At 38.2% G+C, this 245722-nt stretch overlaps 7 protein-coding genes, 1 long non-coding RNA gene and 1 other non-coding gene across 14 annotated transcripts; 6 read left to right on the top strand and 3 right to left on the bottom strand.

The window, feature by feature from the left end:
• Positions 1 to 15970: 15970 nt before the first annotated feature.
• Positions 15971 to 57433, top strand: LOC135083655 (glycerol-3-phosphate acyltransferase 1, mitochondrial; the record flags this gene model as incomplete). Its single annotated transcript, XM_063978362.1, has 16 exons — positions 15971 to 16069; positions 23197 to 23310; positions 33732 to 33896; positions 37688 to 37887; positions 39497 to 39733; positions 41511 to 41603; positions 42569 to 42663; positions 44349 to 44584; positions 45013 to 45214; positions 45499 to 45683; positions 46544 to 46691; positions 47942 to 48036; positions 49184 to 49291; positions 52470 to 52606; positions 54780 to 54931; positions 55129 to 57433. Coding segments are annotated over 16 exons (2463 nt in total), but the record flags the coding sequence as incomplete, so codon positions are not given.
• Positions 38400 to 39030, top strand: LOC135083685 (uncharacterized). Its single transcript, XR_010259679.1, has 2 exons — positions 38400 to 38606; positions 38850 to 39030. It is a non-coding gene; the product is annotated as an uncharacterized LOC135083685 (long non-coding RNA).
• A 60-nt stretch (positions 57434 to 57493) lies between the features above and the next one.
• On the bottom strand, positions 57494 to 66728 carry LOC135083768 (uncharacterized). Of its 2 annotated transcripts, XM_063978509.1 has the most exons (5): positions 66579 to 66728; positions 64473 to 64661; positions 62512 to 62808; positions 58508 to 59692; positions 57494 to 58130 (listed from the first exon to the last, which is right to left on the bottom strand). In XM_063978509.1, exons 2-5 carry the CDS (start codon positions 64656 to 64658, stop codon positions 57924 to 57926), a joined length of 1875 nt encoding a protein of 624 aa, XP_063834579.1. In that variant the 5' UTR covers positions 64659 to 64661; positions 66579 to 66728; the 3' UTR covers positions 57494 to 57923. The 2 variants fall into 2 exon arrangements, with proteins under 2 accessions (XP_063834579.1, XP_063834580.1); XM_063978510.1 differs by lacking the exon at positions 62512 to 62808.
• Positions 66729 to 67535: 807 nt separating this feature from the next.
• On the top strand, positions 67536 to 162029 carry LOC135083784 (disintegrin and metalloproteinase domain-containing protein 12). Its single transcript, XM_063978533.1, has 17 exons — positions 67536 to 67779; positions 139527 to 139621; positions 140164 to 140322; positions 141592 to 141724; positions 142672 to 142835; positions 143339 to 143509; positions 144454 to 144623; positions 146388 to 146690; positions 147863 to 148037; positions 148763 to 148903; positions 149386 to 149504; positions 150918 to 151078; positions 152038 to 152135; positions 152744 to 152858; positions 155898 to 155993; positions 156624 to 156753; positions 159577 to 162029. Exons 1-17 carry the CDS (start codon positions 67668 to 67670, stop codon positions 161906 to 161908), a joined length of 4674 nt encoding a protein of 1557 aa, XP_063834603.1. The 5' UTR covers positions 67536 to 67667; the 3' UTR covers positions 161909 to 162029.
• Positions 162030 to 167066: 5037 nt separating this feature from the next.
• Positions 167067 to 168006, bottom strand: LOC135083900 (probable small nuclear ribonucleoprotein Sm D2). Its single transcript, XM_063978655.1, has 3 exons — positions 167915 to 168006; positions 167569 to 167821; positions 167067 to 167272 (listed from the first exon to the last, which is right to left on the bottom strand). Coding segments are annotated over exons 1-3 (360 nt in total). The 5' UTR covers positions 167917 to 168006; the 3' UTR covers positions 167067 to 167167.
• A 733-nt stretch (positions 168007 to 168739) lies between these two features.
• On the top strand, positions 168740 to 174521 carry LOC135083656 (uncharacterized). Its single transcript, XM_063978363.1, has 6 exons — positions 168740 to 168821; positions 169041 to 169233; positions 170730 to 171044; positions 171152 to 173011; positions 173530 to 173670; positions 174465 to 174521. The coding sequence occupies exons 2-6, from the start codon at positions 169048 to 169050 to the stop codon at positions 174519 to 174521; spliced, it is 2559 nt and encodes an 852-aa protein (XP_063834433.1). The 5' UTR covers positions 168740 to 168821; positions 169041 to 169047.
• Positions 174522 to 182024: 7503 nt separating this feature from the next.
• LOC135083773 (protein phosphatase PP2A 55 kDa regulatory subunit) lies at positions 182025 to 233144 on the top strand. 4 transcript variants are annotated; one of them, XM_063978516.1, is made up of 12 exons: positions 182025 to 182279; positions 209539 to 209701; positions 215995 to 216149; positions 220501 to 220701; positions 222803 to 222939; positions 224458 to 224632; positions 225189 to 225252; positions 226138 to 226285; positions 227888 to 227966; positions 228775 to 228902; positions 230603 to 230732; positions 232343 to 233144. In XM_063978516.1, exons 2-12 carry the CDS (start codon positions 209563 to 209565, stop codon positions 232466 to 232468), a joined length of 1482 nt encoding a protein of 493 aa, XP_063834586.1. In that variant the 5' UTR covers positions 182025 to 182279; positions 209539 to 209562; the 3' UTR covers positions 232469 to 233144. The 4 variants fall into 4 exon arrangements, with proteins under 4 accessions (XP_063834586.1, XP_063834589.1, XP_063834588.1 ...); XM_063978519.1 differs by lacking the exons at positions 182025 to 182279; positions 209539 to 209701 and adding an exon at positions 211107 to 211282 and having other exon boundaries at positions 232343 to 233141; XM_063978518.1 differs by lacking the exons at positions 182025 to 182279; positions 209539 to 209701 and adding an exon at positions 211289 to 211376 and having other exon boundaries at positions 232343 to 233143.
• Positions 197063 to 213599, bottom strand: LOC135083780 (cytochrome b-c1 complex subunit 6, mitochondrial-like). 2 transcript variants are annotated; one of them, XR_010259694.1, is made up of 3 exons: positions 213392 to 213599; positions 197931 to 197976; positions 197063 to 197274 (listed from the first exon to the last, which is right to left on the bottom strand). XR_010259694.1 is itself a non-coding variant. In XM_063978530.1 (3 exons), the coding sequence occupies exons 1-3, from the start codon at positions 209933 to 209935 to the stop codon at positions 197114 to 197116; spliced, it is 231 nt and encodes a 76-aa protein (XP_063834600.1). In that variant the 5' UTR covers positions 209936 to 210099; the 3' UTR covers positions 197063 to 197113. The 2 variants fall into 2 exon arrangements, 1 of the variants encoding a protein (XP_063834600.1); XM_063978530.1 differs by lacking the exon at positions 213392 to 213599 and adding an exon at positions 209912 to 210099.
• On the top strand, positions 208371 to 208442 carry Trnal-uag (transfer RNA leucine (anticodon UAG)). The gene has a single exon. It is a non-coding gene; the product is annotated as a tRNA-Leu (tRNA).
• Positions 233145 to 245722: the final 12578 nt, after the last annotated feature.

Raw genomic sequence — 245722 nt, forward strand, 5'->3', positions numbered from 1 at the left:
TGGACTGGAACGGATTCGGCATAAATATCAACGGTGAGTAAATAACCCACCTTCGATTCGCACTCTAAAGGTTGGATACTCTACACTCGGCAGATGTTGACAATTATATATACCTAGTACAAACAGTCCAGTTAGGCTGGTTATAGTGTCACGTGGACCGTCCAGTGCGGATCCGCTCCACACAGCCGATCTGTAAACTTCGAGGAAGCGTTTTAGAGTAATGCGGTCCGCAGGAATCGCTCGCTCCCTAGCAGTTCATACAGATTGGCTGTGCGGAGCGATCCGCACTGACGGTCCGTGTGACACTAAAACCAGCCTTAGGTAGGTCCAACTTCGAGGCTCTTCCTCGATCGTCGAATCCAACTCGTCTGGCAACGTTCAGGAAGCTTTGCGATATTCTCACGTCTGAAATATTGTACTGTCTCAAGACAAAAGTCTTTGATAACTTATGGATCTGAGACGTGGTCGCTTACTGTGGGCCTCATAAGAACTCAAGGTCAAAGGCAATGGAGCGTGCTATGCTCGTAGTGATTGAACCAGAAATGACGTGATCCGCAGGAGAACCAAAGTGACTGACATAGTCCGCAGAATCGCTAAAATCAAGTGGCAGTGAGTGGAGCTCGTAGCTTGCAAAGCTGATGGCCGCTGGGGCAGAAAAATTCTTGAGTGGCGACCACGAGCAGAAGACGTAATGTGCTGCAGACCTCCACTAGGTCGACAGACGATCTGGTGAAGGTTGTAGGAGGTGCCTGGATGCGGGCGGCGCAGGACCGGTTGTTGTGGAAATCCTTGGGGGAAGACCTTTGTCCAGCAGTGGACGTCATTCGGCTAAAACAAACGAACGATGATTGAAAAAAAAACCTAACTGCGTAAAAATGAACAGAAAAAGATAGAAACAAGACAACTTGTTCACAAATGCAGACGTAGGCATCATCATTGACTAAATGTTTTGTTGGTGATGTGTATTTGATGCCTCCAACTGCATTTGTGAACACTAAGTTGTCTTATTTCTATCTCTTCTCTTCATTTTGTTGATGAAAACTCGAATGCAACCTCTTCTTACATCAGGTTTCAATGTTAAAATTGTCAAGTTACAATAATATTACTGTCGTATTTATTCTTAAATGTACCTTACAACATACATGACATTCCATACTGTGAAATTTCAACATTGTAAGGTACAGTCAAGCTCGTTTTTTTAATGTAAGGGACATGCTATCTTTTAAACTACCCATTTTTCGAAAATTTGGCGTTTATATTATGAAAGAACAGAAAATTCTAAGAAACTTTGCCATAGAAACTATTTAAATCGTAACATCACATAAAAAGATATTGAGGTATAAAGAAAAAAAAAATCGTTTTTTGGCTCTCCTGAAAAGTCGTGTTTTGTCCCTTACAGTAATTGATATTTCCACCATCGATATGCTGAAGTATAAAAAAAATCGAGTTGCTGAAGTATACATTTTTTTTTGTCTTGTTTGTTTCTACATTACATAATTGTATCCTACTAATATTATAAATGCGAAAGTTTGCATGTCTGGATGTCTGGAAGTTTAAAATAAAGTAAAGTAATGTTTATTTCTCACCAACATAACAGATAATATTATGGTAACAAACAATCAGGAAAAACAAAAAGTTAGAATGTTGGTGGGTTGATACCTGAACTAGGAAGATTCCTGTGTCTCAGGTTTGTTACTCTTTCACGCAAAAAGTACTCAACGGATTTTGTTGAAACTGTACAATATTATTGTTTGTAACCCAGAACATATAGGCTATAATTTATGCCGATCTGTGACACTAAATTTTACGCGGGTGAAGCCGCAGGCAAAAGCTTGTCGTGAAATAAATAGGAAAGTTTAAGGATCTGAAACGTGGTCGCTTACTATGGGCCTCATAAGAAGGCTCAAGGTCACCCAAAGGGTGATGGAACGGTCTATGCTCGGGGTTTCTCTGCGTGATCGAATCAGAAATGAGGAGATCCGCAGGAGAACCAAAGTGACCGACATAGCACGCAGAATTGCTAAAATCAAGTGGCAGTGGGCGGGACACATAGCTCGTAGAGACGATGGCCATTGGGGCGGAAAATTTCTTGAGTGGCGACCACGGGCTGGAAGACGTAGCGTGGGCAGGCCACCCTACTAGGTGGACCGACGATCTGGTAAAGGTCGCGGGAAGAACCTGAATGCGGGCAGCGCAGGACTGTTCATTATGAAAAACCTATGGAAAACCCTAAGGCCTCTCGCCTTTGTCCAGCAGTGGACGTCATTTGGCTGTAACGACGAAATAGGAAAGAATGTAACTATCAAAAATCTTCTCTAAGGCAGCATTTTTCCAATTTCGCAACGAGCGCGGCAATCACACTTAACTAACAGACTAACAGAGAGCATAGCGAAATCTATTTTAATCACCAATTTTCAGAACTCCCGGAACACTTTCCAGGTAACCACGTTAATTTGTACCAAACGACTGGACTATAATTTTAATTGATATAAAAATTTGGGTACATCTTCTCAAAAACAAAAGAACTGGTGCTAAAGGGTTAAGTGACATTTTGACATTTGTAGAGGGCCTTGTAGAAGGGGAGGCTATGGTGCTGAATGTGGATTAACTCGAGTGTTATAGTAACTTATTAGGCTGCTAAGCTTGATGATAAAAAGAAAAATATTTTATTTAATGTACATAGTCTAGTCATAAGTTCTGTCTATGATAATAACTTTTGAATTTTGAATGAAGGTTTCAAAAAAATTTTTACTGAATTAGAATTAAAAAGAAAAATGTGCGATAGTTCGAATTTTACTGTATGTGTAGTGGACGCATAAAGAAGTCCGAACTGCAGTTGTCACGTTGTATTGCTACGCGCCAAAGCAGATTTTCGTTGTGCTGAAAAAAATTACTTTATCTTTTCATTAAATGATAGGTATAGGTGTACCAGAATCTCATGGTAAACAAAAATATTGGAAAAGTGTGTCTTTCATATGGCAAATTTCATAGGCTTTATTGTCACCTGTCAAAGTAAATCAAGTGAACTGTCAGTACTCAGTCGCTCCAGAAATTTTGTAATCTCTTCATGTCTATTTGTTATTTTTGTGAAAAAGTCGAAAAAGCTCAAGTAAGTTATATTGTTTGCAATGTGTATTGTAAAATAAGGCATAATTCAAAGTCAATCTTTGATTTTAAATCGCGTCGTTGAGTTGACAGTAAGTTGGAGTGAAATTTGATACATTTAGTTTTTTTTTTTTTTTATCCACACCGAGGAAGCTCTTGGCCTGTATCTCACCTGATGGTAAGTGACGATCAGGCCGAAGGTGGAAGCGAGCTTCACCCGGAATCCTCAACCACGGAGGAACTGGCTATCTTATCTCTAACTGCCGGAACACAACAATGCTGTTAACATTGTTGTTATGGCGACAGACTTAGGTAAGATGGTGGTAGCTAGCCAGGCGGGCTTAGAACAAGCCCTACCACCATGAAGCTACAGATAAAAATGGAGGCCACACTCCGAATACCTACTTGAAGCACAAACTAAGTATCACTATCTCGCTCTCTGTGGGCAGACTCGCTCTTTCTAAATAAGCAAAAAATATAAAATTGCTCAAATTCAATGAAACCAATGTAAAATCTTTATTTCTTGACATAGGTATCATTAAAAATGATAAGTGTAATTACTGGTAAAACGTTTTAGGAAGAAATTACTGTAAAAAATGTGAAAAATGTTTACAATGATCCAATGTCGGAAATCACGAAATAAACACTTACGCGTGGAATCTTATGTCACTTCCAGGACACCACGTACTACCGCAACCACGCACTACAAAATTTTGCACCAATTCTTGTGATAAAACAATGATTATTTCCTGTAAACAATCTCAAACGAAATTAACTGCTTAATAAACAAAATAGTAAACAACCGCCATGATGGGCCGGATTGGGCCGATGTTGCCACATGGTACCGATTACCCAGGAATTGGGATTGTAATTCCCTGATTCGCCAACACATTAAGCCTAAATGGCCGACAATTTTGTGATTTTTTGTTTAACTAGGTAATCTTAGTTTCAAATATTAATTATTTATTTGTTTAACTTCTGATTTGGTTAGTGAATGGCTATTTCGAAGAATTTACAAGGAGATTTAAATCAGAAGATAGCAATACTACAGTTCACACTAAAAAGAGAGGTAGGGCCGCAGAGAGCGAGATAGATATAAGTAGGTATTTGACTCAAGTTTTTGTTCCAACTCTGCCCTCCATTTTTATCTTTAGCTTCATGCCTACCACCAACCAAAGTTTATTACCTAACTGCGTCAGAAGGGGTTTTTTTAAATATTATTCTTATAATAGCTGCTTTATCGGGGGTTTCAGGTGTACCTCACAAATTGGTGCAGAGGAATGGTGAAAATGTTATGACCATGTAAATAAAGTTGAAAAAGATTTCATCAAGCAAGATAGGATAATTGAAATGCTGGAAGAGCAATTTATAATAAATACCTCTTTATCTTGATCATCTATTGAAGAAAAGTGGAATCCTTGGAATCGTTTTCTAGTTCTAAATGAAGTGATTAGTTATAAGTATGATACATAATAAAATTAGTTACATAAAGTAATATACGATTTACTTATTTTTCAAGACATTTATTACTGACGGGATTGCTACCATGTACCTTAGTTTTGAGTTTCCAATATTTCGGCACTGTTGCAAGCGCCATGGTCACGGAGTAACTAAAGAAATTAAAACCAGACATCGTTCAGATGTGCGTTCAAAAGACCTTAGATTTTAAAAAATCCCACGTTTTGTTTAAACAGTAAGCGAAAAAAAAGTGACTTGAAAATGGAATACAAAATGATAAGGTATGGTAAATGATAAGTCTTTATCAAAGAAGAAACAGAAGTTCAATTTCATGTGTCCTCCATCTAGGCTAGTTTCCATCGTCACTCAAAGTTTGGCTGTGGTCTCAAATTTGGGCTTAATTGAGGTATTTTTTGGGTGAGAGGCATAAGAACTAATGCCGTTTTATATCAAAAAATCATACTTAGAGGTACTCAACTAGGTACAAAGTATTTCCTTGTATGTTAGTCTGCCACTCTTTAGTAAGTCCCGAAATCCCCGCTTCGGCTCCCCCTACTAACCATTCTAACCATTGTACACAGATAATATCTTACATGCTGCTTTTCATGTTACTACGTCACATTTTCAAAATCCGCGCGGAAAATCGCTCCTAGCGGAAGAGCGCACTTTGAGCTTGAATATTTCAGTCATTTTTAAAGATATCAAAAAAGTAAAAATACAGTATTCATTCTAATCTTTTGTAGTTTTTTTTGGCATCTTCAACAAAAATTGTGCGCCATGTCCAATTACTCGTATTATCATTATTGTCTCATGTGTGGTCAAAAACCTTTGCGTTTAGTATCAATGCTGTTTCTTCCATTCGTTTCAATGGTACTCCTGATTGGCTCCCATCAGTACCTTGATCTTCCTTCCTCCCATTGCTTATAAACAATTCACTTTGCGTACTCTAACGTTCACTACAGAAAAACTCTCATCATTGTTAGTATGTATCCTGCTTCTGTCAATATTGATATTGTTGTAGTTCACAATCTTCTCAGGTACAGGCTGATCTTGAACATTGTGTATGAGTAATTTAGCGTTGGTTATCCTACAATCACTCGTATTGACACTAATATTATAATACGATACTATAAATCAAAATACGATTAGGTTGCACTCTGATTTATCGCACAATCTAATCAAAAGTAAACTATCGAACAAAAACTCAAACATAACCATCTGTTTTGAAAATTCTTTGTGTCTTTCCTTGTGTAAAACCACACAACAAAGGCCATACAAGAGACGCATAATACAAATAGCTTTGTTGAAAATAATCGAAACAAAGGATACAACAGGCGAACAAGCTCATTATTATTCAAGCCAAACACTCCAAAATCGTCGACTAACTCCAATGGCCAATGGCCACTGATTTGGTCATGGCTCGGAGAAATGGTATTTGCAAACGTTTGCTCTCGAGTATTCCGTATTCAGGTTACACATGCCTCGTGCGGCCTGCCCACTGGACATACGCGTTTCCCTAGCAATCGTTTCGACAGTGTCATCAATTCGATTATGAACTTTGTTCCTTCCACCAGCTGCTTTATCGATCACCAATTAGGTCGTACTAATTATGATTCGATAACAGTGAGTAGTGTTGGTAGTGTTGTTATCTATCACGCATGAGACTTCAGTTCGCACACCACTCGGGTCACATCGATTACTCTTGAGGAATAACATATCGGTCGAGTCGATTTTCGAACCAGTGAGCGTTCGTCATTCGTGCTGGACACTTGTGTCTTCGGTTCTAAAGTCGCGGTAATCGGAATAAGTTTCGAATAATTCTTTTCAGATAACCGCGTCTGAATTTTTTCGTTTGTTTCGTTCGGGAAAGCCGTCAAAATTAACGGTCTAAGTGAAAATTGGAATTGGACGTTTGGTGATGTAGTCGAGCTGAAGAACTGGAACTGCACAAGTATGGAAACCATAATAAACGTGTGGACGGTGGTGGAGAATGTTCGGGTGGCCAGCGGAGCCGCCGAACTGGCCATCTTCACCGCCATTCTCTACTGGTTCTTCACATCTAGGTTCGTACACTTTCTGTATTATCGAGGGTTGAGTTGAGGCGTTGTTGATTTCATGTTGACATCTTTAACTTGGGAATAATTTTGATCGCGTTGCATTAATGACATTTCACATAAATTCATTACTTTTCAAAGATCCCTTATTTGGTGTATGCAATTTTTATTGCAATTTAACAAGATTCACGTTGGCAATTAATAAAGCAACAGTAGCATCGTGGGTGTCAATTTGCCGCGTAATTTTAAGTCATTCAGCCATCGCTTGGTTGCATTCATCAACTAAAAATAAAACGAACTCCGGTTTTTAGACTGGACCGTGAAAAAAAAGTAATAACCCTCCTGTGATACTTTGTGCAACTTCAACTAGTTGTTTTGCCTGGAATCTTCAACTAGTTGTTTTGCCTGGAATGGGCAATCACCTGCGGGAATGGCAGATGCAATTTACTCAATTAAAGTAAACATGTTGCGGTTATATGCTGTAAAATTAAGAATAATGCGCATCTCGCGCTTTAGACGAGTTTGTAATGATAGAGAGTTCGCGTATCGTGGACAGTGGTATGGCGACATTTTAATAATAGTTTGTTTTATTTTTATCCTGAATCCTGATGGATCATTTAATGGTTAAGCTTCTTTATAATTAGGTCCTCAGCTCTTTAGCTAGGGAAAAATAATACTTATACGTATCTCTTTTTTGTGTCTTCTTTATGTAAGTATTCGTTCGTCAAAAAGTAAAAAAATATCTTCGTATTTTGCTAATAAAACATCATTTGTGCCCTCGACGAATGTAAAGTTATTCAGAATTCAGTGAAGACTACGCACTGCGCCTAATTTTAATATGGCGTGATTTTCAATTGAATAATCTATTGGAACAGTATACTTAACATAGGTACTATTGGTAACGTTATTCTTGTTTTATTTCTATCATTTTGTATTAGGTATTTACATTTTATTTAGTTGATTTTGGCAATGTTGTGGTTAGTTAGATGATGAAACTTATTCGTGTTTTGTAGTCATGAATTAAGATAACCGTTTCTAAAAGTGTTATAATTGGATTCGATAAAGTATCGTACATCTTAAAGTTTTACGTAACATAGGCCGATCTCTGCTTGGAAATCCATTTGCTACATTATCTTGTGTTTAAAAGGGTATCGTAAAGGGAGAAGTAATTAAGGAATTCTGTTCCATTACAGAATTTACGATTTGTTTGTTAAATGAATTTTTAGAATTTTCATTAATTTCATTTACTAATAAAATAATACAAATCACCTAAACCTTATAATCATTTAAAGTACATAATTTTAGTTGAATATGGTGTTAAATCTTGCATCTCGCTCGACAATTTGAATAATCAACTATTGCAATAATATGTCCCGTGATTTTACGGTGTAAAATTCCAGGACGTGTTACAAAATAGGATAATTTTGTCAGTACTTAACTTTTAAATTATAGTAATTAGTGTAATTTTAAGATCGTATAAAATAATGTTTCATGTAATACGTACGTGTTAGGTAACTTCCAAAACCACTTAAAGGATTTAATTAAGTTTTCATCATATGATTTCGTGTAAACTAAGTGTATTATAAAACATTAAATATAGGTGCATACCAGATGCGGATCGCTGGTTAATTATAATAATATAACATCTTTGCGTCGTATTTTAATTAAAACCTTTACGCGTGGTTCTTTAATTATTAAAATATTAACAAAAGCCTTCCAAAAACATTAAACTAAGTTGGAGAATCAGAGATTTAAAGTCTCCAACTCTTTCCCAAGTGGGATCTAAAAGTCCTTCAGATAGTGACTTGTAAAACTTAGTTAATTCTTTGTTTCATTTTTCTGTTTTGTAAGATGTTCCTAGATGCAAATATAATGTCTGGAACGAACCTAATTCTTAAACGAACTATGATTCCATTTTTTTATAGAGCATGTTAATCCGTCGGAACGATTCTATGTAGTGATGCAACGAATACTACTTTTACGAATATGAATACGAATATTAAATCTACTATTCGGCGAATACGAATACGAATATCTCTACATAGTCATGAAATACTCATAAATTCAACTCTTTTTATTATGGTTCATGTTTTAGTAATTAAATTTACAAATGGCATTTTTTTGTTATTGTATCACTTTACTTTGTAACTATTCACAAAACAAAATAATACTTGTAAAATCGACCTGCTATTGACTGTCAAATTTCGGAAGAGAACTTACTTACTACTTTCTTACATACTGACCGGGGTTTTCCCGTCGTGTCGTTGTGGCTATAGTGTTCGGACACACACGTGCGTGACAAAAATTAAAAAAGTAGGTATTCTTATTCGTAATTATCATTTCACCGAATACGAATATTCGGTAAATGTCTGCTATTCGGCGAATACGAATATTCGTATTCGTTGCATCACTAATTCTATGATATATCAGACGCATATGACAACTCATGATGTGTGACACAAGGATTGTATTATGACTTTGTTGCTTTATAATCCACACTATAGACGAAGAAGAAACAGACATAATAGTTCTTCTTGATTATGGTATAAATAAATCTGCAATGTGTAGCTATTAGAAAAGTAAGGCAGGTCTCCTGCAAGGTACATCCCTCAGCCCGGGCTTATTGTTTTGTAATTTTGTTTCAAAATTGTTTTGTACTAGCGACAAAATATCAAACTAAATCTATGGGATTTGTTGTAACGTAGGTGCTATTTTCAGTCACATGTGAGTACCGTAGCTGTGGGACTTGATGTTGTAGCAATATGAAAATGTATAAAAAAATTACACACGAGTTCACATTTATGTTGTTCAGTTGACAAACTAGTTGAAATAGCTCACCTACATTTGAACTGAAATACGAGCCCACTGCTAGTAGTAAAAACCGCAGTGTTTTCATTATAATACCGTGTAATGTAGCCGGCTTATTACACAATGATGTTGTTAATGTTGTTATCAACGTGAATCACGGTGAAGTCAAATTACTAATATCGTAATTTTGTTTGTAAAGGTTCCTTGATAACGACAAGGTTGATTCTTACCACGGCTTACTGACCCAGTGAACTGATGTTTATAACGTAATTAAACAGTATTTCGGCAAAATATTATTGTAACGTAATGTTCTTTAATATGATAAAGGAAAAAAATATGCAGTAGTAGTTAAAAAATGAGATAAAATATACTGTAGCATTATTGAGGCCCTGACCCCCAAACTAGTAAACTGTATTCCAGGAGACACCGTATTTAAAGTTCTGTGTGAATTCCATTATCTATTTTCATAAAAATGTTGTATTATTATTACCTAACATGTAGCAACAATAACATCCGTGTACATAGAAAAATATTTTTGAATTAATCAGCTTAATCTTTTTAATATTATTCCTTGACAACTTTAATCCTATCTTAATAAATTAATATAATAAATACAACAGAAATAGCAAAAAGAAAGTAATGTAGCCAGCCAAATAAATAAGTCTTGAGTTGTTTTGTGGAATAATAGCAGATTGAAAGAACTATAATATTCAATTCACAAGGTGGACCGACGATCTCATGAAGGTAGCAGGAAGGCGCTGGATGCAGGCCGCTACCAACCGGTCATTATGTATGTTCAGCAGTGGACGTCCTATGGCATAAATGATGAATATAATTTAATAGAGAATATTTTATTTGTAACAAAATTACAGAAAGAATAAAATAAAACCTACCTACTTACACAGCAAAGATTTGAGAGGTAAAATGTTCACCAAGTTCTGAAGTCAGAATCAAAAGTTCAGAATCTTTCAAATTAGTCCAGTAGAATTAGCTTTTAAATCGGAAATAATTCCTACAAAAGATTTTATTGTTTTAATGGCTTCATTGGTTGCCCATTAAGACTCTCCTAAGTTTTCGACTTCGACGGAGTTGTGCTTAAGTGGTGGGGGCCCCCGAAAGGGGCATTTTTTCGGTTTTCCGGTTATACCGCGTAAAGGACTTACCCTATCAAAAAGTGGTCTTCATGACGGTTGAAGGGCACTTAATCCTGCATTGAATAAGACCAAATTCATATGTTTTGGACAAACCGTTCTCGCGCTAAAGTTCGGCAAAGTAGAAAATATACGTATAATTAATGACCCTCTCCACGTCCAATGGTTTGTTACCCACAGGCTTCCAAGTCTTGAAAAGGGCCACCTCAACTAGTGTAACCCTATCAAGGCTTACAAGCTTGATGCGCCTATCCTTGTTCGTCCCAGCCGTTCCTTAACTGCGGTTGCTGCACCTCTTCCTGGCACTCACCTGAACGACTCTGTGTTACCTACTGTGGCTGCCCCTCTTCCTTGTATCCTCCTGCATGACTACGTTGCCTAGCCCTATGCCTGGTCTAAGGTTCGACGCCAAAAATCAACAACAACAAGTTCATATTAAAACGCTGAAGAGTTTTTTGTTTGTTTGTTTGAACGCGCTAATCTTAAGAATTACTAGTTTGATTGAAATCATTATTTTTGTGTTGAATAACTCATACATTGAGGAAGGCTATAGGATATATACAATCACTCTACGACTAATAGAGGCGAAGCAGTAAAGAAAAATGTTGCAAGCACGGGAAATAGTATTTAAACTATACTCAACATCAAATAAACCGCACCTTCCGCGACCCGAACTTTAACGATTTTCTTCTGACACAATCTTGGTGCCCCAACAATATTGGTGTTATTTGAAAGCCCAATAAATATCCTTAAAGAAAAACATATTTAATTTCTTAATAAATGATTAACATATACCATAAATGTGACTTGAAAAAATACCTCACTTTGGGCCCACCTATGGGATCAATTAGACCAATTTTTATGGTTATAAAACCAAATAATGATCTCACGTGTCCTCTTTAACAGATGGATAGCGATTAATCCCAACTTAACAGTTTTATAGCCATAAAAGTTGGCTTTAGCGTAACTACCTATTTTTTGAAGAAGTGACTCTGGATCCTTCTAAAGACACATTTTTGGGGTAAAAACCTTTCCTTTAATGAAATGAAGGTTAGAACTAGGCTTTTAAATGGTGCCAATATTGGTGGGAAGTGGGGATGCATACGTTTGAAAATCCTTGTCGCGGGAGGTGCGATTTATTTGATGTCGAGTGTATTTTCACTCGTACGAAGTTGATTATGTGGCGTCGAACCTTGGACCAGGCATATGGCCACAGAATAAGTAATAGTACAGGTACAGAAGGATTACTCCGCAAGACGATTTAAATAAATGCGAGTCTTGCTGCGACGCGATACAGTGGAATTCAGCTCGCACAGCACTACGTACCTACAATTTTATTCACCTACAAGTTTTGTCTCTTTCTATCGCGTGCCTCTGAACTCTTCTTACGTTGTTAGGGTTGCTGTCTAGTGAAAAAAATAATTAATCTACTTATATGTCATGAGGTACGTACCTCATGACACGTATGTATGTAAGTACGCATTCATTATGGAAAACCTTGGGAGAGGCCTTTGTCCAGCAGTGGACGTCATTTGGCTGAAACGAACGAACGCATTCTGAGCAGTAGTCATGGTAGGTTAGGTTCCTATACTATCCTAAGAATTATTGATTACCTACATGGCCAACATACCTTTCAGCATCTTTGGGAAGCGAAAAAAAAGATAAATCACACAATATTTCTTTCTCTTTATGTCCATTTTTAAATAATACTTCGATCATAGAATTAGGTACTACAACGCACGCCAGCGTCCTGACGGGCGCGCGCGTGACACTCGACTGATATAATACCCGCCGGCGGGGCGCTTCGCTGTAGGTAATTATCGGATGTACCGCGCGGAGTGAGCCAGGCCTGATATGGCTAAGCAATGAAATCGTACAGGAGGGTACAAGGAAGAGGAGCAGCCACATTAGGTAACACAGAGTCGTTCAGGAGAGTGCCAGGAAGAGGTGCAGCAACCGCAGTTAAGGAACGGCTGGGACGAACAAGGATAAGCGAATCAAACTCGTGCGTGAGCCTTGTTAGGGTTACACTGGTTAAGGCGACCCTTTACAAGGCTTGGAAGCATGTGGGTAACAAGCCATTGGACGTGGAGAGGGTCATTAATTATACGTATATTTTCTACTTTGCCGAACTTTAGCGCGAGAACGGTTTGTCCAAAACATATAAATTTGGCCTTATTCAATGCAGGATTAAGTGCCCTTTAACCGTCATGAAGACCACTTTTCGATAGGGTAAGTCCTTTACGCGGTATAACCGGAAAACCGAAAAAACGCCCCTTTCGGGGGCCCCCACCACTTAAGCACAACTCCGTCGAAGTCGAAAACTTAGGAGAGTCTTAATGGGCAACCAATGAAGCCATTAAAGCAAAAAAATATTTTGTAGGAATTATTTCCGATTTAATCAATTTTTGTGTTTAATTCTACTGGCCTAAATCGTAATTTCATCAAGTTCAGAATTGATGATTTCCTTGTTATCATAAGCGTGTGTAATTTTATTGTGATTGATAATAGAGGTTTTTGACCTCCATTGTATTCTGTTTTGCATTGATAAGACTGTAAACAGTAACAATACTGTTATTTATTCGCAAGAAGCCTTATTTATTTATGTCAGTGGCATAAAAAGTGTTGTGCTACATTCTGAAGCCAGTTCTTTATCATAATTCGCTTCCTATTTTATCGTACATTTGCGCAGCGGCTTATATTGTTATTTAAAAACAATATATTGACCTAGAATATGTAAAAGTGATGGTTATCTCCTAAATTTTCGAAGTAATCCTTTAAATATAGAAATTATTGCCTTTGTCTAATTATAGAAGCTGTCAATAACTTAAACCAGTCTTAAGCTAGTCGATTAGGTCAAATGTTATTTTCTATTAATTTACGTAGTATAAATAAATAAAACAATATTTATCAACATCATCATTAATTCAGCCACAGGACGTCCACTGCTGAACATAGGACTCCTCCAATGATTTCCACAATGGCCAGTTGGTGGCGGCCTGCATCCAGCGCCTTCCTGCTACCTTTATGATATAATATATTCGAAATTTCTATGTCATGACATGTATTTAGCCGCTTATGTATTAATGTTATAAGTAAAGCAGTTCCCTGCTATAAACTATTGTTCATTTCACACGATGAATCACATATTTCAACACACACTTGGTAATCATAACACCTGTACATACTTTATTGTAGTGGCACAGTGACTATACATTTTGCACAGTATATTACGGAGTTATAGTTACAGTTATAATTTTTACTTCTACTCTACGATATTCGAGATTAAGATTCGGAATAGGATAGGTACCCGCTTGCAATACAACTTTTATTAACCAGTTAACCTTTACTTGTTGGGTTTTATTGGCGGTCAATCTGTAAATCCTGGCCATAATATTAAGAATACATTTGAAAAAAAAAGAAACATTACAATGGACATCAACACAAAGACAGAAAGGTACAGTTGTGGCACATAGGCAATAATAATAAGAAAGAACAGTCAAGAGTGAACTGAGAAGTGCCACCTTCTCGATTCACACTGCAACGGGACACCACTCAGCATATGCCGTGGTCCACATTGACGAAATCCAAGAGTCGAGGATCACGACGCCGGGTTTCAATACGCCTCTTGATATATTTATACTCTTTTTAAATAATGCATCGCATTTCATTTGACTTGATACATTGCTTGTACTATGTACTTTGTTTCACCACGCTGACTCACAGATCACTATAAAACAGGTTTTATTATCATAATATTCCTACTTTAATAGCGACTTTGAACTTTGATTGTTACTGTGAGAAATGTGTCATTTGAACTTTGATCACCAGCATCACACGACTTTTCAATGACAACGATTAATAAATGCTACGAATTTTGTTTAAGAATCTTCCGGAATTATTGCATTTATACCAGCCGGGATGGATGCGCACCGTGATAAAATCTTATCGATGTTTTTACACTACAAATGTATGGGCTTATCACGTAAATGGCGTGATAAATGCTTATTCATCCGCATCTTAGGCCTACTGAATAGCATTTTGTTCATCGATCTTTTTAGTAGCTCTAGCTAGAGCATCAGCTAAAAGCCGCATTTTATGAAGTTGCTCTATGCATGCAGAAACTCGTATTCGCAAAGGTTTACTGCATGTAAACAAAACAACCGGTTGTTGTATATTTTTGTACACTACGGTCAATGTCAACGCCAGTTACCTTTGTGTGCTCGTTTAACGCGGTCCCTCCATCATGCGGGTTGTAAAACGGGTTCATTCTTAGCATGAGTAGAGTGTTGAAAAAGTTACACAAGTAACCCTGTGAAGATCCAGATACATCTGAAAAATTACTAAAATTCTGAGCTTTGGCTGGCACATGACACCGTAGCGTTTGTTCTTTGGTCTCCTCTTGCTTTGTCACTTCGTATATGACACTCTTAAACACAGTCTTATTACAAGAGATCAATATGAGATGTAGTAAGTGATGGGTTTGATGCACACAGAGCAGTAAAAATATGTTTCCCATACTTCGGAGTGCACGTCAGGCTGGTCCCTTTGGGTCATTTCAGATGCATCATTTAGTATCCGTTCATTAAATCTAACACCAGGGTTGTCATTCTTAGAACCTATACGATAGAAGAAGAGTAAAGATATATTTTCCTTTGTTCTTTCCAGCCGCGTCGCCGACATGTTAGAGGTGCTCGGCGAGCGCGTCGGCGGGTGGTGCGGCGGCCGCGAGTCCTCCGGCTCGCTGCGGCCTGTGCGCGCGCGCCGCCGCCACTACAACGACATCTACACCAAGCTGGACGCAGTCGCCGCGGTGAGTGACGTCACGTACAGACGGGACCCGGGCCCTCGCACGCTGGAGGCCGGCGAGCCGTCGGCGGGTGGTGCGGCGGCCGCGAGTCCTCCGGCTCGCTGCGGCAGGCGGTGCGCGCGCGCCGCCGCCACTACAACGACATCTACACCAAGCTGGACGCAGTCGCCGCGGTGAGTGACGTCACGTACAGACGGGACCCGGGCCCTCGCACGCTGGAGGCCGGCGAGCCGTCGGCGGGTGGTGCGGCGGCCGCGAGTCCTCCGGCTCGCTGCGGCAGGCGGTGCGCGCGCGCCGCCGCCACTACAACGACATCTACACCAAGCTGGACGCAGTCGCCGCGGTGAGTGACGTCACGTACAGACGGGACCCGGGCCCTCGCACGCTGGAGGCCGGCGAGCCGTCGGCGGGTGGTGCGGCGGCCGCGAGTCCTCCGGCTCGCTGCGGCAGGCGGTGCGCGCGCGCCGCCGCCACTACAACGACATCTACACCAAGCTGGACGCAGTCGCCGCGGTGAGTGACGTCACGTAGAGACGGGACCCGTGTCCTCGCACGCTGGAGGCCGGCGAGCCGTCGGCGGGTGGTGCGGCGGCCGCGAGTCCTCCGGCTCGCTGCGGCAGGCGGTGCGCGCGCGCCGCCGCCACTACAACGACATCTACACCAAGCTGGACGCCGTCGCCGCGGTGAGTGACGTCACGTACAGACGGGCCCCGGGTCCTCACACGCTGGAGGCCGGCGAGCCGTCGGCGGGTGGTGCGACAGCCGCGAGTCCTCCGGCTCGCTGCGGCAGGCGGTGCGCGCGCGCCGGCGCCACTACAACGACATCTACACCAAGCTGGACGCAGTCGCCGCGGTGAGTGACGTCACGTAGAGGAGCGACCCGGGTCCTCACACGCTGCAGGCCGGCGAGCCGTAGCACAGAATAAGTAATAGTACAGGTACAGAAGGATTACTCCGCAAGACGATTTAAATAAATGCGAGTCTTGCTACGACGCGATACAGTGGAATTCAGCTCGCACAGCACTACGTACCTACAATTTTATTCACCTACAAGTTTTGTCTCTTTCTATCGCGTGCCTCTGAACTCTTCTTACGCTGTTAGGGTTGCTGTCTAGTAGTGTCTAGTAAAAAAATAATTAATCTACTTATTTGTAATGAGGTACGTATGTAGGTAAGTACGCATTCATTATGGAAAACCTTGGGGAGGCCTTTGTCCAGCAGTGGACGTCATTTATTTTGGCTGAAACGAACGAACGCATTCTGAGCAATAGTCATGGTAGGTTAGGTTCCTATACTATCCTAAGAATTATTGATTACCTACATGGTCAACATACCTTTCAGCATCTTTGGGAAGCGAAAAAAAAGATAAATCCGGTAGATTTCTTTTCGAATTTAAACACCCGAACGCCGCACAATAATATTTCTTTCTCTTTATGTCCATTTTTAAATAATACTTCGATCATAGAATTAGGTACTACAACGCACGCCAGCGTCCTGACGGGCGCGCGCGTGACACTCGACTGATATAATACCCGCCGGCGGGGCGCTTCGCTGTAGGTAATTATCGGATGTACCGCGCGGAGTGAGCCAGGCCTGGCCGTAGCGGGTGGTGCGGCGGCCGCGAGTCCTCTGGCTCGCTGCGGCAGCTCGTGCAGAGAACCAGTGTTCCTATCGCTTCCACTCCTGTGTAGCCAGGATCTAAAGCTTGATAAACACCCAACCAATCAGGTTTGTCCCAGTGGAAAGTTAAACTTTAATTGGATCCGCAAAGAAATTAATCAGCAGAACATTGGAGGTGTTCAAAGCAGGATCGAATTCATCCAGGACAATTCTTAAATTTCTTTATTTGTGTGATTGTACTACACTTTTTTTTAATCTCACATTATTTGCCACGTGCCGAATTAAGCAATGTTTTCATTCAGATAAACGACAAAAAAATAAAGTTCTTAGTTTTATCAAATTTTTACTACGCATGTAGCAGGGTCACTTAAAAACGCATTTACACTTATCTTGTGAATTCTTGTGCTTTATCTTTGAAACAGCTGTGCCAATGTAACAACATGTTATTATATTATACATTTAATACTAGTAGACGAAGTAAATAATGTGTGGGAACCAATACGTCCTAACGATTCTTAATAAAACAATAAGTAAGAAAGTATTTAGGGTTAATATTGTATTCAATCTAAATCACATCAATAATAATTTCAAATCCAATTAAAACGCAGACAGAGATAAGTAAATTTTATATTAAAAATCTCTAGCACTTATTTTATTAGAAAACACCTAATTAAAATTACACAGTTCTTTTAATAACTGTCATACAGTCATGTTATTCGTAAAATCCTTTTTTGCGACTAAGTTAATAAAAGAACAATTAAAAATAATGAAACTTTAAATTATAATTAAATGATCAGTTTGTTTCATTTGATTGAAAAAGACATTAAAACAACATTAATACAGTTCAATTATTGCAATTATTACTATGAAGTTATTAAAATTATTTCATAAACAGCTATTGTTACCTAAGTGCTTATAAAATAACTCATCAATTGTTGAAGTGTTTTATGTTTCTTGATATTGATCCATTGTATTGATCTCGATAACTATAAAATAAATAAGTTGTGAGAAGGCACTAAATTATGTTTACCTATATGATTTTGATTTATGAATTACCATAAACTCTTTAGTCACGTTTTGTCTATTGTAATAATATATGTTGGTACTTGGTACAGCCAACATAAATGTTTCGTCGAACCAATTTTGATGATTTCATTGTTGAGACAAGATGTCTGGACCTGCAGACTGGTTTTTGTCAAAAAAAAAACTTCAAAAGACCGTGCTGAAGACAAGTGTAATTATAATCATTTAGACATGTTAATCGATTTGATTGCGGGCTTATAGAGGTACTCGTATTTTAAACTTAAACCAGGCTCAGTTTATAACATCAATAAGACCAGAATTCCCCAAAAGACAGTTGAATTAAATTCAAATATAAATATTTAAATTCAAAAAGCGGACAACTTCGCTTTTAACTCTTTGTTTCAACATTTTTTTCTGATCAACATCCGCTGTCTACTAATATGAACTGTTTTATATTTATCCGTCTATTTGTGAACATAGACTGTGATAATGAACTCCACAAACTTGACCTACAACCATGAGTGCCATCACTTTCACCCAATTGCGGGGCCTTTTCTTGTCTATGGCCCGTGTTAGTTGCCTCACAATTTATGTGCTCGATCGCAATCTATGTTGACGTAATATCGTTACATATTTTGCAAAATGCTCTACAAATCTAAATATTTTCGAGTAAATAGCGTTATTTAGAAGTTGGTATTACTGATGCTTTTAACCAGAGAATTTTTGTAAGAGAAAATTCACTTGTGACTATCTTCTCTAGTTGAAGAAAATTTTGGTCCTTCGAGGCAGACTCCTTTCCATCAATGACTGTCCTTTCCAGTGACGTTCAGTAAAAAACTTTGACTCTAAAAATGTTGATGTGTAGCCATGAACTTGCAGTTCCTGTATCAACAAGAACTTTTAGTTTTTCATCTCTCACATGACCAATAGTTATAAAAAAAAACACCAGTTCACATAACGAGTTTTCGCTTTCACCTCGATCGATACACACAACGGCATCAAGGAAAACACTGTGGCATCTTATGTGACTGGAATAGATGCTATAATGCAACAAAAGACTGATTGATGATTGTAAAAGTGGACAAAACACGATCGTTGACAAAGTCGAGGTGCGGTGGACCCTGTTAGTAGAACTGCGACAGTGCAGTTAGTACAGTGAGCCTGACAGCTAAGATAAAAATTCATAAAAATCATTAAATTTTTACAAGTAGGCTTTTAAAAAGCACTTACACGTCCCAGTATTCATACCACTGCTTCGGGACATAAATGGGCCAGTGCTGAGAAGAAGCAGCGCAAGAAACTCAGTCACTATTGTCAGAGCTGGTAGAGCCCTATAAGTAAAGAGCTTCTTTAAGCTATTTTTTTTTATATTTGCGCCGTTTATTAGTGTCAAAATTTAATAAAGATATTCCATCTACTTAGCAAAATTATCCTTAAATACCCGCAAAGATCAAACAGTGCAGAGCAAATACACGAAAGCAGGTCCTTAACTACTATGTCTTCAGAGGTAAGGTTTCAGGGTAATAATAGCACATGGAAAACTGGGAAAATGTAGTACATTATTATTCTTATTTACTTAGAAGTTACGTATTGCACCATCGCTGAAACTGTACCAAAGTCCAGTATTCGAAGTAATAATTTTTAGTTACATAGATACAATCAACCAATAATACAGCATAAAATACATTACATATTTCCAATAGGAATCGAATAATTGATAACAAATTAAATAGTCAATTTTATTTATCGCCGACTGTATCAAACAGGCACCGGATAGTCGCGGAGAGTTGCTATAGTCTTTATAGGACTGGTAGTTTTCCTCTGTGATGATAAGAAGTCCATTCACTTTCAATAACACGTTAAGAGTAGGGTTTCCCAAACTATGAGTCGCAACCCAGTGGTGGGTCGCGAGCGAACATTGAGTGGGCCCTGCCTGCCTGTAGAACGACACACCACCCTACCGATCCAATACTTGGGCAGCGGGCGAAATTTCCTATAGGTGGGTCCCGATCCCGAGTTTGGGAACTTGTATTAGATGAGTCGTAGCCCAGACAACTTTGGGGACCACTGCGTTAGAGTATTGTATAATAAGGATGCGGGCTCGTCATGACTGTTGTTCTTTGTGATGTTTATAACAGTCTCTTGGCTATTACTTGTAGATACCAGATCTGACTTTAAAACCCTTTCTGCATTCAAGATTAGTAAACCAGCGATTGGTCCAAACTTCTTTCACTGACAACCTTTAGTGAAGTGGAGTGAAGTGTTTTGAATAACCAATCAGATTCAGGAAACTAGGAAATCTGATTGTTTATTCAAAACATTTCTCCGATCCGCCCTGGTGGAAACCGGGCCTTAAGAAAAATGACCGTCGTTTCTTTGTGAACTTTTATCTTTCTGATTGACGACAAAGGCATTCGTTACGAGTTCAATAATAGGAATGTCATAACATTCCTCAAGGATGTCAAATCTGTAACTGTATCTTTGGAGATTAATGCCGGTTTTCACCATCAATCCTTATTTTTAAGTGACCCCTATGTAAACAAAATTCCTTTTATGTGTCACTTAAAAATTGGGGATGGATGGTGAAAACGGACAAAGCTTCTCATTCTCTTTTTGGTGATATCACATATCATCATTATTCTCAACTCAATTTGCCAACATGTCACGATCCAAAAATGGATATAAATATCCTTCCTTGGACATTTTACACTGCGCTTCTAGTCCCAAACTAAGCAAAGCTTGTACTATGGGTATTAGACAACGGATATAAACATACTTAAATACTTTTTTTTTTGTAAATACATACATATTATACATAGAAAACACCCAGTTGTTTGTATTGGACAAATAAATATGTTCATGCACACAAATGTTTGTACTGTGCGGAAATCGAACCCGCAACCTCCGGAATAGTAGTCCGTTTCGAACCACTACACCAAACGGCCGACATACCTGATAGATAACCCTGCGGCTAATTCTCAACCTAGTTTACTGGCATCTAAGGATCCAATAATGGGCTTAATAGACAACCCTGCAGCTACTCAATATTGTCATTGAGATACGTACGATATCAGTTGCATTAACCGCTCATCAGAGGCTACATGACACGCGTGTGGCGTGCGACACGAATTGACCTGACAGTTGCGTAATAATTATACTTGTATTAATAGAGCAGAATTAGTGTAGATACGAGGGCTGGCTGATAATTTCGCGGCCTAAGGTACTTAATGAAATAAAATAAATGGTTTCTATTTTTTATTTTGTAATATAATCTCCCTCAAAAGAAATACATTTCTTAAATCTCGCATACAATGCCTTTTACCCACCCAAAAAATTTTTTTTCAAAATGACGACCAACCGCAGCTTTAATTTCGTTGTCATCTGCATATCTCCGGCCCCGTAAGTCCTTTTTCAAATCGAAAAACAGGAAAATATCGCTAGGTAATAGGTCTTGGCTATATGGTGGGTGGTCAATCTCTGAGAACCCGGTGTCTTTCAGGGCTTGGCCTCGCAACACGTGCGGCGTGAACGGGCGCGTTGTCTTGCGGAAAGAGCAATCCGCGTGTCAGTTTCCCCGTCATTTCTGTACAATAGCCTCGCGAACATAAAGAAATATTCTTCAGCTATCTGCCACGATTTAATTCTTTGGTCAGCCGGAACGATTTTTTCGACTTTTGAACGTTTCCTTCACTCAGTATCGTGACAGGGCGGGGGTCGTTTTCACAGGTCTCTCGTCCGTGTTGAAATAGTCGGGCCCATTTTTTAACCATAGTATATGAAGGTCCAGAATCCTGAAGAACCAATGACATCTCTTCAAAAATGTCTTTCGGTCTATTTTCCTTCTTTACGAGGAATTATGTCCGCGGCGCGCGGTGTCGAAATTCCGCAAATCTCCAGATTCGGCGGACATGGTGATGTCATTTGTTCGATAGAAATTGAACTATCAGTGCAAACTTAATTAGTGATTGCTTTTTATAATACTACTGAGTGTCGCAACTAGTGATATGAGTAACAAGCTAATTACTCATCGCTAAGTATCTTAGGCCGCGAAATTTTCAGCCGCCCCTCGTATTACACAGAAAGAAATGTTTTTCCACAGTATTAGAGCTGTAATCTCTCTGCCTTGAGAGTTGTACTTCGTGATAATTTAACTGAGCTTTGCTCCGCGGTGAAATTGAAAAAAAAAACACTTTCTGTAAGGCCCAGAACAGACAGTGAAACGCAACTTTGTGATGATTCTGATGAATGAAACTGAATCTGAAAGTTTCAAACTGGTCGCGTCATGTGTGGTTTCTCAACGGACGCTATGGCAGAAACTTAGATGCAACTCAAAAGTAACTAGCAGTTTCAGTTGCGTTTCACCGTCTGTTCTGGGCCTAACTGTTCCTAAGGATATTGCAGGCTTGAATGAATCTGCTTATCGCCAAGGACTGGTATTGAAGGCTCTGTCCGGAACCCCACAGTTCCTTCCCACTTAAGGCGAATGACAGAGCACCGGGGTCGTTTTAGTGGGTATGCCTTGTCATTCTGACTTGGTGAGCCCCACATAACCTATCCTGTCCCCGCGGGGTAGGTATGCAATTTCATGCATTTCTCTCCTAGAAGACAGACGAGCAATTTGCATTTTTTCCTATAGTAGTTTATTCATTAGGATCGATTCCCGTCATCTGATTTCTCAAATATATTCGGATCGATTCGGACGTAGTGTAAAACCGTTCTGAGCCTCCAATGGCTCATACTTCTTGTCGTGTCGACAACAAACCTACACAGCGTCAGGCTAAAACTCCGCCACAAGAATGACGTTGTCAGTAGCCTTCATTAAATCTTCCTGCGTGCAGTTGTTTGGGCACGCAGGGCACGACATCATGTGCTTCGTCGACTGGGGAACAAAACCACACTTGCACTCCCAAGTTTGAGCCATCCAAGACCGGCCGACCTGCGTCCGAAGTCTATTTAAACATTTCCAGGTAGGCCAGGGCAGCTCATGTCTAGGCGGATGACTCTCAGACATGGGGACAAAAGGGCAGGAAAGATCAGCTCTCTCACGCCATAACCTGCATCTCTCTTTTGACTTTATGGCTCATACTGGCACTGGCGGCCTCTTTTTACATACTTTACTAGCTGTACCTTTTTTTATTAGTATCTAATAATATGTTTGTTGTTGCAGGCCCGTTCCACGGCACTGTACCGGGTGAAGGAAGGCCCGGTGATCCCGGCGCCTCAGCCCATCACGCGCCCGCCAGCTGGTCTGGCCTGCGCTAAGTGTGCTCCATTGTCCAGGGTAAGTGTATATCATTGTATTTAGTAGTAATAGAAGAAAAACCCATAGTAAAGTCGGCCATAGTGAAGTCGCTAGAGCTAAATGCTCGTAGGCCTAGGATGCGCGCCGCGCAAGGCGATGGAGTCAGAACTGCCTCCTCAAGAAACTTTCACATTTATAATATTAGTAAAATATGATGGTAGGAAATGGGAGTGCTATTTCAAATTCTTTGCTGTAGATTCCTGTTGAGTAGAATAGAACCGTTCCCGCTCTTCCCGTGGATGTCGTTGCATCTTTTTTAGTTGCATCGTTTATACTATTTACGTCAGAAGAAAGACAATAGAAACTCAAGTTATAAAAAACAATGTGAGTGATGACGTGTTTTTTTTTTGTTAGTCAACGAATATATTATCGCTGTTAGTGAACTTTGTGATGTATTGTTATCGTAACTTTTGTCTTAACCCGAGCAAAATAGGTCAAGAAACCTTGTACTTCAGACCTTTGTTGCCACTCGGATCGGTTATAAATAAAACTGCGCAGTTAAAGCATAATAGCTTTTTAAGACGCTGTTCTAATGTAGCAACTTTGATCCCCGAGGATTGCTGCAACTGGCAACACGCAATTTGAATTCAAGCCAGTAAAATTAATACGAGGATAGGAACAAAAAAGACACTAATGGCCTTTTTTACCATCAATCCCTAATTTTTAAGTGACCCCTATGAAAACAAATTTCCTGTTGTGTTACCATAGGGGTCACTTAAAAATTAGGGATTGCTCCAAGCGCTAGCTAACGGCAATTGGCTACAGAATCCGTATTAGCGCAAAACTAACACAGTAGGATAAGATAAGATCTATGATTGGTATTGAATCTAGTTTTGAGCGTTGTTTGAGCTAAATCCATTGTTTTCGTCAAATGTTTTCAGTTGCTTCATAGGTTGCTAAGTTTTCATAACGCCTATTAAGTTTGCTATCAGTTTTATTACGCTTTGACCTTCTTACAATAGCGTGTTTTATATTTTCGGTCAGCGACTCTTCCGCATCTATAATAAATTCAAATCTATGTCTGTGTGCTAATTTTAAACGATAAACATTAAAAGCTATTACAACTGCTTAAGGTTGATAATAAAATTGCTTTGCAATAACAAACATGTTTTGATGAAAATCCAGGATTAGATGGCATATCTTGAGGAAATTTGCGACTAATTTCATCAGCCTATTTTTGTGTGACTTGTGAAGTTTCTTCAACAAAGTGATTAATGAATAGTTTAGAATAATTTGCCTCAGTAATGCTTATTCATTTTAAAAATGTTGAATGTCTACATGCCTAATGAATTAACTCTAATCTATGGTTAAGTATGTGTTTGTCACTTTTTTGAAGTTTTTTGTTCAAGTTAATATTTCATTACTTATACTAAAATTCATTAATTGTCAGCAAGTATGATTTTGAAAAGCTCTAACATAACATTTATGACACTAACCAGGTAGACCACTTCTGAGAAGAATTAAGCGGTACTCGTATAAGAAATTAAGTCACTATTGTCGATCATCTTTTTCAATTAGTATACGAGAGTATTAGCACAGTATATTGTGGTGTTTCGTGCTCCGCTCCTGCCTGAGATTTTTTCCTTGGATTATCCCAAAATTCATATGTTGTTGATGGTAAATTTTCATCATAGACATCGTGTTTAGGTTTGTTTTTTTCCGTGACACCTCGGGTTATGATCTGGTGACCAAGCACCACTTGGCAAGCATCGGTTCCGGCTTCCCGTCATACTATCGGCGACCTGGTTCCATTGCCAACATTTCCCAGCCGTGGGGCATTAATAGTACGATAGATAACGTGTTTAAAATCACAGTTTAAGTACAACCCAGAACTTTTCTTTCTGAAACCCGGTTTTCACTAAAGCAGAGAGTACAGGAAACGACAGAAAATGTGTTTTGAATCAGGTTTCGTAATTTCCATAGCTTCGCTTCGAAAATATGATTGGTCACTCTTGTCTCCCCTTCTCTTTGCTTTGGTGGAAACCGGGCCTAACTCTTCTCAAAAGTATTGATATCAAGAGAACAAGTAAAAGTGCTTTTTTAAAGCCTACTTACAGAAATAAATGAGTTTTATGAGTTTTTTTTTAAGAATGTAAATGAGAACAGGAATTTTTTCTCTTTCTATATTTATAAATCTTTTGATGTTTACTTTTTTTTATTTTGGACTTAAATGTCGGTTCAACTCGATTTAAGAATGTGACATTTCAATTAACTGATTCGTTGCTCAACGTTGCGTTAAATCGTTCTTATTACTTGTGCAACTTTAAATATCTATACTTGTTAATTAACTACATTTTAGAGTTATCAAGGAACAGTTTAAATTCTAATATGGACTCGTTATCAATTTATAAACGACTGACCAATGTTCCAAATGGGAAATAATTTATCAAATCAAATAATTTTATTAGCAATACAAATATTATGATAATACAGCATGTGTATATCTCAATAATCAGCTTCATTATGATGTCTAAAAGGAGTTAAAAATATTTTAAAAGTTTTTTCCTTAGTAATGGAGTCGGAAACGACAACATATCTATTCAACACAAAGTATGTTGATTGTTTTTCAACTTTATTCAGCTTGGAGCGGCGCGCGCGCACGCTACTTCGATTTCGGTCATCGTTCATTGAGCTCTCGGTTTTTGTCTGCGCGTAGCCTTCAACGTTGCTACTTTATTGCCCGATGCTTCGTTTGCTTGTTTTTGTTTGGAAGATTCATTTAGAGTTGGACTAATGAAACGAAAAAATAATTATTTGCAAAATAAAGCACAATAGATAATGTGCGTAACTTAATGTTTGCGTCTATTATGATGATAATTAAAAAAGTGTCAGGTAATTGACGTCACAGTACAGTGTATCATTAAAAAATAATCTATGGTAGGTATTTAGAAAATTAAATGGATTTCGATATCATTATTTATTGTTCAGGATATATCGCTGTAGTTCTTATCTCAATCTGAAACGTCCTTTGTCTTAAATACAGGGTCTTTGTTCTGTTAATAGAACCTTTGTACTGGATGACGTGTCAGCATACGAGTAGGTACATTTGCATGTACTGCATATAGTACAAATATTTTAGTACACGATGAATAGGTGTGGATAAAGCGTAGATAAGAAGGTCTCGGGTCAGTTGTGAAATGAGTAGTTGTGGCTAGGTTATCTACAATTATAAATAAATAAATATTCTTGGACATTAAACATTATCTATCAATTACAAGGTTTAAGTACCTAGTGGAAATATTTGAGTGCATCGATAGGTTAGTCACAGGTCAATTTAAACGGAATATACCTACGTTTTATGAAATAAAGAAAGGTAGATGCAATGATTATAAAATGTCTTTAGACATACATAGCACAAAGAGCCTTTTTTTTTAAATCAACATCGAGGAAGCTCTTGGTCTGTATCTCACCTGATATAAAGTGATGATGAGGCTGAGGGTGGAAGCGAACTTCACCCAAAATCCTCAACCACCTCTATTGAAAGGAACTAGCTATCTTACCCCTTAACTAACTGCCGGAAAACAACAATGAGTCTTGATTCAAGACTCTTGAACTGGACATTGGATAGAAAAAGTTTTTTTTAAATATTGAATTAATTGTGATCATGATTTTATCACCGCTTATGTACCTACCAAAGTGCACAAATTGATTGCTGCCTTAATGTATACTGTAATTACTTACATATTTCGATTTAATATGTATGCAAGTGAACGGCACTTTTATGGAAACTCACCGTATCTAATTATGTTAGATTTACTAATTACTAGCTCCGTATACATATGCGTACGTGGAATTAGGTTAACTATGTAGATTGGGTTGAGTTGTACACTTAGGCCCAGAACAGACGGTGAAACGCAACTGCAACGAAACTGCAACTTTCTGATGATTCTGATGAATGAAACTGAAACTGAAAGTTTCAAACTGGTCGCGTCATGTGTGGTCTCTCAACGGACGCTATGGCAGAAACTTAGATGCAACTCAAAAGTAACTAGCAGTTGCAGTTTCGTTGCAGTTGCGTTTCACCGTCTGTTCTGGGCCTTATGGGCATGCGGTGTAGGTAGGTAGATACAGTCAGCGTCAAATAGTTCGTGACACACAAATTGACCAAAGAGTCATTTGGCTGAAACGAAAGAACAAAAGTTCAAAGCATTTAGTGCACCGAATTATAATTGACTAGCTTTTGCCCGCGGCTTCACCCGCGTATAATTTCGTTGGTCACAGATCGTCATAAATTATAGCCTATATGTTATTCTGGGTTATAAACAATAATATTGTAAAGTTTCATCAAAATCCTTTCAGTAGTTTTTGCGTGAAAGAGTAACAAACATCCAGACATCCAAACATCCAAACTTTCGCATTTATAATATTAGTAGGATGTCAGCCAATGGTCGCACAGTGAGAAGTGATTTGAATTGGCATGTTGCAGTACTTGCAGTGGAAAAATTGGGCAGTTTATTTTAGATCAGCACCTTGTGAAGGTGGCGTGTCAAAACATGTAGGCCAACCCTTATACGACCCCATTGTATGAATGCTATGTACTCTTCTGAATTTTTTGTATTTTCGATTCTATTATGACGATTTTGCTCTTGCTTTATAGAATCCCGGTATGAGCACTGAATTTATATGTAATTTTCTCCAGATTCGTTGGGACATTGCAGGCATGAATCACCTTCATATTACGATAAGAAATAGGAATATAGTGTTTTGTGCTTCGTATGGCACGTTAAACGCTCCTATCGCATCTGATCATATCTGACTAGTGACAGCAGAATTCCACACCCACAATAAAATAAGAGGAATACCCAGGCCCATGATTAAAGCCATTGAGTGTCCAAGCTGCGAATTTCCATCCGCTGTTTGTCAGTGATCGTACAACCGTTACTCTGCTCCCCTACTTGTTGGCTATTTCGTTCGTTGACCTTACGCAGGCTGCCTTGGAGGTTTCTCTACTCGTTTTATATAGATTTAGTTGTTTTAAAACAAAAAATAGAAATAATCTCTTGAGTTCAACTGACCTTTTGTATCTTGCTGCTAAGAAATAACCTTTTCATTATTATAACTAGTGACTAAGCAAGATCAATTTTACTTTTTTATATTATTTCTTCGTTCATATTAATTTATATTATCATATACAGAATAAAATATGTGTAAACAATACAGTTATTTAAATATCTAGGTACTGCCAGACAAAGGTTTATTCTGACCTAACTTGAACAATTATTTATCTCTATTTTAACGGATCTGTCTACAATCTACATTAATTCTTCCATCGTTTAGCTTTGTGACTATAATCTTTGAAAAAGCCGAAACCCCATTACTCAAATTAAGTAATTATAACTACGTACGTGTCACAGCTCTTTTCTTAATTTTTTTATCCTAATGACGCAAATACGCAATGTATTCTTTTTCATCGCTCATGCATGTTCTACACAACAGAATACACAATTACTTAGCAAATAAATTATCAACTGTACACTCTTCTAGTCTAACTGTTAATAAGACTGTTAACTTTTTGTAGTCTTCCTAGATACTTCTTGATTTTAAAAGTTCTGGCTAAAATCTAAATAAGTACTGCTCGTATTATGTCATCGTCAGTACTAAATTTGCATCAGAACTCTTTATTTAGTTTTTGAGTAAAATGTAGTGTTTAACTTCATATTGCTGTACAAATATGTACTTATCTGCATGTAATACTTTGTAAAATTATGTTTCTTCCGCGGGCAAGTGAACTAGAGCGCATGTTAGAATTTTTTCTCGTAACTGATTAAGATTGTTATCTTCAGAGTTTAGTGTTTTAATTATAGAGCTCAACCATAATCTTTATTCATTTGGAACACATGAATCGCTTTGCTGGAGAAAGAATTTTCAAAATCAATTCAGTAGTTCCACTCCAGGGATAACCCACAAACCTCTTTGTTTTAATGTCGTTTGGCTTAATCAGGACTGGTCATTGTGGAAAATGGAAATCCTTGGAGAAGGATTTAAAAGCCGATTCAGACTCAGGGTGTACATAAATACTCTCATACTGATCACACAGCAAACTACCATTTTCCCCCTGCGGCCTTCAAAGCCGTAAATAGCTAGATTTCAGTCCAGGATGCCAGTAAAAATTGATTAATTTGAGCAAAATAAAGATAGGAAAGTTCATTTTGGAAAACCTTGGGGGAGGCCTTTGTCAAGCAGTGAACGTCATTTGGGAGAAACGAACGAATGAAAGATAGGATTATTTAAATACCTTTCATTACTGATATCACATATTTGACTTAATATCCCATGCCCTACTAAATCTACCGATATTTTATCATCAAAATATATGTCCCGTTTTACAGCATTGACTTTCATTTTAATTGAACTGATAATGTTGTAACGGAATGACATTATTAGATTGTAAATCATCATTCATTATACATTAAGTTTGTCATTATCGAGGAACACGTGAGTGCTTGGATTGACTTCATGCAAGTAATTAGAATAAATTGTATGTAATCTTTATTTTGTTCTATTAAAAGCTTTTGACCCATTCAAACGGAATAATTATAATATTTAAAAGACAAAAAACCTTGCAATGATGATGTAAATGTTTAGCTCGAATTATCGTGAGGTTTAAAAAAAAGGCTGAAAAAAATGACTTGAGTTTTCACGCTGTTTCTTCTCAGCTCTGACCCATTTTATTTTTCGACCCAAATCCGCGGTAGGGTCGGGCTTAAAACGATAGTGGAATATGTAAAAGCCTATTGTAAAAAATAATGATAAAGAAACGATTTATTTGGCACCAAATACACAATAAATCAATTTAGCATTTTAAAATAGAAAATGTGCTAAAAGACCCAGGACACTGATATTCAGCAGGTGCCTTAGGCACTAGGAGCCTGCGTATAAAAACAATAATAAAAATGACAGTGATACTTAGTTTTACTTCTACTTGCTATGGATCTTCCTTCAATGTCTTTTAACTAGAGATTTCTATGTATAATGCAGCATCGAACATTAACGTGATCAAGAAGGTCGGGTCACGGTCGATTCGCTCGTAGTCGGCGAATCATGATTCCACACGCATGTTCTGTGAGAGCCTTGGATCTGGCACCGGGGTAACTTCAGATTCCTGTTTATTTGTTATACATTTTCCTTCTGCATCTTCACTTACTCTGAGGAAAGAAATACATTAAATGTGTTAGAAGTATGAATTCATTAATGCTGCTAAACTACTACTTACTCAAAAAAAGTATTAGTAGTGAGTAACTTCTATACTGCTTGGGTTTGCTAACTTGCTAATAAGCTTTTTGGATGATGTCATAATGTTTAAAAAATCTAATAAAGAAGAATGTTTACAAAACGAATCCATTAGTTGGGTTTGCAGCGTACACAAAAATTCAATTTTCATTTGATATCCGATCAGTATGAAAGGCATTACAGGTTCATGAATAGGTATTACTTAATTTATTTGTGATACATATCATAATCATGCATATCCGTGTTCGCTTAAATCAGGTGATTAACATTTTAGATAATACATTTCACATAATTTGTAATTTGATAATCATACTTCATTATCTTGTTGCTTTTCAGTGCACTCGTACTGGATTGTTGTCAATTGTCGAAGTCCATTCATGTGTACATACGTAGAAGTAACACCAAAGCTTTTGAAAAGGATGTTGTTGTAATCTGTACTCTATTGCTCACCCATTGAGTGTCACTTGAATAGATCGATCATAATCTCAAGGCGGGTTCTGTTCCAAATTTAAACACAAAGCATGCGCGAGAGTGGCGTGACATCCACCGGCCAACCGGCGCTCGGCGCCCGCGCGGCTGGTACGTCGACCTCGCTGTTGAATAAATTGATTAATAACATGCGAAACTTTCTGTTTACGTTTGATAACATCTGAACTATCAGGTCTCATATTATCTGCACGTGTTATTGTATCAGAGGTGAATGCCGATGCTCTTTTATTTTCAGTCGCAAATCTCAGACGTTGATTTTCTTAAAATTTTCGGTCGCGAATCTCAAACGTTAGACTCCCACGCGTTAGAAGTTTATGCTCTCACGTTTATAATTTCTTTGAAATACTACGTCTGAAACGAACGAACTACGTCTGACTGTCTACCAAATAAACAGAATTTTGCGTTAGGAATTTTTCCTTGTCCGTTGTGTATTTTTCTAATTTACTCCGAAGAAGTATACAGGGTGTTAGGTAAATGGGTATATGAGCCGACACTAGCCCATGTTAACATGGGCATATAAATGGTATGGTGAAGTCAGAAATTTGATATCATCATTTAAATTTTTTAAAATTTTCATACAAAATAAATTTTACAAAATCCGATTTGTATGAAAAATAAAATAATTAAAATGAAGATATCAATTTTCTGACTTCACCATACCATTTATATGCACATGTTAACATGGGCTAGTGTCGGCTCATATACCCATTTACCTAACACCCTGTATAAATATACTTAAGACTCATATTTACCTAGTGTTATTGGTGTTCTAATAGATGGTCATCTGAATCAGGAAATAGCTTAATTCAAAGCTAAGACAACTGTGCATACAAATTTCGAATACTACGATGTTGCCAATGCAAGGATAATTGCATATAAATCAATTACTAATCACTTCCCAGTCACAATCGCAAGGCGTCGCGTAGCACGCTTGTAGAATTTTAAAATGTAGGCATATTGCTAATTAACCACGAAGCGAAAGTTAGCAAAAATGATAATTTAAATTGCAAAGACAGAAAAATTAAGCAAGTAAGAGTGTACAAACACCGCCCGCACATGTTGGTCTTGTCTTAAAATAAACGTCGAATATGATTTTTTTCCATACTACACGTGGACGTTTCTACAATGTATATCTTACATGGGGAAGTTAAACTGCTACATAGTTTAGTTTGACGCGTGGATACGCAGAAAATAAATCTTTGGATGCGTCACACTGTCACACACGTTCCCACAGCCAAAATATTTTGTCGCCACCACCGACGCCGTCTATTCTTACAACTGAACTCAAAAATAGCTTTTTGTCTCGCCCACACTTTACAATTTTCAGTATATCCGTCTCCGTCTATCGTTTGATCGCTAATATTTGTATTCCATTTGGAACCTTGCCCCTGACTTTCATAGTGATGTAATAGTTAACGGTTCTATCGTATGTGCGTAGTCTTAAAGTATTTGGCATACTCGTCTATTTGTAAACAGTATTGTTGAATTTTCCAAAGCGCGAATATTATTAAGGCCGTAAATCTTTTAAAGCTGTGAAGAAAATTTCTCTGAGATAAATGGTCTAGTCTAGACAGCCCCGATAGCGTCCTGATAATTTTTAAAATGATGTAATAAATGATCTTAAAATACACATTGAGTCTGTTTTCTTTTATTCTTTATCTGACATAGACAGTGGCTGACACGAGTTCATTTCTAGATAGGAAGTAATGTAGGTATTTGCAGATTTCAAATCTCTGAGTTTTATTCATTTGCTAGTTAAAGCATCTGTGTACCTACCATGAGTTTACGTTAGGTGTGCTCGCTAGCGAGTACGTCAAAAATCTCTATGAAGATTTTGTTTCTTGAAAGTAGCCGCTAGGGGCGCTGCACAATATGTCATACGATTAAATGTCATTTTTTTACGCAGTCGCTAGCGAGCACACCTAACGTAAACTCATGGTAAGCACACTGGAGAGACAAAGAGAGCATTACAGCAGCAGTTTTAAATGTCATTTTTAACTGTAACTAAAAATGTGACAAATCTCTACCAGCCGGACAGCGACAAATGTATGGGCTTATCACGTAAAATCGATAAAATGTCTGATAAAACGATATATTGGCGTGCTCCTAGGCTGGCTGGTCTAACATCACATCCTACGAACCAAAAACCCTTGTAAACAAGATTAGTTTGTTTCCAATTCACACTGAAAATATTTTGAGATTTGTCACAAGCAGCGCGTCGTTGTTTCGCCTTGAAGAAGTTATTTATACAATGTTATCGTGAACCCAAACTAAATATAACTGATGGTCATTAGCGATTTGTCATTTTACGCTGATATTCGCACATGTAGTCAAATCAAGAAATCTGGTTACAATAATAATATATTGTCTTAAGTCTTTGCCACAAAATTGTATAGTAATCGCGACAAGGTGGCACTGTTAATTCCACTATTTCTTCGTTCTTCATGTTCTCTCCTGCTACTCTTACTTTCCTCTTTATACTCGTGAGATGTCCCATAGTACAGACGATAGCACATCAAGCTAAACACTGAGATCTCTTATCTAGTTGTAATAGGTGTGATTTTGCAACAAAAATGTGTATTCTGGTGTGCTGTTCTCTGTACTAAAGTTTTTTCTTTCTGATAAAAAAGAAGAAAAAAGTAAATCGAGCCTCTTTTAATTCAACCTTTTTTTGTCCCCAGGAGTCATGGCACGACCCAAAAGTGGCGGAGACAGATGCAGTCATCAACGTCATGAACATAGGCAGGCACACGTGTGCCAATGGCGGAGTGTTCTCCAGATACTTCTGCGACCAGGCGCAGTGCTTCAAACTGCTGAAGTACGACTATAAGGATGTTGTTCCTACGGTAAGTGGCTCTGGACATTCATCATTTCAGCCGTAGGACGTCCACTGCTGAACATAGACCGCCCCCAATGACTTCAATGATGACCAGTTGGCAGCGGCCTGCATCCAGTGTTACGGGATTATAAGACCTTCTAATTTGACACCACTATAAATCCTGCGCCAAGTCAGGCCAGTCTTGAAACTCGAAAGTGTACCTAAAGTTCATTGCCCTAAGATTGTTTTTAATACCCCTTCTACCATAAATTGAGTAGCTGTTACTTATAAACATCCCAAAAAATACTGAAATATTTATAAACTCTGATACTTTTTCGGACAATCGCACCAAGCTGTGATTGTATGACTCACTAAATGGGCGTGTCTTTCACGAATATTATTGACTGCTTTGTTTAGCGAGACATGATCTTATTGGTTATGATATGAATCACCCTCGTGAGTTTGCTCAAGTCAGACGGACTTAATAATCCGCTTTCTTTCAATTGTCAACAACTTGGTATAAATCGCTGTAGTTTTGTACCTCTTTCCTGTCTTTTTGTGTTTTTGTTTTGTGGAAACACAGAATCATCTTATGGGTCAAGCGAGTTGCAATTCTACGCTTTATAATGTCTTGCAGGCTTGAATTAATTTGATTGAGTCATAATCTCAGTCAAATTAATTGAAGCCTGCTACGCCTTAACCCTTTATCAGGTACTAATTAGACATAGCTCGTAGAGACGATGGCCGTTGGGGCAGAAAAGTAAGACGTAGCGTGGGCAGGCCTCCCCCTAGGTGGACCGACAATCTGGTGAAGGTCGCGGGAAGAACGCAGGATCGGTCGTTTTTGAAATCCTTGGGGGATGCCTTTGCCTAGCAGTGGACGTCATTTGGCTAAAACGAACGAATTACTCGTAGATATCAACTTGAACTTTATTTTTATCTATTTAAGGCCGGGTAGCAGAGAAAATGGCGAAAATGAGGTTTTCATTTTTCATTTTTGAGGTACTAAACAGTAAAATTAAAGGCTAAGATTTTTATTGGGCATAGTTGAGGATATTTTCGAGGGCTATTAACGGATGGAAACACGATTTGATGAAGTTGACTCGATAGAATAAATTCCCAAAGTTACCTCTATTCGTTTTCTATTTATGGTTTTATTTTTAAAACTTTTACTAAACTAAAGTTCAGAAATAACTTGAGGGCTTTTAACGGATGAAATTTTTATATTGCGTCTTATTTAGTTACTATGTTAAAAAATGTGGAAAAAATCGTCCATGACGGCTTGGACAATCTCAATCAGTCGCGCGGTGGCGCTTACGGAGGACGGACGAGTGTCAGTTTTTTGGCCGTGACAGTTCGCGATTTGTCAATATTTTTGACAATGATGACTTTGATGAGTCACAGTATAATAATATCAGTGTTACTGGAGAAAGCTTAAATTTTAGATAATTAAAAATTATCAATTTTGTCTACCTATTGAAATTTAAATCGTTCGCATCCTTTTAAACGAAGACTCTACTCATGATACATAGTACATTCCTCAAATATGAGACAAAACCAATGAGTTAAAATTACATTTTAATAGTACCTACCTACATACAATCGTCTTACACTCTTTAGAAGAGCACACTGACACAAATAAATAATAAAAAATACTGTCTAAGGTACAGACCTTAGACAGTATTTTTTATTATTTTATTAGCTACAGAGCTAAAGGTCTAAGCTGTAAGATAGAAGAATCTTCTAGCCAAAAAGATGGCAGATGCAGCAGATGTCAACGGATTTAAAACTGGAGTTCTTATTATGACTCCTTGTAGACTTGAGTCTCTAGAGCGTCCCTTCCTCCACCATGCGTAAGAATTTTCACAAAAATACTGTCTAAGGTCTGTAGCTAAAGGTCTACGCTGCAAGATGGAAGAATCTTCTAACCAAAAAGATGGCAGATGCAGCAGATGTCAACGGATTTAAAACTGGAGTTCATATGACTCCTTGTAGACTTGAGTCTCTAGAGCGTCCCTTCCTCCACCATGCGTAAGAATTTTCACAAAAATACTGTCTAAGGTCTGTAGCTAAAGGTCTACGCTGCAAGATGGAAGAATCTTCTAACCAAAAAGATGGCAGATGCAGCAGATGTCAACGGATTTAAAACTGGAGTTCATGTGACTCCTTGTAGACTTGAGTGTCTAGAGCGTCCCTTCCTCCACCATGCGTAAGAATTTTCACAAAAATACTGTCTAAGGTCTGTAGCTAAAGGTCTACGCTGCAAGATGGAAGAATCTTCTAACCAAAAAGATGGCAGATGCAGCAGATGTCAACGGATTTAAAACTGGAGTTCATGTGACTCCTTGTAGACTTGAGTGTCTAGAGCGTCCCTTCCTCCACCATGCGTAAGAATTTTCACAAAAATACTGTCTAAGGTCTGTAGCTAAAGGTCTACGCTGCAAGATGGAAGAATCTTCTAACCAAAAAGATGGCAGATGCAGCAGATGTCAACGGATTTAAAACTGGAGTTCATGTGACTCCTTGTAGACTTGAGTGTCTAGAGCGTCCCTTCCTCCACCATGCGTAAGAATTTTCACAAAAATACTGTCTAAGGTCTGTAGCTAAAGGTCTAAGCCGTAAGATAGAGGAATCTTATAGCCAAAAACATGGCAGATGCAGCATATATCAACGAATTTAAGACTGGCACCACCTTGCAATGTCATCCTCTCATTGTTATCTGTAATGTAAATTATTATTAAAATGTCTCTCACCTCTCAACTCAACTACACTACACAAACACCTTTGTTCGCAACTATACTGACGAAACCTCGATATTATACCGTTCATTTAAGATGGCAAGCTTTTTGCTGCGGTAATGCACTCCAGGTAACCGTGTGTGATGCTTATTCCTCATATTTTTATTAGATTTTCGATACAGAGCCCCGTACATACGTTATACATAAATTATGGAAAGAAAACACCCAGACCAATACAAACAAATATGTATGCAATTTTAGTATGATATTTTTATTTATTAATAAACAAAAAGACTGAACAAAATTGATGCGTGTACTGATTAATGTAATTAACCACATGCAAAGCTTTGTGAATTGCAACAACTATAATTTATTATCCAAGCTCTAAATAATCGCTACTACGAGTAACTGATCATAAAATGTTTTTCCAATCGCTCAAGCTCCCGAGGATCTACCGATAGGTCGGGTGACGTAATCTTGAAATTCTTCTAGCCGGCGCGGAACTTCCGGAAGGTCGGGTGACGCCACGCCTCTTTGAACCGTGTTTACTTTGGCAGTTATATTCTATATTTATTCGATTCCAAAATATATTCCCAAAAATTTTGAAAGTTGTTTTAATTTGTATCACTTGGATATGATTTGTATTAGAAAGTGCTGTGAGTGTGACGCTTGAACGGAAGGAAGTCAACCTAACCAACTGCGTATTTCTAAACTGCGTATTTCTATACTGTGTAGCCGCGAGAGCTCTTTGGCGCGCTGTCTTCGGCGAAGTATTGCGCGCGCAGATTTTGACAGCGCGAAATACCTACTTTAGCAGAAATACCAAGCCTTAAGTGCCCTGGAAAGGACCTATATGTACTGAATAAACTAACGCCCGTATTCACAAACATTACTTTGAGGTTTCACAGTGCGCATGGACACACAGGGTGACAGACGAACCAACCACAGAGCTCTATTCAATGCTGTGCGTTCGATTTGCTGCTTCACTTAAGCAAGCATCGTGTGAATACGGGCGTAAGGCTAAATCCCACTACCACCGAAGGCTCGACGCTATGACTTGTACTCTTTTGTTTCCTTCCAGGTAATAAAAGACGAAGGCTTCCAGAGTGCCATAGACGAGGTGACGAAGCAGGAAGTCACCAAGGAGATGCAGGCTAAAGACACGGGCGGCGGGGACGCACAGTACGCGGCGTTGTATAGGAACATCAGGAAGAAGGTCGAGGCTCGCGCCTTGAGGGTGCTGAATAACATCAGCTCCGCCATGTCCAATGCTGTGCTCAAGTAAGTGGCGATCTATTCATTGTCATTGTGTTTTTATTTTAATTTACATTTTGATTCTGAATAGTATATTACCTCAGGCTATCCTTTTTAAGCTGTTCCTCATCTGGTACCAAGCAGAACCTACTCAGCAACCAATTTTTGCGTTTAAATTAGTGTTACTTTCCCCCAATGACAATTTTCCAGTCCAATTACTGAACTTTCCCCCGGGACAAACTCGACCTTCACTGTAAGCAAACTAGAGGGAATCATGCTCCTGCATTGGAGATTGAACTGATGATGAAGAGTTCAAAATCGAAGAGAACAAATTTGTTCAAATCATAAGATACAACTGGTGGTGCAACTTCTTACGTGTCTTTGACTGTAACTATAGCCATAACCGATGTTTTTTGTATGGACTTTGACATACTTTTGAAGTTTGTTAAAATAGTTAAAGTAACGCCCGGTTCACACAATTGTCTCCGTTTTACTGTTCCGTTTTATCGTGTATGTTTTTTGTATGTATTACTGTATAGGGTCAAGGAGGCAACAGTGACTCGGTCGGCTACAGTGGCTCAGTCATGTTTCGACCTGAAGGCATAGGAATATATATTTGTCTCTTTTACCGATTCAAAGGTCTTGGTACCCGAACACGTTTAAACCAGTTTGCTCGCCGGTCAAGTGCCGTGCGGAAGGGTGAGGGAATGTTTTTTGTTTTCGCGCCCACTAAATTACATTCTAAGGTGAGTTTCGATTGTTTTTATATCTTTGTTTGTTGCTATAGGTAATAGCCGTTATATTTATCGGATAGTAGGTCTTGTATCAATTGTCTTTAATCCGAATTTTGACTAATTTGTTTTACATCTTGGTTTTTTTGATCAAATATTTACAAAATGGCGTAGAAGTACACAGTGACTCAATTTTAATACTTTATACGAATTCAATATTTTTATAACTTTAAATCGAATTTTGTTTTTTATTTACAGAATGCCACGGAAAAAAACCGACAGAAAAATAGGGAAGAAATAAATAACGAAGAGATTGAGATGACTTAAGATCTTATAGGTAGAAATAAAAGTACTAAGAGTCGTGTTGAATTGTTGATTATAATAAGAATAGCTTGTGCAGTTTTGTTATTATTTCTAATAAAAAACTACGCGGAATGGGCATTTTCTTTTCATATAAATACTGCCGTACCACGTTAATACTGTGTACCACGGTAGTGAGTCAGTGTGTACACCTAGTAGTCCACAGTGGCTCAATTATCATTTTTTTGTTTTAGGTTCCTACTTTGACATAAGTAGTAAATAATGTAGAATCATGAGTGCTCAGTTACAGTTCAATAGTGTATCTAAAATGTGAGCAAATTTTAGGCCAATATTAAAGCGATATCTATTTTTATTAAGCTTCGAAAAAAAAGTGAGTCACTGTTGCCTCCCTGACCCTACAGAATACTGTGTCATGTGTGAAGTCGCTCATACAACTACATACGCCATCGACGAAAAAAAACGTACACGATAAAACGGAACAGTAAAACGGAGACATGTGTGAACCGGGCGTAAGATGGTGCAACCCAGCCTGAATGTTTTACTTGCTACAAACTTAAATTGAACCTACATAAATTTTCCACCAGATTCGTAGCCTGGGTGTGTCACAAAGCCATCCGCCGCATCGCCGGCGGTGGTTGTGGTACCCGCATGGCGTGTGTTGAACGCCTCCGTCGTGCTAAAGCAGCTGGTCTGCCGCTTATCTTCGTGCCCCTTCATCGCTCACATCTGGATTACATCCTGGTCACCTTTACGCTGTACCTGACTGGTCTCAGGCCACCTTTGGTTGCTGCGGGAGACAATATGAGGATACCGTTCTTTGGGTGAGTCTACTTAGCTTTAGTTGACCGTGGTCTGCAGCTCATCTTCGTGCGTCTAAACCGCTCACATCTTGATTACATCCTTGTCACCTTTACGCTTACGCTTTACGCTGTACCTGACTGGTCTACGGCCGCCACTGGTCGCTGCTGGAGACAATATGAGGATACCGTTCTTTGGGTGAGTCTACCAACCTATTTCTAGTCTCATCTTCGTACCCCTGCAACGCTCACACCTGGATTACATCCTGGTCACTTTCACGCTGTATCTGACTGGCTTGAGATCCGCTTTTAGTAGCTGCTGGAGACAACATGAGGATACCGTTCTTGGGTGAGTCTACCAACCTTAGCTCTAGTCTCATCTTCGTCTACTAACGGTACAGCATCAAGGCTTCTTAGATGCACCAAGGCAGTTAGTCTGTCTCATCTTCGTACCTTTGCACCGCTCACATCTGAACTATATCCTGGTCACTTTAACGCTGTACCTGACTGGTCTATGGCCGCCTCTGGTCGCTGCAGGGGACAATATGAGGATACCGTTCTTTGGGTGAGTCTACCAAACTCAGGTCTTCTTATTATGAGCATTAGGTCTGCCGTTCATCTTTGTGCCTCTGTACCGCTCTCATCTGGATAACATCCTGGTGACCTTCACGCTGTACCTGACTGGTCTACGGCCGCCTCTGGTCGCTGCAGGGGACAATATGAGGATACCGTTCTTTGGGTGAGTCTACCAACCTATTTCTAGTCTCATCTTCGTACCCCTGCACCGCTCACATCTGGACTATATCCTGGTCACCTTCACGCTGTACCTGACTGGTCTACGGCCGCCTCTGGTCGCTGCAGGGGACAATATGAGGATACCGTTCTTTGGGTGAGTCTACCAAACTTAGCTCTAGTCTCATCTTTGTGCATCTGGACTATATCCTGGTTACTTTCACGCTGTACCTGACTGGCCTGAGACCGCTTTTAGTAGCTGCTGGAGATAATATGAGGATACCGTTCTTTGGGTGAGTCTGCCAAACTCAGGTCTTCTTATAATGAGCATTAGATCTTCTTAGATGCGCCAAGGCAGTTAGTCTGTCTCATCTTCGTACCTTTGCACCGCTCACATCTGAACTATATCCTGGTCACTTTCACGCTGTACCTGACTGGTCTCAGGCCACCTTTGGTTGCTGCGGGAGACAATATGAGGATACCGTTCTTTGGGTGAGTCTACCAACGTTAGAGCATTATGTCTTCTTATATGTATGTGTCTTGGCTGTTAGTCTGCTCATAGTAGCTGCTAGAGAGAACATGAGGATACCTTTATTTGAGTGTTTCTATCAATCTTTGGTCTTATTATAATGAGCTGTGCGTCAGTCAGCTGTTGTAAGACATTTGGTAGTATGTAACGGCAACACAACATTTTTCATTATGTTTAAAAATGGTTACCTATCTTATTGTTTTTGAAGAGAACAATAACATCCTCTTTTTCACTTAAAAACAATTGCTATTTGTATCCGATACATTGAACCTACCTAGATACTATCACCTTTTTTATGCAATAAGTACCTAAATATGAAAGTAACCTCCCATATAAACTTCTTGCCCTCTATTCGAAATAACATCATCATTTCAGCCACAGGTCGTCCACTGCTGGACATACACCTCTCACAATGATTTTCAGATTGGCCGGTTCTTAACAGCCTGCATCAAGCACCTTTCTGCTACCTTTATGAGGTCATCTGTCCACCTTGTGGGTGGTATGGAATAAATATTGAAGTTCATAATATCGTTGTTGCAGTTGGTTCCTCCGAGGTTGCGGCGCGTTTTTCATCCGCCGTCGCGTTGATGGCTCAGACAAACATGGCGACCCGATCTACAAGTCTGCACTCAGGTAAATATTGAAAACTGCGAGTTTGAAACCTAAAATCTTTTTTTTCGTCGGGAAATGATTTGCCCAACCAACTGTCCGATAAGAACGGCCAGTGGTATAAGGCTATGTGGAAATTTTCCCGCCAGAAGGGTGGAGACTACCCACTAAAACCCGACGGAATCTTCTAGGGCTATTCAAACAGAGCCGCCGCATTAAAAACAAACGTTATCGTGGTATGACTTACTCGTATCCTTATACAGTCATCGTCAATAATTCGTGATACCCAAAGTGGCCAAAAAGTTGACAACACAACCTTATTCCAATGAGGGTTTTTGCGATTGAAAAATCCGCCAGATGGCAATACGTAGACGGGAGGTCCAAATGCTGCATGATTGGTTATTTTTGACATGACATTGACAGATATGTCAAAATCCACCAATCACGCAGCAGTCAGACCCCACATCCACGTCCCGCCATCTAGCGGATCTTTCATTCGCGAAAACCCTCATTGTAACAAGGACGTGTTGCGAACTTTTTGGCTGCTTTGGGTGTCACGAACTATTCGAGGCTGACTGTGCAACAAGGACGTTACAAATACAGTTTTCACTCTGTCCGAGGGTCCAAAAACGTACCTACAGTGCATGGTCTTTAATCTTATAAATAAATAAATAATATCCTTAGACATTTTACACTGCGCTTCTAGTCCCAAACTAAGCAAAGCTTGTACTATGGGTACTAGACAACGGATATAAACATACTTAAATACTTTTTTTTTTTATAAATACATACTTATTATACATAGAAAACACCCAGTCCAATACAAACAAATATGTTCATGCACACAAATGTTTGTACTGTGCGGGAATCGAACACGCTACCTCCGGAATAGTAGTCCGTTTCGAACCACTACACCAAACGGCCGACTAAATGCTGGTCGATTTATTATTGCAATTCTTGTATTACAACGTTTTTTGTTTTATTTCCAGATCTTACATCCTCAACAGTTTAGCTGCAAACAATAACCTGGAATTCTTCATTGAAGGAGGACGGACTAGGACCGGCAAACCTCAGCCACCGAAAGGTATGAAACATAAAATCGCCTTTAGCAAGCATTAGCTTAATATTTCCTTAACAATAGGTTTTATAATAATCTAAAGATATGCTAGACTGTAAAAGTCGATATATTTACTAAAAGCTACAATAATTCACTTCTAATTCTATTTTGACATGCTTCCATTTTGGATTTAGGGGTATTATCAGGACGTAAGTAAGAATTTCAAGTATTGCAAAAGAGTTTCTCCCGCCACTTCTCTGCACCAGCCCATATGTTGTCCCGAAGTGGTGGTAGGGCAAGCTGTATTTGGGACGTGTATAAGCCCTGGAGAGGGCCTAAATACTGAATAAAATATTTGATTTGATTCTTAATGCATTATGTCCAAAGGGTACAAGCTTTGAGACTATATTGATAAGGATGCGTGGTCAGTTCAGTCTGCACATATTTGATGTACTTGAATTTGGTAACTCTAACCGTTAGATAATTCCTGGCAATTAGTGGTGACTGAGTTTGTTCCGGCGTTTCTTCTCAGCACTTGCCGTATGTTTGTCTCGAAGCGTTGGTAGGGCCCTAAAGATAAGGAGACATGTAAAGTGCCCTATAAGGGCTACCTTTTCTTTTTTTATTATTTACTATATTTTGACGTTCATAAGTGCCACTTGTGGTCTAAACTGAATATTTTTGATTTGATTCTTAATGCAATAACCTATTTGACCTTTCCATACAGGGGGTATTGCATATCTTTCTCGATAAAAGATTGTCAATTGGTTAATAATGGATTATATCCGTAATTAGCACTAATTAACGTCACTGATTAGCTAATACGTTGTAATCGTAGAATTTTTACGATAAACATAGTTCAATATCCTGAAACCTTCCTAATCAATCGCTGTTGCTATTGAAACTGCATTAAAAATGGCAGCCAATTTATCGATTTGTCGACTTAATCAGGATATAACGCTCGTATTCACAAACATTACTATAGGGGTCTCACAGTGCACGTGGACGCACAGGGTGACACACGAACCAATCACAGAGCTCTATTCAACGCTGTGCGTTCGATTTGCTACTTCACTTAAGCAAGCATCGTTTGTGAATACGGGTGTAATAATCACACTACAGGAATCGGCCACACTGAATGCGTTCTACGGTCTGCTATCAGGTCAAACATCATTGTCCAACGTACCTACTTTAGGGATATAATAAAGCGTTCTTTTATAGAAGTTGTGCGTGAGATTCAGTTTATAGATCTAACGCTTAACTCAGTGTCTGAGGTATAGTTCCAAAATACTGAACTGTCCTATCCATGACATCGACAGTGGGGCGCCACCGTCAATACCGGATCGCTGGTTCCGATTTTTGCCATGTTGGAAACCATATAGTTGAACGATGGTAGCGCCCCCCTGTCATTGAGTTTGGTGGGACAGTTCAGCGTGGGTCATCTATATGGGAGCGGTTTGGGTGAAGTGACGTGACAGAGCATATAAATTTGAAGGAGATCTGAAGTCTCGTTGACGTTTGACATTACAAAAACACCCTTCCGTGCCGCTCTATCATCTAATTCAATCTAACTCAATCGAACCTATCATCTAATTTTAAATTATTGTTTAGTAGTAACTGCTTATTAACACAAACGACTAGCACCTCTATCCCCTATTACATAAGTCCTCATTCACCTTGCAAACGCTTCTAACAGCAATCATTTCTTCCAGCGGGCATCCTCTCAGTTATAATGGATGCGTACCTAGACGGTACCATAGACGACGCTCTTCTAGTGCCTGTATCGTTGAACTACGACAAACTGGTGGACGGGAACTTTGTGAGAGAACAGCTGGGAATGCCCAAACAGATGGAAACCTTCTGGTCGGCTTTGAGGGGCATTTGGAGCACTTTGAACACAAACCACGGCAGTATTAGGGTGGACTTCAACCAGCCTATTTCTTTGAAGGTATGTTTTGATTTATCTTTGTTCTACCTCTAGGTCTTTATTGTGTTTATTAACTCAAGCCAAGTGAGGACAGCGTTAGTAGAATTGATGGCCCTTATGGTAGAAAAGTTCTCGATTGATTGACGTAGAATAGGCGGGCGTCCCACATAGTGGACCGAAATCTTTTGACCAGCTGTGGACATACTCTGAACGAACGAACTACTCAAAAGCTTTTCCGTAAATTTTTGGCCACAATAATGGTTATAGGTTTATGTCATTTTATTAGGTCTTTCATTTATTCGGTATAAAGATGCATATGAATTGCTTATGTACAATCGCATTCATAAATTACTAAAATATTGGGACTTAACAATTTCATAACATAACTCCTTATGTTTGTTGACACTGTTGTTTTTTCCTTAGTTACAAATTCAACAATTTATTTCCAGGAACTGGTGACGTCCTTCCAAAAGTACAACTATCTCAAGATGCCTGTAGAGAGGCCTTTGACGCCGCCCAACAACAACAATTTGGGCGTGGACCTCGACCACCGAATCCTGTATAACAACAGCCACTCCAGTCTGTTCGGTGCTGACGTTAGCGCGGATCACAAGCTCATGATTGAGGCTATTGGCAGGCATTTAGTCTATGGTGAGTGTTCTACTGAAATAACTATGTCCTTTCAGAAGTACATTACCTGCAGGTCACTGGATCGAAATCATTTTTTACAGAGTTAACTGATAATGATATTCAATGACTATGTCGATATGCCTTTCATCATCAGCACAGAACGGAATAGTGTTCTGTATTTATCCAAGTCGTAAGCTTTAATCATCCAGTATGCACTAAAATTACACCATAAAACTTAAGGAACTGCGTTTTATTTGACTATTTTCAATCTAAATAATACAAATTCGTACTAATTTCTTCCACAGATGCATCCCAAGCCACAGCACTTATGTGCACGAACGTGGTATCGTACGTCCTACTCACAGAACACAGATCGGGCTGTACTATGAAGCAACTGCAGGCCAGTGTGGAGAACCGCGGTCAGAAACTTAGCCAGGCCGGCCGCGACCTCGGCTACACAGGAGACACCCCTGCCTTGGTGCACCACGCTGTAAGTATTGTGTTATTGCTGAATGTTCTTCTTATAGGACATTGCTGGCATTATGTACTGAATTTTTAATTGTCATGAGTCATCATCATTTTCATATAAGGCCGGTCTCCACTACAGAATAAGCCTCTCTTATTTAAAAAAATAAAATAAATATACTTGGACATTTTACACTGCGCCGCCAGTCCCAAACTAAGTAAAGCTTGTACTATGCGTACTAGACAACTGATACAAACATACTTAAATACATTTTTTTTTGTAAATACTACTTAATATACTTACATAGAAAACACCCAGACCCGTCACAGAAATCAAAATTTATCATTTCAATTTCTGCCCGGCCGGGAATCGAACCCGGGCCCTCTCGGCATAGTAGTCCGTTCTGAACCACTACACCAAACGGCCGATTTACCAGAGGCAAGATGATTTCGCCTACACTGGCCAGATGAATTGCTGAGGGCTGATGTTCGCTTGTTTCTTCATTAGTCAACTTATACGACATCCACGGTAAAAGTGGCAGTGAATCTATTAATATTCTGTCCAAACTACACGACCATACAATGTCACAAAATCAATGAAGTTTACAAACACATCTGATTCATTTATTGATCATTTTCTGTTACACATCATTACATGCGGTGTTTGCATCAACTAGGTTTTACATTTGTAATGTCAACTAAGTTATGTTTATTTTAAATAATGTACCTAACTTTTTAAAACCAATATTGCACCTAAAAAACATCTCAAAGCTGCCAAAAATATAATTTAAATCTAATTGAAAACTAACTTGACTTTCAGGCTAGATAGAAGTTGTATCATGGAAATTATTTCTTAAACTTACTTATCACCATGTTTGCCCACAGCTGGACATGTTGGGCCGCGGGCTAGTGAGGCGGGAAGGCAGCGGGGACAAACAGGTCATCAAACCGCAGCTTTCCATAGCGGCCTCCATAGAGCTTGGGTACTACGCGAACACTGTGGGGGCACATTACGCGCCTGCTGCTATTATGGGTAAGTCATTATTTAGATCAGGGGTGTCCAAACTAGATGGGACCCAGGGCCAATAAAAAATACTAAATACATTGGTGGGCCGCAAAATATTTATAAAAATAAAATATTGGTAATAAAATATGTATCGTAATTTATTATGCACTTTTTCATTAATTTTTCTTTTACAATTCTGTCAACATCAACCTCAATATTAGTAGTAGCTAGGCGCAGTGCATGTTTAAGTAAAGTATATGTCAATGAAGACCTGTATTTCGATTTAATAAGCTTCATTGTTGAATATGCACTCTCACAAAGGTAGGTACTGCCCATCATCGAGCCCATTTTTTGCCCGAAATTCGTCAGTTCCGGGAAACGTTCAGCGAGGAGCTTAAAAAAATCAAGTCCTATTTCAGTTCTGCCCTTGTAAAAGGGGACTGATTGTAGATCACACAGTTTCAGTTGATAATCAATCTTCACACTCTCAACTGCGATCGTTAATGGATGAGTGAAGAGTGCTATATCATTCTCAATTTTAAATCTGCAAAACGCCGTTCAAATATATTCGATGATTATTTCGTCCATGTATTTGAGGTGCTCCAAAAAATTACAGAAAATAAAAAAGATTCTACGGGCCGCAATAATCCAAACCGCGGGCCATGGTTTGGACAGCCCTGATTTTAGATAAACAAAACACTTTTTGACTTAGTATGAAAAGTTCATGTTTAGGTAGAATGCTGAAGCTAAAAATCTCAATTCAGACGAACACTGTGGGGGCACATTACGCGCCTGCTGCTATTATGGGTAAGTCAATGTTTAGAAAAACAAAAACTTGACTTAGTATGAAAAGTTCATGTTTAGGTAGAATGCTGAAGCTAAAAATCTCAATTCAGAACCAATGGCACTACACATATCAGTTGCAGAACAATAATAGCAGTATCAGTAAACATAGTCAGGTATAGTTACTATTATTGTAATTCCCGAAGGCGAGTAAGTTTTACATGTGTGGTGGCTCGCTACTGTTCGTTTTTCAAAAGTTTTGATAGACATTACACTATCGTTATGTGCATGTACACGTACACACACAAGTGAAGCTCACTCGCCTTCGTGAGTTGCAAGAACTATACACTGCATTTACATGCTTTATAAAAAAAGAATGTTTTTTTATTTGGTCCTACTTGTAGATACAAAATTTGGTCCTTCAAGCCAGATATTATATTTGGTCCTTCGAGCCGGATTTTAGTTTTTTTCTTCAATATCTTCTTTTCTCACAGCGACAGCATTAGAGAGCATTCTCCACCAGCCGGGCGCGGACCACCAGTGCGTGCGGCACACCGAATTGCTCGACACTGCGCTGCAACTGTGCGAGGTAAGTAGATAAAGCCCAGTCTGTGACCACATAGAATTTTGTCCAATGACCCCAACCAGTTCCTCTGTGGTTGAGGATTCCGGGTGAAGCTCGCTTCCACCTTCGGCCTGATCATCACTTACCATCAGGTGAGATACAGGCCAAGAGCTTCCTCGTTGTGGATAAAAAAAAAATAAAAAAAAAAAAAAAAAAAAACCTACCCATCCTTATCGCTCGCGCATAATTATGTTGCTGTCGCGCTCGCACACTCACTGCGGGCGCCCGTCGCACAGTCGCGACAGCAATGTAATTACGCGCGAGCGATAAGGATGGGTAGCTTGGGGTCATTGGACAAAATTCTACGTGCTCACAGACCAGACTATAGAACGTATTTATTTGACGCCATTTTTTTATTGTAAAGTCGATAGAAATTCCATTATAGTTTTGTTTGAATACCGGACTTGGTTTTTACAGCATTCCGAGTTTTAGCAACCGGTTGCTAATTGTACAGTTGCAATGAGACTACGAAAAATGTATGACAACTAGCGCCACCTGCAGTTGAACGTGGCGCTGGTGTATCACGTTGCTATTGTATGTTTAGCAACCGGTTGCTAAGATAGTAAATAACCGCACGAACCGGCGCGCGGCGTGCGGTATGGTGGCAGGGCATTATTTATTATTTTACTTGAGAAACTATACATTTTACTATTTACATGGTTCAAAACATTAAATTGGAGATTATAGAGTTTCATAACTACAAATATTCATGCAAGGTCTAAAACTAGGTACTAATTTTACATTGAGATAAAGTGATTTGCTAGGGTAGGCACAGCTCAACCACTCCACAGACGCGAGTGGGCCTGGTGTACGGTAACAGAGTAAATACAAATGTATAGTATAATCATCTTCATAGAAACGCACGGGCGCGGTTTGTATGTGAGCGCGCCAACAAGTATGCGGCGCGCACGCACACACTGACAAAATTTAGCGGGGAGCCAGTCGTGGTTAAATTTTGTCAGTGTGTGCGTGCGCGCCTCATACGTATATTGGCGCGCTTTCATACAAACCGCGCCCATGCGTTTCTATGAAGATGACCTACTCATTTGTTACTCTGACGGTAATTTAAAAAATGTCATTCCAAATGTTTGAATCGTATTTATTTCCATAGGTGCTGCAACTGGAGTTCATCCTTGCTGCGCCTTGCACGCGCCTGCGAGAGACCATGCTGCAAGCGCTCGACGCGCTCATACACGCGCAAGTGTTACGCGCTAACGAGGTGAGTTGACGACAGTGTTAGAGTAGGCGCACACCGTTGATTTTTAGTTGGCCGATAGTTGTGCCCGATTTTCAACCGACTTCAAAAAATGAGGAGGTTCTCAATTCGACCCGTATGTTTTTTTTTCTATGTTTGTTACGCGATAACTCCGCCAATTATGAACCGATTTGAACAAATCTTTTTTCGGCGTATAGGTAATACCTCAAGAGTGGTCCCATTTAAATTTAATAATAGAAAAACAACCCCCAAGGGTGGAAAATTGGGGATGAATTTTTTTATACGGAATATCTCCGCCGATTATGAACCAATTTGAACGATTATTTTTTTGTTGAATAGGTATTATCAAAAGGGTGGTTTCATGCGAATTTGAAGAAAATATTTCACCCCCAAGGGTAGAACTTTTTTTTAATTTTTAGTTTTTTTTTGTGTTCACGCATTTGAAGTCGGTTTTATGTTTTTTAAAGAGTTAATTATAAATTGTATGAAGAATCGGCCAAATCGAATCGGCGTAGTGTGCGCACTCCCATACATGCCCATACTGATCAACTGCCCGACTAAACTATCGGCCGAAGAAAAATCAACGGTGTGCGCTTACTCTTAGGCCCGGTTTCCACCAAGGCGTAGCAGAAACCAGAGAAGATGTGCAGCGAAGCTGACATGCTATTTCCACCAAAGCGTAGCGGAGACGAGAGATGTGGGCTGTGCGTAGCTGTCAGCTGTCAGTCTGTTACTGTCTATGAAAGGAAAACACATCGCACAGATCCGTCAAATTATATTATAGATGACCCACGCTGAACTGTCCCACCAAACTGGGGGGCGTTACCATCGTTCAACTATATGGTTTCCAACATGGCAAAAATCGGAACCAGCGATCCGGTATTGACGGTGGCGCCCCACTGTCAATGTCATGCATAGGACAGTTCAGTATTTTGGAACTATATAGGGTGTTAGGTAAATGGGTATATGAGCCGACACTAGCCCATGTTAACATGGTCATATAAATGGTATGGTGAAGTCAGAAAATTGATATCTTCATTTTAATTATTTTAATTTTCATACAAATCGGATTTTATCAAATTTTTTTGTATGAAAATAAAAAAAATTAAAATGATGATATAAAATTTCTGACTTCACCATACCATTTATATGACCATGTTAACATGGGCTAGTGTCGGCTCATATACCCATTTACCTAACACCCTGTATAGAAAAATGAGTCTGCGTGACACTTCTCCTCTCTTCTCCGCGAGATCCATTTCCACCGAAGCGGAACGCAGAAGATATGTGGATATAATAAAATCTGAATATTTAAACACTTCTCTGCTCCGCTCCGCCTTGGTGAAAACCGGGCCCTACACACACTACTTACTAACAATACATGCCCGCGCTACACAAATTCGCAGTTTACAAGCGCTATGAACCCGCGCTTATGTAAAGCGCCAATGAATAACGCTTGACACTCAAGCGCTATTTACTGACACTTCACATACATATTAACAGTACACCCGTTGTTTCGCATTATTAACTAGGCCTTCATTCACATTGTAATATATTCTAACGTCATTTACTAGCTCTAAAGATCGGGCTACATTCTAGTACTACATACAAACGCTACTCTCCCTTAGGCCCAGAACAGACGGTGAAACGCAACTGCAACGAAACGGCAACTTTCTGATGATTCTTATGAATGAAACTGAAATTGAAAGGAGAACAACCATTTTGGGCCCAAGTTTGTACAGAGTTGTACATTGGTAGGTTTTTGATATTATATTACGCATACATTAGGGAGTATTTTACGGTAAAAATGATAATTTTAACTGATGTCGTAAGTCGTATACAATAATAAAAACGAATTAATGATTTAATCTAAGATAACGTAAAATGGAACGTTAAAAGTCAATCGATTAAAGACTCAATACACTATACTGTCCCACCAAACTCATTGACAGGGGGGCGCCACCATCGTTCAACTATATAGTTTCTAACATGGCAAAAATCGGAACCAGCTATCCGGTATTGACGGTGGCGCCCCCTGTCAATTTCACGGGTGGGACAATTCAGTGTATTTGATCTTTAAGAAGGTTTGTACTGACAGATGACAAAACTAAAATGATTGAATGAATTAATGAATGAAAATAATTCGTTTTGTCATCTGTCAATGCAGCAATGTCACTTGCGAATCACAGATGAGACCACAGATTAGAGAGTATGTCTAAAGGATCTAAAGGATGAGACTGTTGCGAATGCTTGTTGAATTGAATTAAAACGAATTAAAAGAAGAAAAAGAAATAAAACTATCGATTAATAACATTTTATGCTATTTCTAACGGATTCTGCTTGCGATTTGGGTAACTGACGACTTGATTTTGTATAAAAGTAACATTTTTTCTAGTTTTTTCTAATTTAGTTTTCTCGAGAATGACACTAGTTAGCAACCTCAAATAAACACAATAATAAACTAGTTTATGAAGGCATAAAAACGACATAAAATTTGTAGCTGTACAAATAACTTAGTACTGGGCCCAACGCTTCATAGAAAGTGGTTGTTCTCCTTTCAAACTGGTCGCGTCATGTGTGGTCTCTCAACGGACGCTAAGGCAGAAACTTAGATGCAACTCAAAAGTAACTAGCAGTTGCAGTTTCGTTGCTGTTGCGTTTCACCGTCTGTTCTGAGCCTTACTCTCAGTCATGATTTCTCTACATTTTTCAACCGACTTCAAAAAAGGAGGAGGTTCTCAATTCGACCCGTATGTTTTTTTTTTCTATGTTTGTTACGCGATAACTCCGCCAATTATGAACCGATTTGAACAAATCTTTTTTCGGCGTATAGGTAATACCTCAAGGGTGGTCCCATTTAAATTTAATAATAGAAAATACAACCCCCAAGGGTGGAAAATTGGGGATGAACTTTTTTATACGCAATATCTCCGCCGATTATAAATCAATTTGAACGATTATTTTTTTGTTGAATAGGTATTATCAAAAGGGTGGTTTCATGCGAATTTGAAGAAAATATTTCACCCCCAAGGGTGGAAAATTGGGGATGAACTTTTTTATACGCAATATTTTTAATTTTTAGTTTTTTTTTGTGTTCACGCATTTGAAGTCGGTTTTTTTTTAAAGTTAATTATCATTTCTTATTATTTGTTTTGATTGATATCCATATCTTTACCCACAGAAAGTGGACGGTATAGAGGAGCAGCGGTGGTCGCGGCGTTTCGCGGCGCGCCTCGAGGACGACGACGAGGAGCGGCCCGACCCCACCGCGCACCTGCGGTATACCGTCGGCCACGATGCAGAAGCCATTGCTGAACGGTGAGTACATTAGAGAGTAAATTTCCTTTACTCGTTAAGACTTGACTGACTTAAGGTGATGCCTTGCGAATATTGGACATACTTTTCTTATTACTTATGTTCTTATTTTGAAATATGTCATAGTTGACTAATAAATCTAGTGTCTGGTCGAAGCCGAAACATGAATGGAAACAATTTTCTCGATAGAAAAAAAATCCAAAGATGACCCTTCTATTACTCGGTTTTTCGTTTTATAAGCAGATAGGTTAATATTTCAATACCAAATTTTGTATATTGGTAAGGTAATAACATATTCTAAGTACTGGTCGAGTTATTTTCCTTAAATAGTGTTTGGTTTTTCAATAAATACATGATTTCCGATTTTTGTCGCTTACGTTATTTTATTCCGCGCCGCGCGCGCTATTGCTGTCCCTTTCCTCGCACTGAGAAATCATATTTCTATCCCTCTGTGTGCGAGGCATTCAGTCGGCCGAAAACTTTTACGAGGTAGCGCCTTAAGGTCCTATCCTATATGCTCTAGATGGGCCCGAGGGCATCCACAACAAGCCTCCATAGCGTTCGGTCTTGAGCTTCGCGTTTGATCTCGCTCCAAGTCTTGCCGATTTTCTTCGCCTCGTCTGCTACAGTTTGCTTGGGGCGATCACGTTTGCGTTTTCCTTGGTTCCAATCCAGAGCCTACTTGGGGATGTGATCGGATCTTCTTCTTAGTCGGGCACTCTTGTCAGAGTGGTCGTGGTTGCGCTGACTAAGTACATGGTGATCCTGGCGATGCGCTTCCATTTCTGACGGTTAGAGGCGTCGCGAGTACACTGGACCATGGTGGACTCAGTGTCCTTCGTGATAGCTCGCACACTCACTGCGGGCGCGCGTCGCACAGTCGCGACAGCAATATAATTACGCGCGAGCGATAAGGATGGGTAGCTTGGGGTCATTGGACAAAATTCTACGTGCTCACGGACTAGGCTTTAGCGGCCGCCCGCGACTTCGTACGCGTGAACCTCGTTTAATTACTAATGATGTTGATAGATGGCGTTTTACGGCTTCCCCCGCATAAATATTTACGAATGTCAAAAATTTTTGTCCGGCGCTGTAGATTTTAACCAATGACGATAGATGGCGCTTTTACCCACGTCTTATTTATTGAAATTTAGTTTGTTACATATCGTATGTTAATCTGGGTTATAAACAATAATATTGTAAAGTTTCAACAAAATCCGTTCAGTAGTTTTTGCGTGAAAGAGTAACAAACATCGCAAACGCATTTATAATATTAGTAGGACGATGAACATCACTTAGTTAAGAACAAAGAAGGTATACGGAAAAAAGACAGAAGTTTCATCAGAGTACATTTTCGTTGCATATTAGCATTTATTCAAATTAATTTATTTAGCAGGTAGGCTTTTAAAAAGCTCTTTTATACATCCTAGTATTACTTTAACCCTGCCACTGTTTAGGGACAATAAATGAGCCAGTGCTCAGAAGAAGCAGCGCAAGAAACTCAGTCACTATTTTACTATTCGTATTACAAGTAGGAACATTAGATTGCTAGCCCAACCATCTCAGTATTTGCTGCTGATTCGAGGGTCGTTAGTTTGAAGTTTTAAACCCCGGACGTCCGCTAGATAATTATGGTGAAGTCCTAACACCAGCACCCTTTGAATTTAAGGCTCTGTATTAATGATTTATTATTGACTAGCTGACCCCGCGAACTCTGTTCCGCCTTAAAGGCAATAAATAAGCCATCGCAATTTTTCCTTATTTGCTCACCGTTTAGACCTACCCTGGACTACGACAAACATTTTAAAACCAAAATCAGCTCAATCGGCCCAGCCGTTCTCGAGTTTTAATCAGACAAACGAACAGCAATTCATTTTTATTTATAGATAGATTATTCTCTCCAGATTTTTGTTCTGTCCTTTATTTGCTTCGAGTATTTTTCCATATGAGCTACTTAGACACTGGAAACTGAACTGAACCCGTCGAAATTTTCAAGTGTAATACGCTGTTTACGGTCAGTGTTTGTTTCATCAATGTTGGGTTACTCACAATTTTTTAAAATAATTAACCGTTTGAGTCCCAGACGGCATTAATTAATGTCTTAACAATTGATTATCTATTGTGTCTGGATTCGCGGGCCTTGAAGGATTAAAAGTCTATATTATTTTGTTCACAGCCGCCGCCTAGTGCTGACGATCCGGCCGCTACTAGAAGCGTACTCGAGCACGTGCCGCGCGCTGTCGGGCACGGGCGGCTCGCAGAAGGAGCTCGTCAAACGCACGCTCGACCAGCTGGCCAACGACTTCACGCAGAACCGCATGCCCTACGGTCAGTACACATAAAATAGAGCAACCTGGTTGATGGTAGGGCTGGTTCTAAGTCCGCCTGGCTAGCTACCACCATCTTACCTAAGTCTGTCGCCATAACAACAATGTTAACGGTCGGCCAAAATTCAAAAGAGTGAAAGACTTTTGGAGTTTGTTATAGTTAAAGTAACCCAGCCTTAATTATGTATCAATTTCCAGGCGAAGCGGTGTCTACGGACGCGATTCGCAACTGCCACCGGCTGTTACGCCAATGGGGCGTGCTAGAGATGTACGAGGAGAATAAAACTCGTTGCATCCGCCTCGCGCCGCCCTACACAGAAACCGACGCATTGCAACGCGTCGTCCACAACATACACAAGTTCAACGTCGACGCCGCCATCTTGCGCGACAAGTGAAGTGACCAGTGAAGTGCTGACTAGTAACGTGACGTAGTGCGGCGCTAACAGTTTAACGTGGCAGCCGGCTGGCGCGACTAGTGAAGTGCTAAATCAAATCACCTACTGCGACTAGTGAAAGGCCACCAAATTATAATTTCTTGGCGGTATCCAGCCATCCTGCTAGTGAAGTGAGTGTGCGACTAGTGACTGTGATCCAGTGATCGGACGAGCGGGTCTCGACGCCGAAATAACTGAGTGCGCGTTTTACATATCAGGTTTCTTTTTAGTCCAAAACGGTTCAGTAGGCCTAAGATGCGCGGCCGTGATAACTTTTATCGACGTCAAAATGTATGGGCAAAATCGATAAAATGGCGTGATAACCGCTTATCGTGGCGCGCATCTTAGGCCTACAGGTCTCGTACCCACAATTGATTAGTTGGACTCTAAACGAACTTTCCAAAGGAAAATTTACAGATTGTTCGTACATTTGAACAGCTGAGGTGTATTGTTAATACAATGCTGTATTATCATGAAAAGTTTCCCTAAACTCTGCACCTTGATGAAAATTTAGCTATGTATTGGAATGTAATTATAGTTGTTTTTCTGCTATGTGATGTATTTTTCCGTTAAAATATTTTTACAGTTATTATTGAGTACAATGACAATGGTTCACGAAATATTGTATGATGAGGAGAAATTTAATAGTGTTTTGTGTGAGATTCACAAAGCCCCTATATTTTTCCAACAAATAGTGAATGAAAGCGTTGTTAATACCATGTAAATTACTCAACAAAGCGTGTTAAGAGATGGACAACTGTTGGGCTTGTTATATTTTAAGTTAGTCTATTAATTTAAAATGTATCATTACAGATTGGCCAATATAATATTGTGTGTCTTGCCATCTGTATTGACTGATTCATATTGTTTGGTTTCCTGACTGTATGTATGCCTTTTAAATCAGACATAGTCTGTATTTTATAAAAATGCTCACTGGTGCTATACATACTAAGATAGTATAATATGCAGATATATTTTAAAGAATCGCATAAAAACAAAAGGATTTTTATTACATATTTGGTAATTTTAGTAGATCCTCTGTATTTGGAGTTATTTTATATATTACCCAAATATATTTACTTACTTTTTTTTAAATTTCAAATCCATGACATTCTGCATAATATCATTAACTCATGCTAACGCATTTACTCTGGTAAAATGAGTACAGTCAGAAAAATATATCCATGCAAATAAATTACAATTATTCATAAGCGAAATCATACCACAATGACAACGATGGGAATGTCTAAATATCATATAGTAACTGCTTAGTTCAAAGAGAACGAAATCCCATGTAATTTTGACAAAATATTTTGAGTAAATTTTTATTTAAAATAATTTTAAGTATTGAAAGCTTCATGTAACTTTTTGTAGCAGTCGCATTAGAAATTGTAATGGGATTTTGGGATTATAATATAGATTAAAATTGCTCAAAGATTGGAGCCAAATATGTATATTATTAGTATTTATTTACCTTATTGATCTGTGATGCTGTTGGTGTAATATTTTTTAACGTAACGTGTAGCAAACTTACCGTGCGTATTTTGTATGTCTAAGTGATCTCATGATTGCAGTGAATGTATCTAAAAATACGTAGCATTTTCGTAACTAGATAGTGGAGTAAACCCCAGTGGTGATATCTAATTTTAACTTGAGGAAGAAAAATGGAGAAGATTCATTTTAGTTAGCAGCTAATGCATTTATTTTCATATGCAGCTATAAAAAAACTATTTTTTCTATGGGAAATGTTTTATTTCGTAGATATGTACAGCCTTTGGGTCTCCACTGTGAGTAGTTCACATATAAGAGGGAATTACGTTTGTAAATGATGTTACTCCTATTATTCGGATCAGCTCCCTGTTCTTAAACGTGAAAACAGTATGTATAGTGAAATATGTGTAGTAATACTACTGGCACACAAAAAGTTTACTGTTCTAAGATATAGTTATCATATTAAATTTTTCTACTTTAAAATACTCCGATAGGATCATATTTATAACAATATTTATATCTTTGTTTCTGTATTCCAACAAGAACGAAGACTTAAGTTGAATAAACACATAAAAGTATTAAGTATTTTAATCTGCTAAACCTAAACCCTGAACTCTCCGTGTGAAAATGAAACACGATTGCGATTAACAGTAAATTATAATTTCAATCCAAAATCAACTAACATTGAATAATTATACTTATTATAAAAATCAAGTTTAGTAATTAAATAATTAATACACAATTATAACTAAAAATTCAAATCAAGAATGGGCAAGTATTGAAATAATTTCACCCCATTTAATATAGTAAGGGCTGATTTTTCAATCGTCAGATATCTTTTATCTGAAGAATAAACTTGTCATTTTGACATATTTCCCATACTGAAACTGTCAAAGTGCCAAACTTATTCTTCGATTAAAAGTTACCCGACGATTGAAAAATCAGCCCTAAAAACAATAAATTGTTCTTTTTATAATTTGATGTTAAATTACAAATATGATTTTAATTTGATGCCACATATTATAAACAAGCAAAGTTAAATTTCAGTTTTACGAATTTCCTTGATTATTAGAACCAATAAGTACTTCTCCCAAACATTCTAGCCAGAAAACTTTCGATTTTGAAGCGCTCTATGGCTGGCCGGTGCCGTGCGAGTGTAGTCTTCGCGCTCTCTTTCCGCACCTGATGCTCTGAACTTCTGAAGTGGTTTTCAAGCGGCTTCACACCTGCCTCTATTATGTTGCAAAAGCCGCAGTGAAATAGACCAGGGCGAACCTGAAAGATAAAACATACTATAAACTCGAATTGCTAAATTCAAGTGGCAGTGGGCGGGGCACATAGCTCGTAGAGACGATGGCCGTTGGGGCAGGAAAGTTCTCGAGTGGCGACCACGGGCCGGAAGACGTAGCGTGGGCAGGCCTCCTACTAGGTGGACCGACGATCTGGTAAAGGTCGCGGGAAGAGCCTGGATGCGGGCAGCGCAGGACCGTTCATTGTGGAAAATCTTGGGGGAGGCCTTTGTCCAGCAGTGGACGTCATTTGGCTGAAACGAAACTCGAATTGACCCCTTGTCAATCATCACAAGATGACGGTCGCCTGTTATGTATTATGTATTTTATTTTAGGACATTGGCAATATGATTAAATACTTACTTCTCTGACGAACTCGGAAGCAATCGTCCATAATACGGGAACCTTCTTGAATCTCCTTTGGTGGGTGACTGAATTTATATGCGCGGTATTTTCCCAGGGGGCGATCGTTATCTCGCAGAGTTGACATCTTACTCGGCCTCCGTTTTCAGTAATCAGATGAAAACTGGACGGTCTAATGCAAAACTTGTCATTTACTATTTTGACATGGCCCAAAAATAAATTTTCGATGGTCAAAAGTTCATCTATGTAGTCTTCCGTGGGCATCTTACGGAAATCTTGTTCGCGGGTAGATGAGGACGACCGGGACCGACTGTGGGACCGACTGGAAGCCATTCTGCTCCGATGCCCATTTCCTTCCATGTGTTCTTTCATAGCCTTCAAGGATGAAGGCACATTGGTTCCGCACAGTTTGCAAAAAGCACTATGCTTTCCTGAATGTAGTGTAAATTGGTTTTGTTTTGCAAATGCTTCTAGATCATCATCTTTTTGCTCATTATTATTTGTATGTTGATCATTTACTATCCCAGAATTATCGGATTCAGTTGTGTTTTCATTTCGGTGCTTATTTAAGCGAGGAACGATTTTGTTTTTAACATTTTCGTTGCTGCAGTTGCCGACTGAAGAGGCCACTGGTATCATTTTTGCAGTCGCCGTTGGTCTGTGAATTCTCATGTCCGCTTCGCAAGGAAAATGAACATAGGCAACATTCCGCTTCTTTGGATATCTTTTGTGTTCTTCGATATGACTTTCAATAGAATTATACTCAAAATCAATGTTTCCCAGACATTTCTTGCATAAAGCAGTCTCGTTTTCAAAGTTAATGTTTACCTCGTTCTTTTCAAACGAAGTGACTGATTCTAATATTTTCGATGCATTGTTTTCTGAAGTGGCTGTAACTGTATCGTCTAAGGCTGTAAGGGTATCATCTAAAGCCCAAACAGGTGATGGGTCATATTCATCGATAGACCCTTCAGCGGAATTTAATGCCTCACTGCTGCTGCTTTTACCGCAATCGTTTGGTGTGTCTAAAGCTTGAGTATCGTTACTTTCAAACGTCTCATTAACTAATTTGGATTTGCAATTTTGTAATATATCAATGTGTTTTGAATCTTCGAAGTGTGTAACGATGTCACTCAGCATTAACACTGTGTTACATGTTATACATTGGAATGTTGTGTCATCGATCTAAAAGAAAATCATGTGTTATAGTTAAAAATATCTCGGTGTGTAGGTATAAATCCAGATCATATAAATCATATCTAATTTCACAGGTCGGCCGTTTGGTGTAGTGGTTCAGAAATGACTACTATGCCGAGAGGTCTCGGGTTCGATTCCCGGCCGGGCAGAAATTGAAATGATGAATTTTAATTTCTGTGACGGGTCTGGGTGTGACTATGTATAATATGTCTATCTATCTATCTATCTATGTCAGCCTTTGGGTTCGCCTTCGAACATAGGCCTCCTCTTCAACCCTCCACCGTTTTCTGTCCCTGGCCACACGCATCCAGTTCACTCCAGCCTGCTGCCGGATATCGTCTGTCTGTCTGTCTGTCTCCGAGTCGCACAACGAGCAATGGAAAGACAGATGCTTGGCGTCTCCCTACAAGATCACAAAACGAACGAGTGGATCAGAGAAAAGACGAGGATCAGCGACGTGGTGGAAGTGATAGAGAGCCGTAAATGGAGATGGGTATAATATGTATGTATTAAAAAAAAAAAAAAGTATATAAGTAGTATCCCAAGTAGCATTCGGGGTTCTATATAGTATGTCTAGTCGTTCACATGTACTCCACAAGCTGTGTATGTCAGCTGTATACGAGCTGTATAGCTTGCTATAATGCTTTTATAGAACCAGTTTGGGCACAAATTAGACAGCCTTAAGTTCACTATGGCTGTACATTAGCAGTATAATAGCATTATAATAGCAGTTTAAGTAGTAACATCGGACTTAAGGCTGACTTACGGCACTATATGGGACGCAGTGTGAACCATACAACGTATGTGAGTTTAATAAAGAGTAACAAGTGGCTAAATGCACAGCTTTAAAAGTTATAAAGTCCGACAAAAGTACTCCAATGCTACATAAAGTTCACGTGTGTCCTAAATTATTTCCACATTTTAATATTAGTTTGGTATTTGTACGTGAGTGCCAAGAGGGAAACAACTCGGGCGGATAATCATTTATGCAAATAATAACACGGGTTTTAAATACTTAATAATGTTAATGCCATTGGGAATGCAACTTTATCGTGAAATGTATACATATTTACAGCTAAAATATTTACGCGCCTCTGTAAAAACGCGATATTCATTTTAAAATATTTAAAACTGGCTGAGAGTAAATCTACAATTTTCAGTTTTTGATATTGTATTGGCATTATAATTATATTACGGTAATTAATTATAACATGAAACCAAAACTCAATCGCTCTATCTGCGAATTTTGTGATAAATCTGCATTAATTTTGGAGATTTATTTGGTAAATATTTTAGGTTATGTAGAACAAAATGGTGGAAATGAAATACGGCTATGTGAACTGTTATAACTCCAATTTAATGCGGTGAGCGTATATTAGGTTCACATGTGTTCTGTTAGAATGCTGTTATCTATATGAAGTTCCACATTTGTACCACTACAGCGCTTATGTCTATAAATTTATTCTAATGTGAACTTATGTACAGCTTTAAGATGTACCTAGTTCAGGTCAATTGTGGATCTTTAATTCTTTCAAATACTGAAATTTTAGAGATCCGCAATAAAAAATATTAATGTCCGTTAAATCGCCTAGCCCAGGTACTAATAGTCAAGTATGAATACCTAAAGCATCAGACGGTAGTGTTCCCGGTTTAAATTCGTTTATTATGCCTGACAATTTATTCAAAGCGGAATGAGGAATACGATTTTCAATAGCCCATGTTCTTATTTTTTTGCGAAAGGTTAAATAATTGTCCAAATCAAAATGGTATTCACTATCACTAGAACTGCAATCATCACACTCTGATATCTGTATATTTTGAAGGGAAATTTCAGGTTCAGGCATAATATTTTCCTCTGCATCATGTACAGAACCACCATGAACAACTAAAAACAGGCTTGGGGAAATGTGTAATAGAATATCACATTCACATTCATGTTCAGCTTAAAGCAAATAAGAGTAGTACTTGTGGACAAATAAACTGCTATTGATGTTAATGGACAACACATATAGTCCTTTTAACAGCCTACAGTGCACATGCGAACCATTGAAACACTTTTGTACAGATAGTAAAAAAAGGTTATTTTAATTATCACAAACAAGTCCTACTACAGCTACTAGCTGTATAACAGTCTAAAACAAGTAAACATAACAGCCTTTGGCTTTATAAATGACCACGTGTGTTCTATTAAAATGCTAGCTCTATAACATCGTACAAGTAGGCCGTTAAACAGCGGTTGCCGTATCTCTACCCTCCTATAATGCTCTTAGTCAGACGGCTGACTAAAGGATAGTTGTTAGAGTATTATAACACCAACAATCGTATAAAAGTATAACTCTACACTAGTCTACACTCCTATAAGTCCCTTAGACAGGTATAGGTGTAATTAATTGCAATAATACAGCTTATACATCACGAGTGAACTGTACTAATGCTCTAAGTACACATTGGAACTAAATGTGAACTCTTAAATGGAGTAAAATGCTACTTGGGATATCCGTTAGGCTAGCACCCATAACACAAGCATTAAGTTGCTTACTTTGGGGCTAGCTGGCGCTGTGTGAAATTGTCCAAAGATTGTCCAAAGATTTACTTAGATTTAGCCTAGGCGCAGACCACCGATTTTTATTTGACCGATAGTTGAGTCGGGCTGTTAATCAGTATGGAGAATATGGAGATGTATGAAGGTGCGCACATTACACCGTATTGGTATCGGTCGACACAAAATGGGTGGTCTGCGCCTAGGGTTACACCTACAAAGCCAATACTCGTAGGAGAGGCAAGTAGTTGTTAAGTAGATACTTTACCTTGCGATATATTTGTTCTCTGTAAAATTCTACGTTATTCTTCACCAAATTCAGAGCATGCGAGGGCTCTGCAAGATGCTCGGATTCGTTAACAAATTCCGCGTTGCAGACAGCACACATATCCTTTACGAGGCCCTGCCATGCTGTCTCGTCGATCAACACTTCGCCAAAATGAATCAAATGTCCAGTACGTCTCAACAGGCGTGATTTGTGCTGTTTCTCGGCAACATGTAAAGCTACTTTGACCAGCGATGTGAATATAACGTTGCATAGCATACAGAAGTAACCTTTTTTGACCTAAAACAAACTTAAGATGTGAAGAATCGCGAATAGTATAATGCCCGTTTTCACCATCAATCCTGAATTTTAAGTGACCGCTTATGGGAATAATAGGAATTTTGTTTTAAAAAATTAGGGAGTGACGGTGAAAACGGGCATAAGTAAGTTACTTAATTAAGACATGTTTAGAAGCGCAGCAACGAAGGAGTGCCTTTTGCGCTTCAAATATGTTCAGTGATGTTTTCACAGAATGTTTAATTTGTCTCCTATACTTAGGACTCAGGTAAGTACTTACATGGTGGATTCTGTTTGAGTAAGAACACATAAGTAAGTATGATGAACCCTAAAAGTGGCGCATATCGCATGTAAGATGTTGCTGCAACAGTGGTGTTTTTTGCAGTGATACTAATGGTCTAACTAAATTGAACCCCCCATCTTTGTATTTGAATGAGAAACCACGATAGTTATTTTGAATGAAAATAATACCTACAATTAACAATATCATCATGAAAAGGAATATCAATTAGTAGGGCGGTAAAAATTTTACTCGTTCATTTTGAAAATTATAAATAACTTGACAGTATCTAAGTAGCTCAGTTGGAAGAGCAGTCGCCCGGCAAGCGGAAGGTCGTGGGTTCAATTCCCGCCTTAGGCAGTTTGATTTTTCAAGTTATTTATAATTTTCAAATTAGTTTGAGATGCGACTCTTAACGCTAAAAATTAAATAATTACTCGTTCATTTCAGTCAAATGACGTCCACTGCTGGACGAAGGCCTCCCACTCCCTCAAGGATTCCCACAACGACCGCCCGGTCCAGCGCTGCCCGGATTGATGGTGAAAACGGGCATGTTTGGCTTTATTATTCTAAGGTTTGGGGTACTATTTTCTTGAGATTTGACAGCGCAACAGTCGTGCGCATGCCACTGTAGTAGGTAGGTACACCACTACTGTACATACATTGTTTTAACCACGTATAAAGTCCATCAACAGTCGTGCCACTGTAGTATGAGAAGGTAGGTAGGTACACCACTACATTGTGTTATTCCACGTACAAAGTCTATGCATATTCGGGGGATTTACTGTAATTTGCCCACAGCGATTAATCAACAAGGGAAGTACCTACTTAATTTCTAATTGATATAAGCTACAAAGTAGGTATTTATTTTTATAAAATAGGTATTCTCTATAAAAACCGCTCGCGCGCGCTACGCATCGCATTGGAACTGTTCACCACTGTTTTAGCAGATATCGGAATTGGTCCTTTCTAACTCTGCATTTTAAAAGCATCCCGAAAACGCACCATTAAATTAAAGACTACATAGGTACCTACTTTTAGTTGGCCGATAGTTGAATCGGTTTCCAATTTGTATGAGGAATCGGCCAACCTACCAAATCGGTGTACCTACCTAACAAAAAACAAAAACAATATCAACCCTTTTTTTTCGTCAAGAAATGCATGAAATTGCATACTCACTGGCCCGGGGGAACCAGTTGGTTATGTGAGGCTCTCCCTGCCAGATGGGCAGGGCCTACTCACTAAAACCTGACGGTGTCCTCCTAAAGTCTTTGGGACGGAGCTGCGAGTTATTGTCCGAGCTAGATGGCCTAGACATTCTTTCGCGGCTCCGCCCCAGACTGTGGCTCGCAAACAATACCAACCCTTGTAGCAACCCTAAGCTTACCTTCAGTATATGGTCTTCTTTAAGTTCCTCAACCAGTTGTGCAGAGTTCATGTTATTTTTATGCGCATGCAAGCCGATGTGCGCCTCGATCTCATTCTCCCCGGTGAGGACATTGCTCTCGCACACCAAGCAGAAGGCATCGATGTACCCGAAGATAATGCCGTTTTTGTTGAATTTCGATGACATTATCTGAAAACAAAATGTGTATTATCATATTTTTTCCCGTTTTCGCAACATGCTCTGTACCTCTAGCATGAACAACTTTCGTCTTCGAATCGTTTGCGTATTCGACAAAATTCGACACTCAACCTTCGAATTAAACGATAATGTGACAATTTTGATTCTGAAAATAAGTTTCGTGCAACCATTTCTCATACTAAGTTCACTTTACGACACGTTCACAAGAGCGCTGTTGTAGTTTATGTACTACTTACCTAACTCCCTTACTAATAAAAAGTTACACAGTTGTTGAACACTGTTTTAAAATGACATTTCCATACTAAACGTCACTTTAAAACACTGTTCAACGAGCGTGTAAGTTTTATTAGTATCGAGGTAAATCTTTTGATGGCGATTCGAATACGCAAACGAGTCGAACTCGAATTTTTCCGTGCTAGCCGTACTGCTCCTATTGGTCGTAGCGTGATGGTATTGCCTTAAAGACTTCCAAACTTTATTTTTGGGCTATTAAATTCAGATAGATAAGTAATGATTTGACACACAATCTAATCTCTGTTTGCATTTTTCCAACATTTCTTAATTGTCTTAAACATAAATAGATACCTAATTAGCTAAATGCTTAAATAGATAAAATACTTATATCTATGTATAAATAAGTAAGTTTTTATTTATTTAAAATAAGTAGGTATTCAAGAGTTAGGCCAATAGAATTAGATTTTAAATCGGAAATAATTCCTACAAAAGATTTTATTGTTTTAATGGCTTCATTTGTTGCCCATTAATAGGTACTATCCTAGGTTTTCGACTTCGGCGGTGTTGTACGTGCTTAAGTGGTGGTCATGGTGGGGCACTGGGGCCCCTCGAAAGGGCCATATTTGCGGGTTTACCGTTAGGGGGCGTCCATTAATTACGTGAGACTTTAAGGGGAGGGAGGGGGTCCAGAAAAACCTCACTTAATCTCACGTGGGGGAGAGGGGGGGTGTCGAGAAATATCACGTTTTTTTTTTCCACAACAAACAGAGTATTATCTTCCGTCTGCATTTGTGAACACAGGCCCAGTTTTTAGATCCGCAGTTTGCTACCAATGCTTAAATATTAACAAAATGTAAACAAATAGTTAAAAATTGTACTAAAAGTAAGAAACTGGGCCTAAATTGTTTTGTTTTATCATTTCAGTTAATTTTTTTACGCAGTTAGGGTTTTTTTTATAAAATCTAATATCTTCGAAGTATGGATTATCTCATTTACATTGCAAATAAGCATTTTGGAAATCTCACGTGAGATTAGGGGGTGGGGAGGGGGTCTGGCAAAATCTCATAAAATCTCACCAAGGGGGGCGGGGGTTAAAAAATAGCCAAAATTGTCTCACGTAATTAATGGACGCCCCCATATACCGCGTAAAAAACTGATCTTCATGACGGTTGAAGGGCATTCAATCCTGAATAAGGATAGGCGAATCCAACTCGCGAGGCTTGAAAGGAATACACTGGTTAAGGTGGCCGTTTTCAAGGCTTGGGAGCCTGCTGCGGATTACGAGCCATTCGACGTAGAGAGGGTCATTCTTAAATATACGTATATTTTCTACTATGACGAAGTTTTTGCACGAGAACGAGAACGGTTTGTCCAAAATATATGAATTTGGTCTTATTCAATGCAAGATTAAATGCCCTTCAATCGTCATGAAGATCAGTTTTTGATACTGCAAGTCCTTTACACGGTATAACCGTAAAACCGCAAAAATGCCCCTTTCGGGGGGTCCCACCACTAATGAGCAACAATTAATGAAGCCATTAAAACAATAAAACCTTTTGTAGGTACTTAGGAAACGGAAAGATATTCGTGTAGCGGTACGTACTTACGAAATATGTAAGTTGACGCTTGTCAGTTTCTATAACTAGTATTAGTACTTTATAAAACAGCACTTACCGATCTTCCTTAATTTTGAATGCGATAGATATTGTTTAGGAAAGTTAAAAACACTGTGTACACTTACACAACAAAACTCGCAAGTAGCAGTGTGTTTTAGGAACAAGACAATTATATAAATACGTGCAACAACGGCTATGCTTTGGCTAATAATGCTGAAAGTACTAATAACACCTTATCAGCGAAATGTTTGAATTTATTGGTACATACCAGCAAGGGAAACGGAAAGAGCAGGAATCCCCGCACAGTGTGTTTAACGAGCAAAGACAAAAAAAGCAGATAATAGTAGTAGGTTTATTACAAGTTGAAGATGTCAGTAAATGGTTGACTTTCCATTTTATCAACAAAGCTAAAATGTTATTATAAATATGACAGCTGAATGTATTCCCCTTAATTGAATCTTTTGAAAAAGGTCTAAGCACCTTTCTTATTACTTCTCATTATTATTATCATCATGCAAGGGCTTATGGAATCTGAGATGATGTGCTCGATTGATTAATTACGCCTAATTTGTCAGGCCCAAAACTAAGTACACCTTTAGTTCAAATAAGTTGTGTGGCCTATCTAAGAGCGTCGATTCAATTTAGAGAAAGACCTCTGACTTTATTTTTATTGTGGTTCATTCATAAACCATAGACAATTTTTGAAAGTTCATGTAAGAAACGGCAAGGGCATAATATAAAAACAGCCAAGTCACATGAATGAACAAGTTTATTTTGAAGGTATGACCGATCCATAGATTTACAAGTCAATGGTATTGACAGATACTTAAAAAAAAAAACTGCGGGGTTAATCCCAAAAACGTTAACTGATCTTTCGATGCTGCCATCCCACTCACGCAAAGCGAGAAACTACATGAACAATGGTGACAGAAAGAGCCGAAACTACAAAAGCGTCGTAGTAGCCCCTCTTACTGTTCGCTCCGCTCATTCGCTGACACTGACAGACACATTTGTTTGACAATGGTTTGCTTGGATTGTCGGACGGATGAACGATGTGCTGTGCCTTTATTTTATTGAAACAGTTTTATTTTCACTAAAAATTTATGTTTAGTGCTAATAAATTAAACTTGACAGTGCGAGTGTAATAATGTCACAAAGTTATGGTGTGAAAATGTGTGATATTTCTATGGTGCGATGTATTTATGTTGTGTGCCTGTTATTTTTATTTGCACTAACAAAGGACGGCGTCGCAGCGAAGAGTAAGTCTCAGTTTATGTTTTTAACTATAAAATTGTTTAATATTAATGTCGTGAGTAAAATGGGTTTTTAAAAACAGGTTCCGATGGTCTTACTTAATGGTTCGCAACTAGACATATTTTTGAGATAGTAAGTATCGCCAAGCTCTCAAAAAATTATACATGCGCTATGTTATAAAAAAGTTTTCAAGTCATCCAAAATTAGGTCTCGGGCGCTAAGTGCGTGCGCAAGCAGTGTATATGACATAATAATTTTAATTTAAAGTATCTAATTAACTTTATAACATGTTAATAAAAACTTTAAACCTACTTGGAACTTTTCTTCTTCCATATGTTTTCGTTTTATGAAGAATTCTTAATAATCTACATCAATATTCTAAAACATTATTATTATAACTGTTAGTACAGAGTACAGTCAGTAAAATTATTTTAGCTTGTAGATAGAATTTGTTAAAAATGTCAACATGATGAAAAAAAAAACGCAAATGGATTATTTTATTTGACAGAACATAAATTAATAAATAATATTAATAACTATTTAACTAAATAAACTAAACCTCTTTTATTGAAATATAAACTTAGAAAAAACAGTATTCTAAAAATTTTTATTTGCTTCTTGTTTACTAGACAATTTAAAAAAACTTTTGAAACTATAGGGATACTAATTATTTTTTAACAGACTATATCTCTGTGACTTCAAGAACCCAATAGGAAAAAAAATCTGAAAACTGGATTCAATAATGCGTAACGTCAAAAGCTCCAATCAAGCTTTTGAAGTTTATGTTAGTACGATTTTTTAAATATGTTGATTTAAAATGTTACAACTAACTCAAAAATAAAAAGTTATGTTTACACTATGATAAGTGTATGAGGGTTAACTCAAAAGTAACCAGTTGTAATCGATACAAGTCTATGCATTATTACCCATAAACATTTGCATTAAATGTTTATATGCGACCCACCATAAAAGTCTACAACAAGTAGGTATTACAGGATAAAAGTACCTACAACAAGTATTACAGGATACAATTATTCATTATATTAGATACCTAATCATCATCAACAGCCCTTTACAGTCCACTGCTGGACTATGAGCCTCCTCCACTATAGTGGAGGGTTTTGCCATAACTCCACGCTTGGCAGGCGGGTTGGAGATCGCAGTTTAAAAGATTGATGTTTTTCAGAGAGCGCTGCTGCCCATTCTCTGTTTGATGTGTAGTCCCTAAGTCGCCTCTTACGACACCCGTGGGAAGAGTAGGGGTTGGTGACAAATGTATTCTACTCTGCCGTCACCACACGGCGCAAGTGTCTTTATGTAGATACCTAATAGTTAATTATATTTTTAATATGAAATTATGAGTGCTAACGACACATTAGTAAAAGCGCAGTATCAGCGGACGGACGTCCGGCGCACGCGACCCTATCCGCTGTTGCGTAGCGCCACCGGACACTGTGACAAAATATCACATGATTTTTACTAAAATATTTTTTATGTCACCTAAAGACACTTGCGCCTGGGAATAAAGCGCAAACTCGCGGTTGCAAGTTTTTATAATTAGCAACAATAAATATGTCGTTGGTCACAAGTTCTGGCTAGACTTACGCCCGCAGGGTTACAAGAAGTTACAAGTAAAGATACAGTGCATTACAGTAGGAACTATTTGACGATGACTGTACAACAAAACAAAATTTGCTAGCACATAAAGACCTACCTACCTATACTTACCGCGAATTTAATGCCCATTTTCACCATCAATCCCTAATTTTTAAGTGACCCCTTTGCCAACAAATAACAGGAATTTTGTCATAAGTCCCGTAAAAGGCGCAAGTTGCACATTGGTAGGCACACAGATTTGGATTAATGTAAACGCATCAAAAGTGGTATGTAGCTGTTGCTTGAGAAACATGTTTTGGGGCAGCAGTAGCGGCGTAAGGGGGGGGCGGTGGGGGCGGTCCGCCCCGGGTGCCAAGCATCAGGGGGTGACAAAGTCGCGCAGATTAGTACTCACTGACGCATCTGCATGGCAAGGGACGGTCGTGATGTCATGACAGGGGGGGTGCCATTCTGGGGTGGGTCATCCTTAGGCTATAATTTATATTATGACGGGGGGGGGGGGGGGGTGCCGCCCCGGGTGCCAACCTATGCTACGCCGCCACTGGGGCAGGTCTTTTAATTTTGTATTGTATTAAGTGTATTTTAAACATCTAATGGCGGAATAAACCGAATAGAATCGGACTAAGAGTCCCGTTACGAATCGTTTGTTTTACTGTTCATTAAACAGTTAAATTTTATTACCTTCGATAGCAGTAAAACTGATTATCTCCGAGGTGGACGACCTCTGCGAACCCTTATAAAGTTAGCCTAATAAATAACGCACACAGGGTCCCGTACGTAGTGGAGAAGGTCGATTTAGCGAAGTACGTTTTAGCGAAAAACATTCATGGTGGTACGCTGGAGCGAAAGGCCACTGAAGCGAAACACTCCCGGCCGAAAAAGTAATTTTAATGACCTAGAAGAGCTTCATTTTGATTTATATGAAATGTTTATTATATTAAATTTTTAATAATAAAAACCTATTTTGACTCGGTTACTACGTACGAAATAACATGTATTTTCATGAAATTAAATGGTTACTAAATGTAATTGATCAACAAAATAAACTTTTAATATAAATCAACATTAAGCTCTCCTAGGTCACCAAAGTTATTTTTCGGCCGGGAGTGTTTCGCTTCAGTGTCCTTTCGCTCCAGCGTACCACCATGAATGTTTTTCGCTAAAACGTACTTCGCTAAATCGACCTTCGCCACTACGTACGGGACCCACGCACACACGCCTCTGAGGATGTACTCGTATACTTTGCATACCCGTTAATTACAAGGGGAAGTTCGTATCTTCATCTGACACATCGCCATAAAAAAGGGAAGCTTGCCCCAACAAAGAATTCGCGCCTAACACGGCAATGCATCCGCATAATATACCTAACTACCCATGTAACAGCGTCCTTAATTATTCAACACATGCTCACAGTTCAGTGTACGCCGGAAGTGCATTTTTAAATACGACTGTCACACGTTTGATTCAAAGTTTTATTTTTATAACCGCGAATAAATTCGTAATTAAAATACGAAACAGGGCTATAAACGAACTAAAGTCACTGATATAGCCCGACGGATTAGCAAGCTGAAGTGGCAATGGGCAGGGCACATAGTAGGTACGCAGAACTGACGGCCGATGGGGCAACAAGGTTCTGGAGTGGAGGCCACGTACCGGAAAACACAGCGTGAGTCGGTGGACCGACGACCTGATAAAGGTAGCAGGTAGGCGCTGGATGCAGGCCGCTACCAACCATGTGATGTTGAAGTCATTGGGGGAGGCCTATGTTCAGCAATGGACGTTCTGGGGCTGAAATGATGATGATGAGTAAATTCGTAACTTCAGTTTACCATGAGTAAGAGACCAGTGAGCGTTACTTGAAACTAAAAAGTAAACTGATTAAATCATAAGACTAATTTTTTGTGATGGTAAAAGACTTCAGATTTGTATGCCCTGTCACGTCATTGTCCTTCCTCTCCCTGCCGCGATGCCGCTCCCATGCCTCAGTCACTGGCTGAGTTAAGCGCTAGAACTATAGTTTGTCGACTACAGCAAATACCTACTAAAGTCTGGTCGCGGAGCACGTAGAATTTTGTCCAATGACCCTAACCGCCCGTCGCACAGTCGCGACAGCAATATAATTACGCGCGAGCGATAAGGATGGGTAGCTTGGGGTCATTGGACAAAATTCTACGTGCTCAGGGACCGGACTTTACAGCCATCATCTGCTTTGACTCGGTGGAGTCGTTTAGTCAAATTATTTATTGATACTTATTAACAATTTAGTCAGCAATATCCCAGTCCAGCACAGCACAGTCTGCCTACTAGTTAGTAGCCCCTCTTTAACCGGATCGGATGCATGATAGCCAACCCAACCGCCTATTTAAATGTTTTGCATATTGTATTATTTTATTCCTCGTGAATCACATCGTTTCCGATTGGCCTGACTCACCATCGCTTGGCTGGCCTCTAGGCTACCGAAACTACAAATATTTGCACGTCTGTTTTATTCAGTCAACATAGTATTTTCACCAGTGAGAATTCGTCGGGTATTATTTCATTTTTTTTCGGTGCTTAATCATCGGTTAATTTATTTTTATCAAAACACCGTGAATTTGACATTTTGATTAGTCACAACTTCGATTTGTTCTCTTAAAACTAGCTCAAGTGGATTTTACAGAAGTCTTTAAATCCTTCTCTGATAATAACACACTGACATTATATTTTGCGCTAGATTTACCTCCATCTTTGTCATACTTTTTCCCAAATGCCCATCTGGGTCATGATGATAATATTTTGTTCGTTCATTCTCCGCGACATAACTTTTGTTTACTTCACGCTCATCTACGCACGTGGGAGAATTTTTTCCTAATTCGAATTGTGTGTTTGAATTTAGAATCCATCCGTTTGGGGTGCGCTTGAGTCGGTTTTACGTCATAACATCTGCTGCGCTTGTTGATGGTTGCTTGGTTTATTATTTTTTTTGTACTGTAAAAAGTTTTTATTGTTATTACTCGTCGGAGACTTTTATGGCTGTAGTACGGTGACTGACGAGGTTTGTTGCTTAAACGCCTCTAAGGCTGCGTTGCACCACCACAAACGTCAAAAATCTGGCAAACTCCATACAAAAAGCATCAGTTATCGTTAGTTACGGTCAAAGTTAGGTGGTGCAACTCAGCCTTACTCTTGCCATGAAACGGGGAACTATTGTCGGTTACATTTACCGTCGGAATGACCGATTTAATCCCGCCATTTGTCATTTTCATACAGTTATCGTAGCGGAACATAATTGATTTCAGTCCAATCATACTGATTGCCTAAGCTTAAGCAATCCAATTTTAAGCTTGCTTCAAAACAACTTGCGGTTTACTCATATTTTGTAGATCTATCATTTATCACAATCTGTTCTGTCACTGCGGTATTATAAAAGGATCAACATTTCAAACACACTGATAACATAAGCTTTATTAACACTTACTGGCCTTCATTGGCCGTAACACTCATTCTGTTGCTTGCAATAAAAAAGTAACGCCATTTGAGAGGCAACGCTCTCGCTTCGTCAACAGCTGTTTATAGAAACAACTTTGCGCTGATCCTCAGTCGCGTTGCACTTGTTCTGAAAACTATACAGAAGTGAGGGTGTAGAGAGGTCACGATAGACTGGTCCGGGGTTATTTCTGGACGCTAGCAACGGTATGGGAATGATGACTTCCCTAGAAGGACACGGTGCGTTTCCTTCGTGATGTCACGTCCGATGGCTTTTGTACTGGCACCAAAACGGTTTTAACCATTCCAAACTTTTGTTTTCATTTATACACTCGAAGTACAAGGCTAAAAAAGCTCTTAGTTCTTTAATAATTAAACATTAGACAGAGCTTCCTTCCAGAAGGCATAATAGAAGTCATCTAGACAAGGCCTCCTTTCCGAAAGGAGAGCTAGCCCATTTTTTGCTGCGGGCTCGGTAAAAACGAATTCGTCGGTAGTTTGAGACATTCCTAGTAGCTCTAACAACACCTACTTCATCGAGTTCCTAATCAATGTAATTGACCTCACCCTAATTTCCGCCACCTAAGCCGAATAAATATCTAGATCAGACAGACCAAGCCCATGTAATTTCTACAATAAGGTCAGGCATTCCTTTATTTCATTAGTCGACCAGCCTTTATATTGGTGGTGGATCAGCCTACTTATATTTTGGTATGTTTTTCACTGTCACTCGTGCCATAATTTCGCTTTGAGTGAGAGGGATGAATGAACCTAGAAATAAATAGGTACCTAGGTGATTTAATTTCTGGAATTGGAATATGCTTTACCTGGCTGAAAATTGTTCTTATTTCCAGGTGTAGCATTCACTGTAAAGTATAAAGATAATCATTTGAAGGGTATCTGCTAATATAACCGAATAACCGAGCGCGGTTTGTATGTGAGGCTGTGAGCGCGCCAATACGTATGCGGCGCGCACGCACACACTGATAAAATTCAGCGCAATTCCCCGATAATCCACGATATATATTTTGTCAATGTTTGCGTGCGCGCCGCATACGTATTGGCGCGCTCACACACAACCGCGCTCGCACACAACCGCGCTCGGTGCGTTTCTATGAAGATAACCTACTCATTTGTATTTCCTCTGGTGTCACGAACCATTTGACGCTGACTGTACCACGATACCTACTCCGGAAATAGAAACCGGGATACTGGCCTGCATTGATAAGCCCCGCAAATAGATAAAGCCTTTCTCTTGTTTGATAAAACGTGTTTTCATTACGTTGGCAACACACATCATGTTACGAAAACTGCGAAATTTTTCAGTTTTGACTTAATGAAAAGTTTTTTTTTTTTCATTATTGACTTTTAGTAAGTAATAATACATAAGTTGTATTTGACTATAAAAGGAATTTCAGATCAGTTTGAAAGAAGCAAAAGCTATTATTTGGTATCAGAAGTAGAACAAATAAAAAGAAACTAAAAACTAACTAACTTATCTCACAAGTAGAAGTATACCAAAATGATCTTATCGGGATGAGTTCGCAAAAAAAAGTAGAAGTCTTTAGAATCTCCCCTTTTTGGAGTCGGTTAAAAACTCAACCTACCTGTGCAGATGCTATGGTCAGGTGGTCTTGCATACGAAGTCGAACTACGAAAAACGTGTTTTCATTACGTTGGCAACACACATCATGTTACGAAAACTGCGAAATTTTTCAGTTTTGACTTAATGAAAAGTTTTTTTTTTTTCATTATTGACTTTTAGTAAGTAATAATACATAAGTTGTATTTGACTATAAAAGGAATTTCAGATCAGTTTGAAAGAAGCAAAAGCTATTATTTGGTATCAGAAGTAGAACAAATAAAAAGAAACTAAAAACTAACTAACTTATCTCACAAGTAGAAGTATACCAAAATGATCTTATCGGGATGAGTTCGCAAAAAAAAGTAGAAGTCTTTAGAATCTCCCCTTTTTGGAGTCGGTTAAAAACTCAACCTACCTGTGCAGATGCTATGGTCAGGTGGTCTTGCATACGAAGTCGAACTAATGCCAGCTGCACACTGCCGATAAAAGGCGCGTGAGTCGAGATTTTCTTATCGATATGTTGGTAGGTACAACCGTTTATTTATTTTCTTTAAAGTTTTAGACATAATTATGTGTTGGAAATTCTTTACTAGTTATTTGATCAAGGTTTTGCAGGGTTGCGGACAGTATATGCAACGCTGCATAGAAAAGGGAAAAAAAATCGAATTTTCAAATTGGTCCAGTAGTTTTTGAAAATATTTGTTGCAAACATACAAATTATCCTTCCTCTTTATGTATTAGTTACTGTGATATAATGTAGGTTAAAAATCCAAGACTCAGTCCCTTCATCTTGATCACGTTTGTGCGTGCACAACATCGATATGCATTCGTTGTATTGTATTACGCATGCGTAGCACACGCGACGTGCAACTGTTTCCCGGGTCTCACGTAACTCTGACATTGTCCTACATACTGATCAGTACGCCATAAGTGTGAGTTTTCCGTGGAGGTTGCTGCCGAATCAACAAAGTTAGGCTGATTACGCGTACATATAAAATCAACTGGAGGAAGAAAGTTCATCTGATTAGGATAGCTCTCCTTTAGACTTGCTAAACACTTTTTAGATTTTAATGGAACTGTCATTGATTTATTTATCCTAAAAAGTCCTTCAATCTAAAATAGATGGTTTTAATGATTAGATCTTAGGTCTTTTTACTCAGAAGTATCTAGATAGAGTTGCAGTTTCAGCTAGTGTTTCTTCGTGTCTTCTAGTGCTATGGTATTCTTTCTCGTATGCTTATGTGCCTTAGAGCTAGTGTTTTGAATAGGATTTATACTGAACATAAGAGTTTATTCTTTAGTACTAATCGTAAAAGTCCACAATAGTTAAGTATACCTGTCCCGGATGACCCTAATAAAATCTAAAGTTATTAAAGCATATCGCAGTTTACTTAATTAGGTAGGTACATAAATAATTTTAAACGCTGTGCCGATATTGTTTTAGCAACAAACTGACCATTTCAACATTGTGGATAAGCAGCTTCATAGAATAAACCAATATTTTCCGCGTCGACTGTTTGACTGTAATTGCCTTATGAAAAGGAAAACAAATTAATTAATTCTTCAAATTGGGCATTTGGTCCGAAACAGTCGGTCCATTAATTGTGTGACGTGTTTATTGTGCTAATTAGTGCATTGCGGATAAAACAAGGTTTTATTTGATATGATTTATTATACAATTTATATTTATAAGTAATGTTTATTGAACATACATTGTATCCACAATCTGGGTCACTGTGTCACACAGGCAGACATTTTTTACCCGACTGCGACATAAGGAGTATTTTCTGAAGTATTTTCCCCGAGCCTCTTCTGAAACTTTTCCCGCGTCCATTTGATAAAATGAATCTTTATTCCGTTAAAACACTGAGTATGTATCTATCTTATGGAGTTCCTCATGCAAACTTTTATTCTCTCTGAAGTTCTGAACATAATGTATAAAATAAAATAATATTACAAACCTAAAAAAACATTATATTCAACACGAACCACAATGTTGTCAAACAATGAATTTATTACCGTTAGTAATCGAGCCATAATAATCGGTTTCATATTATTTTAAAATATAATAACAATTGCTAATGATAAGATAATTTCATTAACTGTAACCGTGAATTTTCAACTGCTTTTTGGTTAAAAATTAATAGCAATTCGATCATTTCTGGCTTAAGTTCCAATTTTATTTTATTAAATTTATGTATAATATTTTATTCGGTTATGAATTAAACTCAAGGACAGCTAAGAATTACCCATTTAAATAATTTGAAACTTTTTTATCTCCGTTTTGATTTGACGTTAGATGCGCCCTTTCAACTATCGGGGGCAGAATACTATTCGGCCTTATTTAGCAATACTGCCGATTTCTGTCTACTCTAGCTTGAACAGATTTAGTTCGTTATCACAAATCACCTCGGCCAGAACTAGTAGGCAAATCAGTGCAGTAATTTATTGTTCTCTGATTCATTTCTTCCAATGAGCAACCAGCGGCGCGCGCGCCGCTGGTTGCTCATTGGTGCACGTGCCAAACGAACGACTCGTGACAGTTGCACAACAACCGTTTTGCTTAGAAATCGCGAATTATTCACAATCGATCTCGGATAATCCATTTTAAAAGTTATTACCGTTGTTTATTGTCATCGATAAAATTTACGCAAATCGATCGACGGTTTCAAATCGATTTGGGTTTCTGGAACCCGTTCGAGTGATTTGTTTTCGTTGCTGCGATCATACAGGATTATAGTTTAAATCAATGCTACATTGTACTTTCTGCATTTCTATTTATAAATCAAATTAATTGTTTTTCTCTCTAAATAAATAAAGAAATAGTCATCAATCAAACGATGATATTTCATTTTAACCATGTATACCTATAAATAATACACTGATTCATAGTAGGAAATGCGTATTTGTGGTTAGTTAGACAATGATGTATTATGCATTGTCTGTTTTTTTAGGGTTCCGTACCTCAAAAGGAAAAAACGGAACCCTTATAGGATCACTTTGTTGTCCGTCCGTCCTTCTGTCAAGACCCTTTATCTCAAGAACGCGTGAACGTATCAAGCTGAAATTCACATGAAATACTCAGGTCTATTGTCCCTTTAAGCTGTGAAAATATCAAACTTCTAAGCCAAGCCAATCAAAAGATACAGCCGATTATGTCGATATTTTCAACAAATTTTCGACACTCGCAAAGGAATCAAAACCTACAGGATACTTCCCGTAAACTCAGAATCTTGAAATTTGGCATAAAGCATTGTCATATAATGCAAATATAGGAAAAATTGCGAAAATTACATTTTTTTAGTTATATAATATAATAAAAATATTTTAATAAAATGAAACTTACTACCTTATTTCTCACGAACGAATAAAGGTATCAAATTGAAATTTATACCAAATACCTAGATCTATTTAAGAAGTAAAAAAATCAAACTTCTAAGTTAACGCGATCAAATGATACAGCAGTTTATACCGACACCTTAGACGAATTTCCGTCACACGCTAGGGAATCAAAACCTACAAGGTACTTCCTGTGAACTCAGAATCTTGAAATTCGGCACGAAGCAACGTTATATAGTACAGATAAAGGAAAAATTGCGAAAATGATAAATTTGAAGTTATATAAAATTTAAAATATTATTTTTGCTTACATGACATAAAATATTTTTTTAATAATTATAAACTTACTACCTACCCTTTTTCACATGAACGCGTAGAGATATTAAAGTTGAAATTCACATCAAACACTTCTTAAATCTAATTGCCTCTAAACTGTGAGAAATTCTAAATCAACGCAAAAATTCAAAACGCTGAGGTAGGTACCTACCTATAATGCAAATATAGGAAAAATAAATAAATAAAAAATAATCATACCGCATATTTTTTTTTTATAAAACTCCGGACTTTGACGTAATTTTGGTTTAAGTGAAATGAATGGTGTCCATTGGCATAGCTACAGGTTTTACCTTAGAATACTTGTTTTATATTTGTAGATAGTTACCCTGCCTAAAAAAAAACCCTAGCTACGCCAAAGCTAGCGTTATTTGATAAGGATCAGATATAAACACAAAATAATCTTGCGTGCATACCAATGTTATTTATACCATTTTGCAAGGGGAAAGGGATTTGTGGTTAGCCCTGACTACTTAAGGCTTGGTATTTCTACTAAAGTAGGTATTTCGCGCTGTCAAAATCTGCGCGCGCAATTCTTCGCCGAAGACAGCGCGCCAAAGAGCTCCCGCCACAATTTCCAGCTACACAGTATAGAAATATGCAGTATATAATTTCCAGCTACGCAGTTGGTTAGGTTAGGTTGACTTCCTTCCCTTCAAGCGTTACACTCACAACACTTTCTAATACAAATCATATCCAAGTGATACAAATTAAAACACCTTTCAGACTTTTTGGGAATAATTATTCTAGAATCGAATAAATATAAAATATACCTGCAGAAGTAAACACGGTTCAAAGTGGCCGTGGCGTCGCCCGACCTTCTGGAAGTTCTGCGCCGGCTTAAAGAATTTCAAGATTACGTCACCCGACCTATCGGTAGACCCTTGGGAGCTTGAGCGATTGGAAAAACATTTTATGATAAGTTACTCTTAGTAGCGATTATTTAGAGCTTAGATAATAAATTATAGTTGTTGCAATTCACGAAGCTTTGCATGTGGTTAATAACATTAATCAGTACACGCATCAATTTTGTTCAGTCTCTTTGTTTATTAATAAATATAAATATCATACTAAAATTGCAGAAACATATTTGTTTGTATTGGTCTGGGTGTTTTCTTTCTATAATATGTATGTAGGAGGCCTAGGTTTGGTGTGTGGTGTTTAGCCTTCCTACTTTTCAGTGTTGAGGAGAGGTAGTTGAAGTAAAACTCAATTGCTGGTTCAGAAGGGAATAATTTATTGGCGAAACAATGCCATATTTATTTACAAAACTTATGTAGAACTAGACTACCTAAGCAACCATACATTTTGACCAATCGCCGTTTGATGTTATATTCTTGTCGTCTCGCTCCCACGATGTCTCTCTGTCATCGGGTTCGCGCAGTGTTCCGAGTGCGGCGCGAGTCTTCTGTCTCGCTCTCACGCTACCTCCTTGTCGCGCGGCGCGCGCGCGGAGTGCGAGGGGAGGTGTCGACTGGAGTGCCCGCTGCCCAGCCTCGATCTTTTCGACGGCGGGCAGCGGCGCAGGACGCACGCGTGTACCGGAGCGCGACGCGGCGCGTGCCCACGCGGCTCGCCGCTCCACACGTGGGCGTTGGTGATGCTGCTTGGTGACAGTGGTGCGAGCGGTGCTGGTGCTGCGATGAGGGACGGTGCGACGTGCAGTGGTCACAACAAAACAGCTCTTCTCAGAGCTATGCAACGGCTCTTGTCAGGGCCACATTCCTGTTTCTATTATGATGACCAATGTGGTGTTTCTGTGCTGAAAGTTGCTTGTGGCTTCGGCTGCAAACATTCATTGTTTCTATTCGAAGACGATTTTTATTGTGGTCGCTGGCGGCTACAGTACTCCCCCTCAAGCGAAGCGTACCGGCAGCTTGATGACTCGCCCTGCTCGCGTCGTGCGGGGGGCAGGGTCGCGCTCGGGCTGGCGGGCGGCGGGGGCGGCGCGAGCGTCGCGCTCGCTCCGCGCGGGCTGGCGCGCGGCTGGCTGGCGCGCGGCTGGCTGGCGCGCGGCTGGCTGGCGCGCGGCTGGCTGGGGCGCGTCGGGCGCATCGTTGTCGTCGGCGGGAGCCGGTTGCGGAGCGGGAGCGGCGAGTGCGGTGTCTTCAGTGTTCATAGTGTAGGCCGGTTTCAATCGATCGATCGAAATCGTGGCTTCTCTTGCAGGTAACTGTAGTGTGAAATATTTGTCGTTTCTTCGAAGCACGGTGTAGGGTCCGTCGTAGGGTGGCTGTAGCGGTTTTTTCACGGCGTCGACTCGTACAAAAACTTGTTTGCACGATTTCAGGTCTGGGTGCACGAAGATTGAACGAGTGCTTCCATGCGAACTCGTTGGCGTCGGTCGTAGTTTGTTGATAGTGGCTCGTAGCTTCTCGACATAGGTGTAACCCATGGAGTCGTTCGCGATTGATGGGACGAAGAAATCGCCTGGTAGCCGTAAGTTGTGCCCAAGCGTGAGTTCAGCTGCACTCACACTGTCGTCAGTCCTGACGGCTGCACGGAGTCCAAGGAGGATTGTTGGTAGTTCTTCGACCCAGTTGGTGGTTGATAGGCGAGCTCGAAGTGCGGTCTTCATGCATCGATGCCAACGTTCGACGATGCCGTTGCTCTGGGGATGGTAGGGCGTGGTGCGAATCTTCGTGATGCCAAACAGCTTGGTGAGCTCTCCGAACAGGTGACATTCGAATTGTCGGCCTTGGTCGGTAGTTATTCGTGTCGGGCATCCAAATCTTGCAATCCATTGTTCATAAATAATCTTAGCAATTATTTCAGCGGTGATCTCTTGTATTGCGTGTGCTTCTGGCCATCGTGTAGCACGGTCGATCATTGTTAACACGTAGCGTTGACCTTGGGGTGAAGTCTTCAGCGGGCCAACGATGTCAACATGCAGGTGCTCGAAGCGTGGCGATGCGGGGAATGACGTAAGTGGGCTGTTAGTGTGTTTTTGAATCTTCGCGCGCTGACAACCGATGCATGTTTGAACCCATTTCTTTATGTCAGTGTTCATTGATGGCCAAAAGTACCTCTTCTGTATGAGTTTTCTCGTGGTTCTTACGCCGGGATGACTGAGTCCATGAATCGCATTGAACGCGATTATTCTAAACTCTTCAGTTAGGTATGGGCGTGCTGTTTGTGTTGATGTTTCGCAGTATATTTGCTTTGTAGTCGTATCCGGTAGCGATATTTGCTTCAAGGCAATGTTCGACTGTCGTAGCAGCGCTTGTATAGCGCTATCTCTCTCTTGCGCGTGAGCGAGCGCGTCGTAGTCGATCGTAGTCGGACAGCTGATGGCTTCTAGGCGAGATAAGGCGTCTGCTATGACGTTGTCTTGACCACTGATGTGTCTTATGTCACTAGTAAATTCACTAATGAATAAGAGTTGTCTTGTTCGGCGTGGTATTTCGTTGTCGGTCGATATCTTCTGCATTGAGTAGGTGAGCGGTTTGTGATCGGTGAAGATGATTGTTTCTCGGCCTTCTATGATTTTTCTGAAGTGTTTGACTGCCATGTATATTGCTTGAAGTTCTCGGTCGAAGGTAGAATACTTTTGTTGCGCAGGTGTGAATTTCTTCGAGTAGTAACCGAGAGCTTGCCACTTGTTGTCTACGAGTTGTTGTAGTACGGCGCCGGCACATGTGTTTGACGCGTCACACATTAGTGCGAGCGGGACGGAGTGATGCGGGTGAGCGAGGTAGGTGGCGTCTTCAATACATTTCTTGCAGTTTTCGAAGGCTTGCGTTGATTGCTCGGTCCATTGTATTTCAGTTTTGTCGTGTTTTTTTGTTTTGTGTAGGAATGCGTGTAGTGGTGCTTGAACTATTGCGGCGTTAGGGATGTTATCTCGGTAGTAATTTATCATACCGAGAAAACGTCGGAGCTCTTCGATAGTTTTCGGTTGAGGGTACTCGGTGATAATCTTGACCTTTTCTTTCGGTGGTTTGATACCGTCTTTGGTGACTGTGTACCCGAGAAAAGTTACTTCGGGCTGGCCGAACACACACTTGGCCGGGTTTATTGTGATGCCGTATTCTTCCAGGCGTTGTAGGACGATGCGCAGGTGTTGGCGGTGCGTTGGCTCGTCGGTTGAAGCCAGGAGGAGGTCGTCAACGAACGGATACACGAAATCGAGGTCTCGTAGTACTTCGTGTATGAAGCGTTGGAAGGTTTGGCCTGCGTTCTTGAGACCCGGACACATTCGCGGGAACTCAAATAACCCAAATGGCGTGATGATGGCGGTTTTCTCTATGTCTTGCTCTTGGACTGGCAATTGCTGGTAGGCTCGGTTGAGGTCCAGTGTCGAAAATACTTGCTTGCCGTGTAGTTGATACGTAAAGTCCTTTATTCTCGGTATCGGGTAGCGGTCCGGTTTAGTGATGTTGTTGAGCCGTCGATAGTCACCACAGACTCGTAGATCTCCGTTTTTCTTTGGTACTATGTGAAGAGGGCTTGACCACGGGCTCTTGCTTGGTCTGCAGAGGCCTTGTTGCATCATGTTTTCAAACTCCTTTTTGACTTGATTGTAGCGGTGCGGCGGGATCGGTCGGGGGCGGCAGTGGAGTGGCGGGCCAGTTGTTTCGATGAAATGTTCGACGTTGTGCTTCGCGTTGAGTTTCATTGATGTTAACCGAGTGGTACCCGGGTATTCAGCGAGTATGTCGTGGTATGACTGTCGTACATCGATGCTGCGAATTGTTGGCGTGTTGTTGAATGATCTTGCCGTGTTGGTTTGTAGCTTCGTGGTATTGTCGATGAGTCGTTGATTCTTTAAATCAACTAACAAGTTGTGATGTTTGAGGAAGTCGGCCCCTATTATAGGCTTGCTTACTGCGGCTACGATGAACTTCCACTTGTATGGTCTTCGAAGGTTGAGGTCGAGTTCTAGTGTCTTCTCTCCGTAGGTAGGGATGATGGTGTTATTTGCAGCGTAGAGATTGAATGGTAATGGTTTACCACACGATCCCTTCTTCTTTGGTATGACTGAGATGTTAGCGCCGGTGTCGATCAGGAATGATAATCTTGAGTTTTTGTCGGTGACGAATAGGCGGTAAGACTTGTTTGCTACGTTGGATTCCGCCTCAGCCAACGTTTGTTTTAGTTTTCCGTTTTCTCGTTGACAAAACTGCACGGCGATGTGCATTTTCTTGCATTTTTGCCGAACTTGCGGTGGTAATAGCAGTACGGTGAAGGCGTGCTATCTCGCTCACGCGGGTACGGGCTGTGCGAGCGAGAGGGCGATGTCTGCTTTCCTTGTCTGCCGCGGGAGTGATGGTATTGTTGGTAGCGCGATCGTGGGTTGTTGTAATTATCTCTGCTGTAGTTGTAGGCTCTTAATTCTGCAACTTCGATTTGTAATTTTCTTACTTCCTCGACGAGAAAATGCATGTCGACATGTTGGTCTTGCTGGCGTAGCGGCGGTGCGTGGGCGGCAGCGGAGACTGCAGAGACTTGATGAGATTGCTCGATCATCTTGTCGGCGAGTTTTGACAGTTCGTCCAGCGCTGTGTCCTTGCTGATGGTGTCGCTGACAACGAGTACGGAGCGGACGTGAGGTGGCAGCAAGTTCATCCACATCAGCCTCAGCGTGTTGTCCGGAACCTTGTTGCGGGCGAGTGTCCGCATGCGGCGTAGTAGTTGGCTGGGTCGCTGGTCGCCGAGTTCCATGTCGGACAGGAGTTTCTGCAGTTGGCGGCCGTCGGACTCTTCGTACACGGACACCAGTCGCTCCTTCAGTACTGTGTACTGGTTTTCTGCGGGCGGGTCGTACAGCAGGTCGCAGACTTGCTCGATGTCTTCCTTCTCGAGTTGCGCGATGACCATTTGTGCTCGCTGGGCTTCGCTCCTCTTCAGGTCGTTGGTTGCTGCTTCGAAAGCGATGAACCAGAGCCGAGGTCTGTCGCGCCAAAACGGTGGGACACGCATGGACAATGCAATGCCCGATACTTCTTGCGCCGTTGTTGCTTGTTGTTCTTCCATGTTCAGTTTTCAGACGGGGTCACCACTGTAGGAGGCCTAGGTTTGGTGTGTGGTGTTTAGCCTTCCTACTTTTCAGTGTTGAGGAGAGGTAGTTGAAGTAAAACTCAATTGCTGGTTCAGAAGGGAATAATTTATTGGCGAAACAATGCCATATTTATTTACAAAACTTATGTAGAACTAGACTACCTAAGCAACCATACATTTTGACCAATCGCCGTTTGATGTTATATTCTTGTCGTCTCGCTCCCACGATGTCTCTCTGTCATCGGGTTCGCGCAGTGTTCCGAGTGCGGCGCGAGTCTTCTGTCTCGCTCTCACGCTACCTCCTTGTCGCGCGGCGCGCGCGCGGAGTGCGAGGGGAGGTGTCGACTGGAGTGCCCGCTGCCCAGCCTCGATCTTTTCGACGGCGGGCAGCGGCGCAGGACGCACGCGTGTACCGGAGCGCGACGCGGCGCGTGCCCACGCGGCTCGCCGCTCCACACGTGGGCGTTGGTGATGCTGCTTGGTGACAGTGGTGCGAGCGGTGCTGGTGCTGCGATGAGGGACGGTGCGACGTGCAGTGGTCACAACAAAACAGCTCTTCTCAGAGCTATGCAACGGCTCTTGTCAGGGCCACATTCCTGTTTCTATTATGATGACCAATGTGGTGTTTCTGTGCTGAAAGTTGCTTGTGGCTTCGGCTGCAAACATTCATTGTTTCTATTCGAAGACGATTTTTATTGTGGTCGCTGGCGGCTACAGTATGTACAGGGTTCTGTATCGAAAATTACTATGAGCATCACACGCGGTTACCTGCGTACCTCTGTGCACTCATGGGTTTAGTTTAAGCAGAGGTCCCTAGAGTTTGATTTTGAGCTTTGTTTATAGTCATTACGAAGCAGACTGATGGGAAAATGCACTGTCTTGAATTCGAAAGGGTAATTTGACGGTGTTAGGGGAATAGGGATGTTTCCTGGGTCAAAAAGCAAGAGTTTTAATTAGTCCGTCAGTTAACCCTTAACCACTGACGTACGTACGTGGTACGTCGGTCAAACGGTTTTTCGTTCAAAACTTCATTTTGTGCGGGAATTTTTGCGTGACTTTTTGGTAGTTTCCTAGTGGCCAGAGATGCGTATGCGAAGGCAGAAAATAAATAGGTAGCAAGTTCCTAAGTAGGAGAACTTGACCACCCGACGTATGTGGTACGTAACGTCAGTGTTAGTGTAACTTTTTTAAAATCGTATAAGTATGATGGTCCATAGATAAAATTAATCGTTAACAGTCTAATTTATTTTCTTTGTCGTCTATATGTAAAAAACCTCATTTAAGCCAAAAAATATTGCAAATGACGAAGAAATTAGCAAAAAATCCAGTGGTTGAATTTTTTTTATATCGGTTGCGTCTTTCGAGGACAATCATCATGATGGTGAAGGGACTTCAGTTCGTGGCTTTGGATTGACTTCTTCTGAAGATTGTATACCATATTTTCATATTTCCTAACTAGTTTGAAGCACGGCACACTAGCGACCAGGTCATCAATCAAAGAAATATTATAGAAAATAACCTTCCTAAATGAACTGTATTAAAAAGTGGCTTATTTTGTGAATTATTGCTATTGTGATTTTTTCCTGATTAAAACTGTTCTTAATCATAAATATGGCCAAAATAAAAGTTCGTACTGTTATCGAATATTTTTTTGTTGATTTTTAAAAAATGCCTCTGTATCTTTTATTACCTCTGAAAGATTTCACCAATATCATACTATTCTATTAATATTATTATATTTTTTATACTATCTTTATTTAATATAAACATGTGTAAATAATTCAAATTCAAATTTCACCAAAGATACACTCTATTGATACATCAAGAGGACTTCAAAGTTACGTACGTATGCCGTACGTACGTCAGTGTTAGTGTAACAAAATGACACGTCAGTGGTTAAGGGTTAACTTATCAAAAAATACTCTACACGTATTTTTCACTTTTTCAAACTAATGAAAATTTAAAGAGATAAAGCGCGCCAAAGTTCATAAGAAGAGGCCCGTGACGTCAATGCGTGCATAAAAGTGCCGCACGTTGTGACGTCGTGCGGATCTTCAACGCACCATAACTATGTAATTATTTGTTAGATTGACAAATAAAAATATATGTGTCCAATATTTTTTGATATTAAACATGACGAAAGTTTTTAGGAAACTAGCCTATTCTAGGAATAAATACAGAGTCTCCTCATTAAGATTGAGACATTTCAATTTGAGATTTCCCTTGACATTGAACACAACCTGACATGGAGTTTTCAAACACTTGTAAAAATAAAAAGTAATTAAATCAAAGGCACTAAGTAGTATTGATATCAACTTCGAAGAAAATGACTGCCAAAATTACTTTCTATCCGTTCCACACGTCTGTCATGAATTATATTAATTTATATTAATAAATATTGGTTAAAGATTTTTTAAAATCGGTTCAGTAGATCCCGAGATTACCCCTTACAATTTAACAAATATACAAACACACAAACTTTACCTCTTTATAATATTAGATATAGATAGGTAATTTGAAACCCTATTTTGTTTTATTATTTTTTTTATTTTAAATATTTCACAATCCAAACTAATATTTACTGTAAGTAAATGCTAAATAGTAAATATTAGTTTGGATTGTGCAATATCCTACTAATATGTCTGGATGTTTGTTACTCTTTCACGCAAAAACTACTGAATGGATTTTGTTGAAACTTTACAGTATTATTGTTTATAACCCAGATTAACATTATGACGATATGTGGCAAATAAATTTCAATAAGTAAATATGACGTGTCTAAAAAGCGCCATCTATCGTCATTGGTTAAAATCTACAGCACTGGACATACTACGGTATGACGTTCGTAAATATTCATTCGGGGGAAGCCGTGAAACGCTATCTATCAACATGGGTAAAACGAGGTAAAACATCATATCTAACGGGGGTAAAACGAGGTCCACGCGAACGAAGTCGCGGGCGGCCGCTAGTTTATAATAGGTAGCTTTCCCTCCGCAGCCTTATTGGTATTCCATGTATGTGTCTTTTAACTGATTTCTGTTAAACATTTCATGTAAAATTTGTCCAGTTATAACTTTATTTAGGTACATCTGCATCTGTAAGTAAGGATTCATGTTCTCCAGCCCAGATGCCGAGTAAACAGAATCGTCTTTCAGTGACGTGCAGCTGCCCTATATTTGACCAATTTTTTATTATTTATTTGTGTCAGTGTGCCCTTCTAAAGAGTGTAAGACGATTGTATGTAGGTACTATTAAAATGTAATTTTAACTCATTGGTTTTGTCTCATATTTGAGGAATGTACTATGTATCATGAGTAGAGTCTTAGTTTAAAAGGATGCCAACGATTTAAATTTCAATAGGTAGACAAAATTCATAATTCTTAATTATCAAAAATGTTAGCTTTCTCCAGTAACACTGATATTATTATACTGTGACTCATCAAAGTCATCATTGTCAAAAATATTGACAAATCGCGAACTGTCACGACCAAAAAACTGACACGCGTCCGACCTCCGTAAGCGCCACCGCGCGACTGATTGAGATTGTCCAAGCCGTCATGGGCGATTTTTTCCACATTTTTAAACATAGTAACTAAATAAGACGCAATATAAAAATTTCATCCGTTAAAAGCCCTCAAGTTATTTCTGAACTTTAGTTTAGTAAAAGATTCAGAATCTCAAATCGCTTATTTTAAAAATAAAACCATAAATAGAAAACGAATAGAGGTAACTTTGGGAATTTATTCTATCGAGGCAACTTCATCAAATCGTGTTTCCATCCGTTAATAGCCCTAGAAAATATCCTCAACTATGCCCAAAAAAAATCTTAGCCTTTAATTTTACTGTTTAGTACCTCAAAAATGAAAAATTAAAACCTCATTTTCGCCATTTTCTCTGCTACCCGGCCTTAAGGACAGGAAAAAATCAAATGATACCGCGAGCTAACTACGAACAGCGCCATCTATTGACAACCGTGCGAACTACGTAGTGTCGTTGCTCGGTGATAGGTGTTGCTGATTGCAGCTCATTGTTACAATACTTTTTATTAAAATCGGATTTTATTCCGGAGGTTTTACAATTTCTTACTACTTTCGCAAATCATTACAAATGAAGAAAGGAATTTACGGTGTGGTACCCTCAATGTACAATTAGATTTCGAGCGATACCACTTTTGGGCATTCTCCTTTTAAGTAGTTACTTTCCCCATTGTAATGTTATGAATTTCATTTTGCAATAAAAATACCATAGTTATGACTCGATTGTCGTAATGAACGAACTTTGTAAACCTTGCAGGTTTGTACGGAACCCTCGGTGCGCGAGTCCGACTCGCACTTGGCCGGTTTTTCATATCCCTTAGCTAAAAAGCAATCGAGTTCTGTATGCCCTGAAATAGATCGCTTTGAGGATACTTTATGTCAATGGTTGGGTAAAAAAAACCGAAATGTATGTATAATAAGTAGGTTTTAAATTAATACAATAAAGACTTGTGTTCCACAGTTCCACCCACACAGAAACTCACATTGTTTGTAAGTTTAGCGAACAACAATGTATTTTCATTTATTTTTAAATGGTTTCTTTCTCTTATATGGAAATTCAACTGTTTGTTTGTTACTTATAATTGGACCTTGTGGATTGTAGAAGGACACAGGCAATGAAAAATGAGAAAAGGGGATAAATACAACAATGCTTTTGATAAAAATAAAGTGTTTTTATTAAGAAACTACATGTGACAGATAGTGAAGTAATCCATACAAGCGTATCCACGGCAGAAACTATTTAGTTCAAAATGTACGGGTGGCAGTATATGACGGTAACATAGTGTCCTTATCTCATTGTAATACGGGTACTTTTGCAACAAAAAAGTATAATTCTGATGTGCTGTCGTCTGTACAAGAGTCTCGTGCATAAAATACAATCTAAGGGTGAGTTCCACCATCTTACTTTGACTGTAACAAACGTCAAAAATCTGTCAAATTCCATATAAAAAGCACCGGTTATCGTTAAAGTTACGGTCAAAGTTAGGTGGTGCAACTCAGCCTAAGAGGATCTCCTTGTTCCTTCTTGAACCAATCTTATCGTACCATTAACCTTTCTCTGACAGATGCCCTTTGCAAATAAAAAAGAAACAAGGAAGTCTGAACTCCACGCCTTGATACTTACTTGGTCGGACAAATAAAATGGTGTTAACCATTTTGGTCGCTCCAAGGAAGGGAAGTCAGTATGGTCTATTATGGATTGGTCCAATTAGTTAGCAATAAACGTTGCTTGCATGTAAGTGTATTGTGGCAATTTCTAGTTAGTCACTCGACGGTAAAGGCAACTTGGTACATACTTAAATAGAAGGGAATTTGAATAGACTAGTCATTAGTATTTGATTAGTAACCTTTTATTATTGAATGCTTGAATCAACTTTATTAGTGAAGTCGAAAAGAAATTAAGTACACACGACAAAACTGAAGACTCAACACTGTGGCATCTTATGTTGTTTGTAATACGTGCTATTTTGCAACCAAAAAGGAAGTCTGAACTGCTGTCCACTGTAGAGGCACATACGGAATCATATCAAATCGCATAGTGTTGCAAATAACCAAACGATTGTCCTTCCACTTGGGTATTTCGCCTCTAAAGGACAATGGGCAAAATGGTACCCGGCTCCAATAGATATGCTTCTAGTGTCGTTTGAAAGGTCTTACCAAGACGAACAACTTTTACTATGGCCACCAGCCTCAGATCTGGTTGTGTTAGAAGATAAACATACTTTTTTGCAATATGGTACCCGGCTCCAATAGTTATGTTTGTAGTGTCATTTGAAAGGTCTTACCAAGACGAACAACATTTACTATGGCCACCAGCCTCAGATCTGGTTGCATTCGAAGATAAACATACTTTTTGTGTAACCGAAGTATCATACGTGTCCATCTTATGGTACTTAGGTTATGTGAGGCATGAAGGGTTTACTGCTCCAGCATCCTTCCTTAACTCTATAATTATTGATAGAGATAATTGTGAAATAAATGTTTTTATTTGAAGAACTACTACCCCCTTATTTAAAAAAAGTTATACCTAGGATGTACCTTGAATTAAAATGACATTTCCATACCAAATGACAATTTAAATCAGAGTTCAACTAGGGTGTAACTTTTATTAATTAAGAGGTTGGAGTTTTATTATTTCTTAAGGGTTTTATTATGGGTTGCTAAAGCGAATAAACCCACAAGACCCAATAAGTCCACCCACAAGATGGACCGACGACCTTATGAAGGTAGCGGGAAGGCGCTATATGCAGGCCGCCACCAACCGGCCATTGTGGAAATCATTGGGGGATGCCTATGTTCAACTGGACGTCTTATGGCTAAAATGATTATGATGATGATGATGAAAGCGAATAAAGGGCTAATAGCTTTGGTAGTTCATCGTAGGTATAATCCTTTCCTTTTCAAGGCTTCTTTTAGTTATATTAATAGATTGTAGTCATAGTACATACTCGTATACATGGATGATTGTGTTATACTTTCATTATAATACTTAGTGGAATTACTGCTTTCAAAACGTGAATTAGAACTGGCCCCATAGCAGGCATTTCCCTACATCTAAAGGCCTTTTAAAATATATATTAGTTATGGCTATTGGAGCGGGTACCACTTTCCATACATTTGTGCCCATCATCCTTTAGCGCAAGGCTATTACACTAGTTTGCATTGTTATGCAGCTTTTAGCACCATTTGCGCGAAATTATCGCTAAAAGCGGTGTCCATTACAGCTTGGACTAAAGGTTCGGCCAAACCAACGCGTGCAGATCGCGTTGGCGATGGCGATGACGATGACTGTGCGTGCATAGATCGCCGCGACCAATGACAGGACGCGTTGATGTAAACTCATCGATACAAATTCATACAAGACATTTCTGATCATCGCCATCGCCATCGCGCACGCAGGCTGCACGCGTTGGTTTGGCCGAACCTTTAAGGAGCAATGCCCAACAAGGTTCGGCCCATTAGGTAATTACACAAAGTGAAAACAACGTTTTTCAACCTATAATATTGCCAAGAAGTAAATTATGGGACTAGGATTTACAACAGGACGTGCCTAATTTGGGTATAGTGGGCTGTCTGCACGCGATTCTTTATTATGCCAAGTGTTTTTGGTGTTGACTTTAAGTAATTGGAATTTTCTATTATTTATCGGTATCTGGGGGCACGGCAGTGCCCCCACCAAGTCGAGCAAAAAAGCGGCACGGCCGTACCATCCTTTTCTCGAAGCAATTCAGGCCATTTTCGACCGCCTGTAACTTCGTTGTGGATAAAACTAGAAGGCTGAATTTTCATTAGCTATGCAGGCATTGTAAAGACACGGTATATTTAAAATTTCATTCAATTTGAACCAGTAGTTTAAGAATTATAACGGGTCAAAGTTACTTAATTTTGTCACTCACTGACTGACTCACTGACTCACCGATCATCAAAACTCTAAGGCACTTCTAGCAGACCTAGAAGCTTCAAATTTGGAATATAAGTAGTGTTTGGTGTATGAATCAAGGAAAAACTAAAATATTTGGGGGCACGGTAGTGCAACCGCCAAGTCGAGTAAAATTTTTCAATTTCGGTCCAGTTTTCTAGATACATAACTGCTGTCTACAAAATACAAAAAGAAATGAGATCCCATCAAAAACAATACTTGTCAAAAAAACCAAGTCTCGCAACTCAGTTGTTCTACGGTAAAAAGTTGTGAGATCCATGTAATACCAAGTCCAGGCCAGAAAATCTTTAATTAACGTTTTACATAAATATATTGACTTGGCCATCGCATGAAAACACGTGTAAATTAAATTATTTAGTGCGATGGCCAAGTCAATACATTTATGTAAAACGTTAATTAAAGATTTTCTGGCCTGGACTTGGTATTACATGGATCTCACAACTTTTTACCGTAGAACAACTGAGTTGCGAGACTTGGTTTTTTTGACAAGTATTGTTTTTGATGGGATTATACTTTCATCGGGTCACTAAACGATAACAACTTTTTGGGGTTATTATTTTTTTACATTACTTAGTAGTACTTTATTATTGTGTTTAGGTAAACATTTGTCATACACTTGGTCAACCATTCTAAAGTTTGTTAAGCGGTATGTTTAAATTTAGTCAGACCATAACAATACAAATTTGATTTTATTTCCTTAAATGTAATCAGTAATTTAATTATTATTGTTGGCCTCATCTGACTTGTTTGATTATGAATTTCCATTAAAATTATTGAATACTAGCTGACCCGGCGAACTTCGTACCGCCTTAGCGTAGAGATTTTCTTTATATTTTTTTCCGTAAAAACCTTGTACAGAGTATTAGAAAACTACAAAACAAAAATCAGCCAAATCGGTCAAGCCGTTTTCATGTTATGTCGTGACAACGGAAAACGGGTTTCATTTTTATATATAGAAAGATTATTCTTAACAAAAAAGTCTTAACCGACTTCAACAAAAGGATGAGGGTCTCAATTCGGTTGGTAGAGTTTGTTGAAGTAGGTAGCTTCAAATACATAGTTGTTGGAATAAAGACGTGTTGCGAACTTTTTGGCTGCTTCGGGTGTCACAAACAATTTGACGCTGACTGTACATAGTTTTCAAAAGAGAATGCAACAAGTAGTAAAAAGACCAAATCTCCATAAACACTACGCAGATGGTAACACTTTACTGCGGCTATAAAACGGGTAACCGAACACAATTAAATTTAAATTGGCACTTGAGTGAATTTAGGAAGTCATTCTCTTAACATTATTAAGGAAGGAGTCCAGGTTATGTACGATATTATAATACTGTCATGTTTTTTTTAATAAAATTATCGTTAGAATTGATAACAAAACTATTAACTGCTTTGGTAGACATCGTAGAGATGTTTATAGTCTTCCTTGATAAATGGATTCATCATCATCATCATCATTTTAGTCACAGGACGTCCATTCGTCCACTGCTGAACATAGCCATAGGCCTCCCCCAATGATTTCCATATCGCCCATTTGGTAACGTAAGCGGCGTGCATCCTGCTGCGATAGATGGAATATCCAACACTATAGATTTTTTCAATTCGGACCAGTAGATTCTGAGATTAGTGCGTTCAACCAACCAACAAATTAGAACACAAATATTACTATGACATAATTTTACGAAGTTTTTACAGCTGCTAATTGTAGGACAAGATGCGTCTGCACTCTGCGCAGACTTGCGAAAGACATGCGCGTGCGCCTATTGGCGGATGGCCAGGCTACGAGCCTTAACTCAATGGGTAAACAAATGTCCATTACATTGTTACCGAAATAATCGCGGTCGTTCACCCCGTGTCTTACGCTAAATATTTCTGATTTGTTATGCCAACTTCAAATGCCGTTAACTGTCATACTTTCGCATCGGTAAGTTTCCGAAGCCAATTTTAAACAAAACAATGTTCCCAAGTTAAACAAGGATGATATGGACAACCTAAACAGCAAATCCACGATGCATCTGCTCGTTGGACCGACGACTTTAAAAATAGCGGCTAGATGAAAAAGCTTTTCTTGGGGAGGCTTTATATCCATCAAGCTGAAATGAAACAGCAGATGAATTAATTACATTAAAAATCTATGACTCAATTGAGGTAAATCCTCATACTTAACAAACCAATAATGATGTTCCTTTTATGATTAACAAAACTTTATTTGGTCGTAAATTATAACTTCGCTTCAGGTATTTACTGTGACTCATAGTTTAAAATAATGGTAAATACATAAATCGTATTACACGAAAATATGCCAAATCGCTGGCAAAAAGCAACCCATTAATAATTTCAGGTAGAATGCGCTAAGCTCTGGCCTCTGAGTCAGGAAGTCCAGTTTAGCAGAAATAACTGAATTTGAGGTCAACGCTTTAGGTAATTTTGCACGCCATTGAGATCAACGCCTGGCGCATCATGACTGGCCTGAAAATCTTCTCTTAGATTGTTTTTTCATTTTCATAACCCCATTTACTTTTCCTTGATGGATTCCATCATGTTCCGACGTTTGCTTATTTGCAATTCCACTAAGTAGTACCTAACCTACTCTTGAAATACTAATCACGTCATGTTTTTCCAAAAAACATTTTTTTTTCGAAATCTTTCAAGGATTCGATTCAAGCGTCCTTCAAATTCTAACCAAAACAATCGTTACGGCAAAGCGAATGAACTAGTGACACAGTAAAACCTCACAAAATATAACAGAAGACAAACTCCATACTAAACGCGCTCAAGCCACGCACACATAGACACCGCTCCTAGCAAGACTGTCTTGGACGAATGCGAGCGCGACGTGGCGCGACAGACGTTCGCCACACGTTCGCTGTGGTTCGCTTGAGTCACGCGCCGGTCAACCGCCTGTGATATTATTTTGTTTTGCGAAATTGACGAAAATGAGTGAACAGAAAAAGTCGTATTATAATTGTTCGGTATTTGGTTGCTTAAACTCATCATTAAATACCGAATTTTCATTTTTTAAATTACCAGTTGATTCGGGGAGGTAAGTAAGTTATTTATTTGAATTTCAATTGAAATTGAAAGCCAACTCAATTATTAGGAATATCGAATTGTTTTAGAGAGGTTTTAGGAATTATTGGATAACTAGCTTTTGCCCGCGGCTTCACCCGCGTGAAATTTAGTTTGTCACAGATCGTCATAAATTATAGCTTATATGTTATTCAGGGTTATAAACAATAATACTGAAGTTACATCAAAATCCGTTCAGTAGTTTTTGCGTGAAAGAGCAACAAACATCCAGACATCCAAACTTTCGCATTTATAATATTAGTTGGATAATAGTGTCAACCACTCAACTAAATACTACTTCCTTCTCGTGTATTTGTTTGCAAACTATTACTATAATAACGTACTAAATATAAATAAGTATACGTGGATATCTGTTATTGTCTTTCTTGCATAGTATTAAGAGTAACATTTTTCTATCATAACGAAATAAACACAACACATGACAAGACAACCCTGGCGCGACGGCCGAGCGTGCGAGCGAGAGAGGTATGCAAAGCGAGGTACATACATGAGTTTACCTTCTGTTATATTTTGTGGTAAAACTTAAGACGCACAGAACAGTGTTGACAGTGACTCAATTGATGTCACATCGACACGGAAACCTGTTTCATATAGATAAATGATAATCCGACATCGGAATGTACACCTACGTTCAGATAAATCCTACAGCTGTTCTGTTGTTTTGGTCTCGTTACTCGCGGTGAGCGACAGGATAATAAGTTATTTGTAAATAATACTTCACTGACAGAAGAAAAGAATTCAGAATACCATGTTGGAGTTTAAAAATAGGACGATAATGATACTGAAACAAAAACTGGTCGAGTAGAATCGCCAGAGTCAAAGCATCTGAAAAGAGATCATATTTTCTTGATAAAGCAACCAGATCATTTGCGATAGATCGGGAATCATCCTTCTTTTGGTCTCTCTCGCTAGAGACCTCAAATTCTTTTTATGTAACTTTGAATATAACATCTATTTAATCGCTTATGTAAATTAGTAAGTATGCAAATGTTGCGATGATACTCGCTCTTATTGGCACCACACACTTTTTCGTGGGCGGGTTTGTTTACAATTTCTGCTAGCGTGTGTACTCAAATGTGTGTTCGAGTAAAAATGAGAGTGCAACTTATAGTAGTGAGTGATCTTATATTGCGTTCATGCCAATTGTTTGTGGCTTTACATTTTCATCGTTATCATTGCCGCTCGTTTGCGTGATTCATTCCTCTTTAACCTCAAATGTGTTGCATTCTTCATTTAAGACCATTAGCAAAGTAATATAATATTACACTTTGTTGTTGTTATATTACAATTAACTGTTAATAAATATCGTTTAATTTTTACTATCATCATTATTGATTCCTAGTAGCTGCTGTTTACTGTTAAACTGCTAATTTTATTCAACGGATTTTCGACCGGCTTTGACGTAACTTAGTACTTCGTGTTCGGTTACAAAAATTGTAACTTTTTTAAGAGAACGTTTTTATCTTATCTCCCCTTGACTTGCATCCGCCGCGATCTCGGAGATACCATCTACTTTAACCTAATAGTTATTAATTAAGTTCAATTACCATTACTTGCTTATGCTAAAACCTGCTGATATTACAGTATTTACAGTGAACGGCATAAGTGGTTTATGATCTGGCCTTGTCATAATAACTTTAACTTTGCTCGTGATATCAGTTCATAGTTTCATACTCATAGATCACTCGGCAGCCGTGTGCAGAGATATAAAGAAAATAAAACGAACTGGCCATTTATGCCTATTGCCGTTTATCGGACATTCGATCAAAAGTAATTGAGTGTCCCTATTGAAGCGTTTATGTGTCAGTAATGGTCGTAAGTGCGGCTAGACTACGAGTTTCTATCAAGTTTATATCTCCTTAATGTTTATGCTGACCGCACTTGGCCTATCCTAAAGATCGACGTCATCGTCAGTCGATTAAGCAAAGAGTAATCAACTTGTTGATTCAGGTCAGTCCTCTGATTCAATGGGTCAATCTAATTTTAACCCCGCGGTTGCTATAACGACTAATGACCCAACACTCATTTCAGTTTACGACCTAAGAAAACGGTTTATCATCAGCCAGCAAAGAAAGGGTCCATCGGTACCGTTCTAATTTTGAAATCGTCAAGCTGTCAGTAGGAAACGAAAACGCGTTCTAAATTTAAAAGTGCGTACTGCGTCTGAGCATGCTGTGTTGCCAACTGCAAGACAAAAAGTGCAATCGACATAGTGAAGCGTCTTGTTCGTGTGTTTTTAGTTTCTTTTGTTATGCTTCCATCGGTATAGGCTGTTATTTTATTTGTGTAACAAAAACACCTGCGGTTATGTTATTTTGGGACATGTAGCGTAATTAAATGGGACAGCAAAAAATTACACGCATGATCCGTCATCTGTTTTGACAATTTCAATCGATTAACCATGAAATATGGCTATTGTGCCGGTATGCACAATACTAAATCTCTTCATATCTTATCTTGATCACGTTCACAGTGTCAGCACATTTATCACGTATAGTGCTGATGCTGTGACGTCATTTACCTTTGATCTATATCGTATAAATAGTCACGCAGTTCGCATTATTAAAACAGATTAATATCAGAGACTAACTACAACCCGTGTCTCATTCATACGCTCCCCTACCATGGCACAAATTGGTGACCCCGACGAAGAAGATGATCCCGACGAAGTTGCCACAAATTGGTAACCCAAAAGAAGAACCCGACGTGAACGAAGTCGAAGAAGCAGACGAAGCCCGACGAACGACGACGAAGATAAACGTACCAAGCCAACGTGATGTGAAACGTAACCTCCATCACCACCATCTTCAGCATCAGCCTCCGCCAGCTTTCATCTGACATGGAATCAAATTGGCTACCCCGATAGAGATTTACTTCAACATAAATCATCGTCATCATGTCAACTCCGTGCAAGTCGTGCAACACAACACTACGAGAAGTCGCTGCCAGTACCGCTGTCATATCAGTATTCCCGAATTCCGGAAGGATCATCGTCTGTGCAGCTGGAATCAGTCTTGAAACTTCAAAAAATTCAAATCGCTCATAATAAAATATTAGATAATGCAAAAATAATGAAGTCTCAGCAGTTCAGTAGTCAACGACAACATCAGCAAAAATTCAAGACCAAACAATGGAAAATGTGCTAACTCAACTAAAACATGTGCAATTGAAATAATAATTGTGCCATGAAGAATAACCGTGAAAATTTTGACAACCCGTGTCTCATTCATACGGTCTCCCAACATGGCACAGCTATAATGGGTAATGGATTGTGTCTGGTGTTTACAGCTGGCACATTAATTTATGACCGTTATAACCCTTCACTCACCTCACTATTGACTGGTACACGGATAATGTTGACACGAACTTGACTTAGCTAACCGTTATTTATTGCTTACTGCATTGAACGGAATATGGTGTGTGTAGATTTTAAATGGTGGCAGTGACTTTTTGTCTGTATTGGCACATGTTTCCTAAAATAACGGTTATTTCCAAATACAGGGTGTTAGGTAAATGGGTATATGAGCCGACACTAACCCATGTTAACATGGGCATATAAATGGTATGGTGAAGTCAGAAAATTGATATCTTAATATTAATTATTTTAATTTTCATATAAATCGGATTTTATAAAATGTATTTTGTATGAAAATTTAAAAAAAAATAAAATGATGATATCAAATTTCTGACTTCACCATACCATTTATATGCCCATGTTAACATGGACTAGTGTCGGCTCATATACCCATTTACCTAACACCCTGTATAGATCAGCATCTTTTGATGACATTGCTGAGAAAATCCAACCTGGTGTCAAGATGAAAGGTGTGAGGAAATACTTATAAGACAGTTGCCGTAAAAAAAAGTTGAACCAGATCCCGCAAAAACAACAGACTGCCAAATCCACTAACCGCCAAACGCGTGCGACGAACTATGTGGGAGCGAGCGAGACGCAGATAGCAGATGCTATGTTTCACACGTCACGATTTTTTTACCAAAACAGCGATACTGCGTTTGTCTCGATAGTGGCATAACGTGTTCTCTTTTTTGCTTCATCTAAACACTTTTTGAATAGGATTTTTGACCTTAATGCAAGTTAAAAAGTAAACACTCCAATTTGGCGGCGCATATTTTGCTATTGACTTACATAAATAAAGAGCAAGTTTTTATATTACGTCACGTTTGTTTACAACTCGAATAACTATGAATGTGTTAAATACGCACAAAATCTGCAATTCGACGTTATTAATATTATTGTTTATGTTACAGGAAATGTATGAAATCCGTCATTGTATACAATTCCTAGGAATTGTGTATAGGTCCTAAAATCACCCGGAAATGTGTGATGTAAATTATATTAGACACATTTCCTAAACAGCAATCGGAAATGTAATTAAGATTTCAATGAATACGCGTGGAATACGGTACGAGGGGAGGATATTGCATCATCCGATTACGCGGGGTCTCTATCGAATCGTCAAATTTTTTGCACGCCTAGTTGTCTATGGCACACAAATTTTAAGCCTAAAATTTTTTTACACAAAATTATTTTTATTACGCCACTTTTTTTTCTCCGAAACTTAAATGGCGCTGCCGCGCCGCGGCAGCTGTGTATCTGTAAGGTCGCAAGTCTAACCTAACCTAACCGAGACTTTGTTATCGAGCTACAGAAGTATTAAAACCTTCATGCCAATAAAGAGATGTTAAAATTAGGGATTTCTGTTGATGAGCACCTTCATGCTGTATAACGTAGAGCTGGCTAGCTGGAACCGCTATGATAGAACTGTCATTTATATTCAAATGTGATGTTGTCTTTAGCTGTGTAATGGCTGTGCCGAACTCTCTATTGTAAATATTCTACGTGTGCTTTGATACCAATATATTTATTATGTTACTACCAACCACTGTGTTTATTGCTCTGTAGCGGACTTAATATATCCCTAACAAGGGTTATGGGCCCAGAGCCCCAGAGCAAAGTAACATTTTAAAATAGTTTGTCGTGAAAATAATTTCGTATAAAGTGACGTGAACAGAATGTCGAATGTACGTATTGAGTTATTGAGAAAAGACAACTATGATAGTTGGAAAGTGCAAGTAGAAGCCCTATTGATCAGAAATGATTTTTGGGAATATGTAAGTGGAGAAAAGTCAAAACCCACGGATGAGACATTATCAACAGCATGGGATTTTGCTGACAGAAAGGCAAGATCGGAGTTGATTTTGTCATTGGATCCGAGTGTTGTTCATCATGTGAAAAGATTGAAGACTGCACGAGAGGTTTGGCTGAAATTAGAGAGTCTGTTCGTATCACGTGGACCTGCGAAAAAAGCGACCCTGATGAAAAGGCTCATGCTACACAAGATGAGTGAGGATCAGAACGTATGCGAACATCTTGATTTATTTTTTGAAGCTGTCGATAAGTTAGAAGAAATGGACATCGTGATCCATGATGATCTTTTAGCGATTATGTTGCTGTATAGTTTACCAGCAAGCTATGAGAACTTCAGATGCGCCATTGAAAGTAGAGACGAGCTGCCAAAGCCTGAACAACTTAGGGTGAAAATTATCGAAGAATACAGTTCGAGAGGCAATACCCAAGTTGAGAGGATAGAAGGAGCTATGTATATAAATAAACATCAGAAGAAGAATGGGACTGGACCTGAAACAAAATTTAAGTATAAATGTTTCAAATGTCATAACTTTGGACATAAGGCATCCGATTGCAAGAAAAAGAAGTCTTCTCAGGCTTCAGAACAGAAACCTTCAGAATCTAGTTGCGTTGAGTCGTGTTCGACTGTAGAACATGAAGCTTTAACTGTGTATCATGTTTCAGATAACTGTTTAGCTATTGATTCCAAGCGTCTTCATCAGGAATGGTTGTTTGATAGCGGTTGCAGCTCGCACATGTGTAACAACGCAAGCAGGTTTGATAAAATATTGCCAAGTAACCAACAATTGAAATTAGCCACTGATTCTTTGACAACCGTGCAAGGTAAGGGTACTGTCAAGATATTAGCATGTAACGATGATATTACGCGAAAAATCCAATTTGAAGATACGTTGTTAGTTCCTGATCTACGTAGTAACTTAATTTCGATTTCTAAACTTACTGATCGAGGTTGTATAGTCACTTTTAAACGTGATGTAGCATATGCAACTTAGGATGGTGAAGTTAAGTTGACTGCTGATCGTAGAGGTAATTTGTATTACCTGAGAGAGCAGGATGCTTCGGCATCTGTAGTATCAGATAAGGATGTGGATTTGTGTAGATGGCATGAGCGTATGGGACATTTGAATGCTAGGGATCTTATGAAAGTACTGAAGAAATCGGGTATAGACGCCACCAAGTCTGATACTGAATTGCGCGATTGTGATGTGTGTGCTAAGGGAAAGATGGTTACGTTGCCTTTTGTGAAGTCCAGTCAGCCATGTGACGAAAAGTTAAAAATAATTTATTCTGATGTGGTAGGCCCAATGAGAGTTCAATCAAATGCGGGAAACAAATATTTTGTTACATTTATTGATGATTGTACTCGTTGGTGTGAAGTTTTTATGTTGAAAAATAAAAGTGACGTCTTGTCAAAGTTTAAAATATTTAAATGTCAGATCGAAAATTTGACAGGTAAACAAATAAAATATTTCCATTCCGATAATGGCAAGGAATTTGTGAATAGTGATTTTTCGAAATTTTTACAAGAAAATGGAATAAAAAGGAGGTTGACTACGCCGTATTCACCGCAGAGTAATGGAATTGCAGAACGGATGAATCGCACCTTACTGGAGAAGGCAAGATGTATGTTATTATCCTCTGGTCTACCAGCAAGTTTTTGGGCGGAAGCTATTGCAACCGCGTGTTATTTGCGTAACAGATGTCCGACTAGCAGCTTGAATGGAGAAATTCCATATGAAAAATTGTTTAATAAACCTGTAAATATTGGTTATTTCAGAACATTCGGTGCGAAAGTTCATGTTTTGGAAAAGGAGCCAGGAAAGGATAAGTTCGCAGCACGAAGTTCTCCCGGCATTTTTGTGGGCTACCCGGCTGAATCTGGTGGCTATAGGGTGTGGATATCCGAGAAAAGAAAAATAGTGGTGTCAAGAGACGTCAAGTTTCAGGAAGATAAGAAAACTGAAAGTGAAGTTTTGAAAGAACCATCTATTGAGCTGCAATGTGAACAAGATAGTGTTGATAAAAGGAAGACTATCGAGTTTGAATTGTCCAACAGACAATGTAGTTCACACTTTAGTGATCAACCTTCGAATATTCAAGTTCCAATAGATCGATCTCAAGATGTACCGTTCAGAAACGAACTAAACACAGAAGATACGGAAGTTACTAGTACTACTGATAGAAATGAGACATTTGACTGGAATATCACTTTGAAAAGAGGCCCTGGAAGACCTAGGATTGAGAGAGGACACGTTGGGCGCCCCCGAAAAATCTTTAATATGGTTGAAGTTAGAGAAACAGAGAATAGTGACAGTGAGTCACAGGAAGAAGAATATGGTGACTGTGATGATTTTGCTGGAGCTATTGAGACAACTTTGAAGGAAGCTTTGGGAAGTGATGAAAAAGTCAAATGGGAAGAAGCAATTTTATCAGAGTTAAGAAGTTTAGTGAAGAATGATACATGGAAAATAGTAAAGAAACCACCTGATCGAAATGTCATTGGATGTCGATATGTGTTAACAACGAAGGTAAATGTTGATTTAACAGAAAAGAAGAAGGCCAGGCTTGTCGCGAAAGGATATAGTCAACAACATGGTCTGGATTACTTCAAGACATTCGCCCCAGTTGCTAGGATAGCAACGGTTCGTCTATTGATTGCTTTAGCAGCTGAAATGGGCATGGACATAGATCAGATAGATATAAATACTGCTTATTTAAATGGAGATCTTGATGAGAATATTTATATGAGAATTCCAGAACTGCTGAAAGAAAGTTTAGAAAAGCTGATAAGCTTGGATGGCAGAAAAAGCGAAATAGGCAAAAGAGCTGTGAAAATGCTTGAGAATATGAAAGCAGGGGGTGACACCTGTCTTCTGAAGAAGTCGTTGTATGGTCTCAAGCAAGCTGGAAGACAGTGGAATATGAAGCTGGACATGAAACTTAGAGAAATGGGTTTGAGACCAACAGTGAGTGAACCTTGTATGTATCATAAATGTGACAATAATGGAGCAGACCTATTTGTCGTTATCTATGTTGATGATATATTAATTGCTTCACGCAAGAGAGAAACCATAAATAAATTCAAGCAGGAACTGGCAAAGAGGTTTGAACTCAAGGACTTTGGCCAAGCAACCTTTTGTCTAGGGATCGACATAAAGAAAAATGGTAATGAATATCACATGTCACAGGAGAGATATGTAAAGACCATTTTGAAGAGATTTAACATGGAGGACTGTAATCCTGTACAAACTCCAATGGAGATGGGAAAGATAGCTATGAGTGGCAAAGAGAAGGATGAAGGAGGAAAGTCTTTTCCGTTCCGAGAACTCATAGGGGCACTTATGTTCTTGAGCGTAGCGACTAGACCAGATATCGCGAACGCGACGGCAAAACTCGCACAATTTTCAGAGAATCCTCAGGAAACTCATTGGAGAGCTGCAAAGCGGATCCTTAGGTACCTAAAAGGTACGATTACTCAGGGTTTAACATTTAAACCGATGGGTAAGTGCATTCAAGGTTATGCGGATGCAGATTGGGGTAACTGTGAAACAGATAGACGATCTTTTACCGGCTATGTTTTCATTTTAGGCGGAGCAGGTATCTCATGGGCATCACAAAAGCAACGCATCGTTGCGACGTCGACTTGTGAGGCTGAATTTGTAAGTTTAGCGGAAGCTATGAAAGAAGCAGTGTATTTGAATGGCTTACTGAAGGAACTTGGTCTTCACCATTGGTCTAAGGTAAGCATGCATGCTGATAACTTGGCTGCTATCTGTCTAGCTGAAGATCACGGTGTTTATCACGCGAAAAGTAAGCACATCGACATTAGGCATTTCTTTATAAGGGATGTGCTGCGTGACAATAAGTCGATAACTTTAGAACATTTGGCAACTGAAAATATGCTGGCAGATATTTTCACCAAACCTTTGCCTCGTATAAGGCATCACTTGCTGAGTAAAGGGTTAGGGTTGCGCGTACTCTAGTGCCTTGTATAAAGCATGAGTTGAGGGGGTGTGTTGATGAGCACCTTCATGCTGTATAACGTAGAGCTGGCTAGCTGGAACCGCTATGATAGAACTGTCATTTATATTCAAATGTGATGTTGTCTTTAGCTGTGTAATGGCTGTGCCGAACTCTCTATTGTAAATATTCTACGTGTGCTTTGATACCAATATATTTATTATGTTACTACCAACCACTGTGTTTATTGCTCTGTAGCGGACTTAATATATCCCTAACAATTTCCAATACTTCAGCGTAATATGCGTGATGCCGAAAGAAAGGATGCCAATAGGCAAATATTTTTTTCGGCCAAAGTATAATAGTACGAAAACAACTGTCAGGTTAAACAATAATAATTGTGAGTTAAAAGTACCTATCGGCCAATGTGGTTTGGCTAAATGAAATTTTAGGCGTACCGAGGGGCACCTGATCACGCGACCGCGCTTGTGCCGCTTAGTTTTATACATTTCCTAATACAATATTGGAATTCTATAAAATTCCTAGGAAAAGTAAACATTTCCTAGGATATGTGCGTATTAAAAAATCTCTGAAGCAATATTTTATACATTTCCTAAATAGCTTCAGAATTGTATACATTTCCTAGGAACAGCATACAATTCCTAGAATTCATACATTTCCTGTAACATTTACACTTATAATGTTTGCGATTTTCATTGAGTATATTCTGCTCTACATTAAATTGTTTACATATCAAATAACCGTGGTCTAGTTTCTATACTAATTTATTCATTTACATAACCTGCATCTTGTAAGTTACATTATACAACAACACCGACCATTTTAGGAAATTATATCGATTTCGCATTTTATTATTAGTTAGTATTATACAAGATTGCTGAGATCAGTGCCAAAAGCGGTTTTAACAGAAACCGGTACTTCTAGTTGAGGTCATTTCATTTACCCGCCGTTTCTTTAAACCGTTTTACTGTTGTAGGAAAGTAATTTCTTCCTAGAGTTTGCATTAACTCTGGATTTAAACATTATTCTGCAGACTGACTAAGTGGTAAATTAGTTTTATAGCAGACGCATAAAGGTGGATTTCAAACTTAGCGCGAACGGGTTGTACCTAGTGCTGTGATTTTGCTGTCCCATTTGGTTTTTCAAACTGGACCAGTTAAAAAGTAGAGTGCATGACGATTATATTGCAATACATAAGTCGGCAATGAAATAAAATCATAATAAATAAAATTTTCACCCGAAAGAAATCAATGATATTGTAACATTTATCGTCGAGATAGATAGAGTTGTAGCACAGGTTGTAGTAGGGTGATGTGAAAACCATTTTAGAATTAAATGTTTTCCCTCTAATAATGTGAAGAGCGCTAACTGCGCAATCTTATCGCTAACTAATAAAATTGCAATAAATTAAGTTTTGACTTTTAACTGTGGAGTTCCCACTTATATCATGCGTTGACTTTTGAACTTTATACTGATAAAAGGCATTAAAATAAACTTTTCTTGGTAATACAGTATTCAAAAACAATAAACTTGTTATCATTGGGGTTTTTTTTTGTTGGGATTTCACTGTAACATTTTATAGAGAGTTCACATGAAAATTGCCCTCAAAAGTTAGTGATAATAAGTACCGACCGAGTTTCGTACTTATCACAAAATTATGAATGAAGTTAAAAATTTAAACTTAAAAGTTTTTTAATTAAAGTAAAGTTTAAATTCATTTGAAGATATCGTGATAGGTTGGAGAGCTAAATTCATGGTACTTGGTTGTGCTTTACAGGCAGGCATAGCTTGTTAGTTAATGATAAGAAAATGAATTTATCAGTTTTTATACGGATTTTACACGTGTGGATATTGTTTATGTTTCTCACAAGCTTCAAGTCTCTTTGTTTCTTTGTAAAAGAAAATGCATATTGATGACGCACTTGTACAAGAGACTGCGCTAGCAAACATTATGGAACCTTATGCACTCGTAATACGAAATATTTTTGCAACAAAAATGTAATTAATGTAGTTTGATTTGCTACGAACGTCTGTGTTTTTACAATCTTTACAAACATCGCACTCACTTTGTTTGCCTTTACAATTATAAGCAATTCCGCCATATAAGACTGTTGCCAGGGTTGTTACATGCCAGAAAACTGCTCAAAAACTTTTAAATTAAAACACCATAGTATCTAAGTTCTAACGTACCCAGCTGTAACTTGTAACTTAAGTTTTTAAATTTTCAATCTATGTGACAAGTTTTTTTTTCAGCAAAGATGGTACCTACCTTCAATGTCTTTCCTACAAGAATGTTTATGCGTCATTACTTGCTTGAGTATTTTAGTATTTATAGAGGTTTTCGTTATTAGCAGTAATAATTATGATATTTTGTTGCAAGTGCCAACCCTACTACTCGCAAATATACGAGGAATTTACCCGGTCACCTTGGTAACCGACTGTTTTGGTAATTGACGCTAGGCCAATTGATTGCGTGCTATGATCGCGCCATAAAACTTCATCAAACACACATAAAGGAGTCTTATCTATTACTATAGAAAAGATAAATTAACTTTGGAGCCAATCTCGTCTGGATGGATGTTTGTTACTCTTTCACGCAAAAACTACTGAACGGATTTTGATGAAACTTTACAGTATTATTCTTTATAACCAAGAATAACATATAGGCTGTAATTTATGACGATCTGTGACAAACTAAATTTCACGCGGGTGAAGCCGCGGGCAAAAGCTAGTAGAATAATAGGCGATCATAAACGGTTCAGACTACATAAAGTACAGTCAGCGTCAAATAGTTCGTGACACCCAAAGTTGCCAATAAGTTCGCAACACGTCTTTGTTACAATTGGAATAAGGTTGTGCTGTCAAGTTTTTGGCTACTTTGGGTGTCACGAACTATTTGACGCTGACTGTACCATCTCGATCATGAATTCATGATCATACTATGGGAAGACACTGGCTCCTGAAATACAGTTTACACTAGTTTAGGAGCCAGGGTTTCAATATAAAATGTTACAGTGTATTACATCAATTAAAATATTCTTATTCTTATACTCGTATCGTAGGTATAGACTTTGTTAAAGATAACAGTCGTGTAAAACAATGCAAAAAGCGTCTTTACAATCAAACCAGGAAGATCCAATTAACCCTGTGTGTAAATACCGTAAGAACTAACTAACCCCTAGATTAATTAAGTCATTTAATCCAATTGTTCAACTCTTTCTCACAATAACAGACAATGTCTGTTTCTTATTCAGAAAATTGACCAAGATTTCCAAGTATTAAAGTAAAATGCAGTCTAGCAGTTAATCTGCCTACTCAGTAAAAGCGGCGTTATTAGTGTTGTCAGTTTGAATGCTATCGATATCGATGGTACAAAGTATTGAAGGCTTACTTATCGAACTGGGGAAACGAGGGCATCTAATTTCACGGTTCGGTACAGAAATGTTTGAAAAATTTATGGAACAGACTTCCTGTTCTTGCTGTCACCATTGATGGCATAGTAAAAGTTGTTCACAATCATGAGAAGTTTCCAGAAAAAGCAACTAATTCAAACGAGTATGTATACTAGAAATCATACTTAGATCAAAATTTTAAAAACATGAGCAGAAGAGATGAATGAAAATGTCAATAAGAAAATGGTACGTTTTTAACCGACTTCTACTGAGAAGGAGGTTCTCATATGTCTGTTTTGAATGTGGTCAATACCGGACTATTCACCGCTGTAACTCTTGTGTAGCCAGGATCTACAACTTGAACGCTAATAAAAACCCAACCAGTGAAGACCAAGTTTATCCCGGTCGAAAGTTAAACTGTCATTGGATCCGCAACGAAATGAATCAGAAGAACATAGGAAGATTTCGAAATTAAAGACCGACTTCCAAATGTTATCGATATCAATCAACATCGACTCGCGACAGCACTAGTCGTTACCCCAATCAAGCGGAATGATGGCCCTTACCGTTACCGTTACTCTAAGACTAGGGCAAGGGAAGTCCCAATTTAACACAACTCGATAATAGTGCGTCGTTTCCTACTTCTTCTGCGCCCGCACCACTTGAATCGACGTGAATTTAGTGTTGTCTATTTTGGGTGTCATCGAATTTATTAACTTGAAGATTATAGAAAGTATCTAAGCTTATAACAACCTTAGTCCAGTCAATAAAGCATTATAGATGGAAAACTGTAGAACACAATTTCTGACTTCAGGACTTTATTTAGACTAGTTAGGAGGTGAACATAGCAAAAGTCCCCGTCCTTAGCCCTTGAGCCGGCGGGGAGAGGGGGGTTTAAAGGTGCCACTTTTCGGTTTTTCGCTTAATCCTCGGATACTATGCGTCCTAGTGACATGACTACTATGAACCAAAAAAAGCATATTCAATTTGCTACAGGTGAGATAGTCAACTTTTTTGATAAATTGTATAGTTTTCGCGGCATCTGCTCTAGAAGGTCTGTAAAATTGGAAATTTTATTTTTGTCTTACATGTTCCCATCAGGAGAAAATCGACTAAATCAACATTGAGCAATCATTCTAGACATGTGGGAACATGTTAAGCCTAGTTCCAGGGAGGGGACTGCACCGTGCGTATATTTAGACGAACCACTTTGAGCCACTATTGACTCCTCATCACACAAAAACTACTGTGCATTAACACTTCAAATTTGGCTCATGTGTTGAGACTTGCAAGATAAACATCAGCTTCAAATTTCATAAATATACCTCAAACGGTTCTTTAGGTATTGACGTCTAAAAATCTACATGACTGACCTATAAGACCAAATTCTAACCACTTCCAGATGACCTCGAAGGTTCAAATTTGGCATCCAGAAAGGTAGTTATGTAAATACAAAGGAACAAATAAAAAACCAGTAAATTTTAACATTTCACAGGTGATAGATAGATTTTAGTGTTCTAAATGTCGATTTTTGAACGTCAATACCTAAATAACCGTTTGAGGTATATTTATGAAATTTAAAGCTGATGTATATCTTGCAAGTCTCAATACATGAGCCAAATTTGAAGAGTTAATGCACAGTAGTTTTTGAATGATGAGGAGTCAAAAGTGGCTCCAATTGGTTCGTATAAATATACGCACGGTGCAGTCCCCTCCTTGGAACTAGGCTTAACATGCTCCTGCATGTCTATCGTGTTTGCTCAATGTTGATTTAGTCGATTTTCTCCTGATAGGAACATGTAAGACAAAAATTAAATTTCCAATTTTACAGACCTTCTAGAGCAGATGCCGCAAAAACTATACAAGATATAAAAAAACTTGACGGTCTCGCCTGTAGCAAATTGAATAAGCTTTTTTTGGTTCATAGTAGTCATGTCACTAGGACGCATAGTTTCCGAGGATTAAGCGAAAAACCGAAAAGTGGTACCTTTAAACCCCCCTCTCCCCGCCGGCTCAAGGGCTAAGGGCGGGGACTTTTGCTATATTCAACACCTAACTAGGCTAAATAAAGTCCCGAGGTCAGAAATTGTGTTCCAGGGATTTCTCTCTACACCGTCGTTAAGGCATTCATTGACTGGACTACCTGAACTTATTCAATTGTTTTATTTTCTTTTAGTTCCGCTTTTAGTTTCATATTTACTTACAAGAAAGTAAACACAATCGTCCTTTTAACGTATTTTCTGCGCCTTAAATATTACCTTGAAAGCAAACAAGTTTTACTCACATTACAAGTTTTAAACTCACTGACACAGTTTCTGAGTCATGTTTAATTACATAGAAAGGCAATTCTTTGATTTCAACTCAATTTTTTTTCACGTGTCTTATCTGTACACATCCAGTTTATTCTAGAGACAGCAAGTGATTTTTCAGTTTGTGTGCTTTCTGAGAATAGGGCCCCATCATAACCCATGACCAGAAAGACCTAAATTTTCCAGGTCTCAGGTTTTAAAAATCCCAAGCAGTTCCCTGATAAAGGTAGCAGGAAGGCGCTGGATGCAAGCCGCTACCAACCGTGCGATGTGGAATGGAAGTCATTGGAGGAGGCCTATGTTCATCTGTGGACGTCCTGTGGCTGAAATGATGATGATGATGATGATGAAGCAGTTCTCTTTCGGATATTACATTGTTTTCAGTAATAGCGATTATATTTCAATACTAAAGTATCTTCTGTTCATTCTCTCAGAAATAAATACAAGTTTCATAGTAATAATTTTCTAGATTGATAGAAACGTTTTAAAAGAAACAGATCTAGATTTAGAAAGAAATCCTTCAACATCTCTTGACTGTTGATTGACGTATTAATTAATGTAGAATACTCGTAGTGAGTGATATCTTTACATGCACTTAGCCAATGTGTTTCAAAAGTTAAGTAATGCACTGGACACGGAACGAGTTCTGCCAGTCGTGAACTATTGATGCAATGGCTCACCGTTAATTTATTTAGATTAATTTGTTGCTTAGAATAATAAGCTTGTGTTATAAGGTAACCTACATGTAACACGTGTAAAAGCGCTTTAAAAGCCTCTTTGCAGAACATAATGAATGACTTTAATGCATTTTCTTGCTACCTACTAGGGAAAAAGAGCAAGAACTTTCCTATACAGCGGTAGTTAGATTTTACTTCATCTATTCGTTACAATTATTAGGTGCAGACCACCGACTTTTAGTTAGCCGTTAGTTTCGTCGGGCAGTTAATCAGTATGGGCATGTATGGAATTGCGCACTAACACCCATTTGGTATATTGGCCGAATCTTCATACAAAATCGAATCGGGCCCAACTATCGGCCAATTAAAAGTCGATGGTCTGCGCCTAGGCTTACAACCCTGGCCATAATCCTTGTGTCATATTATTTGACACAAACTGATTTGAATAAAAAGCATTTATGTATTACTGGAAATTTAAACTTATTAGTAAGTAATTAAATGTCACAAACGCATCAGTACTTAGTTAATTACAGAAGACGAGAGTATCATTGGCTTGCAAACAGATATTTTTATCTCAGTAAGTCAGTATTATTTGTATAGAAAGATATTATGTCTAACACGGAGTTAAGTGTTGACAACCAATAACATTCTTGTTTGTTTTACCTTCGCCTTTTAGGTCAGAACAATTGAAATCTATCTAGTTCAGATATTAATGCCTATATTCTATCTATACTAAGTTCACGTTTTTCCTACGATCCGTCCTTGAGTGGAACTCATACAAAATTCATAGTTAACTATGGTACAGTCACGTCACGAGCACTAAAAGGTATCCTCGTAAATTATTCCAATGTAATAAGGTACATATTCCAATGAAAATGTAGGTACTGGGGCTAAAACTTTTTCTTGGAGCATTTTCAATGCAGTTTTATGTTTCCTTCTACCTCGGGTTTCATTCTACATATAGCCGATTATATGGTTTTGCATTTCAAACACGTGTTTGTCTTATATGGATTCCCGCAAGACTCGTATGCTCATCAGTCCTAATGGGATGATGTCGTCATAATAAATTGTTCTGGACGCTCACAAATGTTGTAAATTGTGGCATCCTCCTGCCCCCATGCAATTAGCAGCTGTATATCTATGTTGAGCACGAGTTATTATTGCCTGTTGAAGATCGGGGATTAATGATTGAATTTATTGAAGACTACCATCGAGTCGTCAGACTTCTTTTAAGTTTCCAGTTTCTAGATTAATACAGAGATAGAGACTGCTCTACACCCAGAAGTTATGGATTTAGTCTTCAGTGAAAAAAAGTGTAGGTACAGCTGAGAATGTATAGTAGACTTATAGTCTTTTTCAACCGACTTCAAAAAAAGGAGGAGGTTCTCAATCGACCCTTATGTTTTTTTTTTCTATGTTTGTTACGCGATAACTCCGCCAATTATGAACCGATTTGAACAAATCTTTTTTCGGCGTATAGGTAATACCTCAAGGGTGGTCCCATTTAAATTTAATAATAAAAAACACAACCCCCAAGGGTGGAAAATTGGGGATGAACTTTTTTATACGCAATATCTCCGCCGATTATAAACCAATTTGAACGATTATTTTTTTGTTGAATAGGTATTATCAAAAGGGTGGTTTCATGCGAATTTGAAGAAAATATTTCACCCCCAAGGGTGGAAAATTGGGGATGAACTTTTTTATACGAAATATCTCCGCCGATTATGAACCAATTTGAACGATTATTTTTTTGTTGAATACGTATTATTTGTGTTCACGCATTTGAAGTCGGTTTTTTTTTTTTTTTTAAGTTATCACCTAAGATGATCCGTATGACGTTTCGAGTTTGAAAGATTTAGAGATGTCACATAACTAAACCATAGCGAAGAGTTAGTAAAACCTACTTTTGGAGAAATATTTTGTATAGGTGTTATTTAACAAAAAACATGTTTTTTTTTAATTACAAATATTATTGTAACAATTTTTTATTGATAATATTCAAATTTCATGGTTCGTGTTCAAAAAAACGATTCCTAAAAAGTACTGGTTCTGTTTCTTTATATTAAAAACTATTAATTTATTTTCAATGCGTTTATTAAAGTCAATAATCGAAAATTATAGTTGATTTTTGTGATGTTTTTAATAACTAAGTATTCACTGCAATCGATTAATGAACCGCGGAAATAATCGATTTTATTATACAAGAAATACCCCAGCACTAAATCTATTCCGTTTCACCATAGAGTTATCTCTATGCGTTTCACACATTGCGTACATTAAATAAAAAATATTTTTACATCGTATTTAATTAAAATATAATCAATAGACTCAGATTTTACTATACATTTCAAGACAAGTAGTTAATTTTTTTTTATTATATTGCTAATAAAATACTTCTTTTTTTTTAAATATTCTGCATAATGTAGTATGCATAATATGGATAACTTTGAAGTGTCATACGGATCATCTTACGTGAAAAAGACTATAGTATTTTGAGATATCACCTATAATTTCAAAGCATATTATTTCATTCGTTTCAGCCAAATGACGTCCACTGCTGATATTGTTTACTTCAATGAAAATGTATTTAAAATGCAAAACCTAATGTTACAGAGCAAGCTAAATGTTCAGAATCATATCCTGTTCTTATAATCCACAAAAAGATTGATTGACTGATGAATCAATGAAGATCCACAGTGTCAAAATATCGTTCTGTATAACAAGAACGTATTGTGTCAACCAAAATTCAAACCCATTTGGTTGTCCGCGACAATCGTAACGTTGATTGCTGGCGATTCATTGGCATAATGGGTTAATGGGACGCGATGACCGAAACAATCAATAGATTGGCTTGTTTTCGCAGATGTTCATTTGTGATGGTTAGTCGTTTGTCAAACGCTTCCAATCTTGTTCAAAACTCAAAGAAATAAAGCTTTTATTTGCTAATTCTGACTCCTGATGCAGATTGCCGTTCAGAATTGAGATTTTTGGCTTGCACGTGCTCATCTTCTAAATTAATCAACTATGAACTTTTCATAATAACACCATCTTTGAGTAGTAGAAGACCTACGCTAAAACTGGAAATTTAGCGTGATCTACTAAGTACCATTCAAAAACTTTACATATTATGTGTTATGTATCTATCATAATAGCAGGAAGCAGTTTTCTTAAATCCATCAATCAGTCAGTGAGAAAAAGTAGATTTCTCAAACAGATTTGTAGTAGAGTCAGGTACTACAATGAAGTTCGTGAATGAACTTAAGCTCGTATCAATACAGGTTATTAAGGATTTTTACTTTATTTTACGTCTTCCCTTATAGGGTTTAAACCAGTTGCAATTGAGAATGTTACTAGGTATGCAAAATCACTTGAAACCTATGTTACAGTTAATCTTTTACATTTACAAATACATTAGTTTTTATTTCATTCAAAAATACCCAGTAGTTATGATTTTATAGGCATTCAAAGTTCACTTAAATATTGAGTCCCGCCGACGGTCACGTGACCCCGTGTGACGTACATTCACAGCGTCCGCTCACTAGAAAACGGATATAAACATACTTAAGTATTTTTTTTTTGTAAATACAAACTTTTTATACATATTAACACCCAGACCCATCACAGAAATTAAAATTGAACCAAACCCAAACTTGATGCGATTGTGTCGTTTTATTGCGAATTACCTTCCAGCTCCATCATTAGACCCCGATTACGATATAGAATTAAAATACTCATCAATACAAAACGAACGAGCCCAAACTCGATGCATTTAAGTCGTTTTATTATAGAGTTCCTATGGCCACCTTCCAGCTCCATCATCAGATCAGCTCCATGTCATCATAATATTGCATGGTCATCCAAATCACATGTGTTTGCGAAATTTCAGCTTAATCGGTTGCCTGGAAGTGGGTCTTAATTCAGTTTGCAAGATTCCACCCATACAAATATGAGCCAGTCGTTGTAATATGACGTCACGCGCATAAAATGGCGGGCCGGCCGCCGCCCGCACTTTTAAAATTCAATATCTTGGAAACTAATTGACGTATCGAAATAATTCTTTCACGTGTATTTTTTATTTTTAACAGAGAATACAGAAAGCTAAAAAACAAAAATAGTGAACATTCTTCATTGCAATGATTGCATAAACTTTAAGGTCAGCAACATTTTGTTAAATTGGGGAGAAAGTGCACCATGGGTTATTGATTATGGTTCGATATTACGCAACGTGCGTTATCTTTTAAGGTCGTGATGGGCAATTTTGGTCCTTATTGGTTAGGTATATGATATTTGTGAATGAGCATATTGTTGCATAAATGTCAGTAGGATGATAATGCGTTACATCTGGCTGCAGTTAAGGTAACCTCTGACTGTCCTCGACAATTTTGTCAATGGCGATAGTGGCGATTTATTTGGACCATTATCATAACATAAATTATACATAATGGTTTCAATAAATACATACTATAATGCAAAATATTTAAGGTATGTTCCTAATGAACTATAGGTACAAAAGTTTCTTAAGTTCCATGATTGGTACAAAGAAAGAGCATTAAATTCAGGCATGATTTTGAATCTAATTTTTGGCGTGGTTTTATCTAAAGGTTTAGTACCTACATTTTTTCTTTGATCTTACCTTTTTACTTCTACTACTAATTTCACTGTCATAATGTGACTACCACCTACATACAAATCTAACTAACATACTTTGTCGTGTGCTAGTAGAATAGGTGCAATTTCCACTAGGCTAGGCACATTTCATCCATTTTAGCATCTGGGTTAGCGTTTCCCGGCAATAGCATATTAGGAACACTAGATGGTATCTCATACAGATGACAGTACATCAAGCTAAACAATGTAGAGCATCTTATGTGCTTGTAATAGATTCTATTATTCAACAGCAATGTTTACTGTACATACCTACCTACCCATTTCCAATAACATAATAAGCACGTGTAGTTACTACAAAAAGTGTAAAGCTTATTTTTGTATCCACAACCAGAGAGCTCTTGGCACGGTAATAGATAACTTTACCGTACTCTTAGTCTGCATCTCACCTGATATAAAGTGATGATCAGGCCGAAAGTGAAAGCGAGCTTCACCCTCATCATCAACCACGAGGAACTGGCTATCTTACCTCCAACTGCCGGGATACATCAACATTCTAAAAATATAACTTTTTCATGACATATGGAAACAGGCTAGGCCCCCCACTATGTGGACCGACGATCTGGTGAAGGTCGCGGGAAGTAGGTACCTGGATGCGGGCAGCAGAGGACCGGTCTATATGGAAATCCTTGGGGGAGGCCTTTGTCCAGCTATGTGGACCGACGATCTGGTGAAGGTCGCGGGAAGTAGGTACCTGGATGCGGGCAGCAGAGGACCGGTCTATATGGAAATCCTTGGGGGAGGCCTTTGTCCAGCTGTGGACGGCATTTGGTTGGAACGAACAAACGACATTATAACAATCGCTCTGTCTAACTCAACCAGTTTCTAAATTATAAAGAAATTGAGGACATGACCACTATTTTTTTGTTTCTATTAAGGTTTGTAGTCTCACGGCCGGCGACTTGTTTTCAGACGCGTGAGTGGCTTATAGATGGTCTTTAATTGTAATTTGCTCTTGCCATTAAAGCTGATACAGTCAACAGCACATCAGACTATAAATTTTTGTTGCAAAGTAGCATCTGGGCATTTCTCCACTAAATGGAAAATCGCTGTCCCAAGCTAAATTTATGTAGTAAACCTTAAAATTTCTCAGGTTTTTGTATCAATACCGACATAGAATTAGGTATTCTTAGCATGACATAGCATATTTAGTAATTTAATCATGGAATATTCGAATAAATAACCTCAAACGTCTCAAATCACAGTCCCCTGGTACGTCCCTTTTCCAGAATTACACATATTGTTACAAATGTTTATTATATTGCTGTTGATATTTGAATAAAAAATATCCAAATTCATTAACAATAACAGTTAGCATCTTAATAAATCACAAACAATGTTTACAATATAATTTTAATCAAAATATCCTTCTGAGAATGCTGTCCTCAAATTATTAAAACATTCCCCTGTTAAAATTTTAAAACCGGTTTAAAGTCATATTTAGTTTTGGCGCAAAGCACTTAGATCGCGAAACGGAACGCAATAGGTGTTAAGGTTGTTCAGTTGTGTAGCTAGTGGGCAGCCGCTATTTTGTTTAATGCTACTACTGCGTCATCTGGTGAACCACGCGTCTCGGCCGTCAGTGAAAACATTCCCCTGGTGAGCCTTTTTTTTACTATTTTAAGAGTTTTAATAACGACAATTTGTTTAAATTAATTGATCTTCTAGTATGTAGCCACAGAAGTTGCGTTTATTTTAATGTTTTTAAATGATATTGTTATATGAAGTATTCACGTAAAAATAACATTCCCCTGGCGAACATTCCCCTGTCATTTCATAGCACAGGGTACTGTCTGTTCATACCACAGGGGACTGTTCATACTACTGTTTTCCTAGGTTTTGACCACTAAAATAACGTCTTTTTAGTAGGTATTATCTCAAAATTTCACCGAAAAAGAAGCTACGCGAAACATGAGAAGAATTTCTAGAACAAAAACGTATAGCTGTGCAATTATGATATCATCGACTTGAAACATTACCCTAAAAGAAAAATTGAAAAAAAGAAGAAAAAAGAAAAACTTTAATTAAAATCAGTTAAAGATATGAGTTGTCGTGAGCATAAGGCTGTAAAAAAGGTTTGGAGGGAGCACTGTGCTAAGTTTCGTGCAAAAAAGAAAGTCATAACAAATAATTTGTGTTTCTTTACGAGATCGAATCAGAAATGAGGAGATCCGTAAACGAACTAAAGTCGGTGACATAGCCCGACGGATTAGCAAGCTGAAGTGGCAATAGGAAGGCACATAGTACGCAGAACTGATGGCCCATCGGCAGCAAGGTTCTGTAGTGGAGGCCGCGTGGACGTCCCACGCTGCGTTTTACGGTACACAAGGTGGACCGACGACATTATAAAGGTAGTAGGAAGGCGCTGGACGCAGGCCGCTACGAATCGATCAACATGGAAGTCTTTAAGGGAGGCCTATGTTCAGCAGTGGACGTCCTATGGCTGAAATGATGATGATGATAATGAACAAATAATTTCGGAAGAGAAAATACCTACATCTGATTCAGAAGATTCAGTTCAGACGCAGAAGAACATCAGGCGCCTTTAAGATCATCTGACCCAACACGAAATAACAAGAATAGCGTTTCAATATTACATTCACCAGAAACGGGGTCAAAAAACAAAAATTAGCAGTAATAATGTTTTTTGTTTATTACTTTTTGTATTTTTTTGGTTCTGTTTTAAAAGGCAGGATACTACATTTTTGGTTATTATAAAGACTGACTTTAGTGTCATACAATTTAAATCTTAAAACTTAATTGTTCGTTAAGTTTAATGCTACTGTTATTAGGCTTAAGAAAAGTCATTATAAATTAGTAATATTTGTTTTAATAATAATATTTTTTGTTTCAAAAACTTACATATTTTTATAATGGCAAAGAAAAATAAAGAGTTTGTTTACTTAAAGAAAAATACTAATTGTTTTTGTCCATAAAACATTCCCCTGGGTGGTTGCAACAGTCCCCTGTCGCAGTTTTGCGAAAAATCGCCAATAACTCAAAAACTAAGGGGAAAATGTGTGGGCTTTTTTAGATATGTATTTAAATTACTATTGCCCTGAATTTCATTAGCAAAATTTCTCAACAATTAATAAAATTACTTCAGGACAGTCTTGTATGGACGATTTTCCAAATAGCAGAGAAACACCCATCTATTGCAACTGTGTAAGATCCCGCAGTGTTAAGCTTACGTGCTGTCGACAACAATAACACAAGCACATACAATCCTGCACAAATCGAAATAAAATGGCCAATGTATGTCTGTTAAGTGTGTTCGTTCGTTCGTTTCAGTCAAATGACGTTCACTGCTGGACAAAGGCCTCCCCCAAGATTTTCCACAATGAACGGTCCTGCGCTGCCTGCATCCAGGCTCTTCCCGCGACCTTCACCAGATCTTCGGTCCACCTAGTATGAGGCCTGCCTACACTATGTCTTCCAGCCCGTGGTCGCCACGCGAGAACTTTTCTGCCCCAACGGCCATCGTCTCTACGAGCTATGTGCCCCGCCCACTGCCACTTTAAGTGTGTGGATAATAGATATCTTGTCAGTTTTTAGTGTCTATTTCTGTAGTTTGAAAATCTATTATATGTAGCTAACAGCTCTTTCAACTCACATGACAGGTCCCCAGAGTTAAAGTTTAAGTACTGCTTACTTATGTCTTTTCTTAAAGGTTACTTAATTAAATCATTGTCACCTGTGATCCGCTTTGAACTGGAGGGAGAAGTCGATCCTTAATGTCAAACTCCTATGTTCTTCTAATTAACTTCTCACGACAGTCTTCAGTTAGTCACTTATGGCACTGAGGCGACCATTTAATTCGAGAATTTGCATTTACTTCCTCTTACTGTAAACGTATTTCAATGTACGGTCCAAAATTGTCTATCATCAAGATGAGCTTGTCTCTACAATCTACAACAGCACGTCAGACTATACATTTTTGTTGGAAAATCGCTCCTATTCCAACCACATAGAATCCCACAGTGTTAAGCTAAGAGTGCCGTATACAAAATATGGACGTTCGTGAGTGGCATGTCAAGTCCAAACGAATGGTCCCATTAACCATTAAACAGTCGTTTTAATTAATTCGTAACGAGGCTACAAGGTCGAGTGGGGGACTACCAGATTCACAAATTAATTAATGGGAGTACCACTTGATGGATGTTCCAATAATTCCAACTTTTAATTAGAAAGTAATAAGCAAATTGCTAAGATTGAATTAGCAGTATGATAGATTTGATATCGCTGTACGTTTCTGGCACTGGTGAACTTGCCATTATCCTTATCATCATAATATGGAAACATGGAGGAGATGGTCAGACGAGCTAGGATGCGCACCATGATAAAATCTTTTCGACGATTTTAGACGACAAATGTATGGGTTTATCGTAAGCCTCGATAAAAGTTCTGCTACATGTTGTAGTATGCCGCTGGCTGCAGACCGCTTTCAACCGGCCAATATGGTAATCATTGGGGGAAGCTTATGTTCCGTGGATGACCTATAAAGCCAAAATAATGTATTAAAATAAGTAAAAATAAATAAGTATGTAAATGAAATGATGATGATGAAATTACTAGTATCAGTCTGCGACTTTACCTCAGTCTATTTTGTATAGGAAGTCTTTGGTTCGTAAAACAATTATTTAGAAGTTTGTAAAGTGTTGTTACATTATTTTTCAAACATTGATTGTATCGTGCTGTTAATATCGACTTGATTATAATTATTTATTAGTTTTCCTCTACAACCGCTGATAAAATTTTAGTGAAACCAGCCAGAAATTATTTAGATAATTTAATATTTAGTGGTTTCCCCTTATTATTTTAGCCGCAAAAACTGTATCGCTCGTGTATTTATACTATATTAATAAAGACTAATGAAAATTTTGGTTCAATTAAATAATTAATTTGGGCTGCGTTTAGTTTTATGTTTTATCAATTATACAATTAAATAACATTATTTTGTTTATCGTTAGTCAGCTTTATGTTTTGTACTCAATTATATACCAGCTACTTTTATACTGGTTATTATTATCATAATAAGCTTCCGTGTTTTTTTTATTATGGTCGTTGCCCTTATCTGCACCTTATAAAAGTCAAGCCGTGTATGTTGGGCTATAAATAAATTTAAGATAATGTATTCTCTGTTATGGTCATAGAACTTACAGACAAAGATTAGGATGTGATGGATAATGCAATATGTAAAACGTTAAAGATTTCCTGGCCTGGACTTGGTATTACATGGATCTCACAACTTTTTACCGTAGAACAACTGAGTTGCGAGACTTGGTTTTTTTGACAAGTATTGTTTTTGATGGGATTTGTTGTGTTTACTTCTCAGTGAATCGATTGCGAAGTTATAGTAACTGTTACTTTAACTAGGCTTTCAGGCTAGTATTTTGCTATTGTGTTGGGAAGTTTTTGAAGTCCAAACGTTCTATTTTTCATCTGCTTTGAATCTTTGATCCATCAACGGTGGCTCATGGCTATCAACATAAAAAAAATATTTTTTTTCTTTACTGTATTTTAAAATTGTCAGATATTCTAATGGCGTAGACTATACATTATTGGTTATCTGTGGTTACAAACGCTATCTTTTGTTATGCACGATTTACCGATGCAAACAGTGGAATGCTGTGCGTATTCAATTAGCATAACATATTCTAGCTTTTAATTGGTTGTGTTGTTTATTCTTATTCTTCAGATAATAAGTTCAGATTACATAAATAAATATGTGCTGGACAACATTTATTTGAGAAATTAAGAAACTGTACAACACTATATTTAATTTGATAAGTTAAGAAACATTTACATTTTGTGCGGTGGACCGGCAAACGTACCCTGACTAACCCTTTGCTCTTTTGATGACTCATTACAACTTTGTAACACTGGTATCGATTCAAAAATCGCAATCTTTACAGAAAAGTATAATGTATTAACTTGAACTCTAATTTATGTTGTGACAAAATTAGAATAAATATGCCTAATTTATGAGATAATTATGAAGCTTGTGGTTGCTTATGTAGTTGTAAAAGGATGTATTTTGGAACAAAAATGTATAGTCTGATAAGTAAGGTCGACTGTAACTATAAAAAAGTTCAGTTAGAAATCTAAATAAAACCATTAAATTATATGTGTATGCTATCTTTTAAAACTGGCAAAATAACATCCAAATATGATAAATGATGTAAACAAACCAAAAAACTTACAAAAAGCATCAAATGATCCCTTCGAAGAAAATAAATAAATAAAATCACCAGCCTTTTCAAATTCAAAAAGGATCTCCACGATACAATTGGAATATACGATTTGATATTCAACAGGGGGCCCCTAAATGAGGATATTGTGTTGTTTATCAACGCTATTTGTTCGTTGGTAGAGATACGACAGACACTTCATTGAATGTTAATTCCTTAGGGATATCGTTGTCAAGCAGATAGAATAAAGTTGGGCATTGCGATTGTATTACTTCACTCCCTATAAGGATTGATATTACTGGTTAAAGTATAAAGTATGTAATTTTCGTAACGGGATTACCGGTTTATAACTTCTAAGATGGCTTTTATATTATTAGCTAATGTTGGGTTTTCAATTTTATAAATTCCACCACTGCATCTCCTGTAACTGTAATTCTCTAAAAAACCAACCAGTGAAAGTTAAACTGTCATTAAGGCCGAAGAGAAATGAACTAAAAAAAAATTAGGAGTTCATCAATTTCTTGTCCAATATTTGGATTTATTTGTTGACGCATTTTTTACTTCTCCACTTTAAACTCCAATTTATATTTTAGTTCCAAGTGGAAATTAACTCCTAAATAGAACCTTACATTTATCAGATGACCCATTGTTATCTCCGTGGGTGTTAAGAGTTCTTGTGTTAGATTTAATTAGAACTTTATCTAATTTAACATCTTCACAAAACTCAATATGCTCAAGTCATGATTCTCAAGCGTTATTGTTACACGGTTGCATTATTAATTGTAGCAGATACATCTCTTAGAACCCATGAAATATGATCCATCGGCTTCTGTTGAGATAAATTGTTTAGAGAGTTTTAATGAAGTTCATCCTGTATAGGACTCGGGACTCGATCGTCTGTTGTCTAATTGTGATTTATGTTTGTTAATATTGTGATGATTTTACATAAAATATTATCTTAGAATCTGATCTCTAGATTTGCCGAGTGAAAATTTTCGTTTCAATGTAGTCTTTGTTTATTAGGAGTCACGGGATCCGTATTATTTGGTCTAAGAACCTATTGGTTTCTATCTTTGTTAAGTTCTATTCCTTTTTGGAATTGTAGTCTTCTATTTTTAACATATTTAAACTTGTTGCCTATTTCAAATTATCACCAATTAGGTTTCAAATAGGATTAATTTCCAATATTCCTGGTCCTAGTCGGGACCGATTCAACCCCCCTAATTTCTGGGCAATTATCAGTTTCTCCTGTCAATTTGACCAAGTGCATTAACCCCTGTTCAGAGCGTTCCGAGATCTATGCTTTGAACGGGTTTTACTTGTGGTCTGCACCATTGCGAGAGCTATTATCACAATTATCAGTGGGCACTTATTCTGTGGTGTAGGTAATTTAGACCGACGGTGTCCGAGAAAGTGTTATTTGCACTGGACACGCGTTTGAAAGTGCGTACTTTTGTACCTCAGCCACTGCAGTACAATCACATTACGAAAGTGTACCACGGACCACGGCGCCTATTGCTGGCCAGCAGACCGTTGAATTCTTCGAGGAAAGTGTGCTGGCCATACAACAAAGACACTATTAAGAAATATCTGCTGCTGTCTTTCCCGAACACTATAATCCGGGCCTTTTCAAGGCTAAAGTGAATAAGCACTGGGCAGATAAATGTTCCATCCTAGACTGTATCTCAATTAACATTAGGTGCGAGGCTTGTTCTGAATTTAAAAAACGCTTTAGAAATATGCCTACCATATTAAGAAAAGTGTTGCTTCTTATTTATTTACCGCAAGCATTACCCCGTGGATTCGCCCGCGTTTTTGGTCTTCAATTAAACAATTTATCACGCGCCTGTCCCCCTTTCAAAATTTGGGATAAAACTATCCTATTTTTCTCTATTCCAGTTTCTATGGTGTAAGCGTGAAAAGGTTAGTTATAACATAGACAGATAATTTATTACAAATTGTTTTACATTTTTCTTTTTAACCAAAATTCCAGCTTATCTACACATTCAGTTTCCCAGAATTTAATACTTTAGGGATTTTAACGTGTTAACCCTTTAACTGGTATAGAGAAAAATATTTTTCATTAGTTTTGTACCTTATGTTTTCTCAATAAGGTTCAAAATATGGTGGCAACAATTCTGCCACTACCAGGTAAAGGTTTAAAAAACACATTTGAAATTATTATAACTAAATAAACCAAGATTTATTCAAACAACAAGGAAATAGTTTTTCCTCCTGATAAATGTGAATCACAATGTCAACCACAACCAGAACATTTCAATGCTTAGTAAACATTTCTTTACTCATGTGGTAAAAACTAAAAAGCAATAAATATTAATTAATTCAATACTTCACATTTTTTATTATCTTACATACCACCATAGAATGTACCTAACATAAATGTAGAATTGTGCAGTGTATATGACGGAAAATAAACTCTCTATTAGGTTCACATATCCTTGACATTTTCTCTTTAACTTTTACGACTTATTAATCTCCAGTCTGGGGACCTTAGAGTTCAATATAAGACCTAGAGCTTTTAGTATTCATCCCGAAGCTTAATTGGTGCGAAATTGTCTCACCAGCTGCTGTAAGAGACACTATAATATCGCGGGGTCAAGAACTCGCCGTCTAGTATGGTTATGACTCACTACTATACAACCGAATTTGTAAACGTCGTAAACGCCAACGCCTGTTTATGTAATAACAACTCTATTAGCACATACATAAAGATGAACATTTCTAGTGGCGGTTACAGCGTTAGCTGTGAATTTCCGAGGTGTCTTACTACAATTAGTTGCAATGTTACTCGCGCAGAAGTCGAAAGTTGATTTGTTCGCGTCTACAAGTGGTTGACGCCTGTCCCATTTTGGGGGATGCCGATTTGTTCCGTCCATACCATACATGATACATCTGTTTGATATGGACCGATGGGAACTTAGAGTAAACTGTTTTCAGATGTCAATATGCTTATTAATACGAGTGTCAGTGACCTGGCAACGATTTTAACTGATTTCAAAGGAGGAGGTTCTATGTTCGACTGTATGTGTTTTACATTCTTTCAGCAAGAAGTATTTGATTTTTCGGAAGCAATAAACAAGTTCCATCATCATCATACAGCAGTCCATTGTTGGACATACACTCTAACATACGCCATTTATTTGACAAAAACCAACTGTACTAGTGCAAACTGCAACCGAATTGAAAACTGTTAACCACCAATTGGTGAGAAAATGGCATAATATCATTCATTAGACTAATGAAACTTAACCCTAATCTCTAAGATCATGGGTTAATTGACCATAACGAGTGTAATGATGCCACGAGTGCATCAATTATAACATTTCTTAGAAAAGCCGGTACTCTTACAAAAGCGCTAGTAAAAGGAGTATGTAGTAAAATGTATCTTCAAGTAGAAAATATGTTTACGAGTATGCATTGCATAAAATTGGTCAATTAGGGAATGCATTAGAAAGTTAAACGGTAAATCTTGTTTGTAGCTGTTTTTATTTAGAGCTTGGATTGGAACGTTTAAGATTCTAGCAGTTTGTGAGACAAATAATGTATTTAATACTCTGGACACATACACACGTGAGAGGAATCCTAGGATATAGCACATTAACATAGTTTACTTATTGTGAGTTGACTCGTTTAGAGTCAGACTTTGGTGATTTGTAATGAGCACGCTCTCAGACTTCGGTGCATTTGTAGAGAACTCGCTATCTGCATTTAGGCCTCAGCCTCGAACTTAGCGGGCAGCGGGGCGGCGGCGGCGGCGGCGCGGGAGCGGCAGGATCTTATGCGTAAAATCAAATAGACCGGTTCTCGAAAACAGCGGCGCGGCAGCGGGGCGGCAGCGGGCAACGAGCGGGCAGCGGCGAGGGAGCGGGCAACGAGCGGGCAGCGCACTCCTTCTTTTGCCCACAATAAATCGAGCGTTAGGAATAAATTTGAATCAAAATAAAATTGTCGCCGTTGTTCAGACATTTCGTTTGCGAATAAAAACAAATTGTATCCCGACAACACAACCCCGAACACAACACTTCGCCGCTAAAGCGCCGCGCGAGCTGCCCGCTTGTTTCGAGAACGGGTCTGCGTTGCCCGCCCCGCTCCAGCGCCGCCGCCGCTCCCGCCCCGCTGCCCGCTAAGTTCGAGGCTGAGGCCTTATAGTGCCATTATTAGGTATGTGTTTCGTTTTGTTTATGTCAATGTGAAATTGTGAACTCTGTCAGTTTATAATATAACGCGTTAGATTGTAAACTTACAGTGGGTTAGGTTACGTCTAGGGTTGCCAGGCGTCCGGCTTTAGCCGGCGGTGTTTGGCTTTTTAGGGGCTTGTCCGGCCAAATATTGTCTTGTCCGGCTTTTGTTAGGCTTTTTACATGGCTGCCGCGCCAGTCGAAACTCGAGCCACAGAATAATGTAATGTAATTCATTCAAAGATGATAGTACCTACTCATGAGCTATGACGCTATTGCACCCCCCCCCCCCTGACCTGGCAACCCTAGACGTCAGGTTATATTCTGACGGAATTCACAATTTTACGGTGACATTTATAACCTAGTTCCTCAACAGTAAAATGAAAAAATAAATGTAGATGTGTCTCGAACTGGATTCGATCGATTTCCAGGCTGTGCAACCTTTAAAGTACTCTTTTTAGTGCCTTTTTATAGATTTCGTTTAGCTTGGGATGTACCTACTTTACTCCATCAACTCGGAAACAAATAAAATCTGCGCACACGCATTGCAAGAATTGATTTCGCGGTTTACAACTGCCCTCCAGATGTCACCATTAACATTCAAGTTATTTTCTGCAATGTTTTTATTCCGATAACTTCACACTTCTCGGAATATATTTCTCTCAGAACTTCCTGGTATCAGTATATTTACTTTATCTTTACAGATAACTATTAACGTGATAGTAAAAGGCGTACTATTTCGCAAATACTGTCCAGATCTAGACAGCTTTCGAAACAATATGCGCCCACGCACATCCTGTATGCAGCCTGTTGAATCATTTTCTACAGTCTTTTGTATGAGTCTTAATGCAAAGCAGTGAGGTTGAGATTTGAATAGAGTTGGTTAGTTGATTATAGGTTGATTCACTGGTGCTTCTTTAGAAGTCAACTGTTAGCAGGTGCATAATTGTTTTTTCCTTCCGATGTGGCGCATGCGTCACAATGATCATCGTGTGTTTATGATTGACACATTCTACTTCGTGAGTATCGTAACTTCTTGTTAGAAAATTTATTGGAACGTTTTACAGAGATTTTTCTTTCAAATCGAGACTGAAACTTTTGAAAAAGAGGCTGATAAAATTGACTGAGTTTCTTACGCTGCTTCTTCAGCATTGGCCCTGTTATTGTCCCGAACCACTGGTAGAGTTAATATTATACTTGGGAGTGGAAAAGAAGTGTATTTTATTTATCTACTTTTATTTATTTACAGTTCGTTAGAAAGTGGTACAGTGGTAGTAATAGTTTAGTAAAATGTATCGTGTAATTGCGTTATTCATTACTTAATATTGTTACATGACTTAATGTTATTAATTATTACGCATATTTCAAATATTAATGTTTTAATTGTACTGTTTGAAGTTCTTCAACACCTCCAATATTTATTTAGCATTTGTAATCATTTAGCAATACAAATTACTTTTTTCCTTCATATCGCTTCCGCGCGTTATTCTCGATATTGATATTGATATTTTTATTTACAACAGTAGCGTGTAAAATGTTTATTGTATCGAATGGCTGATAACCCGAGATAACTGTTGGTTCCTCTCGCTTTGTTTTATTGGCTGGTGAATCATGCTCCATTTGTGTTCAAAAGAAATCGAAATCGTATTGTATATATATTTATTTACCATTCACTATGTTAGGAAGGCTATACGAGAAAGGGCGACTTCCCATTTTAGCAGAAACTGTTTTTTTTCCAGCATCCCGTTTACAGTGTCCCGCAAAATAAACCGATCCTTTCGAATTTGGAATTTGAATTTCACAGTCACACTTGTGTGTTCACACCACAGTTCAGTAATGGAAGATCAGGCTGGATTGTGGTGGGAACGGGCTCTAAGAGTGGTATCAAACGGAATAAACCTTCTTTTTTTCATGAACATTAATCTATCAGGTCCGTTTAAGTGTATAAGTAATGCCTTTTACAATAACCATCTACTCGCGTTTACTTTTACCAGCATTTGTGCAATGGTCTAAATCATTTGTTGCCGTATTACAAAACTTCATATCAGTTTGTCTTTCCAAGGCAGTAGCTCCAGTCTCTTTGCATCTATTCAGCTTTAGGCTATTTGTGTAACTATTACTAAACTGAAATTACGCCACAACGGTTATTGAATCCACGGTTATAGTAATACGATAAATAAAGTATGTTTTATGTGAAAACTAGCTTTTGTTTATTTCGTTCAAGACTTTCATCATCATTAACAGCCCTTTACAGTCCACTGCTGGACTATGAGCCTCCTCTACTATAGTGGAGGGTTTTGCCATAATCTCCACGCTTGGCAGGCGGGTTGGAGATCGCAGTTTAAAAGATTGATGTTTTATTTTATTTTATTTTATTTTATTTATTACGGTATACCAACAACATTACATACAAAGTAATTACATGAAAATCTTATACATATATAGAAGTTTAGTGTGTATGCATGCCAATAACAGGTACACACAGCTTTGGCTAATATACTTAGTTTGATTATTAGATGTTTTTCAGAGAGCGCTGTTTGATGTGTAGTCCCTAAGTCGCCTCTTACGACACCCGCGCGTAGGGGCACACCAAGCCGTGTGGTGGTGACGGCAGAGTAGAATTGCCTTGAACATTTGGTCAAGACTATCCATCCATATTCTATAGCCTATGTTGATCAGGGATAATGTAGAAATCTAAGAGTAAAAGATTTTTTCGAATTGATCCAAATCAATACAAACAAACAATAAAATCTTTCGTCTTTATAATATTAGTGTAAATACGAGAATGTCGCCAGAATTCCTGGAGGCGCTCCCAGATTCCAGAACCAGGCGTTATGCGGCGACTTCTTATTTTGGAGCAGACTCGTCGGGTATGCAATGCACGACCAGTTTGGAATTGATGTCCAGTTGGTTCCTGGAACTATGGATGTGATACCAGTTGAATAACAGTTTTTATAGCAAAGTTACATGTTTAAACTTACGGCTAGTAAGAAAAATACAATATTTTAAACATAGTATAAAAGATAGTCGCTCCCGCTGTGCGCTTAGATTTTTAAACTACACAACGGATTTTAATGCAGTTTTTAGCAACAGATTGTGATTCTAGAGGAAGGTTTATTTATGCACTCGTGCGAAGCAAGGGCGTGTCGCTAGTGAAGTTATTATAATCTATGTATCGTAAATAGCCCATAGTTACATAGTACTTGTTAGTCCCGTAGTTACCCAATACTTGGCAAGTAGAATATAAACTACAAATAGCATACTAAATTGTTTTGGAATAAATCCATGACATCAAACGAAGAGTCATGTATTCTGTGTCACAACCACAACTATAACTCAGTGAACAAATACTATCATTATCATGTAAATACGTTAATTACCATGAGGTGTGATGTGTAGAAGATGAGAGATTATCGCGGGAATCTTGATTCATTGGGTGTTTTGCGGAAAAAAGCGCTTGCTAGCGCTTGAGAAACAAACTTAAATACAGTTGCCGGCGAGGACACGTTTGCTAACTTTAATAGTGACGTGTTTCATTCATTTTGACAGCGCTTAACGCTTAGCGATCACCACTTTTCAAGCGCTTCCAAGCGCTTTTTTCCTCCAAATACACCCATTCATGATGCGCATGAGTCACCGTATCTTGTCTAGACGCCATTATCTGTTTAGCGCCATGGGTAGTAGGTATATTTTTATCTGCGCGATGTTTTGATAGTTTATTTTAAATATAAACAGCATAAATTCAATCAAAGCGATGGATGGTATTCGGAAACAGGTAGGTGAATGTTTTTTTGGTCTGTGTTAAAGTTTTTGTTGATGTTTTTTAGTATCTGAATATCTATTTAATTCAGGATGTTGAATCATGAAGGAGGTAAAGTAATTTAGATGGTCTGTTAGAGGCACTAAAACTCTATGATTGATTTGTTGCTCTACGAATTGTTGACTCATAATAGTAGGTACTTTGTATTTGAGGCAAATGTTAAAGTAGATATGCAGTCCACTGTCAAAATAAGGTCGACCATCATTTGACATCAAACTCTTCAAGATTACTTCAAAGTTATAACTATTATTCAAATAGTTGCAAATAATAATCGCTTCATTGTAACCCCTGCGCGTGAGCAACGAGCATCAAATCGTGTATGGTGGTAGCCGTGACCAGCGACTGCAATTTTTATACTTTTATTCCCGACTACACAACACACGTTTGTAGCACGATGCCCCGGAGTCGTGGGTACGTGATGTCTGATGTAGGGACTAGGGACTTAGGAAGTCATGAGCAGGTCATTTAATCTCCACTGCAGGAGCAACGAACTTCTAATTTACCAGAGGCTTTATTAATCCAAGACCAGAGGTAAATGGAGGATTTGGCATACATTCCCCACGCTGTCCAGACGTTTGTTGAGGTCTGATGATCGCTCATTTCTCTCTTTTTCGCCTTTTACGATATCCACAGAAAGATTAGCAGGAGTATCTGGGGGCACGGCAGTGCCCCCGCCAAGTCGAGCGCGAAGCAAACACTGCCGTACCATCCTTTACTGGAACCATTTCGCCGCATTTTCAGGCCCCTATTTGAGAACCTCTGGATAAGACCAGAACGCTGAAATTTTCGTTATCTAGTAAGCTATAATCACAGACTTAAAATCCAAAATTTCAAGTCTGTAGGTCATTTAGTTTCGAAGTTAAGCGAAAGCAAAGTTTCGCATTTATGACACTCACTCACTGATGATCATCAAAATAGAACTAGTACTTCCCATAAACTCAGAGAGCTGAAATTTGGTACAGAGTTAGGGTTTAATGGCCACATTAAGGGAAAACTATAAAAACTAGGAAAATCGAAGATCTGGAGTAACACCATAATTCATAATCAATACTACTAGCGCCACACCGGCATCGTGGTGTTCGCCTGTACCGCTCACCGCTAGATGGCGCTAGCACTTTGAGCGTCGATTTTCTGCACCGCGGTGTCCAGATTTTTTTTCCTTTCTAGACCCCCCCGTCGATTAAGTTGAATGTTGTGTAATTTATTTACATTTCGTTTATTATATCGTAAGGTTCGCTAAGGTTAAGGTTATGATATTAAAACCATTCTGATTCATTGTCCATTTTAAAGGTCGTTGAGTTTATTTGTGTTTAACTGTTTAATATCGTAAAAAAATGTCGATAATATTTAAAGACGACGACGTTAAATAATTATGCCACATTCTACAAAAAGGAGTGAAATCCCACCAAAAACATTCTGTAAAAAACTAGCCAAGTCTCGATGGAGCTGCTTGTTTATCTCTAAAAAGTAATGAAATCTAGACAAAGTCGTGCCAAGTCTATGGTTCCTTCCTGCGATTTCTTTATTATTATAGTTAATGTTGTGTGACTTGGCCGTTGAACAATCTTTATTAAGATAATCATACATAAGTATTATTGAAATACGCAGCTTTATTAAGCCTACAATTGACTGGTTATTGAATCAACGTTTTCCAAGTGGCAATTTTCCATCATCAATGGATAGCGGTTCTGGCGACAGATTGGTGCAATGGTGTCATAGAGCACCTGGTTTTGTACACTTCAACGGCCAAGTCACACAACATTAACTATAATAATAAAGAAATCGCAGGAAGGAACCATAGACTTGGCACGACTTTGTCTAGATTTCATTACTTTTTAGAGATAAACAAGCAGCTCCATCGAGACTTGGCTAGTTTTTTACAGAATGTTTTTGGTGGGATCCATTTGACTCTGCCAACTGCAAAGAAATAAAGAATCAAAGAAACATTTAAACTCAAATATAAATGACTTACATAGTGTGTGCAATAAATACTTACCTAAGTCTGCACAAAGCCTTTGCGAAAACTTCGAATTCGCTCTTACTTTCATAGACGGGTGATCAATCTAGATAAAATATTAGTGAACGTCTCATAGTCGTTTTACAAACATTTATCTACAGCCTCTGTGGTCCAGTAGTTACAGAAACAAATATTTACAGTAGGTATTCTACCTTTACCACTTTACTATTTTAGACAAATTGCTATGTCTAATGGAGGTCCGCAAGATCTCGAGTTTTATAACCGGACATTGTATGTTAAACAAGCACCTACACAACATAGGTGTTACAGACAGCCCACTGTACAGAGGATGCATGGAAGCAGAAGAAACACCGCAGCATGTGCTCATGGAGTGCAGAAGCATAGTAGAACAATAGGCTCAAATTCTGCAATCACCAGTGTCGCTGCAGGAGGCCTCTAGCGGCTAGACAGGCTGCTTGCTTTGTTTTCTGGGGCGATCTGGGGTGGTTGGAGTAGGAAGATAAATCACAAACCGCGCACAATGGTCCAATCATGAGGCCAAGTGCGGTATTCGATTGCCCTGTAAAACTAACCAACTAACATGTCTAATGGATTATACACGCACGTCTGGTCTCTAAGCCTGTCACTCTAAATTTACTTTTGCCTTTTTGCTTTAAATGTTCTTGACTTACTGAAAGGTGCACTTGGTTCGAAATGCGCATAATTCGGTGACCTTGTGCCCAATTGCTCGTTGAACTGTTATGGCCATTAATTTTTTGCTAATGACCGATTACTAAACCTTTTAAGGCCTGCTTACATAACTAAAGTTTGAACTGAAGTTAAAACTTGTTGTACAAAAGCGGTAATTAATAGAATTATGACAGCAACCTTTAATATCCGTCTCATTTGTATACAAAACAGTGTCCATCATACTCGTACCATAGTCAATTCTATACTCGGCATACATAATGATTTTTACCTCGTTTAGGGACGTTTAGAGTTGATCGTCAATTGAATCTTGATGAATTTTTTTTTTGTTCTTCTTCGTCACTCGTTTGCTTTAGTGCCTGCTAGATTGCCATGAATGTTACTTTTCTTCATCTTCTTCACCCATAATAGCAATATTTGTTTTAGTGTCTGTTGAAGTAACTTTTGAGACTGATCAATTCCCGAAACTGAATCTGTTTACGTACCGAATCGTTTCACCGAAGTAATCAGTTAAAAAAAAGTTTTTTCTTTGTGCCCCGTGACCCGTTTATTGCACTTTTAGCCTCGTATTCAGTCGTACCTCTGTCTATATGAATACAGTTCGTTCAAAAGACACAATTCTCACAATGGGAGGAAGTTCACAGACCGTGCGTCATCGCGGGTGAAAAATAAAAAACCGACCGGGCGTTTTGATATTTATTTTTTACCTCGCGATGAAAAAACGCGTCCGCTCCGCTCTCGGAATACTAAAGTGGGGATACACTGCCAAGTTAGTAGGCAGTGCTTACTAACTTACTTTTGGCTTTGGGTAAGAGGCCCCGCAGACAAGACTTTTTATCGGTCGATTGTTAAATCGTGCTGTTGATCAGTATGAAAGTACGCACATTACACCGATTTACCATCCTCATACAAATTAGAAGTCGACCAAACACAAAGTATCGGCTGATAAAGCCGGTATTCTGCGGGAATCCTAAGTGGGGATATACTACCTACTATCTTACTTTTCGGATAATTAGATGTAAGTAGATCTTGGTGTTTCTCTTGAAAGTGCACGAAAGGTTTTTAAAACGAAACATTTGTATGTATCGCATAAACTTATGAACAGGATTCACTTACTTTAACTAGGTAAATAAGTCGGTTCCGTCAAAACAAGTTTTGTGTAATATGTTTTCCATGTATTTAAGCGCAATTAATATTTACAATGTATAAAGGATTCGCACTAACTTAGGTTTAATCAGTACCGTCACAATAGGTTTTATTATCGTTATAATTTACTTCCTATAAACATGTATTGTATTACAATTCCACAATAATTATAGCAATTAGTATTTATTTCTTTTATCATTTATCCTGGCATTCCTGAATGAGTTTTCCTGTTTTGCGGGGATTTTCATAAATAAATTAGCTCACATTTATTCGTGATGATGACCCTATATGACAAACATGTGATGAATACCTACTTCAAATTATTGTAAATAATAATTCCCAGTTTCAAGATAAAAGGAAGGTAACAAAAATTATAATAAATTGCTAAATACATCTCTATTTCTCCTATCACAAGGGATATTCTGCAATACCCATAAATTTGGTTTAAGAAGCTTTTGTCCTGCTACTAAGTATGTAGTCCTTTTCAATTCCGAGCACCCAAAATAATCGTACGCAAACTAAGCCCATGCGTCAACGACCCTCCGCATGACCCCATGGCATCTCAATTAGCATTTGCACCCCAGGTATCCTTAATAACAACACCAGAAGGTTCTCATTCGTTTGAATCAGGTCTGGCTACCGGTCAAGGTTGGTTGGCCATCAAAAGAGGACAAAGGGTTTTACCGTCACGGAGTAGGGGACAGTTTGTTATGGAGATGTCGAGTTATAGAGGGCATTAGGGTGGACTTACATTTATTTATAAGATGCTTTCTCATTCAAATGATCACTGAGCTTATTGATGCTATTTGGTACTATTCAGATATGATTCTGCAAGTATCTTTTGACCAAAAATATCCAGAGAAGTTAGACAAAAGATTTTAGACGAATTTCTCTAAACGCTTTCAACTTTCATTCGCTTATCTTAAACCATAACGAAGTGTAGAAAACAGGTTGATCCTTTTTAGTCCGTAATCAGTTGAGGCTCACAGTAATCAGGTTGGTCCCGTTACAGCATCTGGTCTTAAGATACAGTTACGCGAGATAATATTACAAATAAGGCCTAAGGCTGCGCTTCTTTACAGGACCGAGCTGGTTGATTTGATGCGCTTTTTACTCAAGTAAAAGAACTTACTTTAGAAAATTAACGACACTAAACGACCAAGATTTAAAAAAATTGTGGACCTCTAAATATGACACGTCTCAATGTGACAAACATTGTCTTGTTGTGAGACAACAAAACATCTTTTTTTCTTGAACATCAATGATCATCTCAACAAAATTATAACATTACTTATCTCCTAATAGCTCTTTCGCAGAAAAAAGCAGTTAATTTATGTTTATTTAAAACTGAAAGGCCCAATAGTGATCCCTGAGGCACACCCATAATAAACAGTGTTTGAGCATTGTGTTTGACATTATTTCACGTGCTAATTGTAGTAATTTTATTGTTAATAATTATTATAATCTTTTGATAGATATAAAACATTTTAACATGCGTTATTCTACAAACTATATTTTCTGCGCTCTGTCATTCGCACTAGCTAGGTTTTGTAAGAACACTTGTTAAGATTTTCTCTTTATTCCTGTTCTATGAAATATGCAACTGGTTCTGCTGGCGTAACTAGAAAAATGTATGCAAATGGCCATTTAAATAAACAAGTACAACTTTGCTATGAAGTATCCATTCTTCATCTGTAAGTCGTCTGAATAAAGTCGTGACTCGTGAAGTGCGAAAAAGTTTTTGCTGTTGTGAATGTCGACTGCATATCAAAATGTACATTTATGTAGCAAAATCGCTCTTATTAGAACTGCATAAAATGCCAACATTTACCTTGATGTGCCATCGTCTGTATCTATTGCGAATTTGCGTGTGGGGGTGTGGTAGTCAGTACCTACATAACGCTGTTGTATCATATCGTTACCGTTTTCAATTGATTTATCTCGCTCGATTCAATTTATTGCCGTTTTAATTGAAACCATTTATTATCTGCATATCAGACGTTTGATGTAGGTCCAGTGAAAGGTACTTGATCTAATAAAGGACCAATTAAAGAGAATTGAGTCCTTTTAGACTCTCTTCAAGATAAGTTATAGTTGTTGCAATTCACGAATGCGAGTGAGCTTTACATGTGTGGTGGTTCCTTCTGTTTGTTTTTCAAAAGATTTGATAGACACTACACTATCGTTATGTGCATGTACAATTGTACACGTATACACACACAAGTAAAGCTCACTCGCCTTCGTGAGTTGCAAGAACTATAACGAGAGTTAAGCCCTTTTACACATTCTTCATTCAGTTTTACAATGTTTTATGAATCAGCAAAGATGGTTCGCATCATCGCACATGCCATAACCTATTAATATCTTTTTTAAATGGGCCACACAAAAACTTGAGATTACTAAGCGGGAGGTTTGGACTAAAAATAGTAAATACAACAATAGTCTTATACAAAGTTATAAAGGAGACAATATGAATGAACTAGTAGATTCTGATAGTAGATGGATTTCGATCTTTCATAGTCATTTATAGCGCGCGCGTCTCGCGATTATAAACACTTTCCTGTTATGAGTTTTAATATCCCTAACATGGGTATTCATGGGTTTCCTATGCAAACATCCCCTATTTGAACCCTTTAAGATTTATCTAAATACATAAAACTCAAAGTTGACTGTCTGACTGACTGACTAACATAGTGATCTATCAACGCACAGCCCAAACCACTGGACGGATCGGGCTGAAATATGGCATGCAGGTAGATGTCATGACGTAAGACATGACGTGTCAGATGTAGTCCCTTTTATTTCCATACTGAAATTAATCAAAATTGATTTAGCTTTACGTTTCTTGCGCTACTTCTTGTTAGCACTGGCCCACACCACATTACTGACCTTAAGCAGTCGTAGAGCCACAAGTAAAGCTTTAAAGCGCTTTTCAAAAGCTTCATCAACAGCCCTTTACAGTCCACTGCTGGACTATGAGCCTCCTCCACTATAGTGGAGGGTTTTGCCATAATCTCCACGCTTGGCAGGCGGGTTGGAGATCGCAGTTTAAAAGATTGATGTTTTTCAGAGAGCGCTGCTGCCCATTCTCTGTTTGATGTGTAGTCCCTAAGTCGCCTCTTACGACACCCGCGGGAAGAGTAGGGGTTGGTGACAAATGTATTCTAAAGCTTAATATTGCGAAAAATATATCATTTGAAGTTGATTTGAAGCTCCTTTGGCAAAATTGTCGTTGTTCGTGTCTCAGTAATTTAATATAATAACTTCTTTGTTACCGGATACCTACTTTAATTTAGGTCGTGCAAGGCCGGGCTTAGGTCATTGTACTCGCGAAATGCGCCATCATGATGAGACTGTAATCTGACACAACCCCCATGGGCCTTTTGTTCTTTGTTTTATGTTAGGCTTTATACAAACACGCTCGAAAATTGGGTTGTTTTGATGGTTTTCAGGACACTCAAGTAATTAATATTAATTAGAGTTTGCATGGGTCATTGTTTTTTTTTTCAGCCTGAACTAGGGTTAAAACTTGTATTTCTAAGGTTGAGTTGCACCATCTAAGTTTGACTATAACTTTGACGGTAACTGGTGCTTTTTGTGTGGATTTGTGTGTGATTTTTGACGTTAGTCAAAGTTAAAGTAAGATAGTGCAACGCAACCCAGCCTAAATTAATTTGTGTTGTTGTACGCGTGTCCTCCAAAAACCGGACAAAACTATCTCTCTACATAATACAAAATGCATCAAAATCGGTTCAGTGTTTTACTGTGAAAAAGGTAACATAGAGATAGACAATCAGAGTTACTTCCTCATTTATAATACGAGTAAAGTTACTAAGATCAGTATGGATAACGGTCCTGTGGGTCTAGACAAAGTGCAAATTATAATCGCAAACCAGTCGAAAAGTGGTCGAAAAGCCCCTTTTTTGTATGGAGTTTTGACGGATTCGATTTTCGATTCGATCAAAAAGTGCGTTTTGTCTAGGGGGGCTGTTTTATTTAAAAAAATAAAAACTTTATTTTATTTATCTAATGTAGGTACTAAAAGGTGAAATGCCATTTGCAGTTTATTTTATAACGGCACATAAAGTTAAAACACAATGGCATCATTTTGTAGCTATTTGGCAACAATTTTATCGTCAGATGTCGCCTTCACTTGCCTATAAAGTTGTGAAATTTATGGTTAATAAGTACTATACATTTACCAACATATAAAGACTCGTATGGAAAAACTAAACGTTTTATACAGTTAAAAATATTCTTAACACTTTTAGGAACGTGAACAGATTACTCAGAATTAGTCCAATGAGTAATAAAAACTCCCATAAACTTTAAACACCAGACACAAATCATCACAAATGTCAATAAACCACCATATTTTGGTGGCGAATAAGTTACGTATGTTATGTTCATACACTGAACAGTGTCCAGAAAATGTTTGGTACAAAATAGCACTTTGTTACAACGGAAAAAGGTGTCGTGTGTACAGAACCCAGATGTTATGGTTATCACCTATTTCATAAGGCAATAAAGACGGGTCATTGATCCACATCTAGGCAACGCCTAGGCTTAACTGTCGTAGTGATGTCCAGTGTAGGAATAACGTTATACCTGTGGCGAGTATTTTATACGTTATGTACGTATCTACACTTGTTTCAAGTTATTACCTATTTTCTTCTAGGTACATACATTAAGATAGATGGAACTTATCTAGTATTCTAAACCTGAAAGTTTTGAGTGAGTACTATCATCTTCAAATCAGTAGCCCAAAATTCCGCCCTAACACCAGACCACTCTGGGGTGGCCACGTAGATCTTATTATTTTTCTCTGGGTCCTAAACCGGGTGGTTTAAGCTTGACAGTTAAACAGATATTACAGATAAAATTACATTACTTTCGCATTTATGACATTTGTATGACTATGAACGATTATTATGGATGCCTTGGTTTATTTTTAGCTTCATATCATATCGATACTTCCATATCGATCGATCATAGCTGTTCTTGATAGCTACGTCACTTGATATTTTACGATCCATACCGTCCAATTGGTCGCATTGTCCGGTTGATGCGGAAACCTGTACGATACGTATTATACCGCGAATTTGTAGCAATTTGTGGCTATTATGGTGGTTTAATACAGTTATAAGAGGTGTAAGACATTACTGAATTAGCCTAGGAACACTTACACGTAACAGTGCTTAATGAAGACAGAAAATGACGTTTGTTTGTACCGAAATGAGACTGAGAGAGAATATAAGTACTTATTTCTAATTATACACTAAAGAAAGGCACCATAATGGTCTCCGGTCTCCACTCAGTATAATAATATTATGAGCACACATAGACAATTATTACATAAACAATGAGATTTTTTACTTCTGTTTCCCCATATTGTCACTCTCAGTCAGTCCATAAAGTAAAATGTAATCAAAAGCTCAAGCATGACTGTTTCTTAGGTTCAGTGGAGTATACTTGACCAGCATATTTTTTTCATAATAAAAGCTCGTTTTTTTGTCAGGGTAATTTGTCTTAAATTAAAATCAAATATCTGGTGGCCTTTCTTATTACCTACTTTCTTGTTTTGTTTTGTAAGGATTGACCAATCTTTTTTTCATAATATCTTGCCACAGCTAAGCATGATGTGTCGTAGACGTAGTACTCATACATACTTACCAAGTACACTGCTTTGTAATGCTAATTACGAATATTTACCAATGCTCACATGAGTCATACATACATTGTAATTTGTTTTGCAAACATATTGTTTAGTTGTTCAAGATTTTACAGATGTACCAAACTGAAATGCGCAAAATCTTTTGTATAACATTTTCATATTAGGTCCGTTTTCCACCAAGCGAAGAGGAAATGAGATGTTTGAACAACCAATGATTTCCATTCCCATAATTGGTTGTTCAAACACATCTCCTCTCTACATCACCCCTCTTCTCGCTTTGATGGATCCCAGGCCTTATGTGGTTTTTATTATAAGTATTTTTTTATAATATTATAAGAAATTCTTTATAAGGAATCTGTGTAGCAATTCGATAGAGCTTAAAATGTTGTAGGTATATTTAAGTTTCTTGGATGTTATTGGAGAATTGAATTGAAGAATAAGGTTTCGCTAACTAAATGAAGAAGATTGTTTTAATTAAATATTTTCAAACCTTCACTGGCTTTATTATTTTAGTGCAGCTTCTGTAGCGCATAATCATCAACATTATACGATAAGGGAGCTAATTAAAATTTCATAGACATTGGTTTTATCGTTGTACGTGAAAGCATAACAAATTCACTTTCTAATATTAAGGAAGTAAATGTAGAGCGAAACAATTTGCGAGATATGTTTAAAACAATGAAGTTTAAAGTAGCAAAAAAGTTGTACAAATCAGTCATCTAGCAAAATCATTCGCTCATCATCGCTCTAAATTCAACGCTGTGCATCCGATTTGCTGCTTCACTTAAGCAGGTATCGTTTGTGAATATGGGCGATAGAGTTTAAAAAAACCCATTTAACTTGCTAAATTTTGACTATGTTATGTATGGTATTATGTTTTCAATACTCAATACTCAAATCTTTATTGCATGCATGTTGTCTGTAATATGTTCTAAAAGTATTTTTACTTGTTGCAGGTAGTCCAAGCACAGAGTTCAGTCGGCATAGGATAGTTCAGCCGATTGTACATCATGGTAGAACAAAACGAGAAATTTCCACGACTCGTGATACGGTAAGTTTGAGATGATCACATCATTCATCATCATAATATCAGCCAAATGACATTCATACGCAAAACATATGCCATGGCAAAGTAAACGCAGTCCGCATCATTTGTCGGTCTCTATCTATTATACATTTGCGATGTGATCTGACCGTGCGGGCATGAGCAAAAAACGCATACCGCACCGCTGCTGACATATTGTCATGACCACTGACAAATTATTGCCCGGACAGCTGACCGTTGCCCTGACCGACAGTGTGGCAATCCTTTAGTAGAGGGTAGACCTGATCTGACAAATGAGTAAAGAAAAATCATGTGCCTTTGATAGCGCTCTGTCGACTGTCGATTGAAAAGTAGAGTCTCGTAATCAATTAAAACATGCTCTTTGTTCTGTTCCTAAGCTTCTGCGATAATACTTGTTTGTACAGCAACAACATCAGATCACATTACATTTTTGTTGCAAAATAGCCTCTAATTCAACGAGATTAGACGCCGCTGTGTAACTTGACGTGCTATCGCCCGTACTAATAACATGTTTACACAACTTCCAGAGCGGTGCGCATCATTCAGACGTCAGCATACGAGTCCAGATCAAAGAAGGCGTGGAGTACATCCTGGATCTGCGGTTGAACGAGGACCTTATTCCCGATGACCATGTAGTCCGGTACCAGAAGAACGGGAAGACTGTTGTTCACAAACCTAAGAAGAAGGTGAGAAGAATATGTGCTTGATAGATCGTTTCATACACGAAGTCGCGTCCCACCATTCTTCCGCAAATGTATGAGTATTATCGGTACACGTTAAATTATCCACACGCACACTACAATAATGACGGTCGGATTGCTCGGATCAAACTCCCCGCATCGGCCGCATCCCGCGCATCCCTCGACCAAAAATTGGTGGGGCGCATCTTCGTGGATGAAACGATTTATAGAAAGCTCACAGAGTGAATGCTGGCTGAGTTTCTTCCGCCACTTCTTCTCAGCAACAGCCATAAGTATTTATGTTGTCCCGAAGTGGGGTAAGCTATTTGGGACGTGTTTAAAATCACTGAAAAGGGCTTTAATATTGAATAAAAAACGTTGATTTTGTTTTGGTTAATCGATTGTTCAACTGTTCAAGTTACCCATAAATAACTAATTATGTAGGTACCTAATCGATTCTTAATCGATATCATCAATTGTTTATCTTAAAACAAAGATCGATAATTCGATATAATCGACAGCGATATTTCAAAATAGATTTATGTGGTTAGAGCTTAATCGATCTATTGATCAATTGATAATAATCAATTATCACTAGCTAGCTATACTGTTACTACAAGTACGAAAAGGTATTTGTGAGTTATTTTAGTTCAGGTTCATTACAACATCGCCTACGCAATGTGTTCGTTGACTGACCCTAAAGTCCTTCACCCAATTCAATCGGGGGGCCTAGTAGCACGGAAGGGAACCGTTTCATTCACGTTTCATCCAATCACTGCGATTGCTATTAATAGCAAATAGTCTTGGGGTTATGACCCCTTATCAGTATGTTCTTGTGTACCTGTATACAACTACGTTGTTATAAGTTTAAGCCTGTTACAATACATTTCATATCAACATAAAGATTTCTCAAACGAACGAACACTAATCTGAGATGAGTCCAAAAATGCACCATTTTAAAGTGGCAAACAATGGGTCGGTCATATCAAAAGTCCAAAAAAAAAATCAAAGAAAGGTGGAGTAAATAAATAATTTCTTGAATGGAGAACACGTCTCGATGAATGAATGTGGTATCTATGTTACAGTTAAAACTCATAATCGTTCAAAACCACTTTTGACCGCAAAAATCAGTCAGGAGTGGTTTTGACTGATGCTCTTGGTCAATATAACTTTTGACTGTTTTTTGCAGTTAAAAGTGGTATTGACCGATTATGAGTTTTGACTGTAACATCTATATTCTCTTCTTGATTCACATTTTTACCTAATTCTTTCCAGGACATAGATCTATGCCAGTACACCGGCACAGTGCGAGGCAAGCCGCACTCAAGAGTAGCAGTTTCCACCTGCCGAGGGCTGAGGGGTGTCATCTCTGATGGAGACAATATTTATTACATCCAGCCTGAAAAAGGTTAGTCTCTACCTTTCATTGGTCCATTCCAATATCAGTACAGTCTTAACAAGGGCTCAAGGCGCCAAAGACTTCCAAGGGTTCTTTAAAATTAATGGATGTATTGAGCCGCACTTGATATTTCACTGCTAAGGCCGGCAATACATGGACAGCTCGAGCAGTTAGTCAGTGATTAACATACACAGACCGCTCTTGCAGTCAAGATAAGATAAGAAAAACTTTATTTGTAACAAAAAGAAAAAAGAAAAAATAGAACAAGAGTCAACAGCTTGAAGCTGCCAGTGATAACTGCTCGAGCAGTTGGTATTAACTGCTCAACAAATTACAAGCGCGCGCGCCGTGGAATGAAGAAAGTGGGCGGAGGTAACTGCGCGAGAGCTGTCGACAGCTCGAGCAGTCAGTGTATGGCTGGCGACTGCTTGACCGCCCGAATCAGTTGCAACTGCTCGAGCGGTTCGTGTATGTGCGTCCATAGAACTCTGCAGTTCACTGTGCAGTCGCAGCTTGAAGCTGTCGACCCTGACTGCTTCAAGCGGTCCGTGTATTGCCGGCCTAAGAATAACCCGTCTGCTAAGCGTGGAAATTATGGCAAAACCTCCCACTAAAGTGGAAGAGGCTCATAGACCAGCAGTGGGCTGTAAAGGGCTTTTGATGATGATAAAGAACAACCTTAGTAAAATGTTTCATCAATAAAATCCTTTTCATTGTCATCTTTTACTATAATAGCAGGACCCAATATTCCTGTGTGGGCATTTAGTGTTAGTGTTTGAACATAAATTATCAGATTTAATTAAAATACTTTTTGGAGTACGCTCAATATGTGTAAAACATTTCAATGACAAAACCTATTGTTAAAAAAACGTTAAAAATGTTCTTGCAACATACCTAATTAAAAGTTTTGATTGTTTCTTTTCTGCCAATGTTTTTGACTTGCTTATTGTTTTTAGGCAATGACATCCAGTCCCCCCACTACTTGTTCGATCATTCGGACTTGAAGACCAACCATCGCTGCGGGTACGAGGGTGGCGTGACGAAGAACAAGACCTATGACCCTCAATTGTTAAAGAAGTACACAGAAGAGAAAAGCGCAGAACGGAGTAGGGGCAGTCGCGTAAGTTTATGTTCACACTGGATTGTTATCACGTAAAATACATTCTACTTTGTTGACCATTAGCATGAGGACAAGTAGTCCAAAAAACATGAATTTGGTCTTATTCTATGCAGGATTAAATAGCCTACAACTCTTACGAAGATTAGTTTTTGATACTGTAAGTCCTTTACGAGATATAACCGTAAAACCGCAAAAATGCTCCTTTTGGGGGCGCCCACCATTTTTTAAACACAACTGCGGCGGGGTAAAAACCAAATTAACGCACGTATTCACAAACATTACTATGAGGTCTCACAGTGCTCGTGGACGCACCACGAACCAATCACAGAGCTCTATTCAACGCTGTTTGTTCCATTTGCTGCTTCACTTAAGCAAGCATCGTTTGTGATTAAATCGTTATAGCCATTAAAACAACAAAATCTTTTGTAGGAATTAAATCTTTCAATTCTTATTCTACTGGCCTGAGTCTTTGGGAAGAAATAAACTTTTCGATTCTATTTCAGTACAAAAGAGAAGCAGAAGACACCCAAGTAAGAGGACCGTTCAACGCGAACAAACTGTCCCGCTATGTTGAATTGGTGCTGGTTTCGGACCACCGGGAATTCCAAGCCAATGGGGAGAGCGTGGAGACTGTTCATCATCAGCTCAAGGACGTGGCCAATATCATCAACTCGGTGAGTTTGAAGTAAACCACAGGGTATAGATCGTTTCATCCACGAAGACGCGCCCCACCAATTTTTGGTCGAGGGAAGCGCGGGGTGCGGGGAGTTTGATCCGAGCAATCCGAGCGTCATTATTGTAGTGTGCGTGTGTGTGGATGATTTAGCGTGTACCGATAACACTCAAACATTAGCGGAAGAATGGTGGGGCGCGTCTTCGTGGATGGCACGATCTATCGTTAGCGTAGCCAACTTCGGAGTCAGGTTTCATTGTTAGAAATCTAATATCTTACAGCGCCCCTAGCGGCTACTTTCAAGAACTAAAATCTTCATAGGATTTTTTGACGCACTCGCTAGCAAACGCACCTAACGTAAACTCATGATAGTACACAGGTCACTATCGTGGACACTTGTTCCATCTCTTAGTGTAAACCCACTTATTTTGCACTCTGCATAGATCTCGAGATCACAAATGATTCTTATTCAATATAGGGTTCAATATAGATCGTTCCGGGTACACTCCAGTAGCCTTATTCACGTAACTAAACTTCAACGACAACAAAACACTGAGTTGCGATCCTATCGAGTAATCGTTCTATCAAAATGACCCTTGTAAATACGGATTTAGAACAGTTTTTCAATGGGACGACGTAACAAAACTTCAATGACAACAAATAGCCGAATTGCGATCCTATCGAGTAATCGTTCTATCAAAATGACCCTTGTGAATACGGATTTAGAACTCTTTTTCAATGGGACGACTTCTGAACGTCAGCGAGATCTTGACTGTCAAAATACGTGAATTAGGCCACAGGCGTACGTTTAATTTAACCTACCAAGCCTAGTTTACCTTAAACGAAATTTTTTGAGATATCGCTCACCAAGTGACACTTTTTCTTCCACAGTTTTCGTACCCACACAAAATTAACACTTGACCTATCTTTGTTTCATCATTCCAGGTGTACTCACCACTCAACATCTTCATCGCCCTAGTAGGGGTGGTGATATGGACGGAGCGCGACGAGATCCAACTAGTGGAGAATGGCGACGATACGCTCAACAACTTCCTACGCTACAGGCGGTTCACGCTGCTGTCCGATATACCTAACGACAACGCGCATTTGATCACGTAAGTGACGTCACTCTAATATACTCACTGATTTAATATCTGCTGGTGATATGGACGGAGCGCGACGAAATACAACTAGTGGAGAATAGCGACGATACGCTTAACAACTTCCTACGCTACAGGCGGTTCACGCTACTGTCCGATATACCGAACGACAACGCGCACTTGATCACGTAAGTAACGTCACTCTAATATACTCACTGATTTAATATCTGCTGGTGATATGGACGGAGCGCGACGAGATCCAACTAGTGGAGAATGGCGACGATACGCTCAACAACTTCCTACGCTACAGACGGTTCACGCTTCTGTCCGATAGACCCAACGACAACGCGCATTTGATCACGTAAGTCTTTTCACATCACTCTTAGTGTACCCACCACTAATGCTGATGATATGGACGAAGTCTGACGATACAGCTGGTATAGAATGGCGACGATACGCTCAACAACTTCCTACGCTACGTGAACCGCCTGTATCACGCTACTCTCTGATATACTGAATGACAACGCGGATCTTCTTTAAATATCCAGGCGCGAACGCCTTCCCGAATTTTAATGGCAAATTGACATCGAAGCAATAGTTGTAATTAAATGAATAACAAGAAATATGCATAGTTAAATGCAATTACTGAGCTATTGCCGTTTTGCATTGCTGCGACACACATTTCTGTATAAAGTGTGTACCTATATTGTATGTCATAATGATTTTTTTTTCTTTTTATTTCTGTCTTACCATACCATGTCATATTGTCCTGAGGGTACTATTTTGTCCTACTTTTGGTACTTTCTGTTTGTAATGTGTGTTTCTGTTATGCAAATAAACGTTTTATCTATCTATCTATCTTAAACAATTTACTTAATTAAGTCTTAGGCCCAGAACACACGGTGAAACGCAATTGCAACGAAATTGAAACTTCTAGTTACTTTTGAGTTGCATCTAAGTTTCTGCCATAGATTCCGTTGAGAGACCACACATGACGCGACCATTTCAAACCGGTTTCAAACTGGTCGTGTCATGTGTGGTCTGCAGTTTCGTTGCAATTGCGTTTCACCGTGTGTTCTGGGCCTTAGCCGACCTGTAAAAATATATAAAAAAAAATTACATGCGATTCTGAATTAATTGAATTAGCTGAGCGTGACATCATACGCCATAGCATGCGTATTATACGTGGCTAGTGACGTCATGAGATTGCAAATAAATAATGTTTAAAACTCTGTCCATTTTCACAATGATAAAGTGGACTGGACTTGGTTCAGAACCATATAACCAATAAGTAATCGGACGAGATGTCATGTCATCCTCATTATTTCTTACTAAATCGTCTTTAAAATAACCATATCGTCAACATTGCCACTACTAACATCATCATCTGATGACGTTTGCTGTTATCATCATCATTTCAGCCACAGGACGTCCACTGCTGAACATAGGCCTCCCCAATGACTTCCACATCGCACGGTTGGTAGTGGCCTGCATCCAGCGCCTTCCTGCTACATTTATCAGGTCGTCGGTCCACCTTGTGGGTGGACGTCCCACGCTGCGTTTTCCGGTACGCGGCCTCCATTCCAGAACCTTGCTGCCCCATCGGCCGTCAGTTCTGCGTACTATGTGCCCTGCCCATTGCCACTTCAGCTTGCTAATCCGTCGGGCTATGTCAGCGACTTTAGTTCGTTTACGGATCTCCTCGTTTCTGATTCGATCTCGTAAAGAAACCCCGAGCATAGCCCTCATCATCGCTAAAACTATATTTTCCTATTCCAGCCGCCAGAAATTCCGCGAAGGCGTAGTAGGCAAAGCCCTAAAAGGTCCCATCTGTACCTACGAGTTTTCCGGCGGGGTCGCCACCAACCATTCAGAAGTCATCGGGCTAGTAGCCACGACGATAGCCCACGAAATGGGACACAACTTCGGGATGGAGCACGATACGGAACAAGACTGCGAGTGTCCCGATGATAAGTGTATTATGAGCCCGTCCAGTACGTCTGTTATGCCGATACACTGGTCGTCTTGCAGTTTGAAGTCGTTGGCGCTGGCGTTTGAGAGAGGGATGGATTATTGCTTGCGGTGAGTTTGTTTAAATTACTATTTCCGTGCCAATAGAAACTGTAATGAGGGTTTTTGCGTATGAAAAATCCGCCAGATGGCAATACGTAGACGCGAAATCCAAATCCTGCATGATTGGTTATTTTTGACATGACATTGACAGATATGTCAAAATCCACCAATCACGCAGCAGTCAGACCCCACATCCCCGTCCCGCCATCTAGCGGATTTTTCATACACGAAAACCCTCATTGGCAAATACTTATATTGAGATAAAAATTCCAATGCATAACGAACAAATACGATAAAAATTCCAATGCTTAATTTTCTAAAAGACAGCATTATTCTGGTTTCTCTTGGTCTCAAATCATTATTTATCTGCCGGGTTTGGATGCACGACATGACAAAATCTTAACGACTTAGGCTTATCTTGCAAAATCGATAAAATGCCTCGATAGAAGTTTATCGTGGAGCGCATCCTAGGTCTCCAGGTCATTTAGTCTCCACTGCAGGAGTATGATCCTGTAATTTTCCTGAGGCGTTCCTCTTACGTCATCCACGGAAGAATAGGGTATTTTACTCCATGTAAGAAAAAATATAAAAATGCATGTCTTTAATTGATTTCATAAAAACTAACGTTGATGTTTTTACATAAAAGTGCAAATAGAATTTTTAAATTCACTTTTAAAAACACATCTTTTTAATCTGTTCTTCAAATGTCTAAAACGCCATCCGCCATGATGAATCCGCAGGGACGTCACTCCGTTAGTAAACAAGTAGATTTTGGCTTGATTTATGTGTAAAATATTGAATTTGTTTGTGATAATATCACGTTAATGGACTTTTAAGTTTTATTTTATTAAAATGGCGTAATGGAAGATGATTTTTTGAAAGCAGAAAGTTAAAGTAAAGTTAAAGAAACTAACGGAGTGACGTCACGAGCCGAGTCAGTATGGCGGCTAGCGTTGCCGCGCGAAAAGTCAAAATCATATTTACACTCAAGTTTTTAAGTCATTTATAGGCTTTTAAAAATTAAAATTCCACTGGTTCATTATAACCTTAGGATTGATTTACAACATATTTCAAAAAAAGGTGTAAGACCCTATTGGGGTGGTCATATTGAACTACCCATAGCAATTTATCTGCTTTTTTAGCACACGGCTTGGTATCAAATATGCGGTTATTCTCCACAGCAACAAGCCGAAGCGTCTGTTCGACTCGCCGACGTGCGGCAATGGATTCGTAGAGCCGGGCGAGCAGTGCGACTGTGGTTTACGGGCGCCGGCCGCCTGCCGCGCTTGCTGCGACGACTCTTGCATGCTACGGAGCAACGCTACGTGTGCTACGGGCGCGTGTTGTGACCTCGAGGTACGTAGTACAGACAGTAAGAGAAAGGTCGAAAGAACCTTTCCCTTGCCGGGGAGTTATGATCGAGAATCGAGATCAACTCAAAAGTAGCTACGACGCACTACAGTGCTACGAGAACGCTAGCAGAGCTCTACGAATCAGTGCTACACTACGCAACGCTACATCCACCACGAATCCCAATGCTACGAGGTAACCAGTGCTACAGAAGTCAGTTAGAAATTACTACCAGGCCTGTTCATCTCCGCGAGTTTACATCGAAAACAAAACACGCACGATGGCACCTTACAGGATACTATTCGACAAGGCCTCGCATACGAGCGAACATTGACTCACGCACGCGTATTCTTGTGTATGATTGAAAAAAATATAGCAAATGGTGTACTAAATACTGTGCAGTATTTAACTGCCTAAATAATAATAAAAACACAGAATGTACTTTTTTAAGTTGCCTGAAGACACTGAGAGGTAAATAAGTAGTTAATATTATTCATGATAATTCATGCTAAATCATGTATTTCCTCCGCCATTTTCTACAGTTTGGCACTTCACGTCACACATCATTTTACCGAAGTCAGCCCTATGGCTTCGGCGCAGTACCGATTACTGACGTTTGTCTTATGAGGCCCATAGTAAGCGACCACGTCTCAGATCCGTACTACCGTACCGTACCGTACCGTACGTGCTCACAGACCGGGCTTTAACTTTATTTATCATCCTTGTCCCAGACGTGTCGTCCCAAATCGGCGGGGACGGTGTGCCGCGCAGCAGAAAGGGAATGCGACTTAGCGGAGTACTGCACGGGACACTCTGAGTTCTGTCCCGCTGACGTGTTCAAGATGGACTCCACGCCTTGCGGGAACGAACAGGTATTTTTTATTTTATTTTATTTTATTAGGGAAGAGCAAACAACTATAAAACAACATAATTAAGATAGATAAATACATGACAAATTATTAGTAACGTAGCCCACAGCGCTATCCTCAGTTTACTAAAATAATTATTAATTAGGTCGCGAGCCGCTGGTCGTAACAAAGCAAAATAAGAAAGCAAACAAAACAAATGAAATAAAAACACTTGCAACAAAGCAGAAAATATGAAAACAGAAGCATTCTTAGCGACTCAGAGTTCAATTTTCCTGACAAACGTTTCGCTTTAAACAAAAAATAATTAATTAACAGAAATCTTAAAGAAAAAAAACTTAAAAAACAAAGGTATGGCCATGAATCCGAGCATATATTATCTGGGGGCACAGAAGTTCCCCACAGAGCAGAGTCCAGCAAAAGAGCAAACTAGGTAGTAGAAAAATAAATAAATGCCTATTTTACTCACATAATTTACTTATTTATAGGCATACTGCGTGCGAGGATCCTGTAGATCTCACACGGACCAGTGCAGACTCCTGTGGGGTACAACGGGAGAGAATTCGCACGAGAAGTGTTACACCAGAAACAACGTTAACGGGACCAAGTGAGTACTGTTTGGTTGGCTTTAGCCAGAGTAAATACAAATGAGTAGGTCATCATCATAGAAACGCACCGAGCGCGGTTTGTATGTGAGCGCGCCAATATACGTAAACCGCGCCCGTGCGTTTCTATGAAGATGACCTACTCATTTGTATTTACTCTGCTTTAGCCTAGCATTTGATACAACGATAAAATATTGATCAATTCATCATCATCATCATCATCATCATCAGTTCAGCCATAGGACGTTCACTGCTGAACATAGGCCTCCCTCAATGATTTCCATTTTGATGGATTGGTAGCGACCTGTGTCCAGCGCCTTCCTGTTACAATTATCAATATCAATAAAGACAGATTGTTTTAATTTCAACATCTGAGGTTAGAAAATCGATATCAAATAGGGCAGTTGATAACACTAATCAATTGATTTAATGCACTTTTTTTAGATTTTGTAAGGCAAGGAAATGAATAACTTCAGTTTAATAATTTCAAACCCCTAAAATATAATTTTAATTTATTATTTTATTTTATTTTATTTATTATATTTATTGACAAAGATCTACCAACAACACAACTTTACATAAACAAGTAATGCATGCAATGTTGACAAGACCAAAAGATGTGTCTTTATAGGTAAATACAGCTTACATACAAAATAAAAACTTGACGACCGAAAGTACAATACTAAAAGATCATGTTAAATTAGATTAATAGTTAAATTACATTCCACTTATCCAAACATTTCTTCTTAAATGAGTGCACGCAATCATGAAAGATGTCGATGTCGCTATCTTTTAAATCGTTGTATGTTTGCATACACCGATGTAGGGGAGCATACTTCCCCAGGTTAGTCTTACAATGAGGTAAGTTGAAGTTACTAGTCAAGGGATGTCTAGGGATGTGATATGGAACAGTCAGGTTAATTTGTTGAAGTAGGTTGGGACAATTCAAACCACCATGAATAAGTTTTTGTAAAGTGATGAGATCTAAAAGTTTAAGCTACAATGAAGTGTTTTTAAATAGGTAGTATCTTGGAATTATTGATGATTGGATTGTGTCAATTAACCAAAGTTGCAGTTTTCTTTTTTTTACCAAAATCGGCCTTAAAATATCTTGTATTTTTTTCCATTCCTTATAGTTTCGGATGTGATATTCTGTCTACTATTACTAAAGCCCGGTCTGCGAGCACGTAGAATTTTGTCCAATGACCCCAAGCTACCCATCCTTATCGCTCGCGCGTAATTATGTTGCTGTCGCGACTGTGCGACGCGCGCCCGCAGTGAGTGAGCGAGCGCGACAGCAATATAATTACGCGCGAGCGACAAGGATGGGTAGCTTGGGGTCATTGGACAAAATTCTACGTGCTCACAGACCGGGCTTTACACAGCAACCTAACATTTTGTTTTGACCCCACCAGGAACGGAAACTGCGGCTACCTGCGTACGAGGCAGGTTTTCCGCGCCTGCGCCGAGCAGGACGCGCTGTGCGGAATGTTGCATTGTCGACACCTCAACGAGCGATTAGAATTTGGCATGGAATCCGTAGCTCAGTTACATGCAGTCTTTATCAATAATAATGGTGAGTAATGATTAATAATAAAGTACGGTCGCCGAGCGAATTTGCGACGGGCCGCCGCAGTGAGTGTGCAAGTGCGACAGCAATATAATTACGCGGGAGGGATAAGGATGGATAGCTTGGGGTCATTGGACGAAATTCTATCTGCACGGCGACCGGACTTTACATGTATACTAGCAGGCCTGTTTATCTCGCAAAGGCGTCGAAAACAAAACACGCGCGGCGTACTCGCGGGTTTAATCCACGAGGGATTCACGAGCGAAAATTGTAAAAAAAATCGCTATGGTAAAATATGCGTGTGGTGCGCTAGATAGCGACATTGTAGCTTCTTGTAGCGGTCAGCCCTATCGCATCGGCACAGTACCGTGATCGGTGTAACTGCGGCTACCAAAGCACGCGGCAGGCCTTTCGCGCCTGTTCTGAGCAAGACGCGCTGTGCGGAATATTGCACTGTAGACACCTCAACGAGCGATTAGAATTTGGGATGGAATCCGTAGCTCAGTTGCATGCAGTGTTCATCAATAATAATGGTGAGTTATACACACACAATCTACATGAATTACTATGGAAAGTTGCGCGTTACGCCAAACAATCTGCGACCATTAAACTCTGCGGGATGTTACGTTGCTGGCATCTAAACGAGCGCCTTCGGGATGGAATCCGTGGCTCAGTTGCATGCAGTGTTCATCAATAATAATGGTGAGTTATGATAAATAATATGTAGATACTAGCAGGCCTGCTCATCTCCCCGAGTAGGCATCGAAAACAAGACATGCGCGGCGGCGGGTTTAATCCACAAGGGATTCACGAGCAAGTACTACCCGTTCGCGCTAAGTTTGCCGGTCCGTGGAATGCGCGTCCCCTCTCCCAACCGCGATTAAACGCAATTAGTTAGTGATTAAACGCAACTAATGTGTCTTATGTTACGTAAAGAAAGAAAGAATAATGTTTATTTGTTGCAGGCAAAATAATTCCTTGTCGCACCGCCATCATAGATCTGGGGCTCAGCGATGTGGACCCCGGTATGGTGCCTGACGGTGCCAAGTGCGGAGACGATAAGGTAAGAATAAATAAAACTCATTTTATTTTTCAAATAGGCTTTTAAAAATCACTTTCACATATCCCAGTATTAAACCTACCACTGCTTCAGGACAATAAATTGGCCAGTGTTGAGAAGAAGCAGCGCAAGAAACTCAGTTACTATTTTCAGCCTCTTTTTCAAGGGCTTACAGTCTTTAAAATATACATACTTTTAAATATTGATGCGAGCTAGGCAGTTAAACATTCTAAAAATTTTTATCTTTTACATAATCATCAACTTAGTGGTCCTTTTTCATAAATCATATTTCATTCCTTTCCTTATTTATTTACGCAGGCAAACTCACGGGGCGGAAACAGTGTTACATAAATAATTCGAAGGTTGGATAGTTGACACTGCTAGTCAACACGTGTATGATATGAAAACATGATTCCTCTGTATAATTTTGAGCAATTAAAACCTATTATATCACTTGTTCGCCAACTGTAACCAATTTTTTATTGATTTTAAAGAAACTTTTTTTCTGAAACTGAATTGTTTTTTAGAATATTGTGATTATTCGTCAACTTCCTTATTGTCTGACATTTTACATAACTAATAGCATAACCATTCCATGTTCTTTCCCCCAGATGTGCCTGAACCAAAAGTGTGTTAGCGTTCAATCGGTACGAGACTCGTTAGCGGCGCGCGACGGCACCGTCTGTCCATCCAACTGCTCGGGACACGGCATCTGTAACTCAGAAGGTAAACTGACTTGTGAAAAATGAAAAATCAAACTAAAAATATTTATTGCCAGATCAACTACACTCAACATCAATTAAACCGCACCTTCCGCGACGCGAACTTTAAAGATTTTCTTCTGACACAATCATGGTACCCCAACAATATTGGTGTTATTTGAAAGCCCAATAAATATCCTTAAAGAAAAATACATTTCATTTCTAAATAAATGATGAACATATACCATAAATGTGACTTGAAAATAGACCTCACTTTGGGCTCACCTCTGGGATCAATTAGACCAATTTTTATGGTTATAAAACCAAATAAAGATCTCATGTGTCCTCTTTAACAGATGGATAGCGATTAATCCCAACTTAACAGTTTTATAGTCATAAAAAATGGCTATAGCGTAACTACCTATTTTTTTGAAGAAGTGACTCTGGATCCTTGTAAAGACACATTTTTGGGGTAAAAACCTTTCCTTTAATGAAATGAAGTTTACAACTAGGCTTTCAAATAGTACCAATGTTGGTGGAAAGTGGGGATGCATACGTTTGATAAGTACTTGTCGCGGGAGGTGCGATTTATTTGATGCCGAGTGTAGTACAAAAACAAAAGAGATGCATGTTGAAATGGTGTTGATAAATGGTATTGGAAAATATTTTAAGTTGTAAAAACTATATTTATTTTGCTTTTACATAAGCTAAATGAAAATTTTAACTTTAAAAGACCAACTTGGAGGATTTTTAATTTGAGCATCAGTCAAAGAATTTATTGAAGAAAGGCAGAGAGAGAAACGCCTGTATTCAAATCAAATCAAAATCAAATCATTTATTTTGCGAAAATGGGTTTACATCAGTAGGTGTTACAATTTTTCAAGTAGGTATCTCCATCTTCCACCTTTAGGCATGCAAAATTATTACTGTAATTGTCATTTAGATTCATTAACAAAATATAATTCACATTTATAAAAACGAATGTCAGACAACTCAGGGTCAATAATTACATTAATGTCAATTCAAAAATAATAAATTAAAAATACTAAAATTACCTATATAATGTCAACTACATTGTACTTGGTATGTCAAAAGTATTAGATTTGGACTACATACATTACAAACACATGAAACTGTCCAGGAGGAATTCGCTAATCGAATAATACGCCTTATCTACCAACAACTTATGAAGACATTCCCTGAACGAGAATAAGTCCTCCTTATTTCTTATACCCTGTGGCAGTTTATTATAAATACGGGGTGCCATTCCTGAAATATTTTTCGTAAAAAGAGTCGTTTTGTGGATTTGTGCGCATATCCTGTTTTTGTGACGTTTGCTGTTATGAGTAGGAAACATACTTGGGTTTTTACGAACGAATAAACATATTTCCTCTATATATATTGATGGAAGAGTTAACAAATTCAATGATTTAAAATGGGGCTTACATCTGTCTCTAGGTTTAAGTTGACAAACTGCTCTTACGCATTTCTTTTGTGCTCTGAAAGCGACGTCTCTATCAGTGGAGTTTCCCCAAAATATAATACCATAGCGGATAGTCGATGAGACGTATGCATGGTAGGCGATTAACACTGTGGACTGGCTCACTACTTTAGATAGTTTGTATAGGGCGTAAGAGTACTGGTTTAGTTTTTTACAAATAACATCAATGTGAGTCTTCCAGGTTAAGTTATTGTCTAACCAAATGCCTAAAAATTTTGTGGTGTCAGTTTCATTAATCTTTTTACTGTCAAATAGAATGTCAATGTTAGTTGAATTCGAATGATTTTTAAATGTCATTAAATTTGTCTTATCTAAATTTATATTAATATTATTCAGTGTCAGCCAGTTTACTATGTCTTTTAGAGTTTTTACGATTTCCGATTTAAGCGAGTCTACATCATCATTTTTCATGAATAATATAGTGCTGTCGTCTGCAAACAATGTCATAGGATATGGGGATATTTTTGGTAAGTCGTTCACATATACCAGAAACAGTAGTGGTCCGAGAATACTGCCTTGAGGTACACCATATGCAACATGTCTTCTTTTTGAGAAATAGCGTTTGTCTGTTAATGACTTAGGACTAGAGAATACAATCCCGGGATCCCGATTCCCGGGATCTCGGGATCCGGACTGTTTTCTGATCCCGAAAATCCCGGGACTGTACCTGGCTAATCCCGGTATTTTCGGGATTGATATAAACAGGTCTATTTTGCATTCTACGATCCGTTTGATCTTGCATAGATTATTCCTTAGCATAAAATTATAATTACGATAAAAAACAAACCAAAGGTACGATACGGATACGGACTATACAGGTACGGCCATAATAATATATTTTTCGTAGACTAGTGAGGAAGCAAATAAAAAGTGTTGTTTAAATACTTCATGGACGAGATGACACGGAAGAGGAGGAAAGGTCAGGATCACAAGGTAACGAGCTGACACCACAAACCTCCCAACCCCAATTGAATTTGACACTAAAGGAAAAGTTGCAGATGGAAATTGATAAGAGTATGAAATGCCCATATCCTGAAGTACAACTACAAAGTGAATCGGGCTTGACAAATAGTATCAGACGTGAAATGAGCCTGTTTGAAAATGGAGGAGTTCGTGGATATCACATAGACATATCATATCAACTAACACTACTTAAGTTTTTTTTATTATAACCCAATTCCCACATAAGGCTGATCCCGGGATAGTCCCGGGATCCCGGGATTACCTATCAAAAATCCCGTAATCCCGGGATTGAAAAACATGCTCGGGATTGTATTCTCTACTTAGGACAGATTCTACTTATACACGTTACTTGCTGTCTGTTATTTAGGTAAGATTCCATTAAGTCCAGCACATTACCTCTAATTCCACACGCGTATAACTTTTCCAAGAGTAAAGTGTGGTTAATTCGCTTAAATGAAGCAGCAAAGCGAACGCACAGCGTTGAATAGAGCTCTGTGAATGGCTGCGTGTGTCACCCTGTGCGTCCACACGCATTGTGAAACCTCATAGTAATGTTTGTGAATACGAGCGAAATATTTGTTTTACTTTTTTTGTATCCAGGTCACTGCCACTGTGAGCCCGGTTTCGCGCCGCCTCTCTGCATGCTGCCTGGTCCGGGAGGCTCATATGATTCGGGCCCAGCCACCGATCCTAGCCGTAAGTATTCTAAAATACTCGTATACCTTGAACTGTTCCTGTATTCATTTAGACCATACAACTATAACTATGTTCGTTGCGAAAATGCACAGGGAATGTCTTTGTCCAGCGGTGGACTTCATTTAGCACGAACTTACTCATGATCGATGACGACTATTTCATTACGATAGTTGATATTTTTCTGATGAAATTCCCTTTGAGCTCCAAAACAGTCAGTTATCTTCCAGAACTACTTAACCTTCACTGGTTGGGTTTCATTGGATGCCAAACTGTAGATCCTGGCGGTACAGGAGTTGCAGTGGTGGTAATGAGAAGTGGGATTAGTCTGTAATTCTGTGATACATCAATGATACAGTCGATCTGATTGTACAGTCAACAGCACATTAGACTACATTTTTGTTGCAAATTCGTCCCTATTGTGACGAAGTAAGGTGCCACAGTGTAAAAAAACCATTCTGATCCGAAAGAGTTCGATTCTGTTTCTAAAAACTCATAAAAATTTCTCCTCAGCACTGACCCATATACTGTCCCAAGAAGTGGTAAGGATGGGACTTGTAAGAGTGCTCTTTGGGGGCCTACTTGCATAAATAAACTATTTGAATGATACTAAAATCTCTTTTTTTTCCACAGTGCAAAGAAACTTCATGGTGGCGATGTACATCATATTCCTCGGCATCATTCCGCTGATACTTTTAGTGCTGTTCCTGCTGTACTACTCACGACGGAACGTTCTGTTCTGGCAGCAGAAACCGAGGAAATCGTACGTATTCTACGAGACCACGAGGAATCTCTTCAACAAACACCTATCGATGCCCAAGTTTGGTCACAGCACATCACTACGCAACCTCATCGCCAATAAAAATAGTACTGACAACGAAAGTAGTCCCGATATCAAAAATAACACTAAATCACCTTGTACTAATACTAAAAATACTAAAGATACCATAGTTAAAGTATCTAGAACAGATATTAAAATAACCACTAAAGATAAAACTATTTTACCTTGCCCTGATACCAAACACATCACTATCAAGCCAAAAGTAATAGAACAATGCTCGATACCGCTAATCGATTCTAAATCGGAAGCGAACGAAAAAACGAAACCGGTCTATCACAAAATACTGCACTTAAAACATAAATCTCAAAATAAGAAAACTCTTAAAAAACTAGACAGGAAAATTAATAAGGACGACATAAAAATTGCGAGCGAAGTCGATATTAGGGATGTGGTCAAACCACCTGTGAAACCGAAACCGAAGCCGAGCGAAAGGAAACCTAATGTCACTATCGTTAAGGCTGGTTTGACTTCAACGACGAATGAACTGATTGCCAACATCAAAAATAGGTCGCGGTTGCATAGCATTAAAAATGAAAAATAATAATTTGACCTTGGAATAAAATAATATTATTATTATTAAAAATACAACATTTTGAGAAGCTATAAAAGATAATAAACATAATTATCATATTGTGATTGTTGTAGATATGGAAGTTTTTATAAACTGTTTGACTTATTAGTTTTTAATAGATGTTTACCTAAAGGTAGATCTCACTGATACTTCTGGTTTGTTATAAATTACAAAAAAATATTCGAATGAATGGAGATTATTTTAATATAATAAATATAATTATTTAAATAAGACTTTATTGAATAAATACATTAGTTTTAATTTACCAAAGAACATGCTCATTATAGTTTTAACGTGTTTTATGTTTATGTTGCATTGTTACATTATTTCTTGTGTTTAACAAGCTCCCAAACTGAGGTGGAATTGTGTAAAGCAATCGTTGTCATTTGACAGTTCATAACGTACGATGATTCTGTCAAACGCTTTGTTTAACTGACTTTATCGTACGTTATGAACTGTCAAATGATTACGATTGCTTTACACAATTCCACCTCAGGTTCATTGACAACTCAATGGTGCTGGAAGGACAGACTTGGTTACGTATTTTGATGCATTAGAATTCCGATATTATCAATACAAAACCGTATTATGACTTCTTCACAATTTGAGTAAATTCGTGTGTTTGAAATTGAACTCTAATGCTCAAAACATACCTACGTATCCTGGTCACACTGATCACATAATGCTAATTCAATTGGGTGGTTGACATCACTAATCGAACCTTACCTTCTTCTGATTAATTTCGTTGCGGTTACAATGACAGTTTAACTTTTCCCCGGGACAAACTTGACCTTCACTGGTTGAGTTTTTATTGGCGGTCAAGCTACACAGGAGTTGCAGCGGTGGGAATAATCTCGTAATCGATAATTCTAAACTTCTTTAAAAACATTGCATTCTGGCCCCTGTACCAAGTCAGTTTCAATGTTCTGCAAAGTCAATATTTTATTGGTGACGTCAACTACCCTTACTCATTGGTTATGGTTTTGATGCCACGTCTGCACATTGGTTATGGGTTTTATACTACGTCTACACATGGGATTGTATTATGTTCATGCTAAGTTTTTGAATGGCTGGCATGGTGTACTAAAGAAGAAAATAATGTATAAACAAATTATACTTAACGACATAGTACTCGTATTATTCACGAACTCACTATATTGATTGGCCAAAATTCACACGGTCTAAGCCATGGTCAAAAGACTTATAAAAATGTCAAATATTCCACACACAGTTTTATTTATTTTAGTGCAAAAACCAAACCAATGTGTTGATGTAGTATGGTGTTTTAGTAATATAACTAGTTGTAGATTGTGTTCATGATTTTATTTCTTCTTCTTTTATTTTAATAACTGTATTTGCACAAATAAATATTATAACTTATTTCTTTCTTTCTATTAATATTTCTTCCTTTTTTCTTTAACCAAAGGAGTTTATACCATTTTTAAAGATTTTATTTACTTTCGTTATTTCCAACGAGTTAAAAATAAAAAGTCTTTATTGTTTTGAATAACATTCGAGTTAAAATGGTATAAAATTTCTTTAAAATGTTGCCAGTTTAATAGTTATGTACCAAATATTTATTAGACTGGCAACATTGTTTCTATGTAGAATGTAGATGGTGCTTGTCTAGTGCATCTTTCTTGGTGAGTGGTTTATGGGTCTCGCTTTTGCATGGTAGAAATGCATTATTTACTTACGAATAATAATGTGTATGTATATTTACTTATTTAATTATTAATGCTTTATCAAAAACAACGGTTTAAATGAAACAACAGAAAAATTTAATCACGTTTTAATTTGCATGCTGTGATGTTCAAAACTATAAAATCACACTAACTCGCAATATCTTTATTCAAACGTTTTACAAATGTCTAACCAGTAAACACTAAAATTTCTCTAACAACCTTTTCCAGTAAAGGTGTATTTATATTGCTACGTGGTATACGACATTTACATAACAAAAAATAGGTCGCGCAGCAAGAGTTAAGGCGATTATCACACTTTTCGCGCTGACGTCTTGAGTATTCTTACTGATTTGTGTGTTCTGTATACAAATATCACATAAGTTTGAGTATGTGTTCGGCTCAACTTTTGTTATTCGATCTATAAACGTCACGTGGCAATGTAAATATACCTAAATAAAACCACGAAATTAACACCAATCTTATCCACAGGGTCCAGTCTCCCAAAAAGGCGAGTCTCCAACAACGGCTGTCTCGTAGCGCGAGCAAGTTCGCTTCCAACTTTCACAATAATTCGCCTCATGCGCCGCAACCAGCCGTCCATACTGTTGCTAACCCTGACGATATGAGCTCTAGTCTTCTACGCTGCGATAGTGATCGCAGCCCTGCCGGAAACCTCAACCCTTCGGTCAACTTCTTCGGAAACTTCAAAGGGTTCTCTCTAACTCCCATAGACAAAAACCCAGCTGAGACAGAAAAACCGGTCGAAGCGAAAAGCGCGAAAATCACCCCAGTACATAGAAGCGGCAGTAATAGCCAAAATTTAAACCAGGGCGTCCTAAAACCCGTTCTGCGAACAGCACCTCCCTTGCCCGTTGTACCTACCACAGCTACTAATAAATCTAGTCCGACGGTGAAAAGAACGAATAGCACAGTCCAGAACAAATTGAAACACTTCATGGCGCCGGAAAAGGCTGAAGAAACGACCCAGCAGACTAATCCACCGCCTCGCCCGGTCATATCCAGCCCGATTCTCGAAGCTTCTACGTGCACTGCTAAGGAGCTCATTTCACCACTACAAGGATCAAAAACCTTAGGTCCAACAAGAGCCGCCCCAACTATTCCTCCCACGTCCCCTGCATTACCCAAAAGGCCACTCAGTATGCACTCTGGAACTGTCCCCCAAAAACCTTTACCAGAAGAACCAAAAAAAGTCAAAGAGGGTATATCGCTCAATCGAATAACCTCCTTTCTAAAACCAGACAAGCCGAAAGAAAAAGAACGTAACCCAGTCGAGCGAAGCCACTCGCTTCCCAAAAATCCGAACCACCAAATCAAAATCGCCAAAAACGTCGACAAAACCGCACTGAGAAACCTGCAGATATCGAACCCGATTCTGCAGAAGGAAATAGACTTGCCAGTGAATACAGTGCCGGTGGTCTCCGATTCTGAGGACGGGGATGATAATAAGACGTTTGTGAATAGAGCTCAGAGTATGAGAGCGCCGGCGTCTCAAAAGCCAGCTATTCAGAGCTTTGGGTCTATGAGGCAGGCGCCTGGAGTGCCCAGGCCATTGTCCATGGTCGGAAGACCAACTGCCCCGCCTCCGCCGGCGCCACCGTTGAACAACGAAAGCTCCATTTACCAAAACCCTAAGCCAGTCAACGAAACGAAATCCGTCGACTACGTAGACTGCATCGAAGAGAAGCAAGCGCCCCTCGCGCATATAGACGAGGAATCCGGAGACAATATCTACGCCATCATCGAAGAAAGTCCTGAAAAACATTCGAAACCACTGCCGGGAGTACCCCCACCACCGACTAAAACGCTTCCGCAGCCTCCACCAGAAGGCTACATAGCCCCGAAACCAATTCCCTCGAATTCAGGAAGCACGGACAGCATGGGACTCCTAGGAGAGATAGTAAATGAAATACAAAACCGAAATTTTGATTCCATATACTCCGCGTCGACGCTTTCGAGAAAAAAGGGCAAAAAGGAGCAGGACACGGAGAAAAGAGACAGCACATACACAAACGCTGACAATTATAGAGCTTCAGAGAGTGTGTATAGTAATTCAGGGGCGAAATCAAACGCTTCGACTACCAGTAGCGGTTATTTACACCCTTCGGCTGTCAATGTGCCGACGTACCTGAATAAAGATGGTGAAACGAAAGAACCGGAGAAGGCGCCTCCATCTCCCACGTCTAAAGTGAACTCAAAAATACCAACCTTCGCACGTCAGGTGACGCCGCCCGGCCTGCGAACCACCACGTTCAGAAACGTGCCGCAGTCGCCGAAAGCGACCAAGAATTTGAACGCGAACCAAAAGATATCGAACAGTCCCGATGTCGTATCCAGCTGCTCGGTCGCAGACACGAAAAATGTCAAAGCGCCAGACGTTATAAACAACAACAAATTGCCTAACGACACGAAAGTGACGACAAAACCCTCAGTGGTCGCCAAACCTAACGACAATAGGCCGCCTCTGCGACCAGCGCCCACGGTGGATAAGAAACCTACAACGAAACCCGCCCCTGTGTTGAAACCTGTAAATTCGTCATCTAACCTAAACAAAAACGACAAAAACCAGCCAGTTAACAGGGTCGGTTCCAAAGTGGACATGAACGTGAAAGCTATCGCAGACAATTTAAACAAAAATAAACCTAAAGTCGTACCCAAACCGACGACATTAGTGCAGAGGTCAGATTCAGGGAAGGCTACGGCTCCCAAACTGTCCGCCAAACCCTCTAACGTAGCAAGTTTACAACAAAAATTCGAAAATAGGAAGTCGCTGGGCAAAGAAATTACGACTGCGAAGAAATAGGTAATTAGCAAATTGACGAATTCATCGAGGAATTAAGCCTTTGACCGAATGAATCGGCCATTTGAATCTACAGACTGTAGAAACTAAACTCGTCGCATCGCATCGTTTAGTTTAATTTCAATAAAATTCGACGAAAGTGACGAGTACAAACACCATTTTGCAAGAAGGATATTGAAGGTATAAATTTCTCTAGTCGATAACTATATTATTTATAAGCCATTTGAATATATTCAATATGATGGTCATAGTAGCTTACTAACTTGGCAATGATCGAACTCAATTTTGAAACCCTCTAAGGGCGATAAATGAACTATGAAACGGTATATTTTTGTAACTATATCAGTTATTGCATTTCACTATATTTCGCTAGTAATAAAAGAAGTGTTCATGTGTTAATATGGTTAGAATTTTATTAAATATAGTCATAATAATAGAGAAATAATAACTAAGGTGTGGAGTGTATTTTTATATAGCCATGGAATTTTGTCTGAAGCAAAAACGGAATAACTACTACTTAAATAGTTAAGTTTATTTGCTACTATTGTGGTTTTTGCTCAACGAACAAGACAAAATGATTGTGCAATTTGAATCTCTCATTTGCTGTTTTGTGAGAAAATGACAAAATTTAGTGATTTATTATAAGTGCTGGTAAATACAACCTGGGCGAGTTAAGCTAGCGGCCATGACGTCACAGCGACGCTCTGGTACGGACAGGGCAATGCAGGGGGTATGCGGGTGAGCGAGGGAGAGTCGCATTCCAGCGAGGTGAGCAGTTCGCTTGATCGGGTTGTATCCATCAAGGTGATTAAGGACACAACATTTTTCGGAGCTAAACGCCGTGTGTTATTAAAATAATGTGGCAAATACTGTTACCGCACACTTATTAGTCAAACAGTGACAGTGAGCAAGCTTTATGCCTGTTTACCACGAGAACTTGACTTTTTTACATACGGATCAAGAAGTCAGCGCTCTATAAACCTGATCATAATACTATGTTGATAAACAAAGGTGACTGAGTTTCTTCCGCCACTTCTTCTCAGCACCAGCCCATATGTTGTCTCGAAGTGGTGGTAGGGCAAGCTATATTTGGGACGTGTAAGTGCCCTGGAAAAGGCCTAAGTATAAATGTGTGATTTTAGACAAAATGTGCGAGAAATAATATAAATAGATCTCTGTAAATATTATTCGTAAATTCGTTTAGTGATAAAATCGATCAAAATTTAGAGGTGTCTTATTGGAAATGCTTATTTGTATTTTTGTAAACAAAATGAAACTAGATATTTGAGATTTCTGTAAAATATAGTTTAAGGTTTTAGTATTGCTGCTAAATATTTAATTAGTATATTAATTTATGTATCATTTATCATTAATTTTCAGTAGAAACAGTTTATTATTGCATTCTAACGGCCAGTTACACCGGTTTCTGATAAAGTGACGTTTTCTATCAGATATCTCTATGAAACCAAAAGTTATAGATTATCTGGCAGATAAGTTAAGACTAATATACTATCAGGAACTTTATCAGCTACTCGTGAAACCGGCTCTAAGTGTCCCAAATAATGTAATTCAAATACATAATTAATTTTTATAACAATACATACTGGTGCTAAATCAATGCGTGTATGCTTAAGCAGTTACTATTTTTGTACAGATGTATAACAGATTTTAAAGAAGGTTATTGATGCGCATTAATAACACCGTGTAGGATTGTTCGTAACGTATTTAAAACAGTGAAACATAGAAAGACTTGGTGGTTTACTTACAAAAACATTTGTGGTTCGCTAAGAGTCAAACGGTGACCACGCCCACAAAATTCAGGGCTATCAATTTAGCAGTCACTAGTTGGCGCCACTGTAGCATAGTAAGGTACTGTCACTTGCTAGTGCTGCCAACTGTTGAGTTTATAAACGATAGCTCCCAAAGTGCCAATATAATTTGGAAGTTGTTCTTAAAAAACGTTATTAACTACTCGGTGTTAATAATGCAATACACATTGTGCATAATATTCGTCCATATAATATTAATCCACTGCCAGCTTGGTACAAAATGTATAATGGTGCTGATACGTCGCAAACGATAAAGCAAAACAATGATTTTGTTCAAACACAATAATCGATTATTGATTGTGATAAAGATAATTCGAATATTTATGTGGTTATATTGCAAAAGGAAAATTATTTTTAAAAATAAATTGCATTATTTACCAAATGAAATCTTGATTAACATGTTAGTTTTAAATTTAAGACTGATTCTGTGAGTTTTTTGTGGATGAATCATTATGAGAAAAACAGTTAATAATAAAATTTGATTATCATTAGTTTAAATTCATCATAATTCAGTTTTCAGTAAAGGTATATTAACATTTCCACGTGGCTAGTTCCGTACGTGCATTTTGTATGAGACGTAGATACATTTATGTTTCATAAAAAAAGCAACGAACATTCTATCATGTAATTTTGTGAATATACCTCATCTGGTGAAATTAACCCGTAAAATAGAACTAGTTTCACATTTGTTTTCATTAGTTGGTGAATACATATTACGTTTTGCTTTTTGTATGACAAGGGGGCGTCCATAAATTACGTGAGACTTTTAGGGGGGGGAGGGGGTCAACAAAAACCTCACTAAATCTCACGTGGGGGAGAGGGGGGGTCTCGGGAAATATCACGTAATTTTTTCTACAAGAAATAGAGTTTGCCAGAAAACTGGGTTAAATCTTAAGTAAAAAATTGACCAAGTGCGTGTCGTGCCACGCGCAGTGTAGGGTTCCGTAGTAGTCCGTCGTTATCACAATACGAGTATATTTCAGAAGTAAGCAATTACTTCATCTAAAGTCACTTTTAATATTTTCTTCTAAGGAATTTTTATTAGGTATGAAATTTTATATACATGAGTAAAACGACTACTATTACTCTTGAACTAACTGATCTATCTTAACCGCTATAGTTTTCCTTGAAAGTTCATAAAAAGCACTATAATCTTGAATTTTTACAGATTTATCAAGCCAACAATTTAGTTTTTATTTATTTATTATTTATTTTATTTATTATTCATTATTGAGCAATTACATATTTGATCCAAATAGCGTCCTAAATCCTCTTTAGGTTTGTCTAGACACTATTGTTCTCTATACAAATAAAAACAAACGTTTTAGTATAAGCATTCACAACACTTTCAGATATTATACAAAACATTATTTTAGCGAGTGCGCACAACGATGATGATTTTAGAGGGGGGGAACGCCCGACTCGGACATAAATTGGCACTTTAAACTTTAACATTTTGCAAACGGATCCCTAAATCGAAAAATAGTCTTAGAAACCCCTAAGCCATTTTAAAAGACCTATCCAACGATACCCCACAAGATGGGGTAGAAGACGAAAAAAAAAATCATCCCCACTTTACATTTAGGGGAGCTACCCTAAAAAAAATTTTTTTTCAAAATTTTATTCTACCGTTTTGTCGGCGTGATTAATATACATACCTCTACAAAATTACAGCTCCCTAGTGCCAATAGTTTCCAAGCAAAACCTCGGACAGACAGACAGACAGACATATCGAAACTATAAGGGTTCCTTGTCAGGACAAAAAATGATATTTGTATGATGATAATGTCATTTTATTCTATACCGTCTAAACAAATAAAACTAAAAATGCTTCCGTCTGCATGTGTGAATACTAAAATGCAGAATAAATGACGAAATTAAGAAAATTATAAAACAAGTTCTTTTTTTATCAAAATCGATTTTGCTAGACTATTAGTGACTAGCGGCCGCCCGCGACTTCGTACGCGTGGATCCCGTTTTACCCCCTTCATCTATCTTACGCGGTTTAGATTTTTTCATACAAATGTTTTTTCCCGCTAACTCCCGTTCCCGTGGGAATTTTTCAATATCCTGTTGTAACTAAGCTTTAAGTTTACTAAGGTACCTGCGTGCCAAATTTCAAGCGTCTAACTTAAGCGGTTTAGATTTTTCATACAAAAGGATTTTCCCGCTAATTCCCGATCCCGTGGGAATTTCGGGAATTCCTTGTTGTAACTAAGCTTTAAGTTTACTAAGGTACATGCCAAGCAGATACTTTCAAGAACTAAAATCTTCAACTTTATAGATCTTTTTGATGCACTCGTTAGCGACAACGTTAAATGCAAACTCGCACTAAGCAATTTCGGATTTTTTAAAAATATCACGTGAGATTTGGGGGTGGGGGAGGGGGTCAGGCAAAATCTCACCAAATCTCACCAAGGGGGGCGGGGGGGTTGAAAAATAGCCAAAATTGTCTCACGTAATTTATGGACGCCCCCCAAGCCACACCAGTGCTTATTCCGTTGTGATATAAACTGATTTGTTATGTTATTGTAACAAGTCAGATCAACAGAAGTACATAAAATAATTGTAAATATAACCAAAGAAATTTTATGTAGGCGTTTCATGAACGTTATAAATGTAGTTATAGATGAATATTAAAGGCAGCTATTTTGAGGATAATGTAATTAATATTAAATAGCTTTTTGCAAGACTGTGAGACATGTTTTACAAAATTATCTGGATTGCACTTAAGTTAAGGTTAAGTGAAGGAGTAAAAAATGATTTTTTTGAATTGTTAAAGTAACGATTGAATAAATCAGATGATTAAACGCGATTCAACAAAAACGTGTTTGCTTTACCCCTATCCCGATCTTATAATGATGAGGCCTGGTATTTCCTTTCTTAGCTAAAACTTAAAAATGTGTTCCTATGCTTACTGCAGTAGCAAAACAACCTAAAGCAGTTGATATTAATAAAAATACTTGAAGAAGAAATGCAAATGCAGGAAATAACAGTAATGTCATCAACTATGCAACTCCTAAAGGGAATGTTGGTATTAATAAAATATAATTTTGGTGAATTTGTTTATTACAAATTTTGGCTCTCCCACATTCATTCTTAAACAAACTAAGTTATCACTCAACATTGTAGACTTATATTAATACATAATCTGATATAAACTGCCACTATACAGTCTTGCCCAAATTACAAAGATAATGGCAGTTATAGAAAAGTAATATTAATTCATGGGATGGTGACATTCCAGACAATCCGAAAGCAATTGTATTGCATCCAAATCAAGATTGCAGTTGTTAGAACATATTTTGTAGTGAGTGAACACAAGTTTAATTTGATATAAAGTAATTGTTCAATATAAAAACTGAAATCCAAGTTAAACAAAGTCTACAAGTGGTATTTGTGTAAGTTCTTATAGAATAAACTTATGATAAATTTACTTTCCAGCAGCGGTCGCTAATGGATTTCTAAGCACTAGAATTACAGAATCGCCACGCAGGAACATTTTTGAGATGAACTTGTCCTTATTGACTGCTTTGCCCTGAAATTATTATGAATATTATAAATTTAACATTAAGGATGTAATATTGAACTGCATATTAAAAAAAATACTGAGTAGTATTACAAAAAAAAAAAAACTTAATTAGTGTGGTCCACTCAATGATAAAATTATTTGGTTATATTAAATTTCTTGGCCATCGATTATTATATCTATAAAAGTCCAATCACAAAACAAGGTGGGTAAAAAGGCATTGTTGAGAAAAACATAACCTACATTTTGAATAATATTAAGAATACGTAAACAAGTAAAGATGTACCTATTATAACATGAATTACCTTTTTCCCTTTACCGGTCCTGGGTACTTCAGTCCACATTTCTTTTACATTCTCCAAAACCATGTTGCAATGCCGGTCGAAGGCCTTCACACGACCCAGAAGTTTTTTATTGTTTCGGCAATTGATAAGCACTTGTGTGTTGTTTTTCACAGATTGCGTGAGAACCGATAGGGGTCCTGTGCTAAATTCTTCTTCCTCGATCTTCGCCAACTCTTCCAGAGTCATCTCCGAACGAGGTTTAGATGTAGACGCCCTGAAATTAACGACATGTATGTTTATAACGACTTATTGAAGGAAAATACACAATAAATAATAAATACACAATAAACACGTTTGATGTACTCACATAGCTATCTAATTTTAGTTTTCGTAATCGAGCTAAAACCAAAAAACACAAAAATGCTAAATCTGAAAACACGCCGCTTTTCAGAAAAAATGTCAAACAACCTCACCATAGACAAGCCACAGTTTTTTTTGCATACGTGCTCTGTGGTTTTGCACACCGAACAACTTTCCACAAAATAAAAAAGATAGAATTTAGTTTATTAATCATTACGTTAAAATTCAATACAATGTAAGTTTTTATTAATTTTCACCATTCATTTTCATTATTTGTATTTGTTACATTTTGGAAAATAGTTGCTATCATTTTATTGGTTCCTATTGGTTCATGTTTTTATCAGGGGATTTCCGGTAAAAAGTATAAACAGTAGTTAGTTGTCTATGATTGATTGCCCGGCCGGATTGTGATTATTTTTGTGTTCGTCGTTTGCGACTGTGATTTGCGAAATGAAAATTTGAGCGAATTTCAAGGTATGTAAATCGGAAAATAGTTTTGTAATAATTGTGTGAAGATATGTATATTTCTGGCTAGCGGTTACGATAAATTCAAACCCCGTTTTGCGAACTGCGAGATGTACTTTGTTGTAATATAGGTAACTATTGAACATTTGCCTTCAATTTATGCCTGCTAAGTACTAGATTAAAAATCAATACTTTCCCTCCGACCACACCTCCGCAGCTCCGACGCCCCAATTTATTGATGATTAATCTACTGGTCTATACCATGTCGCAAGTTGCGTCGCGCATCTCATCATAGAATATTATCACAATTTGCTTTTTTCATTGTTAGATTTCATGTTGAAGCCTTAGTATTAATGGGTTGAAGCTGGTTGAAGCAAAAAAATACGTAAAACTTCTTATCGCCCTTAGATATTAATCTAAGTTATCGCCTTGATTTTAACATCAGTCTCGTAAGTTAATTAAGTTTTGACTTATTTATTTTTAATTGATTGAAACAAGCTTTTAGTTGGCCGATAGTCGGGCCCTATTCTAATTTGTTCGAAGAATTGGCCAAATTGGTGTAATAATATGTGCACACTTTCATACATGTCGATATCCAACCCAACTAAAAGTTGGACTTCTGCAGCTATACTAAGCCTAATAATTAGCTAAGAATTCATTTTTTTTAGTTTCAATATGTCGTGGTCGAAATTGCACAAGAACTGCATCATTGCGGGCCCACTAGAAGCATTATGCTTGGTCTGCGAGATTCCCATAAAAACACAGTCCGAACTGGATACTCATGTAGAGGTAGACGTTCATCTGAAAGCCTTAAATGCTGCACCGTATATTGAGAAGTATAAACCTCATAACATCAGAAAGGTAATAAATTTAAATTTTCCTTCTTAGATTACTTATTCATTATGTTCATTGTTTTAATACTCTTTGGATTCATTTAGTAATTCAGTATCTTGAAAAATCAAGAAACATTAAGGAACAAGAAATAAAAATGTTGTACAATTATTTAAACAGTGTATCTGTCAACGTGAAATTGTGAACTCTGTCAGTTTATAATATAAAGCATTAGATTGTAAACTAACAGTGGGTTAGGTTAGATTGTAATTTAACTACGTCAGATTATAATCTGACGGAATTCACAATTTTATGGTGATATATACAATACATATAACTGTGCGATTTGACTCTACCAACTACAGCCCCCCTAGACAAAACGCACTTTTTGATCGAATCGAAAATCGAATCCGTCAAAACTCCATACAAAAAAGGGGCTTTTCGACCACTTTTCGACTGGTTTGCGATTATAATTTGCACTTTGTCTAGACCCACTGGTGTCTACGCTTATCTCAGACGGTGCCTGAGATATGGGAGTGGGGAAATTGACATATTATGATGTGACAGAGCACATATCTAATGTCTCGCTGACATTTGACGTGTCACAAAACACCAGGGTTCGAAATTATCAAGATAATTGCACTTCATGATAATTATCGGATAAATATCAACAGTATAAGATACATTTTTGTCATATTGTTACATAAGAAATTCTTATTGCTAATGTTGTTTTATGTTTTTGGTTGCTGATTGTTGTCAATTTATCCATCGCTAGTCGCATAAAGCTTGGAAAATAGATAAATATTTTGACGCTAGATAACTAGTGATCATTGTGGAGTTAAATAGATAGGTTTTATAATTATCTTATTGATTAACGCCCACCACTAGACGCAAGTGCGGAAATACCCGTTCGAAAACTTCGAATACAGTCCATTTTCATGAGCGTATTTTTTTGTTATTATCAACCAATAATTATCCATCTGTTATTATCACGATAATTATCATGCGTGATCGAATCAGAAATGAGGAGATCCGCAGGAGAACCAAAGTAACCGACATAGCTCGCAGAATTGCTAAAATCAAGTGGCAGTGGGCGGGGCACATAGCTCGTAGAGACGATGGCCGTTGGGGCAGGAAAGTTCTCGAGTGGCGACCACGGGCTGGAAGACGTAGCGTGGGCAGGCCTCCTACTAGGTGGACCGACGATCTGGTAAAGGTCGCGGGAAGAGCCTGGATGCGGGCAGCGCAGGACCGTTCATTGTGGAAAACCTTGGGGGAGGCCTTTGTCCAGCAGTGGACGTCATTTGGCTGAAACGAATTATCATGATAATTATCCTTACGAACCCTGCAAAACACCCTCCAATGCCACTCCCTCCTCAGGCATTGACCGAGTTATACACTATGTAGTAATGTGTTATGTATGTATTTTCAACTGTTGAAAAGCATGACAGATCATGCATATTACCTACCGTTGTCATCATGAATTATTATTTGCTCAAGTAATTTTGAAACATCCCCACTTGCAGGTCACATTAGGCTACTACTGTGAGTTTTGCAATCTCGTACTTAGTACTCCTGCAAAGGTCAATCTGCACATTACTATACCAGAGCATGAGCAAAACCGTGGCTTCCTTCTGATTAAGCGAGTCAATGATTCAGTGATCGTGTTCGATGACATTTCCATAAATCATAGATCCTGGAATGGCTTTGTGGAAGATACTTGTGCTATATGCAATGTTGAATATTATGATGAGTTTAAACATCTTAACCTGCACAGTCATATTTTCAACTTAATCACAAAGAAAATTGAGTTTTTGGGAGATAACATGGTATACCGAAATGTAAGTATTCGTAACGTTTACAATGTATGTCTTAAAATGAGCTAAATTTTATTGTTTCATCGTACTTGCCACTGTAAGTTAAATTAATTATTGTAATTGACTTTCAGATTGATGAAAGTTCTTATCAATGTATGGTTTGTAATCTGGTATTGGCGTCCAGTACCTTATCGACTCACATTGAGCAACCAGGTCATATAAAAATGGTGGAGAAATGTCGCGAAGCCGGTCGTGCCATTCTAAACCTTAAAAGTGGTACCGATCATGCCACAACGAACACTGGAAAGGATGCCGCTCGTGCCACAACGAGCATTGGAAATGACCCTGGTCGTGCCACGACGAGCATTGGAAATGACGCGGGTCGTGCCACGACGAGCATTGGAAATGACGCGGGTCGTGCCTTCCTGAACATTTTAAATCCGCCGGAAAAAAAGAAAGCTGACGAAAAGAAAAAAACTGACAGTAAGACTAAGAAAAATGAATCGAAGAAATCTCAAAACAATACTTATATGGAAAATGAAACATTCATATGCGGTGTCCTGGGTGCTAAAAACTATATCGTCTCGCAGGACGATGGAAAGAGCATGTGCCTACTGTGTGATTGGAGCATGGAGACATCTGCGGCCGCCGCGCACGTGGCAGGTCGACACCATATCACTATCCTAAAAATGCACAAAGAAAGGTTGGACAGAATGAGCAAAGATGAAAATTCTGAGCCAGACAGTGGGAATGCTGGTGGTAGCAGTGCAACTGGCAATCAAAAAGTCAAGCCCGAGCCTAAAGATAAGCTTGATAGTGGAAAAGCTAGCGCTGGAAAGGCAGCTGGCGATGAAAAAGGCAAAATTAAGGAAGCATCCCCTAAACTCCATAAGAACGGTCTAAATACTAACAAGAGTGAGACTAAAGATAAGCCAGAAATTGGAAAAACTAGTGATGAAAAGTCAGCTGAAGAAAAAGGCAAAATGAGGGATTCTTCGCCTAAACTCCATGACAATGGCGGTAATATTAACAAGCCTGAGCCTAAAGATAAGCTAGACAGTGGAAATGCTAGTGGTGGAAAGGCAACTGCTGATGAAAAAGACATTGGAGGATTCTTCAAGGATTCTTCGCCCAAACCCCACAACAATGGTCTAAACGTTAACAAGTCTGAGCCTAAAGACATCTGTAGGCGCCTACCAGAGAGTGAAAATGCTTGTGGTGGCAGTAAAACTGGCGACGAAAAAAACAACATCAAGGAAAACATTGGCATCAACATTGACAAGTCCAACTCTGAAGATGAGCCAGATACTCAAAATGCTTCTGCTGTGACTGCTACTAGCAATGATCGAGACGTAATTATTGATTTGTATGAAGAATTCCAAGCCTATGGTATAAGTGTTAACTTTGTGACTAACATAGCAACATGTAAGAAGTGCTCAAAAACAATGGATCTAAAATTCACTGCAATTCGGCAACATATTAAGGAACACTATGATGCGTTGCCAAGGCCCTTGTGTAGGAAGGCACCAGAAGTGGAAGATGACATACAAAGTTTTTTGGATTTAAATAGAATAATAATTATAGAAGGCGGGGAAAGGCATTGCGAGCTGTGCCGAGTCAACCTCCCCATTTCGTTGAAAACTGTGAAACAACACGTTAATGGAACGCGGCATCTAAACAATTTAGCAATTAGGAGTGGTAATAATCCGGCGGAGCTAGTGCCCCAATTTCACAAGGTGAAATTGAGAGACTACGTCACTTCAATGATGGGTTTGGAGGACAGTATAAGGAAAGATGTAATTCTCAACGAGAAGTTTGACATCACCATGATGAGTTATTTGTTGATGAGTTCCGTGAGCTTGAGATGTTACATTTGTGATGAGGATCTTGAACGGGGGCAAATTGACGCACATAAGGTGTCCACGGAACACATCACACGTGTGGCCGATTCTAAGGTGCTTGTGTCGTTGGAAAACGAGTTTGTGCGAGAGGTAACTCAAATTATTTATTTATAATATTTATACTAAATACATTGTTTATTAAAAAAATAAAGAGGCAGTCAACTCAAATCTTAACTAATCATGTTATTATTATAATGTATAGTCCGGTCGCCGAGCACGTAGAATTTCGTCCAATGACCCCGAGCGTAATTATATTGCTGTCGCGACTGTGCGACGGGCGGCCGCAGTGAGTCGGCCGGTCGGTAAGGATGGGTAGCTCGGGGTCATTGGATGAAATTCTACGTGCTCGGCGACCGGACTTTAGTCTATTTAATAATTTGTAATACTTAATTTTTTTTTTTTATTTGGCCTAATGGTTAAGTGGTAGAGAGATTTGCCACACTGCGTTCTGCGGGCGGATATTGCGGGCTGCGTTCACTTTGACTTGACGGCAGACCGCAGAACGCATCTAGTGTGTCAAATCCTTGATTATCTTATGTATTTTTGGTGTTTGTATTTTTTTTCTCAATAATTACGTAAATAAATGATGATTATGTCCATAATCGCAGTTGCGTCGCAACTCCTACCACTGCGGGATTTGCAGCTGGGTGTCGATCAACTGGACGGGAATGAATGAGCACCTCAAGTCGCGGACCCACGTTGACCAGAAGTACAACATGAAGTGGCGTCTGGCGCAACATCTCACGCAGGTAAGTTATCACTAAAGCCTGGTCCGTGAGCACGTAGAATCCCGTCCAATGATCCCAAGCTACCCATCCCTATCGCTCGCGTGTAATTATGTTGCTGTTGGGCTCGCACACTCACTGCGGGCGCCCGTCGCACAGTCGCGACAGCAACATAATTACGCGCGAGCAATAAGGATGGGTAGCTTGGGGTCATTGGACGGGATTCTACGTGCTCACGGACCAGGCTTTAGCAGAATATACCTTTGTTTGTCACCTGTCATCCGCTTTGCAATGGAGGGAAGTCGAACCTTAATTTCGAACTCCTCCTATGTTCTTCTGATTAATTTCGTTGCGGGTCCAATGACAGTTTAACTTTCCCCGGGACAAACTTGACCTTCATTGGTTGGGTTTTTGTGGCGGTCAAGCTGTAGATCCTGGCTACACAGGAGTTGTAGTGGTGGGAACGAGAGGTGGGAATAGTTCCGTAGCGGAATAGAGCAACAAAGAACTTATCATCATCATTTCAGCCACAGGACGTCCACTGCTGAACTTAGGCCTCCCCAATGATTTCCACAATGGCCGGTTGATGGCGGCCTGCATCCAGCGCCTTCCCGCTACCTTTATGAGGTCGTCGGTTCACCTTGTGAGTGGACGTCGTACGCTGCGCTTTCCGGTCACGTCAAACAACCGTTTTTTGCAACTATTTGACAGTTCACACAAGTGTCATTCAAAATCGGTTTCGTTTGACAGCTCGTGGTTGTTGCTATATTCCGAAGGAATAATAATAATTTTATGGTTTGGTCCTATGTTCATTCCAGGTCGGGTCATTAGAGAAAGATTATTTAAATTGGGTAATATGCGATTCGCCTATTTAACAGTAACAGGCGTTACTTTGCGGAAATCTACACTAATATTATAAAGAGGAAAACTTTGTTTGTTTGTTTGGTTGTAATGAATAGGCTCAAAAACTATTGGACCGTTTTTAAAAATTCTTTCACCATTCGAAAGCTACATTATCCACGAGTAACATAGGCTAAATTTTATTTTGGAAAAAATAGGGTTCCGTAAAATATGTAGACAATGTAGTCGCCGCGCGCGAAGCCGCGGGCGGAAAGCTAGTCCATAATAAAAATTACTTAGCTTAAAACTTCCGCCGGATAAGCACGTCACTAAGCTTAAATCTTAAGCTAACTTAAGTAATTTTATCTAATTTAATATCTAACGATTCGCCTTACTGGATGCCTTCCCGGTCAGGTTAAAGTCAACGCAGTTCGCTTCATTTATGCGGTTGACCTCATAAAGGTAGCAGGAAGGCGCTGGATGCTACCAAAAATTTGTATGGCGCGGAATTTTTTGTATGGTTGAAAAGGGGAGAGCGTCTCAAATAAGTTTGGGAACCAATGCTGTAGATGGTAACGATGAATGTTTCTCGCAGGTGTCCCGCGTGCAGTGGGAGCGCTCGCCCAACCTAGGGGACTTCATGGGCGTCGCTGACCGCCACCGCAACACGAGACACCGTTTCGAGGACTATTTCACGAATTGGTAAGACACTAATATCCGCCTCTGTGGTCTAGTGGTAAGGCCCCAGTGGGGGCAGATTTTTCTGTTCGGTTCGGTTGGTGGTAGGGCTTGTTCTAAGTCCGCTTGGCTAGCTACCACCATCTTACCTAAGTCTGTCGCCATAACAACAATGTTAACAGCATTGTTGTGTTCCGGCAGTTAGAGGTAAGATAGCCAGTTCCTCCGTGGTTGAGGATTCCGGGTGAAGCTCGCGTCCACCTTCGGCCTGTACATCACTTACCATCAGGTGAGATACAGGCCAAGAGCTTCCTCGTTGTGGATAATATAAAGAAAAAAAAAGCATCAAGCATCACTTTGCGGAAATCCATAATTAATTAGATATTAAAATAGATAAATTACTCAGCTTAAGGGCCCCCGCCCACGGCGACTTTTTGTAGTAATGCTGTCGCGCTTTTCGTAAAAGAGCGACAGCATCGCTACTAACGCGCGTTAGTCGCATTTGCAACGCACTACAGAAAATCAAGTGGCAGTGGGCGGGGCACATAGCTCGAAGAGCTGATGGCTGCTGGGGCAGGAAAGTTCTTGAGTGGCGACCACAAGCTGGAAGACGTAGCGTGGGCAGGCCTCCCACTAGGTGGACCCACGATCTGGTGAAGGTCGCGGGAAGTACCTGGATGCAAGCGGCGCAGGACCGGTCTTTGTGGAAATCCTTGGGGGAGGCCTTTGTCCAGCAGTGGACGTCTTTCGGCTGAAACGACGACAGAAGCGATGCCAACGCGCTACTAACGCGCTACAGCAGCGCGACTGTATCGATGCAAACGCGCGACCGTGTCGGACGACATCGGGGAGAGAACGGAGGGAGAGTTACTGAATCGCGTTTGCATCACGACAGAAGCGCGTTTATGTGGGCGAGGGCACAGCTAGCGACCGCATTGCGACTCTATCGATGTCGCGCCAGAATCGCTACAAAAAGTCTCCGTGGGCGAGGGGCCTAAGATTTCTTCTTGCATTTACTTGTACTATAATATGTCGATATTATAGTGAATAATAAATACTATGCCGGCGTCACTAAGCGGAAATCTTAAGCTAAGTAATTTATCTATTTTAATGTCTAATTAGGCAAGACAACAATATTTTTTAACGTCAGGAAATGCTTTGCGCATATTCTGGCCGATGGGGACGGCCAGTAGGTTAAGACTCCCCGCCTGCTCCCTAAAGGCGGGGCCTACCCCCTAAAACATGAGGTGTCCACGGGAGCCCAAATAAACGGACCTGCTAGTTATTGTTCTAGCTTGGACATTCGTCCGCAGCTCCGCCTCAGGCTAGAGGCTCGCTCACGAGCTAACCTCTCCGGCTTCGAGGGAACCCCTAATCCCCTCCTCTAGCTGTTTTTATAGAAGTTTTCTCCTCGCGGCCCTGGTACAACAGGACTCCCGGCCCGGCGTAGCGGGTTACGGTCTGCTCCATGCCGCTGCTCGGTCAGCTCTGCTGTTTAGAGAAGTACCGAGAGCGGCCCTCCAAAGAATGGGCCCGGGCAAACGTCCCGTCAGCCTCCGCCTATAGGGGTTTTTAAAGATGTCCCCTGCAACACGGCCCAGGGAAATGTTCCGACAGCCTCTAAAGCCTGGTCCGTGAATTATGTTGCTGTCGCGCTCGCACACTCACTGCGGGCGCCCGTCGCACAGTCGCGACAGCAACATAATTACGCGCGAGCGATAGGGATGGGTAGCTTGGGGTCATTGGACGGGATTCTACGTGCTCACGGACCAGGCTTTAGTACCTTTAATTTCACACACGTTTTCTCTATTGCTACAGGTAATCCAATGCAGAGAGCCCAAACGCCATGACGACGACTACCTTCGACAGAAGCACATATCTTTTGTAAGCCAAAGCCAATTATTTTCTATAATTTTCGCAGCTATAAAACAGCCATAGAATGTGCCATTTTTGAAGGTTACAAATCCTACATTTATTTATTGGTATGTCTATAAATATTTTTTGTTAATTTTGATTTTTTATGATGTTACGATGTCATTTCTAACGACATTGCATGGTTAACACCATCTTATCACCAAAATTCTATGGTTACCTACATGATTTTTGGTCAATGAGGATCAGTACTGTTGTAGAAAATTCAATAAAACTAGTATCTACGTTAATCTTTAAGACATAAGAAAGATATATCTTTTTGAATTATCCAAATCGGACCATTACCACAGAATAATAATAAGTACTTGCCATTACTTACGAAGATATTAAGTAATAAACATAGGCCGTTTTTGCCGCTAAAAGACAACGTACGCAGGGCCGCGTGACGTCACTATATCCGAATCGAGCGCAGCCGGCGTACTATTGGGATGGAAAATATTTTTTTCCAGCTAAACTATCAGTTTTAGAAAAAAACTTTTAATAACATTTATTCATCAAAATAAAGTAACCTATCGACCAGTAATTTTTAAAAATAAAAATTGTGAATAATAAGTATCGCTTTGTCCAAAAACCACATTTTTATACGATTCGATGGAATGCGGAGAAGCGGATGGGGTGAGTGTAACTTTATGATTGTTTGTTTTGAACATAATAATACATATGAGTGCTAATACCCAGTTTCTGGCCTGGGGGGGGGATAAGTCATACCCAACTTATAGCCTGGGGGGAGGGGCAAGTCATACCCAGCTTCTGGCCTGGGGGGAGGAGGAGGGGGGGAGGGGGGGTCAAGGCATAACCAGTTTCTGGTTCTGGCCTAGGGGGGGGGGGAGGGGGGGGGGGGTCAAGTCATAACCAGTTTCTGGTTCTGGCCTGGGGGGGGAGGGGTGGTCAAGTCATAACCAGTTTCTGGTTCTGGCCTGGGGGGGGGGGGGTGTAAATCATATCCGACTTCTGGCCGAGGGGGAAGTCATGCCCAGCTTATGACCTGGGGAGAGGAGAGGGACGGGGGAGTCATACCCAGCTTCTAGGCTAAGATTAAATAGATTTCCAGAAGGGAGCAGCTGGCCCGCCCCTGAGAACGGCGAATAGATAGGTAGGTAGGTACGTAGGTTTAACTCAGAAAAACTAAATAACAGGTAGGTATTGCGTGTACATTGAAATGATCTTCATAGCAATGTCTTGTAGCCTAGGCAGAGTGTATCTGCCTCAGCTATACTTATTGTTAGAAGTAAATAAAATAATATTTATACATTTTTATATTTTACTTGGACGAAGATATGACTCTAACAACACTTATGAACACTTTATTTGAATAAATCGCCAAATTTACCATCGCGGAGACCCTAATCGCGTCTCCGCGTTCCATTGAATCGTTTGAGCGTATGGATTTTTTGCGATATTTTTCACAATTTCTATTTAAAAAAATTACCTATCGATAGCTTACTTTATTCTGATGAATAAATGTCATAACAAGTTTTTCTCTAAAACTGATAGTTTGGCTAGAAAAAAATATTTTCTATCCACGCAGTACGCCGGCAGCGTTCGGATCGGATATAATGACGTCATCGGTCCCGCGCCGGGCGGTCAGTGAACTTTTTTAGTAATTTGGCCATAACTTCGTCAATTTTTGTCGTAGAACAAAAATTTTTGGACTGTATATTAAGGATTTCTTAGACCTATAAATCTGCATTCACAGCTAAAAATCGAAATGATCCTCATTTTATGAAAACCCTCAGCCTGTATTAATCACCTTTTTAATCATACAGGGTGTGAGGGAACTATATTATAACATTTTCCAAAAACCGTTCGCCATGTTTTGACGCAGGCTCAAATGTAACTTTCTTAAAGAACTGATTCTAAAGCGAATTTTTTATTAGTTCTTTCGATAAATTTCTTTGACTGTCACTGTGAACAGATTTTTTGAGATTCCTCTGATTGTCTGTCGATGATCAAGTTTGCCATTTAAAATTAACTAATGAGCCCATTTAAATACTCTCGTAAAACATTACTCTCCTTTTGACACAGTAGTCGGGTAAAACTTTTTAAGACAACAGTTTTTGCAGGCCTAACAAAGCATTAACGTCTTAGTAAAGAACTGTCATATTCAATTTTAAAATAATTAAATTACAGTTTTGGTGATTTTTTTGAAAAACTAAGTTATTTTGATCATCGACAGAAATTAGAGGTGTATTCTTCTTAGATATAAGGATATAATAATTACTATGCATTTATCTTTAATATTAAGGTTAGTAGGGATCGTTTCATCCACGAAGATGCGCCTCACCATTCTTCCGCTAATGTTTGAGTGTTATCGGTACACGCTAAATTGAGTGCACACGCACACTACAATAATGACGCTCGAATTGCTAGGATCAAAAATTCCCCGCACCCCGCGCTTCCCTCGACCATAAATTGGTGAGGCGCGTCTTCGTGGATAAAACGATCTATAGATATTAAACGATATTAAACGTATATTCGTATTTTTGATGTTTAATATTAAGTGATACCATAATATACAGGGTGTAAAAAACAGGTTGATGAATGCTACGACTTTAAACAGCAGTGGGAATATGTAGGTAAGAAACGTTATTCTGAACCTTAAGCTGTTGTCTTGCCATAAGGTCATAAACAATGAATAATTGTCACTATGATACAATTATTTTAAAAAAAACTGTTTCGAGACATTTTAGTTTTCAGACTTGTCGTTTACACCCTGTATAATTTAATCTTAATTATAAGGATTCAAAATTGACTGGATTGACCTAAATTAATGACCAATTAAAATAGTGTACTCTTTATTTAGTTAAGTATTATATATTTAGCTATAAATTGATTATTAAAAAAATATAAGTTTATTTTTTACAGGAGACTGTCCCACACTGATTTGCACGTTATCCGCTAATCGTAATATTGGTAAATGATTTGTACACTTCGTGCCCTATACAGGGTTGAAAATAATGTAAAAAAAAAATTTTCATTTTCACGAATTATTTTAATTTCCAGGATTTCCTGGATAGATCTCGTTCGTAATGGCTGTGCTTAATTTGTGTTTTTTTTAACTAGTGATTTAGATAACGTAATAATTTAACTACATTCTTTAGTTTTAAGAGTTATTTTGTTAGCCTTAGGTTTTGAAAAGTTAGGCATATGCTATTGAAAAAATGCTATTTTGCACCTTTTATTTGGTCATTGAGCTAGGTCTGGGAACGTGTAAGACTGTTGAGTATTTTTCGGAAAATTTTTGACATTGGAAAAATGACTGGAAAAGCGAGCTGGTAATATTTGTTAGATTTAAGAAATACTATTATCCATTTGTTATGTAATCTTGGCCTTAGGCCTTTTTTTTAACTAGATGTTAGAAATATAATCGTCATTGTAGCCACGATAGCCGAACGGTGAAGGGGTCGGACTGGCCGACTCGTGATCCGAGGAACGCGGGTTCGATCTCCGCCGCTCGACTATTGTGGTGAACTCGTAACACAAGCATATTTAGCTTGGTACGAGGGGCTAACGGGACTATTAGTAATTTGTACAATGCAAATTACTAATATTCATTTAAAAGATCGTAGTTTTGGATGTTTAATATTTAATAGTTAATGTAATAATCACTAGTTACTTACTTTTTCTACACAATATTGTAACCGTTTAAAAACTTCTCAACAAAGATATAAAATCTGTACCAGAATATTCAGTTTTCCAGTACACAAAAAACGTGGAATGTCTATTAAACAACAGTAGTAACAGGCCCATACCTTTTAACTTTGCTATACATATACCCGAGTCTTAATTCTATGTGTTAGGGTTAAGGTACATTACTCAGTATTTACTTGGCCTTAGGCCATTTAATCGTGTATTTGATGTTTAGTATTTAAGTGATCTACATTTATTGTTTAGGACTTCCTATTAGTCTGTTTTTTTGCTTGTGAAATTAAGCTTAACGGAGTCAAATACAACATTAAAAATACGAATCGAATTGAGAACCTCCTCCTTTTTGCAGTTGGTTATGAAATAGTCAGATTTAAAGAAAAGTTTAGACCTTGAAGAGCGAGCGAAAAGATATATTTCCAAGCAGTGTATTTTTCACTTCTTTGCTGCATCCATTCAGGATTCGTTGGGCTTACATTTTACACCCTGTATTTATGAAATATGTTATTCAATTGTTTATGATACTCGTTTGATTTGTTTAAATTTTAAAGCAATTGTTTTTTGTTCATAATTCAAGTGGCCATATCTGTTGAATTTATTAAGTTTGCATTCTATTAATTGTTATTCTCAATATGTGAACTTTTTTAAATTAATAAAGTAGTGAACACAATATTCTTTATGGTTTTATTTAACCAATCCAAATAATGTGAATTATGAATTAAATCTTAAGATAAATTAACGCTTGGCTAGTCTAGGTCCTTTGTAAATAGACTAATTTAAGTTGTTTCCACATCAGCCAGATAGTATTGACAGTTCCAACTCCTTGCCAGACAGTTTTTTTAGGATAGCTGTCAAAGCCACGATGACCCAAACTTCATGATTCACCAGCATTATTTTCTATATTGGGAACATACTCTAACAAACTTTCAGCTTTTATAAAATGACGTAGGTCTGGCGTTCACTCTAGCTCTTAGTCTATAAAGTAAATGTGACTTGGGACAAAAGGTTTCAGTTGTCTGTCCTACCCTTTATGCCAGTTAAGTGGTAGCTTACTAGGCAGATAAGTTCATTTTAATAAGCTGCTATCTGAGATAGGAACCGGGAAACTGGCCGTAACATTCGCGCCAGCCAAGTTTTAGGTTCCTACTTGTTGCGCATTCGAGTTACCGCCTCGCCAGACAGATGGCGCTAGCTACCACCGTTTGTCTGCGTTCGATAGCCCCTTGATAAACTGCGATTCGCGGCAATCTCCTACGAGTTTACGTCTGTAAATACGCATTGATACTTAGTCGTTCGACGCCGGAACACGTTAGGCTGTACGCCAAGTTTTCCTTTGCTTACGCGAGTGATGAGAAGTGTTGAATTTTGAATTCAAAATTGGAAGTTATTGTGTGTGGAACAAAATTTAAATTAACTTTTTTTAGTGCAGTGGCACTGACATTATTTTCGGCCAGCAGTTTTTAGTTGGTTAACAAGAAGCGATTGTTTATAAACATTCGTTTTCCAAAGCTACTGAGCTGACTGATTCGATTAGCAAGGTAAGTAAGGAGAATTACCGTGTAGCTAACACTTTTGTTCCATCAATTACCGTAGTGGTGCTGCTACTTTTAAAAAAAGACATACCTAATAAAGTAACTGCACAATGTTTCCATCTTAGCCAAACTTAAACTATGAAAAAAAATCCATTTAAAATTGTTACGGGTTCGATTCCCATTCAGTCCGCTAGAGTCAGCCACAATATTTGCATAAAATTCAAAATACTGTACCTGTAGATACCTACCTAAATATTTTATTAATTACTTAATAAATATGTTTTTTACGCTGTTTAGTTTAACTGTAGGTATGTTTAACCTGCATAATGAGGTCAAGGCGAAAATATTTTTTGTTAGCAAGTGAAACGTTTTAATTTTATTTAATAAGTAAACCAATCGTGCGTAAATATAAATACTTAGATAAAAGGAAATAGGTATAAGAAAAAAAAGTTAAACCACCAGGTTATAGCGCTCTACTATAATTTTTAGCATAATCAAACTGGATATTTTAAGTCGTTCAAACTTTGAAGTAGATATTTCAGTTTAATTATTTCGTAATATACAAACACTAGGTAAAATTAAGTAAGTAAATAAATAAACATTTTATAAAAAAGAAACACCTGCTAAGTGCGCGCCAGACCCAGTGGTCTTTGGCGATATTGCTATCATCAAATAAACACGCACTATGGCTATTTTAAGTATCTTTATTGGCAAATTACTTATTTTAGTAAAGTGAAATAATGTAGAGAAAACTGTTACATTTGATACGTGTTATCTACCTATTGTCTACATTAAAGTAAAAAATACCCATAGAACTCTACCTTTGAAGGCTTTTGCATAACTGTAGTCTTAATATTAAGTAAGACATTTAATACTATATTTTCTTATCATTTAATAACATCTTTACACATAAGTATATTATTATACACTTTTATATAGTTATAATACGCTTAACACTTTGTTATTATTGTGATTAAATGCGAGAAACGCGACAAATTGAACAACACAAGCTTACTTACCTTGTGTAAGGTCGTGAAGTTCTTACTACTTAAGTAAGTACATTTACGTTAGTATAGATAGGTTAATATAATGTATACTCTACTACATGGTCATAGTTATGGGCACACTTTTATGGCCATCCGTAGATTGTTGACATCTGTCACCCGCTTGGAACTGGGGAAGTGCGTCCATAGTTTGGAATTAATATTATTTTCTTCTTACGTTATACGGGTCCAATGTCAGTTGAAACTTGAACTTTACTGGTAGGTAGGTATTAAATCAGCAAAAACGCCGGTGGGGGCATAAAACAAGGTCCTACGTCACGAGCTAGTTGTCATTGATTGCCGGCATCATAAAACACGTTTTTTGATTAACTACTACGCCAATGACGTACCTAGTATGGACCAGACACGTGAGCAATATTCACGAGAGAAGGATAATTTAAACTTGTCTTAGGCCCAGAACAGACGGTGAAACGCAACTGCAACGAAACTGCAACTGCTAAGTAGTTACTTTTGAGTTGCATCTAAGTTTCTGCCATAGTGTCTGTTGAGAGATCATACATGACGCGACCAGTTTGAAACTTTCAGTTTCATTCATCAGAATCATCAGAAAGTTGCAGTCTCGTTGCAGTTGCGTTTCACCGTCTGTTCTGGGCCTAACTTACTCTACAAGTAAGTAGGTACGGTCGCCATCACATCAGTCTAATCTAAAACATAAGTTTTAAGCTCAGTTTAAGTAGATGCTTAATAAGAAATAATGTATTGTACAAATCGGACGACAAGGGATTCGAAGTACCGACCCTCGAATCAGCAAGAATTTTGCGCTGACACCGTTGGGTTATTTTTGACAACTCTAGGAATTTAATTAATGTCATGTTCATTACAAATTATGCTTTCACAAGTCTTTGATAGATATATCTGGCAGATAGATTAGTATAACCGTCAATCAGCAACCATTATTTGCTAACGGCTACATACTAGGCGACCACGGGCCTGAAGACGTAGCGTGGGCAGGCCCCCCTCTAGGTGAACCGACGATCTGATGAAGGTCGCTGGAAGAACCTGGATGCGGGCAGCGCAGGACCGGTCATTGTGGAAATCCTTGGGGGAGGCCTTTGTCCAGCAGTGGACGTCATTTGGCTGAAACGAACGAACGATTTTCAAGAACAGGTGAAAATGACCCCTAAGATTCTCGCTCCAAAAACGTCAACAATCAAGGTTTTAGTTTGTTTGTATTCTAGCAGTCAAGTGGTCATACACATACAATAATGATTTCTGATATGGCGCAATCCGAAGGTTGCGCGTTGTCACGAATGTAAGATTGTGTAGCATTACTGGGTCATTATCTTATTTATTTGCACGTTTTACAAGGTAAGGTAATAATATTTGCAACGCACTTTGTTTTGTTTTGATTTGACGCTTCTGCATTTTCTTGCTCGTACAACGCGAGTTACGCAGGTTCCAATCTCGCGTAGAATAATGTTGCTGCTTTTCAAGAAGGAAAAGTACCGTGCGGTGCTTTAATAAGATGCGTAGCAAAAAAGTCACAAAAGTCCATTTAAATTTTTAAAAGGTACTTTAGGTACATATCCCAGGATAGTTTATAAACTCTACCAAAGCTGTGCTTACCTACTTGTTTTTGTACTGTGACTACGAGATTTGGAACTAAGATTCATAGTCAAAGCCTGTAAAGAAAGAGCGTCCTACTATGATAGTAATCGCAACTGTGGAAAATTGGTGGCATTGTTTTGTTTACCCTTATAATTAGTATATACCTACTTACTTTTGGCTATCTTTATTGGGAACTTTTCTACCTCTCGTTCCCATTGCTGCAACTCCTGTGTAGCTTGACCGCCATAAAACCACAACCAGTGAAGGCCAAGTTTATCCCGGGGGAAAATTAAACGGTCTTTGGTTGGAACCACAACGAATTTAATCAGATGATCAAAGGAGGAGTTTGAAGTTGAGGATCCGATTTTGGTTAATCTTTACGTGCTTAAATTGTTTGTGGTGTTTTCTCGTCCCTATTTCGCACAATCGTAAACCTCCTTACTTACCTGCTTAACCAACAGTTAGCGGAAATACTACACGTGCATCGACCCTCGTTACAAGTAGGTACTTGTAAATTGCAACAATTAAGTATTTACCGGAGTAAACCGCATCAAAACAGACCCATCTAGTTCTAACCGGTCGTCATTAGCCAATTAAAGGTAAGTATCCAGATGGAACTGCTTACAACTGGAAAACAATAAGTTAATTTGAAGTTAATGTCTAGTTACGAACAGTTTACGGTAAACTTTGATGGATGCTAATAGAAAATAAGACTACTATATTATTACTGAGTACTTATTTAATGATGATTTGGACAATATGAAGATAGTCGGGTGTGCGTTAGGTACCGCAGCAGCATGGTGACGCTGATCAAGACGTGCTTAGGTACAGAAAAGTGCTTTTTGGGAACCGTGTACTTTTCTGAAGTTTACATTTTCTTAGTAACAAAGAATTGTGTATTTCTAACCAATTACCTAAAATAAAGTCGGAAGTCACGGAGTGTGGTATAGCATTTTGCGGCTAAAAAGTTATCCTCAAATAGAGTTTTAGACTATATTAAAAGTAAACACTCTACTAAAGAACAGAAGAAACATGCAAAAGAAATGATGTTTTCTTTATGTAATAAAAACTAACAGAAGAAATTGTCCGGCACTGCCAATACTTAATAACACGGTAGCCTTTGTTTTTTTAGTTACTTACCATATAATGTCGCATACGTGACGCACCCTGTATTGTTTGCATGACGGTCGGGTTGTCTCATATTTAAGGTGACCATAGAACATCCTTTAAGTAAGATTGTCCCACTTGCATTCGCTCTGTCCCGCTTTCTGAAGAAAAGGGGGACGCAGAATGACAGTTTAAAAAAAACAAGAAAGTTCGAAACGGAAAATAAAAAAAAACATTCAAACAAATTTAAAAAAAAATTCATTGTTCATATTAAATTAAATGTAAAAAATATCAAAATCTAATATCTCTAGTAGGTACCTAAGTTAATAAAGTAGCTTACTGATAACACCTACTGATTTTTTATAATTGCCTGTGTTATGTACCTATTAAATAAGTCTGAAACTGAAATTATTTGATGTCCCGATTTAAGTAGTGTTTAAATCTTGGCCAGTGTACTCACTCAAGCCGCACGTTGCGCTCTGTTAGTTTAAACCAAATTGTGTTGCTTTCGTCATGTTACGAATGAGTGGTTTGATAAATCTTTGTTTGTAAAGCTATTTCTAATTATTCTTCTTCAATCGTGTGGTCTTATCTCCGTCTCTATCACTTGGTGTCAGACAACGTGATTATGGAGTCAAGTAAAACTGGACATCAATCTGAGTACGGTGATAATTAGGTCAAGTTTCCACTAAAGCGGAGAGAAAGACATGTGTTTCAATTTCAGATTTTCCATTTTTTATTCCATTTCCTCTACTTACAAGGTCATTTTATTCAGTGCTTAGGCCCTTTCCAAGGCACTTATTTAAATACACGTCCATAATATAGCTTGCCCTACCACCACTTCGGGATAACATTATTATTATGGGCTGGTGCTGAGAAGAAGTGGCGGAAGAAACTTTTCACTCTGCACTACCATATACTTAGATGCTTTATTGCAAAAAAAATGTTATAGGTACCTACTTAGTCCATGTGTTGTACAGAAACAAACAAAGTATAATTGTGTAACACAGGCTATTATTTTGTTTATTAAGAAATAAGTTATATCCATAATCTCATTTGCCAAACCACTTTGTACCTAATATCCAATCTAGAGCACAAATCTTATTAATTTTCTTTATAGGCTTCATTTCAAAGTTATTGTTATGTAAATATAGCGATTATGACTTTATTTGAAGGCCGATAGCTTAGTGGATGGCGCCATTTAACAGACTTAAGTATGCTTTAACGCGGTTGCAGGTTCAAATCCCATAAAATGTAATAATCTTCTTTAAAACATCAAGCTGCTTATCTTTTAAATTACAGATTTTAATGAAAGAAAGAATAAAATATTGTTTAATTAATATCATCAGAAATACAGATGAGTGTACTATTATTATAATGTTCTAACTAACTTCCTAATTGTTACCAACAACAATAATTTTATTATCCCTCCTATAACAATTTCAATTAAGCCAATCCATCAAAATCAACAAGCATTAACTGTCAAAGTTTCCCTTTGAAGTTTACCCTTGGGTAGGGTTGCCATGGATTTAGATTTGTCTGGACTTTTGGTTGTACTTTAATAAGTTAATCGGCTTTTTATTTGTCCTACGAAGTTACATTGAAAATGGAATAACAGAAAATAGTAACGTGTACTTTACTCGTGCGACTAAATGTCCTTTTTGGAAGTACTTACATAGTAGGTATGTATGGGTTTTTTGTTGGTCTATTCAACTTTGAACGCCTGTATTTAATCACCCAGAGCGACACTGGTGTCCTTTGATCACCCATGGATAAGACACCTAACACCTAGGTTGGTGATCTAAGTGAACTTCTTATCCATGGGTGAGCAAAGGACACCAAAATATCGCTTGAGGACACCAAAGTGTCACTTTGATCACATGGGTGATCAAATTCAGGTGATCACAAGATGAATAAGTAGACCTTTTTGTCAGGATTTTCCGTTCTTGATGGTTACCCTACACGAAGTCACCGACCTCCACTGCCTCCACCCAAATCTCTTGCGTTCCTTCGCTCTGTAGGCTTACGAACAAATAAGGCTTTAAACAAATTACGACGATACATTTCTTTGCATTAAAGGATAAAATGTAAGTAGAATAAACAGAAATGTGTGCCAGATAAGATAAAATATTGTGACATGTGCAAGAAAGTGCCTGTCTCTCTCTCGTGAAATGTCACGGAGTTGCACCACCTTATTTTAACCGTGCCATAACCTTAACTGATGTTTTTTGTATGGATGGATGGATGGATTTTGACAGACTGACGTTTGTTAAAGTTATAGTAAGATGCTGCAACCCAGCCTTAGGGTTTAATTGCGTAACATCGCCACTATCTTTCAGTTCATCATCATCATTTCAGCCACAGGACGTCCACTACTGAACATAGGCCTCCATATTGACCGGTTGGTAGCGGCCTGCATCCAGCGCCTTCCTGCTGCCTTTACGATGTCGTCGGTCCACCTGTGGGTGGACGTACCATATTTTACTTTAGAGATATTTTCCCCTATTGAATTTATGACTAAATAAAAAGACAAGGTCAAGGAAACGTCATGTACCACTCATAAAATCAATTTTCACATTAAATTTTTGTTGAATACGCTAGAATAGCTTTTACACCCACCATAAATTATAACAATAGTCATTCAGAAGTCGTCATTACCTGGCTACCCTCGGTTTGTTTACGTTCAACGGCAAGGTCCTCGCGAGGTCGACGCCTTATACGCTGGTAAAATTCCGGTCTACGATATACGCACGACTGATACTACCGATGATAGTAGAGTAGTATTAAAGATCTATGACCTAGAAGCTTCTAAGATTGTCTTTGGACAGCTTTAAGCAGCTAAATTGTAGGTTTCGTCACAATTGGTAACTAAGTACCTAAGCGTGGTGTGTTAAATTCACGTAATCTAAAGGAGTTTTCTAAACCTTGTCAGGACAGGGTAGGCTTTGCCAACGATTTTTCTTTGCGTGGCCCTCAAAATTATTAAATATTGTTGCAAATTTTAAATGTTACATGACTATAGATGTAACTAACTGCGCTACATGATGGACTTATCAAATCGTGAACTTGAGGAGCTTAACATAAGAAGATCAATCAACACACAACACTTTACTAACTTGAAACTTTACAACAAAACTTTGGGCTTCTTCACCACGCATCATGTTTCAAGACCTAAATTGACCCAGTTTAAACTTAATTGAGATGCCAATATAAATAACTTAGTTTTCCCTTGTAATCTCATGCTATCCAAGTAGTTAACTACTATACTTAAGTACCCAAGTAAAGTACCTACTTAAAACTTAGCGATTAGGTAGAGTTCTTTTAGAGTAGAGTAAATTATTCTCAAACTAAATTTTAAATAAACAAATTGAATTTATTTAAAAGTTTTCAAACTAAGCGGCGCGGCCGCCCGCGACTTCGTACGCGTGGATCCCTTAGGGGTTGAATTTTGCAAAATCCTTTCTTAGTAAGCACATACTGAGGCACATACCTACGTTATAAAAGGAACCCCCATACTCCTAGCACTTGTAGCACAAAGCTTGTAGTTTCTGAGATTTCGTGATGAGTGAGTCAGTTAATCAGTGACCTTTCGCTTTTATAGATATATACAGCTAGCTAAGCTATATGTTTTCCTGTTGCGCAGTCCGTTTGATTGAAATCAGCTTGTTATTATAGATGTTAGACATGCACCTATTTTATTAATTATTAATAAACCGCAGTATTCAATAGTTGATGGAATATCCACCCTTATTTTTATTACTCATAAAGAACAAAATTGAAAGTAACGATAACATTGTCACTGCTGTAGTTTGTAGTTGTAGTAAGTACCTAGGCTATCATTATAAATCCACATTTATACTAGATACTGGTTTGTAAAATAGGTCACAATGCTTATTTAGTTTAATTGAGGAAATGTCTAATTGGTTTTTAAATGCATTGATAAAATATTTTCAACGCGTACGTGACTCGGGGACACGCGCTAGGTTTTATCAAAATCATTTATTGCCAATTAAATAGTTAATGAATAATAATATTAATAAAAGGGTTACATTTTGGTTACATTCATTTATGTCTTCGTTAAATTTGTATCTTATGTCGATCTAAAAGAAAGTAATGCCCGTTTTCACCATCAATCCTTAATTAACATGCTTTTATTAGGTCGTCGTGTATGTAACTAACTAAATACATATGTAATCAGTCCTGGATCTTTCAAAAGGCCGTATAGGCCGCGGCCTAGGGGCGGCAGATTTCAGATGACGCTTACTCGATTTCAGAAGATAAAAGTTAAATAAAGATCCAACCCCACCCTAGCCTACGGGCGGCAAAACTGTAAATCCGCCACTGTATGTAATGGAATCTAAGAATCTGAATTACACGCACTTTTAATACTTGTATCATCATGAAACTTGGCAATTATAGATTAGATGACAACACAATATTAAATTATGGTACCATCGAGCTGGTCTGATGATGGGACTGGAAGGTGGCCATAGGAACTCCTGAACGAAACGGCGGAATCACATCGAGTTTGGGTTCATTGGATTTGTCCAGAGAGCAGAAATAACTCTGCTCTCTGGATTTGTCTTTCCGAGCATAATTATTAAAAGCGTGTTTTTAGTTTTTTAAAGTAGGTTATTTTTTTTTAAGAGACCCCTATGAAAACAAAATTCCTGTTAAGAGTCTGTGTTCTCACTTAAAAATTAGCGATTGATTGTGAAAACGGACATATAGGTACCTTTTTTTTTTTACGTGGAAAAAATGCATAAAACTGCATACCCGCCGCAGTGGTCATGGCGACGGGTTATGTGGGGCTCTCCCCGCCAGAAGGGCGGGGCCTACCCACTAAAATAACCACGAATGTCCATCTCTCTGAGCATAGAGGAAGTACCGGTGTAGCGAGGCCTTGACCCGATTTCCGCCTATGCCCAGTTTGTCCACGGTTGCAGACCCATCTTTTGACCACGGGGGACACATAGGTACCTACACTAACCCTCTGCTTGAAACATTTTAAAAGTATGTAAGTTTTTTATATGTACCTACTCTATCAATTTTACTTTGATGGTAGCGAATACATCAAAGGATCTTTATTTGTATTTTTTATTAAAAATACACAAAATACATAACATTTTAAATAAAACAGAATGGGTATTATGTTTTTATCCTCAAAAAGCAATTATGCTCAGACAGGCTTCGCATAAAAGTACAAATTAAAAGAATCCTTAACGGTTCGCCCTCTGTTTTTGCGGGTTTAAAAAAGACAAAAATGTAGAGTCCGCTTACGTAACATTAATTTGTGTATTTTATAAAAAGATAAGCTTTTGTAGGATATTTTCAGTTATGAAATTTTAATTCCCACCTTTCCATTAATTTCATCTAATCACTTGCCACTAGCTGTGCCCGCGACTTGTGTACGCGTGAAAATAGTTTAATATTTCTCATTTTGCAACATTATTCATACTGCTCCGCCCCTTTTGGCTGTAGGGTGATGTTAGCCTTCCTCGATAAATGGGCTATCGAACATAAAAATATTTTTTCAAATTGAACTAGTAGTTCCTGAGATTATCGCGTTCAAGCAACCAAACAAACTCTTCAGCTTTATATTAATAGTTTAAGAAGTAAGATTACCATTGTGTGGATGAGATCGCTCCCTAGAGATAAGACCGTCTAAACTCTAAATTATACCGCTTCGATGTTGTATTTAATAATAACTTTAAAACAGTAACTAGATTCAATTTACTATCCGCATGCTCTCAACTACACACAGGAAGTGACGTGTGAAGTAAAAACCACTTCTGCAACGTTGCATTGAATGACAGCGATTAGCGGAGGTCACGCTGGCGGTACTGTGCTAGTGGCGCTAGTCATCCTGCGTACTCCAAGGGACAGGGTTGATTTCAAATACGTTAATATCGTCAGTTATTCGAAATTTTGACATATTTTCTATACTGAAACTGTCAATGTGCCAGTTATACCAGGAGTTATTCTCGGATAAAAGCTTGGTCGAATCGGGCCTAGCCGTAGTTAAACTGCTACAAGATTAAAATGTACGTAAGAATAAAATCAGTCAAATTGCAGTATTGCTATCAATGACTAAAAAGGGTTAATCAAAATGTCAAATAATTAAAAAAAATAAGCAATAACGTTACGGGGTATGGAGTTAGCGTATGTGCCTAAGCGCTTACCTGCCGGGATTTTGTACATGTACATCTTTTCAATCTTGCCTATCTAGAGACAGAACATGTTCTGAATTTATATTATGTCACCAGATGACCCCGATTTCTTAAGTCACTGGCTAAACGCACTTTAACATAGGAGGTTCTCCTCATTCATTAGTACTTTTTTTTAACTCAACTTTGGAGTTATCCCGGTTTGTTTAGAACCTAATGAGGTAGGGCCTTACTTTTATGATTGTTCAAAAAGAAATAAATTATATGTTTCCGAGCTCGGGTAAGTTAATTTACACGAAATTTATTACAGCTTATTTGATACAACAAAGAGAGGATGAAAAACAATTTAAAGCTGACCTAGCAACGGTGGTACAGAGAAAAATTCTTTATTATTCAGCCATTTGTAAAATGTTATATTTCTGCAAAAAATAATGCTTGTTCATCGCTTTTTTGCACATCAAACGACTTCTCGCGGTCTCGCTCGATCCTCCGGTCGTTGCCCTATTTACTGAAGTATATAATGACGTAATCAACCGAATACTATAGGGCCGTTGAGGTGGTATTGGTCTTCAGTCAGCTCTTTTAATTAAGTGAGTGAAATAGCAAAGGAACGGTTTTTGTAAAGCAATTTTGATTCGAATAAAAATACTTAATTTAAATTGACCTAAGACGATCAGGAGCTCATGGAAAAGAATTTATTAAGCAATCAGAACTCTTAAGGAATCTTTTGGTAAACGAAAGTTTTAATCGGAAAATTAATTAGGTAGATAGGCACAAAGATTACAGTGTGCTTGCTCTAAATCAATTTAATCTTTAGGTTTATGTTTATAGTCCCGTTTCTAACTGAACCAAAGCTTTTATCTCTATTGCCACTACTTATTGGGTCAGATACCTCAGTGGTCCAATTTTTTTGGTGGGTACTGTGAGACTATTTCCTCTCGGAATCGTGGCGAAAGAGTTCTTATTACAAAAGCGATTTGATATTTTCAGAAGGTGTTCATTGAAAGGGTCATTCGTCTCTCTCTGACAGTGATTAGACAACCGAGGCGTTAAATCCTATGTCCGCTAGACGCAAACAAATTAGATCAGCCCCTGTAATCCTTCCTTTCAGTATACAAAGTATTAATGACTGAAGCTCATCATTGTGCTCGTGTCTTTTTATAGTTTATTCTCATGCTCGGTCGATAAATGTGTATTCGGTGATTCCCCTCCGTTGAGTCACGTGACAGCGCTTTTGTTTAAAAGTGCACTGTTTAAATAAAAACTGTCGTTTAAAAAAAATACCATTTATGTTATTTTTTACAAGACAATTCCTCCTGATACCTACATACCTAATAGGATTTCAGTTTCAGTTAACAACTAAAACTACATTAAACCTGAAATAGTAGGTACTTAGGCATTTAGTAGAAAATCTACACGTATTATTTTCGCTCTACTTTTGTTCAGTATCCGTGCACTTTAAGTTATGTAACAAAAAATTTTGCCCAGTAAAAAGTTTCAAAACTAATAAATTACGATCCTTAAATTATAACGAAAAGAAATAAATTTAATCATTGTACTAATTACAGTGACGATGATGTAACAAGAAAGTGCAATTACATACATCTTATTTTGTACAGTTAACCGCACTTCAGAATATACGTTTGTGGCAAAACCACCCTTATTGCTACGTCATAAGATGCTTCAGTGGTTTAATTGATGTGATATCGTCCATGCATCAGTATATGAACAATTACTATGCTAATGAAAGTGTGGTAATAATTAAAGCCATTCGTGCGAATCCAGGAAATATTACGTATAGATTGATTGAGTAGAACATCTAGTGCACTATAGCGTGATGAGATTAATGTACAGCAGTTAACAGCAATACAAGACTTAAAAATGTAGTAGAATAGAATTGAAATATTTTGCAACAATTAACGTTAATCTCCACTATACGGCAGAAGGAACACCCCAGGTTTTTAGTGGGTTCGAGTCCCACCACTCCCACATAACCTGCCGTCGTCCCCCGGCGGTAGGTATGGATAGGCCATTTTCCTGGGATAAAAAAATGGAAATAAAATTATTTAGCCGCTGCGATACAAGCGTTAGCTTAGTGCAGAAGCCACTGAAAATGTTTTGTCTGTAAGTACTACTTCTCAGAAATAAAGCTATTATTTATTATTATTGAAAATATTTGAATTTTTAAGTGCGTCAACTTCAACCGTAAATAATTTTATTGTAATTTTGAAACGCACACTATCCCTTTGACTATGACGAAGTAGGTTCTAAACCAGAATAGATACACGCGGATATGAACCTAATCGAAGGACAGCTTTATAAGGAAAGAGCCAGTTTCCATTATCTATTGTTTTTCTCGGAAACTCCAGTAAGTAGTTATATTCTTTTAAATGATCATTGCATAAACGTACTCGTACCAGTTGATTTAAAAAACCGCTGTTAATAGGTTTGGTTTTCAACTTGTCTTTTATCGTTTTAGCGCTCACCAGTTGGCGCCACTGTAGAGTAAGGTCCGGACACTTGCTAGTGGCTAAGAGGTACTTAGTTAGTGGCTATCTCATTTGCATTCACCACGAGCTACTATGGAGTATGTCCTGCCACTCACTAGCCAGTGGTGCCAACTGTTACGTTAGTCCTCACTGACAACTATTAATACCTACTTAAGTTACTGCTGTTTTATAATGTTACGGAAACAATGTTTGCGATTTACGACTTCACACTTATATCTACATAGAAAATGTGTTCCATCCTTTACGACAGTAAAGACATAACTTAAACAGGTAATCGTTTCCGTATGACTTTACTAATTTTGTTAGATAGGATCTGATTTTCTATTTTTATTGTTTAGGTTTTAAAAAGCTGTTGATCCGGCTCGAAGGACCAGGTTTGTATTTAAAAGGGTAAAGAAATTTGAAGTTCAAAACAGTGACGTTACAAACATACGCATTTGGGCCTGAGTAAATATACTTTTTTGATGTTATTTACCTACTTCAAATTGTCCTTGTTGCCCTTAGGGCATTAATAATATTATGTTGTTGTCGTTTATTCGGAGTCAGTCATGCGCATTTAAAATAAGTACCTATCCATCTGCTTGGGAAATGACCCGGAAAAATGTCCTACCTTAGTTAAAGTAATCAAGAGGAAACGATCCATAGCGAAGTATTTATACGAGTACCAGAGCAGTAGAGACAGTCGTTATTTTGAGGTAGGCAGTTAGGTATAATTAATTTCAAACGACTGATTTTCATGAAATGTGTAAAAAAATACAGTCAACCAGACAGGCTTGTTATTCTGTATTTAATCTTCCGTATGCATGCAACAACAAGTTGAGGGTGATTAGATTGTCGTTTATTATTTCATCATTATCATTTCAGCCATAGACGTCCATTGCTGAACATAGGCCTCCCCCAATGATTCTTTGACCGGTGATTTATCAGGCCTACATTGCGAGATGCGGCAATGTTGGTCCTGCCATGGAGCGCCAAAGAGTTTTCCCGCTTATTTTATGACTGCTACCTATTTTTTAGCCACATAAATGGACTACTACGACATTAATATGGACTAGACACTAAGTGGACTGACGATCTGGTAAAGGTCGCGGTAAGAACCTGGATGCGAGCAACGCAGGACCGGTCGTTATGGAAATCCTTGGGGAGGCCTTTGTCCAGCAGTGGACGTCATTTGGCTAAAACAACAAAATGGAAAACCCATTTATAAGACGATAGTGAATGAAACCAAATTGAACTAGAATTAATCAACGTTGACGTCAACGACACCAATCATCCTAAATTCTATGATAATTCCAAATGTCAACAACCCTAACTTAATTAATCGTGAATAATCAAGAACCCTAAACACAATCCACGTCCGATTCGATTATTCAACATCGATAACGTTTAAACCGATTGTTTACTCAAGTGATTCACAAATCGATGCTTGCCTTGCTTGAGTCAAGAGGTCAAGTTCAATAAGACAGGTATTAATAATTTATAGAAACCTTCAGCCGTGATCGATTTGAAGTAAAATCAATAATCTTGATGCAAAAGGCAGAGAAAGAAAGTCCGATCCGATTGCACTTGTTTCAAGCAATTTCAGAAGATAATCAGATTTAATTAACAGTTCCTACACAGATTTACATTAAAGATATCTTAGAAATCTAGAACTGCAAGGGTACTATTACTTATTCTGTGCTGCAACTGGTAAGCTTATAAAAGATCTCCTCCAACCGACACGGTGACAGGATAGAAGAATAAAGAGAGAATCACGGAGTAGTAGTTAGTTTGAGATGCAGGAAAAAATATAAAGGATAGTTACCTATTACTTATCCTGGTTTTTGTAAGGGAGACACTCGCGCGATTACGACATTCTGTGACAACAGAAATGTGGTCGAAGCTGCGGGAAAAAGCTAGTTCTCTTTTAAACTAATAGTACTAATTAAAGCTACTTACAAAGCTATCTGTGTATTTTATTATAGACCCAAAAAGAGGTATGCACAATCATTCCATTATTAGTGAGATGCCATGCCATAGATGTGGCATAATGTGGGGGCAAACCTGATTACCTGACACACCTACGTTTTTAATTTGTCGGTAGGAAAAATTAACAGCACATAGCATCAAAATAGCCACTATTTACTGCAGAAGGAAGATTGTAATGGAGTGCTGTGAAGCCAAAAGTAGTGTATCAGACAGATAAAGTCCCTGTCAGAGATTTTAATAGGAGCTAGTGAACTTGTAATTGGCCCTAATTGTACTAATGAATAGTTCTAACCTTGATAGCAATTTTTCCTATACCTACCTACCTATCTACGCGTTAAAAATCTTTGTGTCCTCTTTCAACTCACAAAAACAATGAATAATTTGACTTGAAAACGTCATATAGGGTGCGCAAAAAATATACCATGTTACTTGAAATCAACTTTATTAAGGTCTTCAAGCAAAAAGTTTAAAGCATCTCAAGCAAATTTAACAAAAGCCTTATCAGCAACGCAGTGGTCGATGGCCTCTATCAGGTCTACCGTCTCCTGGTGGCAGTTCTCAGCCGTGTACGGCTTGTTCATGATGCGGTTCTGGCACTCGCGTAGTTCGAGGAACGCTTTCCTTGTAGGACAGTCCTCTAGAAAACAAAATAATACAGTTTAGGATTGAATAAGAACAGTGCACGCAGCGCGATAAGGAATCCGATTGCGTAGCAGGTCACCTAGATCTCACAGCCTATGCACTGGACTGACCAAGTAAAATAGGCAGTGGGAAACCGCATATCTGACCGCACCAGGCAGTCTGCCATCAGGGAGAGTCGGAGAGATGGCTGGGGATCGTGCGGAGGTGATGCCTCTACAACCAACGTGAACGCCTTTATGTGACCACGACCGAGAGAGAAATGACTAAGAAGACGAAAGCGCAGTGTGAGACGACCTACGATGACTTCTAAAGATTGTAAGAAAGTTCTGGATGCAGGCCGCTGCCAACTGGCCAATCTGGAAGTCATTGGGGAAAGCCTATGTTCAGTAGTGGACGTCCTATGGCTGAAATTATGATGATGAAGATTGAAGAATCTTAATGAATACTGGTAGGTCTACTGCACTGAAACTATGTACTTACATACTCTTTAATCTCGCTATCTATTGACTTAATAAAACAGTGGCAGATAACAAAAACAATTTGGGGAAACAATTATGGTGGGCGTATCGTTAAAACGATATCTTCGGGATAAAATAAAGCTAGAGGATTATACAAAAACATTCAGCAATATTGTTTTTTACAATTACGTACTTTCCATGCATATCCCCCGCTCCCTCGTGAGCTGGTCATTGGCGCTCTGCAACAAGATTATAGAATGAAAAATAAACAGTCAAATAAATAAATGTTCGGTAACAACTTTGTTGTTATTGTGACACTTGAAAAATGGGTATCTTACAAAGGCCGAATGGGTACAAATTTTCCTCGATCAACAATAGCTGGCATTGCTGATCCAGCCACTGCGCGACCGAGATGTTGTTCCCGCGGTGATTTTCAACAATCTCGACGTGCGCGTTTACTTCAGGAAACTTCCGTTTATTTCGTCAAAGATTATTCATTGAACTCAGTGCCGTAACTAGCCTTTTATGCGCCCGGTGCGAGCTTTCAAAACTGCGCCCTTGAAAAATGCTCTTGTCAGAAATTACCAGAAATGTCGGTGACCTGCCGTCAGTTTCCAGCCTGTGGCAGGCCTTTTTGGAGACAAATTTTATTGCTCATATCTTAGACGAACTGTCCACTCGCTAACAGCTATCCTACGAACATTTCTGAGCTCTTGCTGGACGTCGATACCAGTCAAATGACGATTTCGTAGAGAAATTGACATGAAAAAACGGTTTTCCCTCTGCGATGTGCACCGGCAATGTTCAGAACTTGGTCTCGGGATAAAGCCACCAGTCTCCCGAAAGCGTCTTAAAACTTTCGAAACCCAGGACTGGCTTATGTGGAGCTGACGTGCGACAGCCCGCTGGCTGAGCCCTTCTTGCAATAGTGCAACGATTTGTGCTGCTTCTGAAGGTGTAGAATCCCAGGTAAAGTGTCAAAAGAAGCGGAGATGTGTATGGATCAACGTGTGAAAGCAAAAATCCGAAAACACTTGCTTTTAAATTTATGGGGGGTAAATAGGCCGCAACTCGCGACGTATCAAACAGTTGATACATGTCTTTTTCCTTACTTCTTCACATCAGCCGGGATATCTTTTTAAATACTGGTGTGATTTAAATGAATTTGGTATCAATTTAAAGCTAAAAGTTTAATCTTTAAAATGGTGCTACTTTTTTTGTTACTAACAAATTCGTTAGTACACAAGATCGCGTGGAAACAACTTCATGTAAGTGATTCCATACTTTTGCTCGCGAGTGTATATGTACCTATGTCGCAGTCGGATTGTATAATCCGCCGTTTTACATTACCACTAGGCATTTTACATTACAGCTCTGTTTTGTAATACGGCGGTTCAACGTTTAGGCGGATTGTCATTGCGATACGTTCTTCAATACGGCGGCCCACGTTTAGCCGCATCGTACTACTATAGATTGTAGGGTGACCATACTTACAAAATAAAACAATGTTAAATGAAAATAAATTTTAATAAGACAGATTTTAAGAATAGAACAGTAACGAAGGTAAACCTTCGTTACTGTATACTAAATAATATATTTGGCTTCAGTAATTTTTTTTACTTATTTATAAATCACAAGGGATAGCCATCTAAAAAAAAGTAACTCAAAACAATTAGACTTTTCTATACATTTTAAGAATTAATTAGATATTTGGCTTTAGTCTTTTTTAGACATTAAAAATGATCAAAGGGAACAGGTAACTCAAAATAATGAAGTTTTAGTCATTTTTTCTGGGTTATTTTTCTTTAAGATAAAATTATCTTCACGGGCCACAGCCATGATTTCATATTTTTACACTAATAATATTGTGTAGGATTCCGCCGAAGACCAGAATCCATAGCCACTTTGTCCGGCAGCGCCACGGTATTGAAAATAGGAACTAAAAACTGTCAAAGCGGCGGGTAATGACACGCTGTTTTACATTACGGCTAGCCGTATTTAAGAACGTTTGGCGCCGAATACATTCCGGCGGATTTTCATTCAGCCGTATTCAATCCGGCTAAACGTTAATCCGCTGTATTACAAAACAGAGCTGTAATGCAAAATGCCTAGCTGTAATGTAAAACGGCGGATTATACAATCTGACTGCGACATGTACATCTCCTCAGCTAGATTGACAGATTTGCTTAGAACTTCTAAGTTAGAAGTGGCGCCCTCCAAATGAATATAGACAGAAATTGTCTCATAGTTACGGTATAGGTACTTTTGTTTGTGTATGTAATATTGCGAGCAAGACAAGGTGGATTTATATTTGTCTGATGTGTCGTGACGTGACGCGTCAGAACTGTATCGGTTCCATACATAAGCCATCACAACACAACACGTTACGCACTAGTGTGAACGTTACCATCCTACTAATATTATAAACGCGAAAGTTTGTATGGATGATGGATGGATGTTTGTTACTCTTTCACGCAAAAATTACTGAATGGATTTTAATGAAACTTTACAATAATATAGCTTATACATCAGAATAACACATAGGCTACAATTTATAAACATATTGTTCGAAATACTAATCCTGCGCAGACGAAGTCGCGGGCACCAGCTAGTACTAAATGTATGAAACCGATACCGTTCTGACGCGTCGTCACGTCACGACACATCAAACAAATATAAAATCACCTTTACAAGTGTTGTTGTTTCAAGATCGCTTGAAAAATGCCATATAGATATAGATAGTACAGAGGGCGCGTCTACACCATATTCGCAATAAAACAAAATGTACCTACTAACTACCATGCATGGAACAAAACTAGATACTGGTCGGGTCATTTCTGCGCCCCTCCAGGGTCTGCGCCCTGTGCCTGGGCACCGCTGGCACCGCCCTAGTTACGGCACTGATTGAACTTAAAACTATGTAACTAGGTAAGTAAGTACTTTGTACTACGTCTGCAAATGACGTCACAAACGCAAGCTCCTTCGTATTGCACGATTGTAATCAAATCTGCAGCGGATCGCATGTAATCAGTTCGAGTCGGTATCAATTAAGGTAAGTGCCCCCTACTTCGGTATATTAAGGCTCTTACGACTTTAACAATTTATTTAAAAATAACCAAGCATGATATCAGTATGAAAGCTTTTGTATGCTAAACTTTGGTCTTTTGACAGTAACTTAATACATAAATTGTAGTTATATTGTTTGAACTTTTTTTAATATTAATTGTTCTGCGGACCTCTTGTTTGGATCCTGTTTCGTGTAGGGAATGCAAAACCGGTTAATCGGAAACCGAAAAATCGGAAAAACCGCCCTTTTTCGACAAATTCTAAAACCGGTTTTAAAAATCGAAACCCGGATTTAAATCGGTTTTTCTATCTGTATACATGTAACAAATTCCATAAATAAGCAACATCATTTTATTATAATATAACCTGGGTATTTTGATATTTGACGAATATTTGGTTATTTTACAATTTATAACTTGGCAACATTGTCACTTGGTTACTCCGTCGTTTACCTTTAAACGGGGAATCCCCGGTGGTTGGTGATTATTGCAGTGAATAATTAACCTATGTGTGAGTGAATTGAACAGTTTTTATTTCTGAATTGTTTTGAACATTGAATCTCATTTATTTGCGATATCTGCAGAAGCTTATTACTGTAATACTTAGTGTATTGAAATTTGACAAAAATACCACCTAACGTTCACAAATAAAGCTTTTTACATTTTATTCTACTTTTTAATTTAAGATATTGCTTAAAATATCAATCGTAATCACCTAACGTTTACAAATAAAGCTTTTTACATTTTATTCTACTTTTTAATTTAAGATATAGCTTAAAATATCAATCGTAATCACCTAACGTTCACAAAATTAAAGCTTTTTACATTTTATTATACTTTTTAAATTAAGATATTGCTTATATCAATAGTAATTGTAAGCAAGTACGTTTTTGATGTAGGTAGGTACATTACGTACATGGTGGTAATTAACAAAATACTAAACCGACAGAGTAATGAATTTTAAAAACGTATTCGTTGACAATTATTACGTATAATGGAGATAAACTACCATCCCTTGAGTTAAATTTAGCTTATACATTATGCATTATGTGCCTATAATGCCTAATGAATAAGCTAAATTTATCAAAACTGTTATAACCCTCTCTTAAATAATGTAATCTAACACAAAACGGACAGGACGTAACAAATCGCTGTATGTAACTACTAGTTGATTGAAAAAAAAAATAGAACGATAATAACCGATTAAAAACCGAAAACCGGTTTTTTTTCTTGAAAACCGAAAAAAAAATCGGTTTTTGATAAACTTTCGGTTTTGCATACCCTAGTTTCGTGATAAAATTTTGCTCTGTTTCTAAGTTCGTGAACTCATGTCCCCTATTTCGGGATAAAGTTTTACGCATCGAGTTAGGATATTTTAATAATGATTAAGGGTTGAATAAATTTAAAAACGATAGTATAAATTTAGAATAAAAGAATTTTGTGAAATTGACGACATTACTTCCGTGGGAGAGGCACGCTTCGGCATGAATGGGCCGGCTCGACCGGAGTGATACCACGGCCTCACAAAAAACCGGCGTGAAGCAGCGCTTGCGCTGTGTTTCGCCGAGTGAGTGAGGATACCGGAGGACCAATTGGGGGGGAATGGGATTTAAAAGGTTGGCAGCGCACTTGTGACTTCACTGATGTTGCGGGTGTACATGGGCGACGGCAATTGCTTACCATCAGGTGATCCGTCTGCTCGTTTGCCTCCTATCACATAAAAAAAAAAAAAAAAAAAAAAAAAAAAAAAAAAAACTTACCTACCTGAAATATTCATAAGAAATAATGTGAGTCTGTCAAGCTAGGTAGGAACGTACCTTCGTATAAAGTTTTGATTTATTATTCTAACAACATATAATCATCAGAAATGTAGGGGGGCCTTACCCCCCCCCCCCCCCCCTCCCCTTCGTAGTCATAAAATTTAGATTTTTTATTTCTAACGATATGTGAAAATATTCATACAAGTCTAAGTTTAAAAAATGAGGGGGGAGGGGACTAACCCTCCGCCCCTGGAGCTGCTTCAAGTGAGGGTAGTCCCCCCCCTGAAAATAGCCCCATATACGCCAATGACTCATAATAAAAATTAATTAATTTATTACTTAGGTAGGTAAGTATTAAAAACTAAAAAATATGTCGATTTCTTTGATGTTATGTGTCATACAAGTACCTAACACTATACATTTATATATCACGAACTTGGGAAAAAGTAACAATAATTACGGTTCCTTGTTTCGTGATACTGATTATTCCAAATTCCCCAAGTAAAATTCATGGATTATTGTCAAATTGTGTCAATTAACTATTATCTATCCCATATAAAATACAAATAAACCAAGAAAAATAAAACGAATCGAATTAAAACCAAAATTACGCTGGTAGTACTTATGCTAATTTATCTTAAAATTGGTCATTTATGTGAACTTCAAACTCGTGTCATATAAATTCTAGTGAACGAAACATATACCGAATTTAGATCATGAGAAACTTAAATAAATGTATTATTTGTTTCATAACTTACATTTCAACTATCATAAATAATTATTTAAAAACCAAGCATCAAAATATTATCCATAATATCCTTGATTCGGTAGTATCACGAAACAGGGGACACCCGAAAAATAATATGTACGCTATTTCGTGAGTCAAATAATCGCAATTTTAAAGGAATTCTACGTTTTCATATAACTTTTTTCTAAGCCAAATCAATTGTCAAGGAACACATGAAACCACTATTACAAGTTTTATGCAAATGGACGTTTCTTCGCCTTTCTATAAGCTTAAGAAGTTGGAGCGCTAACCTTACGGTGAGAGCAACATTTTCACGCCGCACGGCTGTTTTTGGCTCTCTGAGAGTTTGAAGCTTCGTATTGCTCTCATTTTTGGCGCCACAATGTTGGTACTTGGTTTTTTAGATAGCTTAAATAATAGAGTTTTTGTAGTAATAAAGAATTTTTATAAATAATATTCATAGCTGGGCATTAACTCGTTAATCCGTTAATCGTTAATTAACGAAGTTAACATTTCTATTAACGGATTAACTTTTAAGTTAACTTTAAAAAATGTTAACGGACTCGTTAACTTCCGTTAAATTATCCTAAGTCCGTTAATCGTTAATCCAGTACCTACTATTTACCAAAAAGATACAGCAGGCACGCTGAAAAACGCTAGTAAAACGCGTTCTGACAAGTACGTTCGGGCTTCCAGAACTTCCAGAACCCAAAACAACAGTTTTGTAACCAGATCACTAACGACACTTGTTAGTATGTGTGGGACAACTCTTGCAACTGAATTTAATACCAGTTTTCCTCAACCGATTGAGCTGAGATCTAATGTGGTCGAGATCTGCTCCGCGATCAAAATTGAGTAAATCATTAAAGTGCTCTGCCCAACGCTTGAGTATGTCCTGCTTAGCAGAGAATTTTTGAGTGCCGTCTCGTGATTTCAATGGCACACTACTTCGCATGGAAGTTCCTATGAGTTTACGTACTTCCTCATAGAAGGCACCAAGCTGATGTGTATCCGCGAGCCACTGAATTTGTTTAGCCTTTTCGAGCCACCAATTATCTTTGTATCCCCGGGTGAGTCGTCTTAAATCCGTTCCACTTTTCCTGATCGCATCAGATAAGCTGTCGCTGCCGTTGGATCTCAGTAAAAGGTTACGGTGCCTCTCCAGTGCCGCAGTCAAAACCTTATCGTTTTGGTCATACCAATCCTCGTTTATGCGCTTTTTATGGCCTAGTACTTCGGTGGCAGCAATTTGTACAGAGGAAGAAAGATGCTGCCATTGCGACAACGCTTCATTTCCACCGTCAAGAGTATCATACGCTGTCAATAAATCTGACAGGTTCTTTTGATACTCTTCCCGCACTTCTGGCCAGCTTAGCACATCCAAATTGAGGGACTTAGGCTTAGGTCTAATAAACCTTCGTGGCAACCGTAAACGCAGTTTCAGTTTGGAAATTAAAAGTCTATGGTCAGTCCAACAATTAGCGCCACGCATTACACGGGTAATATTCACCTGGGGTACATCTCTTCGCCGGGTTATTACATAGTCAATTAGGCGCCAATGTTTGGAACGTGGGTGCATCCAGGTGGTTTTGTATTTATCGGGCAGTCTAAACAGCGTGTTAGTTATGGTAAGATCGAATTGTGCACATAGAGTGAGCAACAGTTGCCCATTACTGTTCATGGTGCCAATACCATTTTTGCCCAACACACGTGGCCACGACTCATAATCTCGACCAACCCTAGCATTGAAGTCGCCTAGTAGCAAAATCTGCTCACTTGAGCGAATTTTGCCAACACACTGACATAGTTCCTCATAGAATTGGTCTTTGACACTATCTTCATTGCTCATTGTAGGCGCATATACGCTTATAACATTGAGGAAATTATTATTCTCCAGGTGAAGACGCAGTGTGATTATGCGGTCCGAGATGTATTGTGGACATTCCGGTAGCTTTTTGGCAATAGATGTTTTTATAGCAAACCCTACACCGGCTTGCCTAGATTCAGTCTGAGAACGCCCTTTCCAGAAAAATGTGTAACCACCGCCTACTTCGCCTTGGTCAGCGATACGTGTCTCGCTAAGAGCAGCAATGTCTATATTATAACGACCAAGTTCGCGAGCTACGACGGCAGTTTTGCGCTCCGGGCAAAGGTTTCCGTCATTGTCAATCAGCGTACGTACATTCCACGCGCCAAAAGTCATTAATGATGTTTTTGTATTTGTAATTTTCTTGTAACGTCGACCGCGAGAAGTGGGGTGCCTGAGCAGCCGCGGTTGCTACCCCCCCAATAAGCAAGGACGAGTTTTTTTTGGGATACCTTTTCTAATCCCCTCCCCGGCTGGGCGGGGGAAGCAGTGCCTCCCTGAAAAGGGCTGCTTCGTCACCTAAGGTGCTGCCCAATCTGCACCGTCGCCCTAATGCAGCGCAGAAACGACCACTCTCCTTAGGTCGCCTACGTGCAGGCTTAGGACAAAGCCGAGTGTGCAACACTACCCGACCTCTCTACCACCACCCATCGCCGTAGGGCTTGTCGTGCTCGGAGTCCTCGAACAGAAGCAGTCAGATGCGCGTGACATATTTAAGTGCGTAAGCAGTTGCGCTGGTACAGACGCACTCTCTCGTCCTTGCCCTCGTGAATCCAATGGAACAGATAGCTGCTACAATCGGTAGATGGCTTGGATGCAGTTTCTGGCCGATAGTTTCTACTGACCTCTACTACCGCCCTTGGGCTTTAACTTTGCCTTGCTGACTCGCCATCTCCGCCAAGATCATTTGTATATCTACTATTGTTTGCCATCGATGCCGAGCCAGACTTCATACACTAGATTAGGAGGTTTCCATTGGAAAGAGACACTCACAAAGTGAGCGCTCACTCTCGACCAGGTTTAGCCCACGAGCCGACGTGGGTGGCTAAACCTAAACCTGGGTGGTTAACCGGGGTGTGGCCGCTGTGTGTACAACAGCTACTTGGAGCCACTGGTGAGAGATTATAGGCTATCCATGGTCCAGTCCCGCAGTGTCGCTACCTTTGCAAAAAGGGTCGGCCAACGACGCTACGGGTAGTACTAAACTCTAGACACCCTACACACCCCAAACATACTGTTATTCTGAAATTCAGTTGTACTAAAACGAAAAAAATAATTGTGCTTATGCAAGGTTCAAATAATTTCGAAAGCTTGAAGCGCAAACATAAAAGAGGAATACATTCCATGCGCGATACAAGCTGTCGAAATTATTTGAACCTGTATACAATTATTTTTTTCGTTTTATAATCATGTGTTAACGGATTAACGATTAACGTTAACTTGCGTTAAATCTTGCGAAATGTAACGTTTTAACGTTTAACGAAGTTAATTTTTTTATTAACGGTTTAACGATTAACGAAGTTAACTATTTGATTAACGGTGCCCAGCTATGATAATATTCCATTTGCTTATTATTTGAGCTAGAAAAAAAACTTACGAACTTACGTACTATCACGAACTAGTAGCCGTTTACCTTACGCCGATTAGTTTGCGAGCTGAGCCATTTAGGAGGAATTTACGATGAGTCTGGGAATGGCGATATTTTGAAAGCTGGACAGGAGTAGGTATTGTAAACTTTAGCATCCGCTTACAGATTATTGAGTGTGACGAGATACATAAATTGATCATGCTTATTAGTACTCTCAGCCTTTAAGGGCCTGATGGTTCAGCAGTGGTGATTATGTAATGAGGACACCAAAAAATCCTCTTTTTCCTTCCAGACGATATCACCCAGGTGAACATAGTGGAAATCCTCCGTCTCGTTATCTTTTGGGGCCAGCGATTCGAAACAAACATGATGCTAAAGTCAATCTTAACTTTTTTGCAGTATTTTGTTAAAACAGCACAGGCTATAATGCCTTTCTCACAGAATTTCCATGTTATATGTATAGTTTTTGCTTAACTTGGGAAACACTTAAAATGTTTACAGCCCTGTATTATGTGGTAATTTTTTGCTACTCCGAAAAAGTAATCATTCTGAAATTAGTATTTTTTGTATCAACAAATTCAATGGGGCAGAACAAGACTTACAAGTTCCAATTACATTTCAATTATAAAGTCCACGCTACAATGTGGTTGACATCGTGACATGTCATTGAGGGCCAATCTATTCCTTACCGAGCCAGTGACCCGGGCAATTATGGCGGTAGTAATAAATACGCATTTAGACTTCGGATTTTGACCTGACATTATTTTTCCAGTAATAAAGTTGCGCCTTTGCTGAATCACATGCATCAATAAATCATCATTCCCATTCCCTCCGGAAGTTCTTATGATGAGGATACAAGGAAGAGAAGTTCTAGTCAGCCTTATCCTTTATTGGTACTGGATGGATGTAAGTAATTTGTTTATAAAAATCCATAACGTATAAGTAACAGAATGATGATCATTATGAGCTTAGACAAGATTAAATGATTTAATTGGAGTCAATTATAAGTCAAACAAATTGTTGTAAAGTCCTTTCCAAGTAGTAGTAAAATGCTAAAAGTCCTAAGTTTGAATTTGGTTGGATCAATTGTGGCAGAGCAGTCAAACTCGGGACAAGGGACCCTCACACCTGGTTAATCGCGCCTCCACTACGCCATTGGGATAGTTAGTAAATTAAGCCAAACTAGAGCAATCTATTTTCACCGCGAGCATAGCCACTGCTTTAGGTAATATGATGGTCGATCTGCTATTTCCAAAACTAAATATGGATTAGGCATTTTACTATTTACATGCGAGCCTATTATGGCCTGTTGCATTATTGGGTTAGTGCTTAACTCAGTCAGCCTGAGCCCCGATTACGGTAACTTTTAACCATTGCTTTTAACGTTTCCAATCCAGACACGCTTCTCGATTCTGCGATACGATTGGTCAAAACAGCTGACGTACGCTGTTGAACGACCAATCGTATCGCAGAATCGAGAAGCGTGTCTGGATTGTAGACGTTAAAAATTACCGTAATCGGGGCTCTGAGGTATGAGACGGCACGGGAGGATGTTTTTGAAACGTCAAACGTCAATGAGACTTCAGATTTCTTTTAGATTTAACCGCCTCTGTGGTCTAGTGGTAAGACCACCTGCTTTAGACGCAGAGGTCCCGGGTTCGATTCCCAGTGGGGGCAGATTTTTCTGTTCGGTTTGGTTGGTGCTAGGGCTTGCTCTAAGTCCGCCTGGCTAGCTACCACCATCTTACCTAAGTCTGTCGCCATAACAACAATGTTAACAGGATTGTTGTGTTCCGGCAGTTAGAGGTAAGATAGCCAGTTCCTCTGTGGTTGAGGATTCCGGGTGAAGCTCGCTTCCTTCCTACCTTTGTTCCGTAGTTTAAGATCTAAAGCAAACGTACAGACAGCGGGAGCGACTTTGTTTTATACTATGTAAAGATAAGACATTATCCTGTTACTAAAGATGCTAATTAGAAAATAATATATGAAAAGGAACAAGTGAACAACATATTATGTACTGTACTTACATACTAAGTGAAGTAACAATAGAACTTGCAAATTGTAAAGTCACAACTCGTCTATATCGTAGATATTATTCATTAATTAGTTATCTCTCGTTTTACAAAATATTTATACAGGTTTTCAAAGTTTGTTTACTCCAAACGAATTCCCATTGGTTGAGTGGTTTACTCCAGTTTATTTAATTAAAACAAGTAAATAACGCTTGAGAGCTAAAAGGAGCGTCTGGAGGTTAACTATATTCTATGATTAATTAATGAAAGATAAACACACCAAATTAATAAACTTAAAAAAAAAAAACTTATGTTCAGACTTCAGTTTCGTATTGAAACCTAATTTGTTGCCGTTTAATCGTCTTTTAATTTCTTTAAACAAGCTAAGTACAAGTCTTACTTATTATGTAATATTTGAATAACCATTTTATCGATAAGTTTTAAAACTTGTGAAATTCTGTTTAAAATGTCCAATAAACTCGAAGATACGATATTACATTTCAAACCGAAACGGTTTTTGTGCCTTTTTTGTTACTCTTGTACGTTTAGTACCCTGAGCACGAATGACTCTCGTAATCGAGTTCTAGTTCTAAGGAATCATCGCGCTGCAGCTCTTTTGGTTTACGTACAAAAAATCGAGAGCGATATTTATTCATGCTCAGTGCGTATACACTATAATGCGTATCTCTACTTTTTCTAGATCCGTGCTCCAAACCGCTTTTGGCGCCTTTCCATTTCTAAATAGCATTTTTTTCCCACAGAGCCTGTGACATGGTGGCTGCGGTATGATGTCTACCACGACCATGGTGGTGTCACCGCTCGCAACGCAGTCGTCGCCGAAAAACAAAAGACGGCTGTTCGCGGAGGCGCGCCAAAACAGTTTACAAAAGCTGAGCATCATTTTTGACCACGGGAACAAGAATGGTAGGTTTTTAAAGAAAATAACTACTCGTCTAGAAATTCCGAAGTAAAAAAAGGTTTAAAGTTTGTCCCAATCCAGCCTATTAAGTGGCTAGAGCTGGACCCCTCTGACTAAGTATGCGCTCTATAAAATTTAATACAATCTACTTACTTAGTTCCTACATAGATTGTTTAATGTGAAGACTTATGTATGAAAACAATTCAGTTTCTTACCGAACTAAACATATCATGGCTCATTTTGAAGTTGTATTAATTTTCCTTTTCAAATTAAATATTTGCGCGTGAATTTTCTTTCACACACTTCGTGACACTGACATAATTTTGAAACACCCGCTTTATTACTTCAAGGGAACTTCCGGGATAGCAAAGAGTTTCAAAAAATACTAAATTTACATTATTATTATTTTAAAATGTTATTTTATTTGTATTTTCTTTTGTTGTGAATCGCGTGCGGCAAAAATTATAACGGCTAAAATAAAACAGACATTGTGAGTCGATAAAACAGTCCAAAAGTTACGCCATCAAAATCTAGATGGCACCACTTGCGTAGTAGCGAAATGCGCGCCTTTGCACGACTGTTTTGCTCCGTAAATGTCACTTTTGACGTTTGACAGGTTCAGTGTTGCCATCTTATATATTCTTACTAGAGTAGTAGAATACCATCAAATTACTGTTGAATTGTTTGTTAATCATTTTTGTGGTAACATTCAATAAGTAAGTTTTATACTCGTTATTTTGCTCGCTGGGGATTTTATTCATCAATGCCTTATGAGAAATGGATCGATGCTGGTATAAAGTTACAAAAATGCATATTACGAATTAATATAAAACTTAAACGTTTTATCATTTTATCTTTACACTTTCTAATGAAACATAATTATTTATAAATAAATGCATCCATTTTTTTAATCTTATTGTATAATATAAATTATGTATTGTCATTTTTCAAGAAATAATATTTTACCTCTTTTTTTGTTGAACCATCAAAAGCGGTGGCACTGAAAAGGTAATGCCATTTAGCATTTTTCTCCAGTTAACCCTAGGACTAAATTGGAAATAGAGTATGCGGTACAAAATTAAATTACATATTATTAATAATAATAAAAGAGTGTGGTGATCAGAGTTTAGGTACCTATTTTGTATTTTAAAACTCCACCAAAACACAATGACATAATTATAAAAACATCTTAGCCAAAACACAGATATCTAAAATTGTTCTATCCACAGATTCAGTGTAGGTAGGAGGAGGATGCTTTTCGAGTGTATGTTGGTGAACATTGATCTTGAGAAAAGAGGTGAAAAAATGAGAAATATAACATTTTTTTTGGTATAAAAACGTAAATAAATAATATTTTTGTCAATATAAATAGTAGTTTTTCGAATTATAGTATGGCAACATCAAATTCTGCAGTAATTATTTGTATGTATATCTGAGCGCCATTGCTTTTTACCGATGTAATGTTGAAATGATTTTAATCTATTTTCATCGGCATATTTGTGTGATGTTTTAGCAAAACATTGAAGTGATTGTGTACTAAAACTATCGAACTTCTTAAAGTTTTGTGCTGGGCTTTGTCATGGCCGGTAAGTGGTGACTTTTAGCGCCCGCTAGTCAAGGGCGAAATTGGATTTGGGAATCGCAATATTTCGAAGATGTTTTATCGTTCGAACTCTGACGGTAAATGCAATGTTATTGTCATTAGTGTGGTTAACAGTATTTAGTGTTTACATACTGTGATGATGGCTTGGATATAAAATGTTTGGTTATCATTTACGCCGATAGATTTAACCTTTTGCTCCTTGATTTTACAATAACGCTAGAAAAGTAGATCGGAGAAGGTTCTCGTAACGGTATTTTTGTCGTAGCTGGTCGTAAAATTGGCGTATTCCATGTTTATGCGGGCGCCAATGATTGTTTGTATGAAATCAGATGATGGCAGTTGTTGATTTTGAAGGTCAGTGTAGCGTATAAAACGATTGACGTAGCATATTCTCGCAGCTAGAAACACATTTGCTATCTATTCTCCCGATCTATTTACTATTATCGCGAACTCTGATGTTTGTCAAGAAAATACGTTATTCAAACGAGTAGGAGGTTAGCATCAACCCAGACGCTTTTTTTGTACTGCCCTCTTTATGTAATAAAACTGTTTCGGATTCAGAAAAATGCACATTTCTACAACTTTTAGTAGATCCAAACAGACATATTCTTCATTTGTGTGCATAATTCACATTTTTATCAAACAACAATAGTGGTATTTCTAATTTTTCTGATGTAGGCACATAACCTGTAATAATAATAGTGATCTTTGTGTAACACCTCAAACTGTGGATCTACACTCGACATCAAATAAATCGCACCTCCCGCGACAAGCATTTTCAAACGTATGCATCCCCACTTCCCACCAATATTGGAACCATTTAAAAGCCTAGTTCTTACCTTCATTTCATTAAAGGAAAGGTTTTTACCCCAAAAATGTGTCTTTAGAAGGATCCAGAGTCACTTCTTCAAAAAATAGGTAGTTACGCTAGAGCCAACTTTTATGGCTATAAAACTGTTAAGTTGGGATTAATCACTATCCATCTGTTAAAGAGGACACGTGTGATCATTATTTGGTTTTATAACCATAAAGATTGGTCTAATTGATCCCATAGGTGGGCCCAAAGTGAGGTATTTTTTCAAGTCACATTTATGGTATGTGTTAATCATTTATTAAGAAATTAAATGTGTTTTTCTTTAAGGATATTTATTGGGCTTTCAAATAACACCAATATTGTTGGGGCACCATGATTGTGTCAGAAGAAAATCGTTAAAGTTCGCGTCGCGGAAGGTGCGGTTTATTTGATGTTGAGTATATGTAATCAACATGTCACATGATAATACAATATACACTGAAGTCATAGTTAGGTATTACACATTGCATGTAATTCACTATTTACCCACTGGTATCACATATTTTGTGAATGAAAACATGATTGACTACTGTACCATTATGTTCATAGGGCTAGTTAATTTTGTAACCCTAGACTTGACTTCTCAGAACTAATTAAAGCATTTCTGAGTTCAATATTGTTTATCTAACTAATGAAACAAAACTAGAAAGCTGTATCAGATTTGGTATCGTAAACTTTAGTGGTTTATGTAATACAAATAACCATAATGTTGTAATCATTGTTTGTTTATAATTTTAATGATAACAAATTATTCTTTGCAAATTAAAGATTGTTTTGCTAAATTGATAATTTACTGTTACCACCAATGATAGTTACCTACTTTTAAAGTAATAATGATGCTTGTAACATTGGCAACTATTCTTTATCATGTTATACACATTTTTGCATAGTTAATAATGTGATAATGGTACCTACTAGCTAGAAATATTATTAGCTAGTGCAGTATTTTGTAAATTTTAGAAATAGTGTAATAAATTCAATAATATTAATGTAATTGGTGTTTGAAATGGATAAAACTAATCCTCACAAATTGGTGTCCTTGTCCTTACATAGCATATTACTATGCCGACCATGTTTACTAAACCATTTCTGGTGATATGCCAAATCTGATTACAACTTTTCCTGATGACCTACTTAGTACTTGTATTTCTATTTTTATTATTTCTTTGTAATTAAATTGCAAATTTTTTGAAACAGTTGTGTTTTCCATGTCACATTTATGTAAAATAGCTATTGTACCTTTTACACAAATTGAATTCAACATCATTTGATCCAATTGTTAAACGTTTGAAACAATGAAATGTTGCTCCAAGAATTGAGATTTGACGTTGTAATAATACACTTGTTTAAACAAAAAATATTTTTTCATAAAAATTATAAAAAAATATGATTTTTTACTTTGCTATGTAACTGAAATTGGTGACAATTTTAGTGCTAACATGATTTCCATTCTGTGTGTAACAGACAACTGACTCAGTTTTATAACCTGTCCCTATTTATACACTGGCTATCCTACAATTTGCCAAATAATTATCAACCCTATTTTAATTGACGTGAGGTGCATGAACAATGCATGTCACAATAAAATAAGGAACATAATATTCAAAGGAAGCCCTTTGTGTTCACCGCTATTGTCTTAACCATACAATGAGATGATTATTTCTAAAGCATGGTGTCCGTTTACAAGAGGTCTCATTCAAAAGTATACTGTTACTATAGAACAACTTGAAAACAGGTTCAAAAATCTGATTCTACACTACATTCTTAGTTGAGACACGTTTGAGTGCCAGTGTGTTTAACGTAACCTTTTTAGTTTGACTTAGAAAAACAAAAAAATGTTAATTGAACACTGATAACTCACGATAGTTATGTAAATAGAAATGTTGAAAAAGAAAGAAGTGCCATGGTATTCAAATCATCGTATTCGGATACAAGATAACTTTACAAACTGGCGTCATCACTCATGCCGACTACATTGGAACACTATTTGTGACTGTATGTAATTTTACATGCCTTATTTGCTATAAAACTTACCGTTGCGAGAACCGAATTGATCATTGAGATATCTGATGTTATGTAGATTAACATTAGTCATTTTAGAAGTAAATTATTGAAACTTAAAAGTAAATTTTAGCTAAATGATTAGTAATTTTTCTATTATATTTGAAATTAACATACTAATCAATTTCTAAGTATTTATTTTTACTAATCTTGTAGGATCTCTTTAGATTAACAAATTAATGTTTTCTATTATCTAACCGACTTGACTAGGGTTCGTACATTGCATTATTTACGATTTTCTTCCGTGTTTCCTATGAATTTGAGTGCAAAATTGACTGATTGCTATTCTATTTTGAATTAATTAAATCTTATGCAAGCATTTTTATTTAAACTTTGAAATATCCAAGTAAATGTTAATTACTAACCCCTTTACTAATAAAAAGTTACACAGTTGTTGAACACTGTTTTAAAAAGACATTTCCATACTAAACGTCACTTTAAAACACTGTTCAACAAGCGTGTATTTAAGTTTTATTAGTAAGGGGGTAAGTAACATTTACTTTTATTTAGATTTACAGAAATCAAAGTTGCATGAAAATGCTTGTATCTTTTACAAAAAACTGGGAGAATGTTTTCTATTGATGAATTCATTTATCTCTAGTTGACTTTTCATTTAGATGCACACAAGAAACCAAATTATGGTTGCAAATTAATTATGAAATAAACCTGTAAATCTGCATCTAAATGAAGAATCAACCATTTTTTTTCTACTTTATATCTTTTACTTTATCTACTCTATTGATTTTGTTATATTATCATAGTTTTTGATAACAATTGTCAGAAAAAAAGATTGATGTTGGTGCTTTAATGATTGATACATTTATTTATGCTCAAATAAAGCATGAAATGGCCTTTTCAAGTGTGACTTGAATTATTCACTCTTACTTTTAGTAAAGATGTTATTATTAGCATTCTATTGTCATCTCACTGGCCACAAATTATCTTTTATTTCTACTATTCATAAAAGACTATAGTTTTTTAATAAGTTCTAATTTAACACATCTCATGTTGATTTTCTGTGATTTGAATTGAATTTGCTTGGTTAAAGTTTCTTCCAAAGTTATTTCGATTTCATTCTGTGTCTTGTATCAACTCAAGTTGAATTATGTTTACTGCAGTAATCTGCTTATCTTCCACTGCTTATCCATATCCACTTGGGAGTAAACTCATGGAAAAATGACCATTATAAGTACTGCAATGGCCACCAAAGTATCATCAGGTTTTCTGTTATTGCAAGAACGTCTAGTTCTCCAGTGCAGATTATCCCTAACCATCTTGAGTGAGCTCATTGAAAAATCACCTTTAAACTATTGCAATTACTGCTGAAATCCCATCAAGCTCTCTGTCAAAATAATGTTCAGTTCTCCAGATTATCTCTATCTATAGTTTTTGCAACGAAGGCGAGTGAGCTTTACTTGTGTGTCTACGTGTACATGCACTTAACGGTAGTGTAATATCTATCAAAACTTTAGAAAAACGAACAGTAACGAGCCACCACACATTCCCACCGCTGCAACTCCTGTTTAGCCAGGATCTACAGCTTGACCGCCATAAAAACCCAACCAATGAAGGTCAAGTTTGTCCCGGGGGAAAGTTAAACTGTCATTGGACCTGCAAAATCGCTTAGCACGGAAATTTTTCCTTGTCGAGCCACCACACATGTAAAGCCCACTCGCCTTCGTGAATTGCAACAACTTTACCTTGAGTGAACTCATAGAAAATTGACCTTTAAAGCTACTGCAATTGCCACCGAATTCCCATCACGCTCTCTATCATTTCAGGCAATGGTGGGGAGACCACATGGTGTTTCAGTCAGGTGAAGGGCACGTTGGAGGATGACGTGACCGAGGCCGACCTGATATCGTGTGTCGAGTTCAACCATGATGGTGAACTGTTGGCCACTGGGGATAAGGGCGGGCGAGTCGTCATATTTCAGGTAAGTACATTTTTGATACTAATATAGGGTCGTATTGCCCGTTTACGTCCACTGCCCGGTCTGGCTAGATGAGATTATTGATTTTAGACGAGAAATGGGTTTCCCGTGCATCTTAGGACTGCAGTTCCAGTCTGAACAACCGATTGCTCTTGAAAAATCGGTATCACTGGTGATGATACATCCAAACATTCATAGAAATGGCTTTACAAGAAGTTTGTACTTACTGGCTACACTGTTTAAGCCCATCCTTAAGAACCTAAAGTGAGGTAGTTTCTATTTAGATTACTAATAGAAGTAATATAGAAACTGGAATATAGCATGCTTGACCCATTAATAATGTGAATGAGAAGACTGGGAAAGTTACGAATACTTTGGAAAATTATGTCCACACGCAATGTACCAAGTCGCATGCGCAAAATGCAGCTAGTACGTAAAAATAAGAATATTTTATTTTATGAAAGTTGACACATCTATCCTTAAAAATCTCATAGAATAAGTTGCAAATAAAAACATGTACCTCAATTACTGTCAATATTAAACATGTTAACGTGCTATAAAATATGATGGCAAACGTCGGTAAATTACTATGAACGCGACCAACAGGTGTACCGTTTTGTTGTTCGTCCACCTTTGGCGAAAAAAACTGTCCCAAACCAGTTTAACGATGGCAGCTTGCTTGGACCGATTACGATCATTCGAGTACTATTCATCGTACTGTAGTATGATATATTTTTATGGGACAATATTATTTGATCCTCTAAAAACTAATTGATCTTTTTTGTATGTGCACTTTTAAAAATAAATGATGTTTTTTATTATATTTTATCTTTATATTAATTATTGGGTCTATATTGGTTGATCTACGGATAAATTATGAATGATCTTCATTAAAGGTAACATAATATTTATGTTTAATATACTCTTTTAATATTTGGTAAACAAAAATAATATTTGATCCTCTTTTTTAGTTATTGATCTTTAATTTTGTTAATTTGATGATTTTTATATCAAGTTTGCCTTTTAATATCGATCACCTAATAAATACATTTCGATCTATGTATAACTTAACTTTAAAATATATTAAAGCTATATTACATTGCCATGTTTGTTTAAATTGCAAGCTTTGCTTAGTTTGGGACTAGAGGCGCTATGTAAAATAATTTCTTACTTCTGACATCCCTGAACCCGACATCATAATTTTTACCTTTTTATTTTTATCAAATCGCAAGGTTGATTTTCTCTTAGTATACCGATCTCGACCGTGATCAGTGACCATAAAGTAATCTGTCAACGGGTCGATTAGACACGATAAAAGCACTAAACGATATTTGTTTACTTTTAGTGCGACATCGGGTCGTAAGGACCTGATAAGTTTTTTTTTCCAAATATTTACTGTGTTTGACGAAACAATTGCAAAACAATATTTATCTTTCGTTCTACTGAAAAGACCGAATATATCCATCCCACACCAACGCATCCAGCACCTAAGGTCAATTCGACCCGATAACGCAGTGTGAACGTGTTAAGTATGCTTTTTTAATAAAAAAAAATCTTTGAACATCAAGTGCCTTTAAATAGTTTCCATCCTTTGACTACAACTTAATAAAAATAAGTACCATAACATAATTATTTTGAAGATTATTTGATATAGACAAAAAATAATTTATACAAATCGAATTATTTAAAAAAGTATCACAATATTGAATATTTGGTGCTCATTTCTTTTATTTTTGAGGACCAACAAGTAACGATCAGATATAATTATTACATCTCAAATTTTTTTTGCGTAGTTCAAAAGAGGTTAAAATATCGATCGATTTCATTTATTTTATGTCTCAAAGAAAGAGGATCAATCATTAAAATAGATGACCATTTAGATTTTTTTTATTTGCCGTTTTTGCTAATTTAAAAAGATCATTTAAATACATGCCTATTTTTATTAATCATACTAGAAAGAGTAAGGACTTGTTTAATTTGAAGAAACTGTCGTTTGTTTTGTTGTGAGACAAAAAACCGCAACGGTGCTCATTATAATAGTCCCAAACTAAGCAAAGCTTGTACTATGGGTACTAGAAAACAGATAAACATACTTAAAAACTTTTTGTAAATGTATTTATTTATCTATAATATGTATATTATAGATAGAAAACACCCAGACCAATACTAACAAATATGTTCATGCTTACAAATGTTTGTAGTGTGCGGGAATCAAACCCTCGACCTCTGGCATAGGAGTCCGTAAGAACTACTACACCAAACGGCTGACAAATAGAACGTAAGATCACGCACATGTATCTTATTTATTTATCAGTCTCATGGGTCAATGAACAGGTATTTCGCCATAGTGCATGGGCCTGTCTTAGGCAAGACAAACATGTATGAAAGTGGAACGATACTTTGGACCAAAACACCTTTGATTGAGCCTCGCCCAAACATGATTGTCACGAATCACGATCTTCAACTGTTTTGCAATCATCGCCAGCCAAAAAGGGTCACTATTTCTTTAAGCTTTAATTGTGGCTTCTTATGAAGTCGTTATAAGAGCGATCTTTGAACAAAAATGTATACCAATATTCGCTGTAAATACATGGGACTGTATTATTGCTATGGTTATCTACTTAATCTTGAATCGATTGTGGTCCCATCCCAGCAGTATTTCCTACTTCAGTTCTAGAGTTAGTTTAAATGTCTAAAACCTTAAACATATTTAAAATCTGAGCACATAAATAACGTAATGGAACGTGAGGCTGCGTTTTTTTAAACTGAAGTATAATTTTCTTAAATTATATGACCTACAACAAATTTATTTCAATCCAGTATCATTTTCAAGTAGCGTTAGAATAGTGATATCACCCCACCGTAATTTTTCAATGATTCACATGATAAGGATATGTCGTATAATATATCCCGCTTCGTCAGTCGCCGTGACACAAATCTGTGACGTAACGAACGTTCGCGAAACGCACGAAGAGAAATTCGCTTGCGCCGTTTTTGGGAGGGCGCCTTTCCTTACACGGACGCATCGGAGGTTTCGAAAAGGGCATGTCTTGATCGAGATCGATTTGTAATCGATATCTTTATCAAATTATATTTTACAGTCTATTTTTTGGCGAATCGATCATTGTTACTTTCAAGAATTTTTTGGGACTACTCAACCCTCAGTGGTTGGGTTTAATTTGAGACCAAAATGAAGATCTTGGCTATACAGAAGTTGCAGTGTTAGAAAAGAAAGACCGTTGTGTATATGAATGAATAACTGTTATTTCACAGTTTTCCTTAGTAATTTGTTATCCTTAAAACTAAATTTTTTAGAGTGAAATAGGCTATTGTCGTAACCGACAAATTGTGACGTGTAAGCAAATGCAAACAGGTGAAACATAACGAGGTAAACGTATATCTCACGAACATCAAAATACGTGCTTATACGCACATAAATACGTCAGGTCTTGCCGAAGCTTTTAAGGCTCTTCTTTGCTGGCAATATTCAAATGTATATATATTCTGTTAGATTCTTGAATGAAAACCGAGAATTACAATGTTATTGTCATTTCTAAGTCTACTTTTGTAGCATTTCCTCCCCGGAAGCATTCGCTTTTATAAATTCAAGCATTTCATTCATAAGTGAGTGAAGATAATTTGGATTGTCACTTACATAACTGGCGAATGTTCCGGTTAAAGGACGTAGCACACTTCTCAACCTGGAAAGGGATCGTAACCGTATCAACTCTAGGCGATCAATATTATTCGTATGAAACTCCATATTGCAACGCATACTTATCTACTATAGTTCCAAAATACTGAACTGTCCTATCGATGACATTGACAGCGGGGCGCCACTGTCAATACCGAATCGCTGGTTCCGATATTTGCCATGTTGGAAACCATAAAGATGAACGATGGTAGCGCCCCCCTGTCATTGAGTTTGGCGGGACAGTTCAGCGTGGGTCATCTATAACGTAAACGCCTCGCCTCGCGGTTGACAGTGCGCAAAAGGCGATGACAGCTCGCGAAATGCGAGATACGCTGTTGATCCCTTTCAGAGTTGATACTGCTATGACCTGAAGGCCCCTTGCCCACGGTGACTTTTCGCAGCGATGCAGTAGTGATTCTGGCGCGCGTTCGCATCGATACAGTCGTGATGCTGTATCGCGTACACTTCTGTAGTGCGTTGCAAATGCGACTAACGCGCGTTAGTAGCGATGCTGTCGCTTGTCTACGAAACGCGCGACAGCATCACTACAAAAAGTCGCCGCGGGCGAGGGGTCCAAGTCCTTTTGTACCTTGTTATCTTTGCCATAAAGTTTTAAATAAATAAATCTCACCTTAGTGTTAATAAAACCGTTTGTTACAGAGAGACCCAGCATCCAAGCAATGCGTACCAAAGAAAGGCGAGTACAACGTGTACTCGACGTTCCAGTCACACGAGCCGGAGTTCGACTACCTCAAGTCGCTGGAGATTGAGGAGAAAATCAACAAGATCAGGTGGTTGAAGAGGAAGAACCAAGCCCACTTCCTACTCTCCACCAATGACAAGACTATCAAATTGTGGAAGGTAAGTTATACAGGGTGATTCCTGTAAGGTCAGGCCCCTCTTTCCCACTGGGCACTTAGGGCACGTGCCCAGGGTCCTGCGACCGAGAGGGCACCCGTCTGCTCCTTAAGTGCCCATAGCCCCTAGTAGGTTAAAGACGGCCCTGTAAGGTGTCAAGCCGGTGCTAGATAAGGATCGGATACCTTACCGGCTTGACACCGTACAGGAAACCTGTATCTAATGTACCATCATCATCTCAGCCATAGGACGTCCACTGCTGAACATAGGCCTCCCCCAATGCTTTCCATGTTGGCCGGTTGGTAGCGGCCTGCGTCCAGCGCCTTCCTGCTACCTTTATGATGTCGATCCACCTTCTGGGTGGACGTCCTTCGCTGCGTACCCTAAAATAGGGAAAGGCATGACATTTATTATCCTGAATGTAGCAAGTCCACTTCTGGACATAGTCTTCTCCAAATACGCGTCTGTCTTCAGCTTGTTGCAAAAAAAGACAAAGAAGGACAGTGTTATGGTTCTAGCACTTAACTCAGGCGGGGCCTGAGGTATGGGAGCGGCACGGGAGGGGTGGCATTGACATATTATGACGTGACAAAGCATACCTATCTGAAGTCTGATGTCGTGCCCTGCGTGCCCAAATAACTGCACGTAGGAAGGTTTAATGAAGGCTATACTGACAACGCCACTCTTATGGCGGAGTTTGGAGCTGACGCTGTGTAGGTTTGTTGTCGACACGACAAGGAGATGTGAAGTCTCACTGACGTTTGATGCCCCGTGTCGCTCCCATACCTCAGGCACTGCCTAAGTTAAGCGCTAGTACTATAGTCAATATTCATAACAAGATCCGGTCCCCTAATAACTTGAGATCCACAACTCTTGTTAGTTGTGTTTGACAAAGCTAGAAGTGTTAAAAAGTCTCCTTAGATCTATTTTTGAGTCCGTAGTCACATCTTTATGAAAATGTTCTTCGAAAACTTTCCCAAACTTAAATAGAACTTTTTATTTTGGGAAAAAATAATACCCAAATTTCTTCCTAATATCCCAAGGTTCCGTGCAAAGGACGAGATAAACTAAGAGCCAATAAAAGATATCGAATTGCATCGTAATTATTATCATTTGTTTCCCATTCACAATAACGACAAATTGTACAATTGTTCTAATGAATGTGTGTAACTGTATGCTGTTAACAAGTTGCATCACAGTAAAGAGATTTATTATTGCAACAATAGTAACAGTAATTTATCACTTTATTGCTATTAAAAATCTCAATGAGACTATTAAATAGCACTTAAAACTTCTGCACGCTGTTATAATGTTATAAAAACGCTAATTTTACATTGTACTCCACACGAAAGATTAGATAATGTTACATAATTAATTTGTTACCAATTCAAAATATCTGCATTACTTTACAACCGGGCAATCTGGAAGTTATTGGGGGAGGTCTATGCTCAGCAATGTACGCCCGATGGCTGAAATTGTGATAATGATGAAAAGTTTTGAAGTTTAGTCAGTTACAAATTAGTCAAGTTAACACATGTTCACGTCTCTCTAGCCAGGGTTGGGAGGCCTGATGTTCACATATTTGTCCCTTAGTCGCCTTTTACGACTTCCTAATCCACTGCCAGAACCACATGCCTATGGCTTACTATGGTTGTCCTATGGTTATGCTTTCGCTAAAGCTTCAACCACACCAACGCGTGCAGATCGCCAGCGCCGAAGCGATCAATAGCCAATGACAGGTCGCGTGGACTATCATGGGTCGCGCGACCTGTCATTGGCCTATGATCGCGCCGGATTTAGAATGATTAAGGTTACTCAGACGCCATAGTCCTCCGGCAAAATTGACGCAGGGTTCTGTTTCGGCTGTTCTATTACATTTAAGGCCCAGAACAGACGGTGAAACGCAACTGCAACGAAATTGCAACTGCTAGTTACTTTTGAGTTGCATCTAAGTTTCTGCCATAGCGTCCGTTGAGAGACCACACATGACACGACCAGTTTGAAACTTTCAGTTTCAGTTTCATTCATCAGAATCATCAGAAAGTTGCAGTTGCGTTTCACCGTCTGTTCTGGGCCTAACAGTGACAGGGTAATCATTTTCCAGGTGTCAGAGCGTGACAAGCGCGTGACAGGGTACAACACACGCGAGGAGGGCGGCCGGCCGCGGGACCCGACGCGCATCACGCAGCTGCGAGTGCCCACGGTGCGCCCCGCCGAGCTCATGGTCGAGGCCTCGCCCAGGTGAACAGATGACATGGGATTTAACTAGAAAAGTTGACAGGGGACTTAGAACTTGTGACAGGGGACTTAGAACTTTTGACAGGGGACTTAGAACTTTTGACAGGAGACTTAGAACTTTTGACAGGAGACTTAACTAGAAAAGTTGACAGGGGACTTAATTAGAATAGTTGACAGGGGACTTACACCCGTTTTCACCATCAATCCCTTATTTTTAAGTGAACCCTATGGTAACACATAACAGGAATATTGTTTTCAGAGGGGTCACCTTATAATTAGGGATTGATGGTGAAAACGGTCATTAAACTTTTGACAGGGGACTTAGAACTTTTGACAGGGGACTTAGCTAAAACTTTTGACAGGGGACTCAATTAGAACAGTTGACAGGGGACTTAGCTAGAACCGTTGATAGGGGACTTGGCTAGAACAGTTGACAGGGGACTAAGCTAGAACAGTTGACAGGGGACTTAGACATAGACCTCTGTTGTTAGCTACGTTACGTTCAAATGAATCGGTCGCAGTAGCAAACACTCTTTCATAATATTAAGTTTAATATACTTTATTACGCACGCGATAAAGTATCAAACTTTCCAGTACTTCAATCTTCTGATTAATTAATTTGTGACACATTTTATAAAGCTCGCCGCTTTTCATTACGATCCAAACGGACTTTTATATTATTTCCTACAGGTAAAGTGTATCAATGATAGATAGAAGTTGACCAATAAATTTCATTAAATCGCAGATAACAGACATCAATCGGTTTAATATGTAAGATAAATATTAATATGTCCGAGATAAATTCTGGTTCTCGATATCAAAGGAGTACCATTATCTTAAATAAACAAATCTATTTTATGTGCTCTCGTATATGGATATCAGATTGGATTTGCGTATGAATTATCTAGTGCATGATGCACTTGTGATTTATGACCTTCAGGTTAATATTGTAGCTGTAATTTAGTAGTTGCATTCATATCATTATTAATTTTGATTGGTTTAGATTTTTGTTTTATCAATAAGGAAGGAAAATACCTGTAGGGTGCAGTGTGCGAGTGAGAAAACTTTACATAGACAAAATTTACATAGGGATGACAGCGCTTGCGGAAGTTAACTTCTGCAAGTTTTATTGCTAGTCTAAACCCCGCTTAAGTATCTTCCAATCTTAACGTAGGTCCATAGGGATATGGGTCCTCTTCTTTATCCTCTTAATGCAAAGGCCAAAAGGGCCAAAGGGCCCATAATGTTCTAATTTTAAGTTCGCGGTGGATAAACGATCTCCCCCATAACTGACACTAAGTCTAGGCGCAGACCTATGGAGATGGTATGGAAGTGCGCACATGACACCGATTTGGTATCGGTCAATTCTTCATACAAATTAAAATCGGGCCCAACTATCGGCCAACTAAAAACTGGTGGTCTGCGCCTAGGCTACCAAGTCGAGTTCATGATGGATGAAATAAACGATTATTGAATATTGGAGTCTACTGACACTAACAAGTCTTAATTTTCTCCTTCCAGACGGATATTCGCGAACGCGCACACATACCACATAAACTCAATTTCGCTGAACTCTGACCAGGAGACTTACCTGTCGGCGGACGACCTCCGCATCAACCTCTGGCATCTGGAGATCACGGACCAGAGCTTCAATATTGTGGACATCAAGCCCGCCAATATGGAGGAACTCACAGAGGTATGGGAGATATTTTTATGCAAGACAAGGGAGGTATTTGACCACAATCGCACCTGCGGGGCTTTACGTAGTTTCGGGTCTATCTGTTACCGTTGCTCGCGCTGGCATCTAGCTTTGCGTAAGAGGGATAGCAACGTTCGAAAGTTCGGATAACGTTTTTCGGAGTAACCCCGCTGGTTTTAAGTGAGATGCAGTCTAGACTTGACTGCATCTCACTTAACACACTGACTACATGTAGCGCATAAGGCCTGGTTTCCACCAAGAGAAGTGTTTTGAATAACCAGATTTCATTATTTCCACTTCTCAGCTCCGCTCGTCTCTTTCTCCGTTCCGCTTTGGTTGAAACCGGGCTTAACCGAGTCGGTATGGGAGCGGCACATATGACGTGAAAGAGCATACAAGATTGAAGCACATCTGATATCTAGCTGATGTTTGACGTCACAATAACATCCTTCCGTGACGCTCTCATACTTCAGGCACTACATTCAATACTTAACTGTAGATAAAAAAACTGGCCCTAGACCATTTAGATAAAATGTCTCTTCTTCTATTTCAGGTTATAACCGCAGCTGAGTTCCATCCGACTGAATGCAATCTCTTTGTATATTCTAGTAGTAAAGGTGAGTACATATTATATTATCATAAGCGTTACCTTTCATTTTAATATTCACAATATGGAACTTACAAAAGTTGCATAATTCACCGTTGTGGTCAGACGACAAATGGGCATGAAACTAAAGCCCGGTCTGTGAGCACGTAGAATTTTGTCTAATGACCCTAAGCTACCCATCCTTATCGCTCGCGAGTAATTATATTTATTGCTGTCGCGACTGTGCGACGGGCGCTCGCAGTGAGTGTGCGATCGCGACAGCAACATAATTACGCGCGAGCGATAAGGACGGGTAGCTTGGGGTCATTGGCCAAAATTCTACGTGCTCACAGACCAGACTATAGATACCCATTAGCAGAGGATTCTGCGGGGCGGTCAGTGGGTTATGTGGAGCTCTCCCCGCCGCGGCCTACCCACAAAACCCGATATGGTATCAGTCGGAGCCTAATGATTTATGGAGCCATGGGTTATTGTCAGTCCTGGATCTGTCAATAGGCAGTATAGGCCGGAAGTCCTAGGGGCGGAAGATTTCAGATGACGCTTACTCGATTTCAGAAGATTAAAGTTAAATAAAGATCCAACCCCACCCGAGCCTACGGGCGGCAAAACTAAATCCGCCACTGGTTATTGTCCTGTGACATTCGAGTCTAAAAAGGAAACTCTTGTGTGAGCATCAACCGAGGCCTCTAAGCCGCTTTCTTCAGCGAATATTTAGCGACTTCCTATCTTAAAGGCGATTATCACACTGCGCCGCGCTCCGAGAAAACACGCGCGGCACAACACACTGACAACGCGTCTGCGCGCGGGATATTTTATATGAAATCACGCGGACCGCGGCGGAGCGCGGCGCAGTGTGATAATCGCCAAACCAATGAATTTTCCATTATTTCTCCAGGCACGATACGGCTATGCGACATGCGAGCGGCGGCGCTGTGCGACAGACACGCCAAGTTGTTCGAAGAGCCTGAGGACCCGCACGCGCGTTCTTTCTTCTCCGAGATCATTAGCTCCATCAGCGACGTCAAGCTTAGCAACGAGGGCAGGTGCGTGCAGAGTATACACTGACTTCTATACACTGACCTCTATACACACTGTTTTGTGCCTATTTGATTTTCGCCATTTTGGCGCTTTAGGCCATAGGCAGATACGAATGTCCACGGAACTAAAATTAGTGATCTTCTTTCTCGCTTACTCTTATTATTACTCCATATTATTATAATGTATAGCCCGACCAGGAACATAAAAACCCTCGCCATGTTGCGGAAAACTAATGGTACTAATTTCTTTTAATGGCAACAGTAACTGAAAACTTCATTGACATGTCACTTTGCATGTCAGTCTATTGCTGTCAAAGTGTAAACAAACTTTATTTTAAATGTGCGCAATTGATTTTGTGAATTAAATTGCTAAAATCTTTTTATAGTCGTGAAAGAAAAGTGGTTCACAATGCGTTAAAGTATTTGTCGAAGAGAAATACTAAGGGTTCGGACAATATTTTCATTGAATAATGTTTCCTACAAAGGTTGTCAAATTGACTGACATGTTTATCGCATAGTACAGTCCACTATGAAAATTAGCTGTGGTTTGTTTCAACTACCTATTTTAAAAAATTTTGTCACTTTCTAATTGTTGAATTTTATGGAATTGGGAAAGAAGTACCGAGTTTGAAGCGTTCATGAGCAAACATTGCAGTTGAATATTCAAGTTCTGAATTTTATTATTGATGAATAATATAAATAAATCCTACTAGCTCGATTGATGGTTTCATTTCATTTATTTAAACCAGGTTACGTATAATAATATTTTTTCGTTAATTTATGAAAATATCAAATTAGCCCGTAATCCTAAATCCTGATACATAAAGTTAGCCTATTAATTTAACACAGGTACGACTGTACTCAGTGTTGCACTATCAAATGCAATTGACGCGCCTCTATGCCAGGGTTTTTATGTTCCTGGTCAGGCTATAAGTCAAAATTAGTTCTCAGGACACTCGTAGTGGCGCTTCAAATTGGCACACAAAAATAACTGTCATTTGTATTAGACAACCTGCCCCCCTAGACAAAACGCACTTTTTGATCGAATCGAAAATCGAATCCATCAAAAATCCATACAAAAAAGGGGCTTTTCGACCACTTTTCGACTGGTTTGCGATTATAATTTGCACTTTGTCTAGATCCACTGTTCAGTGTGTATAGAGGTCAGTGACTATACGGTGATAGGGGCCAGTTTGCAATGGCCCACTGTGTTAGTCAAGGAGTCCTTCTCAGAGATCATCAGCTCCATCAGCGACGTCAAGCTCAGCAAAGAGGGCAGGTGCTTGCACTCTATGCTGCGGCGATAAGAACCAGTTTGCATTGGCCGAGCTGTTCGAAGAGCCTGAGGATCCGTATTTTTTCCCTCACATCACTTCCTTATCAACAGAACTGTAATTCTTCCTTATAGAACTTATGTCTATCAGCAAAGTAAAGTACTGCAACCAAAATGCTGTTGTAATTGTTTTTTTCATTATTGACACATCTTTCCCAATGAAAGCCCACTACCAAACACTTTGTAGAAGGGCTCTCTTATATCAAAAATATAATTTACTTAAATATAAATTTAATGTACTATTATTAACAATGAATTTTCTCTTTTGTTTTCAGATATATGATGTCACGAGATTATTTAGGTTTAAAAGTATGGGATCTTAGAATGGAAACAAAACCAGTAGAAACATATCCAGTGAGTATATTTTTTTCACATAATATTTTTAAGAGAATACTTTTAGTTTATAATTAAATCTGCGTTCCAATTAAAATTTGTAAAATTACCGTTTGATTACGAACTTAGCAAACTATGTTGAGCCAACTTGACTCGGTCTGAATTTAAATACAAGTCAAGAATCACAGATTTGAACTTATCTTGGAGTTGGATATGAGTTTTGGATGCTGTTTCAAATGTAATGTGTGCTAGGTAGGATAGGATTTTTGTGTTCAAGGTACATCTAGTAAAAGGATTTTTTTTTGAGGTACACCACACTACACATGAAAAATATTTTTTTTTAGTAATTACCTTTATTAGTCTTACCCTTACTTACTAAAAATAAGTTAATAAGATAATCTTTCTTATTTTTCCGAGGCACACCATTTAATGACCACGGTACACCAGTGTGCTCCGGTATAGGGATGTTATGGATAATGTAGTTTCGGTTATGGATACGGTTACGGATATTTTTTATTTCGGATATCCGAATGTTTCGGTTACGGTTATGGATATCTGTGCTTTAGAATGCAATTTGCAATAGTTATCCAAAACGGTTCATTCATGGCCGCACAATTTACATCGAATAAAAAGTATATAAAAAATAAAAATTGATACTAGATGGCATTATATCGGTAAATCAGGCTGTTATGCCTTTACATATAATGCTATATAAAAACAATTTAAGCTGCCTACATCCGAAACTTTAGAATCGGTTACAGTTTCGGATATCCGAAAGTTTCGGTTACGGTTACGGATATCTATAACATCCCTGGTTGTTTGTTTGCAGGTACACGAGTACCTCCGGTCGAAGCTGTGCTCGCTGTACGAGAACGACTGCATCTTCGACAAGTTCGAGTGCTGCTGGAGCGGCGACGACCAGCGGCTCATGACCGGCTCCTACAACGGCTTCTTCAGGTAACAAAAAGAAACAAAATAAATTTCAACTAAAATAGAAAGACACGGGTCTTAACGCGACGTTTTAGCTGCCGAAATGTCGAGCCGTGAGTACATAATGTAAATTGTAACTTAACAATAAACGTCGCGTTAAGACCCGTGTCTTTCTATTTTAGTTGAAATGAAACGCGAAAGTTTAAAATCTTATGAAATAAATTTATTTTGGCAACAAACTCAGGCAACAAAAGACAAACAAAAAAAAAAGAAACAAAGTTGCCAAAAAAGGTCACCCACTCAGGTACTTATTATTAGATCATTTATGTTTGTATTGGACTCCGGATTCAGGATTCGAGGAACCCTTGATTGATCTTTGTCGACAATCGCCTGTAAGAAGGCTCAAGGTCACACAAAGGCCGATGCTTTGCTCGGGAATTTGCTTGCTATTATCGAATCGGAAATGAGGAGATCCGCAGGAACACTAAAGAAAGTAGCCGATAAAGCTCATAGAGTTGTCAAACATAGTGGCAGGGCGTGGGCCACATAGTGGCTGTTGGAGCAGAAACGTTTTTGAGTGGCGAACATGGACCGGAAGAAGTAATGTAGGCAGGCCTCTCACTAGGTGGACTGACGATCTGGTGAAGGTCGCGGAAAGCACCTGGATGCATCATAGGACTGGTCGCTGTGTGTGTGTGTGTGACGATAGCGAAGTGTTGGTGGTCCGTTAAAAATAAACAAATGCGTGTGTTTTGTGTGCTGTATGTGGCATTGTAGCTCTTCGATCGATTTGCAGTTTTTAAGAAGTCGTGTTTTAATTATCTAGACCGAGTGGTGGTGGCGGTGTGACAACCACGGCCACTCTGCCAAGAGTGTAGCTACTTAGAAGCACAGAATAATAATAAGTACTACGTACAGAAGTTTTACTTCGCGAAGGTATTTAAAAAAATGTATGCTCAATGTCATTAACAATATGGTGTAATTTAGCTTGTCTCAAGAGTCGAGCACTATTTTGTTGACAAACGTCAGTGATCGGTACTGCGCCGAAGTCATAGGGCTGACTTTGGTAAAATGATGTGTGGTGCTAAACTGCGGAAAATGGTGGAGGAAATACATGATTGAGCATGAATTATCATGAATAATATTAACTACTTATTTACCTTTCAGTGTCTTGAGGCAACTTAAAAAAGTACATTCTGTGTTTTTATTATTATTTAGTCAGTTAAATACTATCATTACATCTATCGTTTTTAAATGTAACAATAACACACATATAAATAAATCATGCAGTGAGTTCCATAGTTATCTAAAAACAAGATACGATATTCTAAAACAAATTTGTTCCGCCGACAAAAACAAAAATACGCCTTAGAAGTCACCCCATTACTTAACTGTTTTGTGTTTAGTGCTTTGATTTGTGTTATTCAATCTTCTATAAACTTGTAAAACTCCCAAAACTTTGTTTTATTTTATAATTCCGCAGGTTTTTTAGAACTATTCCTCAGTTGTCCCGCTCTGGCACAGAAAATAAATGTTCACGTTAATCATACACAAGAATACGCGTGCGTGAGTCAATGTTCGCTCGTATGTGAGGCCTTGTCGAATAGTATCCTGTAGGTGGGCCATCGTGCGTGTTTTGTTTTCGATGTAAACTCGCGGAGATGAACAGGCCTGGTAGAAGTTTTTAATTGATGAATGTTGAATACAACGTTGTTTATTTGCTCCAGAGTGTTTGAACGCGGCGCGGGCGGCGGACGGCGCGGCGAGTTGACGCTGGAAGCGGCGCGCGACGCGGCCGCGCGGCCCCGGCAACCGCTGCGCGCGCGCCGAGTCGCCGCCACCGCCAAGAGGAAGAAGGTACGCCGACAGTCTACACTGTACACTAACCCCCTTAGGGCTGAGTTTCATATACACCACTAATTTTTATCACTAAAAAAAAATTCTGGGTAATGAGTTATTGATACTGATTCTATTTTTGCAAAAATAAAGTGAAATAAAGTGACTCAAAATATCATCCTAAAATTGGTAATTTATGGACACACGCGTCGCTAGCATTATTTACGTAAGATAATGTAACACTTATTAGAATTCAAAATGGTCTAAGTTAACTAAGTATGTAATAATAACACTGGAAGCGTGGTCGAGACGTGAGCAAGACAGACAGATCGGGGCAATGTGCGAGCGCGTAGAAAATATTACTATACTATCGACTATAGAAAATATTATAAAAAAATTAACTTTATGAAAAACATTTCTTTTTCTTTTGCTTTCAATTTTTCACACGTTTCTACATAACCTGTTAAAAAAATTCGGTGATAAAAATGTAGTGGTGTATTGTTAACGTATATTTTTGTCGGCCGTTTGAGTGTAGTAATGGTTCGAAACGAACTACTATTCCGGAGGTAGTGGGTTCGATTCCCGCACAGTTCAAACATTTGTGTGCATGAACATATTTGTTTGTATTGGACTGGGTGTTTTCTATGTATAATAAGTATTTATTAAAAAAAAAGTATTTAAATATGTTTATATCCGTTGTCTAGTACCCATAGTACAAGCTTTGCTTAATTTGGGACTAGAAGCGCAGTGTAAAATGTCCAAGGATATTTATTACTTTTTATTATTTAGTTTACCATCGTCGGATAACTTATATCTGAAGAATAAACTTGTCATTTTGACATATTTTCCATACTGAAACTATCAATGTGCCAAATGGCAATGCCAGATTTTGTATGGAAGGTGGCGTCTTTTTTTTTTCGCGCGGCCATCGACCAAACTCTGTTTTTTGATTACAAAATAGTGTAATAAACCAAACTTACTATGGCATGTATACTTCTAAACTCAGTCTGAACTGAGTTACGAGCATTAGAAGTTTGATGATTTACATACTAGATTTGCTTTTTGCGCGCAAGTTTTGTAAGAAATTGCAACAAAATATTGCGATATTTTCTTATTGCGCTGATTCTACTCCACACTGATGTCTGGAGCCTTTAATGGATGGTATTGTTTGTTTACACATACAATGTCACTATTTTGTTGCAATTTCTTACAAAACTTGCGCGCAAAAAGCAAATCTAGTATGTAAATCATCAAACTTCTAATGCTCGTAACTCAGTTCAGACTGAGTTTAGAGGTATACATGTCATAGTAAGTTTGGTTTATTAAACTATTTTGTATCCAAAAAACATGGTTTGGTCGGTGGCCGCGCGAAAAAAAAAAGACGCCAATTTCCGGCATTGTCTTTTATTCTTCAGTTAACAGCAAAAAGCATCTGGATACAGGCAGCACGGGACAAGTCCTTGTGCAAATACTTTGAGAAGGCCATTTGCGCTGATAAAAAAAGTCACGATTTTAAGTCCTGAATAATTTCCCCCATCTATCAGATCATAAAAATCTCTAGTCCCATTGACGTTTTAAACCGTTTGCGGTTAAAATCTAACACCACAACTAACAAAAGTCTATCTCCGCAGGACGAAATAAGCGTGGACTGTTTGGACTTCAACAAAAAGATCCTGCACACAGCGTGGCACCCTCACGAAAGTATCATCGCGGTGGCAGCCACCAACAACCTCTTCATATTCCAGGACAAGTTCTAGCAGGGAACGTCTCCTCACTGCCTTTGCTCAGCCATACTGGCGGGGATCACGTTTCTCGAGCGGTAAATATGTCAACGTGAAATTTTGAACTCTGTCAGTTTATAAATATAACGCGTTAAATTGTAAACTAACAGTGGATTAGGTTAGGGTTAGATTGTAATTTAACTACGTCGGATTATAATCTGACGGAATTCACAATTTTACGGTGACAAATATGTAAGATGCTACAGTGTTTAATCATGTGAATTTGATGCAATCGTTTCATCCACGATGACGCGCCCCACCAATTTTTGGTTTTAGCGCGGGGTGCGAAGAGTTTGATCCGAGCAATCCGAGCGTCATTATTGTAGTGTGCGTGTGCACTCATGGATCATTTAGCGTGTACCGATAACACTCAAACATTAGCGGAAGAATGGTGGGGCGCGTCTTTGTGGATGACGCGTTCTATAATAATAAAAGCTCCTTCAGGTTAGACGTTTTGAGACGGACGATTGTCGTCCTTTTGCAAGACTTCTCTGCTGGTAATTGACTGTCATTTGTATTCCAACGCAGTTGTCATACAATTTTCAGTGTGCGGTCCTGCAAACGGACGACAAACGTTCGTCTCAAAACGCCTAATTTGAAGCTCTTAAGACGCTACATTTAACATTTATTTTATAAAAATCTGTGATTTACGATGCTACAATACCTTGATGTTTCGTCATTCGCATCAATTGCAAAATCGGAATCAGTTACAGCTAAAATTAACAGTCTGAAAGTTAAGTTTTCAAAACAATGGTCAAACTCACTTTGACATTGAATCAGGGACGATATACAGTATCAAGACTTAAATTTTATTAGTTTTATCACAATAAAAGCTGAACGAAATTGTATATTCTGATAAATACGCTCGAGAAACGCACGCCCGACGATCGCTGGTGTGATAGGGCCTTAATATTGGTTATAGACTCGAGTGAGGCGCGGAAGCAAATGTCTGATCGTGTGCCACAAAATCACCTTAAAATTCAATCGGAACGACAGTTAATGTGTCTTTAAATGCACTGTGAAGCTACAAATTATAAACAGACAGCGAATTGCTTACTCCTGAAGACAAGAAGGGTCAAAATGTGTGAGAATTATTTACCATTACGTCATAAAGTGTTATCACTCGATTCTAGTTAAGTATACTTGTCTATGTTGACATTTACTTCCGCGTCTCAAACGCATCCCGAGTAGAAAAATTGTGCATATTATTGTTAAAACTCGGTGTATCTCTTTCATTGCTTGGCGAATGAAAAGAGACAGCAATAACCTGATTTGTATCCATTCGAACCTCTCAGATTGCCATGGAATAAAGTAGTTAGGTAGTTTTCAATTCTTGAGCCAATTTATTCAGAACTATACTCGAAAACTCGCCTCAAGACTGTTTATGCCATATTGGTTTAATTCTAAGTCTAAATTGGTTTTGAGGGTAGTTCTTGGAATACTTGGCTTTACATTATGTCTCTTTTCAATCGATAAGTTAAGAAAGAGATAATTAATTTGGTGGCTCGGAATCAGACCCACTTTCTGACCGTGAATAAAACTAGCAGAAAAGTAATGCTGAGAACTCACGAAGTATTCTAACTAAAGTTTTTCTAATACAATAATGGGTATTTTGGCAGATAGGCGTGTCTAATCAAGTAGTTTGAAGGTACGAGAAATTGGACGCGTGGTGTAAAATCTGTACTATATTCAATATTGTATCAGCCCCGAATTAAAAACAGGGGGCAGAATAAGCTATATTGCACTATATCCGAGCTGAAAATCTCGCGAGTTCCTAGCAATAGATCTCTGGCTTAATTATATTTCACGGGAGGTTCACATCCGTACATAAGCCTCACTATGTAATTGATACTGTCACTGATTATGAGGAACCGCGAGGCTTCAGCCTTAGGACGTCACCTGTTGCGTTGAAAACATTTGACAGACGTCAAAAAGCTGCGGTTTACATACAAAAATAAGTTACACGTTGCGCCCGCTTACGCAGCGGACGGCTATTAATTTTAATTTTTAAACTGATAAATTACGTACTCTATTTGTCGATCAAAACTTGCGTCTTATTTGCTATGTCTTAGTTATAATTACCGACTTAATTCAAGGTTGTATGGGCGCAGGCCTTTAGATCTCTCGCGGACTTAACACAGGTTGGAAAAATATAATCACAATGAAAGAAACTGTACATACAACCGCATTTTGACAATATAGTCTGAAAATAAAGTTATGCATACGCCGTCCGCTGCTCTTAGAGCTATAACAATAAGGATGAAAGTGCAACGGATGGCTTTGCAGTGTATTGGTCAATTGTATTTTTAATCACTAAGCACCCATTCTGAAATTGGCGAAAAAAAATGTATACTTGTTATTATGTATACAAATTATAAATATAAAGTACAGTATTACTTACAAGAATATCACAAAGGCTTAACCATGGATAGCTATGTACACAGAATTAAGTCCTCGTTATAGGCGTTATACTTGTCAAGTTGTGGCGATGACAGCTGTCAATAGAGTCATTTGTTTCGCGATTTCTTATGTCATCTTGCTTTCAGACGTCTTTTCGAGTCCCTTTTAGAAGACATTTTTAAACACTTTTTGACCATGCTTTTATACGAACTTCACCGCCAAATGTTCTTGTATTTCCATGTTTAAAATAAGCATTCCAACGATAAATGTTTTAGGCATTTATACCAGTTTTTGCCTTTAAAACTGTCCCAGTTTTGCACAAATTTCTCTAAAAGAGTACCTAGTCCCCATAACTTAGCATACCCTATTCTATTGACAGCTGTCAGGCTGTTGTTAATAAAATGCTATGTCATCTTGTATGGGATTGTTTGAACTTTGAAGTAATTGTAAGCGGAACATTTCGGGAGAAATTGTAAAGTTCTTGCCTCGAAATTTTATTTTTGTACGAATTATTTGATAGGCTGTAGGTATAAAATAATAGGCTAGCTGTACCAGTGATTTCGTTGCTTCCATTTGTGAATACAATCGTTAATTAAATAGTTTTAAATTAACGTGTTAAAAACAATTAAAATGTCGCGATGTTTTACCATTCAAAGCTGTCTATTAGAGGCGAGGCGACGGCGATCCGTTGCCGAGTCGATACGTAGACGATCCGTTTACGACGTGAGAGAAGTCTTACATTTCAAACGCCATTTATGTACGTAAGTTGCGATCCAATGCATATCCATTATTAGCTTAAAAAGTTATGTGCTAATGATATTTTCAGTAAGTTTGGTCTGACTATAGATTTTACGTTATTTACTGAAAATTATATTAAAAATAGGCTTTTACAGTCCTTGTCGACTTGATAGTTCTTGATCTTAATGATGGTGTTACGTTCACGACTGGAAATGCGTCTCATACAATATGACGTAACATTACTTAGCTAGCTAGAAACATAAGTCCGTTAATTCTAATCTGACATAATTTATACGCTTTCACACTTAAGGTACTAAGCGTTATTTAAGTATTTATTGTTTAAAAAACCTTTGTAAGGTGATACAATACCTTTACACGTGAAATGAGATTAGTTAGGAATATCAAATGGTATAAAACATTGTAATCGCTTCGTATTTGAAACATATGGCTATCCAAAACATTCCTTTAACCGACTTCAAAAAATGAGGAGGTTCTAAGTTGTTCTTCTTTAGCTGTGTTGTTGGCGAATCTGTCAATATGACAAGCCAATATGTGCAAAGATTCCCACCTGATTTTAAACTTGAGTCAAATATTTACCAAAACATAGTACATTAATACACAGTTTAATTATAGTTTTTAAAGAATCACCCACGGCTATACGTTTCAAATGCGAGTATTTTGTTAAAAAATTGGAATTAAGCTCTGTTAGGGTCTATAGAGATATATCAAATGCCCAGTAATGTCGAATTTGATACTTTTGTCTTTTGGACACATCTTATGATTGCCACTGGGATGGTCTGTTCGTATACTGTGCAGGGGTGTAGTATGTTTTCTTCAATTAATTTTGTTTATACAAATTCAAGTGCTACAAAAAATTAGACTTATTAATAAACATCGATTTGATGGTCGAATGCTTCCGTTATTCCCAAAGTGTTCCTAAAGTCGTATTTCGTGTGCTTTTGCGTCAAATTCTTAGTTCAAACGGAGGTAACATACTAACACGATTGCTGTATATACGAACCGATATTGATCTCACAACTCGACGTTTCCCTTGATCACTCAGCGGTCAAGTTCGTATTTTGAAACTCCTCAAATTCAAACCATAATTCAAGCTTGATCTATTGAAACCTATCACAGGTTAAAAGCGTCTTGAGCGCAGATTTTGAGTCCAGTTTCAAAATACGGGCCGAAATGTCGCCTGCTTACGTACGTACCCCAATGCTGGCTATTTTCACAGGCCCGTGCCTTAACTGTAGTTATTTGTTATTCTTACTTTATTTATTATTATGTATTTTTTAGTATTTGTGAACGTTTTTAATCGCACACTGTACATCGATGAGAGCATTGGCGTTCAATGACGATTGTCGAAGTATAAATGAATTGTTGATACTGTTGTTTTAAATAACCAATCTCTTCGGTTTTCGTTCAGTTAGGACTGTTAGATGTAACGGGGATATATTATTGGGCATGAAATACTTACGAATGAATTCTATGTGATCTTATTTCGTTACTTTACTAGTAAGGAATCTTGCAAACCAGTACTAAAGTTACAATTGATGAAAAAAAAAATGTAAATATTATAAGCGAACGAAAGCGAGGCCTGAACAATATAAATATAGAATATTTTGTCACAACTTAAATGTACAGAATTATATATATTTGTACTTTAATTGTGTAAAGCTTGCTAATAATTAAAAATTATGTTCGTCATTCTATGTAGGTAATGAATTGTTTTTTTCTCTTTTGTATGATGTTTTGTTGGGAGCGTTGAAAAATCTCCGTATTTTGTACGTATTTATCCGTCGCGTCGCCGACTGCCTACTGGCACTTCCATAGTTTGTGTTTACGTCAAATGAAACCTTTTACTCCGTATTTTCGATGTCCATTCATTTTGTATAGGATGTGTTAAGTTTAGTTCTCTTTTGTAAAGGGGCCGGTCAATTCCTCGCGTTAGTGACTGATTCAGTTTCGCCATGCAGAGCTGGGGTGTTAATGTAAGTTAATGAATAAACAATGTGTGATAATTACTAAATGCCTTCGCAGCTACGGTTTTAATTATAAAAGTTGCTTGTCGAGCAATATTAGTGAACATAGGAATTGACTATGTCCCCTCGAGATATCATTGTAAAAATATATAGAGATGTAGTATAAAAGCAAAGACAGCGTGTTGTGTGCGAGTGTGCGAGCGAGACAGGCGATGCGTGCGCGAATTAGTTTAAGTCTAGTTTATAGTTAGGCAAAAACCGTGAACGCGAATACAAGAAAAATCAGTTTTTTTTTCTCTACGAGGGATCAACGGAGGTTTGCTTGTGAAATGTGATATGTCGCAATAAGCGGTGTGTTTGTGTTACGGACTAAATTTGTATGTGGTCGCGCGACAGATCGTTACGACCTCTGGCGGATGGTTGTTGACAACGAATAGTGCGAGCGGCGCCCGCGTCCCTTCTAGATGTCATTTTCGGTTGAAAAGATCACTTTTTGACAACACAATGCTCCGTATAATTGTTTGCTGGAATAAAACTGCTACAAACGGCGCCGTTTATTCAAAACCAAAGTAATCTTTTTATCCGAAAAGTCCTGTAATATACGGGCTCCATTGTAAAGAACAGAGGAAATTGAACACAATATACTGCTTGGATGCATTGGAAAAGTTAGATTTAGGCTGCAACTTTGTGATTGCGTGTGATCATTCTATAGTATACTTACGTATTTTGTAGGTATATTTTGACGGTTGGATTTTTTATTGGCATGTATTTAAAAGTAACGAATATTTTGGATAAGCTGTAAAATCAGAACAAGACCTTCGGTACTGCAAATCCGAATGTTTTGCGATGTTGAAATTAACATTTTACACGTTGGTTATGTAAATAATATAATTTGGTTTGCCGTACCGTTTGTCTAAATAAGTATTGAATTATAATTTGCCAGTCAAAATTTAATTGGGGGTACGTTCAGACATCGTGATTTCGCTAATCCTACGAATGTTTTTGTAGAGTTGGAATATGCTTTTCAAGGACTATTTACATCTCGCTTGCTCAATGTTATTTGTGATTGCGTGCAAGTGAGAGGCAAATAGACTGACGCTTATTTCATAGCGAATAGAAACGTTCGAAGGTTTCCACTTTGTGCCAGTAAATCCAAAAATAAAGACTAATCCTAAACCAGTGACTTTTTCGGCTTTTCTGATCCCGTCTCGCTCATTCTATACACATGCAAGCGAGAGGCGACTAGAAAAGTTAGTTCTGTTACTTACCACACGTGGCGCTAGTTGTGAAGTTAGTTCTATTACTAAGTTATAGTTGCGATGTCTGTGCTGCCTCCAAAGGAACGTTGTACAAAATGGTGTATCGAATAAATTGTTGTAATGATTGTTGTCGTGCCATTGCGATATGCGGGCGCGGGCGCTTGCCGCTAGGATCAGAGTTGTTGTTGAATCCAAAATATTTCCTATAATATAAATTTTTATATCTGAACTTTGATGTTTTATTTGTGTTCACCTTTTGAGAATTTATGATCAGCAATAGTTGAAGTTACATTTCTGAAAGTTTTTACAGACAGTAAAAAAGTCCATCTATTTTAATTACATTATTTTTCAATGTAGTCTCTTGAAAGTTTTCTACACTAATATTATAAAGAGGAAAACTTTGTTTGTTTGTTTGTTTGTTTGTTTGTTTGTTTAGTTGTAATGGATAGGCTCAAAAACTACTGAACCGATTTTAAAAATTCTTTCACCATTCGAAAGCTACATAACTCACGAGTAACATAGGCTAAATTTTATTTTGGAAAATAATAGGGTCCCGTAAAATATTTGGGATTTTCATAAGACGTGGAAAAGCGCCATCTATCGTCATTGGTTAAAATCTTCTTGCGCCTGACAAACATTTTTGAGGCACGTAAATATTCATGAAGGCAAAGCTGTCAAACGCCATCTATCGACATCATTAGTAAATTAGTAACTAAATATTACATGTAGGTACTATGAATAGCGCTGTTCGTAAATAATATTGAAAATTTAATAAATAAAGATATTTTATGTAACTGAACCATTCACTGTATGTACCTATTTGAATCATTCACTGTGTTTAAACGAGCAAATCAAAGTGTTAATTAGTGACTTTTTACAAACTTCCTTGCAAATTCTTACTATGTGCCGCCATCTACCGAGATGAATATTAGGGTACGGTTCAGCGGCGGACAAATGGGATGGGCGCGTCGGCGATTGTAGTTAAATAGGATAAGAATTACCTACTTCGATTTATTTTCTGTATGTAATTTGTTAATTTTTTGGTAGGGTCTTTATTTTAATTACTTAGGTTGGTAGGTACTTACTTATTTGATTTTAATGATAATAACTATAGGTACGTATAATTTTAGTAGAAAGAAAGGTCATTGAATGACTAAGTGACTCACTCACTCATCACGAAGTCTCAGAAACTACAAGTCTCAAAAAAGTTCTCAGGGGTTAATGGTCTATTCCACCTGGCTTTGATCACCAAGATGATCAAAGTGGACCCCAGTTAAATTATTTTTTTAGTGTTCTTTGATCACCTATAAATAAATCATACCTCTGAATTGTCACATACATGTCCAATTTGTTTATTGCGGTTTTTAGAAATTATCAAAAATGTTACAAAACAAAATATGTAGTACAACAATTGGACATGTGACTATTCAGAGGAGGTGTGATTTGTTTGTAGATGATCAAAGGACACTAAAATAATAATTTAACTAGAGTCCACTTGCCTCACCCAGGACATCGTATCCGTGGGTGATCAAAGGCACAGAATAAATTCAAAGGACACTAAATTGTCGCTGTAAGTCCACTTTGATCACCTGGCTGATCAAAGCCAGGTGATCAAAGTGGAATACACCTCCTTTTAGAACGTAGGTAAAGCCTGGTAGAATTTTGTCCAAAATTCTACGTGCTCACGGACCAGGCTTTAGTCACTAAGACGAAATTTTGCAAAATTCAACCCTTATGGGAGTTAAAAAGGGGGTTAGAAGTTTGTATTGCAGTCCTCGGTTTTTAAAGTAAGAAACTTGAAAGTTAAAGTGTATGCTCACTATGATCTCTAGATATTGTGGAGGTGTACATATACTGTTCGGTACACTGTGGTACTGTGTACACATCGGTTTGCCGACGATATTGTGGTCATGGCAGAATCGTTGGAAGATCTTGGCACAATGCTCGAAGACCTTAATCGATTTTCCCAACAGGTAGGCCTGAGGATGAACATGGACAAAACGAAGCTTATGCCGAATGTCCATGTTGCGCCCTACCCAGTTTCAGTTGGGAGCTCAATTCTCGAGATTGTCGACAAGTAGGTATGTCTACCTCGGACAAACGATCCAGCTAGGTAGGTCCAATTTCGAGAAGGAGGTCAATCGTCGAATCCAACTCGGCTGGGCAGCGTTCGGGAAACTACGCAACATCTTTTCGTCCAAAATACCTCAATGCCTGAAGACTAGAGTGTATAACCAATGTGTGTTACCAGTGATAACTTATGGCTCGGAAACGTGGCCTCTCACTATAGGCCTTATACAGAAGCTCAGTTGCACAGCGTGCTATGGAGAGGGCTATGCTTGGTGTTTCTTTGCGAGATCGAATCAGAAATGAGGAGATCCGTAAACGAACCAAAGTCGCTGACAGCCCGACGGATTAGCAAGCTGAAGTGGCAATGGGCTGGGCACATAGTACGCAGAACTGATGGCCGATGGGGCAGAATGGTTCTGGAATGGAGGCCGCGTACCGGAAAACGTAGCGTGGGACTTCCGCCTACAAGGTGGACCGACGACATCGTAAAGGTAGCAGGGAAGCGCTGGACGCAGGCCGCTTCCAATCGATCAACATGGAAAGCATTGGGGGAGGCCTATGTTCAGCAGTGGACGTCCTATGGCAGAAATGATGGTGGTGGAGGTGGTACATATACTGAAAATGTATCATTAGAAATCAACTACGGGGGCTAAGGAGATAAAAGGAGGGTTGGAAGTTTATATTATGAAAGTCCTATGTGTTTAAAGTAAGAGAGTTGAAATTTTAAATGTATGCGCTATAGATGCTAAGAGCGGATTTTACGAAACTCTACCCCTAATGGAGTAAAACGAGGTCCACGCGTACGAAGTCGCGGGCGGCCGCTAGTTTTATATATGTCGGGAAGAAGACGGGTTCGGGTCACGGGATTTTGTGCCTAAAAAAATTTTGGGCCTCTAAATAACATAAAATCAAACGAAAATTATAGAAAAACGTTTTATTTATAAATACCCACAAATCACATAGTTTGTTATCACGAAACTTATATTACGGCAATATGTAGTTTACAGTTTGGTTATTTATTTATTTAAAATACAATGGTATGAAAATCCACCACTACATTAAGCGAATCTTATTTTAATTCATAAAGAGTAAAATATGAAGTCACATAACGTCATCGGTATATTTCTCAAAAAATTGGCCACGAACATCATTTTATAAAAAAGCGTAAAAACATAGTTTTATGTGAATTCATATTTTATGTACCGGCAGTAATATACTGTCAATACAGTTTCACATCTTTTGTTATCTTTAATTTTTCTAAAAAGATTCACATTTCCTTTAAATTCAAACAAAACATTGTATGTTTTGGCCTTATTTACAATTAAAAGTTTCTATCTAATTAATTAATCTCTAATTTTAATCAAATTGTTTGAATAGCCGAAATCTTAATTGCAGTAGCAAGAATCGACTAACTTATTCGTAAATACAACTGTTTAATACCCATATTGCAATATCCTACTTAGTTTTAAGGCATGAAATATTAAACTACCCAGAGAGACTTAAGTCCTCACGATTCAATCGTATCACCAGCAGATATTTATTACGGTGGACGGAGAACTACTAATGACCCTTTTTCAGTTGTCCGTTAAAATTGAAACACCACGTTTTCTTGTGTGCGTATGGATTGAGTGAGCACCACCTGGAAAGCATTAAATTTATACTTTTCTTATTGTAAAAGGCCTAAAACGTATTGTAAAAACAATCTTTCCATTTGTAAAAAGATTAAACCAAAGATAAATAGATAAAAGTCGGCTCACTCAGTCCATACAGAGGATCAGCCGGATCTCCGTAATATAATAAGTTTATAAATATCATTAATGCTCGTTATATTGTAAAAACTCTGCAAAGTTAGTGTCTTTAATTTTAGATGTGTGAGGGCCGTAATTAAAAAGTTATACATGATTCTTTGTGCTCACTCAATCCATACGCTTTTTATAAGGCCCGATATTCTGACTAACCAACTATAAAACCGCATTCCAGCACATGCCTTGTCGAAGTAAACCTTAAACAGCATTGTTTTTCATATAAAACTAACCACTATTACTGTGCGTTCTTGAGAAATATTCTGATAAAAGTGCTCACTCAATCCATACGTTTTTGAAAAGACAAAAATCTTTAGTTTGATAAACACGAGGGTAAAAGTGAACATTTTACAATTGAAGTAAACCCTTTCACTAAATGTTTGTTATTAAACCTTTTGATGTTTTTATTTAGTTTAAAAGATATGCATTAATTAATGTTTGTATGAAACTCTATAGGGTGGCTACACGTTACAAAATTAAAAGACATTTTTCTGACATAATTTCATTCATTCCTGTCATTCGGTTTATTTTACCGTTCCATTATTTGAACGATTCAACAAAAATAAAAAAATAAAAATTAAAGTTTGTTTTCTTTTACATTTATAATTACGTATTCGAGAAAGACTGAATTAAAAATAATTGAAGATTATACAAATTATTGAATTATTGAAATTATTAAAGACACTATTTTTTATATTATAATAATTCACTTACTAAGAAACTTACATTTTACACACAAAATACAGTGCTTCTTGATAAAGTGCACATATGAAAAAAGGTGAAACTAGACCTAAAAATATATTAGATATTTTTTTTTATAGATTTTTTTTCTTTCAATTACTTAAAGAAAACGTAATAGCTTTTAAACTAAGAGGTATATCTTGATAAAATAAAACCAGTGATAAAGCCAAATAGCAGAGGATACTAAAAATACATAAAATACACAAAAAATGGCAACAGGCAATAAAAAATTGAATTTTATTTCGTGTTTGTTTGGTTTTTAACGGGACTATTCTCACCTCTCGTTCCCACCACTGCAACTCCTGTGTAGCCAGGATCTACAGCTTGAACGCCACAAAAACCTAACCAATGAAGGTCAAGTTTGTCCTGGGGTAAAGTTAAACTGTCATTGGACCCGCAACGAAATTAATCAGAAGAACATAGGGTAAACCACCCAATTATTGGCACTTTAAGCAGCTACTTCACATAACCGGTAAAATTTGTATGTAAAAAATTAAATATGTTTTATTAAAGAAAAAAACATTATATTGGTCTTTTAATTTTTGCAGAATATTATAAAGTACTTATCCCAACTTCCCAACTAATATTATAAATGCGAAAGTAACTCTGTCTGTCTGTCTGTCTGTCTGTCTGTTACGCTTTCCCGCTTAAACCTCGCAACCGATTTTGATGAAATTTGGCATAGAAATAGTTTGAGTCCCGGGAAAGAACATAGGATAGTTTTTATCCCGGTTTTTGAAACAGGGACGCGCGCGATAAAGTTTTTCTGTGACAGACAAAATTCCACGCGGGCGAAGCCGCGGGCGGAAAGCTATCATTAATAAATTAAATCATTTATTCAATATAGTGTACCTTTTAAAAAAATACCTCAAAATACCAGTTCCTGGCATAGCCAAACCTTTTATTGGCAGTGATAATTTTAATTACCTATTATTGGCACTCTTCTCGCGAGACTGAAAAATAGCTGCTAGGTCTTATGTAGAGGTTTTAAAGAGATTCATGATAGAAATAAACAAAATAAAATCCTTTGTTATAAGAAAAGTAACATATTTTATTTCTATAGGAACATACCATATCAGTTCAAACGCTTATATTTAAATATGGTTTTAAACTTTCCATAAACACTTTTATCAAATCTTCTTTTCTCTTCGGAAATACTTTTTTAGCAGCTATTTTTCAGTCTTGCGAGAACAGTGCCAATAATAGGAAATTAAAATTATCACTGCCAATAAAAGGTTTGGCTATGCCAGGAACTGGTATTTTGAGGTATTTTTTTAAAAGGTACACTATATTGAATAAATGATTTAATTTATTAATGATAAGTACTTTATAATATTCTGCAAAAATTAAAAGACCAATATAATGTTTTTTTCTTTGATAAAACATATTTAATTTTTTACATGCAAATTTTACCGGTTATGTGAAGTAGCTGCTTAAAGTGCCAATAATTGGGTGGTTTACCCTATGTTCTTCTGATTAATTTCGTTGCGGGTCCAATGACAGTTTAACTTTACCCCGGGACAAACTTGACCTTCATTGGTTAGGTTTTTGTGGCGTTCAAGCTGTAGATCCTGGCTACACAGGAGTTGCAGTGGTGGGAACGAGAGGTGAGAATAGTTCCGTTAAAAACCAAACAAACACGAAATAAAATTCAATTTTTTATTGCCTGTTGCCATTTTTTGTGTATTTTATGTATTTTTAGTATCCTCTGCTATTTGGCTTTATCACTGGTTTTATTTTATCAAGATATACCTCTTAGTTTAAAAGCTATTACGTTTTCTTTAAGTAATTGAAAGAAAAAAAATCTATAAAAAAAAATATCTGATATATTTTTAGGTCTAGTTTCACCTTTTTTCATATGTGCACTTTATCAAGAAGCACTGTATTTTGTGTGTAAAATGTAAGTTTCTTAGTAAGTGAATTATTATAATATAAAAAATAGTGTCTTTAATAATTTCAATAATTCAATAATTTGTATAATCTTCAATTGTTTTTAATTCAGTCTTTCTCGAATACGTAATTATAAATGTAAAAGAAAACAAACTTTAATTTTTATTTTTTTATTTTTGTTGAATCGTTCAAATAATGGAACTGTAAAATAAACCGAATGACAGGAATGAATGAAATTATGTCAGAAAAATGTCTTTTAATTTTGTAACGTGTAGCCACCCTATAGAGTTTCATACAAACATTAATTAATGCATATCTTTTAAACTAAATAAAAACATCAAAAGG

Source organism: Ostrinia nubilalis, chromosome 24 (assembly GCF_963855985.1).
Source record: "Ostrinia nubilalis chromosome 24, ilOstNubi1.1, whole genome shotgun sequence".
Classification (NCBI taxonomy): Eukaryota; Metazoa; Arthropoda; class Insecta; order Lepidoptera; family Crambidae; genus Ostrinia; species Ostrinia nubilalis.

Excerpts from the sequence above, each read along its gene's own strand:
- LOC135083656 (XM_063978363.1), top strand. The coding sequence starts at position 169,048 with ATGTCGTGGTCGAAATTGCACAAGAACTGCATCATTGCGGGCCCACTA. Across the intron at positions 171,045-171,151 it reads ATAACATGGTATACCGAAAT|ATTGATGAAAGTTCTTATCA; the intron begins GTAAGTATTCGT and ends ATTGACTTTCAG. Across the intron at positions 173,012-173,529 it reads AAAACGAGTTTGTGCGAGAG|TTGCGTCGCAACTCCTACCA; the intron begins GTAACTCAAATT and ends CCATAATCGCAG.
- LOC135083773 (XM_063978516.1), top strand. The coding sequence starts at position 209,563 with ATGATGTCTACCACGACCATGGTGGTGTCACCGCTCGCAACGCAGTCG. Across the intron at positions 209,702-215,994 it reads TGACCACGGGAACAAGAATG|GCAATGGTGGGGAGACCACA; the intron begins GTAGGTTTTTAA and ends CTATCATTTCAG. Across the intron at positions 222,940-224,457 it reads ATGGTCGAGGCCTCGCCCAG|ACGGATATTCGCGAACGCGC; the intron begins GTGAACAGATGA and ends TTCTCCTTCCAG.
- LOC135083784 (XM_063978533.1), top strand. The coding sequence starts at position 67,668 with ATGTCACAAAGTTATGGTGTGAAAATGTGTGATATTTCTATGGTGCGA. Across the intron at positions 152,136-152,743 it reads CCAAGTGCGGAGACGATAAG|ATGTGCCTGAACCAAAAGTG; the intron begins GTAAGAATAAAT and ends TCTTTCCCCCAG. Across the intron at positions 152,859-155,897 it reads CGGCATCTGTAACTCAGAAG|GTCACTGCCACTGTGAGCCC; the intron begins GTAAACTGACTT and ends TTTTGTATCCAG.
- LOC135083780 (XM_063978530.1), bottom strand. The coding sequence starts at position 209,935 with ATGAGCCATGATATGTTTAGTTCG. Across the intron at positions 197,977-209,911 it reads GCCATGATATGTTTAGTTCG|AGCGCCAATGACCAGCTCAC; the intron begins GTAAGAAACTGA and ends ATCTTGTTGCAG. Across the intron at positions 197,275-197,930 it reads GCGGGGGATATGCATGGAAA|AGGACTGTCCTACAAGGAAA; the intron begins GTACGTAATTGT and ends TTTGTTTTCTAG.
- LOC135083900 (XM_063978655.1), bottom strand. Across the intron at positions 167,273-167,568 it reads GGACCGGTAAAGGGAAAAAG|GGCAAAGCAGTCAATAAGGA; the intron begins GTAATTCATGTT and ends TAATAATTTCAG.
- LOC135083768 (XM_063978509.1), bottom strand. The coding sequence starts at position 64,658 with ATGTCATCGAAATTCAACAAAAACGGCATTATCTTCGGGTACATCGAT. Across the intron at positions 59,693-62,511 it reads GAGAACAAATATATCGCAAG|ATCGATGACACAACATTCCA; the intron begins GTAAAGTATCTA and ends ATTTTCTTTTAG. Across the intron at positions 58,131-58,507 it reads CTTCCGAGTTCGTCAGAGAA|GTTCGCCCTGGTCTATTTCA; the intron begins GTAAGTATTTAA and ends TTTATCTTTCAG.